The 248,056-nt window shown below is 41.0% G+C and overlaps 2 protein-coding genes across 5 annotated transcripts; one reads left to right on the top strand and one right to left on the bottom strand.

Moving 5' to 3' along the window:
* Positions 1 to 9,822: 9,822 nt before the first annotated feature.
* asic1b (acid-sensing (proton-gated) ion channel 1b) lies at positions 9,823 to 247,142 on the bottom strand. 4 transcript variants are annotated; one of them, XM_086040469.1, is made up of 11 exons: positions 246,157 to 247,142; positions 224,485 to 224,680; positions 45,818 to 45,968; positions 42,034 to 42,161; positions 26,535 to 26,685; positions 24,608 to 24,664; positions 22,449 to 22,602; positions 14,859 to 14,950; positions 14,648 to 14,727; positions 12,586 to 12,702; positions 9,823 to 10,641 (listed from the first exon to the last, which is right to left on the bottom strand). In XM_086040469.1, exons 1-11 carry the CDS (start codon positions 246,516 to 246,518, stop codon positions 10,546 to 10,548), a joined length of 1,584 nt encoding a protein of 527 aa, XP_085896595.1. In that variant the 5' UTR covers positions 246,519 to 247,142; the 3' UTR covers positions 9,823 to 10,545. The 4 variants fall into 4 exon arrangements, with proteins under 4 accessions (XP_085896595.1, XP_085896596.1, XP_085896593.1 ...); XM_086040470.1 differs by having other exon boundaries at positions 12,601 to 12,702; XM_086040467.1 differs by lacking the exons at positions 224,485 to 224,680; positions 246,157 to 247,142 and adding an exon at positions 58,457 to 59,248.
* Positions 76,780 to 80,438, top strand: LOC147141698 (uncharacterized). The gene is made up of 2 exons (XM_086040471.1): positions 76,780 to 76,950; positions 77,514 to 80,438. Exon 2 carries the CDS (start codon positions 77,518 to 77,520, stop codon positions 77,989 to 77,991), a length of 474 nt encoding a protein of 157 aa, XP_085896597.1. The 5' UTR covers positions 76,780 to 76,950; positions 77,514 to 77,517; the 3' UTR covers positions 77,992 to 80,438.
* Positions 247,143 to 248,056: the final 914 nt, after the last annotated feature.

The raw sequence follows: 248,056 nt of genomic DNA, 5'->3' as shown, positions 1-248,056 counted from the left end.
CCTCTGAACTGTGAGGCGGACGTGCTAACCAGTCGGCCACCGTGCCGCCCGTAGGGTCAACAGTTTACTGAAACGTTCTACCTTCTTTCCTTCTCATTCCTGCCTGATTAATCCCACCTTCGGACCCGCGTATTCGCCTTCCTGCCAGCCTTCCTTTCTTCCTTCCTTCCTTCCTTTATGCTCGCTTTTTATTCATGCATCCTTTCGTCCTTTGTTCTAAAACTGTCAAAATAAAAAATAAATAAAAGTGAAAATACCAAATATAAAAATGTAATTGAAATAAATAAAATCAAATCTAAATAAATTGATGTTTAACTATATTTATACATTTATTTTTTATTTATTTCCATGTTTATTTTGCTATTTATTTTTAATTTTGTATTTATTTTTGTATTTATTTTTACTTTTATTTTGTATAATATATTTTGTTGTTCTGTTTTACATTTTGTAAATTATATTTTTCATTTTCACTTTTATTTATTTATTTTTTATTTTGAAATGCAGAAGGAAATGTTATTCAAATGTGGGGGCAGTCCTAAGTGTGTCTTGTGTTGAGCTATTCGCTTATTGGGTGATTGGGTCAGTGCAGCCTACCCAATCGGCGAATAGTTCAACCCCAGCCAGGACCGCCCCCTCATTTGAATAACATTTCCTCCTGCATTTCATGCTGATATGAAGAAATGTTATTCTAATGAGGGGGTCCCCCTTCCTCCGTGATTTAAACGACTTTTCTGCCTTCCTTCCACCTCAGACCTGCTTTTCCCTCTTTTTTCCCTGACCTTTCCTTTTATCATTCATTTCCTCCTTCCTTCCTACTTCTGTGCCTTCCTCTCTGTGTTCCCACCTTCCTTTCTTTCTGACATCTTTCCTGCCTTCCCCACAGACCATCTTTTATATAAGGTATGTTTTCAATCCCTTACCTCTTTACTTCTTTTCTTCTGCCTTCCTTCACTTTTCATTCCTGCCATCCTCAAATGTTTCCTTCAGTAAAAACAACAACAAAACAAACAAACTTAATTTATACCCACTTTTGCCTTGTTGTAGTGAGTCTGAGTCTGCAGTATGTACACAGTCCATTCCCACTGAGTTGCTGCATTTGCATACAATAAAAAGGCAGCACGACAGAAGCCTGCACTGATGAATGCATTTCTACGTCTGCGCCAATCAATTTGAGTAATGAGCTAGAATCCAAACTGTCACATTGGTTACAATGCACAGTGTCATCGTCCGGCCTTCTTTTACGGCAAGGTCGACTCCATTACAGATATGTCAGTCATTCCGGGGGCTGGGTTATGTTAATGCCAAATCTTGTGGTAAAACATTTTTAATTAACTTAATGTGGAGGATAATACGTCGACCTTAAAATCAGCAATGCAATACATTGTGTTTGTTGTGTCCTCACTTAGAATAAATAAAAAATGTAGAAAAAGAAAGCGCGTGCATAAGGCAAAGCTTTGTAAAGGTTGTCTTCTGTTGTATTCCACCGCCATTCACTCTCAGGCCCGTCTGTGCCCGAGGCTGTAAATTGTATTAAAACTCTCCATGTGCCTGCACAGAAAGATGGAAATTGTCTGACAATGGGGATGTGAATACGAAACCATGAAAAGATGAACAGACACAAACATCTTTATTTGATGTGTTACTGTATTGTTTTTTTTATTGTTAGCTTTCTGGCTATTTTGCAATGCAGTGCCTTTTCCGCGACTGGTTTTGAAGTGACACATGCACACGACCTCATTTGAGTCTGTCATTACTGCATGAGGCTCCATCTGCACAGAGATGATTATTGTGCTTCCCGGGTGAACAAACAAGCAAGCAGAAGCTGATCAGCGGGAGTCTTCTAGGTCAGTTGTTCCCAGCCTTTATGGAGCCAAGGCACATATTTGACATTAGAAAAATCTCATGGCACCACCCCGCCCCTCAAAAAAAAAATCATCAAAAAAGTGAACATGAAATAATGATTTCATTGCAATTTTCACGCAAATGTTCTGAAACTTGGATCTATTTAGTTAAACACAAAACTATTACTCTGTTTTATGAATGCCAACAGTTGGATTCACAGGTTAATCGTAACCACTGCCATCTTGAGGAAATGCATTTAATGATCAAATCAAATCAAATCTAATTTTATTTACATAGCACTTTTCACACACAGGATGCAACTCAAAGTGCTGTACATTAAAAATGTCAAAATACAACATAAAAAGAGAACCCGCTCCCGCCTTCCCTCCCTCCCTTGCAATATACGCAAAGACAGACATCCACAAGCACACCTGCACTCACACACACCCCCCCCCCCCCCACACACACACACACACCCACACACACCCACACACCCACACACACACACACACACAACACACACACACATATAACCCTAAAAAGCGACCCTAAAAAGCGACCCTAAAAAGCGACCCTAAAAAGCGACATGGCAAGGCACAGAAAAACCACATGAGGAACGAGTACTCAAGGGGAGTTTGTCCACGCTGAGAGGAATGATAGCCCATGGCCACGGGTAGCACCACCACCACAGAGACCCCCGGGGCAGACCCTAAACATAGCGCATGGAGGCCAGCCATAACTCCCAGCGCGGAGGCCCCCCTTGAGGAAACACTGGAGATAAAAACTGGATGAAGCTAAAAGACAATGAAAATGAAGCTAAAAAAAGACAAAGCAATCAAAAAAGCGAAGAACTATAAAACTACAAACGATTATTTAAAAGCCAAACTAAAAAGGTATGTCTTGAGTTTCCCCTTAAAAATATCAACAGGATCTGCGAGGGTTGGTATGACAAAAGCAAGTCAGATAGATAAGATGGGCCAAGACCATTAAGACATTTATAAAGTAATAAAAGTACCTTAAAATCAATCCTGAAGCACACGGGGAGCCAATGCAGCGATTTTAAAACTGGTGTAATGTGCTCCCGCCCTCTGGTTCTCGTCAGCACCCGAGCGGCTGAGTTCTGCAGTAGTTGTAAGGGGGAAATACTGTTTTTGGGGAGGCCAGAAAGCAGGGCGTTACAATAATCTAAACTACATGATATAAAAGCATGCATCAGCACCTCGCGTTAGCCTGAGAGAGAAATGGGCGGACTCTGGCAATATTCTTAAGATGATAAAAACCACTTTTGGTTACATTTTTAATGTGAGGAATAAAACTTAGTCAAAAATGACGCCCAGGTTCTTTACACATTGTGAGTGTTTAAAATCTAGTAATTTTGGTAAACGTTTCTCTCTCTGACCTTCAGGGCCGATAACTAAAACCTCGGTTTTGTCCTGATTGAGCTGTAGGAAATTTTCTGCCATCCATGACTTAATATCTAAAATATAATTTAAAAGGGTATTAATAGATCCTGTGTCATCAGAAGGCCAATGTACAGCTGTGTGTCACGGCTGACCTGTTTTCTGAATCTGAGCTGACCTGTTTTCTGAATCTGAGCCGTGATTGGTCGTTGTGAGCAATTGTGACGTCATTTTCAGTCAACAGAAGACAAAACACTTATTCCACAAACGCAATACTTATCAGAATGCACTGTTTCAACTGGTGGGCTTGCATACAACATATTCTTGAAAAAAAAAATGTTTGCATTGAGTTCCGCTTTAAGGCACCCAAAAGTATTTTTATCTGTTCGATATATTTTTTTTTATTAGTCGGCATATTAATTGGTTATCGAAGTTTACTCTGCAAAATATCGGAGTTGGCATCGGTCTAAAAAAATCCATACTGGACGGGTCCTAATGATAAAACATCTCGTATAGATGTCAGAAACTCTCATGATACTTTGGCTCAGTGAGCATCAAAAGCATCAACTTTGCAGTTTCACTTTTTCATGCTGCCACACAGAAGATGTGCTAGTGATGTTATTGAAGAAAAATGTGATAACCACAAAAGTTCAAACGTCATCCCGTGTGAGACTTAAAAAAAATATCTCTTGAGTCTTCAGCTCCAAAAGTGTGTTTGGTTTGGCTGAATTTGATTCCCCACAGAAGTTGTACAAGCGATTTCATTGAGAAATACTGTGATGATAGAGATGATTTTAGTCTTTTAAGGTAATGGTTAACTCGTCCGCATGGAATCAGTGCAGTACAATGAAACACACGTAAGATGGAGAAGATGAGGGCAACATGTTTATTATTATACTTTCTTCATACAAATTGTCATCAATGGCACAGCAAGTGTCATTTCCTTCCAATCTCCACAGGGGTGCTTTCACCCTCCGAGATAGCATCTGATTAGATGCATCCATTTGAGGCCCCGTGACAGGCTGTGGAACACATGGACCAGGGCGCGGAGGAGTCAAACGGGACAGGATTACGAGATCTAATGCCGCCTAGCTTCCCCTCTCTCAAACCAGCTAAAAAAAAAAAAAAAACTCAGATGGAAAGTGGCTGGAGGAAAGCAAAGCGAACCAAAGCGGCTTTATCTTTTGACAAATGGCCGAGAATCCTAATTGCAGTGCGCAGATGTCACAGCACAGATTGTCTCGCCAGCATGACTCAGCTCCAATCAGGAGTTGAGACACTTTGGATATGCGCACTTGCAATTAAACTGCTAATTTTCACTCGCCGCCGATGACAAAACACATTAGCCATTATTCCAAAACGAGCGTCATTGCGTGGATGTGATCATAGGATTGAAGAAGACCGCTCATTTAACAGCAGCTCTGCTTCCGGCGCAGCACTGATGTGAGCAAGGCTGGTTGCTGCGTGTATTTTATACCAACAGCCACAAGGTGTGTACCATGCAGATTTTAAATTTAAAACACTATAAAATACAGACAAATGACATATTCTTGCTGCTGTTCGCATTCACCTCTGTATTTATACTCAAGTGCACGGTCACCCAAAATATAGAGACAATTGTGTGGCCCTTTTTGAGGATGCGGGCGAGCTTCTTCCGCATTTTCGATACTTTTCTAGAAAAATTGCCCTAAAAAATAACAAAGAAAAAAACCCACCAAAACGTTTGATCTTAATCCTTTGTCACACATAATGTCTGCAAATCTTATGAGACTTCACAGTGAGGGAACTCCACTAATCTTGTGGCCTATTGGTGCCAAGTAACCACGATGACGTGAGATGAGGAGCTTCATTTAAACGAAAAGTAGTACTTTGCCACTATTGTGTGTCATATTGCTGCTGTTGAAATGATTTTGGGAGCTTTATTTAGACAAAGGTAGTGCTTTACCACCATATTTTGGCATCTAGGCAACTAGAAACCAAATACTTGGGAATTTTTTACTTTCACGGCAGAAAATACGTGTAAAGCATTTTAAAATTTGTGATGTTCATGTTCACTTCTGTTATAGGCAAACAGTGTTGGGGGAAACTGTACATTTACGCAGATATTGAGGATTGCTGCTCTGGTGTTCTCAAAGGGTGAGCGCTTTTACTTTTTGTTTTATTACGCAGTGTTATTTACTTCTACAACAGTTAAGAATGTTAAAAAATGACATTTAAAAAAAAAATCGCCTGTCCAGGCAAAAATTTTACATCGGCAACAGTTTGTGCTTGTGAAAAAAAAAAAAAAAAGAGCTTGAGAAGATAATGTTGGCACTCAATATTCACAGTGGAGCTGCTGTGGTTTGCTTGGCAAGGTGTGATGCACATGACAGTTTCGCACAAGTCATCCAGATTGTGCGTCTGCTGCCGGACAAGCTTGATAAACCGCCCCCCCATTTTTTTTTGGGGGGGTTGAACATTTCTCATTCTCACAGCCTTGTTGCACAACAGCTGAAGCTGTAATTGCGTTTCCAAATATTTTGGCTCGCAGCTAGCCGTGCGCAGCCTGGATCAAAGCTGTGGGTAGATAAGAGAGAGATGGAGATAATGGCTGACTCTTGCACTGCGACTCTCATGTCACAGATAGGGATTTAATTTTACAAAGACGGTGTGGAACTCAAGGATAACTTCTTGATTTGAGGATTGGAGAAGAAATGGAACAAGCTCTGTTAACTGGTGGCGTATTTGGTAACCGCATTGCTGTGGCAAATGTCATTTTTATTGTGGTGAATGACTTGCGAGACATGTTATACAAACATTCAACACAAGATCAATGCAAAATATTAGCTTGAAAAGAAAATTGTTGAAACAATTTGGAACATATTGAAGCAAAATGATCTTATAGAACAGGAAGATGTTACTAGAAAGATTTCTTTAAACAACTAAACATACTGGTGTAAAAAACGCGTCTTAAAAGTATAGCTGTATTTACTGTATACTACCAGCACCGATGTAATTATATAATCAGTTATAAAATATCTTATACTTTAAGATTTTTTTAGGGAAAAAATTGATAAGTGAAATGCTGAAACAAAAAATGCTTGGTAAAGAGAAATATCCAGGCAGACAAAAACAAGCATACTATTTTGCATTGACTGGAGATATTGTATTTTGGTTAGATTTTAGTTTATGCTGTGCTGCTCCTCTCTTTGTATGCGGCAACAGCGCAAACATTAGGTCACTTTCTGATCAGCTATCCTTCTAGTTCATTCACATCACATCCACCAAATCCGTGGCTCGGCCCAATTCTGTGTTGACCACACAAATATGGAGTTCAATTATAAATACTGAACAGGTTTAACACGATTGTCGGGCCAGACTGTTTTCCGAGCAGATGAGCGATGATAAATAACACACCACAGGACAATCTTTCAGAGACATTCGATTTTTTGGGTCTTTGCTGACGTTGTTGGAAATGGAGGAAAAATATTCAAATGTCAAATTTGTCCTGATTATTTAAGCAGTCAAAACTCATATTCATCCACCCGAGCACGCTGACAAACAAGATCTTCAGAGACTTGAACATTCACAGATTAAAAATACAATCTCAGAATAGCAATTTTCCAAAATGATATTTACACTTTATTTATGCGGGGCTAACAAAATAAAACAGCCCATTGCTTGGCAGATGGAGACAGGATTATCAGGCAATAAGTAAACGTGTTTCATATGAAACGCAAAAGGAAACAGTCAGATCGGCACAATAGTAATCATAAGACAATATATCCAGAAGAAGAAGAAGAAGAGTACATTTTCTTTTACATTAGCTCTACATACAATGGTGGTGATATTGTGCTTTGAGAAGACGTCTGCAACAAGAACACAGTTACGGAAACAGTTCAACAGCCCCACAACACAAAAGGAGTCAATTCCCCAACATTGTCCCTCTGTCCTAGCCCCCGGGCAGGGATGGATAAATGGATGGATGGATGGATGGATGGATGGATCTATGGATGGATGTGTACAAATGAACAATAAAGCAAGCAAAGCAAATACAGTGGATTAAAAAAAAAGTCTACACACCCTGGTTCAAATGACAACTTTTTGTGATATAAAAAAGTGAGCAAGAAAAATAATTAAATAACATTTTCAAAAATTATTGTGACCTTTAACCTGTATGACACGGCAGAATATTTTCAAGACAGAAAGTAAAAATGAACAATTGAGGCAATGTGGTCGCACAAGTGTGCACACCCTCAGAAGTGGGATGTGACTGTGTTTTCAGCCTCGTAGCAGCTTTTGCCCTGTTTTTTTTGTTTTGTTTATTTTTTAGCTGCAACTGGGGCCTGAATCAAGTTGGAGGGAATTATGAACAGTTTGAAATAGCAGTCAGTCAGCAGTCAAACCTCCAGGCTTCTACGTCAAAGCAAATAAATGTCAGGAGAAGTCTTCTAGAACATCTGAAATTCATTTGGGATTAACCAAAGGCACGTTTGCAGGTGTGTGCCATCTCCCATTTAACAAGTTTTCATAGTGTGATTGGCTCACTGTGAACACAGCCACATCCCCAGTTACGAGGGTGTGCACACTTGTGTAACCACATTATTTCAGTTATTTTACTTCTTCTCTCAAAGAATCATTTTTTGCAATTGAGTTATAGAATCCATATGTCACATTAATGGTAGAAAGTTTTAAAATGACTTATCTTGGTACCATTTTTTAATATCACACAATGTGGCATCTGAACAGGGGTGTGTAGACTTTTGATATCCGCTCTACATGAACAGATGACAAATCAAGAGTGGAAAACGTACAGGCCAAACAAAGTGTGTCGTCCACGCCAAGCGATCAACAGACATGAGACAGAGCGACCGATATGACGTCTGGTAACATTAAAAATGAATCGGGTCCTTGAGCTGACGAAAGGAGGATCCCTGAAAGTGATGTGAGAAGAGAGAAAGAAATGATTTCTTTTTTAAATGATATATATGTATATATATATATATATATATATATATATGTATCTTACTGAGTCAATTAGTTGCTGTGAAAGTCTTCTTTTCGTTTGTATCTGCAAGACTGTATTATACTCCCCCCAGTAGCCAAGTTGTGCACACCAGAAGGAGCCGCAATGAATTACTGTATTTTCTGGACTATAAGCCGTATAGCCGTGCTTGTATGCGGAAGTGCCTTGTTTGGCGCGAAACCCATCGCAAGTACATAAGCAGAGGTAAACAAGCTAAAAAAGATGCAGCACAAAAGCCCACTTTTGGAGCAAGGAGGAAACCGGCTGTTTCATTCATGTGGTGAGTGACATGAATATCCAGTGTTTTATTGACAGTTGAAAGTAACAAGCGGAAATGATGTCCATTTGAGTCATGACGCCGTGTGTCGCTGTACACAGTGGGTTATTCAAATACCGGAGCAACTCTGTCCGCTTAATCATGTAAACGGGATATTCAGAATGTTTCAGAAATCGGAATTTTGACTTTAACCCGAATATTGACTGCATGTAAATCACTATGGTGCTGGGGACAAAATGGAGAAGGAGGCACGGGCGTCGCAAAGTCGAAACGTCGAAGGTCGCGTACGTCGTAATACGAGGACTGCCTGTATAGAGGTGCGGCCATTCCGCGGATTTTTCTTCCCACCGCTAGGGGCGCTCTAATTGGAATCATAATACAATACAACACAATTGCCATTAACAGGATGTGACTGCAGATGGAGGAGGTCAACAGGTGAGGGCGCTATGCACTAGGTTATTGTATTAGGTGGTATGTAGTAGAACAATAAGAGGTGGACATTACCTTACAAACTGGAGCGGCAGCGGGCAGTTAAATGACAATAATTACTGTTTATTTTCTCTTGATTCTGTTCCGTTTTGATCAGCAACGTTGCTGCCACGTTAAAAGGCACTGTTAGGAAATAATCTGTTCAGGTAGATACATGTGCATTTACAGTTCAAAATCGTTCTGTAAATGCAGTAAATATCTAATTTTTCAACATAGATAGGTGCGGCTTATATCAAGGTGTGGCTTATATATGTTTTTTCATTATTTTTTAAAAAAATAGAGTGCGTGCGACTTATATGAAGGTGCGGCTTATGGTCCGGAAAACGGTAATCATGAAGCACAAACGTTACATTCTATTTAATAATGTTATTACTGCGGGATTTTATAAAGTACAGTATTATATTAAACAAACCATTTTTGGGGAAAGACGATTTGAGTGCTAAAAGTTATGCTTGTGGTCACAGAACAAATGAAACTTGTATCTCAAGGGATCACTATGTGTCCCAATTGAATGCAAGCAAAAATGCTGAGAAGAGTCGCTTTGCGGGGACGACAGAGGCATCTTTTGCGTGATTTACATACGCCCACTAACCCCCCCCCCCCACACACACACGCACACACACACACATACAGTATACTACAGGTGTCACCAACTCCGGTCCTCGAGGGCACCTGTCCTGCAGGTTTTCCATCTCTCCCTGCTGTAACACACCGGTTAAAATGATCAGCTCATCAGCAAGCTCTTGATCATGCTGATGATCCTGATCATTTTATCAGGTGTGTTACAGCAGGGAGAGAGAGATGGAAAACCTGCAGGATAGGTGCCCTCGAGAACCGGGGTTGGTGTCCCCTGGTATACTACATGTGATGTGTCATCTTCCTCCTGCTGAACGAGGCAAACTTGGTCATTTTGAATAGTATATTCATATTCAGTAAATGTGTATATATGATATATATGATATATACCGCATATCTAAAAAAAGCCCCAAACAAACTGGAATGCAACTTATAAGACATGCAAATGGATGAATATGATCATGCATTTACACAGTGAGACCTGAATTTCCCGCCAACGCTCACTTTATGAACACACGCCGTGATTTCGCTACATGTGCTGAGCAAAGGGGGATGTTTGTCCCTCTGGTCTATGAAGGTGGGGGCTATCTCTCTCTTTTTTTTTTTTTTTTTTTTTTTGGACCATACAGTTTTCTTTTGTTGTCATGGGTGTGTTTCAGAGAGAGCAGTCCGAGTTGGCGTCTCCTTTGCGGCAGTGCTCCAGAAGGTTGAAGAAATTAGAGTCCTGCGTGAAATGGATGTTTTGGGGTGCACTCTCCTCTCCGCTAAGCCTGGGGCGACAGATTTCCTCCCATTTTTCCATCTGAATTTCCCGTACAAGAGTGCCTCTGTTTGGCCATGGCATCAGTTCCTCGCCCAGATAGTCTCGTTGAATGGTTTGGACTTTGGTTGCAATAATGCACGCAGGCACGCACGCAAGCACGCACGCACTCACTCAAGCTCGGCTCACGTTCAGCTCAGCAGGTGAAGTCCTCAAAGTTTCCCTGGGCCGGGTGATGAGGTAGCATGTTGCCCGGGTACGTGGACGGCGTGCGCAGGTTGTCGCACGGAGCCTAGTGGGAAGAGAAAAACACAAAAAAACAGGAAAAGTGGTATGAAGACGGAGCAAGGAGTGACATTAGCGATAATATTATGTAGTGTTTCCCAACCTTAAAGGGGAACTCAACCCAAATTATTTTATTTACAAGGATATGCTCTATGCAAACGCAATATTAATCAGAATGTCATGTTTAGACTAGTGAAGTTGCATAGAACATATTATTGCAAAGATTTCTTTTGTGTTGATTTAATCTTTAATGAATACAGTACTACAGTATCTATCTACAGTTGGTACAGAAAGTATTCAGACCCTTTGAAATGTTTCACTTTCTGTCTCATTGCAGCCATTTGCCAAAATCAAAAGAGTTGATTTTATTTCTCATTAATGTACACTCAGCACCCAATTTTGTCAGAAAAACGGGTCATTTCATTCTTGATACATCTGAATATGAGTGTGGAAAAGTGCGTATGCAAAATTTTGGTGCATACGCACCCTTTGTACATGTAGCCCCAGGTTATTGAATATGCAGTATCCGTGATCCCTGTTTGCGAAAATCCATGCACTCAAAAAGATTTGTAAATGCATAAAGATACCACAAGATGGCAGCAAAGCATCGTTTTCAACAATCCTACTGCTCGACTCAATGAAGCACCTGCCGTCAGTTGACATCAAGATTCCAACAGATGGCAGCAAATCATTTTTGAAAGTGGGTTAGATTTTGGCCTGAGCACAAAAACAGTGAATAGCGGTTGCCCCCAAAAATCTGTCAAGAGGCAATTTAATAATTCCCAACTCCAAATATGTAGGGGTTCACTGTATGTTGAAGTGATACACCTCGACTGAAAGACCAGCTTTGTATGTATTTTTTTTTTCTAATTTAGCCTGGGTTGTTCGTGGAAGTTTTGGTGAGTCTCCAGTGGATTTGCATGTGCATGCACACTTCTAGTGCATTCTTTTTTTTGATGGCATCTATCTGGCATTGAGCGGGAACTGTATACTATCTGATCAGTGTGTATGGCAGATATCCGACGCCTATCAGATTTTTGTCCACGTTTGGAAAAAAATCTGATTTGAATCTGAAGAAATCTAATCCCTTACTTTTTTTTCTATGCATGCTGCCATGATGCTTATCCCAAATGTGGTACTTCAGAGCAAAAAAAATGGGAATCATTTCACTCGAACTATGCAGTATAAATCCACTTTATGTCATTTCCAGCCATTCACCAAATAAAAATTCACTTTAACTCAAAATAGAAATGCAAGTGAAATCATGCTTTTGTGCTTGGCGTAGGCAATAAAGCTCAAGAGCGGACCTTTAAGGTTAAAATTGAAGGCCGGCGGGGTGCAAATCCAAGATTCAATCAATAAAAGAGATGGAAAAAGAGGACGACCATCATTCCTTTTCTCTGCTCTCCAATTGAAGTGGCTTCATTGAGGCTGGCAAACGTGAACTGTCACCCCCCTCCCCTTCAAGTTTTTAATCTGACCCCCTCCCTGCTTTGATTGTCTCATCTCATATCTCATCTTTCGACACTTTACTCGTCCGCCCACCGCCACGCTTTCCTGCTGGGAAAGCGGCAGAGGCGGGAGATGGGCATGCGTTCAGACGTGGCCAGAGCACTTAAGAGGCAAGGGGGGGGGGGGGGGGAATAGGTGGTACTGCAATGGTGGGAATTAACCAAGTAGAAATACTTTGTTACTGTAATTAAGTACATCTTTCAGGTATCTGTACTTGAGTATTTGTTTTCTGTTGACTTGTTACTTTTATCACAAGAAAAGTCTGTACGTGTAGTATAGTGTTTGTGTATATGCATGATTGCATTTGCCTTTAAGAGGCGGGGCCTGGTGGTGGGGTGGTGTGTGATGTGATGTCAGCGTCTATCCATCCATCCATTTATAGGTTTTTTTTACACAAGAATGTGTACATCTAAGTACAGCATGTAAATACTTTTGCCACCTCTGGTCTACTGACATGGTGCTTCACATCATCCAAACTGAGCACGGTGCCCCGGTCATTGTTGTTGCGCCCTTTGTGTTTCTTCTTCACGCATCGGCACAGCTTGTACTTGATCACCTGAGAAGCAAGGCAGAGACAGACAGACAGACAGACAGACGTGTCACCAGAGCATAACACCACTTGTTCGAGCCCACACGATTTGTATTGAAAGCATCTGGCAGGTTGAAATGAGATTTTACGCCGCTGTAAATACGTGTCCCCATTGACCACACAAAGCAAACAAATATACAGAGATTTGCAGGCAAAAAGCTCTCTCTGACTAATGTGCACGGACATTCTGACTCATCTACAAAATAACAGCTGAAATGTTAATGTATTCATGACGTGTATGTGTGTGTGCGCGCGGCAGGGATAATAATTTCAATAGAAGAGTGGCACAGCACAGCAGTCTTTTTTAGGAAACAACTGACAGCATGAATGAAAGAATAAGTGCTATTAATTTTCCTAAACATTTTGATTTTCATATTGTGTGAAATACCTTGGCCGCTAAAATATGTGTAGAATAATAATATGCTGTACAAAGTACTTTCTATATGCGGATAAGAGATATGATAAATGAATTTATGCTTAACAGTACAGACAGTATTTATTTGATAGTCAATACAGAGTAGTGATTCAATTGCAATTTTTATTCTTTCTTTCCAATCTGTATTTTATAGTCAAAGCAAAAATGTTTTTCCCCTCCTTGTCCAACATGTATTTTATATTCACTACAGAATAGTGACTATTCATTGTGAAAATGGTGCTTGTTTCCTTTTTCAATATGTATTTTATATGTAATACAGAGTAGTGTTGTCCACTGCAAAATTAGTGTTTTCTCCATAGCCTCGGAAATGTGTTTTATATATAATACAGTTGGACTTTACACGGATCTAATCGGTTGCATTTTATACAAAATCTGTAATCAGTTCTGATTTCATAATTTGCTGATTGTACAGTGACGTTGCCCTTGCGATCTGCGATCTATTGATTGGATCTGCAAAATAAAACATTACAGGAAACTCAAACTTGTTCACTACAGGGACATTCTGTGCTGCCTTAATAATCCAAGGTTTCTCTGCATTTTTGCCCGGGGTGTAGCAGGCATTTTCCCACTTATTTTCCATGTATTGAATGTTTATTAGAGTTTTGGGGTTTAATTGGTTTTTTTTTTTGTTTTTGTCAGTGCATTTCAGGAGATGTCCTTTATGGCTATTTGTAGGCTGGGGCAGTCCCAATCCCCTGCAAACAGCGGGGGTCAACTGTAAAGTAAATAAACAAGTTGTTGAAATAGATTGGATGATGGATTGGTCCATCTTCTGATCGGGTCGGTGATTGGTTCTCCGTTTTTGTCTAAACTCGCTGATTGGCTCCAAAATCCTGGTTGTGCAATGCCTAAATACAGATAGGTGATTTTGAAATTTGTGCATTTTTTTCCTCTCTTGCCAATATGTATTCTATATTTAACACAGAATAGTGATTCCACTTCAAATGTGTTTTCTTTCTTTCCAACATGCATTTTAGAGAAATTTGATGGTCTTTTACAAACAACCCATTCACACTCAAACCTACGGAAGATTAAGAGTCTTCAATTAACCTAGCATGCATGATTTTGGAATGTGGGAGAAAAACCATGAAAGTACAGGCAGAACAGGCCATCTCCACACAGGAAGGCGGGAACGCAGATATGGACAATTGACCTCTCCACTGTGAAGTGGCTGTGTTAACCAAGCTGTCCGCTGTGCCTCTGTATTTTGTAGTCCATACAGAAAAATGATATCTTTGTGAAATTTGTGCTTTTCTCCCTTTTCCCCCAGTATGTGTTTTATATTTAATACAGAGTAGTGCTTTTATTGGGAAATTGCTGTTTTCTTCTATCTTTTCAATATATACTGTTTCCAGTCAATACAAAGGAATCAGAATTAGTGCATTTGTTTTGTTTCTTCCCAATACATGTGACAGTATATACTACATAATGGCGCTCTTTCATGGTCTGTGCAGTGATGAATCAGGGCTGCTTTACCTCGTAGAGGTAGTCAAAGAGTTCAAGGATGGTAAGGATGCTGGCTCCGATAAAGAGGCCCATCTGACCACCAATGTCACCTGAGAGGCAGAAGAAAAACACTGTTGCTGTGTATTCCACAGGTACTATACAAGCACTCCTAACATTTCGGAGGTTATTTCAATGCAAAAGCCTCAGCCGTGCAGATTGGTTTTATCTGGCGTCCGCTTACCCAGGAGGCCCGCCAGCTCATAGGCCTTCTTTTGTTCGATGGTCTCGTAGTTGAGGGCTTCAAAGAAGATATCCAGTACCAGAAGGTTATCTCTGCGGACAGACATGGGCGCAAATGAACGCACTGAGAAGGCGGACGCCTCACGGACCCAATGGCGTAAATAACTTGCTGTAGCTAATGAACAACTGAGTTGGCTCAAGGTCCTTTTGGGTCTGCTACAAAAGAACAAAACATAAAAGGCTATTTTGGAGTCTGAAGACAGGCTATTATCCAAAGTCGTGAGCATCCGTCTCGCTGGAGACGAGATCAACTACACGTTGGACTTGTGCTTCTATTCTAAACAGCTTGCATATTTTTTTTAAATAAAATTGGAGTCACGAGAAGCAAGGAGCCATCAGTGTCAAAAGAGATGCTGGATTAAGTTGACGACTGAACCCAAGTGACTTCAGGCAAAAAAACGGCAGCGCGGCATCTGCTCGCATCCTCATGAAGACATTCGGTGTACATTTGTTTCCTTGCCACCCAGTGTTGTTTTTGGCAGGCATTTTAGATTTAGTCTTAGTCTTAGTCTTTTGGACGAAAATGCTTATTAGTTTTCGTCACATTTAGTCATTCCTATTAGTAATAGTTTAAATCTAGTTTTAGTCGACGAAAACTCAAAAAGTTTTTAGTCTAGTCTTCGTAAATTTAGTCGACGAAAATTCAAAAAGGTTTTAGTCTGTTTTAGTTAAAAATAGGCATACAAGGTTTCGTACGTACCGAAAATCTAATCACAAAAAAAGACCTTAAATCACTACAGCCTTTTGGGGGTTGGCCCTTTAGTACTGATGTCATTTTTACATGCAAACCTATTACATAAGTGCCAATGTTAAGCTCACCCAAGTGTCACTTTAATGTGTTTGAGGCATTTTAAGAAGCATGAGATAGCGTCAACGTTCGTGTTAGGAGGGTGAGGAAAAGTGAGTACATATTGGTTAATGTTCTCCTTGTCTCAATTCTGTAGCTTCATCTGTCAATTTTGCCAAGCGGCCACAAGCCAAAGGCCACATGATGTGCAGATGGGCTTGGAGTACCCAGAGAAAACCCACGCAGGCACAGGGAGAACATGCAAAATCCACACAGGAAGGCCCGGGCTGTATTCGAACCCACAACCTCTGCACTGTGCTAACCGCTTACCATGCCACCCTGGAGCACATCACAACAAAAAGTGTTAAGTGTGTTGATAGTGAAGTGTGTTGATATTGGTACAAGTTACAACCAATTACTAGGAGGTTCTTGTTTTTACAGCTAAATGTTCTCTGAAAACATAAGCTATAGCATCAAACTGAGACTCTGAAGGTAATTTATCTTATTTTGCATATAAATGAATAGAATTTTAGGCTGTACAAAATAAGCAAGAAATAAAAGACAAATAATCTTAAAACAATATTTCTAACCTTACAAATTCTGCTCTTGCATAGCATATTATTCTGAAAACCAGTTCATAAAGACTTCAGCTTGATATTAGATTCTAAGTCTAGGTTAGGTATCTGATTTTTGCAGTGAGGCCCCATCCACCCTCACCCAGCAGAAGGTCCAGCACACCCTTTTACACCTCAAGCCATAAATCAAACATTAAAAAAGAAAAATACATTCTCTTGCTCAGGAATGCAATGTTATCCAATTCACACTTAGTTGACTGTAAACCACATTCCAAATTCAATGTTTGGGGGACATGGTTGTGCATTATTAAGCTTGGGTCCAAATGACAACATGCCTCCTGTGCATACAACCTAAACGTTTTTTAAAGTTGCTTTTCTGAAACGCTTTGGGCATCATATGGTGTAGCTAAAACGCTATATCAGTTCACTCTATTAGTAACTCTCAACACGTGAACTATATCAAAAAAACGTAGGCGTTTTGGAAACTTAATACTGGAAAACAGGCGTCTTCCTGCAAGAGACGTCGCCCTTGAGGTGAGGGGGCGTTCCCGTTCTCAGAACGGGGCGTTTCTGTCAAAAACGGGAACGCCCATTTGTGGCCTAGCTGGACCATATTGGGTTGCACCAGCATTGCAATTTTTTGAAAGACAGATTACTTGTACAATAGGAATGGATGTCATAAATTTTGAACATCTAACGGACCACACGCTAACAATTTCGTCCTGTCTCGTCTCATCGAAAATTCATGTACGTCACGTCAAGTTTTCGTCATCAAAGAGCCACGTTTAGCTCGTCATCGTCTGGTTATCGTCATGAAAAAAAGGGGCATTAAAGAAATATTTTCGTCATCGTTGACGAAAACAACACTGTTACCACGTTAACTAATGTAGGTTGCAGGCCTGGTTATGCACATCAACACGAATTCTGCCTTTAAAATCCCAATAATGCACCACTGCAAACTGTAACCAAAATTAAAGAGTCAAGCAGAAATGAACAGGATCTTGTACTTCCATTTCTTTCTTGCTTCAAAATGATCATCAAATTTTGACAGGGCAAAACATTTTAGCAAACAATTTAGCATTGCCAATCTATTTATGATCAGATCTTACAATTGGAGATCATTTGGTAGAATTCCCTAGGAGGAGTTCATCAAAGGTGGTGTTTGGTATTGGTATACAAAATAACTGACTTGATGTAGTTGATTGAGACTTTTTCGGGCATCCTGTTATGAAACACATCCACCTGATTTCTTACTGTTTTTACTATTTCGCACTAATGAATGAACCAAAAAATGAGTCTACCCTCAAATACAAGCGCAAGTGAAAAGGAAACTGTGAAATGGAGAAATGCTTATTTTTTGGAGCCAGTCTCTCTCTTATGGAACACACAACGTGAGTGACTGGCTCGTTGAAGAGAAAAACATGCACTGGCCTCCGACCATTACAAGAACTATGCTGAAAAAAAAAAGCGTCCTTTGGATTTACTTAATTCAAACATGTACATTGGTTGTATATAATTGAAATGTGGTAAACCGATATAATTTTCCTCAAAAAAAAAAAAAAATGATATGTGATCGTTTAACACATTTTAATCATGTGCAACTGAAAATCAAGTACTTTTTTTTCAGTGTACAATCAGCTTAATGGTGAGTTGTATTTCAAATTGTATGTTTTTATTTGCTTACATTCCAGTCTGTCAAAATATGTCTTTACGTGACAGCAGTCCTAGCGCAAATATAGGTTGTGGACTGCTGTACTGGGCTAATGGCATTGATTAAGTCACATTAGAGTTGACTGCCCAAAAAATCTTACGACATTCAACCCCTTCTTATGCATTTGCATTAAGGTGTACTTGAAGTGTCAAGTGTACTGGAGCTTGGGAAAGATTGCCTGTAATGTGAAGTCTGCAGTCACTGTGATCTGAACGGTATCACTTTGGAGCCTCAAATTGGATATATATGTTGTGGCCCGGTTGAAGTTTCCTGTGCTTGAATATGAAAAGTAAAGCACTCCATACTTTAGGTGCCCTTTAAGTGTGCTTGAACTTGATACAAAGTACCAAGAGTGAAGTCTGCATCCACTGTGACCCCAAACCAAAATACATCATCCTCACCACTTTCATCAAGTATTCATTACTTTTGGTAAACCCTGAGTTGTTTTCTCATTCATTACAGAGTAATAAGAACAGGTGGCAAATGGATGGCTGGATGGACCGCCCATATATATAAGATATATTATAACAGTCTCTTTATTAGCAACATCTTTCACCCTGGCAGCTGAAGAAGTCCCTCTGGTCTACCGTTGGAAGGCATAACCGATCAATAGGTAGGCACATTTTCCTGAAGGTGTTTTCGTCGAGCTACAGCTTGTTTGAATCTTCCATGTTATCAGGCTCTTGTTAATGATGTCATGTGTTGCAATACTGTACTGTATGTCTGCCCACTGCAGAAAGGCAGTCCGTGCAAAGATTTGGCTTTTAGATTACTAAGCGCTGAACAGCCCACCTGCCAAGACATGCAGGGGTGGCCCACCTAAATAATGAATCTTGTTTTCATTCCACAGAGTGAGGATGGCAGTGTGGGAGCTTCTCTCCTACGCTTCTTCTTTGAAAGTTTTCACTTCCACGCATTCCCTGAAGACAGGCAGTCCGCATCCTGCCAAAAGACTTGCTATTTACACCACTGAGCACCACACAGCCCACATATGGGGAGTCTCAGGGGCCCCCCCACAGAGATTACATGGCCATAAAATTAAAGAACCCACAAAAGTGAGGGTGATGTGAATGACACGTCAATGTACTGCATACCGGAGTGTACACGTTTGATGTGCACATTCGATGATGTTGCAGACAATGGGGCCCCCGCGGACGATGGTGCCCGACGCACTGTGCATTATCTGCGCATAGGGAGTATCGGCCCTGGATACAGGGAGAGTGGAAGACTCACAGAAAGGCATGGAAGTGGACGACCATGGAAATGTGCATGGCTCAAACACCTGTTGCGAATTTTTCCGCTCAGCTCCCTCTTAGAGAACAGCAAGTTGTCCAAACACTACTGAAATTTTGAACAGGTATGCATTTAAAAATTTGGAGAAGGTCAGTTAGTTCAACTGAAAAGGTTACAGAGCATTTTAGGTTCATCCTGAAACGTCCCCTTTGTTTGGCCAGCATTACAGTCCCATTTTTCTATGCAACCGTTCCTTCGTGATTTGCTGAAGAAAATGTGAATTTTTGTGGGATTTCTATATAACGCATGCTACTAGATGGCACCAAACTCATTGCTAATAGGAACATAGCCATCGGTGTCAAGGAAGAATGCTGAAGTGATGCATCTCAACTGAGAGACCAAGATCTTTTTGTGGAGGAGCTTCGTTTAGCCTGGGTTATGAGTGGAAGTCATGGAGAGTCTTCACCACATGTGCATTGTCCGAAAACCAAATCATTTGTAAGCAAACATTTTTTTAAGGGTAATGTAAAATGAGTTTGAAATGATATGAAGAGTTCTGGGATAATAGCATGTTGTAAACTGTATTTACAATTTAAAATTCTAAACATTTTTAAACAAACAGCCTGCCAACCGCAGCATCATCATCTTAGCAAATGTGAAATGAGTCATGATGGCTTTGAACATTTGCAACAGGAACTGTCACAGAACACTCCAACTACACTTGCTATGTGTGCATGCGTGAGTGTATTTTTCCTGCCACCCAAAGGCTGCAATCTTGCCATCCCATGAATATTTTCCTTGATGCGTCCCCGAGGACGCACAAGCGATTAACATCAAAACAGAGAAAATAAGGTGGGTGAATTCACATCTAAGTGAAGGAATTAAAGGAGTGACTTTAGGGGCGCTTCGACGGCATCCTGTGTAATTATCTTGTCCTGAACTGCTCCACCGAGAACCATAGATGAAAGTCTCAACTGTTACTGCACCCTCTTTCCGTTTTCCTTCAACTACTTAATAATTTAACTGAATCTTTTAAGAAGATTTGGCAGAGAATCACTTGATACGTGGTGGAATAATCCAATTAAACTCATTCGTCTTCTCACCGGGGAACAGGAGTGTTTCCGCAAGAATCGCGTTGAGCGACTCTGCAGCCAGCAACAGAAGACCAGTTGCTTTGGACATATTATGGAAAATACGCTTTTTAATGGCTTATGTACAAATACTGGTCTCTGTGCTGTGCCTCCAGTGCCCACCCATTGAGTCTGAAATCACGCAAGCAAGTAAATCTTTTGTAAATTGCACATTTCAGAAAATCTCTCTGTCAGGGAGCCCTTTTGAATTTTTCCAGATTATGATGCAACAGTGGGGCTCATTCCATTAGATTACAGGTTGCAGAGCAGCCTGCCCCCATTTTACCCCAGCCACGCTTGGCCTGGCCTGGCCTCCCTTACTTCTTCATTACAACAGGCATCAATCTTCTGCGGCGGGATCAAAGGATCTGTGCGAGCTTCCCTGCACACTTTTGTCACAGATTTCACGAGTGACCGAGTCTCAGGCGCTGGTTTTGCAGCGATATGAATCGCAGTTGCACGTTGTGGCGACATTGAAAATCATAGACCATCAAATGCAAAAGCTTTTACGCAGATGAAAAATCAATTTCCGGGTTTAAGTGAGAAGCACTCAGCCTGCTGCTGCAGAGACATACAAATACAATGTATACAGTACACATATATTGTGTTTTACAGCAATACTTAACCATATTTACAATTTCATGCACCCTTGGCTGAAATAAGTGAAGTTTGTAGTAAAAATATTTGCGAGCCGCACGCTTGTCGCAGGGTCTATTCAAGCTTGCCACGGGAACCTGACGCGTTAGCAATATTTTCCTCGGCATGAACTGCCCTACTCTACCTCTGATTGGCTCATCAGTTCTTGTGCCTTAAGTTAACCAACCTAATCAGCGAAGGCAGCGAGTACCAGCCAATTATAGGCAGAGGAGGGTGGGTCATGGCTTCACCACCCTTTACGAAAAAATGGGCAGTCTGCTTCACAGATATTACTGAACGGTGTGTGTCGGGGGGATTGAGAAGTGGGTATACGCAATGCTGACTGAAATATAACTAGGTACATGCTGTATACCCGTGTTTGCCCTGGCCTACACCACAGTGTGTACTGTACATATTGTATATATATGACCTGAGGTAAAACCAGGAAATGGGAGTGTGCAGTGGAGTTCCTTGCCGCATCGCTTAAAGAAAGGCCTATGTCTGTCAGCACATCAGATGACCGTGACGTCACGGCCCTCGGAAGAGATTCTGAGGAATGATTCAATTGGAAACACGCAACCTTGAAAAAGTGAAATGCAGAAGCGATCACACAGTGTGGAACCGGGCTGTTTCGGGGTTTAACCGCTACAATGGAAAAGAGGCATAAGAGTGGATGTTTTTGCAATCCATGAGGCTTGGTGAAGATCCCCCAATTAAAACAGGGGATGTCACTGTTACTTGAGAATTGTGAGCCTGTGAAGCCCTTTGAGACTTTTTCATGATTCTGGGCTAAAAAAATAAACTTGACTTGACTAGAGAAAGCCATACGCTACATTGATCCGAAGTCTCTGAAGCAGGTGAGCTGTTGCTCATTTGAGTGGGACAGAACCACCCCAACCAAAATGGTGTGACTTCAAACATCGTGCTCTAAGTGGTTGTTAGCTGTGCTGCATAACTTGTGTATTTTGAAGGTCAGAAATCTTTTATTGAACACCTGGGAGCTGTTTTAAACTCTGAGAAAATATATATTTAAGGCTACACTCAAACGAAGACAATCTATCAATTTCTAAATCCAAACATTCGCCAACAAAGGAAATGGGAAAGACGCTTTGAAGGTGACACATCCACACTAGAAATGTTCTGTAAAGAAAATTCTTGCTTCTCACATTTGCTGGATGGAAAGCAGTAAACCCCAACGGGCGAGAACATCAGGTGTGCGGCAGGAAATTATTGATCTATCTATACTAGCGACATACAGTGAAAGGCATCTGTTGCCAGTCGTATCGCTTTGTGTTCAAATAAACAGGGCCACACTGAGTACATTTGTGAGTAAAGTGAGACGAGATCATTATTTGCCAATGTTTTATGAAAGTTTTGTTTGGTGTTGTGTCATGAGATTTTTCTCCAAATGCTTGCTTTGCTTCAATAAACGTTGGGAAACTGACATAGTAAGACTTACGCTATGTACTGCTCCGTCTTGTTGAACTTCTTGGCGAGATACTTGGCAGAAGCTTTGCTGGGGATCTTGACGAAAGACATCTCTTTCCCGTAGCGCGTCAGGTTGCATGGCGTCTCGCACACGCAGTAGTCGTTGTCCCTCTCCACGAGGAAGTCTAGGAGGGGAAATGCGAGGTGCTTGAAAGGAAGAAGTCAAGCGTGGATTTATCACGGCTACGGCGTGACAAGCAAACAATGCCCGCGGAGAGGAGGGATGCTGCAGTGTTGTGCAGCAGACGCCGCAAGGGGAGGCTGACAGGTAAGATTTGGTCATGTGGACATCTGAGAGTGCAAGACAATTAGGAAACAGACAGCAGACTTTTAGTCGACAAAAATAAAGAGCAATTTTAATTGACTGAATTAATCGTTAATTTAGTCGATGTTTTCCTACAACATACATTTCAACTTTTATACATTAAGTATAACACACCTATTTGTAACTGCAGTTTAACACGCAAGACACACATTTAACACAACTGTGTCATTATTAAACTTTGTTTCAATGAAAACTGTTGAAATGACAATATTATGCCATCTTAAAACTTAAAAATGAGTTTTCGTCTAAATAAATGTGAAAAAAAAAAAAGCTTTACCACGGCGTAATATGCACGCAATTATTTTCAGTTCTCCACAGTTTAATGTTACAACAACATTTGCAACGGCAACAAATTTACCTTAGAGAATATCTCAGGATGTACATTCTGTTAATTCGGTTTCAGTTCAAATTTGTCGTAAATAGTGTTTTTGAGTACCGGTATGTCCCACAATTCCATGCGATCCGATTTCTTGGGAACACGTATGCTGGTCACTTGGACTCTTTTACGCGACTACGTGTTTTTAGTGCATTTAAACCGTCTGTTGTGATGGAGGAATACACATAAACTTTGAGCGGGCAGGAGAGTGTGTGGTATGCCGACAAGTTGAGTTTGATCGGCGTTTGGACCCATACAAACCTAAACAAAGAGACTGGATTACTGGCCTGCAAGCACTGCCCATCACTGAGCTACACTGATCTTGTCCACTACCTCATTTTCCACCCAAACCCATTCTGTGAATTAAAGCACTTCCAGAATTATAAACGTATGAAGGCATATGACAGATTTGTGTCCGGCTGGGTGTGTGAGGTGAGTGTTTACAATTTCCACGGTGGTGACCTGTTTTCTGAAGCTAGCCATGATTGGTCGTTACCTGAGCCCTGAGTAGTTGTAATGTCATTTTCAGTCCATAGAAGTGACAAAATGGCCGCCCCCTGAAATGGCCAAAAAGGGGTGGATTTTGCTGCTTAACTCATATTCCACAAACGCAATATTAATCAGAATGCTGTGTTTCAACTAGTGGGCCTGCTGGGAACATATTCTTGAAAAAAATATGTTTGGGTTGATTCCCCCCTTTAAAGGGTCTGCTTGGTCTGTATTCTGTGTGGGTAAGCCTTTATATCGTTTACAAGTACACTAATGGGCATCTCATGTGATATGCCAAGAACCTGACTCCCTTACATTTTGGACCAGGTCGGCTGTACACTTTCTGGAATGTCCTGAGTATCTAGGACGATTTTCACTGGCTGCATTGAGGTTCTCCACTTCTCAAAGTGGCTCACCCAGTTCTGAATTTTGCTTTTTTAGCATTCTCGTATCCAAACTGATGTATGAAATCTCATCTCCTTGGTTTTCTTGAACTATCCTGTCATGTAGTAATATTTTACAAGGTACTTTGCTCTATTTTTCATGGAGGCCTTCTTGTGTTTGCAGGCATTGCTTCTGCCAAGTCCTAAACAAATAATGGTGATCAGTGAATGAATCAAGGATATATCACAAAAAGTGTGCGGGGGGGGGGCTCGCTATCACCAGCCACGCCCGCCGCCACCAGTGAGAAGTCCACCCCCATATTCCCACCCACCTCAGGCTTCACCATTGCTATATTATACATCATAAACTGGATTTGTTCTGCGTTCAAGTGCTCCATGGAATATCGCCAACTCTTCTACTCCCGCACAGTCACAACTTAGAAAGAAGCGCTTCAGAACCGAAACATGCTTGGGATTTCGCGTGAATCGCTGCTTTGTAGTACGGACCCAATACCCCAAAAGTGCCGTCTTTGGAAGTCATCCCTAGCATCTCTTACCCAAGGCTGGATCTGCACACTCCTTATACTGCTCAGGGGTGCAGTAGGGGGCGTCACCTGCAGGGCAAAGGACAATCAGGGATCAAAACCGAGCAATAACCATTACCACCTTTAACTGAAGCTAGGTAATGTATTTAGCTACATTTCTGCATAATAGGACAGCACAGCAGAGCTCCCAACCTATAGAAATTCACTTCCAGAACAACCAATGCGATTTTTACATTTTTGTCAGTTTTGTCAGGAACATTACCGTGGGACAGTTCTTGCAGTAGATTATGTAACAGGATAAAATAAATTCTGCATACTGTTCAACTGCACAAACATAATTATGCTGCACCCATAACCGTTAATAAGTCATGACTTAAATATTTTCACATGAATTTATTACATTAACCTTGTAACGGTGGATGTAGTTGAAGGGAGGATCAAAGTATATAGGACTTCAACGTGCCATCGTCCATGGCATGCTCTTTCTGTATTTCCTGCTATTCTGTATTTCCTGTATCCTGATGAAACAATGCACATTTCTTAACTGTGGGTCAAAAACATGTTATCTTATACTACAAAAATGTATTTCATGAATATACTCTTAACCTTATAGGCGGCCCATGTTCTCCGGGGAGGTATGCAGTGACAAACTAATTTATTTACAATTTCTGAGCGCCCTGTCTCACTGCATTATTTTCTATCCAAACACTTGATAATTTGCCTGCTATTTTGCCGTTCAACGTTGGTTACTTACTCTCTGCTATAATGTGGTTCCAGCCAGACCTCTGAGACAATTTGTATGTATCACCCAATCACTTAATTCAATGTTTTGCAACTACTTGTCGCAATATCTTAGTAATTAGCATGGCTTCTCTTTCTTTCTCTCGTTAATTAATCTCTGTTCTCCCTCAGTAATAATGATACTGTACTTCTCAGAAGTGTAGTTTATTCGCTGTCATGGAGATGATGATTAGTGTGACTTTGGCTGTGTTGACACTAAGCGAACATTCACCTCCACGTCGTGTTAAGCCATAGTGTAGGTTTAGTGACTCCAAATCGTCCATAGGTGTGAATGTAAGTGTGAATGGTCGCTGGTCTGTATGTGCAATTAGTCCAGGATGTACCTCGCCTCTTAACAAAAATCAGATGGGATAGTAGGCTTCAACTCACCTATGAGCTGAATGAGGACAACTACTATACTGTAGAAAATGGATGAACAGATGCCTATGTGTCCTTGAAGGCAACAATCCAACAGAGACATGACATGAATGCAGGTACATCCAGCATTAGGTGTTCTTTCATTTCTTTTTTGTTCTTACTTTGTTGTGTGGCTCTTCATGACAAGATGACAAGCTTAATTTGAGCGCACCTTTTGTTCATCCATTATTCATTTTCTATACGGCTAACCCTGTTGAAGGTCATCCCAGAAGACGAAGGGTGGAAGGCAAAGTACATCTTGCAATTGTCGCCCGCCATACCAGGCCCCCATGGCAAAGAGCACATTTGAGTGGGACCTGAGATGCGTGAAAGTGAACCACTGAACTACCAACTGGGGAGGAGCGAAGTTTAGCCGGGGTTGTTCATGGAAGTTACGGACAGCCTTACCTGCCTGTGCATGTACATGCAGACTTCCAGTGCATTAAAAAAGAAAAAAAAAATCAAAACATCAGTATGCAATTTTTTTTCAGAGTAATTCTGTAAGATGAGCTTGAAATGATATTTAAGTTAAATATTATAATTCAAATTGAATTATTAAAATTATTAGGTGAGATGTCAACTACATGTGGGATTACTGTATATCCCCCAAAAATTGCATGAACCAGCTGTTATCCCCTCAGAATGCAAAGTGGAACTAGTCGCGGAATAAAATACTTGATTTCCCCCAGTCACTGGTAAAACTGCTGCTTTTGGTAAACTTAACGCAATTAGCGGTCCTCACCGGGCATGTGGACCATCCTGCAGTTGCAATTCTCCACCAGGTAGCGCGTTTCGCAGTCGATGCGGCAGGCCGTGATGCTGTACGTGCTGAAGAAGTCCGAGTCCATCGGAGTGGCCTTGCAGTCGCCCCACGGAGGCGGCAGATAGGTCAGCTGGGTGAGAGCGAGAAAACCTTGTGTCTTGTTAGGCTGAATTTACAATGCATAGTTTAAGTCACAATTTTGATTGTAAATTTTATCCCTCCTACTCATGTTAAATACACACATATAAATGTTCTTATCTATGAACATATTTTTGGGAGTATAAGTCGCACTTTTTTCATAGTTTGGCTGGTCCTGCAACATGTATATACTGTGTTAAAATCTAAGCGCGGACTGGCACTAAAAATCCTCGTTTCCTAATAGTGTTGACTTTCTATACATTACCGCCACCATCTTTCCACTGGAGGTAATTCACCAAAAGTATTTGTCAACCACCAAAAGGCAGTTGAAGAAAAAAGGAAGGTTAGAGGAAGTGGAAGAAGTCACGCATGGCCACCTTCTTTATAGCAGAGCTGGGCATTTGACAAAAAAATAGAGCGTCCGTTATTCGGCATCCATCTGCAGCGTGGGTACTCATCCGTCATCTGCCTTTTTCTTCCGGGGGTAAAAAAAATAGTACCCATCTATAAGCCGATCCGCCTCTAATTTTAAACAGCCGTCCGTCGGCGAGTCCGACTAAACTTTCACTCGCACCCTGAACTGGTTGCCAGCAGGGCACATAGAGAAAAGTAGACAGTTGTTCCCCATATTTTTGAAGCATTTGTTTCAACTTGCTTGGAAGTTTGAACACTGCATAAGATAAAAAGCCAAAGAAAGAAGGGGAGTTTGTCAAAATATGCAAGAGTGCTAGGGAGTGAGGGGACGGGATGGGGCAGTTTATGCATAATGTGGTTATGTGGCTTTTTGCTTTTAAAAATTGTGGTTCTAGTTTTAATAAATGAAGGCTTTAATGTGATAATAGTTATTCTTATTGGAACTCTCGACTTAATGAACTTAAATAGGAAGTCAATGCAAACATTTTTTTTTCAAAAATATGTTCTAAGCAAGCCCACCAGTTGAAAAAGGGCATTCTGATAAATAGTATACCGCTATACAGCCGTCCAACAACGACAAGTCGGACCTTTGTGCGACGATGTTGCAGACACGCCAAAGCCAGAGACAAGAACAATAAACAAATACGCCAAGTGTGGGCCAAAAACCATCTCACTCAGATTAATGGAGTCGTATATCAAATGATAGAACGTATTTATGACTTGTCTAGCAGAGAGATCACAATTTTATTAACCTCTGCTTATTCAGTGTGTGTGGGTGTTCATAGTGACCATCAGTCTCTTTTACAGGGATGGCTTGATGGCAGTATCAGCACAGGCAGTGACAGCGCTCAATGAATGTGTCCAACTTAACGTCTTCTTTGCAGCAACACCATGGCAGGAGTTGCTACACTCTGCTATTCATCCTTCTATTTAGCTATCTTGCTAAGGAGCTATAGTGAGATTGAACTCAATGTTGAAGTCCTTGTACCACTTCCTTGTTACAGGCTGTGAACAAATGCCTCAGTATATTAATAAATCCCATCTCAAAAAAGTTGAAAAGTAACACAAATGGTGGGTATTTTACTCAAATTTGCCAGTCCGTTTATCACCATCCGTCTGCAGCCTGGGAAGCCACCTGCCTTTTGGTCAAGTAAAAAAAATAGTAATCGCCTATCGGTCAGTCCATCGATCATTTTAAACGCGCTTCCATTAGCGCTTCGTCAACCAACTTAGCCCGTCCAATGCAACCACGTCAAATGGAAGCCTCACTCAGGCCGGGCTAAATGCAGCCCCTTTTAGAGCCATGCAGTAGCTCTCAAAAAGACTACAAAGACGGAAGTGAAAATGCACTTCTGCCTATGCTTAGTCCATCTATTTTTATTCTATTTTTTTAAGTTTTCCGTCTGTCGTTTATCACCTACAAAATGGGCGTCCGTCATAGGCAAATAGACGCACCGGTCCGTTGGCTAGGTGGAATGCCCAGCTCTGCAAATATTAAAGTTTCACAATGGCTCTGTTTTTTTTTTTTTTTTTCACACTGATATCTGAATCGCTTATCCTCGCTAGTGTCACACAACCATCAAACTCACATTCACACCTATGGACAATTTAGTCTTCTTGCATGTTGGAATTTGGGAGGAAACCGAAGTACCTGGAGGAACCCAACAATTGAAAAAATAAAATAAAATCATATCAACAATGAAAAAATACAAATGAAAATAAACTTTTAAAAGCACTGAAAAAGCTATAAAATAGCCCTGCATTTGCATCTATAAAATTTTAAAAACATATTACGTAAATATGGTTTTATAAAAAACATGCATTAAAAAAGGCTATTAGTTTTACAATGGCTCAGTTTTGCATTATAAAATGACAGTAACAATGAAAAATGTAATTTGAACAGAAGAAAAATCTGAGGTTTATTTTATAACGTCATCAAAATAAAATACTACAAACATATTAAGATTGGCTTCCAATAGAAGAATACAGAAGTTTAAGAGTAACACTCTTATGGATAATGTGTGCAGAAATAAAAAAAACAAACATCAACAATAAAATGAAACAAATAGATTATAGTCTCAAATTATATAAATATTGCAAAATAAAGAATGAAAATAGAATAATTTTAAAATAACATTTTAGAATTATTTAGGTGTTCCTTACTTTTCAAATGAAATGACATTTTAGTGGTAAATGGACATAACTCTGCGGCTTGGTGTTGACTGGCTACCACAATCGCCTCACAGTTCAGAGGCTGGTGGTTCGAATTCCAAATACATGCATTCTATCTTCTTAAAATACAATAACTATCCTGAGTGGTGAATGCTTGTTTGTCTAAATGTACCCTGTGAAAGGATTGTCACTAGTCCAGGGTGTACCCTGGCTCTTGCCTAAAGTCAGCTCCAGCACAACCACATCCCTCGAGGATAAGCAGTATCGAAGATGGATTAATGAATCACCGTAACTCATCTGACTAATTACAATCCCCCCCACAAAATAATGGAACAAAAAAAATCTATTTTAGAATTTAAATGGCACATAAAAACATGAATTACTGTAATCCCACAAGAACTATCTTATTGGTGTGGTTGGAAAGACAAATCATGCGAGTGGAGTGTGTTTTCTATTTTGCATGCGATTAAATATTAACACTAATTAATTACACTTCAGCTGCCTGACTGTGCGATGCATTCAATGAAGTAGGAGGACATAAACAACCTCTGCGTGCGCCTCCATCTCATCAGTTCAAACAATTCATGCGGTAGCAGTAAATTAGAAGCCGCTGTGTGATTTAAAGGGCCGGTGTTTCACAATTCTATTAAAACCCCCATGTGTCATCTAATGGATTTACATGGCCTAACTTAAAAAAAAAAAGGGCAGTGCAAAAAGAGCAGCGGGGCACATTCTACGAAATGCTATAAAATGTAATCAGACCAAGAGTCGTCTTATTTTCCCATCAAAGGCTTTTTGTTTTAGCTCAGTTCTAAAATGTTGAATTTTTTTTTATTAATGGTGTCCACTTAGTGACACTTATAATTGGGTCTTTGCTGACTTTACTGACTACAAAGGAGGAAAAACATTACTTAAATTTGGTCCGATTGTCAATATGTGTGTACACCACTTAAGCAGTCGAGACTTATAGTCATCTAACCAAGCACGCTGACGTAAATATTTAACAAGTTTACCAACACCAGCCCAGACCGTTTTCAGAGCACTTATTCAGGATAATCTTCAGCCAGTGATTTGGGCTTTTGATGACTTCTATCGCAAGGGAGGAAAAATGCACAGATCCATACAGATTATCAGTATTTGAAGACTCATAAGGGTTTGAGATCTGAACCATTAAATAAGTTTAATATTCACGATCATAGGCCAAGACGGTTTTCCAAGCAGATTGAGGAGGAAAAGTCACTCACAACCCAGCCCACAACATGGATAATCTTTTAGAAACAGTCAATAATTGGGTCTTTAATGACTTTGATTGCAATGGAGGGAAAATGCTCAATTTTGGCCAGATTATTGGTATGTGTGTGTATCCTAGATAAGCAATGGAAATTCATATTCATCTACCAGAGTGTGCTGACAAACAAGGTCTTCAAAAATCTTCAACTTTAACAATCTCAGAATAGCAATTTTCTGATTGTCGGTTTGTGTTTATTCCAGGTAAGTGAACTACAAACATACAATTGAGCAAAACATGATTATTTGGTGAGTTCCTGGAAGTAAATGAAAACACCAATTAGCATCCAGTGTTGTATCACCATTAACATTTGCAGAATGGCTCACTGGAGGTGTTTTACCGTCATGATCTTTTCACAGTCAAGTGGTCTGAAATGTGAAGCTCATTATGTTTCACACGCAGGCTATGGAATGTAAACAACTCTCTTTTCAAGTTAGACCGGCCGTACTTTTCAATGGCAATCAATGGATGCCATTTTGACTGTAGATATTAATGCAATCATTATTCGGGGCCCAAAATTGATTATTAACTCGACAGAGGGTCGACGTGGCCTTTTCCCCATGAGCAAGCCATTTAATTTCACGGCATTTAGTGCGATGGAAAAACTGCATTTTTTTTCACCAACCAGGCAAAAATGCACAAACGCCTTTCCTCATATTATTCATTTTACGAGACTGTTTGGATCATCCTTATGGCTTGCTACGAGCCCTTTGGGTTCAGAGCTCGCTAAACGTGGCACAATTTGGGTCATAAAACACAAAAAAATAAGAGTGGGATTCTAGGGGGAAATATACAAGAGGATATTAAAGGGGGCATATTATGGCAAAGTGACTTTTTAATGTCTTGTCTACAAATATTTGGGTGCCTGGAGTCAGGGGCGGAGCTACAGGGTGGTCTGGGGTGGCCTTGGTTCACTCCTGGTCACTCTCTTGCCACTCCACATGGGGGAAAATTTTGATACCTGTGACCAATGTTCCCTCTAAAATGCGCGCGTGAAGAATTGTGCACTGCTCTCACCTTCTCAGCGCACACGGTGACTTTAAGGTGTATTTGTTTAGTTTTTTTACCCCAAGCATAAGCACACAGAATAGAGCAGGGAATGAAAAGAAAGGTGTAAATGATAAAAAGAAATGTGGAGAGAGAATAAAAATTAATGTTAATAAATTAATTCTTTATTGTAAGAAGATCTATATTTCTTTTTTCTTATTTTGTTTTCTCTAATGTTAATAACTTAGGATACAGTGTTATGCAGAGGTGTACTTACAACAATTTTATAGACAAATGATACTATTTATAGGTGCGGTGGATAGATGGGAGAAGTGTAAAATATTTTTTTCTTCCTTGATGGGGTAACAGAAAATAACTGGGAAGCACTGCTGTAGAGGCTTGAGTGCGCTGCACAGTTCGCAGTACATTCACGGCTCTAAGTGCAGCCACCCCGGTACGGCAGACGGCTTTACCATTGTTACAATATGTATACATTGAGTTTTAGAACAATTATACAAACCATACTTCTAATTTCCCATGGGTAAAACAGCGAAAGCTTCTGGCCAAAATGTAGAGAGCCTGACGTACCGTGTCGGGTACATTCAAATAATGAACTTGATCTTGTTTCTATTCACGTCCTCTACGCACTGTCATTATTTTTTATATTTTTTGGTCCAAGTTAAGTTGGAACTTATCACATTTGTTGTGGCAGGCCTCGCGTTCTTGAAAAACAACTGCACAAGGAACGAAAATAAAGCTATTACAAATGACAATCATTTATCTTCATTCCTCGTACAGTGGTCCCTCGCTATATTGCGGTTCACCTTTCGCGGACTCCTTACATTGCCGATCTTTTTACAGTGCTATTTTGTATGCTGTTTTTTACAGCGTAACAAATGCCCCCGCATTGTATTCTGCGTCCGGATTGGCTAAAGTACTGTTAGCCAATTTGAATACATTTCCTCTGTGCCATGTCTCGCATTCTGTGCACAGAGGAGACATGGCCTTACTAAATTTTATTTCGTGAGGGAGGAGAGAGAGAAGAGGAAGAAGAGGACACTAGTGTCAATAAAGATAGAAGATTTTTCATGCTTGGTTTTTACAGTTTTCAATTCTAATCGAAGGTGGCATGTCAGTTTCTTCTCATCTTCTCGCCCAAGAGAGAAAAAAAGAGGCCGCAACTAGCTACAACTATATTTTTCTCTCTGCAGAGTGGAGTAGGAAAAAAACGGTACAGCGGAGCTGCGTCAGGACAGAGGGAGGAGGAAGCGTGAGATACGCACACAAGTGAAAATTGATCATTTCTTATGTTTGCAACTTCATGTTGTTCATTAAAATTTAATTTGTTGGTTCAAAAATTTGTCATCATTATTTGTATGAAAATGTTTTTTTTTTCTTAGATGTTTGAGACTTTAACTTGTTGTGATCGTTTATTAACAATGTTGTTTACCCATCAAAAAATATCACAACAATGTTTTTAATATTAAGAAATGAACATTTAAAAAACGGCCAGCAGAGAAATTTTAATCCTTTTTGTTCTCCCTAGATTTTCTAAATGGGCCAATTTGACCCACAATATAACAGGAAGGTTAAAAAAGGTTTTGGCTTTGGTTTTGTTATAAAACAATATTAACAATATGCATAACTCGTACAATAATAATAATAATAATAATAATAATAACAACAACAACAATAATAATAATAATAAAGTATACTTATTTTTCTTACTAAGGTTTGAACTTTGAGCATGTTTAAACAAGAGAGAAATGTTAATGTGAGGTTTACAGCACACACATTTAATTACAGGGACACATTGAAAACCTACTTTTGAAAAAACTGTTTTGTATACAAATAGTTGGGTGTGTCCACCAACCAAGTGTGAAATTAGAAAAACATTGCAATATTAATGAAGTGATAATGCAATCAAATCTCCATGGGTGCTCACTCTAAGAGTGTGTGGGGATATGGTGATACAGTATTAGCCAATAGTGGCTTTGCACACAGTAAACAGAGCGGCATTTAGTTTTTGGCCCAACAGTATGTGGGGAAGGGCATGGGCTGACAAATTCGACCCTAAAACAAGCCGATTCGCCACAGCAAGAAATGTGATGTAAAAATGTCTATAATTCCTAATCCTTGGGCTATTTTGATGAAACTATACCACATATGTACTAACAAGACACCAGGGAACTCTTTTGAAGAAGAAGAAAAGAAAAAAAATCATAATATGTCGCCTTTTAAGGACTACTGCGTGAAGGGTGGAGAATAACAAGAAGCGACATCCTTCTGCAGACACTGATAGCATGCAAAAATCTCCCCTTGCAGCCTGCCCACACTCACCACACGTCAAGTGTGGACGTGAAGTGACTGAGAGTCCTCCCAAATCTGTGCCATCCTCTCCGCCATTTAATACATGCGGCCTTCTTTAGTATACAAGAGACACCGTAGCATAGGATTTGGCAGGATGCAGATTCAGACTCTTTGAACCATTCAGTTGAACAAGAAATCACCTCCACAAGCCTTCACAGGCAGACTGCTTAGTGTAATAATGCTAAGGCACCCGCAAGTGTGTAACTACCACAGGGGCCAATGGGGCTTTTAAGACGCTAAACCAGTGATTTCCAAATCAGAGAACATTATTTTCAAAATAAATCGTTTTTTAATTGCGGTGAATGTCTGGCCGATTTCCCCGGCAAAAGGAGTTTCAACTCTCACCTCCGGCAGAACTTCACGCGCGTCCTGGGGAGTGGACCACGTTCCATGCCTTCATTGTTGAGGCGGCTGACTGGAGCTGTGGCCGTAAGGTGGTAGGTGCCTGTCGTGGCAGCATTCCGCAAACCCGTTGGGATGCCATAAAGCTCAAGGAGTCCTAATGGGATTTTTGGCCTGTGGGACTCCAGAGGCATCTGACGGATACTGGCTGGCCAAGCGGAATGCAGCTTGGGCGGTCCCTGAGGCAAAAACTCGTGCATGGGGGAGTTCTGAGGCCAAGGAAAACGACTTCTACGTTGCGTCGAGGAAATTGTGGTCAACCAGCCAGCGTCTCAGGAGGGGGGGAGCAGCACACCATTAACACTGTGTATAACGGGGATGGAGTGCTGCTGATAGGCAGAATATTTTGAAGACTTCATTTTTTTGAGTAAGCTGAGTCTGGAGACGCTGAGGTGGGCTCTACTGTCTTTGGGGTTGATATCACCAAGGTGGTTAAAAAACGACTTGGTGGCAACGCCCCGGCAGTGGGATGTGCTAAGATTTCCTAAAGGATGTACATGTTGCGAGGCTGTCCTGGTTGACATGCCTCTACAATATCAAATGGACATCAGGGACAGATTGGTAGACCAGGGTGGTGATCAATCTTTTTAAGCTGTTGTGTTCCAATCGGGGTCAACTCACCCATTCGGTGAGATAGACAAATGCTCAGGGCGCCATGGACTATAGGGGGCACAAAAAATCGGGTAGAAATTCGCCTTCAATATAATTATATCAAAACAAATGATCACTATCAACTCTTTGAAAACAAATGGAAAGAGCAGTAAATTGCAATTACTATAAGCAATAAAATAAGCAAAGAGGCGCACGATGGATTCATTTGAAGTCAGCGTTCCTGCCAGGCAGAGCTGACTTGATGTGTGTCACGTGTAATGTGTTGAATTAACTCTTAAGTGCCCGGCTTAGTTGCTGCACATTTTTAAATTTATGATGCTGGTAGTTGCACTTTAAATGGTGAATGAAAATAAAATGATTTCATGATTGAGTGACAAAAAGTAAAATAGTCTAATTTTGAGTAAAATATTTCATATAAAAGGTCAATTAGAAGAATGTAAATACATTAATTATTTAAAATTAAACTAAAAAGTTGTAATAACACTGACAGAGTAGAAAAAAGTTGTAGAAAAAAGTTAAACATGAGTAAATCTAAGCCTGTTATAGAAATTAAAAATCTGTGTTTTTATGCTGCCTTCTATTACTACTCACACTTATTTAGAGTGAGACATTTTCTCGTGTTATTTTTGTAAATCTTTCTCAAAGTTGTAATTCTAATTCAAATGCAAACCTCATTGCCAGAAATTAATTTAAGGAATAAAACTTTTTGATGAACTGTCAAACTACTGAAAGCTACTATAAAAAGAGAAAAAGAAAAACATTGCTTGATCATTGAATAAAATCAGAATCAAATTTTCCATGGACGAATGAACCTCTTACAAGCGGGGAAGCTGCGTATATTTCCAATAACTTGACAACTAACCCAGAATATGAAGCAATGCCCAATTTTCACAGCAAATACTCCGTCCTCTGGCTGATTGGTATTCTGCTTGCTATCTGTGAGGGGAGGGGCAGATTTATTGATGTGACTGCAGAGAACTTTGTTAACATGTCAAAATGACCAAAATTGTCCAGGGCACGGGGAAGAAAAAGATGAAGACATGGAAAAAGAGAGAAAATGGCAGAAAGAGAGGTCAAGCAATCGCTCCTTTTGGTTTGTCCAATTAGGTGCCGCAACAGTCACTCGCATAATTTATTGGACGGGGAGTTCTATCATGGGCGGTTCGGGGGTATGGTGTGCCAAACCCCTTGATGTCAGAATCAGAGTTTGCCAGCCAGATTAATTTCCAGTGAGGGTTGGACTCCACCAAGGTTACCCTTTGCCACCGATTCTGTTAATAATCTTTATGGACAGAATTTCTAGGTGTAACCAAGGCATTTATAGTTTGATCTCAGTATTGTAGCTCTGCTTTTTACAGAGGATGTGGTACTGTTGGTTTCATCAAGCCACGATCGCCAACTCACACTGGAGCCGAGCCGTGAAGCAGTTGGGATGAGTGGAGTGGGATAATTTCCCTCAGTACTTTATTGGCCTGGCGGGTCGCCAGGATTTCTTGCCCCCCTGCCGGGCTAAGACAGGGCTTTATAGCGCGCCCAATTTTACCGCACTTTCAACTTCCTGGACAAGAGCGCGACCAGCAGAACCTGTGTGGATTGCTATTGGGCTTTGCGGGTGCGGTAGGTGGTGGAGGCAACGTAAACAAAAGTGGGGCTATAGCTGGCCTATAGCTCGGCCAGGGTCACCAACGTGGGCCACATGAGTAGCCCACAGGCCAGTTCTAACAGCTCACCGGTGATGGGACAGTGTGATTTTGTAGGAATGATGTTGAAATAGTCACTTGAAAATAAGAACATGTTAATATGGATCTACTTCCTAATTATTGTGAAAAGTATTACTCAGTCATGATTTTTGTCTTTATTTTTATTAAGTAGTATAGTCCAGCCGACACAGTATACTATCCCAGCAACAGAAGGACACAAAAAAACAGACTTGTCAAGTTCGTGGATGAAATGCTGGATGCAGAAGATGATTTTGTGATCCAAAACAAAAGACAATTGGTGAGAACTCCACCAGTCAGCCTACACACAAGAGAAACCTAAGAAGTACACACAGAAAAAGAGGAGTGTGATTATGAACAAAAAATGGTGAATAAAGAGGACAAAGCTGCAGAAAGACGCTACCCTGAAAGAGGTAGGAAAAAGGATTACCCTAAATTAAAAAAGGTTGTTTTCCTACATTCAAAATTGAGAGGCGGCTGCCTCCAGCTACTTGTGTGCCCGCCTCCAGCCAGCATGATTGATATTGCTCAATACAGCGCGATTGATGCCATTCTGCGTATTTTAAGTACAGTTGCAGTGTTCGCCACTATGGAGGCGCTACATCAGGCCCGGCCAACCCTTGTCTGCCATGTGGCTCCTTGCCCGGTTTCATACGGCTCTTTTCGCTCTGAACTTGCAACGCGCCATTGTCAACCCCATTCATGAGTATGTGGTGAGGGGTGCAACCACAGAATGGGAGTGTTGCCAGGCGGCGCTGCGCGCACTCGGGCCACCTGTCACAACGCTGTCGTTGAAAATGGCAACAACATATTCTACTTTATGGCGGCACCATCGTGATTTCAGAAAAAAATTCCAATAGGAGAGGGGCTGGTAAGTGTTTTACTGCTATTTTGGCGGACTTATTTACAAGTCACGGCATGAGTATGATTGAAGAAGCCTTGATAAATAAAGCTTATTTACTGTATCAACACTGACAGAAACATCTTGTCTCCGCTTGATATTCCTTTTTTTTAAATGCCTCCAAAGTTTTCCCTCAATCAAAACATCAAGAGACCTCGTGGACAAGCTAAGATCGCTCCTGTCCTGCTGAATTTGTTCTGTCAGTGGGCTAGTAACAAACCCATCATCATTATCCCCCCTCCAGAAAATGCTAGGTTTGAGAGCGCCGAGCTCTGGCTCACACAAAACAAGACAGACACTCCTGAGTCAACTCTTGGCCTCAGCTGGAAATTTTCTACAGATGTGCTGGGCTATAGACACCATGCGGTGAGTCCACCAGTATGATCCCTTAGGCTTCATCCTTCGGTTCACAACCCAAGGCAAGGTGCTGATGAGAAGCTTATGGGACAGGCCAAGACACTGGGATGATCCTTGGCTGCTTTCTGACCTCCACCAACAATGGAAGAAATTGAAAGAAGAACTGTGTTTCCTCCCACAAGTGCACTTCCCACGCCCATACCTACTAAAGACTGTCTTAGCTTCAGCGAAAGAAAGAGAGCTGCACATCTTCTGCGACACATCTGGGCAAGCATATGGGCCCGTGACCTACCACAGGATGCTGAACAATGATGGCTCAACTCAACTGGCATTCATGATGGCACGATCCAGGGTCTCCCCTAGACGCTTGCAAATAATGTCTCAAGTCATTGGTGCCAAGGTCTCCCCCTTCCTGTTCCCTGACTGAACCACCAGATCCCACTGACCTCCGCAATCCGACATTCTGTGACATGACAGGGATAGTCTCCAATCGAGCATACCCAGACCTACTCCAATATCACACATGGAAGGAGCTTCTACAAGCCACCGCCCAGAAGCTTTATGGGGCGGCTACCGAGAATGATTTAAGAGAGCCAAGAGCTTAGCTACCTAAGCAACAAACAAGAAAATAGACAAACTTTCACTTGTTGGCTATATTATTGCTCTTTTGTTATTATGCAAAGTGCTTTGTTACAGCTGTGGCTGTTATATGGAATGCCCCAAATAAAGTTGTATTGTATTTTATTTATTATGGGGGGGTTATAATTACAAACTGTTGCTTCAAGTTAGTGATCTAGCTAATTTGCTATTGATTTTCATTGTTCACTTCTTTTGCTCTCACAGGTTCACTTTAGTTAAAAGATGAATGATTTGAAATGTAAAGGATGAGACTTTGTTGTCACTTGTGTAGTCTTGGTCTCAGCATTTTCCACTAATGAAGAGTAGTGGAAACAATGTTTTTTAAGATTTTTCTTGTTGGCTCGGTTAGTTAATGCTTCTCCCTTGCTATTTTAACTTTAGTTGACAGATGAATGATTTGACATGGAAACGATGAGACTTAGTTGTCACTCGTGCATTCTTGGTCCCAGCATTTTCCACTAATGAAAAGTAGTGGAAACAATGTTTCTTGGGATTTTTCTTGTCGCTCAGTTATTTAATTCTCCCCCTCTGCCTGTCAGCCAGCCATTGTATTGTATTAGATTAAATAACAATGTAAAATATTACTTTGTGCACCTCTGAATACACTTTAAATGACTGATGCTTGTGATTAAAGTCACAGAGGGTATAACTGCATGTTTATATTAAATTAGTGCGGGTGTAAAAAGCTCAGAGGCTTATGTGATGTGGGGACAGAGCATAACGATTCAAACAGATGGTTGTGTGGCAAAGGAGAGTGTGAGGATGCAAGAGCGTGTGATTGGTGCTGGGGCCCCCACCAGGTCTGCATGTCTGATGGGGAACATCCCAAAAAGAACCCTGCAATTCATCAATGCTGTAATACCTGGGACAATAAACAGGTTTATGTGGCTAATAAAATAGGTCCAACGATGCCAAAAGGTCTAATGTGTCCGACAGACTCGTTTTATTGAAAATCCTCTGTCACTGGACGGTCATTGCCTCACTTCATCCTAATGCAAGTAGAAACAAACAAGCTTACAAACACACAGAGAAACTGATTAACCGTTGATAAACTAAGTAGCTCACAGACAAACAATCGCTACGGCTGTCAAACGATTACAAATTTTAATCGAGTTAATCAAAGCTTAAAAAATAATCAATCGTAATTAATTGCAATTTGAACTACAAAATATGCCGTATTTTTCTGTAAATTGTTGGAATGGAAAGATAAAAGACACGAAAGAAAAGACGGATATATACATTCAACATATCACAACAAAATCCTCATGAGATGAAAATTAAAATGTTTAAATTAAAATTATTAACATTCTTTCTGTAGTAGACATTGACATTCATTGCAAAAACAAAAACGCAAAAGGGAACAGTGACAGAAATATTCCAAATGTGTGCAAGGTGTGTGTGTAATGTACACATTTATATGTGGCCCTTGTAATATTCTTAGAGTTTATGTTTTCCGAGTGGTCCCTGAAGTGCACACAAATGTGATTGTCTCATTTGACAGGCAAGTGTTATGATCTGTTCAACTGTGAGAAGCAGTTATCAGCACGTCGTGTGTTCCTCCTTTAAAATGACTTTATTAAGACAGCCCTCTTCTCTACTCATCCTAAGTCGCTGAGGCAAAACAATTTATTCACATTTCTGAGATTTAAAGCTGCCCTCTTCTTTCGAAATGCTTCTTTATGCCCCCACGGGCGACATCCGCGAGCCGGGGGAAACTGTACGTCACCGTTTGCAATGAGTGCAAATGACTACCTGCTTATTTATTGTCCATCTGTATTTTTTAAGAATATGAATTCCCCACCCAGAGGGTCTACCTGCTTTACTACTTTACACACGCACATGTCCGCTCTGGTGCTCACTGCACTTCTGTGTTGGATTATGCATTGTCGGTTATTCTGCGCATGCGTTAAATGCGTCAAATATTTTGACGCTATCAATTAAAAAATGGAATTACCGCCCGATAACGCAGTAAGTTTGACAGCACTAACAGACACACAAACAAACACACATACAAAAAAAGACTACCCAACCAAGCAAAGGTATTACCAAACAGAGGCTGTATTGACACCTGCACTGTTTCGTCCACTTTAACTGGACCAGGTTACGTTTCCCACTATGGTCTGGACCTTTTATGCATGTGTGTATACAGTACACACAGACGAATCCTGATGCGGCTCAAGCAATCGGACGGTGCGCTTCCAAACCGACAAACCACTGCCGATTCACGCCAACTACAGGATACATGAGACTTTTGGGGTTTAACAAGCCTCGTAACCTGGCATAATGGGACATATTACCCCACCATGAATGTTGATCATACCTGATCCTTCATCTTTTGTTTGGCCACACCGCTGCTGGTATGTTGTAGGTCACGCAAAGCACACACTCATGCGGATTACTGCACGTATTCACTGCTGCTGTTCCAAATTTAGAAACATGGCGTTCCAAAACCTGCATCGAATGAGCTGCTCTTGATACTCCAAATTTTTTTGCAGCTCTAATTACAGCACAAATATGAAGAGCAATAATGCAGCATGTATGAATTCCATTTTTTCCTCAATTTCAGTGTTTGCTCTGCGTGATGCTCTTGTTATTTCTGTCCGTTGGGAACACCGGTCATCACATGTTTAAATGTGTTTGCAGAATATAGTTCACTTACAAAAAGTACAGTGCGAATGCGAACTGCCCCAAATGACAAAAAAATTAAGTTGTTCGCTTTTGGGCCAGACCAAACAAGCGGACCAAAGGACCTTTGTGGCGTGACCCTGAGTAACAAACAAACTAACAGAGCTGGGCATCGCCTAACCGTCACGAAGTTTCCTTCTGCATATTTAGCCGACCCATGTGGTCCCAATCTGTACCTCGTCGGCCGCTGCCAATCGGCATCGAGAACTTAATGTACAATTCACGAGCAGGCGCCACACAAGCAGACTAAATAAAGAAAAAATATTAAATAAAAATAACAGACAGACACACGCCCACACACACACACCCACACACACACACACACACACACACGTAGCATGGTGATTGGTGAAATAAAAACTAAATGGGGCATGTCATTGCATCTGTGGGACTGAAAGGGATACAACATTTTTTTCTTTTTTCTTTATTGGGTAGCTTGTCAGTTGTGCGGTACCTGCGTGTGATGTGGTACCGGTTAAGTCCGTTCTCGATACCGTTTGGCTGACTCGGACCGACTGAGACCACGTGGGTCGATTAAATATGCAGACGGGAATTTTGTGATGGTTAGGCGATGCCCAGCTCTGCTAACAGACACACCCAATAACTGGTGAACTACCCAAAAATAGTAGCTCACAAACTAACAAATGATATAAATAATAATAATAATAATAATAATAATAATAAAATAGCTAACCCACAAACCAACCAACCAACTGAAAAATAACCAACTAACCATTTAACAAGCACTGACTAACAAATTAGTTTTTCCAATTCATCATCTCGGCTGAGACTTACCCGTTGTTCCTGACAGGAGACAAAGGTCTGAAAGCCCGGCGCCACCCCAAATCCCAGTTGATCGATGAACGGCGGCTCATCCTGCGTGTGGATCTGAACCTTGATGCCTGCTTCAAACGATGTCTCGTCTGTTGATGAAAACAGAGCTTGGGTGTATGGGTAGGAAAGACCTAACCACTCAATCTTATATATGAATTGCTGTTATGAAATGCGCTATATAAATAAAATTGTATTGTATTGTATTGTACTTGAGGAAGAGCAACTGCAGATTTATTTCACTGGTGACGTTATGAGATAAGTTTGAAATGATATTAAAGTGTTTTGGGATCGTAGTTGTGGTATATTTAGAGTTTAAACTATTAATACAGTATCGCAATTATGACCATTTTTAGGGGCAGTGTCAATTACTCAAGTTTTCACTATTTGCAGCATGGTTGGCCCTGCCAATAGCAGGGTTTTACTGTACTTTCATTTGACATCCATATTTGGTCCGTCCTCATTGGGATAATGCATAAATAACACTTGTTTGAGCATTTTTTAACGGAGACATTTATAGCAAGCGAAGCAATGTACTGTGGACTTTAATTTATTTTTTGGCTGCTAAGAAAAGCCCTAGCAGAGCAGCTGGGATTCATTCATGTGTAGGATGTCTGCTTCCTGCTGCATTTTCTGCAACGCTTCTTGCTCGTTATTGCTTTCGAAGTAAGAGTAAGTAAGAGCTCAGCAACGTGGGCTGAAATCATTATGTACAGTTACAAGCTCAAACAGATCCTTCCAATAGAAGCCTGAGTCACATTTGTTTTGTTCTAAATGTCAGTTTCACTATATGTACCAGTATATTGTTATAGCAAACAAACGAGCCCACTAACAACATAACAAACCGATTAACTAAGTAACAAACCAAGGAGCTTACAAACTGACTAGCACACTAAGTACCAAATGAGCTAACAAACTAACCAACTAAAAACAAAATTTCTAACAACCATAAATATGCTATAAAACTAATGAAATGGCTAATTACCTAACAGAAAACACAAACTAACTATCTTATGAAGTAACAAAGTAGCTATACTAATGAGCAAAGCAACCTAACGAATAAATGAATGGCTAACTACCAAATAAACAAACAATCTAGCTAACAAACCGGCTAACAAGACACCATACTAACTCACAAAATCAAACAACAAAAACAAGCTCACAACATGCTCTCTATCTAACTGTTTAACTAACCACTAACAAATGAGCTAGTTATCTCACAAAATTTCTACCCAACCAGCTCACTAAAACAGCTAAATTAACAAGCTAACCAAGGTCACTAGGCTAATTACCTAACAAACAAACAAAACAGGCATTTAAAAACAAGCTAACAAATTAACTAACTAGTTAACAGACTAACTCACCAACTAGCTTACTAAGTAACAAACAAGCTAATTGAGTAACCCATCAACTTAGCTAAGAAACAAACTAGAAAAAAAAAAACAGTTACCATTGAAATCAAACAAAATGAAGAACTAAGAAATCAACAAACTAAATGAGCTCAGTAACAAACAAGCTAGTGTTACAGGCTGAGCCTGGCTATGTCTGTGCTGTAGCGCTGGGTGGTGGGCTACTTGTCTCTCCTGACGGCTTAGCGTTGTGCACCACGCTCTCATCACTGTATGGGTGTTATTATGTTGGAAGCCAATAAAGTTCATGCAATAAGACAACGACATGCCTGTTCAGCCTCTGTACTATGTATGGCTAGGAGATCAATGGGCAGGGGAAGAAAAGTAACATGAACGAAGCCACCCAACACATAAATAACTACATTGTCTAGTGTTAGTTTACTCTGAACCCACTGTGTGTATTACATACCTTGTAAACAAAACAAAACAAAACAAAACATGCAAGCATATGAGGCCATAATGAGATCTCGACTATCAGTGGATGAGCCTGTTGCCTCTATTGATTCTGTGTCTGATGAATGGTTCCGTTTGGGAATCATGTTAGGCACAAGATGAGAGTACAACTGATCAAGTTGTATCACAATGAAATCCATTTGTAGGGTGACCAGATTTTCTAAATTAAAAACTTGGGGTGTTGGGGTTAACCAAAATTTTGCTGAAAATCAATTATACAATACATTCTTACCAGGAACTATTCATAACAAATTAATTGCTAGTCAATCTGGTAACCGGTAGTTGTGTTATGTCGAAAAACACGCCTGCGAAAGATTAGATGGGTATGAAAATGAGAAATGAAAATGATATCAGCTATTCTATTTGGTCCACATTTAATCACTCACAGTTGCACTCTCTCATTAAAAGCAACTGCAAAATTCAGCCATAGTGGAAATTATGTTTATTATATCATGCTAAAGGTAACCAGGCTAGGTTCAGTATTGGTGTAAGGGAGCTTGAGCTTTTTACATTCTCCAGTGCTGCTGTTTTGATAATCAACAGAATTCAAATGGGCTCAGAAGTTAACTAATGTTTGTGTGTGAACATTGAACATTAATGAACATAGGCAATTACAGTGGTGAAATAATTATTTGATGATTGAATTTGTCCTGTTATTATGACATAGTGCATGTATTACAGTAAATACCAGAGCTGGGCACTTGACCATTTTTTACCCTTGACCTGGGTACCCTTCCGGCCGCAACCCCCCAGCCATATTCATAAACATTGTCGGCCCCCGCCCCGTTCCGCCCCCCGACCCAAATTAAAAAAAAAAAAAAAAAAGCGTCCGTGATGGCAGTCAACAAGTTACTTATTTATTTTCCACTTCCTCTCCTTCCCGGTCTTCAAAATAAAAGCATACCAGCAGACCCCTATACACAGCAAGTTTGCTATGTCGTATTTCCGGAAGTAGTGAACGCCAGAAGAAATGCATGAACTCCACCTTGATGTGCCAACGTCAGTTCAGTTGAGTCAGCAATATACTCGTGGACACAAGTTGTTTTGCATTTAATGCATTTAATTTTATTGCGAAAACGACCTGGAACGTGGCGGCTAAGGGGGAACGTGGGTGAGTAGCTTGCTTATGCTTAATTGGAGCAACGAGCTGTGTGGTGCATCTGTCTCCGTGTGGCAAACGTGCGCTCATGCGTGTTCATATTTCCTCATTGTCACGTCACGTAACCCGCGCCTCCCAACTGCAACTGGGGCATAGCATTGCAAGAGGGGGCGGGGGTCCTGGCCGGGGGGGCAATACCATGTGTGTCATCTTCCAAACCGCTTATCCTATACAGGGTCGCGGGGAGGTGCTGGAGCCTATCCCAGCCGTCAACGGGCGAAGGCAGACTACACCCCGAACTGGTCGCCAGCCAGTCGCAGGGCACACACAGACACCGTCACTGAGCGAGAATCGATCCCACGCTGCCCGCACACAACTCAGGCGTGTGTACCACTACACTATCAGCGACCCTGGGGGCAATACCACAATCCCTATAACAGCAGCTGTCGCTCGCGCCGACGCGGGAGTAGAAAGAAGCCTAAAAATAAACCTTTCACCGAGTAGGCTGAGATGAATTTTGGCCACCTCGCAAGCCGTCACACGCACGAGGGCCGATAGTGGGCCGGACTAAAATACACCTCCGGCCATGCTTAGTAAAGCCATTTTTTAAAATTTGTCGCCCTATTTTTACCCAGGAAAAATGCTGTAAATAATGACAGTAGAATACATTTCAATCTGATGTTGTAAGGTGTGAATGGTTATGCATTTTGGACCATTCTCTGAAACCCCCTACAGTGATGTAATTAGGTGGACATTTCTCTTCAGAGGTCATTTGGAATACTCTTACCTGTCTCTCCCCACACAGGCAGGTATTCATCCTGCTGAATGTCTAGCATCAGCTCCAGGCCGTTACCCATGCCGCCCTTCATGGTCAAGAGCAGAGGCCGCCCATCCTGGCCCGAGTTGAAGGTGTAGCACTTTCCATAGCGTGTGAAGATCTGACACAAACAAAAAACAAACCATCAATGTATAACTCAAGGCTCCAATTAAAAAAAAAAAGACTACACAAGACCACATATAAATTGAGTGCACCATGATCTAGTTGCCACAGTAAAAAGCACAGCTGTGACCTATTGGCCGAACTATGCCTGCCAGTCAACTAATGGATGTATAATTGAATATAGCTGACATTAGGAAATGGAAAGCGACGTCCTGCATCCAGAATACAATGTATGTTGTTAGTGAGCCTCGTATGAAAGCATCCACTCTCATTAACTAACCGGTTAACCTTCATGTTGACATTCACATGAAGTAAAAACAAATCCAAATACAGAACGGACATTCCATGTTATTATATACTCAATGTTCCCACAAACGCCACTCATTTCTGCACGAGTGTATAATGATGAAAATGGATGTATGTAATTTAAGGGACTCCAATGCAACCGCTCCAAATTTGACTTAATAGCACCCCTGGAAAGTTAGAAAAAATTTGCCCCGCACATCAAGAATGCTAATATATTTGAAATGGGGTGAGAAACACAAAAATGTCTCAAGGACTCATCGTCAAAATTCAACAGGAAGTCAGCAATTTTAGTCTGGAACAGCCATTTCGTCAGTTAGATGATGCTAAATTTTCTAAGACGGCCATTTTGACTTGGAACAGCCGTTCAGGCAAATTCAAGGCTAGTACTTTGCCGAAATCCACCAAGAAATTTGGAAGCACGTATTCCAGACACTAAATCCTAAAGCTGGCTTGACTAAGCTTTCTATTTTGGTCAGCGCATGGGTCATTTGCTGATCTTCTAAGTGACAAATATAATCGGCTTTTAGGGCTCAACATGTCCAAAAAATCAACAAATTTTTTCAAAGTGAGTGTTTTATAATGTTCATAATCATACATATACTGTTTCTATTTTAGGTGTCCTGAACATAACCTTGCCCATCAAATCCAAAACTAAGTAGTGCACCCTCAAAAGTTAGAAAAGATCTGCCCTCGACACCAGAATTTTTTGCTTGTTTGATGATCATTTTAAGGATTCACCATGGAAATGGATTTGCGAGGGGATGATCATCATTGCTGTTTTATGTTGTATCCTCAAAGACATGCTACTTTGATAGTTTACGAGCCGACCAGTGAGGCTTTTATGGCAAACTACTTAAATGTCATGGCAAATACTATAGATCAATGAGATTAAAAATAATTGAATTCTGTCAGTTAGGGTTAATAGATTAATAGATAGGTTAATAGATTGTAATACCAGGTATTACCAGGTAGCACACTAAAACGGACTTGGGACAGAAATCACCAAGTACGGTAAATATATGAGTCTTAACCTTTCAAATGGGTCCAGAGTGTCTGCACTACGCAGACTCTCAAGGGGAGGCAAGGGGGGGCACACGAGATTGATTCTAACACCCTTCAAAACGCTCGCCTCACCTTCCTCACATCACGGTTCATCATTGACCTTTGTGATATCGCGTCAGGAAATCTGGTGGCATCTCACCTGCTAATTATGCTTAACAGCGACACAAAGTGCGGCGAGATGAGCTGAATGAAAAGCCGCTGGCATCCAAAACAAACGGCTCATTTGTTTAACAAGCAAACAATTATCAAGGACAATTGTGAGGCTGCTTTTTTCAAAAAGACAGAAAGAGACAACGATGTTGACACACAAGATGCTCCTTGCACAACACAAGCATGAAGAAGTCAATCATATCTCACAAATGTGTTATCCTTCCAAATAATAAGGAAGTGAAGGCAGGTTATATGCAGTTCTGGAATAATATTTTAATAAAGTTAATAAATAAAATGAATAAAGGATCATCATATTTTCACCAGGACGACGATTTTATTTGATCTTTTTAGGCGTCCTAAACGCAGCAGCCACAACCCACTCGGTCGCGCCCCATGGAAAGTTTGAAAATATTTGCCTGACATTCACACACCTGATCAACGTGAAATTTGGTAGACAGGTCTATCATAACGGGAAATATGAATACGTTTGAAGGACCCATCCCCAACATTGAACAGGAAGTCAGCCATTTTTATTTGAATCAGCGCAATTTGCATTTTAGAATACTATTAAGCACTATTATAGTATTATGTGGCAATCCCCTACATTTTGACAAACTCACCTACTCACTCTTTTTTCCTGTGCTTTTTTCCTCCAGCTATTTGCTGAAAAACATACCGATTTGAATTTTTGCACCACTTCAGAAAGCCATATAAGTAGCTGCCAAAGCCCAAGCTAAGACGGAAATAGTAATTGGTGTGAAGGAAGTATTGAAATGATACAGCTCATCTGTTATCTTAAATCTTTGTATCTTGAAGAAGAGCCTTGCCTGAATTGTTAGTGGAAGGTAGTGAGAGTCTTTGCCGTACATACATGTACACGTGCACTTCCTGTGCATTTGATCAAAATCAAATAAACTGTAAGCCATTTATTTTTCAGAGCAGTGTAATAAAATATGTTTCAAATGATATTCAAGTGTTTTAGGATCATAATTTGCAGTACAGTGTGTAATGAGGTGGTTTAAATGCTGAGTACGGCTTTTCTTCACCATGTCGAACGGAGGCGGAGCTAGGGCGCTGCGATGAAGCGAGCAGCTACACGTTTTATTTTCGCTATATTTTGCAGCTTTTCTACTACCTTAAGTGACTTTGGAAAAAAAAAAGTCTGAACCAAAACAGCAACTTTTTGTGGTGTTATTGACAATTCTGAGATTTCCTCCCCTCAAACTGCAAATGAATGTGCTTGTGCAAAGCCGCCACTGGTTAACTCGAGTTAATTTAAAAAATCCATTGTCTATTATTTAATCCCTCTAAGAGAATTTATCACACAGTATGACTTGAAAATGCACTCATCTTTACTGCTATAACAGGTACAATTCCCTAATGTGGGCCAAATAAGATCATCCTCTTTTCTTAAGCAAGCTTCCCAGTCGGCGACCTGCGTGTACATGTTTATAGCGTGGAAACTAACTTCAGGGTAAGCCTGAGTTGCTGTGGTAACCGTCTACATCGAGTCAAGTGTAGCAGCAGAGGAGGGAGGGGAATCCGTGGTGACCTTGGGACAGGCGGGTAGGAGTCTTTGTGGAAGTTTCTTTTAATCGCAACATGTCTGCCGATTGAGAAGCTCATTCCAAGGATCCTCAAAGCACAGCGTCAAAGCGGAGGTTTTTCCTCCCTTACAATCAAACCAATCACAAAGGAGGAGTGTGTGATATTTCTCTTGATGCCCTAAACAAGAAGCTTGAAGGTGATACTCAAAGAAAAGCTAATTAAGTAGCTAGCAGGGGACGGTGCGAGTATATTTGCTCTTGTCTATTTAGCATAAAAGTTGAGCAAATATTTGTAATCCCGAAGCAGCTTTACTTATAAATCCCATATTGCAGTCAGATCGCATCATTTAGAATGACTGTATCAGATGCAGCCCGCCGGTGTGAAAAAACATTAGGCGGCATCGACCCATTTGTGTCGTCGTCGCCAAAAAAATAAATAAATTGCTATCATCTTGGCTGAATAATTCACAGAGTGACAGCCTGTGAGTGTTGAGACCGCCCTGGGTAATGAGACCCAGTGTGAGCGCCACACGGAGGCACAAGCCGTCCTCCCACAAAGTTGCCAATGAACCACAATCCCTGGCGCTGCCATTGATATCAAGAGGGGTGCTGTGAAAAAAATGTTTTGGCTGTCACACCAAAGAAGAAAAAAAAGACACTTTTGTGAGGCGATCTTGGTTGCACGCATATGACGGTTCCTGTCAGTGGCTGTCAGTTCATTGAATAAATGATAGACATCCAGTAGCGCAAATAAATCAGGTTTACACACCTCAACAAAACGTTTAAAGCAGACATTAGCTGGTTTGTTTTCAATTCTAAAAGGTTCCAACACTTAACACTCTTTTATTTGATGCTCAGTGAACTGAGCCTGGTTTGAGGGGGTGGTCCTTTCTCATGCAAATACAACACTCATCATGTCCCCCCTCGACTATGGGCTCAATGCTTTTGTTTAGTTTGATTTCAAGGTGAGTGCCTACTACAAGCCCAGAGCAGCAAAAGGATGGATTGTATTTTTACACATGGAAACAGCACTTCATGACCAAGCTCCCAAATTACCCTTGTCAACTAGTGAAGAGGATCTAAGAATAAGGCGCATAGAGCTGATGTCAACATCCGAACAGCTGCAATTTGTTTCGGAGTCTGCTTATAACACTGTTGAATTCATGCCAGGCCAGTGGCAGTGGCGGAGCTAGACTTTTATCCTTGGGGTGGCCAGGGGGTGGCCAAGGCTATTTCAGGGGGTCCACAGACTATAACAATAAATTTGCTTCTCGACTAATCAATTAGATTGCCAAATGTTGAAATGTACAGACCACAGGAGATGAGCTTTATGTATAGGGGTTCCCATATTTTTTTTCATGGGTTACTCTCATGAGTACCAGGACATTGACTTTGGTACTCACTAGTAGTTCAACGGATCACATAGGTCATGGTTCAGATCGGTCAACTGATTTTGAGTCACAGATTGGATGTGTTTCAGATCAGCAAAAAAAAAGAAAAGATAATTAGAACTTTGACTTCATTTATTTTATAAAACACTTTTGTGTGTTGGTGTACCCAACCACTGTGCTCTTAAGTAACGCGTGGTATGTTGGGGAAGTATTGTTTTGTTACAAATTAAACAATGGCTTGTGGAATATCAAGAAGTCTTTGCTCCTTCGGCTATCCAACAACACCCGTCCATGACTAATTATCCCCTCAGCTCACCACCACTTGTTACAACATGGACAGCGCATTACAAAACAATCTCCACAATATCGAAAAAAAAGTTGAAAAAAAAAAGTAAGCCAAGGAGCTGTTGAACAACAGCCAAGCGCTTGTTATTAATGATAACAGCTGCTAGCCACTAACGCCGGAGACTTGTGCCGTATCATACAATGACAGCGTAATTAACTAGCGGTTTGTTAGCGTCCTAAATTAGCGACTGAATATGACTTCGGGATGGCGTTGTGTTGATGTAGGTGGCAAGCTGAGACGTCGAAAACAGAAATCAAGTTAGCTGTTACGCCACCACGGAGGTCAACTTCAAAGTAAAAGTCTACTAAGGCTATTGCATTGGCATCCAGGACGCAATGCATTATTTGGTAAGCTTTATTTTGAAGTAAGCCTTTGCGGAGGTGGTGTGTTCGTTGAGTATGTTTGCAAAGAGCTCCCATCTGCGACTTATGTGAGCCATGAGGGTTTTCAACTTTCTCTGCTGCTATTACAGTGAATCCAGACTAATTACATTGATTAATGTGAACGCACAGAGTTCTTATTCACCAACCATTCTGCGGATCGCACCCGGCCCAAACCGTGATGCTTGATCACAGAGCAATGATGATCTGTTGCACCACTGTGTACAGGTACGCAAAGGCGTGTCGTGACTCACATCTGCTCGCGTCTGACCGCGGAAAATTTGAAACCTGATGGTGCCGCGATATGTCAGTCATCTGGGGTGGCACCTGGGGGTCCAATCAGATTTCAGGGGGGTCCAGTGCTACCCCGACGTCCCCTCTGGCTCCGCCGCTGGCCAGTGGGTGGCAACATAAATAATGCACAACCCTGTTTATTCCCCTTTCCATTACTTGTTTCTATAAAACTTGGACAATTGTTGAGCTCATTGAAATTTACTTTTCATAACTCCATTATCCCAAAATAAGATGATAAACATTTAGGGACAAGTTGTTGATGAGCAGCTCGGCAATGCGTCACACACGTTTTGTATTTCTCGCAGGAGTCCGTGGGAGAAAAACAGGGCCATTAAATAGAATGAATATTGCACTTTTATTCATCAGGTTGTTAGAAAGACCTCGAAAAGTGCGGCCGCAGTTGAATGCTAATGTTGGGGGGAAAAAAATCCACACAAACACCATAACCTTTTAAGATGATAAGCAGTGCCCACCAGTTATTAATGGGGGACATTATTTTACTGATTCTAAGCTTGGTATTTCTCTTCTGGGACTTTACCAGAATGGCCCTGCAGGACTGCAAAGTTCAAAACAACCCTAAAAATAATAATAAAAAAAATCTTATGATCGTACTTTGTGTATACCCTCTAAAATTAGTGTGTTCTCTTTTAGCCGCCAATCCCTAGAATCCCACTTTGGCCCACTTCGGGAAGCTTAATGAAGTTCTTCTGCAGCATATTGTGCCTGCAGTATTTGCTAACAAACGTTACTATTATGCAGGCTTACGCACAGTGAAAATTGAGATATGACTCAGTTGGGAACCCCTGTAACCAAAGCAAAATGAAATGGCAATTTTGCAATAATTGCTCAAACAATTGATATGCCATATACTCAGTAGTTTTTCTCATAGTGGTCCACAGGCAAAAGTCAAGTACGATGTTAAAATATCACCATTTGTTTTTTTTAGTCGCAGGTAACTGGAGTCTGTCCCTGACAGGGCGAGAGAAGTGGGATACTCCCTGGACTGGTTGATAGCCCTCCCTCTTGCCCAAAGTCAGCTGGGATAGGCTCCAGCTCACCTGCAATCTTGACAAGGACCAGTGGAATAGAATCATAAAATCAATGGATGGATAAATAAGGTCAGCTAGATGAAACTGTTTTAACTTCATCAAATTGAAGAATGTGATGCTATTCCTGGAGTAGCAATCAGATTTTGTATCCTTGGAAAGATAGTTTGTCAAATTTGTTTTTAGCAGTTCACCTGGGAAACACATGAGAGAAACAAAGCAATCCATCCACGATAACATCAGAATTTGAATTCATCTGAAGAAGACAGCCCTTCGACGCTCCTTGATGACTCTGTACCCGGAATTGACAATGTGTCAAGAGTAAAGTCCTCATTTAAATTGTTTATTTCCCCACAGAAGCTCATGTTATTTTGGGTCAAAACACAAGTTTGCAGGCCCATGATTAATTAACTACATAAGTACAGGAGGAAGTTGGCATGTACACAACCATCCTTCCATTAATTTCAAGTGCAATTATCCAGTTCAGGATTGGGGGAAGCTGCTACGTAACTCAGCTGACTACACTATGGTCCAGTCAGTCAATCACAGGGCACACATGGAGCCAGACAAGCACTCACACAGTCACTGGGTGAGAAGTTAAGAACTCAATGCATGCTGCCGGCACGGGAGTCAGACCAATGACCCACTACACTGTATTGACATTGTATACAACTAAAAAGTAAAACGAATCGCTCTTTGAAGATGGCTGATTGGAGAGAGAACAGAAAGGTGCTTTTAGGGCAATATTGCCACTAAGAGGTGTTTTGTGGGACGTTAGCTATTGTTATGGTTCAAATACTTTGCCCATGTAGTGGATATTTAGTTAATTCTATTGCTCATGTCGTACGACGCTGAGTTCCATTGATATCGTTTTTCCAGATGTGAGTCATGGTTCGGCTGATTTTTACTTTGACTTGTTTGCTTTGAACAAAAATCTGAGGTACATATGTAGGCAAACTATAACAAGACTCACAGACAAAACGTTTATGCTCTCCCCCCCCTAAAAAAAACGGTATTGCAGCTTACTGAGTCACTTCAGTTGTGAAAAGTTTCTTTGTTTGTCTGCATGACTGTATTAAACTGACACAAGAAAGAGTCGTAATGATTAATCATGATGCACTGAGGTCCATTCTTTTCACTGAATTCAATTATGTTATTACTGTATGTTTCATATACTACACTATTATAGAATGCTATTCTCCTTATAAAAAACACATATGACACATTTTTGGGGTGTATTTTGGGGAGGCAGCATTAGTGGTTTTACAGGGTGCCAACTTTACCAAATGCCTTGTCCCACCAGTTGCCACCCCTACCATTAGCAATGAATTTATCAACACTAAATTCCAAATTTTGTATAATCTATCAAATATAATCTCTGCCCTCCCTTCGCCACCCTAGGTAAATCTGTCTATTACTGCCAATGGGAGGCAGAAATGCATTACTGTCTCTGTATTCTCAGTATAGCACATCTCACCACGGTAACCCTTAATAATAAAGAACTTCAACTTTGCATCCCTGTGGCAGCATCACAGGAAAGGCATAGAAATATGCAATACAGAAAAAAGTCATTCTTACGTCATTCTTGTCTTATGACATTAGCTTGCACGACCTGAACAAATTACATATTATTCTTGTGTGACCAGATTGGTTGCTCAGCACTTGCAAGATATGATAGTGTACTTTTTCTGCAAAAAACCCCCAAAAAAACCTTATATACCCCATATTCCACGGGGCCTCTTCATCTTAATATAGCATGACTGAACACAGAAGGGAAATCATCCATCAAAGTGAGGGAGTAGCCGGAAAGCAACTAGAGAATAAATAGAATTCAGTTAGATCTTATAAAAACAGGGACTACTCCAGTCAGTGGAGTGCACCGTGCAGTGGGCTGAGGCATGTTCTTGGAAATAATTCCCAACAAATCACATTTACAGCTCTGGGAGAGCCCCCCAACAACAAGCGTGGCGTCCCTGCACTCCAGTCAATACATCCTGAAAACTACATGATGTAAAAAAAACGGGAGGCCTCCATGTCTCTCCCTCACCCAATGTCCTCGGGTGGCTCGCTTCTCAAGTGCGACTGACTCTATTTCATGCAGACAGCTTGTCTTGCACGCCCGGAGGCCATGCAGGCTTCATCGATTATCAATGCAGCCCCCACGAGTCCACCCCAAAAACATGGGCCCCTGCTCTGTTTATCTGTAGAACGAGCCGCTGCTGCTTCGTCACCCTTCGGAATGCAACAGCAAAGCGTCCCTGGCACATTTGAATATTTGAAGGCATGCACCTCAGGCATTTTAGGACCGAGAGACAACCATCAAAGTATTTCGGAGCTGTCACTCAAACACGAGCTTGCTAGGTAAATATGGTTGTATTATGCAACTTTCACAAGGCACATATTTTACATGAGAAAAAGATCTCACGGCCATGTGGTGGGAAGTAACCAAGTACAAATACTTGGTTAGTGTACTTGAGTACATTTGTCAGGTGATATACGAGTGCGTAAACTTATGAGTTTTTAAGAGACGAGCTGTCACGTGGCTGATTTTGTTTGTCTTGAGATACAAGTATTTGAGACACAAGTGTGTTTTGAACCCCCACCACTAGATGGCAGCAGCAGACTTCACAAGGGTCGGCCTCCATCAATTCAAATTGGTTTCCTTGCAGTGGACGTAAAATATCAGCTGGTGGCGGTTAGGGCTGGGATAAAAGATCGGACATGTCGACCAAGTTGATCACTAAAAATGGTTGACGCAAACTGTTTTGCCCTGAGACATTGCCGGCACCATTGCATAAGTCAATTGTACTGGCTCTAAACCACTCACTGTACTTTTTCCAAAGTATATTAGCACGCTCTCTTGGTGGAAAGTTGACAGTGAGAGTTTCCCTGTTAGGGGCACGTCTTGTCAGGTGTTGCCACAGTGATGATATATTTGCCATAGTTTTTACACCGGATGCCCTTCGTGATGCATCCCACTAATTTCTATCCGGGTTTGGTAGTGGGTAACACAGGCAGTGGTTGTGGTGCTATACACAATGAAGCAACGCATTTTCGTGGTTTGGCACCTGTCGATTCAACAATTTTATTTTGGATTTTTTTTTCATTTAAGGAAACATTTTTAAAATACTTTTAAAAAAAAGATTTTTTTTTAATTTAATGTGAGTCAACTCCCATTTTTGTGGAAGACATGGTTTTCCCCCAATGCATTTATGATATGCATCAATAAAATGCAGATTTATACTATTCATGGGTGAGCTTGGCTCCTATCCCTGCGAATAACAGGGGACCACTGTATACTACTTGTATCTTATCTGAAAATAAGCTTTATTTTTCCATTGTGACAAGTTATAAATGTTATGATGTATAATTGACAGTAACAATTCATTTTTAAGGTTTTACTTTTGTACTTAGGTATTTTAGAATCTATTATTACTATATATTATATTATATATTTATTTATTATTTAGTATATATTTATATACTTAACCACAGGAGTTTAATCAGTACAAATATTTGATTTTATTTTTGTTCATTACTACCTAAGTAGAGAGTATGAGTAGGCCTACATTTGTCACCTCTACTCACTCCACACTAAACAAAAATGTCACAGAAATGTTATAGTATATAATGAGCTTGTCACAATTTCCCCACAAATGTACTGCCTCAGTGTGAAATGTGTGCCTGTTTCATTTAACACAAAGCTATTCTTCTGTTGTATAAATGACAACAGGTGGATACACAAGTTAGTAGTACCTTCTGCAATATAGTGAAAGAGCTTTTTAATGTACCTGCCTGTCAGTATAAGTCACTTTCATAGATAGATGAACAAAGATTTGTAGTGAATAAATAATCCTTTTCAGACCAATTAAGTGAAATTGGATCATTTCCCACAGTACAACTGCTGAGCTCCCATGTACCTTGGTTGGCAATCACTGCTAACCAATAAAGGCCAACAGTGAGTGCGTTGGAGAAGCAGCTCAACATGAATCAAAAATCTTCATTAGGGCAGTACGGGTCTCTTGTGAGTGTGTGATTGTAAACACATCAATCCAGCAGCGATGGACGCCAGAGGAGGCGCCATACGGCTGGCTTGATTTTTCCCATCAAGCTCCTAAAATGTATTTATGTGGAAGTACCTTTGCGAAGTGACAACAGCTGTGCAGCCTCAGTAATGGTAATAGTACTGTAATAGTAAAGCGGTAGCCGTAGCACACTACATATCGCTGGTGTCGGGCCAAAACCTTGTTCCTCCAAAACAGTCACTTTTCAGGAGACCCCCAAAATGACAAGTTTGTTCCACCATTAGCATTGCATCGTGAAAGACAGCAAGCCATTTTCAATACTTTAGATTGGTCATTTAGATGTGTAAAAATAACACCCGCATGTGTGGACCTACCAATAGTATAGATGTTTGAAAAAATCTCGAAATTCACCAAAGTGTGACTTATGAGAATTGGCTCGATGCCAGCAATATGTATTGTAGAAATATCATTTACTAGAGCAGTTGTTTTCAAACTTTTTATACCAAGTAAATCCTCAAAAAATACTTAGTTGTTGTAACTACCACCGTCTTGACCAAAATTAAATTACAGCAGCATAGTAGGTGTAAGTGCTTATCAAAAGCGAGGCAGATTTTCCAGTGTATTGAACATTATTTTAGGCTTCTGTAACAGTATCCATTTTGAATATTAACACGGTGCTTGAATATAGGAAAATAAAATAACTATACTGTATTGTATTTATTCAATTTAAATGTATTTACAGTTTACAGGTGTCAAACTCAAGGCCCGGGGGCCAGATCCGGCCCACGACGTCATTTTATGTGGCCCACGAGGACAAATCAGGTGTGCTGACTTGACATGTTTTTTGAAATTGTCTTCACTGTGAACACAACATATTCGATATTTCAAGCATTTCTTACCAATCCTTCCTTTAAACTACATTAAAAATAGTTGAACAAACTATTTACTGGCTTCTGATTTCAAAACTAGTGATCCATTAATTAGTTGTGTATAAGACGATCATACATTTACACGGGTTAACAGTCGTAACAGCCCTCCGAGTGAAATCAGAAGTTGTGATGCGGCCTACGACAAAAATGGTTTGTCTGGTTTAAATGAAAATTGTAGCCGTTAAAAAAATTATTTACATTTTTTTTTTACTTTACAAATACACCACACTAGGTTGAAAAAAGGTTGACGCCACATTAACATTATGCACGGTTTGAGCATTTAATTTGACGATTCTTGCACATATACCACTATGGGAGTGTTTGTTCTTGACCAGTTAGCACCACAGTCAACACCTGTGTAAGATACTCTTCACCATTACTGTGTGTGTGTGTGTGTATATATATATATATATATATATATGTATATATATATATATATATATATATATATATATATATATATATATATATATATATATGTATATATATATATATATATATATATATATATATATATATATATATATATATATATATATATATATATACACATATATATGGAGGGGGGGGGGGTATGTGCGTGTTAGGTGCCTGAGTATCACAGCACATGAATCAGCACATAAAATGCTATTTTAAAGTGAACCGTTGAGCTGGATTAATCAAATTATACGACCTGTTTTTCTTGAAAGCAGTAACTTTCAGTAACAGTAAGAAAAATAAAATAAATGTTCAATTTTTAAAAAACGTTGGTGCCTTATAATAAACTGTCTTCCAATTCTGAAATGACCTAGGCCTATCCATGTGCTTGACTCAGTAAATGTCGGGAAACGCTGGTTTAGAATCAAGACTATAAAGAACAAATCACACTGGGATGCGACATAATCCAGAAAAGTCGGTAAGGCGTCAGAGACTGCAATACCAATCCACTCACCCAACTCCAACAACCTGTTGCTGCTGGATTTTGAAAAAAAGAAAAAAGAAAAAAAGGTGAAAAGACTGGTCACACTCACGGTGCTAAAATTGCGCGGGCCGCACATCTCTCCCTGGTAGCGACAGTACAAGAGCATCTCCTCCAGCTGGTGCCCCAGCCGGTCCAACAGCTGCCTCATGGACGGCTGCGACTCCCGCGGGGGAGGGAGAAAGTGATTGAAGTCCAGGATGCGGGACAGGGGCGACCAGGGCGGCTCAGTGCGCTGCGACGGGGCCGCCAAAGCTTCCCTGGCCGCGGGGGACACCTGCCAATTCCTCCCAAGGAGCCCCAGCCACCTTCCGGCGCTGAAGATGTCCGTCTTTTTCATGCGCCTGGGCAGGAGCAGGTTCTGGTTGCAGATGGTGACGGCTGGGAAAACGAGCCGCTTAGCGTACACCATGTGCGCCTTGGTGTACACGGGCGACGAGAGCAGGTAGCGCACGCGGTTGGACGACCAGACGAGCAGCAGAGCCACGGCCGCCAGGAACGCCAGCAGCCAGGCCACCCGGCGTGGGTACGAGCCCCCACCGAAGACGTGCCTCAGGCCGTGCAGGGTGGTGTGCTTGACGAAAAGCTTGCCCACTTCGGCCAGGGAGCCCGGAGTCTTCGCTTTGGAGGCGGACGAGTCGCATTGGCACATTTTTTTTTAATGTGCGCGCGAGTCCAAAAGGCTGGGGCAGATGTGGTCAGTGTGGCCGTGCGCAACCAGCGCTCGAATGCGCGCCCTCGGATGGGTACGCGTTAGACAGAGAGAGAGAGAGAATGTAGAGCAACACGAGAGAGAGGAAGCGAGAGAGCTGCAGCTTGTGCAGAGGAGTACGTGTTGTATTTTGAGCTTCCCACCTACACGTTTTTAATAGAAACATAGCTCGTCCACCCTGTGAATATGCATAAAAGAAACAAAAAACGCACACGTACAGTACAGGAATCCCTTGCATAGTCACATTTCACCATTCAGGAGTTCACCTATTCATTTTTTTTTCTTTCTGTGGGACCTATCCCCTGCTGTTTGCTGAAAACTCACCTAATCGCATTTGTTGTGCTCTTTCCACAACACTGTAAGATACCACAAGATGGTGCCAAAGCACTAAGGCTAACAGGCAAGTACAGTGGTATCGTGACTTACAAATGCCCCAGTTTTTGATTCTTCGATTCTTTTTTTTTGCTATCCAAATTTTAAATTAGCTTTACTCTCTAAATTAATAAATGTGTGTCAAAAGTTCTATATTGCACTCTCGGTTCTATACAGCACCATTGTACACAACTGGTGTTCATTACTGGTTCTTTCGTAAGATGATACGTCACTGGCATCATGGATTTATTTAGATCATTTATTAGGATTCATATCCGAGAACCATTTGGTTTGCATTTGGTGCTATATAGAACTACTGGATAATGGTAGTTTCAAACTGTGGGAGGAAACCAGAGTGCCTGGAGAAAACGCACGCAGGCACGGGGAGAACATGCAAACTCCGCACAGGAAGGCAGCAGCCGGATTCGAACCCACGACCTCTGCACTGTGAGGCGGACGTGCTAACCAGTCGATCACCGTGCCACCCCTACTAAGTATTACATCTATGAAAAAAACTATGATGTATAATATTTTATATTTGGGTCAAATGTTTGAGGCTTTTTTTTTGCATGGCAGGCCTGTTCAAATGCTCCCTAGGGCAGTTCAAGGTTCTACATCCCAACTTTGGACTGCTCTGTTCTGTTACTGAGCACATAATACATTTGTTCAAACTTGAGGAAAATAAGAATAAGAAAAATGAAAGTTCAACATGAGTATTCTTGATTCATAGCATCCACACAGGGAGACTCTTGACATTTGTCAAAAGCCCCTTGAGAGGAAATAGATTTAGTTAAAAATCATACATTACAGGTCTGTCTGTCTGGCTCCTTATCTTTGTTCTCGCCTCGGCATCTTTACCCGCCAACCCCCCACCCCCAACACCACCCTCACCCCACCACCACCAGAGGTGCAAATTGCATGCTACCTTTACTCTGTTACATTTACTAAAAGAGGGATTTTTTTCCCCAGAATATGTTCTATGCAGGCCCACTAGTTAAAACACGGCATTCTGATTAAGATTGCTTTTGTGGAGTATGAGATAAGCAGCAAAATGCACCCACTTTTATCCATCTCAGGGGGCAGCCATTTTGTCATTTCTGTTGACTGAAAATGAAGCGGTTTGGAAGATGACACATGACACATGGCTCAGCTTCGGAAAACAGGTGAGCTGTGATTGTTTGGTACCTGAGCTCTGAGCAACTGTGATGTCAGTTTCAGTCGACACAAGTGACAAAATGGCCGCCCCCTGAGATGGCTAAAAACGGGTGGATTAACTCTTATTCCACAAACGCATTTATCAGAATACTGTGTTTCAACTAGTGCGCCTGCATAGACATAGTTTGTGTTCACTTCCCTTTTAAGTAGCTTTTTGGATAAATTGTACTACTAGTAGTTTCAATGCAATGTACTTTTTGTTTGAGCATTTTTGTGAAGAGACTCCGGCCTAGAATGTTGCCATGTGTTTTTGTTTCACCAGTCCAACATAACCAATAGCAATGTTTAACTCCATTTCACCAGTCAAACGTAACCAGGCAGACTTATGACTGCACACAAAGTCTCCAGAAGCAAAGTGACTCATTTGTGTGACACATGGCAGATACAACAGCCGTGCGACTCACAGTCAGAGGTGGCAGAACACCCCTGGCCTCACATTCACTCCATGTTTACCTTACTGACAACCAAGAACAACAACTCTCTCATCTGTGTTTGCCTAAAAAAAAATCATATTTCAACCTGCAAGAAATTTAGTACAAACTTGTACTTTTTCCACATTTTAATTAATTCATATTTCACCAGAAAAAGTTATAATGTTAAAGATGCCTTCACTTAAAAAAAAAATAAAAAAAAGATTATTGTTGAAAAAATATGCTTTTTGTTCTTCAAAAAAGCTTTTGTTAAAAGACTTTCCTCATGCAGGGATGTCAGATAACTTAATTACGTCACAATCATATCAGATATCTTAATTGGCTCGAAGCTAAGGTATGAATAAGTAATTGGATTATGTTAATTTTTGCCGTGCCTGTCTCTAATTTTCACTTTTTCTAACAATAAGACAATGATATTTTGTAAATTATTTGGGGCGCTACCAAGCTACAGATCACAGACCCCAGTTTAAGGATTACTTCTTTCCGCCACCCATCACTCATCGCCCATGATTGCACCTGGGGAAAGTCTCGAAAAGCCTTCAGAGTGTTGATTTGAGGACTGAGTGACGCGGTCAAATGTGACAGAATTGAACAATCACGAACCAATTACAGTTGGCCGCTCTCTGCCGCACATCTGATGCGCTGCAATGGAAAACCTTTGAACCTTGGTGTTTTTATTGTGAAACAACTTTTTGAGGCTCCGCCTGTACTGTACTGTATTTTGTTTAGTGAACCTCAAACATAGGGATTGTCAAGAAGGAAGCGGATTGCCATATTATCCTGCAAAGGGAGGAAATAGGTGAGAATAAAGGACCGTTGATAATTCAGAGGCTACTGGCAATGATAGCCCCATTCATTGACTTCACTTTCCACACTTGGCTCTTTTAGCCACAGGTATATATTAAATTTTATATCGTCACTGTCCAGGGGAAACCCGCTGTGTCCAAATATGGTGAAATATTTTTTCTCACCATAAATTGATACTAAAGGACTGTCCCCACTTTGTCTGTTATTTTTATGAAATATTAACCAATTTAAAGAGGTGTAAATAGATTGAACTCTATTGAACGCAACTCATATCTGAGAAGTGTTGCAAAAACTCAGTCTGAAGCTGTGTGGCGTAATTGTCACCTGTATTTAACGTCTGGATGTTTTTAGACAATAACGAGTGTAAATAGTATGATTAGATTCATTAGCTTCATCGCAGAAGGACCCTCGTGAGGCATAGGGGTAAGGCTCTGTTGCATAATAATATCAGCTCAATTTAATTATGTTTAATTTTTTGCATCACTAATAGCTAAGACTTTTAAGAATTAGTTTGTGAAGATTACGTGGGACAGGCTTTTTTGCTTTTATGACATACTAAAAGGCTTTTTGCACAATGAAGGCTTGGCATGGCAGCAGACTAAGAAATGCATGGCTGCTGCCGGCTCTGTATTTGTACTATTCTAATTAATGACAGTGTAGAAAATGAGCGTGATTTTTATTCAGCATATTAAATTAGGGATTGAACATATTTTTGTGTGGTGTTGTGTTGATGTGAGTGTGCAATGTTATATGAAATCAATATAACGTTTACGTAAATGGTGAACGGTGTCTGGGAAATCAAGCAACGTGACATTTTTTTGATTTCCTGAAAAAACGTTTGTACGAGCGACGATATATACTTAATTATTGTAAAACACAGTATATGTATACCATTTAATCAATATTGGTGAGGCTTGTTGGCAGCGGCCAGATCCCCCTATATACCTGCAAATGTCATTTTGTTGTGATAGATCATGTGGCACAACATATAATTTTTGAATTTTCAAATTGCAACAAAACTAGTTGCAGAAACCTGGACACTGCATGACAGTTCTGTCACATTCGGTCGCGTTGCTCCGTTTGCGCCTTGGTGGGCCTTATACGTATATGCAAATACATTGCCTTTCCCGGTTGATTGATGAAAGTAAAAAAGGTCAGATGCTGGCAATGGACAAATGCAAATGAAAGTGCAGAAGAGCAGCCAAACTCTGATGGTTCAAAATTTTGCATAAATACAAAACTGTTGACAAGTTTCATCAGTCACAGGTGGAGGAAGGCTGCGGGTGCAACATGGCAGGATCAGGCTCCTGATGGGATAAAGAGCACTTAATGCTACTACGATGGGAAGCACTTCAGGAGCCAAATGCAGATTTAATTTCAAATGCGGAGCTTAATGTTCACTTTGAAGTGGTGCTTGGTTAAAAAGTTTCAGATTCCTCCTATTAAGAAGACAAAGAATTTTAAGTTAGATTCAGCAGCAGGCAGCAGTGATTCAGGGGAAGTTGGGTTGAGGGCAGCCAAGATGGGCCCTAGAGTGAAAATAGAAATGGAGGTTTGGAGGGCAGGAAAACAATTCAAGGCGGGCCACAATAGTTCAAGGGGCAGGGTCATTAGGGTTTAATGAAAGTTAGCTTGGATTGAATGAACACAGAAATTGCGATTTTGAGGACTGACAGCAATATGTTGCAGGACAGTCAGCAATGGTTCCAGTAGCGGTTTGAGGGTGTATATATGTTATTTGGAGCAGTTGATGATGCGTTCAAGTAAAAGCAACAAAGGTTTGAGGAAGGACATTTAATTTTGGAGGGCTGTTAGAGAAGGTTCAAGGTTAGAAAGTAATGGACTATCCTTGTACAGACAAGCTACGTTATGTATTTCAAGGGGCAGGATGTGAGTATTAAAGGAATGGAAGTAACAGTCTCCTTGCAAATGAGGCAGACACAGTTGTTGCATACTGTATATCAGTGAAAACAATATTGTAAAATCCACCTTTCTCATTCTATCCCAATGACATATTTACATGTCATTTTTCACAATGGGTCTGAAAAAGTCTGCTACTGAATAAGTTAAATTGTCATGCCTCGCTGTCAACTTTGCTTTTTTTTTATTGATTACCGCCATTTTAGAAACTGTCCGAAAAGCATCGCACAGGGTTATGGAGTTGGACAGAGTGCTGCTGTCCTCTTGCGTGTAAAAGTGAAATTGCATTTATAGTGTATTTTATATGCTTGTCAACGGGGCTACGGGCCAGACGTTATTAATTTTATGACAGATGCTGCGGGACGGATCAAATTTGACTGTGGGCCATATTTGGCCTACGGGCTGGACTTTGGACATGTCTGGTATAGACAGTAAGAGTTCAAGTGCATGGAGGGGTTCGAGGAAAGGCAGCTCGGGTTTGAGAATGGAAATAGACGTCTTGAGGACTGGCAATGATGGTTCAAGTCCAGGACGATGGGTCAAGACCAGAAGGAAAATGTTTGAGGTAAGTTGATGTTATAAAAGCAGAAGTCGAAGTTTTTGAGAGGGAGATTGGTCCAAAGGCGCGCAGTGAGAGTTCAACATAAGGTAGCAAGGCCATCCAGCGCAGGTTTGTCGGTACAAGTTGATGTTTCAAGGGCAGAAGTTGAAGTTTTAGTGGCAGCCACTAAGGGTTCACTGAAAGGTACCATGGGTCAAGGGCAGAAGGCACAATGTGTTAAGGTGTAAATTGATACCTCAATAAGATCTCAAAAGTTTCGAGGGTGGCTAGTGATGGCTCAAGGGGACAGTGGCAAATACCACTGTGGGTAGTCATCAATGGTTCAGGAACAGACAGTGAAAGTTCAAGGGAAGCTACAGAGGTTCTGCACAGATACAAAGGTCTAATTTGGTGTTTAAAGCGCAGAAATTAAAGGTTCAAGGTTGAAGCGAGCTTCGCAATATTTGACGGGCAGAAATGATTTAAGGGCAGGGAACAAGGATCGGATGATAGTCCGTGAAGGTTCAAGTGAAGAAACCGACAGTCCAAAGACAGATAACAATAGATCAAGGGCGGGTGGAAAAGGTTGACTGCAAAAATGGAAATTTTGAGGCATGCAGCGAAGCTTCAAGGGCAGCCAGCAAGGCCTCAAAGGCAGGCAGCAGGCCCAGCAGGGAATCTGCAGGAGGCTGTGAAACCATCATGCTTTTACTAAGTGGTGCTTCATGCTTGGACGCTCATCATCTAAAATGTGCTAAAACCCCAAACAGAAGCTGGGCTTGAACTCCTCCACCCCAACAACTCATCCTACTCTGTGAAGTGTTGCGTGACTGTTGGGAAAAGAGGTGCAAAGAAAATTGTTTGCTGGCTGGAAAAGAAGAGTTGAGGAGATAACTAGGACCTCCTGACTATATGAACATAACGCAGAAGTCTACGGGATAAGAGGCACTTTTCCGGCACGCTGCCGAAGAGGATGTCAGTGGTGCTCGTTAAGATATTTCTTTTGTCTTAAAGCGAGCCTGCTGGCACCTGCCTTGTCTTCAGGGGCCCGCTGGCAGATGTCTTTTAGTGCCGCTATGACACATCTCAGAGCTTAAATTGGCCAGCGGAACGTCCCGACGTTACGACTGCGACAACGGCTCCGTAGAATTGGACGGACACATCGACGAAGGAAAATATACAGGCTGGAATAAAGGTTTGAATGCATAAAGATTGTGTATAAGTAGCGTTTTTTTTTCTTAATCAAGTGTCGGATGGCCGGAGGAGGTTACAGGAAAACACGGTAATTCATAGAAAATAACACTGTAGGAAAGCTACTGAAAGCTTTTTTGTGTGTGTGTGTTGAAATGCAGCAGCATGGTGTGCTAGTGGCTACCATGGCTGCCTCACATTTCTGAGGATCTGGATTTGATGCTCCAGGTACTTTGGCTTTATTCCACATTCCAAAAACATTCATGTTAGCAGAGGTGGGAAGTCCGTTTATCACTATCCGTCTGAAGCTTGGGTACCCTTCTATCCGCCTTGTCAAGCCGGATCAAATAGTAATCGCCCATCGGTCGGTCCGTCTATCATTTTAAACGTGCTTCGGTCGACCAAATCATCCCCAGCCCCCAAAAAAATAAAGGAAAAACAGTTGTACAGATTGTGCACTGTTACGGAGAATTTTGGGGAGTTCGCTGGAGCACCTCATCCACACGCAGGCACTCAAGTCAAAGAGGATGGTTGGACACAGTAGTAGAAAACATTCTGGCTTTACATTTTTCCTTGTCCTTCATTGTCGCCAGGCAGGAGGAGTAGGGCCCAACGCCAAGCAAAAAGAAAGAAATTGATCGAAATGGCTTACCTCTTGGATGCAGGCCATGGCTGGCAAGGTCATCCGGTCCGTTTATCGGATGCTGTTTGTCATCCGTAGGACCATATAGCCCCTAACAAAATGTTTACCACATGTGAAAGTGAAAGGCTTCACATTGCTGGCATTAAACTGGTCTTTTGGACGTCCGCATAAATTGACCCATTGTTCTCATTTATCCCTCTGAGTTTTTGGCTCCGGGAAACAATTAAACAATACATCCTTCATATATGGATGGTCGTAGTGTCTGGAGTGGTTTCTGCAAGTTCCATAGCAGCAGTGTTCACTCGGCATGTTTTTTCTGAGATAAATGGGCAGAAATCAAGCATTGTATGTGCTCTGTGACTGGCGGGTGACCACTGCCCATTTTACCTTCTAACATATTACAGATGCATCTCAACAAATGACGAGGTTTATTTCAGTTAAATTTAGATAGTGAAACTCACTATGCAGATTCATTAAAGACACAGGAATATGATTTTAATGAGACCGATTCCTACCAAAACTAAAAATCATTTTGTTTGTCGCTCATGCAATATTCAAATTTCTTGAGAAGGTGAATTAAGTGTTCATTAGCTACCATAAGAATAATGATCAAAATCAGGATAAAGAACATGAAACATTTAACTCAGAGTTGTGAATCATTTTAATTAGTTGAACTTTTTCAATTTAATTACTGAAATAAATTAAGTTTTCCATCATCCAGCATATTCGACCTTATTGAGCTGCAACCGTATTTCTACTTCCATGATTTGAAAATATTTGTACAATTTCCTTCAAGAGCCATAGAGTGCATAAATCCTTTATTTCCTATGTGAAATATGCCTTATTTCTACATTCGATAACTGCAGGTTGATTCTTCTGGTGCCTGTCTAATGAGTTCGCCCTTCGCTTGGACTGTATGCGACACTAACCAGAGATCAGCTACTCACCGGCAGTTTAATTTCATGTTTCAGGGTTCATGCAGGATTCAGCTGATTACTGTGTAAGCCTTAATGTCCCTTTGGAGGACAATTAAGTCCTGTGCTAGTGTTTTATTGCACTCGGATATCAATGGGAAACAGTAGCTGACAGGGTTGGACAAAAGGTGCTACATATACAGTGATGGAAAATATATTCTGTCTTTACCTAATTGGAATTGGCCAGTAATTAAATGTCAGTTATATTATTTACCTGCTTGTTGACTTTAAAGTGGAGTTCTCCAGAGAAAACTAATACTTTTGACATTTGAGCATGTTAGCTTGCTCATCAGCAGAGGCTTCAGATGAGACACGAGATAATCTGTCCGGGTGAAGGTCGAACGATGCAATTAAAAAAAAAAAAAATACACAAAATAACAGAATACAAGCAAGCAGCTCCAGGAATGAGATTTAAAACTGTTTCTCCTCCAAAAAATCCATTCTCAAAGCAAAACAATTATGTTTATCTGTGGACCTTGTGGCACCATCCATCTTTTGTCTATTGATGCCAAATTAAAAGCCAGTTTAAAATACACAAACAATTAAAGAGATACAAGGAAACATTGCTTCAATCAAGCCAATGAATAAATCACCAGAGAATGCAAATAAAAACAGGAAAGAAAATAAAAGAAGTCCATTAATAGATAAATGTTTCCTAAATGAGTTTTGGGGTGGGGTGAAATAGCAGAGTCAGAGAGTTGAAACATATGAAAAGAACTCTTTACTGATTAAAAGTTAAGCATTGGGAATGCAATGGTTTTACAGTCTCAACTGATTTTTAAAATATGAGAGAAACGATAAGAAAGCAGCAGATCACAAAAAAAAGATCACTATGTTTAACACTCACTTAACAATGGGATTTATTGCTTCCTGCATGCCTGGAGTGGAACTTTGCCACCCTCCACATCATGATTTGTTACACAAACGAATCAAACAGCACCGCGTTCCATCCTGCATATTTAATCAACCACCTGGTTCCGGTCCATCCCTCATCTGCGACAGCCAATCGGCGTCGAGAATATCATCTTCACATCACAAGCAGGTGCCGCATGAGCCGACACGTCGCCAAACAAAGAAAAATATCGAATAAAAACAGCAGAGACACACACACGCACGGCGTGGTGATCGGTGAAATAAAAAGAATACGTTGCACATGTGGTGTTTGCATGTTCTCCCCGTGCCTGCGTGGGTTTTCTCCGGGTACTCCGGTTTCCTCCCACATTCCAAAAACATGCATGGTAAGTTGATTGTACACTCTAAATTGCCCCTAAGTATGATTGTGAGTGCGGATGTTTGTCTCTGTGTGCCCTGCGATTGGCTGGCAACCAATTCAGGGTGTCCCCCGCCTACTGCCCGAAGACAGCTGGGATAGGCTCCAGCATGCCCCGCGACCCTTGTGAGGATAAGCGGTATCAATAATGGATGGATGGATGGACGTTGCACATGTCATTGTGTCTGTGGGACCGCAAGGTACACAACATTGTTTTATTTTTTATTTTTTCCTTACTCGGCTGCGTGTCGGTAGTGCGGCACCTGCGTGTGACGTGTTACAGGTTAAGTCCGCTCTCAATGTCGTTTGGCTGACTCGGACCGAGTGGGACCACATGGGTCGATTAAATATGCAGACGGGAAATAGGCAATGCCCAGCTCTATTAAACAGATACTTTTGTGATCAAGGCCACCCCTGACCAAATTGTAAGTAAAATTTCACTAGCGGTTTAGGATGTGACGGATATTTGAACAACGATGTGCGAAGATCACTCGATGTCCGAGACGAAAAGACGATTTTGTTGCAATGAAAATCGATGGGCTCATTGTACAATGCATGATCTGCGTTTTGGGAGTGGCAACCCTGCCTTGGTTAAGGTCTGTACAAGAATCAGATAATACATCTTTCAATGTAACTGACTGCATGCTGCCATAGTGGTGTTTCAGTCTAAAAATGTCTGCCCATTTGTTAATTTTCACAATAGTCACTTGAGCCAGAATTGAAACATGACATCTGTCAACGAAACTGCAATCCAGCAAAATAGTATCGACTGCAAAGGGACGCAAAGCACTAGGGATTTAAATTCCACTAAATGTGTATATTTGGATGCTTGACAACTTGGAACTGATGTGAACTTGCTTGCACACTCCATACAAATGACTGACAAGCATTGATACAGTATGTAATAACTCCTATTTGACACTGCATTACCAGTCACTGGAGCGAGAAGAAACAGGGTGCTCTGTGTATCAACTTTGAAAAATAAAGAGAAACTGTTTCCTCTTTGCTGCATGGGTGCTAATGACTACAAACACACATAACGATAATCAGGCTGATTTTAAGCATTTTTCCTCTCTTCTGAGTAAAGGCCCGATTATGTGTGGGGTGTGTTAAGAGTAATACATCCTCCCTGATCTGCTCAGAAAACCATCATGGCCAACAATCTGAAGTGTTAAGCTTGTTCAATATTTACGATTGCAAATCCATGTGGTCAATACAGACTTTGACCAAGCCACAGGTTCTGTGCTTGTGATATTAAACAATAGACACCCCTTTTTTTATTTTGGGTGGGTGGAGGGGGGGGGGGCACATTTTAAAAATCAGTTAAGAATTTCGAGATTTGTTTCTAAATACATTAGAGATGTTTAAAGATAATTTCTGAAAACGTGTAAAGACAGGGTAAGTAGTACTCAATTGTGGAGGTATTGAATGGCGTTGAAATTGTTTTTCACCATTTCAGTTTTTCGGATATTTTTGGGCATGGCTAAAATAGAGTTCAGTGATGCATGAGTCTGATGAGGGTTACTTTTTACCCGCTATAAGAGTACCTTCATTCTCATCAATGGTTACGCGGTGCAATAGTGACATACAGTAACTGTACAGTTAGCTAGCTAGCTATGCCTACACCCCATAATTGCATCTTCCCTTCGGATAGTCGACTGGCATGGCCACTTTAAAGCGCCTCATTGTCGGCAGTGAGTATACATGCATATCAGAAAGAAAGGTGGAAGAGTAGGGTGGGGGATGTTGGGGTGGGAAACATCAGATTTGTCAAGCCAGTGTGTAGACATTGGCTTCACGCTGGTGTGGCCACCTTAGAGTGCCTTGTGAAAAGAATACTCCAGCCACCAGTGGCTTTAAGTGTATATATTTTCTTGGCTCAAACTTGTAGGGATGTATAGGCCTAAGAAAAACGCTAGATGAAGTAGCATCCATTATACATGTCATCGAAGTGGTATTTGGTTGACAGTTGAGCTGGGTGTGGCTTTGGTGCATTCAACAGACACACCCACAGCGTCTGAGAAGAAGAAGAAGAGAGAATGGCTTTATTTACTTTACGATTTGTAAAGCCACATTTCATATACTTGCCGATTCTATCGTTTAAACTTGGCTGGGTTGTTGACAACACTCATATGTGGTTTGTCATGTTTACATAGAGTAGATTTACACTTTACAGGAACTTTGGTTAAAAATTGGTATGTGTCGAGCCGGCTTTCAGGGCACATACATTTGGGGTTCTGGCTCCATCCATGGCTGTCTATTGTTGTATCAACTGTGGGAGTGGATGCATTGTGCAGTTAATCAAAGTGTCAAACCAGGCCTGAACCGCGGTTGCACCGGCCAGGCTGACACCACGTCGTCTTCTCTTTTAATCCCCCGGTTGGTATTCTTAACTCTATTGGAAATGATGATAGGCACTCCAAAAAATCTCCTTGATCAATTATTGAATTTATTCCAACAGTTCTTTCAGTAATTAAACATTCATGGCCTTATTTAAAGCAAAGGAAAAAAAGCAGTGAGGCAGCACAGACTGGGGATTCGAGATAAGCTTTTTTTTTTTTTTTTTAAATATATATATATAATGAAACGCGCAAGACATAGATAGCAAAAGCCTGCCGAAACGCGACACATGAAAGCATCTGAGTGACAGTCAGTGGTAGCGACTTCAGGAGCCTGGGGAAGCTCACCCCTGTTCATGTCAAAACAGCACAAAACTAGAAAACCAGGTACCCTCCAACTTATTGGATCAGAATTATCTTTATTCACTAGTAATGTAATGTAATGTAATGTAATGGCACTATATGAATACAGTATCTACTCTGATACCAGTGTTTATTTACCAAACTGCAGATGGAGGGGGTCCCAGGTTTATGAGGGAGTTCTGTTCCCACAGCAGCAGCATAACCCAAATTCTAAAATAAGTATGAATGTGCCGTAGTCTATCACTAACCCACACTAACGCAGTGGCAAAGTAATCATTATAGGAATATTTGCAAAAAAATCCCTTCTAGACTAAAAACCTAAAACAATCAAATGAGGAATTGTACATAACTGAAATACTTGTGCCGCATGACCACATATTCTGACACCACCCAAAAAAATGGTTCATTGCATACTGTATGTAACATTGGAATGTTCAATGTCGTGACCATATGTCGCGTATTCGAAGCGCTGAATGTTTGATGCTCTGTTTCAGATTGGGCTCTTGCATAACCAACTTGAAAACCAGAGAGCTGTCAAGCGATAAAAAACAAACAAACCAGCAACTGATGGAAAAAGCCATAGCCAATGCAGTGAAGCACCATTGATTCGTGATTCACCACTCGCCATTCACAGGTGACTCACCAGCTTACAAATATTTCTGCAGATGTTCAAAATCTATTTGCTGAAAAGTGTACTTAGTTACCCATGTTTTTTTGTGTTGTTTCTATAACGTCCTAAAATGGCGGTCCAAACGTCACGATTCACCTACTTTGTAAGCTGTTGTTGTCCATTGCTAAATGGTGGCATACAGATCAGTGTCCTTGCACTTCTGGTGCATTATTCCCAAATCAGATAATCTGTAAACTGTTTATTTTTAATGGTACTGTTACAAAATAATCTTGAAAAAGGGGAAGGCAGAAATTACAGTAATTTTGTGTAAAAGGAAAACTACTAGGGCCACAGGACACAGCTCTGAGGAACACTGGTATTGAAGTACACAACAAAGGCTCAAATTAATCAAAATGGAGTATGATTATCGTAAAAGCAGACAATTTCTGATTGTATCTATTAGATTAGGCAAGTGTACCAAATGTTGTGGCCAGTGAGCCCATTGATTGATTTCAATGAAAAGAAAACAGAAGTTGTGGTGTTTGGTTCCAGTGGCTGTTCTAAATCCCACCCTGTTGACCTGAGGCTCCTGGCTTCATATCTAAAGCCAACAGTCTTGAATTTGTTTTTTAAAATGGACAGTAATCTTAAATTGGACCAGCAAATCAGTCCTGTTCTTAAGTCCAGCTTCTTTCATCTTAGAGAGCTGGCGAAGGTAAAGCCCCCCCTTTCTCATCAGCATGTAGAAACAGTAATCCATGAATTTGTAACATCTCGGCTAGATTACTGCAATGCACTTATTTTGCAGTCAGCCAGTCCTGTCTCAAGCATCTCCAGTTGGTCCGAAATGCTGCTGCTCGCCTCCTAACTGGAGCTCGGAAGATGGAGAACATAACCCCAATTCTGGCCTCACTTCACTGGCTTCCAGTGCATTTTAGGGTTCAATTTAAGATGCTTCTATTTGTTTACCCCTCCATGAGCCATCACATTACCGTGGTGGAGGGGTTTGCATGTCCCAATGATCCTAGGAGCTAAGTTGTCTGGGTTTTCATGTCCCTGGCAGGGTCACCCATGGCAAACAGGTCCTAGGTAAGGGAGCAGACCAAGCACGGCTCAAATGACCCCTATGATGAGTAAAAATATTGGACAATATTTTCCCTTGCCCGGACGCGGGTCACTGGGGCCCCCTTCTGGAACCAGGCCTGGAGGTGGGGCTCGTTGGCGTGCGCCTGGTGGCCGGGCCTGCACCCATGGAGCTCAGCCCGATAAGGCAACGTGGGTCCCACTTCCCATGGGCTCACCACCTGTGGGAGGGGTCAAAGGGGTCAGGTGCCCTGTGAGCTGGGCGGTGGTAAAAAGCAGGGTTTGCATTTTGGTGTCCTTGGAGGGTGTGCTGGAGAGCGCCTCCCCTGGGGACTCCATTGTTCTGCTGGGGGACTTCAATGCTCACGTGGGTAACGACAGTGAGACCTGGAAGAACGGCCCCCCCGATCTGAACCCGAGTGGTGTTCTGTTATTGGACTTCTGTGGTCGTCCACAACAAACACCATATTCAAACATAAGGGTGTCCATATGTGCACTTGGCACCAGGACACCCTAGGCCAGAGTTCGATGATTGACTTTGTAGTCGTATCATCGGATTTGCGGCATTTGGACACTCGGGTAAAGAGAGGGCCGGAGCTGCCAACTGTTCATCACCTGGTGGTGTGTTGGCTCCGATGGTGGGGGAAGATGCCGGTCCGATCCGGCAGACCAAAACGTATTGTGAGGGTTTGCGGGGAACGTCTGGCGGAATCTCCTGTCAGAAGGAGTTTCAACTTCCACCTCCGGCAGAATTTTGACCACGTCCCGGTGGAGGCGGGAGACATTGAGTCAGAGTGGACCATGTTTCGTTCAAATTGTTGAGGTGGCCGATTGGAGCTGAGTAACCGAGGTAGTTAAAAAGGTCCTCGGTGGCTCCTACGCACCTTCCCGGAGCCTCAGGTCTGCGGACCAGGCGCTGCTCAAGGTGCCGAGGACCAAGCGATGCCTCAGAGGGGATCGGGCCTTTTCTCTTGCTGATCCTTCCCTTCGCAATGACCTTCCATTGGATGTTAGGCAAGCACCCTCTTAGTCCATTTTTAAAACTTGTTGGAAGACACATTTCTATTCTCTGGCTTTTGATTTGACGTGAGACTCACCGTTTTCTGCTGTTTTCCGGTGTCTATTGTATATAGTATTTTGTGTTAATTTATTGCTTTCACTTGTTACATTATTGATATGTTGTTATTGTATATAAAGTGCTTTGTTACAGCTGTAGCTGTTGTGAAATGTGCTATATAAATAAAGTTGTCTTGTATTGTACTGTATTATTGTATGTATACTTGGATATTTGTTCCCTTTTTGTCCTTTTTCTTATTCAACTACTAACTTTGGAATAGCCTGCCAGAGGACGTCAGGTCTGCAGAGACTGTTGATATTTTTAAGAGGAAGCTCAAGACACACCTTTTTAGTTTGGCTTTCAACAACTTTTAAATAATTTATCCTTTCTTTTGATTGAAGATAATTCTATGTTTTGCTTTGAATGTTTTAAAGCACTTTGAGTTGCATTTTTATGTATGAAAAGTGCTATATAAATAAAATGTGATTGATTGATTGATGTATGGTCTTTTACTTGTTCAAATAAACACTGATCGTGACCTTGCAAACACATTCAATTTGATTTTTTGATCAAATGCGCTATGAATATGAATATTGTTGGAGTGAATGCAAACTATAATAAGGGTATAATATAAAAACTTCCATGCGTTATCCTAACTGCTTATCCACACAAGGGTCGCGGGCCTACTGGAGCCTATCCCAGCTGTCATCGGGCCGTAGGCGGGGTACACAATGCACTGGTTGCCAGCCAATCGCAGGTCACACAGAGACAAACAATCACACACACTCACAATCACACCAAAGGGCAGTTTAGAGTGATCAATTAACCTACCATGCATGTTTTTGGAATGTGGGGGTACCCCACGTAGGCGAGGGGAGAACATGCAAACTCCACACAGGAGGACCAAGGCCAGAATCAAACCCACGATCTCTGAACTGTGAGGCGGACATGCTAACCAGTCGACCATCGTGCTGCCCAATATAATAACATATTGTATTATATTATATAAATATAATAAGGGTACGTTTGTATGTCTTCATTAAAATGTTGCGAATTAAACCAGACCGTTCTGAGCCCTGAAACTCCAGGGTTGAAAATGATTCCCAGCCCTGCTATAAAATACATGACACCCTCTCGTAATATTTTTGTTCATCTGACTATGCCAGCAGCATTGCGTTACTTGTGAGTAAATTGAGACAAGACCGTCATTACTTCAGTATTCATACTTTGGGACATTCTGTTTGGTGGTGTCCCATTAAAATGGAAAAGAAAATGGGTGCTTTGGCTCAATAAATTCTAGGAAACACTGCCCTATTGGAATGGTAGCTTCCAGGTGTAACATGGGAGGCAGAAAATAGATAGAACAGGACACAATGAAGGCATTCCTGTTCCGTTTGCCAACAGAGAAGCAGGTGGTGCTTGGCAGGGACCATTTGAGATGATAATTACGTACGTAATGTGCCACAAGCCATAAGTGTCATCCATGTGACCCCACAACACACCCCGATAGTGTCCCCATGTCCCAGGCTACAGCGTCGAGAAACCATCAAGTCATTACTCTACTACTAAAACAATATGAGGATTAGCGACAGTAGCCAAGGAGCAATGAGCTCCAGAGATTCACATAAAGGCCGTTCGACAAATCTGTGTCCTTGGAGTTGGATCATTTAAATGAAATCTGACAATCGGGAGTGCAGTCAAGGTGTTGTGAATACAACAGAGCATGCCGTTTTTCTAATAACCAAATAGAAGTGAATAGCTCAGCTGCTGTGAAAGGAGTGCGGTGAAAGGGAAATGAGGTTCTTTTGTCAGAAGCCGGGGCAGAGCCGTAATAGACTGCAATGAAACGAGCAGGGACATGGCCAATGTGAGACGTAAAAAGGAATTCATGTCCAGTTTATGATCATGATGTGGTGGTTTCACCGGGCCATGAGAAGATGGACATCATATATGACTTTTAATAATAAAAAATCACTTCCCTATCTGGAAAACATACACATAGAACATTTGTGTACATTAACCTACAAGTATTCTCACACAAATTTAGAATGAAATCGTACATTAAAAAAAGCATCAGTATATCTCTCTGCAAGCAAAACCCCATCCCATATGATGCCCCCAAAATAAAGATATCAATAATGAAATTATCATGTCATTGTTTTTTAAAACTAATAAACGGTTCAGAAAATGGATGGCTGTGATTGGCTGGCAATCAGTTCAGGGTGTCCCCCGCCTACTGCCCGAAGACAGCTGGGATAGGCTCCAGCACTCCCGGGACCCTTGTGAGGATAAGCGGTTAGGATAATAGGTGAATGAAAATGGATGGAAAAGAATTAGAAGAAAATAAAATTAATAAAAGGAAAAATACCAAAATAAAGATAAAATAAAACATTTAAAACAGAACAAATTGGGATAAAATTGGAAAAAATAAATACAATGCATAAAAATAAACAATTAAAAACCACAAATAAACAAAACAAATACAAAAACATTGTTATGATTGGATGTTACGCGATGCATCAGTTGCTATGCAGTTGCTATGGTACTTTTAGGCCTTGTGCTTTATTGTGTCATATAGCCCCGATGTCTTAACAGTTTATAAGCTTGAGTTACTCAGTGACACGTCAGTACGTCAAAACTTCTTTAGTGAGGATGCAAACTCTCTTCCAGTCCTGATCTCTGTTGTAACTTTGTATTTTTGTTGATAAAGACTTTTTACTCTTCAACTTCTGTGTCATATCTGCGTATGGGTCCAAATACCGATCCTCGTGACAGAACGTACTGACCAGTCATGGACCCAGCAGACTCAGACACAATCCTTCAAGCCGAACACATCACAACCTAACCGTCCCTCCACCTCAAATCAGGGAGTGATTGTCTCACCGGCTGCTGCTTTGCATTTTTACTGGGAACCTCTCGTGTCGCTCCTCCACGATGGGTCGCCCAGGCCGTCGCAAGTCCCGGTCTACCTCCATCCGCCCTCAGCCTGAGCCTGCCGACCACCCTCAAACCCTTCGTGTAAGCTGTCTTTTTTTCTTCCACGTCTATATCATCTTTGCCATCTATTTGTCTTAGTTTTGCATATTCCCCTTCGAGTTTAACACCCGATGTTTTGCTTTTAGACTCAGATTTTTGTGACTGTGAAGATGGCCACGATTTGGCTAATTTCCTTTCTGATTCAGATTTTGACACTGATTTTGGTTTTCCCGGTCTCTTCCTCAGTCATTATTTAAGGCCATGTCAGTTGTTGTCACGTTTTTCTGATGATGATCCCTTAGTGTCAACACCAGAACCCTTCCCATCAGACCCTTATTTGAGTGCCCGGTTGGGCATTTACACGGAACCCCCACGGGACCAGTAGAGATTCTGGTTCCTCCCATACTTCAGCCTTTTCTAAATCACATCATTCCGAACCTATACCCAAGCCACTTCACTCCCCGCCTTTTTAGGCACATCGTTCACTGCGTACTTCTTCATTTAGTCCCGTACATCCCGTTTCTTCTAGAATTACCTTAGATTCCTCACTATCTGTAGTCCCAACCCCTCATGTCTCCTGTGCTTCCCGACCTCTATGGTGGCAGGCTGATGAGGCAGCACCCTGTGCCAGCACCTCGGCAACTGCAGGCCCCCATGCTGGGTCCTCGGCAGTGCCAGGGCCCCTTCCCGGCGCCTCAGCAAATGCAGGCCTCCGCCCCGGCACCACCAGGCTCCAACCCTGATCCGGCGGCGCAAGGCCTTGGGCTGCTCTCTGACTCTGCCCCGGCGGCGCAAACTTTGCGGCTTCCCTCAGATTCTGCTACGGTGGTGCAAGCTCTGCGGCCCCCTTCCAATTCTGCTACGGTGGCACAAGGCCTTCGGCTTCCCTCGGATTCTGCTACGGCGGCACAAGCTCCGCGGGCTCCTTCCAATTCTGCTACGATGGCGCAAGGCCTTCGGCTGCCCTCTGACTCTGCTATGGCAGCACAATCTCTGCGGCCTCTTGCTGTCTTAGTCCAAGTCAAACGGGTCCACGTTTGCCCGATGCCGTGTTACCCAGTCAGCTTCCTCTATACACTTTGAGTCTTGTCCAGTGTTGCTCATTGTCTCGCCTCTTTGTATTTGGTTTATTGTTTTATTTCAGTCTTTGTTGGTTCATCGTCTTTGTCGTGTCAAACTGCTATTTGTTTTCTGTCTTAACCCATTAAGGACGTAAGCGCATAACCGCGTTTCTACCGCTACAGCCGGGAGCGCTGTTGCATGTTTCTCCCCATAAAGCCGGGAGAGCGTATACGTCATTTTCTTTTTTGAATCCCAATTCTCGGTCTCTTAGCCAATGAAATGCATCAGAATATATGTGACAGTGTCGTGAGTTGTCGGAGGATACCCAGAATATTTTCGAGGAGTAATGGAGGCACGGTCGATCGCGGGAGCTCTGCTATAAGTCACGGCAGTGATATAGACGACACACTCGTGGACTTTAAAGCCGTGAAACCATCCAAACGTGATGCATGGTTAAGATATATGATCATACACAATGACGATTTCAACGTCTTTGTAAGAGAATACAGCATGGTAATTATCACTCGATTTAAAAAAAATGAAAAATAGTGCTTCACTTGCCTCTTCGATTCAAACGGTTAAGATTAATAAACTCGGGCCAGTGTGAAAGCCACATGTCTAAACTCTCAAATTCTTTTGGAATTATGTTTGTATCTGCTATAGGGGCTGAGATATTAATTATTTTGTGGGTGGCAAAAATGTCAGGTTTTCAAGGGTGACTCCAAAGACGACCGTAGGTTTTAGAGAGATGCCTCACGAGGAGCTTCAGGCTTTAATGGGTTAATCCGTGTCAAGACGGTTTCTTGGTGTTGGTTTGATTATTTTGTTCTTGTTGTTTTATACTTACATTTATTTAGTGTTATTCAGTTGTAGTTATTTGGTGTTTTTTATTTTTGCTTTTGTTTGTCTTTTGTTATTTTAGATCCTGGATACCAGGTGGAGCCTCTTGGGGGGGACTAACTGTTATGACTGGTTGTTATGTGATGTATCAGGTGCTGTGCAGTTGCTATGGTCCTTTTATGCTTTGTCTTTTATTATGTCATATAGGCCTGAAGTCTTACAGTTTAAAAGCATGAGTTACTCAGTGACACGTTGTCAGTACGTCAAACTTTCTTCAAGTGTGAATGCAAACTCTCTTCCAGTCTATCGCTCTGTTGTTACTTTGTATTTTCGTTGATAGACTTTTTACTTTACAACTTACGTGTCATGTCTGTGTATGGGTAGAATATAAATAATACAAAAACGTAAATGTTAAACATAAAAAAAACAGAAAAATAAAAGCATACAACATGAATATGAATAACATAATAGAAAGTGAATACAACTGAATAAAGTAAAAATCAAACACATGAAAATAAAAATGTTTAAAAAATGAAGAGTAACATTGAACAAAGTATAGTAAGTAATTACATAAAACATCAAAATAAAAATGGCATAAAAAAGGAAATTAGAAAGTAAAGACAATCCCACCACAACAATCCACAAGGCAAGACAGCCTACTTTCTTCTTAATAAAAAAAATAAATAAATGAAGCTTTCAAGTAATGAAGCCTTTCTTAAGCATACTGTACATAATGGTCATGTTACTGTATAGGACATCTTCCATGTATGTCTTGCTAATCTGAAAAGGGATTAAAAAGCATTACGACTATGTGGAGCGTCCTTCCATTTACAACGATGCGAGCGTGCATGCGTGCGTGCATGCAGGGAAATGCTGGATGATGCTGCCAATTTACCCAGGCTGCGTCGACCAGTGAGCGTCTGGAATTTGTGATGAATGACGTGAAGAAACTCTTCAGTCCCTTCAGAATGAATGAATGCCACAATGCTAAATAAACGCTCCCTTTTTCATTTGACATTTACAGATGAAATCTTTTACTACATTACGCATTAAATACTTCAATTGTAAGAGTTGCAAAGGTCGATTTTCAACCCTTGGACAATTGATGTTGGTGCCCCAACCACTTAAGTAGACTACAGACAAGAAAAACAACAATCCTCTCTTACTGTCAGAATGGGATTTTGTTTTTTCTTAATCGAAAATGTCATGTGACAGTGTTACACAATGTTTTGACAGCATACACATCATTTGTGGTCAGTTAAATTGTATTTTGAAGAAGCTATGACGTATTGCATTAAACAGAAAATTATTTTCCCTGCCGGAGCACTTGTTGCTATAGGAAGAGATCACAGGGGGCAAACTCAAGGGCCCCAAAACGCAATGGGGGAAAAAATGCATGGAACATATGAATGGTTGTTGTACTTGTGTTGGCGTCGGCTACGGCCCACAGTAGCCGGTTGAATTAATAAAAAACGCGTTTATTGAACTACAACTGATGGCGTATCATTGGGAGACGCTACAGTACTATGTGGCGCATTTTGAAGCATGTTTGAAGCGTTTCTACAGTGGGTTTGAATAGTAAATTAGCCAGCTAATGATCCTTAAAAAGCCTCTGCCGTTAGCGTCCCTCCCGCAGCGACGTCAATCACGGATGCTTTTTTTCTTTTTTTTTTTTTTTTGGGGTCGGGGGGCGGAAGGGTGTGGGGGTCGACAATGTTTAGGAATATGGCCGGGGGGTCGCGGCCGGACGGGCAAAAAATGGTCAAGTGCCCAGCTTTGGTTATATGTTTGGTTTCAAAATCCAGCATCTCTTTGCTGAGCAGCTCCTGCCTGGAAGAAGTAATATTTGGATTTCATTGAGCTCACTGAGAGCAACACATAGCTTGATTGGTTCCATTATTGCATTATTGCAAACAAGTCAACTTATTAATTTTCTTGGCTGCCTCTAACGAGCTGAGAAGCCACTTGGCGCTTCCTGACTTTCACCTCTACATATGTTATTTCTGTTCAAATGTGCAGTTTGTCCTACTGACTGACAACATTAATCAGCCTTATTTAGCACTCATTTTACATGTTTTTGCTGCTCCATCAAAGGAGGCTGACGATTAACAGCAGCTCAGGGAAAACCTGCTTACACTTATTTACATTCATTTGTATCACTTGATTGGTTTAACAACACAAACTGATTAAAATGCAATATCTTTCTTTCAATCTTACACGATAGATGCTTATGTGCATCACAAGCCTTGGTAGCTTCAAGAGGTGTGTGTGTTTGTGTGTGTGTGCATACATATATGTGTGGGGGTGTGTTAGTCAAGATGAGCAAAGGCAAGGATATATATATATATATATATATATATATATATATATATATATATATATATATATATATATATATATAAACAAAAAAATAATTAAAAATAATAGAAAATACGAAAAAACATACATAAAATAAGACAAAAAGAGATGGAAAAAAATAAAACACAAGAAAAAACAAAACACAAGAAAAAATGAATTAAAAATACCAATTTAATGATCCTCGTGTGCACTGTATGTTATTATATATGCAGACCACATACAGTACATATGAATATACAAAATGTCTTTCAAATTATTAAATACTATAATAAATTTGCGTAATTGACAGGGGAAGTTCAAATGACACATACGGAAAATCGTGGGGTCCAATTTAAAAACAATGACTCACGTGGTTCCTTTCCTGACACCATAAGGAAGGCTGCTACTCAAACTGTTCTCTGTCCTTTGGATATAATTAACCTGAAGTAATAGTGCCCCCTGCTGGACAAAAAATAACATGGCCTGCAGCCCTTCTCACTCGACTTGATTTTTAATTTTACTTTTAACTCATTCAGTACCAGACATTTTCAGACCCTCTTTTACCCTAACGTTTGACAAGTATTTAAATATGTATATAGATAAATTGCTGGGATTGAATGGCTGGACTGTGAAAACACAAATATCTCCTTAGCAGTGAATGAGTTAAACAAATTTTGATTAATTAATTCATTCAATCCCAAAGACATATTTTTTATAAAGACATAAATATGTCATTGGCACTGAATGAGTTAATGGAATTCATGGGACATTTTGTTAATTAAAACGTAGAATTTGGCAAACCATACAAAATACCTTAATACAATCTTACGTTCAAATTTGTGTTGATGAATAATTAAATAATTTGCTTAAGGTACTACTGTATTTAACTGTACTGTATATAGTTTTAAAATCCTTTATTTAAAATATCCTCCAACTTAAATTCCAAATGGAAAGTTCCTAAAAATATACCTTGACATTTCCCAAACCTTTGCAACCATACTGACCATCACAAAAAACCCACACACATTCGCATAGGCACCCCCCCACACACACACACACGCACATCCCCACACACACACAGAGAAAAGGTTTTTGCCCCCATTTTGCATGAATAAAAATACATAAATACAAACAAAGGGGTTACTTGTGTTGAATTAAGTATGATTCTTATGAGCGGCCCCTGGAGAAATGGAATTGTGATGGAAGTGGCCAAGAGGTGAGAAAAAGAGGCTCTGAAATGTGCACTTTATTCTTAACGAAACTTATTATGAGGAATTATGATGTTTTTAAAAGCCACTCATTTAAGTTAGCAATAAAAGTCTTGCTTGGATAATAGAAATTTTCTATCTTAGGACCAGGGGCGGAGCCATGGGTGGGCCTGGGTGTGCACAGGCCCACCCACATTGACAGACTGCCCACCCAGTGAGACTCATGAGGAATAATATATACTTTAAAATTTTTAGTCAATTATTAAATTTTTGAATTTGTGTTTGGTTGTGTTTTTAAATTTTTTTTTATTTCATTGAATATTAAGAATGGTATAATTGTGCTTGTCTAAGGAAGATCTGAAATTCATATTATTCAGATTGTCATTTTACTTGAATATACGATGTGTCGTGACAGTGAGAGAAATATTCAGGCCCACCCTGATTTTTCAAGGCCCACCCATTAGCCACGTTCTGGCTCCGCCCCTGATTAGGACAATTTGTGGCTCAGGGAACCTCCCTGCTGACGCTTTTAACTGTATTACAAAGAATACAGCTCTCAAGGCCGTTCATGTGTAGCACAAAGTGGTTCGGGGTGTGGGGAAGATTCTAAACAGTCTTATAACACAATTGTTGTCATTCCTTTTACACCAAGTACCACGAAAAAACAGAACCCTCCAAGCATCACCAGCATAATAATTATAATACCGTGTAGTTTCTGTGTTTTGTTTGTCAGCATTTATTTCAGGCAATAGCATTTTAGAATAATACACAAAGAGATAAATAATTATTCCATATCATAAGGAAGTTTTTCACATTCAAAAAGGATAAGGAATAATGCCTGAAAAGTAGTGGGAAGAAGAAAATCATATTGAATCCCACCCCACTTTATTACCAATATTGTTCCAACAAGCTTCTTGAGTGTTTCTTGCAGGATCTGGTTCCAAATTATGGCCTATCATGTTGTATATCGTGGTACATGGTGGTATATGGTTCTTAGTGTACCACACTTAGGCGATCACAGTGAAACATCTTTTTTTTTTGCTTTCATTAACAGGCAAACGCTCCATCCCAGGTGCTCCACGATGACGTAAACTCTTGCAGGAAGCCATTACGCGCTCTCATCAGCCTAATTAGCGTGCTGGTAAAATGGCTGCTGGCCCTGGCCAGACACTCGTCATACAACTTGTGTGCGCTTAGTTGCTCCTGGCGGAGGTGCGGCTCATTTCCACATAATTATCCTGCTCGGTGACTTAAGTGAATGTTTTCAAATTAGCTTCAAGCCCTCATAACGCTGTACTTCGACTGAAGAAATATATATATATATACATATATATTACATTGTTTTGGGTTTTTGATCCCATTTTTATGAGATGAACTCAAAGGTCTAAAGTTCTAAACGTTTTTGCACATACACAATATCACCATTTCTCTCAAATATGCAGCCATGTAAAGCAAACAAAGCCAAGCCTTTCTAACGCCTTCCAACACAAACAAGGCTTAACGTACAAAAAAAAAAAGCAAAAACCGCAGCCCAGCTTGAACATGAAAACATTTCACTTCAAAAAAGAAGCTGTGCTTTGGTGCCAAGCAAAGTAAATAAAACAACTTTAAATATACAGCATTATGAAAAATGTACTTTTAATTGTGTGTAAGCCTATAGCAGCCGGGTTGGGCAAAGTATGGCCCACATAGGGTTATTTGCAGAGCTGGGCAGTCCATCCCAGGGGCGGACCGGTCTGTGACTCCGTCCCTCAGTCCCAGACGGACGCCCATTGTTGGGACGGACACTAGAAACGCGGCACTAGTTACCTAACTGCATGTACTTACTTGCATTGGGAACACTGTGCACTGCACATGTTCGGTCTGCATGGAGGGGAGATGAAAAGGAAGAATCAGAAGAACAATGAGAGGAAGAAGAAGGAGCGCTAGTGTTTGACCGCGGAAATACTCCACTTTGCGCTCTCCACAAGACCCGCCGAGTGTATGGGACGCAACGTGTGACGCAGCTGATTGGCTGCCGCGAAGCGAAGAGATAAAAAATAAATGGAGCAGGAAATGTTAGTAAAGTACCCAGATCCGAATGTTGCGGATACATAGACCATTGTTGTTCTTATTGTACCGGTATTTAATAATTAATTATTTAGAATTTTATGAAAATAAATAAAATGATGTCACTTCCATTCGTATGTATGAGTTCCATTACAGTTTTTATTCTTACTTGGCACTTCCAGTTAAAGATATCTTTAATTCATCTCAATTCAAGATATACAGATCGGTCTTCAGATATCTTAAATAAAGCTTTAACTAGAAAAAATGTTGTATAAGATATATGTAACTGGAATGATATGACCTGTCAAAATGGTGTTGTAGATATCTCAAACTGGAGTTAAAATAACGCCACAGATATCTTTTCGTTTTGACTGATCGGAGTTACGATCCAGATATCTTCAATGAAAATTCCAACTACTGAAAATGTTCAGTTGAATGCATTACATAACTAAATTGACATTTTGAACAGCTTATCTGACAGCGACTAGTTATGTCTGAGACACAGGACAGGAAGTCTCACGGTGCATGAATATGTCATAGTTGTTGCCGTTACTTTTTCAGCGCTGGATGCGTGCGTATTGATTGCCTCCCGACATTTAATCAAGCTTTTAATGAACAAAACCTTAAATCCATTCAGCATGTTCAATTCAGCACGCAGGACGACTTAAAGGGGAAAACAGGCTCCGAATGACCACACTTTTTCCCCTCACACCCTGCTACTGTAATTATATGTTTAGTTCAACATAAGGCACACTTGCATCTAATGAGATCTAACACTACTGTACAATAAGTATTATTTAAAGGAGTCGTGTGCATTTTGTCACAACTGAAAACATTTGCCGGGTGTCTTAACAATTTCTTTGACAAGCTTTTCTGAGCCTCTCTGAAATCAGCCTGTTTCAAGAGCAATGTCTGGTCTCATCCAGTTTACCCCACCCGCCTCTACTGCTGGGTGTGCCAATGTGAGAATTGATTTTGTTACCTTGACAACTTGGGGCAGAGAGTTTTGATTTTTTACCTCGGTGACTCTGCTGCTTCAGGATACGATTATAAACGATTACTTCGATAATATTGATCATATTCTAAACAATAAATCTATTAACATCCCTACGAGGGTGTAACTGAATGCCCCAAATCACAGTTTAGTATATAGCATTCCTTGGTTTTAAGGTGAAAGTTCAGCTCACATTGGGTAACAAATGTAAAAGTGCCCATCTTTTGTATAAACAGGAGCACTTTGGATTTAAAATGCCAGCAGCACATTTTCCGCAAAGTAGAAAAATTAGACACTGTGTATACACTAAAAAAAACAAAATGCATTAACAGCTTGTCTTTTAGGAAACACTAATACGACACTGGGCGGGAACAGTGGTCGACTGGTTAGCACGTCCGCCTCACAGTGCACAGCACGTCCGCCTCACAGTGCACAGGTCGCGGGTTCGATTCCAGCCTCCCTGTGTGGAGTTTGCATGTTCTGCCCGTGCCTGCGTGTGTTTTCTCCGTGTACTCCGGTTCCCTCCCACATTCCAAAAACATGTATGGTAGGTTGATTAGACAATCTAAATTGCCCGTAGGTGATTGCGAGTGCGAATGTTTGTTTGTCTCTGTGTGCTCTGCGATTGGCTGGCAACCAATTCAGGGTGTCCCCCCACCTACTGCCCGAAGACAGCTGGGATAGGCCCCAGCATGCCCGCGACCCTTGTGAGGGTAAGCGGATTGGATAATGGATGGATAATGCAACACTAATACTTTGTCTTCTTTTTTATGAAGCGACAAATATGAATTATGCTATGAATTCATTTGTTATTGGTTTGGCTTCATCTGAGTAAATGCCCCTGAGTAAAGTTGCATTCATACGCTACTATATTTTCCCCAATGCTGCATGGGTACTCACACGGGCGTGGTTCCATTTTGATTGAGTTAACAAGTTTGAGAAACTGGCTTAAGCATGCCGCGAGTCAAAATGTCTGCTAGCCAGAGGCCGAGCTGCATGGGGTTTGTCTAAGGCAAAGGTCACAAACATGGTGGCCGCGGGCACCAAGTAGCCCCCAAGGACCACTTGAGTAGCCTGCGGCCTGTTCTAAAAATAGCTCACCAGTGAGGGGAGATTGTGATTTTCCTGGGAACTTGTAGAAGTGAGTACAAACACTGCAGAGATTTATAGAAATAAAGTGTTGAATATTGAAATTTATGTTTTCTAATTGAAATATCATTAGCACAAACAATGTCTTCACATTAATGAATATTATTAATTATTATTAATAATAATACCATTCATTAATAACATGATGCAAGGTCATTATAAAAAATCTGTTATTTCAGAAGTGTGAATCAAACTGGTAGCCCTTCGCATCAGTAACCAAAAAGGAGCACTCAGTTTCAAAAAGATTGGTGGCCCCGGGTCTGCAGAGTAGCAGCAGTACGGCTAGAATATGCGACCATGACACGTCCCGTCCCTTATCTAATGTATGTTTGTACGCCTCTGTATCACACAGAAAAATTTGAACCCGAACACATTTTCCATTACACCCCTACTAGACACCCGTTAAAGGTGTAAAAATCCAGGCGACCTGACTTGTGACAGATTCAAGTTTAGTTTTATTCTCGTTTAGCGATCTTCCATCAGCAAGACGGGTTTTCCTTGTTGTCGTCTGATGGATCTGAGGCACATCTATCAAACGAGAGGTAGACGTTAGAAAAGAGAATACGCTATGTAACCGGATGAAGAAAGACGTGGGAAACAAGAGACGCCTGATTGAAGTCCCCCACCTCCACGGCCTTGACACTTTCATTAGGCAGATTTGCATGTGCGAGTAGAAAGAACGTGACAGAAACAAATTGACTTTAACACCCAACGGAAGTGTGACGGCGGAACGCATAATCCTGTTAGTCTTTATTTATTTATAAAAAGACAAGCTGCTAACATCCAATTGCTCATAACCCTTTTCATGATTCACTCGCTCAAACGCTCAAAGTACAACTCCCAAGGTCAAATGCAATCCACTGACCACTTTTCCCCCTAGATCATAATGGAAATAGAAATAATCTTCAGAAAACCTTTATAACTGTACGGCAATGTTTGAAGGGGGTGCATTTTAAGGACTGTAATTTATTGCTTGTATCCACCAATCAAGTGTGACATTAAACAACCAAGTAAATCTTTTATCTGCCTTTTTTTTGGAAAATGTGTCAAAGAGCACCCCTAAATTGCAGGAGTTTGTCATCCCTAAGACTTGAAAAACTAGGCTGGGTGAAGATCCAGAGCACATCCGTGCAGAGGCACTGTCATACGGAGACACCCATTTTCCCCACGGCTGTGACATCCCCGCTATCATAGCAAAGCCAAAAGGTAAGCAAAGCTGCATTGAGTTTTGTCGGATGCGCAGATTAGCTTCTGATTAGCAACACGCACTTGAGTGCTTGTTGAAGTTGCCAATGGCAGGTAACTGTGTTTCGAGATTTGTGCCTGTGTCACAGTGTATGAGGTGTGAAGTGTATGAACTGCTGCTTTCACGAATCAAAATGATTTGGTCCCTATGAGGTGGCCCATTCTCTTACTTGCGTGAGACAAGGCAGACCCCTAAAAATGTGACGTTAGCCCCTTTTCCACCAACAAGCTCAGGAACATTTAGTTCCTGGTAATATAAGTTCCTGGTGACACAAAATTTTCAACAAGAGAAAAAAGAGGGTATGTTTTTCCACCATCAGGTGGTATTGATAAGCAATTGTACAGTACAGAATGACACTTCACGGCAGTGCTCGATCTCTGTCCCCCACACTATTCTTAACTGTCAAATACTACTGTGTAATTCCAAGTTATTGACAGCATCAGTAATACTTCAGTGCAACAACACTAAATCATAACACTCTAAAGAACTTTTAAATAATTTATCTTTTCTTTTGATTGAAGATAATTCTGTTTTGCTTTGAATGTTTTAAAGCACTTTGAGTTGCATTTTTATGTATGAAAAGTGCTATATAAATAAAATGTGATTGATTGATAATGTACACTCGACACACCCACTGTATTAAAATGTGGCCGGATGTTTTATTTTTGTATCCTTGGCATTTAACTGTCGCGAGGCTGCAATGAGAGCAAAATTGTGGGGGATGATTTTGATGACAACGAGAGAAGGGAGCGTTCCGATGTGACAGGATGAGGACGCAGCAGGAAGTGGCTCAGAAGGGAAGAGGCTGATATTCTGAACCAGGACACAAAACTAAGGCAACCTGAGACAATTTATGCTTTTGTTTTCTTCCACACTTCAACAAGGCTCTTTGTTGCAGTACCAAGATTGACCACTGAGAGGCAGCATGATGTGATAGAGCATACAGAGTGTCAGAAATAAATACCAAGAAGGAGAGCGTAGTAGAAGAAAAAATAGATTAACTGTTAGTTTACCTGCAGCTGCATTGCTACGTCGGTGTTGACCATAAGAATTCTTTGTTGTTGTTTTTGTGTAAATATTGAACAGGTTTAACAATTTACAATTGTCGGCCCTAATTGTTTTCTAAGCGGATCTGGGGGATCACTCTTAACACACAGCACAGCACAGGATAATCTTTTATTGACAGATGATAATTTGGACCTTTGTTGACTTTGAATGGAATGGCCAGGAAATGCTCAAATTCGGCCAAATCATCAGCCTGTGTGTCCTCTGCTTTCCTGAAATCCAAGTTGTTCTATCCACTTGCTGAGCATGCAATTTGACCTAAAGCCAGTCAGCCAGATGTATCTTCCTGACTCATTATCTACTATACTGCTTTGCTTTTGCATTGGATCTCTTTTGGTGCGTAGTTGTACTTATTAGGAAATGGCTGTGAGCCAAAAAGACAGATAGGTGTTGAAAATAAAGACACCAATCATCCCTGCTCCATTTCCTTGAATCCACACCAAAGAGTCTGAGGGGCCATTAGAGGCTTTTAAGCCCATGTAATAAACAGTCACAAGCAGGAATTCAATGTGGTCCACACTGGGACCGCATGACACCGCCAATGGCCGTGTAACTGGAAATAAATACATTCTATTGATTTGCTGTCCAGAAGAATGAAGGATAACACAGAGGCATCATTCTGACTGCTTGGGGACTGAGTCTCTTGGAGCCACACGGGGAACTCAGACTAATTTGTGTTTCTGGCAAAATAAAAGGAAATAAAATAAAGATATAGGATGCTAAAGAGGAAAATGGCTTTATACACTGCTACACTGCACAGAAAAAGACAAAAATCAGAAAGCTGACATATTTTTTGTGCCCTTGTTATTTGTTTGCTTGTTTTTAAACCACACAGAGTATGCAATTAGTTTCTTGCCCTGCCTTACCCCCTGACATTTGGATTTTGGCCTGTTTTACTGCCACTTTTCTTGTCCTTCTTGAAGTGGGGGCTCGGATGTCGATGATCGAAGTGAGGCTATTAGAGTAAGGATTCTGCATCGACCAAACGGGACTGAGGAGGACAACTTCCTTGGAAGCGTCGAGCTGCAACATTTTGTTTTATTAAGTTGACTCTCATGCTGTTTTAACTAACATTTTAAAGCATCATATTAAGTGATACATGTTGCCCACTCTTCATTGTATTGCATTCTGCTCGTCCCTGAAGGGGGATCCCACCATCTGTGATCCATTCGCAAGTTTTCATGTTATTCTTTTTCCCTATGGGTGTTTCCAGCATTCTTCCTTGCGTGGATAGGAGTTTTCGAAAAGGGGAAAGAAAACATCCTCCGCGGGTTTACGACACCGTCACGTGTATATTTTCTGATGCATTTCATTGGTTATGAGACCGAGTATTAAATAATAAATAGAAAATGACGTATAGGCTCTCCGGGCTTTAAATCAAGATCCATGCTTGCCTGATTGCTTGTCCACTGCCAGTCGCCGTCTGCCTCCTGAGAGTTGACACGAGTTTAGCGTCGCTAAATGTCCGAAATATAAGCAGTCGGGGTTCGTGTGCGCATTCATGCTCTTGTCCGCTTCACCCTGTGTAAGTGGAGAATCGATCGCCACGGTATTTTTGATTTTGTGGAGGTGATCATGATGACATCACGTTTTATGTCAATAAATCCAAACTATTGTGCAGAACACTATTATATTTTCACAGGTTGAAGTGGACAAGAGTAGTCATGTGCATTTGCATTTTGGTGGCGATCGGTTGCCGTTTTAGACAACAGAACTGACAAAGCGAGCAATATCGCCACACTTGTCCCTCCCGTGACGTAGACCGCTGAGACCGAAAACATAACAAGCCGAGCTCCAAAAGGGAGCTGGCCAATTTGTCGTAAATCTAATCACAAAAAAGCCCTTAAATCACTACAGAGTCCTTTGGGGAGGGACATTTTAGTACTGATGTCATTTTTACATGCAAACCTATTATATAAGTGCCAATGTTAAGCTCATCCAAGTGTCGATTTAAGGGTAGAAAGACGCAACAGCGCTCCCGGCCCTAGTGGTAGAAACGTGGTTATGCACTCCCGTCATTAATGGGTTAATAGCAAACTTGGACTGACTTGGGAAAATGAAATTGCAGTGGTTCTCTCCATTGCCATTCAACTGGACTTGGTGAATGCAGAGAGTAAACTTGCTCATTTGCATTGTGGAGACAAAAAAAAAAAACCTCACTCATATACTAGTATTAATATCAACTTACAAATTAACTCACCATACTACTGACTGTGTTCAACTGCAGCCCAACAAAGAATGTAGAATGGATGAATGGAACTAGCCTTTCACTATTTGGATCTAGAAAAAGAACAAATTGGAGCAAACAAAGAGCATTGGTCTGCTCTAAAATGTCAGCACATCATCACATTTGTCGTTTACACAAAGATGGAAAAACAGCTCATGTTGTCCGTATTGGGGTTCTGAATGCCTCTCGTCGGGATGTGGCAAAAGGTCAAAATGAAAATATGCCGACCAACAGCGAGTCATTGTCTCTACCACACTCCAGGTCTCATGTACCCAAACCAAAGATGATGGCTGGAAAAAACATCATTCATTTTCATCGCAATAGTCCCTTTTCTGCCCATGTTTGTCTTTTCGGCCTATTGACGGAGTTCAGTTTCTACAGTGCTGATGTAACCCGAATTTGTATGCAAGTCAGAATGTGCCATAGCCTATCACTTACTTACACTAACGGTAGAAATGTCATCCATCCATTCATTTTCTATAGCGGTGGTCCTCATTGGGGTCATGAGCCAACTGGAGTCTATCCCAGCTGACTTTGGATGAGAGGGGCTGTACACCCTGGACTGGCCAATCTCAGCACAAGCATGGATGAACGAACATTTAAACTCACAGTCAAATGACACCTCTGGACAATTAAGAGTCTGACTTCACTATGCATGTTTTTGGAGTAGCCGGAGTACCCAGAAAAACCCATGCAATATGAAAACTTGACACAGGAGGAACAGAGCCAAGATTCAAACCAAGAACCCCTTGAGTGTGCGACCGATGTGCGATAATCACTAGACTAATATGCTGTCGTGTCCTGGTTGTATTACATTTAAGACAAAAATGTGTGCTGAGATATCCACAGTATCCAGAGAACACACGCGCAAGCTGAGATTGAACCCCCGAACCTCAGAATTTTGGGGCATCAGAGTCAATATTTGTATGGAGAACACTTCTAGGCAATGGATAGAAAATAATCAATTGAAAACCCATCAGTACTGAGGTAACAGCCTTTTGGTGTGTGATGACATATTTTTTTGTCTCTGGGCAAGCTAGTTAATTGCCTGTAATTCCTAACTTTGGGACCGGCGTAGACTGAGGATCCCTTGTAGTGCAATTCAATCCAAAGACAGAAAAAAAACACCCCCGTTCTTGCCCTTACCTCTCGAAAGTACTCCGGGCCACATTCCAAGCCCCTGAAGTTGCATTCAAGCAGAATGTCTTCAATGCGGTGCCGAGTGCGGTTGTAGAACTCGTCCAGGCTGAAGCGAGAGCCCGGCGGGCGGTCGGGCTCTGGGGCTAGCGGGAACCCCGGCGCCATGCCTTCGTCGAAGCCCAGCAGAGGACCCATGAAGATCAGGTCGCTGTAGCTCATCTGCGACTTGCGCACATAGTTGTAATTGCACAATGTGACGGCTGGGAAGGTCATATTTTTGGCCACCTTCTCATCCAGCATGGTGATATGGTCATACTGGAGGTAGTAGATGACCCGGTCGGCCACCTGGAACAGGAAGGCGGACAGCGCCATGGTGAAGACCAGCGCCCACAAACTCTGCCGAACACCAAACTTCTTGTTCTCCACAAACACATGGTTGGCTCCGTGGAGCGAGCAGCCGCTGAAGAACGTTGCCAGGTCGTCCACCTGGCCCGAGCTGTCCTCCTCTTCTTCATTGTCGTCCACCTGACTACAGCCGTCCAGATACTCCTGCGAGTCTCCGTAACCCCTCTTCACCCTTTTGTAGTGATCTTCAAAACCGTCTTTGCCGTAACCTCTGTCTTCATCATCGCCAGAAAAGGAGATGGTGCACATGATCCGGACTGGCATTGTGGATTGAGGAATTAGCGATGTCCGGTGTCTTCAAACTATTGTTGATAGAAGTGAAAGGCAAACTTGGTCAAATCTTCAAAATCTCCAAGTCCGCATCAGGTACTAATTCTTACAACAAAACCAGGTAAAACTGAACATCAGAGCACCCATCACTCCTCACTTCAACTGCGAACTGAGTCGAAGATGCTTTGCCCTTGTCTCCAAGGCAGATCCCTCCATCCCTTGGAACAAGTTGGAAAGAGACAAAGACTGCGATAAGGAAAGGGAGGAGGGAAGAAGGTGGTGAGGACACCCAATACTCCCACAGGGACTGGGGCAGGTCACCACGGAGGGGCAGAGTTTCACCGTTTACTGGAAAAAAAAGCCTTGAGGCAATGTCTGTTCGAGAAAGTCATCAAGTGTACAGTAGCAAAAAAGCAACTGTGTTTACACTTCGCGGGTGAAGCCCATCACGCGATAGCATATAGAGCATTTGTTACCATCCTGCGCAGAGATTACGGAAAAAATGTTTCAGTGATCAATGTCTGAAAGAAATTTTGTTTGGAAAACAAGGTGCATCAGCCTGTGACTCTGTTTACATCGCAAACCGCTTGTTTCAGTCAAATAGAACAACTTTTTAAAAAAGTAAGCCCACAAGCTAGCAAAAATATGTAAAACAAACATCTTTGGCGAGCTTCTTCAGAAAGGTCAAAAAGTCAAATGAGGAGACAAAAGAAAGGTCAAAAAGTCAAATGATGAGACAAAAGAAGAAGAAGAGCCTACGACTTCCAAAAAAAACAAAGCTGCATTTAACAAACAATATCATCAGTCAAACTTAAAGGCATCAAACCCGCTCTGTGTAATATCTGACCAGAGCTCCAAAGCTGCTTTGGCACATGGAGTTGTGTTTTGGGTTCAAATCAGGGGCGGAGCCATGGGTGGGCCTGGGTGTGCACAGGCCCACCCAGATTGAGAGACTGCCCACTCAGTGAGATTCATGAAAAAATATATACTTTGACATTTTTGGTAAATTATGAAATCATTTGTGTTTTTTGAATTGAATATTAAGAATAGCATAATTGTGGTTGTCAAAGGAAGATCTGGACTTCATATTATTCGGTTTGTCATCTTATTTGAATACGATGTGTCGACAGGAGGATTGTGCGAAGTGAGAGAAATCTTCAGGCCCACCCTCATTTTTCCAGGCCCACCCATTAGCCACGTTCTGGCTCCGCCCCTGGTTCAAATCAAAGCAGAATATCCCAAGATTGCCCAAAAAAGGACTTTCTCTCCTTGCTTCTAATTCCAGCATCCTTTCTTTGTGAAACAAGATTTTATGCAATGACCACAACGCAAACAAAACGACTGAATTGACTGGACATAAACAATACACAGTGTAATGGCGCTGGCTCATTGAAGAGAAACAAGCACATGGCCCCAACTAATTACAACAACTACATTCAGCGTAATGCTGAGTTGTGAAACTATGTTGATTAGTTGATTTTTTTTTCCTTGCGCGTTGCGAGCCAACATTTTACTTACAGCATGAACAAGCTTTGAGTATGCTGGCGTTGGAGTGGAGGGGAGAAAACATGCAACTAAAGTGTTGTGTTACCCTCACGTTCAGAGTCGTTGATGCACTTTCAGCCGTTTATTAATTATGAGAAAACTCGCAAGGAGCTGCTGAAAGGCAACACCCAACTCCAACTCCTGATGTTACTTCACTAGGCCACGCCCCTTAAAAGCACAACAAAAAATACTACGGTAGGTACAATAATGACCAGTTATTATTTTACATTGTCTTGTACTGTATCTTTATACAATACAGTGGTTTTTAAATTAATTTCAGTCGATAACATTGTTTGAAGTCAACGAAGCACTGTAACTTGTTTTGATTTGTTTTCTTTTATTGCTGGTACAAGGGAAGAAAAAGAATGACTAGCCCTTTCACTCAACCATTTAATTTCAAGGTTGGCCGGCCTGGATGATCGCATTATGGCACTTCCAGGAAAGAGACGTGAATGTCCACAGAAAGGAAGCGTCAGATTTGTAAGCGGTGTCTGTTTCCCCCACACGGACAGACATATTGAAGCAACCGCCGGGGAGGGAAATTGAAGGAATTAAATCAAAGCCTCAGTTTTCTCATTATTACCACTCTAATGACTCATTTTACCAACACAAGCCCTCGCCTAGGTATTGCACACAGCCCCGTTTCAATCACATCAACTGAAATCAAATACAAGCTTGTGGCCCAGGGGGGAAAAGAAACACCTCAAATGGATCCCATCGAAGATGGAGTCACATGCAGCTCTTGTGATATGAAAAGGAAACAGGAGATCCATCTGCATTGATCCACGCCTCCATTAGACCGACGGCGGATTACTTTCAGAAACATGATGGTGCCACGAGATTAACCTTTACATGCTTCTCTCATCTCCATGCTAGGAACTTGTGCAAAAAGCATTTCGTCCCAATATGAAACACTGGAGGAATAAGGGGGGCATGGCAAGGAAAGCTGCAGTTGGGGTCAATATGCGTTCGAATGCAGCACCGAAGAAAATTAACTTCGTGATAAGCGAGCAAACAAAAGGAGTTTTATCTTGGACCTGAAATCCATGTTGTCCTTTCCACAAAGGCCTCTACTTCCTGATCTCTGAATTTGAGATCACTGGTTAGTGCTAACAGGAAAGTCTTTGAACAGCCATTACCGGATGTCGAGAGGCCTTGAGACATATTTGGGGATCAGTCAAACAATATCAGTATCTATATATTTGGGCCGGATGGTTTATGTTTATGTCAGACCCCTAACCCTTACCTAAATGCTGACTTTAGCACAAGCCTTAACCCCAGTGCCAAATGTTATTTAAAACTGCGTTTTCAGAGATGGAAGTAAAGACACTGCTTCAGGCAGGTTTCTATGTAACAATTGTATGGAAAGTCTGTGATGGTTTATTTTGTTTTATACTACATTGAGTTAAAAAAACGTATTCGTTTTCGAAGAAAATACTTGAACTAAGGCCTACACTACCAGTTGTGGTTTGGGGTCCAATGAATATTAAGGTGAATACTATAGAATATGCGTCTATGCCTTTTTATTGTAGTCAACTGGCCTGCGAAACCTGTAATCTCAATTGTTTTACGGAGTTGGTTTTCAAAAAAAGTTGCTCAATAATTATGCTCCCTGTTCATTTATGACATTAAAGTAACAGAATTACTTATTCTCATCAGTAATTCTGTTACTTTAATTAGTTTTTAAAAAGTATTTTAATTGCTTTTTTGAAGTTATTTGCCCACCTCTGCCCAACATTGCCCCACCCCTAAATTTTAATTCCAACCATTGCCTAATTTAAACGCTGAATTCTTCCCCTTAATCTTAACCCTACCCTTCAATCTAACCTTAATCCAACCCATAAATGCAAATACAAACTCTTTTAACCCTACACTTAATCCTAACCTCCTACATTTTACCCTTACTTATCCCATTTTTATCTTAACCCTTTACCCTAACCCCATCCTGAAATCCAACCCTAAATTCAAACGCTAAACCTTAACCCAACTGTAACCCAAACCATAATCCCTAAAATCAAATCCTTACACTTTAAACCTAAAGCCTTAATCCTGTAATCCTTAACTGTAACCCAGCCCCCATAAAATAACACTAACCCGTACAAAACTCCAGCTCCCCCTCTTTTTTTTCATACCAAGCATTCCATTTAACACATCACCCTCTTCAGAGGGGTGTCATCTTCCACACCGCTTATCCTGTACAGGGTCGCGGGGAGGTGCTGGAGCCTAGCCCAGCTGACTATGGGCGAAAGGCTAACTACACCCTGAACTGGTCGCCAGCCAGTCGCAGGGGACACACACAGACCGTCACTGATCGCACGCTGCCCGCAAACAACTCAGGCGAGTGTACCACTACACCATCAGCGACCCCCTTCAGAGGGGTGATGTGCTAAATGGGACGGTATGCATATTTATGTCCACTAGGAGGCAGCAGTAACACATCTAATCATGCAGAATCCTTCAGGGGACAAAATCCGACATGACAACACATCCTATAGCCTGATGGGCAAAAAGACTGCAAGTGATGTTAATAACAGGTAGCATTGTCAATTCTACGTTACATTTGTTGACTGTTGTTAAATGTTACATATTGGTTTGGTTGTGTTGTTAGGCTAAGATGTGGTTGGGGGGAAAAAAATGACCCTTACCTCGCAATGAGATGATGGTGAAGTGGTTGATGAGTGTTTCGACCCAGGATTAGGTTGCATGCGGTATCAGAATAATTATTACTATCATCTCCCACATGCGCAGCAAATTTTACCTTTGACTCACAAACCTTTGTAAAAAGCATAATTGCACTGAGACCTTTTCAGGTTAAAACTTCTTTTGTTTGTGTTCTCAGTGAAATCCTCATAAAGGAGGAAAGCTCTTTTGGCTAAGGTTCAGAAAATTCATGACAATAATAAGAAAATATATACTGTATGATGTTTACAATTTTAAATAACATTGTTTTTATTTAGATCATTTATTTAATTTCAATAAATGTTCATATTTTCTATTTTTCTTCTTATATATACACTACTAGTGTTCACTAAAATGTATTTTAAAATGGACCTTTTACCCAGTACATGTTTTAATACATGCAATACACATGTAGTCCTAATCCTGAAAAGCACATGCTCCTTGCAGACACTTGAACCTATTAGTGTTGTTTGTGCTCTTTTTGAAGATACCACAAGTGGCTATCCAACCATTGTCTAAAGCTCTGTTCACACAGCAGCTCAATCCGATTTTTTGCCCATATGCGACACATATCTGAATTTTTCATGCAGTGTGAACAGTACAATCCAAAATTTTTCAAATCTGATCTGAGCCTCTGTCATATGTCAGATATGTATGTGATGCATTTGCAAGTATGAATGCCCATCCATACACTTCTGACCTATACGTCATCAAACGCCCAATATGACCTCCGCGCGGGTGGAAGGCAATGCTCGGAAGACTGACAATGTGATTCAGCCACACAGACAGTTCATTTATTATGCGCGGCAATGACGTGATATCATTTTTAGTAAGCGCCTCCATGAAATTGAGATATCGAGAAGCGTTGCCTCATATCCCCAAAATATTTCTACCGCCTTCCATCTCGCTACTCTGGCGATATAAGATGATAAAATGAGCCCCTACTTGTGGGACCATATTTACATGTAAATATGCCACGTGACATTGTTTTTTTGGTGCACATCACTCGATGTAAGGCTACTCGATTAAGCGATTTTAAACCGAAACGGATAAAACGATGTTAAAAACGTTGAACTTGTTGTTGTATAGTTTGAGGTGTCACAAAAGCAAACAATGGTATCAAAGTCACTGTTTCTTTTCACAAAAATATATTTTACTCCACTTTTTGGTCAGAATGGGGTGTTTTTGGTGAACCTAATCCCATGTTGTACAGCTAAAGAAAAGAAAAATGCAAGAAGCAAACTTTTTTTCTGGTGAAAGAAGAGAGTCTACTCTTTCTTTTGATCGGTTTGGTGCTTATATTGCTACAGAACACAATTCTGGGTCAATTGTGGGTCTTCAAAGATCAGTCAAAATGTTGAAAGACTGCAGGCAATATGGGGAAATCTGCTTTGAATGGCTGGCAATGAATTTATTAATAAGATTGACCGCAATTTTTTGTTTCTAAGTGAATTCAATCTTTTTTATTGGGCTTGATTAAAATCCAGATTTTTGGGTGGGCCCAAGCAACAACTATTGCTTTGGGTGTACATTTTCAGGTCAAAAGATGGCAGTGTTGTGATTTGTGGCCGTCGTCCAAGCCACCAACCCCCAAACTCCCCCACTCCCCAAGCATCTGCACCCTCTCCCAACCCCGGGCTGGGATTTCAACAAGGCCACGCATTTCGCCATGGTCAGACACAGTGGAGCGCGGGGCCAGATGAGAGGGGAGAGCTTGAACGCTTCCCTTTCAAGTCCTTTTGCTTACAGTCAGGATCAGCCCGCCGTTGCCATGGCTACATCCGAGCTGTCAGCGGAAGAGAGACAGAGGATGCGCCCAGCCTATTACTGTGCATAGGAGTCGCACGCACATGCACACAGCTCCAGTGGAGAGATAATAAAGAACGCCAAACAGCGCGCGGATGCGAGCACGATATTGCTTGCTCCGAGGCAATCGATAGCCTAGCATTCCTGCTCCTCGATTATTAGAGGTTGGCTACTGTATGAATATGACAGGAGTAAGTAAACAAGCACAGAGATGCTGTCGAAAAAGGCAAAAAAAACTCATATTCAACACTCTCGCCCCTACAAATGGCGCACCCCCTCGCCTCATTGGGAAGAAAACAATAAGCAGAGAAATGACTTATCCGTGCGAGCCTTTGTGGCCTAAAGCCCATTTCTCATTTAAAACAGTACAGCTTCTAGATGGTGTCGATTGCAGGGGGAACATGTCATGGGCAGAAAAGCGAGGGAATTGGCTCCCAAGATGGGATCATGCAAAGGCAGGCCGGAGGAGAGCGCACCACTTAGAGGCTTTCAGGGATCAGGGAGAGCAACCACTTGAGAAAAAGGAGCAGACGCTGGCCAAAGTCCTTCATCTTAGTGGAGGTTGACAGCAGAATGGTCTGTCAGCCAGGACCAAAACATCAACAGGGTGAAGGCCAAATTCAAGAATCAGTACAGCATCTGAATAGCTAAAAAAGAAGGTCAAGTTGCATTCGAAATATGACAAATTTTTAAATCATCTCAGCTGTATCCACATTCGATCTGTCTCTAGGACAGTGATTCTCACTCACCATGCTGCAAAGAAAATTTCCACTTAAACGGTCTGAAAATTATTTACTTTGGACGATTTCCAAAACTTTGACACCATGCTCCACCCACATTTGATGGCGTAGGCAAAAAGCTTGGAAAGTTGGTGCCACCCACCCTTCTTCCGATTGGGCTTCATTTGGGTGGATTCAAAGTATGTTATTTGCCTAAAATGGCTACTTCAAATCAAAATGGCTGAAAAATGGCTGTTCAATTTCAGGCATCGAGCCTTACGTCTTTTTCAAGCATCCTGTAATGATCGCCTTGTGTACCCAATGTCGTACCTTGGCTGGGGGCGGAGTGCTTCACTGCCCCATACAGCAGAGGAGGACAGGATAGTTGTACCAACTGTTTTGAATACATCACAAGCAAAATCTTTCCCACACTAGGGAAAAATTCATAACACTAAAGTCAGTGACAGGTATGTACCGAACCTAAACCTTCATTGTCAAAATGTTAACTAGATAAAGGCATAGAGAAGCTACCATTCCCACCGCTGCCTAAGTGCTGCAAACACTTCCCCCTATCAATGAATCTAACGAGCACGCAGAGATTTAATTATCATTTAATCCGATGTAGGAATAAAGTGGCTGTCGGGGAAACATCTTAAATCCCTTAAACAGTGCTTGTCATTACTTTGTTTAACAACAAGTTCATCAGTGCTGGTAGTGTTCTTTTCCAGTTGGGGCTGTAGTTCCTTCATTAAACTGAAAAAAAAAAAAAGGCAGAAAATGCTCAAAACAACAAAAAAAAAATCACATTTCAACAATGAATGACTTATTTGCGGCGGCATGGCGGGCGACTGGTTAGCACGTCCGCCTCACAGTTCAGAGGTCGTGGGTTCAATCCCAGATCCGGCCTGCCTGTGTGGAGTTTGCATGTTCTCCCTGTGCCTGCGTGGATTTTTTTCTCCAGGTACTCCGGTTTCCTCCCACATTCCGAAAACTTGTATGGTAGGTTGATTAGACAATCTAAATTGCCCGTAGGTGTGATTGTGAGTCCGGATGTTTGTCTCTGTGTGCCCTGCGATTGGCTGGCAACCAATTCAGGGTGTCCCCCGCCTACTGCCCGAAGACAGCTGGGATAGGCTCCAGCACGCCTGCGAAACCTTGTGAGGAGAAGCGGTATGGATGGATGACTTATTTGTCTGGTTGATCATCTGACTAGGATCAACACCAAATCGTACAGCACAGACCAATTTTGAGAAGACCGCACATAGTAATTGATCAATTCTGAACACACACTTGCACGTGACACCTCTAGTGTTAACAGTGATAGAGGTCTGCGTTTTGAGTGACATTCTAGTTGTCTTGGTAAACAATCTCTTTATTGTACAGCCCATTCAACTGGTAGGCAACCAGCCCATGTTGAGCTAGGATCTGGCTCACCCTCAACTCTGAAGGCCCTGAAGTACTTTAAAACATTTCACCATGACAGCACATGAATGCGAAAGCTCAACCAAGCTCCAATGGCACCACTAGCATACAAACCTTTCTGTGTCATTTGACCAATGCAACGCCATTTAGAAAACAGGGAAAATAGTTTGAATGATGATTTGAGATTTCTTCTTCTAATTTGAATGCGTGAAGTGTTAGTTAATATGTTAAATGAGGCAAATTGCTTGGAAGGGAGACGCAACAGAGGCCAGGATTTACATTTCATCATCTAAGATCATCAAAAAATAGACGTTGGGGAATTTCAGAGGTATTTAACCTGATCACTGAATTCCTGTCTCATAACTTGACTTTTCTATTGCCCCGATAAGTGGCACAGACGTGCTCTTTTAAGCGGCTAGCATTCTCTCATCTGCTGGCAGCTTGGCCATTACTGAGACAACCCAAACAAACATTTTATACATATCTGTGAGAAAATGCCTTCTACAAAACTAATGACAAAGTTATTGACAATTTCAGATTTTTTTAGGGGAAGGAAATCGAAAAAACAACCCTGAACCGTTTGTGGTAGCTATTTATGGTGGCGCAATGGCAAACCGATTTTGGTCATCATTTCAGGTCAGCCGTTGTCAATCTTTTTCTTATCTGCCACCCAGAAGTATTCTGGCGCCTATTGTTTACAAATATTATGAAATGGTCTCCAAATGGCAGAGCTGGGCATTCCGCCAAAGTGATGGACCGGTCTGTCTATCCGCCTATGACGGACGCCCATTTTGTAGGTGATAAACGATACACGGAAAACTTAAAAAAAAAAATTTGGACTAAGCATAGTCAAAAGCCTGTTTGTTTCCATCTGTGTATATTTGAAACTAAAGTCTCACCGTGGCTGGATTAAATGCATCTATCTCTTTTAAATGCAGCCAGACCTCCGAGGTTCTCAAAGGGAAATAAAGGTCCAAAAAGGTCCTAGAAGGAGATATATTTAGTCCGGCCGCAGTAAGGCTTATGCCATGGTGAGGCTTTCTTTTCTAACATCACCCAGCCGGCGCGATATTATGTTAGTGGTAGTTTGTTGAAGTTGGTAGTCGGAAACGGCACGGTCAGCCGGTTAGCACGTCCGCCTCACAGTGCAGAGGTCGTGGGTTCGATCCCGGCTCCGGCCTCCCTGTGTGGGGTTTGCATGTTCTCCCCGTGCCTGCGTGGGTTTTCTCCGGGTACTCCGGTTTCCTCCCACATTCCAAAAACATGCATGGTAGCTTTATTGGACACTCTAAATTGCCCCTAGGTGTGGATGTTTGTTTGTCTCTGTGTGCCCTGCGATTGGCTGGCAAACAATTCAGGGTGTCCCCCGCCTACTGCTCGACAGCTGGGATAGGCTCCAGCACTCCCCGCGACCCTTGTGAGGAGAAGCGGTATAGATAATGGATGGTAGTCGGAAACACTAACTTAAGCCCGTTTAAAATGATAGGTGGAGCGGCCTAAAGCCGATTACTATTTGGTCCGGCCGGACAAAATGATGGATAGATGGATGGCGGAAGAGCACCCTGGCTGTAGGCGGAAGGTGATAAATGGACCGCAATTTTTTTGGTAAAATGCCCAGCTCTGGAAAATGGATGGATGGATTGTCAAGGTGGACCTGAATTTGTGGCATGTGAGTGTTCAAAAAGCTGCTCCAAAACAAGATAGTCTTTAACGGCTGTGTGGCGCATCTCAAGCGGTGTTTGCCCATTCCTGACAGGCTCGTAAACTGTCGCGATGCTTATCTGCTGATGATGCGCAGCTGGCGGCGATGCTTTCACTTCCAACAAGACCGGCGACGGAGACCATAAAGACAGAGCGGCGGCGTTAACGTCGCTGGAAATTAACGCCAGATGGGATTTCACAAGCGTAGACCGTCGGCAGCGTTGCAGGAATAAAACCAGCGAGGAGACGGCGTCACTCAGCTCTAATGTGAGCGGAACCCAGGTCACGGCTCACTGGCGTACTTTCCGATTGGTTCTGAGGGCCAGCAGTGGCTCGTCTCTGAATGCGATTATCGCTCCGGCCGATCCATTACGGACTGGTCGCCTCTCTTCTTTGCGCTTGACCTTTTTTGAATTAGCCTTTACCATTTTTCAATTTGTGTTTGAGTGGCTTCATCTCTTTACTTTCGGCTAAGGTCAGAAAGCAACATACGAAAGAAGAGTTGCATACAACTACTGTTTTATAAAAATAGAGCTTTAGCTATCTGTCAGTCTTTTGATGTTAAACCAGCGCAATCTGAAGTAGCACAAATTCCAGTGTGATCAAAATTTTCAGGAAAATACAATAGTAAACAAATTAAATGACCAACTCAAGCATAGTTATGATTAGAAGTGTGATGATAAAAAATGGAACTGAAATTTATTGCCACATAGCAGTAGGGTAGGCACCAAAGAATTATTCACATCTGTGCACTGAATTTAATTGTCACACATAAACTGAAACATAAATTAAGACTTTATATTATAATATAATAGTGTCACAACTAGTCGTATTGTGACTGAGTAAACTGCAGAAATAGTCCGCAGAAATTTTTTCAGAGGATAAAAAAGTATATGCCTTGAGTATTGTCTTTCTGTATTGTTGCCTAAATGGTTAACGCTGACTCTTAATTCTATTCTTTAGCCCGCCTATGGCATTTTGCATTGTTCACTGACACCATTCAGTGCTCATCTCAAATTGTGCTTGCAAGTCAAAGCACAAAAAATAGGAAAAATACAAAAATACAAAAAACAAACCAAACAAATACCTAAAAAATAAATGAGCCTCACGATTGCTTGTATCTCGAGGCACCAGTGTAAATTGAAGTGATGGATATTGACTGAGAGCTGAGACTGTCTTTGTCTGAGGAACCAACTGTAGCCTGGGTTGTCTGTATTACGATACTGTACAGCAATGCCAACTTCCAGCCTATATTATTTTACTTTTTTTAATCAAATAATCTGGAACACACTTATTTGTCATTGTTGTAAAGTTTTAAAATACATGTGAAATTACATTGTAGTTATTTGACATTATAGTTTGGGGTATCCCTGTTTTGGGAAAAGCAAACTCTTTTTGCTTTTCACACTGACTGTATAATATGCACTCAGTCTTTTAGTCACACATTTCTGTTCTGGCTGCTCAGTTAAATATGGCTACTTTGACTAGAAGCGGGCAGTATTGTAAAATGCTATGCAGACCCAATTTCCATTGATTTCCTTGTAAAAAAAAAACCAAAACGTTGTACGTGTATAATACTGAAAAAAATGCCTGAGATGTGTAAACATTCAAAAACCTTTAAGTATTGCTCAAGTGGCAACGAAGCACAAACTGCACAAGATCATTACGAGGAAGACAAAATGTGCTGGTTTTGAATTTTTTACTTAGTAAACAACAGATGAGGGAAATTACGTGACATCTTTATTTTCTCCAGCCAGACTCGCCATATTACCGGTACATTTTTTTTCACAGTGATGTTATGAATTCTGCTACAAACTCGGGGCTGTGGGTGAATCATTTTTTATGATGGGTCTAAGTCATTAATTTTGCACCGCTCTAAAATAGAACTGGGCTTGTGGAATTGAGACAACTTTTCTCTCTGTCGTCACAAAAGCACGAGCGCTCCGTTGATTTAAAGCCAGCCGTGCGGCCTCAGCAAGTAGTTTGCTTGCGTGAGAAGTTTATGGCGTGCGGTCCGGCAATTTTTACGTGACACTTATGATATGTCACCGACAAATCTCGCTGATGCCGTCATTGCGATGCACTAATAAAAACAAAGCCAAGTTGACCACATATGCTCTTATACCCACATGTTAAATTTCATGACCTTATTTGGCATGTACTGCTTTCACTGCATGCTTAGGGTCAGGACCTGCTTTTTTCGACACAACAGAAACAATATAGTAGATAACATGATGTGGTATGATTTGGATCATGAGCAGTTTCTCTCATTAGATTAGATAATAGATAACAAGATGTGGTATACCTTGGATCATGAACTATTATCAATAGATTGAAAGATATTATAGATGATAGCTGACACATAATGTAATTTGCTTTGGATCATGAGCTTCTGTCAGTATAGGATAGATAACACAAGATGTGGTTTGCTTTGGATCAGGAGGTGATCCTTTCCATGGATATATTTACTACATGACGTAGAATGCTTTGGATTACGATCTTCTTTTTGATATATACACATGTGACACTATTCTATGATATTGTTTGATTCATAAGCTTTTCCTCAATAGATAGAAAGCTATACTCCAACACACCCGATTCAAATGATCAGGATCATTATCAAGGTTCGGCAGAGCTTGCTGATGAGCTGATCATTTAAATCGGGTGTGTTAGTGGAGGGAAACATCTAAAACATGCAGGATAGGGGCCCTAGAGGAGTTGGCAACCACTGTTTAAGATGACATGATATGCTTTGGATGATGAGCAGCTCCTTTCCATAGAGACGCTATATATGTAGTAGGTAATACATGATGCGGTATACTTTGGATCATGGATGGTTCTTAATAGATTAGATGATAGATAACGCACGATGTGGCTTTATTTATTTATATTTTATATATTATTTATGTATATATTTATTAATACATGTACCAAAGCCTTTTATTGTTTTTGTTTTATTTATTGTATTGTAATGTGCTTTGTTACAGCCCTAGCTGTTATGAAATGCGCTATATGAATAAAATTGTATTGTATTGTATTGTATTGTACTGTATTGTATTGTATTGTATACTTTGGATGAAGACCTGTTCTCAATTGATGATAGCTAACACAATATGGTATGCTTTGGATTGGGACATTACCTCTTAATAGAGATGGATAACATGATGTGTTATGGTTTGGATCACAAATTTGCTCGAATTGAAAGGATCGTATGAGAACAAACAGATGGTTAAGGTCCAATGAATTTACCATGTCAGACAATACGACAAGCTCTCAAGGGGGGGTTTATAACTAGATTATTGGGAGTACCTCCATTTATTTTGCAGGAAGAGCAAGAGCAAGAGAAGAACACAGGCACAAGATGCTTTGCTCATCACTTTTTGAGCACAGATCATTTGCTAACTGGATTACAATGAGTAAAGCCAATCACGTAATTGAATAGGTTGCTGTTTAGCACAAGTTCCTGCGGCAGCGCTTCTTTTTGCAAGCAGCAGACATGTCAGGCTAATTTTAGCTACGACAACGAATGGTTTCTTCACAACCACTGAGGGACAAAATTCACCTGTATTTTCAGGGTTCCCTAGGCCCACCTCAAAAAGTTAGAAGAAAAGAGCACCAGACACCTTAAATTGGGTGTCAATGGTCATTATAACAGGATGCACGACAAAATCTCAAGTAGGGGTGGGCGATATGGGCAAAAACAAAAAAAATCATTATATTTTTTTTAAAAACTCGATAATGATAATTTGACGATATTCTACAAAAAATATTTTAAATCTGCACTTGCTTCACAGACCAATTGTGGATAAACGGCGTTTGTGAACAACATCTCTTTTGAATTGCTAAATACAGCTTCTGCAAAACATAATGATATTTTACGACAATATTTAAGGATAAAGTAAAAAAAAATGATGTCTAGACTTACTGACTTCTAGAAGTACTGGTGTACCACTGCCAACAACTAGAGCAATCGGAATGAGGAAAAGGTGTTAATTACAGCAATCAGAATGGGAAAAAATGCATTTGATATGTGACGTGTGACGAAGTGTCACCCGGCGAGAGAAAAAAAAAGACGTCGTCATGACAACACCCATTCTCATACATTGGCCACCGTATTCAGAATAAAGTTGAATAACAAACCTGCAATTTACCGAAAAGTGCATTTTCCCACTCATTCATCACTGTGATATGCTGACTTGTGACTTTATTCATGTTTGGCTGTATGCTGGCGTCACACTAATAAGCCGCCGTAGTTTGCGCAACATGCCTCACGAATACAGGCTAGTTATGAATGATGCTGATAAAAGCATGTAAACTCAATGTTAACCGATCATCCAGGATGTCACGTTTGACTTGCTCGCTAAAGTAGTGAGTGTGTGTGTGCGTGAGTGAGTGTGTGCGTGCGTTTATATTTGTTGGTTCAACTCAGCGACTGTTTTCTGAGTGTGTGTGTTTAAGCTTTTGTTTAGCATGCTTGCGCGGTCGCCAAGTTTTCCTCGTAACCCATATGGCTCGTGGTGCAACAGAATTGCTCTTCAATGTGACCGTTTTGGCACATCTGCCGATGTTATTCCCACCGATGTCAGTCTTGTGAACCCCAAACCATTTACAGACTACGGACGTGGACTCGCGCCTCGCTTTCCGAGTCCATAAGGGGAGGGGAGGGATTAAAAAGACTACTACAGAGGGAATCTTATTGGATTTATACATTAAGACCCACAGAGTTTCCTGGTCTCAATGGCGAACTGGATTTTATCCCTTTCCTTTAAGGTCTTTTTTGTAGAAAGGATATTGTTAATAATTGTATATACTAATTGTCAATTGTGATTTATTTTTAGTAGCTACTTTTGGAATGTTGCCGATTGGATGTTTTGGACCATCTGACTGCATGGGTCCAGCCCACATTGATCATGTGACCTACTAGTATAAAAGCAGTACCATGCTAGTCCACTCAAGCTTGCCCTGAAGAAGGCATACCGGGGCCGAAACGCGTCGGCATTATCTCCAACTGGCCATGTTAAAATAAAGGCTTTTTAATCCAAAATACTTTGAGTGCCTCAGTTTCCGTTTTTTGAAGTCCGGCATTGATCCCTCGACTGAGGAGCACCAAAGAGACAGTTTTGAGAAAACTCAAAACATCCGAGAAGTACTCCTATATGCATTGATTGCATGATCTAAAACATTGCCTCGAGCTTGATCTTAATGGGAAAAGTCGTTTTGCCAAAAATGAAGACAGTATACTACTGTAGTGTCTTTCATGGTATTTTGTCGTGCCCAATTTGAGAGACAACTTTTCCCATAATATCCCAAAAGCGCTGCTTACACGGATCGTTCTTTAGCGAGCTGCGGAGGAGTTCACGGACTGAAGACGAGCCATCAACTTGTGAAGATTACAGCGCGGACAGGTCCTGACAAGCACTCGCTACACGAGATTTACCATCCGCTCGCCCCGAAACGAGGACCTGGCTGCTGATGAAACGGGGCCAAATCGATAAAGCCTTGCCGGTTCCCATGCTTACTTCTGGGGGAAAAAAAGAGCAGTGGGTGATTTAGGGCATGTCTCGCTAGAGGAAATGAATAAACATGAGGAGGCATGAGGGACGTGGCGTGTGGCGTGCACGCTGAAGAAGACGGCCAAAGTTAATTCTGCCTGATAGGATGGCTCACACCAAGAGAGGGAAGGTCACCTTTCATCATTTCCAAAATAATTCTGCCTTTCTTCTCTTTTGCTGCACCTAATGCAAAAGAAAAAAAAATCGTAACCACGCTTACTTTCTGATTTAGGCTGGATTTACTCGCCATGGTTCAAGTGACTCGAGTCTCCATTTTTGCAGTCAGTTACTATCTTTACTTAGCTAATGTGTGATTGCTTATGCCAAGTCTGGTTACTTGAAATACGCGTTAAAATACAGTAAAAAACAATCCATTATAGCTGTTAAGTCAGAATTTGGGCTCTTGGACTTGCAGTGTAAACCCAACCTTGTACTCAGAGCTTCTCCAGACACATAACAGGACTTAAAAAGGACACACTGGGATTTACAGACGAGGGAATGCAGTTTGTGTATTAGGAAGAGCAAAGCCACAGAGCGTCTGCGTCAACAAGAGGTAGTCATTAAACCGTGGCCCGAGGTTGCGGGCGGTGACAGCTTTAAGTGGTTGGGTGCGTGCATGCGTGCCCAATTTACACGCCGGATGATATTTGCATCATAGAGATTCCTCAGTGAGAACACAGCTTATGGAAGCGCGGCATCTCCTCTTATCTGAGTGATAACACAAGACGCTTCTCTTCTACCAGCATCTTCCCACCCCCCCCCCTGCCGTTTTTTTTTTTTTTTTTTTATACTCTGCCTCCAGAGTAAGCTCCTTATTTTTCAACCCGCGATGAATAATGGATCTGACAACCTAAATTTGGTTATGTGCCTGCATTTTATTACATGAATATCACTGACAGAAAGGCTTACAGAGCTTGGTATTAACACCGGCGAGGTCTGCATCAAATGCTCTGTGGTGGCTTGTGTAAACACCAGTTGACTTGCACTGGAACCTGTCGGGTTGCACCATTCGGAATATTGACTGGAAACTAAAATCTGGAAAGTATGTTTCTTGTGCCCGCCGCCCACTGATCCACTGAAATGGACAATTCCGAACAAAATACTTTCAGCGATTCACATGTGGACACCGGGCAATATATCCCCGCACACATTTTCATCTTGCAGCAACACAACAGTTCCACATTTACTGTACTGTATTCTTTTTTATTGAGCCACAAACAACATGGCGTGACTGTCAAAGAGAAAATGGATTGGCCTGGCCAACGTCGCTTTATTATAATAATACAAAGAAAGAAAACAGGCTGGAAATAACAGAGAGAGTGTGGATATTTGAGAGGCTCTCCGCAATGATCACCGTTTTTATGAACTGCACTTGTTTATATGGGTGACAGGGACTCACCGCGGGCGGCACAGTGGTCGACTGCTTAGCACGTCAACCTCACAGTTCAGAGGTCATGGGTTCGATCCCGGCTCCGGCCTAACTGTGTGGAGTTTGCATGTTCTCCACCTGCCTGCGTGGGTTTTCTCCGGGTACTCCGGTTTCCTCCCACATTCCAAAAACATGCATGGTAAGTTGATTGGACACTCTAAATTGCCCCTAGGTGTGATTGTGAATGCGGATGTTTGTCTCTGTGTGCCCTGCGATTGGCTGGCAACCAATACAGGGTGTCCCCCCGCCTACTGACCAAAGACAGCTGGGATAGGCTCCAGCACGCCCGCGACCCTTGTGAGGATAAGCGGTATAGATAATGGATGGATGGATTAAGTATGTTAAAATACAACTTCAAATATTGCCTGTACAATTAATGAAGGATTTATGAATGTGAAAATCTAACCAGGAAATAATATACATTATTTTCTAGGGGGTCCAAAAACATTTGGCTTTTTACACTTATATAAACAGTGGCCAAGAGTCACCCGCTACTTTGTGTTTTCTACTCAAAACCTGTGCTTATCTGAAATCCAAAGCAATGCAACTAACTGAAATGAACTGCCATAATCATGAGCTAATAATTCACTTCACTGAACTCCTGTCCACTGTGTGTCTGTCCTCTTTGATGCTGCCTAGTTGGATGCTTTGTATTCAGACGGGGTGGGGGGCTTTCACTGAGATTCATTAGGAGTGTACAGATATATAGAGGGAAAAGAGAGGAGAGCTGCTGCAGCAGGGAAGAAATATGAAAAATTCCCTTAATGAAAATGTGAGCAGGCGTCTTGAAGCCGGCATGAGCCACAAAAGTCAATGACTCCTCATCTCCTGCAGCCAGCCAGGATACTAAGGCGGACTTTGCCTCAGACATCATCTCCCAAAACATAAATTTCTGTAAAGTACATTCTTCTTCCTTGGTCAGATCAACACTTTTGATGGTGGGTTAGGAAAAAGGGACATTTACCTGGCGACCTTGCTAGAATCCAAAACATTTGGCCTGTGAAATGTCAGCAAAAAGTCATCCAAGACTTGAATGCTGAATAAAACATGCGTGAATATCTGATTGGGTCTCCGCTCTATCACAGCCTCACAGATGCCAGCAAAGATTAGCATTTCATGTTAGATTTTCTATCAGCGCTGCCATTACAGCATGCTACGTGGCAGCTTGGCATCGACTGAGATTTTGACTAATTAAGCTTCAGAGGGGCTGATAGGCGAGAATGTAAAACAAACAGGTTGATTTTTTAACTGACATCTTTCCAAGAAATAAACACTTCGACTACTTTGTGATGATCTTAATGCAGGGATGTCAAAAGCTAGCTAAACTAGCTATGTTTACTTGTATTAATTAATCTTGCCAAGACAAATGTTTCTATTGACAGTGCTTTTTAAAAGGAATTTAATATATATATTTTTAACAAGTAAGGTAGTAAGTAATAAACAGGGCTGGGCATTCCGCCTAGCCGACGGACCGGTCCATCTATCCACCTATGACGGATGCCCATTTTGTAGGCGATAAAAGGTAGACGGGAAACTTGAAAAAAGAGATGGACTAAGCATAGGTGGAAGCGCATTTTTTCTGTCTATGTCATCGTCTATCGTCTATAGCCGCGGTGAGGCTTCCAGGGCCGCGGGTGAGGCTTCCGTTTCCCGTTGGCAGCCTTTTTGACAGCTTCTGGTTCCTAAAAGGACATGCATGTAGCGGATCATGCCATGGTGAGTCTTTCATTTCAAATGAAGCCCATTTAAAATGATAGTCGGGCCGACATATAGGCGATTACTATTTGGTCCGGTGGAACAAAATGGTGGATAAATGGATGGTGGAAGGGTACCCCGGCTGTAGGCGGAAGGTGATATACGGACCTTGAATTTTTCATGAAATGCGCATCTCTGGTAATATATGCAAGTGTCTCTCACCATATCACAGTGCATTTTTGGGGGATATTTAGATTTTTAGATTGTGGGATTTTGTGGTGATCTCTTTTCACATGGACCTTTACTGCAGACTTACGTAGCATTAAAGTGTAATGGACATGAAAAAAAAGTTACCCTAAAAACTATTTTAAGAAGGACTACAAGTAAAAATAATGATTCCAATTATTACCTTGGTAAAAACGGAATGAAAAGGCCTCAAAAAAGATATTTTCGTGAGTTGTGTCTGTCCACTGGCCGTTTGATTCAGTGCGCATGTGACGCCACTGGCTCAGCCGCTTTGTCTTTAGGCTCTGAAAATGGCAATCGGTATTAGTCGCTGTCGGCATGGCTGTCGGTATTGGTCGCTTGTTTTTATTGTTCAATTAATACAATACAATTGTAATTATATAGCGCATTTCATAACAGCTAGAGCTGTAACAAAGCACTTTACAAACAATACAATAAATAGAACAAAAACAATAAAAGGCTGTGATACATGTATTAATAGATATAGACATAAATAATATATACATAAAAATAAAACATGAATAATGAAGCCACTAAATTGACATAAAACACTTTGTACAATTGACACTGGAAAAGAGCCGAAAATTTCAGTTCTTATCAAAAGGCCGAGAAAAGAAATGTGTCTTCAACCGGGTTTTAAAAATGGTCAGAGAGGGGGCTTGTCTAACAACCAATGGGAGGTCATTCCAGAGGGAAGGACCAGCAGTTGAAAAGGCTCGATCCCCTCTGAGGCTCCTCTTGGTCCTTGGCACCACGAGCAGCGCCTGGTCCGCAGACCTGAGGCTATGGGAAGGTGCGTAGGAGTGGAGGAGCTCAGAGAGGTACGCCGGGGCCAGGCCATTTAATGACTTATAGACGAATAAGAGAATCTTAAATTGAACCCTAAAATGCACTGGGAGCCAGTGAAGGGAGGTCAGAATTGGTGTTATGTGCTCCATACTCCGAGCTCCAGTTAGTAGGCGAGCAGCAGAATTTTGGACCAACTGGAGATGTTTGAGGGAGGACTGGCTGACTCCAAAATAAAGTGCATTGCAGTAATCTAGCCGAGATGTAACAAAGGCATGGATAACTTTGGTTTCTAAGTGCTGATTGGAAAGGAGGGGCTTTACCTTAGCCAGCTGTCTAAGGTGAAAGAAGCTCGACTTTACAACAGCGCTGATTTGCTGGTCCAATCTAAGAGCACTGTCCATTTTAAAACCCAAGTTTGAGACTGTTGGCTTTAGATATGAAGCCAGGGGGCGCAGGACAACAGGGTGGGATGGAGATGAGCTTCTGGGACCGAACACCATAACTTCTGTTTTCTTTTTCAGAAGAAAAACCATGACGAGCACACTTCACAGAGGGCAAGTCAGAGACGTGGGTCGATGATGTCTTATCCGCCTTCTTCACTATTTCGCCCCGACATAAAGTCGACACACGATTTGCGTTTTCGGAATGGTGTACATAAAATGATGTGGCAGGCCGAGATCCGGGCCTTGAATTTGACGCCTGTGGTTTACAATGTGAGGATAGCCACCACAACTGGAGAAAAATGTTGTTCACTTCACATGCATATTCTGTATTGGTATTATGTAACAAGCCTTGAAATATATGTATTTAATACACTTAATATATGGCTGCTACTTTGTGGATTTTTGTACGAGCGTAGGTATAATTTTTTCAATGGAGTGGCCGGGGTGACAACACTTCAGTGAGGGGTGGCCAGGAGTATTCTTGGATGTGTGTGTGCATGCGTCATTCATTCACACTCAGGGTTTCATGAAATAAAATTCACACATATACAAAACAATGCCCATCACATTCAAGATTACGCAAGAACAAGTCAAAATAAAAAGTAACATTTTACTGAGCTTAACTCATTCACTGCCAGACATTTTCAGACCCTCTTTTACCCTAACGTTTAAAATTAAAAAAAAAAATAAAATCAATAAATTCCTGGGATTGAATGGCTGGATTGTGAAAAGGAAAGTACATTCGTAAATGGCAGTGAATGAGTCAATTTACTACATAATGCCATTTTATTTGCTTTTGTGTATGAGCTCATAGTCTACTTCATGGTTCATTCATTCCAATCAGATCTAAATAGTACAATGATCCAAACATCTTTCAATTCCTCACATTTGTAAATGTTGCTTTTACTTATGCTGGATCCTGCTTGTATTATGAGTGTGTGTGCAAGACTAGAATACTGTATGTGTGCATTTTACTTCATGAAAACATGACTGTGAATAGTATGACAAACAATGACTTCTCAGCCATGTTGTGAGGCTCCTATGGTGTGAAGGAATAATTTTGATCAGGGGTTGTCTGTTGCGTTTGCGATCGACCAGTAGCCTGCGAAGGGGGTGTTGGTCAAGGTATTTAAAAAGAAAAAAAAGTAGACTCCCTCCTATCAACTGGTGTCAACTTTGTCACTTGAATGACATACAGGGCAGCCAGTCATACGCCTGCTGCATGCCACACCATGCATGTACATACAATGGCGCTAACTGGCAAAACCAGAAGTTTCCATTTTGTTCTGTCGACTCTAAAATGAACAATACGGTATAAAAATGAATAGGAGACCAAGTAAGCCAAGTATTTCCATACATGAGAGAAGGATATTTGTTTTGCGGTGGGCTCTGTGGCGGGGCGCCTCAAACTTGCTGAAGAGTGGGCAGGCCAGGAAGAAGCAGATATGGGCTCGAGCACAAGCTCGTGGTTTCCCCCACGCTGGAGAATGACCGGCGGGATGGAGGAGCTATGCACCCGAACTTCAGCACGAGGCCGGGTGCCCTCTGGAGGCGCTTGTCACGGCTGCTGATTGGTGTGTGGACCGGTTGCGTGATGCTTTTGCTCAAGCTTAAATGATCATTTAAGTAATAAAGTAGGTAGATCACTTGGACTTAGTCATTTCATAAGTCGCTCACACGCTTAAAGTGTAGGTATCCCTGATTTTAATTGACGTTGATTGTAAGAATTTAATGTTCTTAAAGGGACACTTGGATGAGCTTAACATTGGCACTTATATAATAGGTTTGCATGTAAAAATGACATCAGTACTAAAAGGCTCACCTCAAAAGACTCTGTAGTGATTTAAGGGCTTTCTTTGTGATTAGGTTTACGACAAATTTCCCCGCCCCCTTTTGGGGCGTGGCTTATGTTATGTTTTCGGTCTCAGCTGTCTACGTCACGGGAGGGAGCCAAGCCTGGTAATATTGCTTGCTTTGTCAGTTCTGTTGTCTAAAACGGTGACCGATCGCCACCAAAATGCAAATGCACATTACTACTCTTGTCCACTTCAACCTGTGAAAATATAAAAGTTTTCTGCACAATAGTTTGGATTTATTGACATAAAACGTGATGTCATCATGATCACCTCTACAAAATCAAAAATACCGTGGCGATCGCTTCTCCACTTACACAGGCTGAAGCATGAATGCGCACATGAACCCCAACTGCTTTATATTTCGGACATTTAGCGACGCTAAACTCGTGTCAACTCTCGGGAGGCAGACGGCGACTGGAAGTGGGCAAGCAATCAGGCAAGCATGGATCTTTATCCTCCCCCTTCCCTCCCCTCCCCAGCTAACAGTAGGATAACAGTACAGCTAATAGCAACAACTAGCTTCAGGCCGTTAAAACAAAAGGCGTTAGCACAACAACATTGGCTCCTTACTGTCCACGCAGCGTGTGGAGGTGATCATGAACCTGTGTCTTCATGTCGGGGGGTTGCCTCCCAAGCAGTCGCGTGCGTTGTCCGACACCGCTTGCAGCCGCCAGCTTCGGCGTGAGTGAAGCGGCGTGAGAGTGAGGTAAGACCTTATCGCACAAGCGTCAATATTCAGCAAACAAAAAGTTCCAACGAGGAGACTGACTGCACAGCCAAGTGTGGCCGCATTGGAACGTACCGTTTCGGCTGTTACGTTGTATTGGACGGCGTGTTGTCGGTCGAAAAACTGCGGCCATTCCTCATCCAAATAAATGTGCACGTCCACTCATACCCACTTGAGTCTCTGTAAATATCTTGACTGGTGTTAAATGCCTCGCCTGTCCTAACTGTGATCAGCAAAGAAGCAGTGTTTTTTAAATTTTTTTAAGCAAAGAAGCAGTGTGCGCTCGTCCCAGCATAAATCCATGTAGCTCATTCTCACTTCCACATTTACTCATTCTCATAAATCAGCCACGGAGAGGTTAATCCTTTTGATATGTTGAAGTGGTCATTAGTAAAGATGTCCACATAAATTTGGGTGCCAATTGATCACCGTTTATGGACGTTATAAGCAATGAAAGTACAATGATTTCCAATGGAGAGTTTGTAATCGTTTCCTCCAGTGACTCCGACTGAACAAGGATAGAACACTAGAGGGCGCGGCCATTCTCATTAACAAGAGGCGTGATTCATGGAGTCACTTATTTTGGTGGGTAACGGGGGATACGGGTTGGGGGAGGGCGATTTCATAGAAGTGGTGAAGGAGGCAAAAAAGGGAAATGTATCAGTCAATGTCAGTAATGACCATAAACATATACAGTATATCACCACAGGAAGCCAGGCTGCTTGGGAGAAAACGAATTGGGCGAAGCTCCGGACGGGCGTGAGGGATGAAGCGAGGGATAATGGTTATGGGAGGAGTGGGGGATGAAAGCAAGCATGCGGTCTCACGCGGCGCCACTGTCGGATGTCCCCTGGTCTTATGGGTAGCGGCGCACAGATGCTTCAATGCATTGCCTGTTCTTCTATTCTTGATACTTAACACTAGCACCAAGCGCAAGGTGAGGATTACCGTAATCGATAACCTGACGTTGAACTTAATGATGGGATCAAACCTCAGAATCAATTAACCCAGACACAACGAGATAATTTAATACGAAGTACACATAACGTGATGATTCGAGCAGAATTATCCCAAACCGTATGCATGTTGGTTGGGTGGTCATTGTCAGAGGTCGGTAGTAATTCTCTAAATGTACTCTATTACATTTACTTATTTCATTCACTGCCGACAATGCTTACATTTATCAACTGGAATGCAACCGTTTATTGCCACAGACGTACGTATTTATCAAGCATGCTTTTCAAACAGGGTTAACCCTAACCCTAACCCCTTACCACCACAATGACTAAGAAATATCTGTAGATGGCAACCTCACATCAATTTGGATTTGATCAGTGGGTAGGTCTATGCCAAATCACCCAGTGCGTTTAACCAAGTAGATTTAGTTGTTAATGAAACTTGGTGTAGGCCTACTTGTTGATAGTGATGGGACAACACTAAGGGCCCTATTTTTGTTCCGGATGCAAGTCTAGCACAAAGTGCAGTCTAATGTGCAGGGTTGAGTTTACTTTCTTTTGGTACTTTGATAGACTTTGCACCGATAAAAATGCGTGCAACGGGATGTTTGCGCCTTTGTGTGCCATTGTGGGATGGAACGTAGTGGTTTCCCGGCCAACCCTTGCGGCGTCCCTCATTTGCATCAAAATCAGGGTGGCACGGAGCGCACGCCTAAGTACGCCGTGCTTGAACATTGCGGAAACAGAAATTAGATTTGCTGGATTTTGTGCATGGCATTGACACATAAACTACAATATCTCCTCTTTCGGATGATGTAGTCGGCTGTGCGTGTGACGTGACGTCCCGATTGTGCGTCCATGAGTCTACCAAAACAGGGCCCTCAGTCTTGTCCCATCACTATCAACAAGTACACCAAGTTTTATCAAAATCAAAATCTGCTTGGTTAAAATTTTTCACATTTTTTGGGGGTCATTTGGCATTGAACCAGCCCAGAACAACTTTTGAGTAAAAGACAAAGATTAGGTGTTGAGTCACACTGATTGTGATCACTGTCACATCGATTTTGAAAAATACCAACATGATGGAATTTGGACTAGTTTAGGCACCACACTCAAAAACAGACAGCTGGGATTTGGGAACAGGGTGACACGCACCAAGCCAAACCGAACCAAACAAAACAGATGGAGACAACTTGATGATTGGATAACAATTATCAAGAACCCTGCATAAAACATGATAACATGATGGTTGTTATCAGTAACCACTTTACGTAAAATATAATGATACAATGCCTGTTATAAATAACGTGTCAGAAAAAATACTTAGTGCATGTAAGTGCTGATTGGGTGGTCTTTATTGATAAAACTTGATGAGTAGATAATGGTTATCAATACCATATGCCTAAATTGCAGATTCAATGGTAATTACCAATAAACCTAGACGAAGTATCAATAATCTTATGGACAACTTGATGATTCCATGTTTTTTTAATCAACAACCCGAGGTACATCTCTTCAATTTAATAGGTATGATCAAAAGCCACGTAGCATGTACACAACATGATGATGTGAGGTAGCTGGGCAACTTGATTCAATGGTCTTTACCATTAACCCCACATACAATATGATTTAACGGTACTTTTGAAAGTCCCTGCACCCAATGTGACGTTGAGTGATGTTTGCATGATGCAGTGATTCTATGGCCGATATTGCTGAGTCAACTCCGATGCTGTTGATGAATCCCGCTGGACCGTTAACCATTCACGTGCGCCCAGTGAGCCAATCAGCGGACCAACAGAAAATCAATCATGATTACTTTGGCTTAACAAAGATCAATGTGGGTTAATGGCCACAGTGACTTTGTCCTGATCAACGTAGGACAACAAGGACATGCAAAAATGTTTTCCCCCTCACTTTTGTTGGCCTGTATGGAGGGAAGTCAAGCAACTGAAATACAAAACTCATTTCACGGAAGGTGACAAATCAGACCACCAACTTTTTTCTCATTTTGTCACCATCTCCATTTCTTCTCGTCTCCACTGACATTCCCATTTCCAGCCACACCTTGGGGATGTAACTGCCCACACTGATGGAGATCGAGCCACTCGAAGGACGTCTTTCTTCTTCCGAGCCCTTGACTAGAGCCTTAATGGTCCGCCCATCTCTCACATTTGTTGTTGTATTTAATAGCAAGACCCCCGTGGCTACGTTTCCTCATTAAGGATCTAGTGGAGTAGCACGGCGGTGCTACACCCGTGCCAATATGTCTCCATTTAGTCCTCCACCTGCAAGGCTTTCTGCTAGCCTGCCTCTCTTATTTTGTTAGCTCTGCACGACTATAGTAGATTTGGTGCACAAACACAAGGCCTGACAAATAGATGGGAGCTCCACGGCTAAATCTGGGATGTTGGCATTCCGAGCGTGCATAAATATTTCCAATAACCACAGCCAGAACGAATCCAGACGTCAGTGACGGCATCACACTGAGAGACTGACGCCAGCGTGATAGCAATCTTTGCACTTTGCACACAACTCCCATGACAACATGACAGTTCATGTACACTTGGTAAGTTCTGAACTGTCAAAAAAGTGCTTCTATGCAAACAACATACCAAAATTCAGCTGAACTAAGACAAACTGAACGGAACACAGCACTAATAAATGTTCACTTGAGTTTCTGCATAAAACAGCATTTTGGGTTGGAGAAAGAGATCAGCTTTATACTTCAAATACTCCAAATCATTAGTGTCAATGAAAAGGGGACATTGATTATAAGTTTGAATTTGAAGTTGTTCAGCATTAACCTGTGATCCACTACATTGAGTCATTGTCGATGTATTACAATTCAGGCTGCCTGACCGTTAATTATTGAGAAAGAAATTTCATATTGGCTCTTAGATTCGGTCAGGGTGGTATTAAAATGATAATGATTATAATTTGTTCAATGAATTGATTTCTACACTGATTCAGAGGGATTGCCCCACATTGTTGTCATATTTGAATGAATGAAATAGATGTCATCCACGACAGATGTCCACTGAGCTAAATCTGTCTGCCTGTGCATCAATCAATTCTGCTAAAATCGCCTCCTGCGTGGCACAATAGGCCTCCTTTCAGGTCATCTAATATGTAGTCTCCTTTTTGTCACCAAATTGCAAGTTGCGCAACAGGGCACGGAAGCCGCCTCACCCAGAACGCCCAGCATGGAATAGCACGCCTACCAAATTTATAAACACGCCAAATTAGACTTGCCCCAGCACAAAAATGAAAATGCATCAATTTCCACGCTGACCAGTTTACTTTCTGTTTGCAAATTATCAGGCGCACTGGGGACGAGGAATCCGTGTGCCAGAACACCCAGTGGGGCGCATCGTGCTACAAAACACGCGAGACTAGACTTGCCATAGGTCCAAAGGAAGTTGAGCCCGTTTTCACACCGAGCGCACGGGTGCCAGTCTACCCAAATAGGGCCCTTCGCTCTCCGTTCGGCCCCAAACATATGGATTTACTCCATCGTGGCGCTTCCTGGATCCTGGTACCTGCCTGGTACCGGTTGTCGGCTTTCCTCTGGAGCTTTGGCTTTGCTGCCCTCCGTGCCTGCTTCGACGTGGGTCGGATTTCCAGCTTTTGAGGGAGCTTCCCCGAGGTCGTCGATCGAAAGAGCCATGAACTCCCGCTAATCCCACAAAGATCGCATTGTTAAACGTCCGGTCATTCCTGAACAAAACTTTTATCCTGGGAGTTCTTCCTTTCCAAAGACCTGGATTCACTCTGTCTGATGGAGACTTGGACAAGTGCCAGTGAGTGCAGCGCTTTACTTGAATTGTTGCCACCTGATTGTGTCCATTTTGACTCCCGGAGGACTTACAGTAGGGCCGTGGTGGAGGAACGGCGACTATTTTTAAGAATAATTTTATCTGTAAATATTCCTCACATCAATTATTGGCTTTGAAGCCACCTTCTTTTAAGAGGGCCGAGCCATCCCTGTGCTGTGTGCAGTCATTTGCCAACCTCCCAAATACAAAAACGACTTTTGAATGACTTTTCAAATCTTCTTGCTGAAATCAGGCTCCAGTATGATCATATTATATTTACGGGAGATTGTAATGTTGATGTGTGCTGTCTTGATGAATCATTGGCCAAGGAGTTTGTAAGCCTTTTTGACTCATTTGATTTAGTGCAGTGTGTGAACAAGGACATACTTTAGACCTTGTTCTTGCTTATGGTCTACCTGTGTTAAATTTGAAAGTCTGACAATGTGATTCTCCATGACCGCGTTGTTTGATCTCATCTTTTCCTGCGCTGCAGTTAAATCCGCTGCGCCCCTGAGTAGAGCCGTCGGAATTTTAATCCCCTCGCTGCTGATTGGTTCTCTGAAACTTTTGATGAACTGTGTTCCTTCTTTAAACATAGAGTAAGTCAGCTATTGGTTCCACTCATACTGCCGTACTATGCTGGATTTGTTGGCTGCATTAAAATTTGTGAGGTCAAAAGTTAGACCTGAGCCCTGGTTTAATGACGGAACTTGAGAGCAGCTAAACAAGAGTGCCGCAAAGCTGAACATAGTTGGAATAAAGACAACCTGCAGGTCTCTTTTCAAATTCTACACGACTGTTGGTTCTGCTACCAGAGCACTGTTAAAAACGCTAAAAGAGAGCATTTGTCAAGAGAAGTTATGGTATTTGGTCCCAGAGGTCCTTGTACATTTCACCCTGTTCACTTGGGCACGCTGGCGTCTCATCTGGAGCCAACAGTCTTGAATTTGGGTTTTAAATTGGACAGTGATTTTACAATTATTGGATCGGCAAATTTGTGCTGTTGTTAAATCACCACTTAGAAAGCACGTAGGAACAGTAATCCATACCTTTGCTACATCGCTGCTGGGTTCCTGAAACACATTTTATTTTGGAGTCAGCCAGTCCTCCCACAAGCGTCTACAAGTTGTTCCGAAATGATGCTGCTCATCTCCTAACTGGAGCTCAAAGGAGGGAGCACCTAATTCCAATCCTGGCTTCCGTTCACTGACTCCCTCTACATGCTGAAGTTCACTTTAAGATTCATTTAATTTGTCGTGAAATCCTTAAATGGTCTCACCCCACCTTACCTCAATGAGCTCCTCAGAAGGGATCAAGCTGCTAGTCCCTCCCTTTGGAATGACCTCCTTTAGGCAACCCCCCTCTCTGTCCATCTTTAGAACTCGTAACATATTTTTATTCTTTGGATTTTGACTCAGCATGAGACCCTGCATTGTTTTAGTGTTTTATTGTGCTCACTTTTCTTACAGTATATTTGTTGTGGTTTGTGTTTCTCTTGGTTTGTTTCTTGTTATGGCTTATTTTCTTGCCCTGCTTGTTAGGTATTTTTGTTTCCACCTGTGCTTGCAAACTCGGGCCCTTGTGCGTTCAGAACCCTCAGCCACTTGTGTCTTGTCCAGGTGTTCCTTGTTATCTCATGGCTTGGCTTGTATTTATTTCCATGGTTTCTTTCAGTCTTGGGCGGATTTTTGTCACTGTCATGTTGTTTTGTTTCTCCTGTTGGTGTGTTTTGTTTCCTGGTGTTTCTTGTTACTTTGAGTTTTGAATTTTTTCAGGACTTTGTTAATGCTGCTTTTTTGTCAATAAATAGTTTTGTTCAGCACGCCCTACTTCTCCCGCCTTCCTACATTTTGGGTCCTCTACCCTACAACCATGACAATATTATTATTATCTTGTTTTAATTCTGTTTGCTTTTATGTCTGATTTTTGCTTTATGTACAGAAGTTTATATAATCCGTGTGTTACAATGTAACGCGGGAGGTCCACAATCTTGTTCCTCGTGGGCCAGTTTCCTGGATGTTTTCCATCTGCCCCTGCTGCAAAACACCTGATTCAAATGATCAGATAAATCGCAAGGTCTGCAGAAGCTGGATAAAGATCCTGATCATTTCAATCAGGTGTGTGATCCAACATGTTACATTGTAACTATTTAGTGTGTTACAGCATATAAATATCATAAACAAATGCTAAAATGCTAAAAACATTCTAATCAAACGTATGCAACAATGTCAGGTGTGTTGCATTCTAAAACATGTTAAACTCTAACGTGTTATAATCCAACACGTGCTACAATCAAATGTGTGTTACAATCTATAAATCCCATCTACATCGCAATCAACCTCGTTTTAAGGTGTTACAGTCGGTTTGGAAAATAGATGGATGGATGGACAGGCCGACTCAACAACATTCTGTTTTTGAAGACACGTTTTTCAGTGTTCAAACTTCAACCCAAGAACTTTGGCACAGCTTCATGCAACAGATTTTTTTTTTCTAGCCATATTAGAAATTATTAAATTTTCTGGCATGCTGATACTTTGCGCTGATGTTATGATGGCTGTCTCTAGAGACAGATCCTCCAGATTGCTTTATGGCAGTATGCAAATGAGCCTCTGTGCTAGTTCCCTCAGTCATGATTGAAGTGTAATATCACACACAGGTCTGCTTGTGTCTTATTACAGTTGCCACACAGGACAGAAGGAGGCTGCTTCTGCTGGCGGTTTCTCTCGAAAGGCTTTTTGGTTACCGAGCACAGCGGAACGCACCTAATGAACATTATGCATTTAAGGTTTCTTTGATATGTTCCCTCAGGAGGGGAGCCTTGTTAGCACAATTCATCATGCATGCACTGCAGTTGGATGTCCTGCAGGCAGAAGAAATCACCTTTTCATGGGGAAAATTAGGTGCTTACTAGTGTCTACAAAAAACGAATTAACCTTAACCATTCTCCTTAAAGCAGAGGAAATTTTAAGAGCCACACCACACAGGGTTAATGGCTCATTTTCCACTAGAATCACACAATCGTCATACACCGAATTCACGGCTGTTCTCATTTAAAAATAGTAGCAAAGTAAAGACAGACGGCCAATTAAGCACTAAAAGATGTTGTTGGCTAAATGTCAGAAATCAGTCACTGTGACATAGCTCTTGTATGCTTTAACTTAATTAAATTTACATTTGACAGAGTTCTGAACTGGCCTAATACACACACAGCGACTTCTCCACCGGCAATTGCAAATCTTTTACTGTAAACTTGATTGCTGTTGCGAGAAAAAAAAAACAGTCTTTAAAATGCTTTCTCACTGAATGGCAAATGTTCACAAGTGTTTGCGCACTTAGCGAATGTAGGTTTTTCGTCAGGGTTCATTCAAGGTTGCAAAGACATTCATCCAGACGTTCACAAACGGTTTTAATGGTAGCAAACTGTTTTTCTCGTCAGTAAGAAATTTTGAACAATGTTCAAAACATCTTCAGTACATGTCTGAAGATTTCCAGTGCTGGGCATTCCGTCCCGGACGGACGGCCATTTTCGGGCCGGAAGACGGTGGACGACAAGTTTTGAAAAAGGTGGATTTTACTCCGGCCCACTAATCGTCCCTCATGCGTGTGACGTGGTCGCAAGTTGGCCAAAAGTTCATCTCAACCTACTTGGCGAAATGGGCAAATGACAAAAATGGCCTCCTAACACTTCCAATGCGCCACTAGTTACCCAACTGAGTGTACGTACTTACGTTGGGAACGCCCCGGAGGGAACGCTGTTCATTGCACACGTTCGGTCTGCAAAAAGCTTAAAAACAAAACAAAACACATTCAGTTTGCACGAGCATGAGAAGAAAATGAAGGAGAAGGAGATGAAGAAAAACAAGGAGAAGAAGAAGGAGATGAAGAAGAAGGAGGAGTAGGACACAAACACTGAGACAGAGAGAACAGAGGGGAAGCTCAGACAGAGAGAATGGAATCAAAACAACGTGTGGTGGCAAGCGGTTCCTCAAACCGTTAACCCAGAAGTGGGTGCCCATAAGGTAAGTGGATTGGAATAGTAAATTAGCCAGCTAATGAGCTTTAAACAAAGCTCTGTCGTTAGCATCTCTCCCGCGGTGTAATGCAAGGACAGAACAGACGCGGACGGGTGGGTTCGGAGGACAATCATTTTTATGAATAAGGACGGAGAGACGAGGCCGGAAGGGTACCCAGGTCGCGGACGGAGGACGGAGGGCGGACCGGCAATCAAGGTTCAAGTGCTCAGCTCTGTTTGCAACCTTTTGCAACCTAGAACAAACCCTGAGTAAAACATTCACTATGTGCACAGACACTCATAAGTATTCACCGCTCACTTAGTTATGGGTACTTAACACACACAACACCACAGGATAATTGCTTAGGAGAATCTTGGAGAGACATATCTGATAATCAGGTCTTTGCTTACTCTGATCAGAAGAGGGGAACAATAATCACATTTTGTTGGATTATCTGTATGTGTCGCCTGCTTTAGAAGAAAACGTCCTAAAGCAGCAGCAGCAGACTGTAATCTAGACATCAACACATTTTCCCCTTTGTGTGTGTGTTTTTTTTTTTTTTTTTTATATATGTTTTTAGCTTGTCGTCCAACTGTTCTCCTTGTCATTTGTATTGTGGTGAAGGACTTTTGAGACACGTTAGACATGCACTCAACCAATTTCTCTTCCTCAAATGGCTTCCTAACTGGCTATCATTCCATGATTACAATCACATTCACTGGCTCAGCCCAACTCTGTGTTTACCACATACTGTACATAAGGACATCCCAGTGGAAATACTGAACAGACACATTTGCATTTGTCGGCCCAACATTTTTCTTAACTTATATTCACAAACGCAATATTAATCAGAATTCCATGTTTGGACTAGTGAAGGTGCATACAACATATTATTGTAAAGAACATTTTGGATGACTTTCTCTTTAAAGAGCCATAACACAGTAACAAGTGTTACTTACAATGGCAACAATGCGTGAATGGAAAGTCTCCTCTGACCATTGTTACTGTCATAAAGTTAGTGTCAGTCCGCTAAGTAGAGCACCAGAAGTGATTTGAATAGGTTTCAAGATAAGAACGCGAACATGAAGTGCAGTCTTGGCGGCCTCAAACTTGCTGGCTTAACAGCATTTGATAAATCAGCCTTGTTCACTCTAAAATGTCTTTTCCCATGCTCCTACTGGTCCCTTTTTGTCTTTTTGGACCATTTTAATTATTCATGTTCTCATACTTCAAATAAACACTGATCATGAGCTTGCATATTCAATTGTATATTTGATTTTTTTTTAATCAAATGCAATAAAGTTACAGCTTGAGCTGTTGTGAAAGCGCTATATAAATAAAGTTGAGTTGAATGTCGTTGAAAGGAATGTTCACCCATTTTAGGTTGGTACACTAAAATTGTATATCTTCATCAAAACGTTGTGAACTAATGTGGGCCAGTCTGAGTCTTGAAACTCCAGGGCTGAAAATGAGTCCCACTCCGGCCCTGGTTGTGCCTAATAGGACATGTTTGAGAGCCAAAAGAACAGAGAGACAAGAAAAAAATAACATCAATCATTCCTCCTCCATTTTCCTGCATCCACACAATGGAGCCGAGGGGCCCTTAGTGGCTTTTATTGTCAATATTGAACAGGTTTCACTGTTCAGGTTTTACTAATCATTTTTGGAGCGGATTGGGGAGGAAAAAAAATCCCTTTTTACATACCCCAAACCTCTTTTTGAAACATTCGATTATCTGGCCCTTGATGACTTTGATTGCAGCCGAGGGAAAATGCATCAATTTGGCATGTCTGTCAGTATGTAAGCCGCGATGTAGATGTGTGACGGTGACTGCAATCTATCTGAATTACAAATGATGCTGCTGTAATTATCCGTCTTACTATTTTTAATGAAACGAGCGTGTGTGATATCGCTGAAACCTCCTCAACTGCAGTGTTTGAAGGTCATCATTCTCATCAATGCCCAATGTTGTGATGGACTAGCATCCATTGATCAAATGTCCACCTATCGAACCCATATGGTCCATTTCCACAAAATGCTACCACAGGTAGTCGGACGACTTAGACTTGTTGGCCAATTTCAGCCCGGCAATCGAGACGATGACACATCACGTGAAAGAAAAAGGAGTAAGTAACACCTGCCAGTTAATATGTCCAGTAGGGGAGTGAACAGTGAAGCTTGAAAGAAGAAAAAAATAAAATAAAAGAGGCTTTAAAGGGAGAGGAATGTGTGGCGGCGAGCGACAGGCAAAAAGAAATGCCAACAGGTCGGGGATGGAAAGCCTCGGGCGAAGCGCCACAGACGCAGAGCTCATTAAAAAGCATCTTCTTGGAACGGCAGGACAGTATGAGCGAGCGCAGCCCGTTGGCGACCGGTCGCTTCTGTGAGGGAGAATGATTGCCGGGGCCAAGGCGAGAAACAACAACAACAAAAGGGGAAGACAGATCGAGGCGGGACAGAGGAGGTGATGGAGGAGGGAAAACCCTTGGAAGGAGAAATGTTTCATCGCTTTCAAAGTTATGAATCAGCGTGACGACGAGTGTGAGAGTGTGTGTGCGTGTGCGTAAAAGGGTGTGTGTTTTTGTAACACTGTTCACTCGCAGTAAAACTAAATAGCCATTCTCCAATTTGTCTGGATGCAATAAAATGATGCTGTGCCTTTGGGTTTTACTCGTACTAGTGGAGTAAAAATAGGTTTGTTTTGTTTTTTTCACAAATAGCTGAAAGAAACTAAAATGTTTTCCTCAAGGGAAAGTTTCTGTATGTCATAGTACAGCACACACATAAGCCAGCGATCGAGCGTGCGCTACAATCAAAAATATAACTATTAAAAAATATAACAATTCTAAAATAGACCGATTAAGCATAGACAGAAACCTCTTTATTTAGTCCGCCATTCATCTGCAGTCAGTCATAGTGTATTTTTCGTGGCAACGCTTCGATGGGCGCGGCGACAACGGGGAGGAAAATAGTGAATTGTTGTTGATTGGGGGTTAGATTTGAGTGAGGGACCAGACTGTGAACTGGCTTCCAAAGTGTAGTGAGTCACTATTTCTGTACAAACATCATCCAGTAGGGTGGGGCGGGTTGTTGGTTGAGTGAAAGTTTAGTCGGACAGCCGTTTTAAAATTAGAGGCAGACAGGTACTATTCCGCCTCGAAAAAAAGACGAATGACGGACAACAGAAGAGTACCCACGCTGTAGACGGATGACGGAAGACGGGCGCTCAATTTTTTGTGAAATGCCCAGCTCTGTAAATTAATTATGCCAATTTGTTGCAACATGTTATGCTTTTATGAGTAATATTTCCTAATAATTATTGATTAAATTAAACTACACTATTTTTTTGGTATGCATAACTTAAGAACATAAACTTAATCAAATTTAGTAATTTCATGACAAGGTCTTGTTTCAATTGTTTCAAAAAGAGAATATTTACAAATAAAATGTATACAGAGTATGCTAAAAATACTTGATGTCAAAGTGCTTCACCAAATAAGTAAACCATCAACAAAAAAATTAAACAACTTGATTTAGGTGAATGGAGGACAAAACACATTTTTGCATATACAAAATAAGTAAAAAGGGGACATTCTTAGCTGCTGATGTTCAGAATGGGAGCTAAATGTAGTCTTAAAATTTGTTTATTTATCTACAATCTTAGGGGTGAGAAGTTTTACTCCTCACTTCTTTTTTGAATGTGCATTTCAGTGTTGCTTATTTATTTTCTCTGAAAGTGTTTTGTTTGTGATTCCACATTGAAACAAAGACTAACTAACGAACTAACCAACTAATATGCCTTTATTTAGTTTATCTATTTCTATTTCTATATCTTATTGTATTTTAATATTCATCAGTTTACGTAGCATATTACACCAAGTCCGTTTGGAAGAACACAGAGAATACCTCGAAAAGTGGGTCTCAGTCCGGTTGCTTGATCCACACCAGGATTCGTTTGTGTGTATTCACACCTGCATAAAGGGTCCAGACCACCGTAGGCAAGAGAAGCCTGTTTTTTTTTAAAGTGGACTCAACAGTGCAGGTGTGAATACACCCTAAGGTTTGTTGCACACTCTGTGCTGTTGACAGACGGTTATCTAGCTCCATACTTGATCATATCACACGTTAAATAACATCCATCCATTATCTGTGTCACAAGGGTCGCGGGGCGTGCTGGAGCCTATCCCAGCTGTCTTTGGGCAGTAGGCGGAGGACACCCTGAACTGGTTGCCAGCCAATCGCAGGGCACACAGAGACAAACATCCGCACTAGGGGCAATTTAGACAGTCCAATCAACTTACCATGCATGTTTTTGGAATGTGGGAGGAAACCGGAGTACCCGGAGAAAACCCACGCAGGCATGGGGAGAACATGCAAACTCCACACAGGGAGGCCGGAGCCGGGATCGAACCCACGACCTCTGAACTGTGAGGCGGACGTGCTAACCAGTCGATCACCGTGCCGCCACGTTAAATAACAAAATAAAAATAAATTATCGCAGGACAGCATGCATTCAAATTTAGAGAAAATCCCAACAATTTGTGTGACTGTAGGAAGCCCTCACATTTAATCATAAATAGCATAAACCTTGTGAGAATCGCATAATCGTATAAAAAGGGTTCACACCAAAAAATGTTGACGTGGTTCTCAAATGAGCACGTTGTTGTTGGTGCTAATTTTTTTTCCCCAATCACTAACCCTATGGATTGATTTAAAGAATTATGGCACATATGTGCAAGGTTATTAACATGTGTAGATGTGAATTTTAATATAACTGTATAAACAGTTTTTTTTTTTTTTTTCTCCAGTTTTTATTTTCCTAATTAAAACAGCATAATTATACCAGGGCTACAAAATGGCAACTTATTATGACAAAATAATAATGAACTGATACACTACTTGGTCAATTTGACCCATCTTTCTGGTTGTTCTTGCACAAAACAACCCCAAAATTGGGCTGTTTTGTACAAAACAACTTAAAGTGGAAGTCAACGCAAACATATTTTTTTCAAGAATATCTTTTATGCAAGCCCACTAGTTGAAACAGGGCATTCTGATAAATATTGCGTTTGTGGAATAAGTGTTATTAATCCACTCGTTTTTAGCCATCTCCGGGGGCGGCCATTTTGTCTTCTGTCGACTGAAAATTACATCACAACTGCTCACAACGACCAATCACGGCTCAGATTCAGAGAACAGGTCAGCTGTGATTGGTCGTTGTAAGCAGTTGTGACGTCATTTTCAGTCGACAGAAGACAAAATTGCCACCCCCAGAGATGGCTAAAAACAAGTGTATTTTTCTACTTAACCTATATTCTACAAACGCAAACTTGATCAGAATACTGTTTTTCAACTAGTGGGCCTGCTGGGAACATATTCTTGAAAAAATTATGCTTGGGTTGACTTCCGATTTAAGTGTGTCACATTGACCCAAATAGTGGATTGGTCCATTTTTGACCTAAAATTGTGTAATTTCTAGTCTGTATTTGTTGTTGATTGTTGTGATGATTGCTTGATCTTATTAAATTTTGTTGTTTGGCATCCACAGAGAAGCGCTTAAGCTCCTTTGTGACATTAGATCACAGATGATCAAGCCATTGATTTTTCAGTTGACAAGGACTCCTTTCACTGCACAAAAACACGCCTCCAAACAAGATGGAGTTAACGCGCTTCCAGGCATGCAGGTGAGCCTGTCAGGCCTGTAGACGCTCTGAAGGTTAAGACGGTGATTAGAGTGGGAGGATGACGCCTTGCCCTTTTGCTCCGCTGCCTGCCTATCGATCGGAGAGCCCTTGCAGCTACTCTGTGGCTTCTATGATCCTCTTTTGCTCGCGTTTCCACGCTTGTTCACACCTCAGCCTGGGGTCTTCTTTTTGTTTTACTCGTTGAGTCGATGTGCCGAGCGTGCTGCATTTACATACTCTGTAGAAAAGAAAATAGCCGACCGTGGCTCATCATTTTCTCATCTGTCACTGGCGCTGGTGTGCTGACAATCGAGACAAATATTGGCTTTATCTCACAGCAGGCGGCATGGTGGGGGAAATTTCTCAATGCTGACAGCTCCTCAGATAATGAGCAGAGCATTGCAACATAATTAAAGTCCAAGCCCTGTGATATTTGTAGTGCGAGAGAGTAACGAAACTGGTTGCAGTGGAAAAAAAAGGCAGTGTTGAACAACAATGTCACATGTGAATCAGAAGGAATAGCTGAACACCTTTCTAAGAGTGTCCATAACACGAATAGTGGCTTGTCGGTGGTGCTTGAGTGCAATGGAAGCATCCATCTGTCCTTCTTGGTGCTTTTCTTCCTGCTGTACACGTGCAGTCGTGCACACCCATCTATTTATTTATTTATTTATATTTATCTACATCGTCACTGATTTTTATCTGGTGTGATGGAGCCCACAAATGAGGAAAAAATATCCAAGTGTGTTATTGTCTTCTCAATATCTCCACTGAATCTGGCATTCAATGACTGACAGAAAATGATAAAAAAAAAAAAAATTAAAAATAAGAATAAATAAATAAAAGAATCTAGACGAATTGTTAGTTTTTCTGGTAATTGGAGAGTGGTTGCAATTGAAGAGTTCAAATGCAAAAGCAGAGATCTTCATTTCTTCTCCATGGTAAAGTTAATAATTTTTATTGGGGCTTTTTATTGATACTTTGGGGGAAAAAAAATACGTATTGAAGAAGCTCTGTCGACACTGTGGTCGAGTGGTTAGCACGTCCGCCTCACAGTGCAGAGGTTGTGGGTTCAAATCCTGCCCCAGCCTTGCTGTGTGGAGTTTGCATGTTCTCCCCGTGCCTGCGTGGGTTTTCTCCGGGTACTCCGGTTTTCTCCCACATTCCAAAAACATGCATGGTAGGTTAATTGGCAGAGCGGGGCACTTGACCCTTTTTTGCAGGTCCGGCCGCGACCCTCCATCCTTGACCTGGGTACCTTTCCGGCCTCGACTCCCCGCCCTTATTCATGAAAATTGGCTCATTTCCTGTGCACATCCACTTACCAGCTGGTAGTATCGTGAGTGGATTGAATTGTTTACAATTGTTTAACCAAGATAGCATTTAGCTGCAACGCAAGACCGTTGTGATGGGACGAAGATGATGATGATGCCGACTGGAGCAAGCCAAGGGACATCAGGAGGATATTTAAGGTTGAGTAATAAGCCAATACTATTATTTTAAAACTTTTGCATTTTAACGCAAGACATTTTCATCCATCCATCCATCCATTATCGATACCGCTTATCCTCACAAGGGTCGCGGGCGTGCTGGAGCCTATCCCAGCTGTCTTCGGGCAGTAGGCGGGGGACATCTCGAATTGGTTGCCAGCCAATCGCAGGGCACACAGAGACAACCATCCACACTCACAATCACACCAAGGGGCAATTTAGAGAGTCCAATCAACTTACCATGCATGTTTTTGGAATGTGGGAGGAAACCGGAGTACCTGGAGAAAACCCACACAGGCATGGGGAGAACATGCAAACTCCACACAGGGAGGCCAGAGCCGTGATCGAACCCACGACCTCTGAACTGTGAGGCGGACGTGCTAACCAGTCGCCCACCGTGCCGCCCTTTAATGACCATTAACTGGCTAATTTACTATTCAAAACCACTGTGGACATGCTTCAAACATGCTCAAACGCGCCACTAGTACTTACTCTGCTGCGTGTGCTTACTTCCATTGCAAGCCCTGGGGTTGGTTTTGTCATATTGTATAATTATTTGGGTCCAACAGACGAAAAGTTACTCATTTATTTTTCACACTTCCCCTCCTTCACACTTCCCGGCCTTCAAAATAAAAGCATGCCAGCAAACCACTACACAGCAGGTTTGCTACGGCGTATTTCTAGAAGTAGGGAAGACGAGACAGAAGAAGTGCATGATGTGCACCTTGATGTGCCAGCGTCATACTTGAGTGCTGCCCGCAGCTTAATATACTCCCGGTCACAAGTTGTTTTGAAACAGTTACGTTCCAAGTCGGGGGGCGTCGCTTCAAAAAGACAGCGACAACAATGGATATCGTGCCTGCTACAAACATAAAGGGACCAAGATGACTAGACAATGCATTTAATTTTATTGCAAAAACGATCTGGAAGGTGGTGGCTAAGTGGGAACGTGGGTGAGTAGCTTCTTTACACACACATACGTGACATAACACCCACGCCGCTGCCAAACTAGTTTGCTTTGCAGCAGCAACGAGCTGCGTGGTGCATCCTCTCTGTGTGGGAAACTGTATGTCATCGCAACATGTGACATAATGGACCGATCAGCGCAGCAACAATTCCTGATTCCTGAGCGTGGCATGTGTTGCAGACCTGTCGCCAACAGCACAATGCGTAGGTCATGTGAATCAATGCGGCAGTTGTCGCTCGCGCCAATGCGAGAGTAGAAAGAAGCCTAAAAAGAATCCTTTCACCGAGTAGGCTGAGATGGAATTTGGCCGCCTTGAGGGGGTCTGTATCGTTTTTACTGGCACAAAGCAACTTTGAGGAGGATGGGATCAACCCTGGCACACAAAATACAAATGTCCTGAATTGCTTTACGGCATACTCACTTCCTCCTTTCGCTATAAGGGTGGCTCAGGATTTCACGACACTGGCACGCATGGGAAATGTGGTTGATTTTTGTCAAAACACTACCACTTTTGTCCACACAGCTCTGCCATAATCAACAAAAACTTACATATGTGTTGCACAGTGTTGCTTTAAAAAGCATTAAAATCCACTAGGATTGCACCTTTGGCTAAAATGCACCGCAGGATTCTAGTTAAGCTAAGACAATTTTAGGATAAAAGTTCAAACTTTAATCGCCGGGTGATATTTTCAAACGAGACTCAGAGCCTCACTGCAGCCGGACTAAGTGTGTCTCCTTTTAGCACCTTCTAGGACCTTTTTTGTTTTATATACCTTCCAGGACCTCGCCTTCTAGGACCTTTATTGTTTTATGTAACTTCCAGGACCTCGGTAGCCTCACGGCATTTAAAGGAGACGCACTTAGTCCGGCCGCCGTGAGGCTTCCATACCACGATGAGTCTTTCATTTCAAATATCACTCAACGCGGGTGGGGATGGAATGCCCAGCTCCGCTAGTTAATAGAACTGTGTCTTTACGGTGATTAATAATGTCACTGTCACATTCATTGATGGCCAAGGCTTTTTACCAACAGGGCTCCGAGGCAATGAAGGATTTAGCATCTTGGCCAAGGACACGCTGAGGATAAAGGTTGGAAGAGCAGCCAATTGAAGCGGTCTGCCTTCGCTGACAATACCACTAACCAAGGCGCTTCCTTATTACATAAAACCAAACCAAATACTTTTATAACCCTGCTCACACCAAGAGTTAATCAGGATACAATACATCCAGTATTTACTACTGTAATAGACGCTGCGTCTCAATTTGTCACCTCGTGCATCATACACTTTAAGAAATAAATTCCACCACACAAATACAGTTAGATGCCTCCTATTTTCTGCTAAAACAAAAGACAGGGAGTATAAAATGTTTCATTTTATTTTCAGTTTACTGACACTAATGTAGAAACGAATAGAATGACTTTATTATCATTGTGCAAGTACAACGAAATTGAGGTATGCAGTCGTCCGCAAGGTGCCAGCAATTACAAATGTAAAACCAGTAAATCATCCATCCATCCATTATCTATACCACTTATCCTCACAAGGGTCGCGGGCATGCTGGAGCCAATCCCAGCTGTCTTCGGGCAGTAGGCGGGGGACACCCTGAATTGGTTGCCAGCCAATCGCAGGGCACCAGTAAATCAGACAATTGAAAAAGAACATGTCATGTCATGTCATCTTCCAAACCGCTTATCCTATATAGGGTCGCGGGGAGTTGCTGGAGCCTATCCCAGCCGTCAATGGGCGAAGGCAGACTACACCCCGAACTGGTCGCCAGCCAGTCGCAGGGCACACATAGACACTGTCACTGAGTGGGAATCGATCCCACGCTGCCCGCACACAACTCAGGCGTGTGTACCACTACACTATCAGCGGACTTGAAAAAGAACATAAAAAATAAAAACAGAGATAAATACAGTATGACAAGCACAGGACGTACATACAATATTCAAATGCGCAATATATTTGTTTCAGCTTTTCTACAGAACACCCCCCGATCATTATTTAGTGCCTTAATGGCATTCGCATAAAACTATTCCTGAGTCTGCATGTTCCTGCTTTGAGTGTGGACAAGATCTTAACTGTAGCTGATAGGGATGGGACGAGACAAAAATCCCACGAGACGAGATGTCTCACGAGACTGAGCCCGCGAGAACGAGACGAGACGAGATTTTTGCTAAATTTCGAATATAAAAAAATACCTAACGTAATTTTTTCAGTTTTCTAAATGTTTTTTATCGAACAGACTGCAAGAAAATTAATCATCTAGCTCTAAAGTGCAAATGAAAACAGGAGTCACTTTTGTTACATGCTCTCAAATATTGCTGCAATAACAGCTAAAGATGAGATCTTTCCTCTTACTGAATACTTTGACAAAAATCCAACTGTGCTCGTGGGGCAGTAACTCAATTGTATATAGTGTTTTATGTTAATTTATTGGCTTTATTTAATTATATTTTTATTTATATTGTTTATATTTGTTAATATTTATTGATATGTTTATTAATAGATATGTCACTGCCTCTTATTGTTTTTTTATTTATTGTATTGTTTTTAAAGGGCTTTGTTACAGCTCTAGCTGTTATGAAATGCGCTATATAAATAAAATTGTATTGTATTGTAGAGTTCAACTTGTTTCTCAGTCAATCTTCAACAAGAGGAATGTCACTGCGTCTGTGTTAAGATTTCTGCAACTCGTCGTAGTTGTGGGCTCCTCAGAGCTGCAGAGAGCTGCGACACCGTGATTTGGCCTCGGAGGTTCCCATTCGGTGACAGCTCCTTTTAGGGCATCTGCTATATTCACCTGGACTCCAAAACACTGTCAAAAGAAAATAGATATCGTGCTGTACAGGGACGAGAAATCTCATGGTGTTCTAATCCCGCGAGATCTCGTAGCACGAGATCTCGTCCCATCCCTAGTAGCTAACCAAAACCTGTGAGATAAAGTCATATGACCCGTCCAGGCTGCCATTCCCCCTGTTATTTAGTTTCAAACACCAGTTTCACATATATGTTTTATATACTGGTAACACTGTTAAATATTATTCCAAAATTGACAGCGCATAGGATGAAAACATAAGAGTTGTGACACTTGAAAACTATGACGCACGCTTCAAAATATCAGCTCGATCATCCGTCTCAGTCTTCAATCAAGGCGACGCGCACTAATGCAACACGAGTGGCGGCTAATTGTAATTAGATCAGCTAGTACTCCATCCCAATCAGAAATGTATTAGTGCATCTCCGTGTCGGATGATGTCAAAGATCTTCACGCTTTACGGCTGCTATTAGTCAATGTAATGTGCATGACACATAGCAGGGAAATGCGATCCCCAGCCTCGCCAGCCCGAAATCCAACTAACATCTGAAGTACATCTCAACTTGGAATTGTGGACACATTAGCTTTGCAGACAATACGATACGTAATGAAGTAATACAAGCTGTTACTTCACAACCAGAGTCAAGGGTGGGTACTCAGAATACTGATAAGTAGGAGATAATGGGTTCCTGATGTATTAGTAATTAAGGGAATGGAAACATGGCCTACAGCCTGTCAACAGAATATCATGATGAATTTTCCATAATGTCTGTGTAATATTTAATGCATGACATTAACAGATTAGCAGAAATTACAATGCATAGGGATCCAGTACTATCAATCTCTTATCTCTTCAATCAAAAGAAAAAGGCCTTTACCGTCATTGTGGAATAAAATCAAGAGGCCCCCACACAATGCATTTTAACACAATAAAAAAAGGCATGTCAATCAGTAGGAGGCAGCATGGTGGGCCAGCAGGTGGTTAACACATCTGCTCCACAGTTCAAAGATTTGGGGTTCGAATCTCATTTCAGGCCTTCCTGAGTTTATACTTTCTCCCTGTGGTTGTGTGGGATCCCTCCGTGAGCTGTCACCTTATTGTAGAGGAGTGGTTTGTGGAAGATTGGTTTGTGTGTCCCATAGTCCCAAGAGCTAAATTGTCTTCGGCCTTATGCCACTGGCAGGGTCACCCATGTCCCTTTTAGCCCGTCAAAACACAAGTTTTAATAAACCCGGACAATCATATTTACATGAGGAAACACTGGAAAGTTTTGCCCTGGTTGATGCAAGGACACTTGTTCGAGTTTTCTCCCAGGTAAACCCAACAACCTGCCTTTTGGATCCAATTCCCACATTTCTTTTTAAGACATTTTATGGATTTTTTGAAGAACAAATTTTAAATATAGTCAATTGCTCTCTTCAGACAGGCGTCTTCCCAGCTGCCTTTAAAACGGCGGTGGTGAAGCCCCTTCTGAAGAAGAGCGGTTCTGACCCGAGCGTTTTTAATAACTACAGACCCGTATCCAACTTACCGTTTTTAAGTAAGATTTTAGAAAAACTGGTTTTCATCCAGTTGAATCATTTTTTAAATACAAATAATATTTTGGAGAAATATCAATCTGGTTTTAGGATGAACCACAGTACGGAGACTGCTCTTTTAAGGATCTTAAATGATATTAGGTGCACTGCAGACGTGAGAAAACTCACAGTCTTGGTGCTACTGGATCTAAGCGCTGCTTTTGATATAGTAGATCACCAAATTTTATTAAATAGACTTAAAAATCTAGTGGGCATCTCTGGTACTGTTTTTGACTGGTTTTATTCCTATCTCACAGACCGATATTTCTTTGTAAGTATGGATACTTGTTCCTCTAAAACTCATGAAATTAAATGTGGGGTTCCTCAAGGTTCGATTTTAGGCCCCTTACTTTTTAATCTTTATATGCTTCCCCTCGGGGATGTCATCAGGGGACACGGCATCAGCTTTCACAGCTATGCTGATGACACGCAGCTGTATATTGCCGTGTCTCCTGATGACACAGGACCCATTGATACCCTTTTAAATTGCATTTTAGATATCAAGTCATGGATGGCAGATAATTTTCTACAGCTCAATGAGGACAAGACTGAGGTCTTAGTTATCGGTCCCGAAGGTCAGAGAGAGAAGCTTTTACCAAAACTACACATTTTTAATCCCTCACACTGTGTGAAGAACCTTGGCGTCATTTTTGACTCTGAGCTCAGTTTTATTCCTCATATTAAAAATGTAACCAAGATTGGTTTTTATCACCTTAAGAATATCGCCAGAGTCCGCCCGTTTCTCTCTCAGGTTAACACGGAAGTGCTGATGCATGCCTTTATTTCCTGTCGTTTAGATTACTGTAATGCCCTGCTCTCTGGCCTCCCGAAAAAGAGCATTTCACCACTGCAACTACTGCAGAATTCAGCCGCTCGGGTGCTGACGAGAACCAGAGGGCGGGAGCACATTACGCCAGTTTTGAAATTGCTGCATTGGCTCCCTGTGTGTTTCAGGATCGATTTTAAAGTACTTTTATTACTTTATCAATGTGTTAATGGTCTTGGGCCATCTTATTTATCTGATTTGCTTTTATCATACCAGCCCTCGCGGATCCTGAGGTCCTCTGGCGCCGGCCTTTTATTTATTCCAAGGGTGAGGACCAAAATGCATGGCGAGGCTGCATTCAGCCATTTTGGTCCTCACCTTTGGAATAGCCTGCCAGAGGATGTCAGGTCTGCAGAGACTGTTGATATTTTTAAGAGGAAGCTCAAGACACACCTTTTTAGTTTGGCTTTCAACAACTTTTAAATAATTTATCTTTTCTTTTGATTGAAGATAATTCTATGTTTTGCTTTGAATGTTTTAAAGCACTTTGAGTTGCATTTTTATGTATGAAAAGTGCTATATAAATAAAATGTGATTGATTGATTGATTGATGTTCAACCTAGTCCTAGTGAGGGACCAGATAAAGCATGACTCACAGATCCTTTACGATGAGTTACTATATTTGAATCACATTTTCCCTTGCTCGGACACGGGTCACTGGAGCCCCCTTCTGGAGTCAGGCCTTGAGGTGGAACTTGCTGGCGAGCGGCTGGTAGCCAGACCTGCACTCATGGGGCCCGGTCGGGCTCAGTCCAAAAAGACAACCTGGCATTCCGTCGGTCCCTTTCCCATAAGCTCACCACCTGTGGGAGGGGCCAATGGGATCAGGTGCTCAGTGAGCTAGGCAGTGGCCGAAGGCTGGGACATTGGCGGTTGGATCCCTGGCTACTGGGAATGTTACGATATACAAATGTCACGATACAATAATTATCACGATTTGAAAATGATCGTCCGTCCTCGTCCTTTTCAAGCGCTTTCGTCCTTGCATTCCGTCGGTCCGCCCCTGCGCCGCTGCCCACAAAAACAAAAAACGAAACCTCGATGCACTTATAAACATTATTTAAAGATCATTATCCAGCACGTCCCGCGATCCTTGTGAGGATAAGCGGTATCAATAATGGATGGATGGATAGCTGGCTAATTTCCTGTGCACATCCACTTACCAGCTGGTAGTATCGTGAGTGGATTGAATTGTTTACAATTGTTTAACCAAGATAGCATTTAGCTGCAACACAAGACCGTCGTGATGGGACGAAGATGATGATGATGACGACTGGAGCAAGCCAAGGGACATCAGGAGAATATTTAAGGTTGAGTAATAAGGCAATACTATTATTTCAAAACTTTTGCATTTTAACACAAGACATTTTCATCCATCCATCCATCCATTATCGATACCGCTTATCCCCACAAGGGTCGCGGGGCGTGCTGGAGCCTATCCCAGCTGTCTTCGGGCAGTAGGCGAGGGACACCCTGAATTGGTTGCCAGCCAACCGCAAGGCACACAGAGACAAACATCCGCACTCACAATCACACCTAGGGGCAATTTAGAGTGTCCAATCAACCTACCATGCATGTTTTTGGAATGTGGGAGGAAACCAGAGTACCCGGAGAAAACCCACGCAGGCACGGATAGAACATGCAAACTTCACACAGGGAGGTCTAGGCCGGGATCGAACCCACGACCTCTGAACTGTGAGGCGGACGTGCTAACCAGTCGACCACCGTGCCGCCCACGTTTTCATTTATTATAAAATAATAATTGCTAAATAACGCAGGATTATTTTGAGAGGAAACAAAGACTTCCACTTCCAGGTTGTTTAAATGTATATACGCTACTAGAGATTTTTATGGTCTAAAGATATACGGTATAAAGCTAAAAAAGGACATACTTTGCATGCAAAGGGATAAGGTAGGTCTACTAAATATTAACAGTTAGTGAACAAAAAAAACTGCTATCCCAGATTACACACACAAGACCGCCTCGGCGTGTTTGTGTCAGTGAGGTGAAATGGCTGACTCTTATGCCATTATCCATGGACATGTGTTGAACCACTAGAGGGCAGAATATGCATGTGCAATGTGATACTGGGAAGCACATGAAAAGCGTTGTGCAGACAATTAATGAAAGTGAACTTGCAGTGGTCTTGCTTTTTAAAACAACCCAACACAACACGTTCAGTTGGTACTTGCCCCATTTAGGGATGAATAAAGGGATGGACGAAAACCCACTTCCATCTATGCTTAGTCCGTCCTTTTTTAAAAAAAAAAATCCTCTGTCTGTCCACAAAATGGGCATCCGTCCCTGGGACGGATTGCCCAGCTCTGGCAGTATCACTATGTTGCCGATATTGTGACATCCCTACCGGCTCCATAAGCTAACTGTAGGAACATGGAATGTCATCTCTCTGACAGGGAAGTAGCCTGAGCTGGTGTGCGAGGCAGAGAAGTTCTGATTAGACATAGACTCGCTTCCACACACCGCTTGGGCTCTGGTACCAGTCCTCTCTAGAGGGGTTGGACACTCTTCTGCTCAGCATTTGCCCACGGTAAGAGGTGTAGAGCAGGTGTGGGCATACTTATTGCACCCTGGTGGAGGAAAGGGTAGTCTCCCTCCACCTTCCGGTGAGGGGACAGGTGGTCCTGACTGTTGTTTGTGCTTATGTACCAAACGGCAGCTTCGGCGGTCACTGAGGCAGAATTGGAGGAGTTCGGCAAGGCCATAGGCATCCTTTTCATGCGCCTTTCTGCTTTCATTCGCATTTGAGCAAGGTGGACTCCCACCCGATGTTATTCTGCTCTCCACCCACTATTTATCTTCCAAAAAGCAAACGTCTGCCTCACAAGTGGAGATGACACTTTTTATTTTATCACACACCACGATTGACAAACTAGTTTTGCATCCGGCTGCTGGGCTCTGAATGAAGATGAATGGGTCAACTGCCTGAACTGTGAGTACTTGTACTGATCCGCCAATGACCTTTTGCGATGCAAAGACAAATGACAATGAAAGCTTTCAACACAGATGACCTTTAATACAAACCAATGCTGGGAGACTGTGTGTGTTTATCAGATCATTCAACAAGGCATTCATCTGAAAATATCTAGTGGAAACACCTTTCACCCCTTGCTCACCACCACATTTGTCTTCATCAGCTGTAGAAAGTGTACATTATATAAAACTTGGATTTCTTACTTGGTGAGAACATCCCTCAAAAAAGAAAGTGACATCAGATACTCAGACTAGGACATGGACATACAATCCCAAAGAATCTTGAGTAAGAGAGATAATCCCCACCAAATGAGAAAATTGCAAAGTAACATTTACTTGTTTGGACATCACTACATCTGCCACTTTATGCAGGGCAGCTTTTGGTTGATAAGAGGAAATGTAATTTTTAATAACTTTTTTTTTTTTTACCAGTAGTTGAGTCTCTGGGGTGTCTTCCAACATATCAAGTGTGAAATTACTCAAGCAAGTAAATCTTTCATCTGCCTATTTCTGAAAATGTTCTCATGAGTGCACCCCACTGCACTTCCACAACCACATAATCACTCCCACACCAAATTTCCACTGAGATGGCTGAGGATCCAAAGCCACTTTCAAACGACAGCCAGACTGCCAGACTACTTAGCTAAGAGTGTTAGCTTCAGATAAGGAGCATATGCTTGACTGCTCGGTGAAATTCAATATCAATGCATGATGGGGTATTTGTGTTTGGTGATGTCTCCATTTACCACATAGACATACTAGCACATAAACTGCTGTGTCCATGAGTGAAAAAGCTTTTATTGTCTATACAGGTGCACCCTCTATTTTCCCCAGTAGAAGCTGCTCTGTAGCTTCACTGCCAGTCGCCATGGTGATCAAATCTGTACTCACCATTGGGCCAGCAGTTTTTGGTGTGGGGTATGCAGGGTAATTTCAGAATAAAAGTGTTGAAAAAGCATGAACTAGCAGATAACTAAAGAGTATGTATTGTTCGTTCACTTCCATGGTGTACGTAAATAAGCACTGAATTGGAATAGTACACTTGGCTGCTAAATCAGCCAAATCGTGACCGAATGGGTCCAAATCTCATGCTACCCCATCACTTCTCCAGACCAGTAATTGCAGCAAAAGGTTTTCACTAAAAGCTAACATGAAATGTCAGTAATGACAAAGGCACCATTCGAGGAGCACACTCAGCAATTCAAGACGTAGTTGAGCTGTCAGATGTCCATGAAATCACTGGCTACATTTGCACGGACACATTTATTCGGATTAAATACCTGATCGGAATAAAACTGCTTCATGTACACACCTCATTCGGAATATTCTGACCGATCAAGTTGTTATTCCGAACGAGAGAGGTAGGTTATGTCGCTTTTAAATCCAATCGGCGCGCATGAAAACACTTATAACGAGATTTCGGAACAAACAGTCTTTACTGTGCATGTCTGTGACGTCATAATAGGCGTTTCTGTTATTCCCAGAAGCTAGTTCGAAGCAGAGCAAGTTTTACATTGTTGTTTGATTGAATAAAGTTTTGGGGAAAAAAAACAACAGAGCCAGCGAATGACAGTGGCGCATTTGCAGCTCCATTAGGAAGTGTTAACTGGATGTAACAGCGCAAACCGGTAAAATACAAGAAATAACGCTAACGTTTAATGTAGAAATGGACGGATGTTTTGTTGACACGGAAGTCGCTACGGCTTCTCCTTCTACTACTACCACTTCCGGTATATTTGGTCAATCCGCGCATGTCAAAATAATTTGCTCCACTCTAAAGTGTGATTCATGAACATGTCCTAACCGATCAATAGTTATGTGTCCATGAAAACAGTACATCAGATCAGAATTTTAATCCAAACTCTGATCGGATTAAAGAAATTTTGTCCGTGTAAACGTAGCCAATGATATTACTTGAGTTCCCCAACACAATTGGCAGTCTTTTGCAGCAAAAACATGCTAATCTGCAGACGACTGTTGCAGTGCTTGACAGCACAATCACAATAGGCAAATGATTCTGCCCATCATACAAGGAACGAGTCGAGAGTGACTGTGCTGTCGAGCAGTGTTCAGGGGTTTATAATTGCCTATGGGGGCAAAGCACTACTTTTCAATTAGACAGGGTAAATGAAGCTCCTCCCCTCACTTCAACATTCCCTAGCACCAAGATGCCACAAGATGGTGCCATATAATATTTTTTTATTCAACAGGACTGAGGACAAAAAGAGTGAATAGGTGAGCTTTTCTAACCTTTACACAGATCTGATCGTCTTTTCTTAAAAATGCAAAATCTGTGATCGGTTGTAATGACATGATTTGCTGATCGATCACTGACGTCATCGATTGGATCCGCAAAACAGATATTACAGCAAACACAATCTCGTTCACTCCAGGGATGCTCTGTGCTACCATCGATAATAATTAAGTTTGTCAGCATATACATTTTTTCCCAATATTTTCCATGTATTGAATGTTTTTCAGCGTTTTAGGGAGAATTTTTAGGGGTTAATTGTTGATTTTTGCCAAACCATTTCCATCAATTCCACATACATTTTGGCTATTCATGGGCCAGGCCAGTCCCAATCGTCGACTGCATTTATACAAACAAGCTGTTTAAATAGACTGCATAGGTGGTCGGTTATCGTTTTTTTTATTGTTTAATATTGTGAGTTTACTGTTCTGAAATGCTAAAATACATTGAAAGTTTGAATAACAGTGTTTGCGTTGACATTGTGGCCTTTGCTGGCACTGGGACCTATTGGCACAGCGCCCATCTTTATTCCGGAGCCACCCACTCAGTCGCTGTCAGTGTGCGTGTCTGGCGGTAGCGGTGATATATGAGGGCCACGTCAGGACAAGCCAGAGCGGACGGGTCACGAAACACACCAGAACCCAACTACAGCAGCGGGGCTCTTTTCTTGATTAATTGGCTGACAGTGAATATTGCTGCAGGATAAAAATCATCCTAACTGCACTCAAGAGTGATAAATACAACAAAACGCTCTAGTTGAATGATAAAAAGCATGAATCCCCTCCAATCATTCAATGACTAGTTCATCCCTATTGCCTTATATTATATAGCAAATATATAGCTTCGCTTTGGATGTGAGGAGCTCTGACTCCAGCTCCAGTTGACTTCTTACCATATGGTTAGTTTATTTCAGTGTTAGCGTTTGCTCCATGTTCCCTCCGAGTGTTTTCATCTGTATTCATGTGTTCAACTGTTTGTCCCGTTCACAAAATGTCTGATAAGAGTATCGACAACTTTTTTCTGCTTCACTTGAATGATGGTTGCGTGCAACATTAAGCCCCCCCCCCTCGCCAAAGTTCAAAAAAATCAACCCAATGAATAACCACTGTAAAATATACATGAAGGATGTGCAAAAAACGCCATGAAGTTTTAAAATTTGTCGCTGAGCCCTAAAGGCAGTTTTGTGTGTGCCATGTGTTGTCTGCTAATGAAAACAAGGAGTTTGTTTCTCAGCCCGGCTGGCGGCAGAGGAGAGTGCCTCCGTTGCTAAACCTCATTTGGCTCTAGCAGCGAGCGATAATGTGGTTTGTTTATGGAGATTAGGGTTATTAAGAAACATGTCATTTGCACTTTGTGAATTTGGGCAGATTGCCACAGAGTAATTAGCTCTGCATTGTCTGTGTTTTTTTTTTTTAATATTCTCCAGTATTCTCTATGTGTCACACTGAATAAACTTAGCGCCGCCAAGCAAAAATGTCTGCGGACGTGACTGACTTACTCTGAATCAACAATAGTTTTCCAGGATTTATCCATTTATGCATTCATTTTCAACGGCTTATCCTGTTTATGGTGTATGCCTTGCCACCAGACCATTGCTGAGAAAAGGTATACAACGCGGTACGGTCGGTCACAGGTCAATAGCAGTGAATATACTATAGACCAAACGTCATCAACTTTTTTTAAACTGAAAGCTACTTCTTGGGTTCTGATTAATTACACACTTCTGAAATAAATTTATTTAAAAAAGGATATTTATTTATGTGAAAACACACAAATAATGTTATTATTTATCACAACAATAAGGAAACAAAGATCATATGCAACACTTTATTTATTATAAGTCTGCCTGTCTTTACAATGTTTACACTTTACATTTGTCAAACCCTGCCACTGTTTGACGTTAGTCACAGGTGTTTCTACTCAACCGGCAGGTCAGGGAGCTCATTTACTCCTTTACTTTCCGGACCTGGATTTCCCATCTCTGCTTAGGGGCTACCTGGTGCAACATGTTGGTGACCCCTGTTTTTATAGTCCCCCTATGAGAAGGAAAAAGCACGTGTTTTTTTTATGCTCTTATAGTGCGTGGTGTAGATGCCAGATTGCGAACACAGCACACCATACCCTGGCACTTGCACACACCGTGCACGTACACACACACACACACACACACACACACATATCTCCACTGACAATTTCAAATCTCCTGTACACAAGAATTTTCAATTGTTAATGTGAGCATGTTTAACATTTATCATGTATCGTTTTCCAAGCCGATCAGGGAAAATGTATCACTTAACACACCCCAAACTACAGGATAGTGAGAATAATCTTTTGTCAACATCTGACAATGTGACCTTTACCGAATTCAATCAAAAGGCGGGCAAAATGCTAAAATTAGCCCTGATTACTGCTTTAAGCTGCATCACACACCGAGGGAATAAGAATGAATTCCAGTTTCAGGTTGCAGCTATGCAATGGTCAATTTTCTTTTGATAAATATTGTAGCTCTTGGATTTGCTCAGAAATAAATCCGAGTCAAAGAACCAGCGGCCAGGGTCTTGTTCTGGTCCCAGTTCAAGCAACCTTTCAGCAGGTGGTGGTTGTCTCCAGACCGCAGGAAGTGCATCTCGCTTGCTAAGTGGCGCTAGCAGTGGTGTTCGTGGTCACCTGGGAGCAGCATCGACCAGCACAGTTGGCTGACTTTTACAGATGTGTTGTGATATCGTTATTGGCACAACAGGTGAGTACTGTGGGCTGTTATTGTCTCGCTGGCCTTTTCACCCACACCAATAAAAGATCATTGTTCGGATCGACAACTCCCATTTTTATAAGGTCAGCCTTGGCTGGGAGTTGAACCGTGTGGTGCTCACAAATGCATTCTTAAGATCAAACGATGCACTCATTTGTTGCTGTACTCTATGCGTAAACATTGGTATCAAAAAGGCTCTGCTCTGTTGGCAATATTATTGACATTGCTGCCAGATTTCTTTATGAAAATACATTTAAAAAATGTCAAGTTAAACAACAAGGTGTTTCCTACAGAGAAACACTATTCTTAAATGCACGCCCAAATAGTCAGTGTTAGTTAGTGTAAAACAAACCAAAACTAAAGATCTACGGTAGAGCATCCATTTTCGTGAATACAAATGCTGTTTGTCTGAAAGAGGCCAGTCGTGAATGGCAAAAAACCCCACAAGAAATTGACAGCCCCTTTAAGGTTTAGAATCGCCTATAAAACATAAATACAGTAATCCCTCCTTTACCGTGGTTAATGGGGACCAGAACCCCCAGCGATAGGTGGGAAAAACATTAAGTGGAGGTTGACTTATTTTTATTGTTATCATTTTGTTTAAATGTTATATTTATTTTAAAGTTTTATTTTGGAGGGATTTACGCCGCTATTATGCCATTGGAACCTTAGCTAATAACTTTGTTAAAGTTTTAATTTGTATCCTAAAATTGGCTTACCTTAACTAGAATGCTGTGGTGCATTTTGGCCAAAAGTACAATCCTGGTGGAATGCACTTTTAAACTCTTGTCGTCCTTGTTGTGCAAAGCCACAGTTTCATTACTTCTGCTGCTGCTGTTGTTGTTGCTTCTTGTTCATTGCCTCCTTCTTCGTTGTTGTCTTCTTCTTATCTCCTTACTCCTCTTTTAAAACGAAGAAGAAGCACGGTCACCGGTGATAATCATGGATTTAACTTTCTCTTTGCACAACAAAGTCCTTTGGATGAAATGCAACACGGGATTCTAGTTAAGGTAAGCTGTTTTAAGACAAAACTAACAAACACTCTAACATTTCATTTGCCGATGTTTTGTCGCCCTTGTCTTCCTGAGCACGTCATGCTTGCCGGGTGGGCGAGAGCGCTACGCTCACAAATTGTGACCCGAGCTGTTTACTATCTGCTTATCCGGCTCAACTCTGACTTACCGAATGGCACATTTGAATAACGTTGAGTTTCCAAACAGAACGTTGTTCAAGGTAATGAACAATCATGGCTTGGCTTCAGAAAACCGTGAGCCCTGAGCAACTTCTGTGTCATCTTCATTCAACAGAAGTGACAAAATGGCCGTCCCCTGAGCTAGCTAAAAACGGGTCAATTTCTCATATTCCGCAATATTAATCAGAATGCCATGTTTAGACTAGTGGGCTTGCATAGGACATATTCTAGAAAAAACACGTTTGGATTGACTTCTCCTTTTAGAGGATCACCTGCCCATTTATCAGGCCGTCCTCCCCCGAAGAGAAATCAGAGGTGGAGTTGTACGGTAAAAGCTGCGTTTCGTCCCCATCTGCTTGAAACATATTGGACTGGCCAACGGCATTTTGCATGAGCGTCAAAGTGTTGTTTTGTGAAAAGCATCTCTGCAGGTGGCAATGATGCAAAATGTTGCCTCATATTTGCAAGGAAGTGTCCGCTTAAATCCTTTCCTGGCGTTGGAACTGAGTATGATGTATGATATAGTGTGGTGTTCTGTGCACAAGGTAAACACTGACAAACACACAGTTAATCAGGGTTGCTGTTGGGGTTTTATTTTTGTGTGGATGTCGGCGTGCAAGGATAAGAGGAAGGAAAGGCATCATGCTTCCTACAATAGTTTGAGAAAAGTATCTACACCACTCACAAAAAGTTAGGGTTTATTCATCTGAAATTCAAGCTAAAGTTCAACTGCACTACAAACTATAGGTGTCAAAATCAATAGATTAACAGAATAGATGATCGAATTAATCAACCACTATTTTGATAATTTATCGTGTTTTATCTTCAAATTGTCCAAATCCTTGGATTTTCATCCTGCCAAAAGTAAATATTCTCTGACTTCTGTCCTCCATGAAAGCAAGACAGATTATTTTGGGTGTTTTATAAAAAGAAGATATTTGGAAACATTTGATTTTACTTTGGAAAACAATGATCAACATCCATACATACATTTTCGGAACCATGCAAACATTCAGCGATCAATCATTATTTGCAGTCATAGTATAAATAACCTGTAATTGACATGCAGTTCAACCTGAAATAGCCTAAAAAAACCAGCAAACCAGCAGCCTTTCACATTAATCAGTACCTAAGAGGTAATTAATTTAAAATGTGCCGACACTTTGGAAACACTTTGATGCCCAATGTTAATAGTTGGTACTTTCCAGTTAAGCGGCAGCACGGATATCGAGAATGATCTCGTCCAGCATTGCCTGCCAAGTGGATGACCCTGCTGCCTGCCGGCATGGCTTTACGAATGATATCTGCGCGGTAAGAAAAATAAAATCCTTTAGCTGCTCTGTGACCGAGTGCCAATGTGATAAACATCTGTGTTTAGAAGATAAATTTGGGTGTTTTTCCACATTTTTTCCCGGCAAGAGATGAGAGGGCAAGCCTTGTATAAACCAAAGAATGAATAAATGTAGATTAATAGCTCGACATGTTTGCCTCCTTTTACATGATTTCCGCATCTGATGCACATGGCTGACTGTCACACTATGGAGGCCGTTTATTTTCTCATATTTGAGCTCCCACAGCCACTTGGCATTATTGGCGCTGACAATTCTATTAAAAGTGACATGAGTAAAGGCAAATGCAGGACTGAATGGTATAAAATGAATAAACAGACTAATAAATAAAGTTGTAAATAAGGTGTGAGGGCTTGAAAGGATTGTTATTTGAAAAGGGTTTGCCAAGGCTTGGACTCATTTCTCAAACACAAAAATCAATGAATGGACAGCTACGAGAAGGGACATCACGGCCAAAAAGTTGTTTGTTTGGGTTTTTGGGGGGAAAAACGGGAACAAAATGTAATAGTCCAACACACAATGATAATGTTTGACTGAGACACAGAGCAAAAATGTAACTGTGTTTAATTTTAGTAAACTTAATCTTACCACTGACCATTTTTAGACATTGCAACATTTCAAATGAGCAAATATTCATCACCAAACACTCTCAATTGCTTTTCAAAAATTAAAAGTTTGTTGTTAGCATATAATATACATAATTTAACTTTTTCAAATATGAAATACTTTTGTACGGATTTGATATTTTAACAGTTTGATAAATACAATAGATTTTTTAAATTTATTTTATTTTGGTAAATGGATTGGATTACAAATTAAAAATGTTTTTCCCTGTAGTTAATTTTTATGTTATTGTTTAAAAGTTAATTTTTTGGTTTATTTGCACAAATGATTTTTTTCCTTTCATTAATTTATTTCTTTGATTATTTATCTATTCATTTTACACATCCTAGGAGTGATTTTTGTGAACCAAAATATAATAGCAAAGGAAATCAATGGTGTGCCCCATTCTTAAAGCATGTGCTCAATCTAAGGATTCCCAAAGTGTGTTGTCAAGTAGTATGTGAAAGAATCAATGAATCAAACTGGGGAAAATGTTACGGTGCTTGACAGTACATTTAAACATCCTACTACTTTATATTTTGATGATGGTCATTACCGCGATAACTGGAGAGCTTTGGCAGGTATTTTTGAGGTACACAAAAGACAACCTCTGCCCTATATGATAAATGTCCACCAAGTGAAGCAACCCATATGCATTTTAGCTGCCCATGTGAATGTTTACACTACCAGTTTCAATGAGCTGCATCATCTCAATGCCATTATCGAGCAGAAACATTTAATGAGGACACCATCTTGATTTGGGAGTAAGCATTTATTTAGCTCTGCCTTCTCCCCCTTGTGTGTTGCCATAGCACCAAGGCAGCAGGTTGCTGTTGTACGGGCTGATGAGAACAACGTTCACAATGGAGCTAAATGTGTCTCGGTCCCCAGGGAATGGCGAAAACCTGTTACTTTCTCACACTGCTCACAGAGCACTGACATGCTGCTTGTCAGCCAACTCAGACAACTCCATCCCTGGGTGGAACACTTCACAAATATGCACAGATCTGGAATGGAATGGAACCTACAGCGTAGAGGCAACAGATGCAACGCACCAGTTCAAATAAATGATGATCCAAGGTTATTGCTGGGTGTTAATGGGCCATGCAGGGTGCGCCCTAACAAAACAGTGTGTGATGTTACCATCTTTCATGCTAGTTTGTAGTCAAAACTCTCTTCTTGGTTGAATTACTCATAAAATATGCATTGCGGTGAAGTGCGGTGCATATTAAAAAGAGATACTTTTAGCTTACTGAAAATGTCTGTTGCTTGACTACACAACACTCCCTTGGAGAGAAATGGTATATTATGAATAGGGAGTGTACATATTCCACTTTTTTAGAGACAGAGTACAAGGCTACTGATACTTGATAATGCCATTACGGCTTGCAATTGTGATGGAAATGTGTTGTATTTGAATGAAATATTGTTCAAAAACGAGTCACTGGTGGTGTAGTGGTACACACGCCTGAGTTGTGTGCGGGCAGCGTGGGATCGGTTCCCGCTCAGTGACGGTGTCTGTGTGTGCCCTGCGACTGGCTGGCGACCAGTTTGGGGTGTTGTCTGCCTTTCGCCCATTGTCAGCTGGGATAGGCTCCAGCACCTCCCCGCGACCCTGTACAGGATAAGCGGTTTGGAAGATTGTTCAAAAACACACATTTTTGTAGAACTTGGCAAATGTGAGTCTCACTCAAATAACACTTAGAGCAGGGATGTCAAACTCATTTTTTTCGTGGGCCACATTGTAGTTATGTTGCCCCATGGAGGGCTGTTATGATTGTGAACCCATATGACTATAAATGTACAGTAAGTATGATCGCCTTATTTGATCATATATACAACAAATTGATAATTGATCACTAGCTCTGAGTAGGGCGGCACGGTGACTGACTGGTTAGCATGTCCGCCTCACGGTTCAGAGGTTGTGGTTTCGATTTCGGCTGTGTGGAGTTTGCATGTTCTCCCTGTGCCTGCGTGGGTTTTCTCCAGGTGCTCCGGTTTCCTCGCACATTCCAAAAACACGCATGGTAGGTTAACCCATTAAAGCCTGAAGCATCTCGTGACACATCTCTCTGAAACCTACGGTGGTCTTTGGAGTCACCCTTGAAAACCTGACATTTTCGCCACCTATAAAAAAAAGAATTCATATATCAGCCCCTGTAGCAGATAGAAACATTATTCCAAAAGAATTTGAGAGCTTAGACGTGTGGCTTTCACACAGGCATGAGTTTATTCATCTTTACTGTATCAATCGAAGATGCAAGTGAAGCACGATTTTTTAATTTAAAAAATCGAGTGGTAATTACCATGCTGTATTCTCTTACAAAGATGTTAAAATCGTTGTTGTCTACAAACATACATCTTAACCATACATCACGCTTGGATGGTTTCACGTCTTTATAGTCTGCGAGCGTGTCGTCTATATCACGTCCATGACTTATAGCAGCACTAACGGGATCGACGGCGTCCACCATTACTCCTCGAAAAAATTCCGGATATGCTCCGACCACTATAATACAATTCGCTAACTCTAATCTGAGTTAACATGGCAGTTATGCTCTCTGGAAAAACTCAAAGTGGGAGGCAATATTATGCAAATTAGCCCCACTGTTACATCAAAAATCCTGAAATAAAAGCTCGCTCACTGACATATTTTCAGAAATAGTCAGATGACAATACTTCCACAGGTGTTTAATTTCACACTTGATATATGGGCAGGTACTCCAGAGACCCAACTATTTGGATACAAGCAATTAAAAAGCGATTTCCCCATGATATGTCCCTTAGGCACTACTTTTTTTTTTCCAGATGCTTCTTCATAGTGACCCGAAACCTTTCCAGAAATGCAACTGCTCTGATAGAAAAAAAGACAGTATAGAGTCAGTGGTCTGAAAGTGACACTTGTGCAAGCACATGAAATGCTTTGCTGGTGTTGCGAGGGCTCAGTAAGCCTGTTAATAGGTCCAGCGTGTTCTGGTGGTCATGACAGCCTGCGGGGCGTCTGTACGTTTAAAAAGGTCACCAACTCTGCCGGGGAGAAGAGAAGCAGGCTGCTTGCGATATGTGCAAAGTCAAGAAAATTGCGAGGCTTCACGTAAGACAGGGCAAAGCTTAAATAAATATGACACACACTTAAATGGAGACCAAAGTAATGTAATGCTTGGCGACTGGGAACCATCTCGTAAACCAACCCATTTCCGGCGAGGTGAGAATAAAGACAAACCTTGAATAAATTGACTTGAGAGTATTTTTGGAAAGTGTGAAATCACATCAACGACTATGTCGCCTCTCCACGGAACATTTGCTCAGCGTGATGGACGCTTTGGAAGTAAATGGCAAGCCACTTGGCTTGATACCCTCTATAGCATGGTCATAAGTGCTTGTCATCAGCAAGGCATTTTTGTCTCACAATGGACCAAATACACAATCCTCTATCTTCGGGTTTTTGTGCCCCAAATCTGGTGCAATTTGGAGTTTTATTCTACAAAACTTGGACACTTGGACACATTATCATGTGTCACGTCACACAAGTTTGTCTTGCTTTTGCAACTTCACCAAAGCAGGTTGTCTTATAAGATATGGGAAATGGTTTGCCTGCTCAGGGGAATATAAGCAATACAGTTAACTATGAATACGTTGTATCCCTGTTGGATGGAATCCTTGCGTCTCCAAAAGCAGTACTTTTCAGGAAATCCCCCAAAACAAAAGCAATTTTGCCTGATTTACCAAACAGTGCTTTGGATAACACACGTCTCGGCTGCTCTTAAAATGGTGCACCCCTGCTGCGCCATTGGGTGTTATAACAATGCAGAGAGAAAAAGAGCAATGTTTCTTTTGTATTCTGAAGAAAATTATAAACCAGGGCTAAGTAAAATCTTCAGTACAGAGCTCCATAGCCAATCCGTAGCTTGGACTCGTTTGTGCAGCGATCACTAAGTTTGTTTACCTTTGAAATCGTCATAATTAGTGATAAAAGATTATTCCATATATATTACAATAAAAATGTGTCATATTAAATAAAACTAAGCTGCAAGCTGTTTATGTTTTGTTTTGTTTGTTTATGTTTTGTTTTCACCCATGGCTGGAATTGAACAGAAAGTTGTGGCTTGAGGCAAACATTGTGAGCAAATTTCGGATCTTGTACTTTGACAAAATGAGCCGCATTTTGTCCTAGACAGCTGAAAATTGTAAAGCTTATTTGCCTATGCGCAGATGCGTAATGTGTTTAAGCCATCACTTAAATAAGACAATCTGTGTATCCTAAGAACACTTGTACACACTTCTGGTTATTTCAATAGAGTCAATATTTTCCACCCATAATTGCATAACAAATATACTTCTCTGCTTCACAAGTAGATCTAAAGGAAATTGGCTATTTTTATTAGAAGCAGCCCTTTTATGGAGACTACTAATATATTACAGGAAAAAAAAAGTAGCTTTAATTGACTTGACATTTCCTAGTTGAATATGTGTTGCACAAATTGTTGAAACAGAACAAGCAGACTGAAGGTTTCACATGTAAATCCTACGCTGTGCTTTGCATAAAATTCGAGAATAATGAAAACAACATTCCTGCTTCCAACACAGCTGCTTGTATTGATATAAAGTATCAATTACCGCCTCTTCACTGTTGAACTTCTGAGAATGAATACCAAGCACAGATGATCAGAACGCGTCAAAATCGTGTCAAACCTTAAAAAAAACCTATATTCATGTTCAGCATGAAGAATTACTTCATTGTGCAGCAACTGAGAGAAGAGAAGAAACAGTGTGGAAAAACAAGAGGAGTCTGCCAAGAGAAGCCTATGAAGTTACGCCAGGGGGGACGTTGCTCCCAAAAACCTGTCCTTGTCCCCCGGGTCCCCTTCGTCTAACATAATGAGGCACAGTGCGAGCGCTGCCTAGTCCCGAGATTTCTGGGAAGTGCGCCCACGCCGGCTGGAGATGGCGGGTCAATTCGCTTTTTGCAGAGCAACTCCGGTCCGAGGTGAACAAGAAATAAGCAGCAGATTCAGAAAGACTGCCTGTAGGCGAGGCAGCCGTGAAAAAAAAAAAAAAAGACATGATGACAAACAAGTGCAAATGTTGCAAGCAGATGGGCAGGATGACGGGGTTTGCGAAGACAGGAACATATTTTCAGAGTGCATCTTGTTGACATAAATACAACAAACAGTGAGCATAAAAAAGACTTGAGTTGTCTGCAAAGTAGAGGAATAATAGGTGATCCTGCAAAATCAACTCTAATTAACTCAGTCACTGCCAACATTTTTTAAAAATAGAGTTCCCCATTTCACGAGCCATTTTAGAGCATGATGACTGATCCTTCAATTATATTGTCTTTTTTTTGACAAAATCTACTACAAGAAAGAGCAGAATCTCTTCTTTCACCATTAAAAAAAAGACTTTTGTTTTCAGCTTTTTCATTCTTTAGTAATCAGCACTATAATGTTGGAAAACCTGCTTAGTGAATGCCTCAGGCAACAGAAGCCCAGTAAGGAGAAGGAGCCAGATGGACTGTCATGGAAAGACTAGCCCCTGCATGGCATGTACCACCGCCGGTTGAGTAGAAGCACCTGTGGCTAAAGCTCAAGGAACCTCACTCCATTCACTTTTCGCCTAACAGTGACGTAGATAGATTCAGTCATGCAATAATAACAATACTACTGCATCATACATTGTGTTGTGATTTATATGGCAGTCCCTTTTGCTGATAAATGACTGGTATCTTCACTTTGTGTGTTGCACGAAATAATGAAAAAGAACTTAATTCAATTAAACTGGGATTGGGTGTGGATAAGGTTATCCGCCCTCTTGGCCAAATATGGCAGAGACGGGCTCTAGCTCACCCGCAAGCCTAATGAGGACAGTCTTCTGTACATAGAAAATGGACACATTCTATATTGTATGGAAGCTCATTTAGGTGGCAAAGCAATTGTTTCTGGTTAGCTGTGCAATCCATTACAAGAGAAGCTGCTTTAAGAAGTAGCATTAAGTCGGCATAGCCCAGTTGATACCAATTTATACCCGTCTAATTCCAGATGATCGACAATGAAGAATCAATGGAAACAATCACAGTGCTCCACAAATTTTCCGCTCACGCCAACTTATCATTCATTACCATGGCAGGAAACGATCACGCAAGTGTCTGTCCGCAAACGAGTCAAGGAGAGGGATATTCTCTCTCACACATTCACATGCGCAAACACACGATAAAAGTCATTCAATCTTGCTTGCTCTCACTCTCTCATTAACTCTCACTCACAGCTCAGTCTCACATAATACACACAATCTCTTGCTCACTGAAGCCTCACGCTCATACTCTCGCTCACACACACATTCACACTTTCAGTCAAATACTTGAGTGCTCACACTCTCGTCCTGACACTTATGCTCACGCACACTCTTGCCCACACATTTGCTTGCGTACCATCACACACATGCCCTCTTTCTCACAGTCGCACTATCTCACAATCACACTCAATCTCTCACACTTAGGAAGCATTCGGAAATACACTCAGAGCGCACACTGGTTTAGTCCGATCGTTTGGAAACTCAAGTGTTGCTCAAATTTGTCGTTCGGTTATTCAGAGTGCACCAAAAATGAAGTGCCGGTGCGTACATTAGGCGCCCCGATTGGGGACACGGTGCACTAGTGCTGGCTGTGTTCGGAAATGAATGGGAGTGGAGCACACTCTGCCTCCCACTCTAGCGCACGGGCGTGCGAGTGAACTTCTGAACGCGCCCTTACTCTTCCTCACTCAAACTTCATTCACACTCTCACTGGCATACACGTACATCCTCAGACATACTTTCTGATGATCACTTTCTCATGCACTCTCTCTTACTCACACACATGCGCACACTCTCACGCATTACACTTTTGCTAACACTCTAGGACTCGATCTTGCTCACACACTCACTCAGTGTGCAGTTAGTACAAGATGCTGCAGCTAGACTCCTGACAAGGACGAGAAAGTTCGATCTTATTATGCCGACACTGGCCAACTTGCATTGGCTCCTGGTCCACTTGAGATGCGATTTCAAGGTTTCGCTAATTACTTATAAAATATTACATGTCTTAGCAGCTTCCTATCTCGTTGATTTAGTGGTACTGTATGCTCCGTTCTGAACCCTTTGTTCGTTGAACTCTTTTAGTGATCCCGAGAGCCAAAAAAAAGTCCTTAGCTTCTAGAGCATTTTCTATTCGGGCTCCAGTACTCTGGAACACAATACCCAAGGAAATTTGAGCCACTACCTCAGTAGGATTATTTAAAACCTGACTTAAGACCTATTTGTAAACTCTTGCATTCAGTTGAACTCTATGTTGGCCTGTTTGATTGCTGCTTCATCTGTTTGTCCTTCCCCCTCCTTCCCGTGAGGGGCCTAGGGGGCGATGACCCAATTGGGTGTCGCTGTACGGATTCGGCACTGAATAATCTGGACAAGATCTGAGGAGGCGCTGTTATGGAGATTTGTTCAATGAACAACCGTTTTTAGGACCGACCTCTCCGAGGGCGTCTTCCTGCAGCGTTACATCTTACTTTGTATAAAATGGACGCTTACATTATTCTAACTAGCATTGTATAGCACCATATTATGTTAAATGTTGCCCACTCGGCATCCGTTGCAGCCTTGTCATCCTGGAAGGGGGACTCCCCCATCTGCAGCCCCTCCTCAAAGTTTCTCTTTTTTTCCCCAGATTTATTTTTGTTTTTCTGTGCCCTCCTGGTGGTTAAGATCACGGGATGGTGTTAATATTTGAGACTTGTGCACATATGTGACTTACTCCCAAAGTCCTATCTCCCGATTAAAACCCTTCCTAACCTATCGTCTTCCAGTTCAAACAACCGTTGTTGACATCGAGCAGTCACAAAGATGCGGGCAAAAAAATAAGCACAACCATCACCGAACGTCAACCCATCAGTCAGGTCAATATTTACGACGTCAAACGTGTGACGTTCGTTCTTTCCGCCTCATGAAATGTCATTCCGAGCCAGGTTGATGGAGAGCTTTGCGGTATTTAAAATGGCACAAGACGTAGCGGGCCCTAAATCAAACGTTGCAGAAAAGCAATTCTCTCCAAGGTGACCCGCATGGCTTTGCACCAAGTCATATTAATGAGGATGTGAGCTGGGTGGCAAAAAAAAAAAAAGATAAATTCAACCAAACTACCAAGCAGGCAAATGAATAACAAAACAGGGGAAAAAAAACACACAAAAAGTCCTGTCATTCCAGAATGGGCCCGGGGTTGTTTCCACAGTGAACCTTCTGTCGTGAAGAATTACATTCATTAGCTCGCCAAGAAATAACCTAATCACACTGAGCAGGCTTCAAGAGGCTTTTGATGAATGCTACACAGACGCTAAAATGCTGCCAATGCAATCATCTAGGGGCTCTTTCCAAGATAGTAGACAAATATGACCTGCAATTTTGGGGAACCATTTTTCTCTCTCCTATCCCACCCATAACCCCTTTTCTATTGCTTACTGCTGCATCCTTATTGAATAAATGTAAAGGCAACCTCACTGTGCATGGCACATTGCGCTCTACAAAGCTGAGCCTTAATTCAATGCAATTTATCATTTTGGATTGTTTGGCTTCCACATTTGGGAAGATAGAGGGAGGCAGGAAACTGTCTTTTTGTAAACAATGTACATAATTGTTCATGTCGGTGCCATTTCCTGTCTCCTGCTGTTGTAGTTTCTATGGGTTGTTAATACAGTACAAGGACGTTACCATACAATTTTAATGCGAATCCATCCACATCGTCATTGTATTGTATGTATGTACATGTATTTTGTAAATTACAAAGTAGCCAACCTTGATGGTGTAAATGGATGAAGAGAGCCACTTTTTATCCTCTTCCTTCCATAACAGAAGTTTGAGTTGAATTTTTCAGCAAATGCCCTTGGATAGATTCCACAGAAAAAAACACTTCGGCATAACGCGTATAAGTGGGGGCTCAGTGTAGCTATCTGCTATGCTTGTGTTTTGATATTCTCAATTCAGAACTATCCTAATTACGAGATTGAAGCCAATGACAAGCTGGCCTTCTGCTCACTGAATACGGTGACACTACATTTCAGGAGTAGTACAAACTCTGCATACTTCTTTGCATGAATCATCCATCCATCCATTATTTATACCGCTTATCCTCACAAGGGTCGCGGGCGTGCTGGAGCCTATCCCAGCTGTCTTTGGACAGTAGGCGGGGGACACCCTGAATTGGTTGCCAGCCAATCGCAGGGCACAGAGAGACAAACAAACATCCGCACACACAATCACACCTCGGGTTAATTTAGAGAGTCCAATCAACTTACCATGCATGTTTTTGGAATGTGGGAAGAAACCGGAGTATCCGGAGAAAACCCACGCAGGCACGGGGAGAACATGCAAACTCCACACAGGGAGGCCGGAGCCGGGATCGAACCTACGACCTCTGAACCGTGAGGCGGACGTGCTAAGCAGTCGACCACTGTGCCACCCTTGCATGAATTAGTTATATAATGATTTGTTACACTGAAGCCTTCTCTGGACGGCCAAGGCCTCATACGTCACCACCAGACAGTGTATACGCATTTGGCGAAAGTACGCCTTGTGACATGCACCAGCTGTGTAATTAATCACATCAGCCAGGTAGCACCATCCATCAGCACTGGCTGCGACATGGTCGAGAACGCAATCCGACAGAGGCGGACACGGATGGACACACAGTACACACAAATGTTTGTCAAAACCCACACACACACACTCTCCTCTCGAAATGTTTTCCAAGATGAACAGTGGAACAGATGGAGCGCCTCATGGCCAAACGTCTGCGGGTGTGAGTGACGGCCTGTCTTAGCAGCATCCGTACAGGTGTGTATGGTAGCGTTTACCAGGGAACAAAACTAACAGCCATTCCCGTGGGGGAGCTATTTGACAGTTTTCAACTGGCAACTTGGAAAAGATAAATACCGCTAGAATAGCATAGCAAGGGTCGTGCTGTCCAGTATTGAAGAGGAGATACACCATTTTTTCACAATTTAGAATAGACAATTCCCAGGTGTGCCTTGGAAATACAGTATCTGTTTTTGTCAAAATACCCCAAGTATCAAGAATTATAGAACACTTAACACACACTCAATTTTGTCTTACTGAAATTATTTAAGTAGGCAAGCGGGCCGACTCTCATTCAGCCTCACGTGTAGCAGGCTGGGCCAATAGTGAGTATAGATTCCATGACCAGCAAAAATGATTGCCAATTGCAAAGCAAACAAGTCTGTTCTCCCTAAATTCCATGTCAAAATAATGTCTAAACTAAGAACGTTTGTTGGCATTAAAAATGCAGCGAGAGTCTTGCCAAGTGTTTCCGGATGATAGTTTGTGGTATGATGTATAAACTATTAATAAAAGGAAATATAATCACTTACGGGGAGTTTAAATTATTTGTAGCTTTTCGCTATTTTCGGTTGCTTGGTCGACTGGACACTTAATTGTTATGCAGACCCACGTATGCGGTGGAGTGGACACACCAAGTAAATACATCCCAACCTCGTTGGCAACGTCACTGAGCAGTTACGCTTATCAAAAGCAACCTAACACTAGTCTGATCCAACAAAACCCAGCTCAGCTTTTGGCTTTGATATCATGTTGTATCCAACGGCATCTTCAAAGTGGCTTTGGATTTCCGCCCTAGATGCAAAGTTATGGGTGAAAAAACTAACAGTTGGAGCAATTATTATGTAAATTAGTCAAAGTGCAGAATGGCTAGCTGAAAGACACATTTTCCAAGTAATGCAAATAATGAAAAATGTATTTCCTTTTTTATTTTACACTTGATGGGTAGGCAAGCACTCCAGTGGCCCAACAACAAATCATCAAAAGTAGGAAAAGAAAAACACTAGCTCATCATGTGTGTGCAGTTTTTTTTTTTTCATGACTACTGTTTGACATGAGTGCACTCTCAAAGGAGAATGTGTCATTGTCGGCCGAAGGATTGTAATGACGTCACCTCAAGCTCCAGCGCCAAGTCAACACGAGCAGATAATTGCTGCAGATGATTGATTGATGGATGGATTATACATTCTAAATTCATTTCGGTGTGACGGAACCATACAGCATGATTATACCTGAACAGAAACACAGAATGTCTCCAGAACTACTTTGGCATTTGACAATGCAGAATCAAAGACAAACAAAGCCCAAAAAGTAGTAGTCCCTCTACCAGTAATGACTTTGGTAAAGGCTTGTTTGATGCACTGATGGTCATTGTTGTCTTCATTGATCGCTATATTGTGCACAATATACAGAGCATGTGGTGATTTTTTCTGAATCTGTTTGCACTGTTTATCCTTGATGCATCATCCACTTGCATTGCCTGAACTGTTACAAATGTTTACCTAATGTACATAATAATTATATCTTGCTAACTAATTACCTGTGAGTATGCTGGTATCCCTATGGATGGCAATGTATATATACCATCCCTTTAGAGTTGGAAGAATATTTCTAGTCAGGTACCAAAAATATTTGCATTGTCATTTCCGGTGAGATTCCAACTGCACTTCAATGGCTGTCTTGCATGACAGATGGCAATAAAGTTGACTAATAATCTGATGATCAGAGATGGGGCACTATAGTAATATGACTGTCACTTGACTCAGGTGAGACTCGAGTTGATATTTTTAGAACTTGCGATTTGCTTCCCAAAAACTTGGGAACAATGTGACTTCACTTGGGACTTGGCATCAAACGACTTAACCCTTGTACGGCGTTCGTATTTTTGCTACTCAGCCAGTGTTGATGGGCCTGGTGGACAATCAAATCATTTTCTGTTAAAATACTCAACAGATGTTTACTAACATCCCAAATGCAAGTCATATGAACAGCAAACATTGTTCATATTTATGAATTAATGTGCTACTCCTTTTTTAAAAACTAAAATGTAAAAGAAAAACTGAAAATCCCATAACAGTGTGTTATCACCATGAGGAGAAGGTTTCAGATATCCCTTGTGTCGTTTTTCTTGTTTGTAGCTTGGAATCTGCATTTTAACTCAGTTTGCCTTTTTAGGAAGGAGAGCAAGAAAGAAAGAAAAAAGGGGTTTTGTTTGATTCACACCAACTTGGCAACCCAGTCAGCATCACTTATTAGTGGCCTGAACACCAACACCGAGAAAGCAACTCCCAGGGTCATTCATTTGGGGTAATGGATTATTTTGTTGATGACGTTAACAAAAATACGATAGCAAAACACGTGGTCTGCTTTACCTCACAGAATGAAGACAACAACAGCAACGGCAATGTCTAACTTCAGTCATCGTTACAAAACCAGGAACTCCTCCACTGTTTATTATGCTGCATCTCCATCCAGTAGATCTCAGTGCTGCCTGCGGGCATGTTGCAACATGACATGGGCCTACACTGTAGGTGTGCAAGTAAATTCAGCCGGTTGAGTAAAATTAAGACTTTACTATGTGCAGTAAACCCTCATAAAAAATCCATCCATCCATTATCTATGCTGCTTATCCTCACAAGGGCCGCAAGGGCGTGCTGGAGCCTATCCCAGCTGTCTTGGGGCAGTGGGCGGGGGACACCCTGAGCTGGTTGCCAGCCAATCGCAGACACAGAGGCAAACAAACATCTGCACTCACAATCACACCTAGGGCCAATTTTAGAGTATCCAATCAACTTACTATGCATGTTTTTGGAATGTGGGAGGAAACCGGAGTACCCGGAGGAAACCCACGCAGGCACGGGGAGAACATGCAAACTCCAAAAAGGGAGGCCAGAGCCGGGATCGAAACCACGCCCTCTGAACCGTGAGGCGGACGTGCAAACCAGTCGACCACCGTGCCGCCATATATACTGCTCACAACGACCAATCACGGCTCAGATTCAGAAAACAGGTCAGCTGTGATTGGTCGTTGTGGGCAGTTGTGAGCAAACTCTAAATTAATTACAATGCCGTGTTTCAACTAGTGGGCCTGCTGGGAACATATTCTTGAAAAAAATATGTTTGGGTTGACTTCCACTTTAAGCACTGTGATGTCATTATCAGTCGACAGGAAGTGGTGTTTTGTTTCACTCGTTACTGCCTGAATGCGAGTCTGCTTTCTTCCAAGGCATAATTCAGGGGGAAAAAAGCTGACAAAAAAAGCAAAGCATACAGAGTTAATTCTTTGACCTTTATTGAACTAATGCCTTCTGGGGTACGTCTACAAACTGACTTCAGGGAGTTGTTTAAGGTTCCACTTTACATGAGTGACAAAAAACAAACGAACCACAGAGAAAAAATATATATTAGTCGCTTCAAACATTTTGTGCTCCCACAAGATGTGATTTGCCATATAAGTGTACAAGAAAAACAAACACACACACACACACGCACACCAAAAAACTTTAGCTCTTCCTCTGAGTATCCAGGTGTGGATTTTGCAGTTATCGGGGGAAAGCAAATGTATTGTTTTGTCTCGTCTTAACTTGCTGTCTAATCAGCCAAAGAGTGAACACCAAACGCACAAACTGTGTTCTTAAAGTGAGAATTTGCCAGCGGTCACGGCGGAGTCAATAAAGTTCCTCCTTGGAGGTTTGCACAAGCAGAACCACTGGCATTCTGACATATGACTGCACCGCTTAAAGAGTCTGCATGGGGACAAGATTGGTGTTTCACAATAACCTGGGTGCTGCTGCTTTGTCCTACTTGCAGCAGGAAAGACAGCGATCGAGGCTCATAAATTTCAAATTTCCTACACAGCAGAAGGAAAGCGACGAGCAGGATTTTTGGTCAGCTGCTACTTCTTAATTTGACTGTGGGTGGTGTGGAGCGGAATATTTGTGTATCTTTGAAATTCCAATCTTTCCCGTGTGACTATATTATGTACAGTAAAATCCCCCCTTTGCTGGTTTCGGGTTCACAGTCCTGGTATTTTCCTTTTTTTTTAAGTGTTATTAAATTTGGAGGTTTGCCCTTTGCCAGCATTTTGCGGTGCTGTTTTGAGTTGAAATCCCACGTGTCACGATAAAATACCCACATCTGTTGATTCACACAATCTGCGTTGCTGTTGTTTTGTCAGTCACTGTCAGCCCTGCTCGCCTTGCTGATTACTTTCCCATGCTGTACGTAAACGAATGTTAGCGGGGTGGGATCCTAAGATGGGTTGTGCACTGCTGTTCCATAACAGCACTGATGGAGCCACGCAGGTATACAAAAGTAGAAACACAGCCAGACAGCAACTGCCCGTAACCATGTTAACATGTTCCCGCATTGGAAGGAGGATTACTTACGAAAACGTTTTTTGGGTGAATGTTAGAAAATCCTCAGAGTCTCAGAATCACACTTAAATGTATTTAGTGTTTGGAATTTTGACATAGACTCCTCCCTCACATGGTTATAATCAAATGTTAACTGGAAACGAAAGACTTTGCCACGCTATGTTTGATGTGAAATAGAGTGCTTGTGTGAGTTTTAGCGACAAAACGCAAAGAGTCCAAATGAGTGTGTATCCACTACTTACAAAAAGTTAGGAATTTAAGGAACATTTCTGGATAAACCTGAAAATATTGACAGGGGAACTTCATTTGACCTTTTCTAAACTTTTAGATACAGATATACAACTGCCCAGTGTTTCAGGAGATTTTTTTCACAATTTGCTGTTCAAGTGACAACTAGTTTCAGAGATATGGAGAGATTGGAAGAGTCACAGAAAGGCATCAAAGTTAACATCCTTGGAAATGTATTGGTTCATTTATGAATCTATCACCTTTTTGTAATTTTTCTTGTTCAGCTTCTTATAAGAGAACAGCAAGTTGTACAAAAATTACAGAAACATTAAGCAGTTGGACAAAGGTTCTGAGAAGGTCAAATGACGTTCCAAGTCCCAAGTTCATTTCAGGCTCATCCTGAAATTTCACCTGGATGCCAAATATCCCAAACTTCTTGTGGGTAGTGTATAACTAAATGGATTTTAACCCCCCCCGCCCCCCCCAACCCCCCCCCCCCCAAAAAAGACTCTCCAGTATGCTCGCCTTTCAATTCTGTGGTGTTTGAGGCATCTGGTATGAAACAGCAGTTGCTGCACACAGAAGTCTGTATACACGCACACACACACCCACACACACACATACACAAAGATAAACAAGCAGCACACAAACACAACAGGTGACATGACATCCAAAGAAGATACTATGCATCTGTACCAGCGCCCAAACACACAAATACACCCTGCCGTCCTTCACCTTAAGGCCTCAGCAGGTGGGACAACAAACCCCCCACCCCACCCCCCACGTCTCTGTACGCCATCCCGTCTGCTCACACGCCATCTATATTTCCTCTTCCTCATTTTATGTCTTCCAACTTTCTCGTCTACCTTCTGCTCGTCTCCCTCGCTGCATTTGCTCTCACGTCTTCTTCCTTGCCTTCCTCCGCACACATCAAGTTTGGAAAATGTGATTAACTACGACTTTCAGTACAAATTTAGTTGGATTCTGGAAGGAAAGTAAAGCACTGTAGTTTAGAAAATTCATATTTATGGGCTTCAATAATGAGTCGTGAAATGTGTGAAAACACAGTATTGCGCTTAACAGTTAAATACAACTAAACTGCAGATGTAACTGTATTGGATTAAAAACAAAAGTTTAGTTGAAATTCTGGCAAGCTGTAGAGCTTTTTTCGGGACGAATGTCCGCTGTGTGCAGTCATGACTTATTTAAATTTGACACTTGATTCCCTTTCATCCTTCCACGACATATACAGTACGTCTTTGTATTTTTTCCAATTTTAACTGAAAGGCTGTCCATCTGATTTATAGCAATCATAACAATAATGATACTGTGGGTCGCTTTGTGAGCTCCACAGCTAGTGATGTATAATGTATATTCGTAATGCGGGTGACTAAATAAATGACAACAGCACCAACATTTGCACCAATACGGTTTTAAAGACAAACCTTGGTCAATAACTTATGTTGGAATTAACCCATTAAAGCCTGAAGCCCCTCGTGAGAAATCTCTCTAAAAGCTACGGTCGTCTTTGGAGTCACCCTTGAAAGCCTTTCACTGAGGCCCGAGTTTATTAATCTTTACAGTTTCAATTGAAGATGCAAGTGAAGCACTATTTTTAATTAATAAAAAATCGAGTGGTAATTAACACGCTGTATTCTCTTACAATGACGTTGAAATCGTCATTGTCTAAGAACATACATCTTAACCATACATCACGTTTGGATGGTTTCACGGTTTTAAAGTCTGCAAGTGTGTCGTCTATATCACTGCCCTCACTTATATCAGAGCTCCCGCGATCGACTGTGCTGCCATTACTCCTCGAAAAAATTCTGGATATCCTCTGACAACTCACGGCACCGTCACATGTATATTCTGATGCATTCCATTGGCTAAGAGACTGAGAATTGGATTAAAAAAAGAAAATGACTAATACGCACTCCCAGCTTTGAAGGGAGAAACACGCAACAGTGCTCCTGGCTTTTATAGTAGAAACGTGGTTATGCGCTCCCATCCTTAATGAGTTAAACATGTTTTTTTTCCCTGCGTAATGCGTGTATTCCCTCAAATCTAATCGAAGCTGTGAGAAGTGATGATGAACAAGTAGTCTCCCCCTCTTTTCGTGGCAAATCCTCAAAATCCCATTTAATGCTCTGCCCACATTACATGGCATTGGTAAAAAAGTCAACACCGCCCATCTTTCTAGGATTGCTGATTCTGACTGGGGTTTATTTGGGCAAATTCACCAGTAGTCAAAGTATGAGCCCAGCAATCGCCCCAAATGGCTGCATCAAACAAAAGTCGCTGATTTATGTATTTATTTTTCACTATTCTGAGGGCGCTACTGACTGAGTATTTTGGGGGTGATTTTGGCACTCCTACAATACATTCATTTTTATCAAGACGTGACGAGGGCGGTGTTAACGCCAAACTGGGCAATAAATCCTAGTTCGGACCACGAGTGAGAGCGACACTTGACCACGCACGTAGGTGGTTCACAACATAATCTTTATTGGCTGGCCATAGCAATTTTGACCAGCCACTTAAAATCATAAATAGAATAAAACCAATAAAACACACTCTAAAACACTCGCATGCAATAGTCTCTAAAAGATGGGTTGGGGGTGATTGGCGTCCTCCGAACGCGCGTTGTCTGCAGGTTGAACACAGCAAACTCTAGGTCCTTCGCCACCGTCCTGCGTGGGTGTCATGCCGTCAGCCTCCGAGCCTTGCAGATTTGTGGCAGAAGCTCCAGCTTCTTCCGTCCGCGTTCACCAGCCTCCGACAAGACCGTCCACGTCGGGGTCTCTAGCAGCAGCAAATAGAACACCTTACACCCTCCTGCTCGTCGTCCTTTTAAAGGAAAGGGAGTGGTGTCTCCAATTACCCAATTGGGTACAGCTGCTCCAGTTATCTGATTAAGCCTGCTAAAAACACAAGATTGTCCACAACACAAATGGCAATCACATTGATAAAAACACACAATCCGTTGAACCAGTTCACTGGAGCAGCACCCTTCTTACAAAGATACAGTAGACGTTTGCCAAAACTAGTGACTATTTGGGCATGTTGAAGCCCACCAATGGGAAATGTTAAAGGCAAATCTTCAAAATGGTCAAAAGTTAAAGGCATGCTCTGCCCACATTGGACTCTATTATTCATATAGTTGATTTTTAACAAAGTAGGAGCCCTGGAATTCACCCAGAATGACTGCTTCAAATCAAATTAGCCAATTCACTCAAGTCACTTTGAGGCATGGGTCCTTGAGACTTATTCGTGTGCCCCGTTACAATTGGTGGTGGGACTTGATAAGGATATAAGTGATTTTGGTTCCATTATTGATACTGCTTATCGGTCTGATTCCTTTTGGTTCTCTTATCGATTGCGCTTGGGTGAGGGAATAAAATAATGTAATTGATGTATCATATCATATCAGTGATATCATTACCCTTATGTGATATAATCAAAAGATGTTTCTGCATAATAATGTTCGATATGGACAAAATAATATGTCTCGATGTAGGTCATTTTATATTCCAATAATGCTACAGCATAGTGGTGTGCATCCCCCCACAAAAGATGATTCAATACGGTTTTCGATATGTTAGGTGCAAAACAAATCAAGGAAGGTTCGATTTGAAAGTGGAAAGATTTGGTTCGGTTTGACTCAGTGATATTACGATTCGATTTGATATAGTATGGCTCAGTTCAATAGTGTATGATGCAATTACTTTTTGGTCGTTATTTTAAATGCATTTGAATGAATTTGTCAGTAGTGTAAATGTACCAAAGCCTTCTAAGATATATCTGTCCAATAAAAGACTATTTGATACGTATCTCGATACATTTCCAAGTGGAACGATTTGATTCGGTTCGATTCGATGCACTCACACCTTTTGAATCAAAAAACGGTTTTCCGGTTCAAACCGTTTTTTGTTCCACTTATGTATTTTTCTAAGATTTGGCGGGCACCACTTAGAATAATGATGAAACTTTCATGCAATCTCCACCCACCCAAAGTTTCGTAAATTAATGTCGCCCATCTGTCTTGAATACCTGCTTCCCAATGAACGAATTACCTCGTAGGAGATCGTCAAAGTAAAAGACTTGGAATTTGCCCAAAATGGCTGCTTTAAACTAACATATCAGATTTTCAGTTCATTTTCGGGCATGTGTACCTGACACTTTTTGGGGTGTCCTGTTATGATAGACATGTCCACCCAATTTTGTGTTGATGGACAAAACTGATGTTCAGCACTAGTTTTACTCACTTTCCAAAGGGCTCTATTATATTAGTTTTGGAGGATGCTGTTCAGGATCCTTAAAATATTCTTACAAAGGTACACACTCTTGCAAAAAAAAAAAGAAAAGAAAAGCCGAGTTTCTGGACATATTAAGGCCTTGAAAAAGATAAGCACTTGTCAGAAGATTAATAATAAACAAGGATTCCAAGAAGGCCTTCTTCGCACTGCCATTGCTTGGGCCATAATTTTGAAGGATGTGAAAGGTGTATATTCCTACTTTTTATGGCAGGAGAAATCTGGTTGGTAGGATGTTAACCTTCCACTGAACTCGTGTTCTCTCCTCTTAAACTTGATGTTTATAAAGTTCTGGGGGGTTCACAGAACTTTTCTCTGCTCACACCTCATCAATTTCATCTCAACTCGTCTCATCGCCCCTACTCCTTCTCCCTCAACTCATCTCTTTTCTCCTTTTTTGAATTGCACCAAATTGTACCAGAAGGACGGGAACAGAAAAGCATGGAGAAAAAGGGGGGGCCGACAACCTTTATGAATATGACCGGGGGGTACCCAGGTCAAGGGTGGAGGGTCGCGGCCGGACGGGCAAAAAAGGGTCAATTGCCCAGCTCTGGTAATTGGATGTTGTCAAACTTATCATGTCCACTCTATCAGATTGAAATATCGATATAAAAAAACCTTTCAGAAATGTGTTTGTTAAGCAGTACACAGTCAGTTTGTTAACTCGATCATGTTGCTGCTGTATGTGATGGTCCCCCATGTGATCATTAAATGCTAATATCAGCCAAAAATGTCCAACATGTCAACAAGCTCACAGATTTTGCTGTTGGCATGCATTCTACATTGCAAGAGTGTGAGAGTTTATGAGATATGTGTCTCCAACAATATAACATCTACTAAATGCAATACATGTGAAGTTCAATGGAACGAGGAAGTCTCAAAGGCATTTTGAAGTATTGACTCAAGCACTTTTGTGGCAAATACTGATGTTTAGTGGCACACAGGCTTGTGGATTTAGGATGTTTTGATGCACTAAAACGCCCTTAAAAAGATACAAACATGCCATTATCAATCAATCAATCAATCAATCACATTTTATTTATATAGCACTTTTCATACATAAAAATGCAACTCAAAGTGCTTTAAAACATTCAAAGCAAAACATAGAATTATCTTCAATCAAAAGAAAAGATAAATTATTTAAAAGTTGTTGAAAGCCAAACTAAAAAGGTGTGTCTTGAGCTTCCTCTTAAAAATATCAACAGTCTCTGCAGACCTGACATCCTCTGGCAGGCTATTCCAAAGGTGAGGACCAAAATGGCTGAATGCAGCCTCGCCATGCATTTTGGTCCTCACCCTTGGAATAAATAAAAGGCCGGCGCCAGAGGACCTCAGGATCCGCGAGGGCTGGTATGATAAAAGCAAATCAGATAAATAAGATGGCCCAAGACCATTAACACATTTATAAACTAATAAAAGTACTTTAAAATCGATCCTGAAACACACAGGGAGCCAATGCAGCAATTTCAAAACTGGCGTAATGTGCTCCCGCCCTCTGGTTCTCGTCAGCACCCGAGCGGCTGAATTCTGCAGTAGTTGCAGTGGTGAAATGCTCTTTTTCGGGAGGCCAGAGAGCAGGGCATTACAGTAATCTAAACGACAGGAAATAAAGGCATGCATCAGCACTTCCGTGTTAGCCTGAGAGAGAAACGGGCGGACTCTGGCGATATTCTTAAGGTGATAAAAACCAATCTTGGTTACATTTTTAATATGAGGAATAAAACTGAGCTCAGAGTCAAAAATGACGCCAAGGTTCTTCACACAGTGTGAGGGATTAAAAATGTGTAGTTTTGGTAAAAGCTTCTCTCTCTGACCTTCGGGACCGATAACTAAAACCTCAGTCTTGTCCTCATTGAGCTGTAGGAAATTATCTGCCATCCATGACTTGATATCTAAAATGCAATTTAAAAGGGTATCAATGGGTCCTGTGTCATCAGGAGACACGGCAATATACAGCTGCGTGTCATCAGCATAGCTGTGAAAGCTGATGCCGTGTCCCCTGATGACATCCCCGAGGGGAAGCATATAAAGATTAAAAAGTAAGGGGCCTAAAATCGAACCTTGAGGAACCCCACATTTAATTTCATGAGTTTTAGAGGAACAAGTATCCATACTTACAAAGAAATATCGGTCTGTGAGATAGGAATAAAACCAGTCAAAAACAGTACCAGAGATGCCCACTAGATTTTTAAGTCTATTTAATAAAATTTGGTGATCTACTGTATCAAAAGCAGCGCTTAGATCCAGTAGCACCAAGACTGTGAGTTTTCTCACGTCTGCAGTGCACCTAATATCATTTAAGATCCTTAAAAGAGCAGTCTCCGTACTGTGGTTCATCCTAAAACCAGATTGATATTTCTCCAAAATATTATTTGTATTTAAAAAATGATTCAACTGGATGAAAACCAGTTTTTCTAAAATCTTACTTAAAAACGGTAAGTTGGATATGGGTCTGTAGTTATTAAAAACGCTCGGGTCAGAACCGCTCTTCTTCAGAAGGGGCTTCACCACCGCCCTTTTAAAGGCAGCGGGGAAGACGCCTGTCTGAAGAGAGCAATTGACTATATTTAAAATTTGTTCTTCAAAAAATCCATAAAATGTCTTAAAAAGAAATGTGGGAATTGGATCCAAAAGGCAGGTTGTTGGGTTTACCTGGGAGAAAACTCGAACAAGTGTCCTTGCATCAACCAGGGCAAAACTTTCCAGTGTTTCCTCATGTAAATATGATTGTCCGGGTTTATTAAAACTTGTGTTTTGACGGGCTAAAAGACTGGATCTTATGTCATCGATTTTACTTCTGAAGTGGTCTGCAAAGTCCTCACAGAGAGCATCTGTTGGTCTCTGTGGGGACTTATTAAAATCAGAACTAGTTAAAAGTTCAAAGGTGGAGAAGAGAACCCTGGGGTTGTTTTTATTGACTGTAATGAGGTTTGAGAAATAGGAAGATCTTGCCAGTTTTACTGTTTTATTGTAAGATTTCAGTTGTTCGCATAAAATTTCATAGTGTACTGTAAGTTTACTTTTTCTCCACCTCCTCTCTGCACTCCTGCATTTTCTCTTTGATATTTTGATAGCATTGTTTCTCCACGGGGGTACGGTCTTTGTTTTTGTTGTTTTAATTAAAAGCGGAGCTACTGAATCTAATGATGATTTAAGATGTAGGTTAAAATTGTCAACAATAAGATCACAGGGTGCAGGTAAAATGTCAGCAGGAGTGTTTTTTAAGATCTCGATAAAATTTGCTGCCACCTCAGAAGATAGGTAGCGTTTCTTCACTGTTCTGACCGGGACTGCTAGATGGTTAAAACTGGCGATGTTAAAATAGACACAGTAGTGGTCTGACACTGCCAAGTCAACAACAGAGGACACACCAGCAGACAAGCCATAGGTTATAACCAAATCCAGGGTGTGTCCTCTGTTGTGAGTTGGCTGCAAGACGTGCTGTTTAAAATCCAAGCAGTTTAAAAGGTTTGAAAAATCTCTGGATAGTGGGTCCGAGATGTTGTCCATGTGTATATTAAAATCGCCAGTTATTAATATCCTGTTATAACTGGAATATAAAATGGATAAGAATTCTGAAAATTCTGTAATAAAAGAAGTGGAATGATGGGGAGGTCTATAGACGGTAATGCAGAGAATAGGGGGACTGCTAAAAACAAAGGCATGGTGTTCAAACGATAAATAGCTGCTAAAAATTATCTCCTTTGATAAAAGAGTATTAATAAAAATTGATGCAGTCCCGCCTCCTCTTTTGCCATCCCTTGTAGAAAATAAAAAGTTAAAATTCGGTGGCCAAGCCTCGTTGAGAGCAACTGGAGCATCTGTACCAAGCCATGTCTCAGGCAAAAGTATACCATGTAAATTATTGTCTAAAATTAGGTCGTTTATGATAAAAGTTTTGTTTAAAAGGGAGCGCACGTTCAGCACGGCCAGATTAATTATTGTGCTGGACGTGCGCTCATGGTGGTACGAATGAGCAGTATTAACATATACTAGATTACCACTGTTAAAACCACGTTGTTTGTGTGTGCAAGGGAAGCGTCTGCCGGTGATGGTTTCAATGGGAAAATTGTCCGATAGTGGTAATGATAATGAGGGCCTGCAGGCTCCATTATGGTAGCAACCTGTGGAGTACCAAGTGGTCGAAGCTTGAAAAGTGGTCAAATATGGTCATTCTACCTCCATAAATCTAACTTTAAACCACAAACAAGGTGTTTATTAAGGAAGTAAATAATCAAGGCCGCGTTGAACTAACATGAACTATCCAGAAAGAGCATTGTCAGTAATTTGCAGGCAGCGAGTAAGAATCCTGAGCTCATTGCTCCATGACAGTTTTTTGTGACAAGTCAAAGTTACGTAGCTGGTATGACAAAAAACAAGCATATATCTGAGTTTTCAGCAAACCTGCTTTCCACAGAAAAAAAAAAAAACATGGTTTACTGTATCGTGTCCATTTCATTTGTACACGTGAATGACAGGCACTGTGTCAGCGAGTAGGTTCAAATGGTTTCGCAGCTCCTCTGCTCCACCTTGTTCTGACAGTGATTCATTGGAATGCTGATACTTTGCTACCATTACCTTTTTATCATCTGTCCCCTAGCCACACATGCTTTATCAAAATACTCCTTGTTCTATATTTATCTTGAACATTTTTCCCTTCCTAACTCAGAGGCCTCCCCCGAGACATGTGACAAGCTGTAATAGAATTTTTCCTGTCGTCAATCAAAAAGGAAGGGCTGTGGAGGAGGCATTCCTCCACATTCCCGCAGGAAAACACCTATGATATGAAGTTGAAACATTCTTATCAAAATGAAGCTCAGCTTTGAAGACCTTCTTGGTGGAAAAAGGAATTTTGGGGTATTTTGCGATCTTGTGAAACAGAATTGTTTTTGCTTTTCCATTTTACAAATAACAAATGCAGCATACGTACCAGGCTGATAGGTGACAACGACACAAAACTACGCATATTCACATTTTGCTAGCGTGGGTGTGTCTCGTGACATGAAGTTTGTTGTTGTTGCCAGGGAGTGGCTGGTCAATGACCGTTTGGCATATCAACTGGTATGCTGTTAATGGCCACATTTCCTCTTTGAAAGCAACTTGTCAGGTAGCAGATAAGTGATGGTGTAAACCTTCTCTCTTTAGCCTTTCTAGAGCTGGAGAAACCATTTTGGGCTTTAGGTCAAACGTCTTCAGTGACCAAGAAGACGAAAACTGCTTGCATTCAATGATCAATAGCTGTGTGAAGATGTAAAAGAAAGCGAGTAACGTACTCACTCACTCTCGTTCGGCAGTTGACTCGAGGTGCGTTCATTCAAGGACCACTCACACCGTAGGATATCTCAAACTTCCACAGCAATACCCATTCCATGGACCGAACACCAATGATGTGAGCACACTGCAAGGGGTATGTGGAAACATTTTATATTGCATTCATGCACCAAAATCAGAACAGCCGAACGTCAACTCAAATTGCAGGGGCAAGGGATACGTTTTTTTAGGGTGAAACTACATAGCCACAACACCAGGACTGAGCAAAAAAGATCGGATAATAGTGAATGCTTTGACTTGTTTTGTGCTGTTGAACTGTCAACCAAGATAGCATTTAGCATTAGCTAAAGTAATAACCCAACCGCTGGTCACCAGATTGATTCGCAATTCAATTTGTTAGAAATAGTTCCTGGCGAGAATTTATTGTATGTTGGACTTTCAGCGAAATTGTCGTGTCCTAGTTTTTAAATTTTGAAAATCTGGTGACTTTAGGCTACAACCATATCATGCAGAAACAGCCACATCCTCATGGATGTGAGGCCCCTGGTATCACGTCCAAGTAGTAAGCAGGACAGCATTTAGGTTTCTGGGATGCACAGATTAGCCTAAGATAAAAGCATTAGCATCTGATAATATACACATACAACACATACATACTGTGCTGTGATGTGTCCATGCACTATATAAACAACGTTATTTATGAAGTGCTGCCTCCACGAGTGAAAATATGCCGGGGATGGTAATACAATGTTTACGAAAACTGGACTTTCTATTTGTAATGCATAACATGTCGACTTGAAATAAAATTAATTCTTTACGAAAACTGCACATTCCCCCTGACCCACAGGTTAACATCAGACTGTTTGGATGACGGATTGGCTGTGATTTCTGCCAATTTATTGAAGAACCCATGCATATTTATGTAAAAAAAAAAAACACAATTGCTGAACCTCAATCGAGTTTGTAATTACTCTCCTCATAATTCCCTCGAAAGGGATCATGGCCTCTATTCCAGAACCACAGATGATAGACATGCAAAGAAAATTAATCCATTTCTGGACTTGCCTCACCTGCTTATAGAGTCGACACACACTTCCTCCAAACTTCCCAATCTCTGCCCACCAAGATAAATAAACCTGCTGCAAGGCGCCCAACTCGAGCGTGTTTGACAGAAATGAGCTCGCTAGCGCTGTTTACTCATTCATGCCTTCATTGGTGTGGCATAGAACGGGATGAGCTCAAAGAGCTCATTTGCATGCAAATACATATACAAACACATACTTGTCTGCTCATCCAGAAGGTGGAAAAACAATTACCTGCATTCGTGGAGCGTCCATAAACAAAATGATTGCAGAATATTTACGCAATTATAGCTTATCACAGCTCTTAAAAATACACATACACATGTCAGCGTGTAGAATAAGAACTCTGTATCGTCATAAGATCCTCAGGACAACTCTGCCGGCTTTTCGGAATCTCGATTAAAACACTGACGCCAGATTAATTGGAGCAGCTTAATTACCAACTCCAACAAGGAGGTTTCATTGGCCTTTTGTTTGTTTGGGTGCAGATTATAACAGTGGTAATTTGAGTTAAATTTGCAGTTTGTGGAGATACAAAAGGAGAAGATAGTGATGAATCAAATACATAATACATGTTTTATTTACTTGCAGAACATTTCCAAAGAGTGGAGGTAGGTGCTGATGAGTTTTTACATGCAATTTCTGAATACGCACGTGCGGGTTCTTTCATCAGTTGTAAACACAACCGTGCCACAAGTGTCACTTGAAATGTTCAAATAGGGGGGGGGGAAAATAGGATATACGGCTTGAATCTCAATTGGGCACTTGGACCTGCAGCGTAAATCCAGTCTCAGTGTCTATCCGGACTAATGGTGCTGCTAAAAGTTCAGCACCTCCTCCTCTCTGATGCACCCCTTTCAAGTTTTGACGAGATCACCCCGACCTCACACCACACACCCCTATGATGGGCTCATTTTCTGTTGAGACGCTTAAATCAGTCAGTACGACGCGCTTCTCAGTCATCTTGTCCGCTGGCGTCGTCTGCACTTTAATGAAGTTCAATCTGTGAACGCTCGGTGGCCGCAAGTCCTCGGGTGATCATGGCCGACACGGACGAATGTTATGTGCCCCGCCGATGGACGGCTCGGCGACTTGGAGACACTCCAATTGTGCAGACATGAAAGCGTTGACTTGTTTAAAGTTCTTTTGTGCTATCGAAAGGCAGAATGTGACTGAACTATGAGAGGGAAGGGGGGCCTCAATCGCACTACGGATGCAGAAAGTTTGTTCATCATCTACTCACAAAAAAGTTGGACCTTGACACAAACCGCGATGGTTCGAGAATTCACATGGATCATAGTGTGTGTGGTTATTTGATATGCTGCTAGTTGGGATGGGAATTTGACTGCTATTCGAACCCTAACCCAAATAAAGAGTAGGTATTCCACTACCATGACAACCGGGGGCGATACCCCCACAACAAGAGAAATGACCCCCCCCCCCCAACCATGTCTACACTGCAAATGAAATGTACATGTGCAAAGCCCCCACTCATTAGCAATTCGGCAAGGGCTCATTCACATTTTCAGAAATAGGTAGATAAAATATATACTTGTTTAATTCATTTCACAATTAATGGGAGGGCAAGCACTTCTGAGACCTAACTATTTGGATAAATATAATTAAAGTAATTTTTCCATTATATGTCCGGCTTAAACCTTTTTATTACTGTGGCATTTACAATCTCCTCTGTACAAGGGAGAAACCTCCCTTTGTGAGCTGCACAAGTGAAAATGAGTTCCGCACCTGTTCAGTTAAACTTTCATATTTATTATTCATATGCCACATTCATTATTTAAGACGGAGCACCTTAGCAGTTTTGAAGCTGCACCTTCGAGAGGGCATGTGTGACTGACAGTGAGTCAGTCAAACAACACCTGTTCTTCTCAACATGGCAGATAAATTGAGCCCAACATTGCAGATCCAACACACAGCTGAGCAAATATTAGCACAGCAGGCACAAGATACTGGAGGACTTAGATTTGGAATGCGGCCATTTTGATACACTCAATCTGCTTTGACTAATCATTTGCGTGAGACGGTTTTCACGTGGGCCGCAAGTCTCGTTGACAGATTGATCCGAGGTTGCCAAAGAATAGATTGGCCTCCAGCAATTTCCTGGACCGCCAACCTTGGATTGTACTCACAGTGACTGAACTACTTTGAATATGGAAGAATAAAAAGGTCAATTTTTGATTTATGTGGGCACTAATAAACAAGTATGAAATATGGTATATGTACGCCTACAGTAATGGCAAAAAAAAAGGCTTGGGTGACCATTAGATTTGTTGCCTTAGCTATTTTCATTCTGTAGAAATTACAATCAAGATCCTCACCCAGCACCTAACCCAACAGCAAAAAAAAAAAGGTTTATTCCTTTGTCCATTTGCACTGAATGACGTTTTGTCAAAATTAGGCATATCATGTTTTTTGGAGACCAAGTATGATTACAATCTGTTAACAATTAACAATACATTACTGCCATTATGATAATTCCATTTAGGGCTGGGCCGATAATTAGATATCGATATGTATTGCGATTGACACGTGATCGATACCAATAAAAAATGCCTTCGATAAAACAATCGATATAAAAAAAAAGAAAAACAAACCCGATCGCAGCATGGTGCGTGATGAAGGCAGCGCGCCTCCGCCTCCAAACATGAAGAAACGTTTAAACCAACGAGGAAGAAGCATTTAAACCAACAAGAAGAAGCTGTTAACTCAACGGAGCATGCTCGCGGGCCCGGCGGCCGTGCACTATGCTCGCGTCCAGCGAGCGAGCGCCGTAACTTTGCTCAAATAAATGACCACTCGACTCAGTACAACTCTTACAATTACATTATATTATGCATGATAACCCTATTACAAACCCGTGGATGGAGCCATGGTGTACAAGTAGAGGAGTTCTTGTCTAGCAGTAGTTAGCCTTATCCGACATCGCACTCAAGGTAAAATCAAGCAAGTAAAATATGAATGGACATTGGCAATAATGAGTCAGCTAAAAAGATAAAGTAGTCCTAAGACGGTTGGTCAACGATGATGTATGCACTGCAAGAGAGTATTCGTTCATTTACATTGGATGAACATTGAATGAAGGCTAATATATGTCAACAACTGCTTTGGGGTAGACCTAATACAAATACGCATTTACAATGCACTGATGGAGGACAAACTGCACATTACACTACATAACGATGTACAAAAAACAGTTAACCAGAGCTGGGCACTTGACCCTTTTTTGCCGGTCTGGCCGCGACCCTCCACCCTTATTCATAAAAATTATCAGCCCCCCCCCCCCCCCCCCCCCAAAAAAAAGTGTCTGTGATTGACGCCGCCGTGGGAGGGATGCTAACGGCAGAGGCTTTTTCACGATCATTACCTGTCTAATTTACTATTCGAACGAGCTGTGGAAACGCTTCAAAATGCGCCACTAGTACCTTACTACTTACCCAACTGCGTGTGCTTACTTCCATTGCGAGCCCCGGGGTTGGTTTTGTCATATTGTATAATTATTTGGGTCCAACAGACGGCCAGAAGTCACATTCAACAAGTTATTTATTTTCCACAAAAGCATACTGTCAAACCACTATACACAGCAGGTTTGCTATGGCGTATTTCCAGAAGTAGAAGACGCCAGAAGAAGTGCATGAACTCCACCTTGATGTGGTAGTGTCATATTTGAGTGCTGTGCGCAGCTTAATATACTCCCAGACAAGTTGTTTTGAAACAGTTGCATTCCAAATCGTCGCTTCAAAAAGACAGCGACAAAAATGGATATTGTGCCTGATACAACCATAAAGGGACCAAGATGACTCGACGATGCATTTAATTTTATTGCCAAACTAGTTTGCTTTTGCAGCAGCAACGAGCTGCGTGCTGCATCCTCTCTCTCCTCTCTGTGTGGGAAACTGTATGTCATCGCAACAGCACAATGCGTCGGTGACGTGAATCAATGCGCCAGTTGTCGCTCGCGCCGAGTAGAAAGAAGCCTAAAAAGAAGTCTTTCACTGAGTAGCCTGAGATGAAATTTGGCCGCCTCGCGACCACGCCAAACGCATGGGGGCCGATTAGTGGGCCGGACTAAAATCCACTTCCGCCCATGCTTAGTAAATCATGTCATGTCATCTTCCAAACCGCTTATCCTATACAGGGTCGCGGGGAGTTGCTGGAGCCTATCCCAGCCGTCAATGGGCGAAGGCAGACTACACCCCGAACTGGTCGCCAGCCAGTCGCAGGGCACACATAGACACTGTCACTGAGCGGGAATCGATCCCACGCTGCCCGCACACAACTCAGGTGTGTGTACCACCACACTATCAGCCCTTCTAAGCACATTATATTTAAAATGGAGTTTATTTAATTATATCGACCAGTTTATTTCACTCTTTCATAGTTACGATGACCTCTTATTAAAGGTTAAGTAGTATGTGTGTCATGTCATCATATATCATCTTCCAAACCGCTTATCCTGTACAGGGTCGCGGGGAGGTGCTGGAGCCTATCCAAGCTGACAATGGGCAAAAGGCAGACAACACCCCGAACTGGTCGCCAGCCAGTCGCAGCGCACACACACACAGACACCGTCACTGAGCGGGAACCGATCCCACGCTACCCGCACACAACTCAGGCGTGTGTACCACTACACCATCAGTGACCCGGGTTAAGTATTATGTTAAAATAAAATAACCTAAATGTATTTTTCTTCGGGTCATTATTTGCAATAGTTTAAAAAAAGAAAAAAAAATCAATATACATCGATATCGACCAATATGAAACACTATTGTGATATACTTTTCAGTCATATCGCCCAGCCCTAATTCCATTATGTCTTGCAATTGTGATCAAAATTGTGTTGTAGTTAAACATATCTTGAACATGGCATTAGTGTCACTCAAGTCTAACACTTTAGAGTAACAACGTGCATGTTTTTCTAATATTTCACTTAAAACCTCCTATGCAAAGTATTTCAGTTTCGTTGTGTCTCAGTTTGAACACAGGGGGCAGTACGTAAAAAGAGTACACAGATGAGACAGAAAGAAGAAATAAACTTCATGAGAATACCACAAGCTGAATGAAATGAAACGGTGACAGGACAACTGTAGCGATATTTTATAAAACCATTGCTTACTTCACTTATTCGAGTTGTTATGTGGCGTTAAATGGACAATTTTTGAGAAACAAACAACAACCACTTGGGAATGTGTCAGACATCAATACGTTAAAAATGTTGAGTTGCTGACCTCAATATGTCTGCTGAGGAGGTGGGAAAAGAAAAAACAAGTCAAAAGAAAGCATCACACACACACCTTTCGCTTGGATCACAACACAGCCTATCATGCATTTATCACTGGATTAGAGACTTCTGTCACTGTCATTTTACAACAGACATGCGCCACACCAGGAGAAGTGGATCACACAGAAATTTGGGACACGCCATCTCAAATTTAAGTCCGGGATGCGCTGCTTCTGCTGACATTCTGCTTGCATTTATGGAGATGTTGATATTGTCAGCAAATGTATGACATCACCACTGTTGGAAGCCATCACACATATCAAAATGTATTGTCAGGAAAGTGTGCACAAACACATGTTTCTTTTATGCTGTGTAAACAACCAGCACTTTGCCACCTCTCTGCTTAAAGAGAGCTGGTAATTAAGCATGCGGAATTTCACAATTTGAGCATGATTAGTAACTTCACAACAAGGGATCTACTCGGTAGGGATTTTTCTGGGACACCTGGCTAACAACAAACACAGATGACGAATTAAAAAAAACTCACACATACACCAACAGGAGATAACATACCCCCAGCAGCACCCCGTTCATGTATGGGTTTATATAATAATAATATTAATAATAATAATAATAATAATAATAAGGAATCATTACAATACTATTAGAATTATTATGATTGGCGTTTTGGGGGCCTCAACGTCCTAACAAATATTTGCAAGCACATGTATCTTGGTGTATGTAGAGTATTTTAGAGGTCCAGAACCCAACATCCCCAAAAGTCACTCAATAGCAACCTCTGTAAAATTTAAAAAAAAAAATTAAACTTCAGATATCTAATGAACACAAAATATGGTGGGCATATCTATCATAACAGAACACATGGATACGTCTGAAGGACCCATGCCCCAACTTAAAAGAAGTCGGCCATTTTAGTTTGAAGCGGCCATTTCAGGCAAATTCAATGGCTCCTACTTTGTCATTCTATGAGAGAATTTGGACAAATGGAGGCAGGTATCCTGACCCTGGACAGATGGGAAGCTTTTTCAACCGCAACATCTAATGTGGCAGAGCGTGCCATCAAAGGAGGACAGAAACGCAACGCCCCCAAAATCAGTCACTCGAGCCCCATGGAAAGTTACACAAAACAAAACATTGCCCACAACACCAGTTTCACAGATCAACACAAAATTGTGTGGACATGTCTTTCAAAACGTGACACACAATAAGCCCATTTGGACATATACCATAAATTGAGCAGGAAGTGCAAGCAGCCATTTTGGATTAATTTGAGGGCTTATACTTGTACTTACTTGATGAACTCCTACTATAGGGAACATGTCAAATGAGCCCCATTAGGAAGCAGCTATTCTGCACAGATGTCTCATGCCTAATTGCCAAGATTTTTAGTCTACACCTTGTAATGAAGGCAGAGCATAGTGTCAAGACTTTAATCATTTCAAGGGGTTTTAATTTTTCCTCATATCCATTAAGGTTAGATTTTGTTGTTGTTCAAAATGGGCTAAAAAGGCAGCTAAAAAAGACCACCATATGATGCACTAAATAAACAAATGAACAGAAATTGTCTCCCATTTCCGAAGGCTACAACATTTTACTTTCAGCCACATGCACTCGCAAAAAAACTGCTTTTACTTTTAGTGATGCTGCAGGCAACAATGATCCAAAATGACCAAAACACACGCACTTATTTTTAGCTCCCAACATGCTGATGCATCAGTGGCACACATTTACGGGTGTGTGATTAAAAAAAAAAAAAATAGTGATGTATTTGTTCAATTTGGTTTCATGTCCAACGGGGAGTGGGCTCGTATTCTTATGCTGACCTCTGAGAGTTTGCTGACACAACCCTCAGAGGGTGAATACCAAATGTTCTTGCTGCGGGCAAGTCCGTTCCCAGGCTCCTCAACACCCCCACTGACGTTGCTGTTAAACATACCAACAAGGCAGCAGCCTCTTAGCCCTCATCCAGCAAAAAAAAAGGAAAAAAATGGGGAAAAAAATTGTTTCCTTTGTCAGATTAGCTTGTTTCACACAGAGATCCTGCAAAATTGCCACATGTGAGCTGAAATAAAAAGCTAAAACTATTTATTCCAATTTTCTTTATTGGTTTTCAACCAAGACATACCAGAGTAGGCATCACCAACTCGATTACAATACAATTGTATGTCACATACCCTGACCTCTCTCCACCTCCCTCAACCCACCCACCTCTGAGCCCAAACTAGACATTGCAACGAACCAGTCGCACAAACACACCCAAGAGCACGCATACACACACCAAAAGGGAGAAAAAACAACAGGATGAGGAAAAAAAAAACCATCAAAACCTACACCTGCTCCGCATCAGGAAGCAGTGTGATAGTATCAACCAGTAACAAAAATGGTTGCCAATTCTTTTAAAATTTATTGATAGAGCCTTTCGGTGAGAATCTGATTTTTTCCGACCTCAAGTTGAAAAGCACCTCCTTTATCCACAAATTGTGGGATGGGGGCGGGGGGGTTGGGGGGGGGGAAGCTTCCACCTTAATAAAATGAGCCTACGAGCCAACATAGTAAAAGCTAAAACTATTATATACCAAACCAAGATAAAAATACTGAATATTGCCACAACTTCAGACCAATCCACATTCATAATGACCTGTTAATGCCTGTCAATGTACATCTATGAAATACTTGTGTGTTTGATGAATACAGTATAAGATATTACATAAGAAAATATAGCTACAGTATATAAATGGATAAACAAATATTTTTGTTCAGTAGAAATTAATTTAATTTTTAAAAAAATCCATATCCAGTTTCAGTTGATGTTTCATGTCAAAGAATGACCCAATTGTGACATTAATTGTGTGCTTTACACAAATATATTTGTTTACAATTGAAAACATTTCTAATTGTTGGTCTTTGGGGGTAGTTTGATACTAAACCAAAGAACTCCAATTACATCACATGGAGTCCAATTGTTGACTGAGAGTGGCTTTTCATCTTCACCCAGCCTAGTTGATCGTGTAGGGTGGAGAAACTCAGAACACTCTATGAGTATACAAGCAATTGAAAAGTACATTTTACATAATAGGTTCACTTTAAATTCCTGCACAAAGCTAATTTGAGGCAAAACGAGGTGCATCATAAATCCAGGGGGAAATTCATGTTCTTCAAGCTGTGCTTTCCTTTTCCCTCTTGATGTAGTTCCGCATGTGTGCTTGCGTTTGTGACGTTTCTCTTTGCAGGGCAGCCCTGAGCTGATGAGAGGATGGGAGTCGGGAGTGGGGCGACAGCAACTCCCCACAGGGCTCGGGCGGCAGCTTTATCTCCGCCTCCGTCGGCGGAGTCGCGGTGCCGTGAGGATGCACTGGCGAAGCCGAATGAAATCAATCAGTGGATATTGGCTTTGACTTTACAGACAAGACAAGCACCAGTGTACCTTTCGCTAAAGGTCAGCGCTGTGACGCTATGAATGTGGAGGGGGTGTGTGTTTCTGTTTTGTATTTTTCTTGTGATGGCACCGTTGAAGGGCACCGGTGATGGCGGATAGGGAAAATATTGCGTTGGATTCATCGCAATTGGCAATCGTCTCGCTCAGTCCGACAAAAGTAAGACAACACTTGAATCACAAAACATTGTAATCCAAACCACCATCTGTCCAAACAAGACCTTCTTTGAAATGGAAATGTTTAGAGAAGAAAAACATCCAAGCACAGGATGACCAGAGAGCAGGTCACGATGGGCCGCGGGGTCAAACTGAAGATGAAAATCGCTTTAAACACGATGTGACACTATTTAAAACCCAAACCGGCCAAACGCACGAGGCGAGAAAACAAGAAGAGATGAAAATGACCCGGGACCTCCCTAAATCACTCTTGTGCATCTCAATAGCGGCACCCAATGAATATCAAAGCCCGGCTACTGACGGACAAGCAAACAAGGGAAGGGATAATGATAAGGGGGGAAAAGCTCTGAAGTCATGATGTGAGAAAATAACTGCCGATACACCTCTTTTTTTTCTTTTTTATCTTGTCCAAAAGATCAAGGGAGCCGGTGATGAGCGGCCCTTCACTGGCTCCGCGTAAATGGAACTCTTTGTTGAGAGCCATCTGAGAACGGCCATACAGTATATGAAAATATGCTTTTGATGTATCACAGGTTGCGTTTAGAGTGCATGCCCTCACTGCAGGACTTTATGAAATAGAATGCATGCTGAAGTTGAATGTACTCTTGATTTAAGTATGGGCCGGGGTTGTTGCTAGCCATGAAGCTCCACTGGGGCACATGCTCCCTACTACATTGGTCCACAACCACCAGTCTGTTCCAGTCTGCGGACCACTCGGTAGCAGATCACAGATATATATTAAAAAAAAAAATTAAAAAAAAAAGTTCTGTCGCAGAGCATATGTACCCCAATTGTATGTTTTCACCACAGCAGGAATGTAACAGATGAATGCCGGTCCACAAACTTTCAGTCGGACCATGAACCGGTCCATGGCAGAAAAATGGTTGGGGAACATTGCCCTAATATATCCCCTTCCACACTTCCACACACACCCACGCACACCTACCTACACGTACACACCCACACACATACACACACAGTGGCAGTGTTCGCATAGATGGCGCCATGTACAGTATGTGTACAAACTTAGTAAAGTCCTATTTAGGTTTGTAGAAAGATGCTGTTGTTGTTGCCCCAACAACTTTATAGAACCTTGAAGAAAAAAGAAAAGCGTACGCTATATTTGGTCAGCTTGCTTTAATATGTCCATGTGAGTTAACAACTGTGTTTGCCAATTAAAACACTGAGATCTGTATGGAATACGAAACAGCCATTTGCAGTAATAACTTCAATTCTTCATGTTAACATTTTGGTGAATGTAACATTTAGCCTTTACCAGAAAATTCCAGGAGATATACGTCGTATCTTTCTAGCCCAAACAAATTAGTACCAGTTTGGACAGACCAAGCAGACAGAGAAAAATGAGGTTGATATCAATTTTAGCATTTGAGAGGAAATGCATAATTCAGCTAATAGGAAATTATCATTGTCAGAACAGGGCTAACTTCTTGCAGCATGGCTAATAATGGAACATAACTATTCTGTGTGAACAAATTCAAACAGATATTGTACATATTGTTTTGCGTCATCTGCTGGTCCCTTTTAAACACCCAAACACACACACACACACACGCAAACACACACAAGTTGCTAAATATAGTAACACCAAGCAACCCCCAATCAATTATAGCGCGCTAGCTCTACCCTGGGTCGCCATGGTGACCGATAGCAGTTTACATGAGACTGAACCATCACCCAAAAACAAACAAATTTCAACCTAAGTTCGACAACAGGATGGTAATGTAGTGTTTAAAGTAAGAACAGACCTGCAAACCTTTTTAAAAAGTGAAAAAACTGCATGTCTATGGCGTAAGATTGATCCCAAAATTACGTCAGCGTAATTGCGTCAGCGCACAAAAATGTGTTTCGCGTGTATGTAATGTGAAATACCGCATACAAAAAGCACGTTTTGAGCATTCAAGAATGTATTTCGCGTGTATAAAACCATCCACATGCACACACAAGATGTTTCTTACGCTTGCTTTTTTCTACTACACGTACAATACGCTGATTCACGCGATTCAATGCGTTATAACTGTGCCACAATTCTTAACGAATCAGGAGTCAGATAGTAGGGCTAATTCTGTTTGGCTGTTTACTATCCAACCGTAATTAAGAAGTGGGGAGAAACTGGAGGGAAAAAAAACAACTGCCGGTTTCTCCAGGGGCAATAACGTTAAACCAAACAAAGATACTTTGAAAAAATATATTTTAATTTATTTTTTCATACATACCCTTCCATCGACTGTTTGTGTTTGAGGCTTCCGGATGTCGCACTTACTGCTCTAAAATGCAATCGGATGTAAAACAGCCAATCAGAATTAGCCCTATTGTCCGACTCCTGATTGGTTAAGAATTTTGGCACAATTATAACGCCTGTATCGCAAGCGTGAATCAGCGTATTGTATGCGTAGCGGAGAGTAGAAGCAAGCGTAAAAAAAGTTTGTGCGTGCATGTGGATTTTGTCCAAACGAAACACATTCTTGAACGCACAAAACATATGCGGTATTTGACATTACGCTGACGTAATTGTGACGCCATACATGTTTTCCTTAAGCAACATTTAAACTTTCACTTTAATACATTTGTGATTTTCAGGTATCCTTTTAATGTTGGTTGATCCGTTTGATTCACAAATACTCATGTCACCCAATGTACCACAAACCATAAACAAACCAAAAACTTTGATAAGTGACAAAACATATGACGTATATTCATTCATTCCTTCTTCTGGCATTGATTTGCTCAAAAGCAGCCCTTTGTGACTGATCATGCTTTCGAAAAAATATTTTTCAAGACATACATCCAGAGTCGGGCAGCATGGTGGTCGGCATATTTGTGTATCACTATCATCATTATTATTATTATAAAACACACGTTTTTGTCCCCCGGCATGTCAGGCTTCAGTGCACACAGCTGTTTCTCCTTAAATCCTGTGTTTGTCTTTACTTAAGAGGTGCTTTTGCACAGGGCCATTTCTTCCCCCCCAACAAACTCCTGCCTTTTCCTTAACCGGACATTCGGGTTCTCCGTTTTCCTCCCGCATTCCAAAAACATGCTTGGTAGGTTAGTTGGACACTCTGAATTGTCCCTGGGTGTGATTGTGAGTGAGAATGGTTGTTTGTCTTTGTGTGCCCTGCGATTGGCTGGCAACCAGTCCAGGGTGTCCCCCCGCCTACTGCCCGAAGACAGCTGGGATAGGCTCTCGCACTCCTCGTGAGGATAAGCAGCTCTGATAATGAATGGATGGACTTCCAGAGTCAATGATGTGCCAACACCTTGCCTGACATGCGCGGTTGGTAATTTAAATTCCTCAGTTTTAAAGCTTTAGAAGCATCCATCCATCCATCCATTATCTGTACCGCTTATCCTCACAAGGGTCGCGGGGCGTGCTGGAGCCTATCCCAGCTGTCTTTGGGCAGTAGGCGGGGGACACCCTGAATTGGTTGCCAGCCAATCGCAGGGCACACAGAGACAAACATCCGCACTCACAATCACACCTAGGGGCAATTTAGAGTATCCAATCAACTTACCATGCATGTTTTTGGAATGTGGGAGGAAACCGGAGTACCCGGAGAAAACCCACGCAGGCACGGGGAGAACATGCAAACTCCACACAGGGAGGCCGGAGCCGGGATCGAACCCACGACCTCTGAACTGTGAGGCGGACGTGCTAACCAGTCGACCACCGTGCCGCCCGCTTTAGAAGCATATTTTCCCAAATAGCAGAGATGGGAATGGTAGAGCAAGGTTATTCAGTTGTATGGAAATGGTCAAAACCCCTTTAATTTTGGTATGGAACTGCATAAAAAGTGTCATGTCATCTTCCATGTCGCTTATCCTGTACAGGGTCGCGGGGAATTGCTGGAGCCTATCCCAGCCGACAATGGGCAAAAGGCAGACTACACCCCGAACTGGTCGCAGGGCACACACAGACACCGTCACTGAGCGGGAATCGATCCCACGCTGCCCGCACACAACTCAGGCGTGTATACCACTACACTATCAGTGACCGCATAAAAAGTGAACAACTAGATTTACTCTGCAACAACTAAGCTTTTGTAATTCAACTTAAGAGCTTTTTTTTGGTTTGGTTCTTTCAGTTAGTTCAATACCAGAATTCTGCAGTAAGTACTTCCACTGATTTCCATTAATTTGTCTTACATACAGTATCACATTAAGTGTCCGTAATACTACTAAGCGAAGAGGGCTCTTCCATTAAATGGTATTATTTGAAGACCTGTTTGGGCTATACAGAGTGATATTTATACAGAAAATGCATCTTTTTCGGGGACAGCTCATCATTTATAAACCCATTAGCCCTTTTCGAGTGAGCACCGTGTTGCCATGTTATGTTACGGTGGTTGTGTGTGTGCGCCCGCACATTTGTGGCTCTTTCCCAAACAAATCTCCTCAGCCATGCTGCCCTCTCAGCTACATCAGTCTCATTATTTGCGGTACGGAATAAAAAAGGCCCCCAGTGAAACCATCAGGCGTCTCTGTCGGAAGCCTGTTTCGAGAAACACATCCAAAGTTAAATATCGGTGAATAAAATAGTTGAAATACCCATTTAGATGGGCAATAATGGTGTTGAATTAGTGATTGGTTGGGACGGAACGTCTTACTCCATTCACCCGACGTCCCTTTTAAAAGTAAAATTAGCCTCATCACTCTCCTTCTCTTCTAAAGGAATGAACAAAAGTGAGAGCAAAGGCGCAGTACATTCTCATGAATGAGATTTGATTTCACTCTCATCCTGCTCGTCAGCTAATTAACATGAACGCTGTCTCCTTTTTCTTAGTATTGCTATCTCACAGTCTGGCCACCCGACACAATAGGACGTAAAAAGCAACGGGTTTTCGCACCAGTGCGCTCCCAGATCATATCGGGGTGGTGCCATAAAGAAAAGGCAGCAGGCGGTTTCTTCTCGGGCCCGGACGCAATTATTAGTCGCCGGCGATAATAGAACTCATAGGGAGGTGTAATGGCTTTTAGATTTGCACCTCATCATCAGCCCAGGCAGGCCCATGCATCACTAGAAATTACAGTACACATGTAAACGGAGGTCGTTCTTTCTGCATTTACATGCGCACAAAACGTCCAAATGTTGTCTGAAAATAATCATATACACATGGGCAGAGTGTGTGTGTGTATATATATATATATAAATATATATATATATATATATCAGTTCAATATATATATATATATATATATATATATATATATATATATATATATATATATATATATATATATATATATATATATATATATATATGTCATGTCATGTCATGTCATTTTCCAAACCGCTTATCCTATACAGGGTCACGGGGAGTTGCTGGAGCCTATCCCAGCCGTCAACGGGCGAAGGCAGACTACACCCCGGACTGGTCGCCAGCCAGTCGCAGGGCACACATAGACACTGTCACTGAGCGGGAATCGATCCCACGCTGCCCGCACACAACTCGGGCGTGTGTACCACTACACTATCAGCGGACTTTATATATATATATATATATATATATATATATATATATATATATATATATATATATATATATATATATATATATATATATATATATACATATATATATATACATATATATATATATATATATATATATATATATATATATATAAGTTCAAGTACAAGTACAGGTGGTCGTCACATAATTTGAATATAATTAATATGTTTATTCATTTCAGTAATGGCATTCAAAAAAAAGTAAAACTTGTGTGATGTATATATTCATTCCACACAGACAGATATATTTCAAGTGTTTTTTTTTCTTTTAAGTTTGATTATTATAACTGAAAACTAATAAAAAATAAAAAAAATTCACTATCTCAGAAAATTTGAATAATTCTTAAGATCATACAAAGAAAGGAGTTTTAGAAATATTTTTACCACCTGTTACTGACAGCTTTGACATTGAGGCGCCAAGTACTGCGGGAAAATGAAATCTGCATCTCCTAAAACTGGTTAGCAGCAGGAAGCATGAAATGCTTTAAAACTTCCTGATAGATGGCTGCGCTGACCTTGGACTTCAGGAAAGACAAAGGACCAACACCAGCAAATGACATGGCACCCCAAACCATGACTGACTGTGGAAATTTGACACTAGACCTCAAGCAACGTGGATTCTGTGACTCCCCTCGCTTCCTTCAGACTCTGGGACCCAAAAGGAAATGCAAAATTTGCTTTCATCAGAAAACATGACTTTGGATGACTCAGCATCAGTCCAGTCCTTTTTGTCTTTAGCCCAGGCCAGACGCTTCTGACGCTGTTTGTTGTTCAAGAGTGGTTTGACACATGAATTGCGACAGCTGAAACCCATGTCTCGCATACGTCTGTGCGTGGTGGATCCTGAAGCTCTGACTCCAGATGCAGTCCACTCTTTGTTAATCTCCCCCACAAGTTTGAATCGGTTTTGTATCTCTACCTTCTCCAGGGCGTGGTTGTCCCTATTGCTTGATCACTTTTTTCTACCACATATTTTCCTTTCTTTTGCCTGTCGATTAATGTGCTTGGACACAAAAGCTCTGTCATTGATGGTCTTTTGAACGACTGTCAGGTCAGCAGTCTTCCCCATGATTGTGTCACCTACAGAACTAGATTGAGAGACCATTTAAAGGCCTTTGCAGGTTGTTGTTTTTTTAATCAAATTGCTGATTGAGTGGGTGGCACGGTGATCGACTGGTTAGCACATCCGCCTCACAGTTCAGAGGTCGTGGGTTCGATCCCGGCCTTACTGTGTGGAGTTTGCACAGTTCTCCTCGTGCCTGCATGGGTTTTCTCCGGGTACTTTGGTTTCCGCCCACATTCCAAAAACATGCATGGTAAGTTGATTGGACTCTCTAAATTGCCCCTAGGTGTGATTGTGAGTGTGAATGTTAGTTTGTCTCTGTGTGCCCTGCAATTGGCTGGCAACCGATTTCTGGGTGTCCCCTGCCTACTGCCTGAAGACAGCTGGGATAGGCTCCAGCACGCCCGCGACCCTTGTGAGGAGAAGCGGTATAGATAATGGATGGATGGATATATATATATATATATATATATATATATATATATATATATATATATATATATATATATATATATATATATATATATATATATATATATATATATATATATATATATATATATATATATATATATATAAAAACAAGGAATCGATTCTGGCTCGGTGCGATTCCAGCAGTTTGCCTGCTCAAAGGAAATTGCTTGCGGCTCGACGGACGAAGTACGGTGAACGTGTCCTTTTGTATGCACAAGAATCACCAGACATCAGTGATGATCAACGGGACAGTTACTTGCAATCAGCAACAAAATTGTATGATACGCAGACAAACATTTTCATACAGCAAAGAATGAAACCAACACACAACTCAAAATAGACATTTTTTTTCCTAAGTCTGAGAAAAGTATGTAAGTACAGTACTGTACTGCATTGATGTTACAGTATATTTTTTCAACAGTACAGTATTTGGACCGTGTTTGTTATACTCTACTGTATTTTGTTTATAGTACTTTATAGTGCAGTTTTTGTTTAATAAAATTTGTATTATTATTATATTGCTTGTGTTGTTAACTTGTTACACATGTATTTTGTTAACATACTTGCACGTTTATACAGGACATGTACCGTAGTCATTTCCCACATAAGGAAATTCCGTTATAAGGAAAGATTGGACAATGCAAATATGATTCCTTACTAGAGAATTCCGTTATAAGGAAGGATTGGACAATGCAGATATGATTCCTTACTATATAAATACAATAAAGAATGTTTTCTTAAGATGGAACCCAAAGGGAGCAGATACAATGAAAACAGCAGAGGCCACAGAATTGAACCTTGTGGAACACCATATCATCGCTGTCCTGTGAAAAACACGTTTGTCCATTTTTTTATTTAAAAAACCCCCCAAAAAATCACGTTAATGTGATGTGTGTAACACGGAAACACCATTCACGTAAAATTAAGAAAAATGAAAAAAAAAAAATGGACAAAAGTGTTTTTCACAGGACAATAACTATATGACAATGGAGCAGTGCAGGACTCAGGGCAACCAAGGCTAAATAAAACAAAAATAATTAGTTTGTGTAGAGGTGTAAAAATACAACATCATGCGGCACAAGAAGTCACACATGCTTACTGCTGTATTTCGTGTTTTTCCATTTATGGTACAGGTGTCAAATTCAAGTCCCGTGGGACGGATGTGGCCCACCATATCATTTTATGTGGCCCAGAAAGCATGTCAACTTCCATGGTACTTGCTAAAATCTGTACCAAAATGTCAGATTGTCATATGCAAAAAATAATAATGTTGCAATATCGCAAGCATTTCTTGTTGCGCTATTCCAGTAACTTGAACAATAGTTGAACAAACTATTAGTCTCTACTTCTGATTGCAAAACTAGTTATCTATCAATGTGTTGTGTATTTTATATGTAATACTATGAGGAAGTGATTACCGGTAAGCATTTATATGCTTTGTTTCTTAGGGCTCAGGTAACGACCAATCATGGCTCAGCTTCAGAAAACAGGTGAGCTGTGATTGGTCGTTACCTGATGCCTGGGCAATTGTGATGTCATTTTCAGTCGACAAAAGTGACAAAATGGCCCCCGAGAGATGGCTAAAAATGTGTGGATTTTACTGCTTAACTCATATTCCACAAATGCAATCTTAATCAGAATGCCTTGTTTCAACTAGTGGGCCTATAATCTTTACAAAATAATGTTTGGGTTGATTTCCACTTTAAGAAAACTCACTGTGTTTGGAATAATCTGTATTTTACATACATTTGTGGCTACCATATTTAGCAAACATTAAGCATATTGCCAAGTTAATGATAGGACTTCTTCGAGACTCACATCCCTAGAAATCACCGCCATGTTTGATCTGTTTCAGTTCTCCGCCTCAGGCTGGTTGGTTAAAATCCAAGATGACAAATGCTACTGGTCATGTCTCAGCTGGACACGGCTGGATTCCAATTGCAATAACATGGTGAAGTCGCCCTTGGCCAGCTAACGACACAAGGCTCAATGACCTGGCTAAATAGTCTGTTGTCATGAGTCATACAAAACAGATGGCCGGCTAATTACTTTACGGGATTACTTGAAAAAGTTGAGTTGGTATTAATTTATTTTGGGAAAATAAAGTCCAACTCTATCCCTCTAGCTCCTTACATTTAGTACGATTTACTGCTAAATATTCTGCGACCACACTGAGCTAAAAACAATCATCACAAGATGTTTGTAGATGTAGAAGATGAAGGGTTTTGGCTGCAATTTTTTTAAGGCTAAAACAGACTTTTTATGCCGCATTGTGGTGTGCTGCAAACCACGTTTAATGCTTCTATTGCCTATCATGTTTTTGTTCAACCACAAACAGATATATGCACCACTCATAGGCTTTAGCAACATACGTTTCAAAAACATGATATAGAAACAAAGTGTGAGAAGGAGCAGTGTTTTAAAAAAACACCATTTGCCACTCATCAGCCGCCAAATTTCAGACACATGGACTTTGGCGGCGTTCCAGATGGAGTGTTAATTGGGCAACCTCGAAGTGCTCCCCCTCCTTTAACAGCCTTGTTTAATTGCATATTATGGCATCTTAGCAGAAGAGAAGGGGACTTGTATTTCCTCTCCTAAGTGTATCGAGTGAAGTGTGCTTGATGTGCGCTTTGGGTGCGAGAGTGCAAGATTACGTTTACACCACTCGACATTTTATGGTTCCAGCACGGGTGGGGATAATTATGACAGCCATGAGGAACATGTCATCAGGTTTGCACTTCCACTCCTGTCAGTGAACTCCAAATTGCCTCCGCCGCTGAACAGATTCACGCCATGTGTAAATCAGTACACTGTAATTATTTCATCTCAGCATAATTGAATCCAGCCATACCAAATTATAATTCTGGAATAAATAAAGTTTGAATATAATAGTCCTTTCAAATGACAATAAACCTCCGGATTGAAATGTTTACTGATGATGAAAACATACCTCGACAAGAAAACACTTTTGACTTTTGACATCAAAATTGGTTGGCCGACTTACTTTTAGTGAAATTACCTTAAAACCAGGGGTGGGAAAACTTTTGGATTTGTGGGCCACATTGGGATGCAAAATTTGACAAAGGAACATTTGCATCGAGTGTTTGGGCCAGATAACATACGCAAATAAACGAACAAGCCGATTGACTTCCAGTGTGCGCTGATGGCTGCGCCTTACAAACGTGCAAAAGAGCTCTTATGCAGGTAGATCGTTTGTGTCAATGAATATGCAAGATGCGGCATTCACACACCTGTTCATGCGAGTCCTCGCCTTGCGTTTTCCTCTTCAGCGACTCCATGCTCAAAAGCTCCTCAATTATCTCAAAACTTTCCAAGCTTTTTTATATTTATGGTAATAGATATTCATTTATTGAACAATAACGTCTACAAAAAAATCAATTAATGTGGCTAATAACAAAATATCAATAATTTAAACCAAATGAGCCAGAGGATGGAGTAAAAATAAGTGCACATTACACAATTCTATTAATAAAGAATAAATAATGCAAACAATAAATTTCTTACAAATTAGTGTGAAGCAAAGTTCTTTGCAATGAAAAACACAAGGAATGAACTAAAACAGTAAAAGAAAGATAAAAAATTGCATTAGTGTTATATCTTCGTTCCTTGTGAAGTGTTTTTAAAAAACGCAAGGCCTGCCGCACACCGCGCGATGAGTTAAAACCAAGCTAGAAATAAATATATATTTTTTTTTTAAATGAAGAGGAAATTAGTGGAGGACGTGACTGAGAACAAAAAGAATAATTGGAATCAAATTCATGATTTGAATGTGCCCGACAAGTAACGGCCGCTACATTTTGGCCACAAGCTTTCACTATTTTGACACATTTGAAATTCAGAATGTGGTCATGGCTAAAAATTGTTTGAAAACTCATTCTGCGTGTGTGTGTGTGTGTGTGTATGTATATATATATATATATATATATATATATATATATGTGTATATATATATATATATATATATATATATATATATATATATATATATATATATATATATATATATATATATATATATATATATATATATATATTACGGTCAATTTAGCGCGTTATTTCCGGCGTTAATCCAACACCCTTTTGACGCCGTCAATTTTTTGGATCGCGTGATTAAGGTTTCCATAGCAACCAGCGGCTGCATTGATAAAGGCTGCTGGTCACCATGATCTATACATGTATATTTTAAAAATAGCTTTAGAGTAGAGGAGGCGTTACATCTGCTTCAAAATATTGACGATGAGGATTAATTGCTCGGCTGAGTCCGCCTGCCCCGCGGTGATAGCGACGTACGCGTTGGTAATGTCACCCTTAAAAGTTGTTCTTCCTTATCTTCGGAGGCCGTGAAATGGCGAGTTACAATATAGGTTTGACTTTATGTATTTCCTCTGGCGTCTTCCTTGGTAAAGGCAACCGACACGGCACGACGGAGGTTTGTTGCCCCTCTGTATTCAGACGTGAGCAGCCCCGCTCTGATTCACCTCTCTCTCTCCTTTCTTCCCAGCCCAGGAAATGCGCGGTAACAAACCAAATCAAAAAGGAATAAATACTTAAGCACAATATAAAAAAATAAATATATAATCACAAAACAATATTGCAGAATTTTAGAAAAAATAATAAATAGAAAATAATTTGCCGTTTGCTCCAAAGCAGTTGTATTTTATAACAGCACGACACATGCAGCGCGTCGAAAGCCACACGGGACAATCTCAGCGGTCCACCAACTGTTTTTCATTGATTTATCTGACACAATTTACATTCAAATATACCCACAGCATAATTTTAATAAATAAAATACCTTTATTAGACACTCGGGCAGCGAGTAATAATCTTTTTAGTCGATGAAGTCATTGCCAGATCGCAATAAAAATGACGTGCGTAAAAATGACTGCTCTGGTAGTTCTAAATCCAAGCGGCGCTTGCGCAACAACTCGTACTCAAGAAGAAATAAATATATCTGTCAGAACAACACCAATGTAAATGATTGTGTGTGCATGCGTAAACGCGCGTGTATGGTGCGTGCGTGGGGGTGTGTAGGTGCGTGTGTTTGAAAGGGCCGAGGGGCTGTTTGTGTGAGTTGAATCCAATGCTTGTTTTTTCAATTGAAGGGGAAGTCAACCCAAACATTTTTTTTCAAGAATATGTTCTATGCTGGCCCCCTAGTTGAAACAAGGAATTCTGATTAATATTGTGTTTGTGGAATATGCATCAAGCAGCAAAATCTAGCCATCTCAGGGGTTGGTCATTTTAGCACTTCTAGACTGAAAATGACATCAAAGATGCCCTGAGGGCTCAAAAAAACGACCAATCATGGCTCAGTTTAAGAAAACAGGTGAGCTTTGATTGGTCGTTACCTGAGCCCTGAGCAACTGTGATGTCATTTTCAGTCGACAGACGTGACAAAATGGCCGCCCCCGGTGGTGGCTAAAAACAGGTGGATTAACTCTTATTCCACAAACGCAATATTTATCAGAATGCCTTGTTTCAACTAGTGGGCTTGCATAGAGCATATTCTTGAAAAATATGTTTGGGTTGACTTCTCTTGAACAAAGTATTTGCATAAGAAAATCAATCCTCTTATTCAAGTTAAGGGTATTAAAATTCAAGAAAATAATGGAACAGAAAAATCAAGGGATCTTTTTTACAATAAATAAAATGTGCGATTATGAATTAACTAGGAAAAAATGTGATTAACTATGATTGAATATTTTAATCGCTTGACAGCATTAATATATATATATATATATATAGTAACTATGGCAATGGCGTGGACCTTCCAGCATGACTCGATTCGGTGGGGGAAGACGGACCTCGCAGTGTTTGCGGCGGGCAGAGGCAGTGCCATAGTTTGCCCATGCCTGCCTTTAAACTATTCTAAATAGTTGGGTCCCTGAAACGCCTACCCATTCTTCAAGTGAGAAATTAATCAACTGAGTACATTTTTTGCTTTTGTTTTGTTTTGTTTTGTTTTAGAATTATCTAATTTATCCAGTTTGCGCACATGCCACTTATTTGCAGTCTGGACGCTCTAAGGAGAATCTCAAGAAGTCTTCATTAACGCTAGATTTAGTTGCTAATCACTTGTTTGTAAACGTGTTACCTCAATCAATCAATCAATCAATCACATTTTATTTATATTGCACTTTTCATACATAAAAATGCAACTCAAAGTGCTTTAAAACATTCAAAGCAAAACATAGATAATTAAAAAAAATAAAAAATCCGTTCATGCCCTCCCTCCCAACAAACCCAAGACAGATATCCATTAGTACATCAGCAATCATTCACACACACCCACACAAAGTGCACAACCTGATAAAATGTGTTAAAAAGACATGACAAGGCACAGAGAAATCATATGAGGAAAGGGTACCCAAGGGGAGCTCTCCGCGCCGAGGGGAATGACAGCCCACGGCCACAGGGGCGCCACCACGATAGAGGCCCGGATTAGACAGGCGGACCCCACACAAAGTGTAGAGGCTGCTGGCCACCCAGACCCAAGGAGTCCCTGCGATGACAGCCCCCGCGGGAAGGGCAGCCACCCCTCCCTCAAAGCGGAGGCTCCCGCATGAGGAAACACTGGAGCTAAAAGCTGACAACGGCAGAGAGCAACAAAACTAAAAGACAAAACAGTAGTATAGTCTAAGAACTAGAATCAGTAAGATAAGATAGAAAAAAAAAACTTCAAGCAAAAGAAAAGATAAATTATTTAAAAGTTGTTGAAAGCCAAACTAAAAAGGTGTGTCTTGAGCTTCCTCTTAAAAATATCAACAGTCTCTGCAGACCTGACGTCCTCTGGCAGGCTATTCCAAAGGTAAGGACCAAAACGGCTGAATGCAGCCTCGCCATGCATTTTGGTCCTCACCCTTGGAATAAATAAAAGGCCGGCGCCAGAGGACCTCAGGATCCGCGAGGGTTGGTATGATAAAAGCAAATCAGATAAATAAGATGGCCCAAGACCATTAACACATTTATAAACTAATAAAAGTACTTTAAAATCTATCCTGAAACACACAGGGAGCCAATGCAGCAATTTCAAAACTGGCGTAATGTGCTCCCGCCCTCTGGTTCTCGTCAGCACCCGAGCGGCTGAATTCTGCAGTAGTTGCAGTGGTGAAATGCTCTTTTTCGGGAGGCCAGAGAGCAGGGCATTACAGTAATCTAAACGACAGGAAATAAAAGCATGCATCAGCACTTCCGTGTTAGCCTGAGAGAGAAACGGGCGGACTCTGGCGATATTCTTAAGGTGATAAAAACCAATCTTGGTTACATTTTTAATATGAGGAATAAAGCTGAGCTCAGAGTCAAAAATGACGCCAAGGTTCTTCACACAATGTGAGGGATTAAAAATGTGTAGTTTTGGTAAAAGCTTCTCTCTCTGACCTTCGGGACCGATAACTAAAACCTCAGTTTTGTCCTGATTGAGCTGGAGGAAATTATCCGCCATCCATGACTTGATATCTAAAATGCAATTTAAAAGGGTATCAATGGGTCCTGTGTCATCAGTGAGCGGCGAATGCTTGCGAAGGTAGAGAATGATGGATTCATCAACTTTTCTGACAAATGTTGGCAAAAATCAGGTGGTCGCGCCTCTGTCATTAGGGACCTTTAGCGATGCTTAGAGACAACGGGTGAATATTTATGTGAAAGACAGATGGCGACTATTTGGGACAGTGTTGCGAAGATTAGGAACTACAGTATTTGCCACTACTTTGCCACCGTTTGGGAACCTTTGGGCGGCAAATCTATGGACCCAACCCAATGTAAAGGTGCGCGAACCTTCCGCAGCGTTCAGTTTTCTGCTGTCCACTGATGAGGGTGGATTTCGATAATATGGATTACAAGTTTGTGCTTTCACAATCTGCCATTTGTGTCCTTAAACTCATCCAAAAGGCATTTAAAACATAGGGTACGCCTCATTGCTTTCCTCCTTTATGTATTTTTTCCTCTGCCATGATGATCAATATGGGGAATGGGTGCTGATATCTCACTTAACTTAGAAGGCATGTGAATGCTACACACGAATGGGAGGACGTATTGGAACCATGGTCAGTTGGTCGCCAGCCCCTGGTGGATGAAAACAAACTTTGGCGACACGTTTTACAGCCATTTACAAATGCTCACAACTGTTTTGCAAACACTTGCCACTGTTGGCTAAACAATGGATTCTCAAGAAAAATTTGAACTTGTTAAAAATGTCCTTACAAAAAGAAAAAGTGTTTGCGATAAGTGAATCTGTTTGCGAACATGTTTGCAACCTTTTACAAACCCCGATGAAAGTGCTACAAGTGAGCTAACAAAAACATGCTCAGCATTTTGAGATGGAACTGCCCACATAAATGAGAGTTTCAACCAATTTGACAAGTGGATCTTAAATGTGTGTAGTTCTTTTCCTTTGTGTATTATGATGGAAGGGTGTCTGAGATTTTAAGCACATTTCAAATTGTAACAACAACAAAAAAAGGGCCTTGTACGTCTTAAAATTGACCTTTTGTGAATCACGTGTGTTTCGGGTGCCTGCCCATGTGGCTTGAGTAGATGTCAGCACAATGAAATGGAACATAGGTCACTTGAATTGAAGATAGTGAGGAATAAAAAAAGAACCAGTAATGTGGGATAAGGCATCAAGACTTCATGTACAAACACAGTCTTATAAATCGATACTTACTAAATAGAGTTCTTCGAAAGAAACAGTGATGCAGGTGCACAGCTGCAGCCCATCTCATGGCCCGCTATTCATTTTATAAATCCAATATCACAAACCGCTACTTTAAAGCTGATTGTTTTGCTCTTGTTTTGTCTATTCTCCATTTAGCAGGTCTCACAATGCTCTTAAGATGTAATTGGCTGGTAGCATAAAATCAAAGTGATAGTAAAGCCACTGTGGAAAAATCAAGCACCTACATTTCTGGAACTCTTTTTGGCGTTAAATTGCCTCGCTTGGGATTAAAACCATGGATCTGTGTAACCTCTCTGCCAACAGCCAAGTAAATAGTCCAGCAAAGAGATGGAGTTTGTGAGGCCTGTCGAGTTTTTTCTTGACAAACCCAAAAACACATTCTCAACCTGAACCAAACAACCAAACACGGCACACAAAAGATTTCATCCATCCATTATCTTCCGCTTATCTGAGGTCGGGTCGCTGAGGCAGCAGCTTCAGCAGGGAAGCCCGGACTTGCCTCTCCCCGCCACGTCTTCCAGCTCTTCGGCTGAGCTGCTCCTTCACCACGACAGACCGATACAGGGTCCGCAAAAAAATTGATAGGATATATTTTACTCTAAAGAGACTGGTCCCCAGCTAAACAGAGTAAAATTTAAACTTTGAAAACAGTAAAATATTTAGAGTAAATTTTACTCAAAGTAGTGGATTTATTGCACTCCGAATAATTAAAATCGACTTTTATTTGTTGAGAACATAAGTTACTCACCCACATTTTACACTGATGTTGAGAGTCGTATGTACTCTGAGTAAAGAGATTTTGATCCATTCTGAAGATACTCTAGCTCTAGTTGCCGGGCAAGAAAATCCCCCCAAATGCTCCAAACTGTTTAACTCAATTAGAGGCTCAATTGTGACTCTGTAAAAATTAATCTACCAATTTTACTGTGTATTTCTTGATTTTTTTGTCTTTTTTAATCATTGAAATTTGGCAGGGATGTTAACAGCACACTTTTCTGTGGTATGTCAAATTTGCAAGACGCATTTTCACTTTACAACGACTAAGTTTCATAGAGTCCTCAAAAGGATTATTAAACTTGGATGCTCAACCCACATAGATGGATTAGCAAATTCTCCTGTACACAGTAAAAAAATATTTTACTCTCTTCAAAGTGTAAATGTTATTGTGTTTGAACTGGGACCAACTATAGTCTCTTTAGAGTAAAATGTACTCTCCAAAATGTTCTGTGCAGTGGGGGTGGTGTCTAATGTACGGCTAAAGAAAATGGAATAGTTCTGGAAGCTGGAGTTCTTTCATTCCACTTCAAAAAGATTTTGTTCAAACAATTGACTTGTAATGTAAAATGACGAGTCTGAATTTCGCAAAAGGCAGAGTGGTCTTTGAATGATGGCATTCAGTAATAATGCTGGATGACACTTTGTAATAAAATGATCAAAGTTTTATGTCATCTTAGCCCACAACTTGTCTGGTTATTTCTTTTGAGTCTTCTGTACTTAAAGGCATTTTTAGATTAGAACCCCAGTTTTGGTTCTAAGTAGCCATTTGAGACCCTTTTCTCCTACGGGTCAGTTTGCTGCACAGTGATCTTGTATTCTACTGAATTATTTAGCATTTTGTTTTGTTCCAATTCATTAATTCTCCTGTAACAAAGAAGAACTAATCAATGGACTCTGGACACCGATGTGCATAGTTCCACTTTCCCTCTGATTTATCACTGCAACAAAAACCCTAACAAAGGGCCACTTACAAAAAAAAAGGATGTTAAAGTCGGTTGGAAAGTCAAGGTTGTTTGACTGCTGTATTTTCTGAAAAATTAAATACTTATTTAATCGAGTTTAAAGTTATCTTACCGTAACTTTCTTGTAATGCTACATGTGTGGATGTAAGCTAAATGTTACCATCGTAGCTCGGTGGAAACGATCTGTACTAAGCGCACAATTTTATTAATTTGATTTATATGGACACATTTATGTGTGTTACGCGACAGAGACAACTTGGATTCCGAGGGGGAGTGGAGGGGGGGATTTGTACTCCAGTGCGACCTATAGATGTTTTTTTCTTCTGTATTACGCATTTTATGTACTCCGACTTGTACTCCGGAGCGACAGTCTATAGTATAGTCCGGAAAATACGGTAAATTTCCAATTTTTCCAAATTTCAACAACAACAAAAAATTACCAAAGAAGTGCTAGATCCCAACAGAGAAGATCTTTGTCAACGAGGAGCTAGGTTTACCTTATGTTGTTCGAGGAATATGTTCAGGAGAGGCTTTGCCCCATAAGTGCTTTTGCTCTGCTGAATGCCCTTTAGAAAGCTTAAACATCTGTAAGCAATTTATTTGTAAGAGTAATGTCAGATCACTTTAAAATGATATTAAGGTGTTTGGGGGTCATGGTTTGTGGCATATTTACAATTTAAACCAAAGAACAGTGGTACATTGGATGACGAAGAAAAATTATGTTTTTCCAGTTACGAGCCGCTGTTTGGTCAATTTTTCTGCTTCGTGTTGACTGGAAGTACACGCAAGCTTCAGATACACCTGCTTATTGAGTGAAATGAAACTAAAATGCAGCAATTAAGGTATTGTAACGCCCTCATATGTGGGCAAGTACACCCACAGTTGCACTGGAAGTCATTTACTGAGCGGATCAAACAGACAAACAACCAAATACAAAATAAGAACACTCGCGAGGAGCTGCTGAAGGACAACTCGCGGAGAGACTTGCACCAAACTAGCATGCTATATTTCCTGGTGTCTCTTCCTAGGCCACACTCCTTACATTTTATCAAAGTTTCTCTAATTATGTTTTGTACAGGAGAGTGCTATTTTTCTTATTTCAAACACGTACAAAAACACTTCACCAAATTATGTCAAGACAGTTCTGTTTTTTAGGTAAGATACGAAGCAGATTATATGTTCACTGAATCTAAACACGGCGGCACGGTGGTCGACTGGTTAGCACGTCCGCCTCACAGTTCAGAGGTCGTGGGTTCGATCCCGGCTCCGGCCTCCCTGTGTGGAGTTTGCATGTTCTCCCCGTGCCTGCGTGGGTTTCCTCCGGGTACTCCGGTTTCCTCCCACATTCCAAAAACATGAATGGTAAGTTGATTGGACTGTCTAAATTGCCCCTAGGTGTGATTGTGAGTGCGGATGTGTGTCTCTGTGTGCCCTGCGATTGGCTGGCAACCAATTCAGGGTGTCCCCCGCCTACTGCCCAAAGACAGCTGGGATAGGCTCCAGCACGCCCGCGACCCTTGTGAGGATAAGCGGTATGGATAATGAATGAATGAATGAATCTAAACACAAACCCATTCTGCTTAGTTTGCTTAGAGACACAAGTCACCACAACCGCACCGATCTCAAAAGTCTAAAAATAGTGTTATTTTGTATTATTTTTTTTGTTTCACAAGAACAGTTGACAGTTCATTTGACGTGCATGGGGAGTTACTACAATTGCGTGCGCCAAAAACATGGGTATATTCAGTGCTTGATAGTGTAACTTACAAACACATATGATGGCTTAATTGGACAAGTGGCTGTTGTGTGACGGATGGCTGGTGAAAACATGCGCAAAAAATGCATTATGTGGTTATTTTTGGTTGCTTTACAGCCTTTGCAGTTGCGGAGTAGCCCTTTTATATGCATTTGAATATTCGAATATACTTTTCTGTACATTGATTCAATATAAAAAAACAGACATAAACACATATTTTGTCTTTTTAAAATGGAATTAACGTAATTGATCTGGCTAGAAAGTCGGTGGCCCTATGTAAGCCAACCCATCCCAGCCCTATATAACAGCCGAGTTTAATGTACCAAACATGTTACGTAACATGCTATTGGTTAGGACAATTAGCTTCAAGCAACCGCAACAGCAGTTACACTGAGCAACACAAATCAGAAGAAAGTGTTAAGCGGAAGTCAACACAAACATATTTTTTCAAGAATATGTTCCCAGCAAGACCACTAGTTGAAAAACAGCATTCTGATTAATTTTGCATTTGTGGAATATAAGTTAAGCAGCAAAATGCACTCGTTTTTAGCTATCTCTGGGGTCGGCCATTTTGTCTTCTGTCGACTGAAAATGACATCACAACTGCTCACAACACCCAAACACGGCTGACCTGTTTTCTGAATCTGAGTCATGTTTGGTCGTTGTGATGTCATTTTCAGTCGACAGAAGATAAAATGGCCGCCCCCAGAAATGGCTACAAACTAGTGGATTAACCCTTATTCCACAAACGCAATATTTATCAGAATGCCCTGTTTCAACAAGTGGGCTTGCATAGAACATATTCTTGAAAAAAATTTGTTTGCGTTGACTACCGCTTTAAGGGGCCACAATAGATATCACGCCAGTGGAGCCAATTGCCACGCACAAACAAAGGCAAGTTGCTGAAAAATTGGCCGCAACAAAAGCTGCCAATGCACATCTTTGCTACTCTTCCTCATGGCTCACTGCCTCATTAGGATGACAGTTCATTAAGACCCCTTTCACCTCAAGAAAATGATGCCTTTCTGTTATCGAACATTTCATCATAAGACACTAATGGGCTCGCAGATCCTCTTCAAGTCTGTAATCAGTAATCATAAAAAGGCAGTGATTGCGGCGAACGTCCAGATTGTGATGGCGCATAGTAATAGCTGTTTACTAGATCCTGACTCGCTGCAGCTGTTAAATGCACCAGGCCTAGTCTTTTGTTGAAAAACGGGTGGAAAACATAGCCACACTTCACGTTGGTGTGCAGTGACCTGAGTTAGTCCCACGGAGAGGTTATTGGACATGCACACATGATCAAGCAAATAAGTACGCACATGCACACTTCGGATGCTGATAGGCAAGGTTTGCTTTTTACACAGCAACATTTATATAAATAATGCTTTTGCACCGAGTAGAAAGTGTGTCTTTGGTTTCAGAAGGGGTTTTGTGTTACAGGCAGGGCAACGCGTTCAGCATAGATTCAGTTTGGATGTCAAAGAGCTTCGGGTCAGGCATTTCTGTGTGGGCAGAAATAGTGGTGTGAGCTCAGCCACATACCAACCTTATAGATATAAGGTATCATTATTCAGAAACCAATGTGCTTGCAAGCAAGTATTATTAAGACAGTACAGTGGCACCCAGTGATGAGCCGTGCCGCTTCATACCACCACTATCACGTCACAACAGCAACCTTCATTATTATACAAAAACATAATATAACAACACATCTGGAACAGCTCAGAATCGATACTTATCTAAAAGCATGACAAAAAATATGAAACATAATTAAAATACATCATATTACAACATGTACATTTTTTCCTCGGTCCTACTGGAGGGCTACATAGGACCACACACTCCCTAACCAGATGTATGACAAAAATGTCATTTTAAATATAGACAAAATATGCGCAAAATACGTGCTCTTAATATATTTCATTTTTGATACATTTTTCAATGCACACAGAAAAGATCCACTATTCTAATTCAACAGTCAATGGTTTGAAGAAAACAAAATAAACCCGTACTGTATTTATTTTCCAGTGCAAAGTGCTTTCTTAAATAAAAATTACCATTCAAGGACAGCAAAACTGCCAAACAAGAAACCAACAATAGGAGCAAGAACAGATTTTGTACATTTTTTCACAAAATCAACTCACTTTGAATTTTAATATAATTGACTTGCTATGTTTGTCCTACATATCATTGCAAATCTGCAAAGAATTTTTAGGCCGACGAACGTTGCAGTATAGGGCAGTTTAAGTAAGTGCAACTAAGACATGCCTCCTATGTAGCGGTAATTGGTGGTATTACAACTTAAAACTACAGTCATACATACATTTCTGCATATTCGCAGTTCAGCACCTACAGATTTTCCAATGCATGGATGGAATATTTGTTTTATATTTTGGATTTCTCTCATTTTTTTCCCCAGGATTTTTTCCCAATTTCCCTCTGTTATTTGTAGAAAACATATATTACCGGTAAATGTTTATCAGTGTTTTTGTTTAAATATTTTTGGAGGTTTGTAAAACATAGTTACATATCCCTGATCTACGGTAATTCTTCATCTAACGAAAGCATGATACAGACATGTTATCACGACACCTGAGAACTGTTTTGAATTGTGAAAAAAAAATTCTCTCTCAGCCCGGTTGGTAACAGTCAAGATACGATGTTGTAAGTCAGCGAGCCGACCTGTAGCAGCGGGAGGAGAGAGAGAGGCTTGGCTTGTTTTGCTCATAAATTTACAACTGAGGAAGTGGTGTAAAGCCCTGAATATTTTTGCCTTGGGAGAAAAAAAACAAACCCTGCAGGTTGCAGGTCAGCATCCTCAGCTTCCAAATGAAAACATATAATTTGCAGCACCTTGGAGTGTTTGAATGCACGCTCGGACGACACCGCATATTTCATGTTGAACGCGACTGTAAATTGAGGCCATGACCATGCTTGAACCGGGCTGCTGTCAACTAAATAATCTATAAATTCTTCAAAGCACTGGAAACTAATTTCTTAGTATTCTGTTATTGAATAATAGTGATAAGGACTGCCTAAAAATATAAGGGAAATCGGTCACATCATGGTTACCAAGTACCGTAATATACAGGGGTGCACATAACTGGTACGCAGGTACGCATGCAGAACAGAACTCACTGATGCGTATAGCGTAACTACAATAGACGCCATTATTAGCGTCTGATGCGCTCGTTTCTTAGTTACCTTTTTTTCCAAATCACCTTGAAACTTTGTCTCCATGTAGTAAAAGAATATTAGAACTAACTGAACTTTCAATTATTACAAATAGAAAAAATAATAATGAAAAAGGAAAAAACATTTAGTTAGGTCAGTTTTGACTTGATCAATACATATTTTTGCTTTTATTACACATGCCCTGTCTGTGTGTTTCCATCTATCTATCTATCTATCTATCTATCTATCTATCTATCTATCTATCTATCTATCTATCTATCTATCCGGGGATTGAACCCAAAACCTGCCGGTTGGGAAAGGACCACTCTACCACTGAGCCATGCCGCCCCCAGAGTGTAAATTAATTTGACAATAATGATAATTTCATTTGTGGATTACAGTGATTATTTACTGGACAAAATATCAGTTCCAATATTTATATTTAAAAAAAATCTCATTGATACAAATATTGATCAAAGGTAGTGATGTCCCACCACACCATAGAGTCGAAACGTTTAATATTATAGACCACACTATATAGTTAAATGTGCTCATAAATTAACTTTACCAGCTAGAGTATGGCAGCAAATTTTGTATTTTCCTTTTAAGGTCTTGAAATCATTATTAAATAAATTAATCCCCGATTTTTGAAAAAGTAATTTAAAAGTAACTTAAACTTGAGTAACGCATTACTCTACAAATAGAGTAATATTGTAAAGAAACATATTACTTTCACATGCAAGTAACTAGTAATATGTAATATATTACATTTTGGAAGTAACTTGCCCAACACTGGTTAGTAAAGTCAGTTTAAAGGAGGAACACACGACATGCTGATACCACCTACAGTATAGCACAGCATAACATATGAGCCAATCACATTCGTGTACACTTCAAAACATAAACTCTACGAATATTACAAGGGCCACATATAAATGTGTACATTACACACACACACTTTGTTTGCACACATTTGAAATATTTCTGTCACTATTCTGGGGCCCTTTTGGGTTTTTGTTTAGGTATTGAATAATAACTTACTTGGTATTTATTGGTATATTACATATGAACAGTATGTTGAATGTATATATCCGTCCTGTGTCTTTTATCTGTCCATTCCAACAACAATTTACAGAAAAATCTGTCATATTTTGGAGATAGTTCGAATTGCAATTAATCACCATTAATGATTTTTTAAGCTGTGATTAACTCAATTAAAATGTTTAATCGTTTGACAGCCCTAATATATATATATATATATATATATATATATATATATATATATATATATATATATATATATATATATATATATATATATATATATATATATATATATATATATATATATATATACATATATATATATATAAAACTCAAAAACATAGTGGCCTTGATTGCAATTGTATTATACACAATAATATTTATTATTCCAAATGCTATTAAAAAAAATATTTAAATGCGCTATAGTAATCTTAAATTGGTATTCTAAATTGAAATATGCAAACCAGGTTAAGTAGAAGAAAACAACTTAGATATTCACCATCGTCAAATTTGGTATGCGGTGAGTATATCAAGCAAAGTTTCAAGCAACAAAAAGACTGTCAGGAAGATTCACATTCAGAAATAGAAAACACTTTTGCTATGCTGTATTTCTTCAATGTCTCCTTTTGAACGTTTGCCCTCAGTCAGCGACAAAAAGAGAGGAAAAAAAATTACACCACTGCTTCCAGGTCCCATGAGGTGTGCATGCAAAACATTTGCATCAGGACATTGTTCATGAATGTTGTAAACAATGGATCAGCTGTTGCCTTCAGGCTTTGAGTTGGAGATATATGATAACAAGGGCACCGAGAGGTTGCTGGAGCCTTGAGTGACACCTCTTTAGTGACGCCACTTTATTTTCCCCCGATACAGAAGGAATCCAAGCTGTTTTATTAATTCAGTCAACAAGTGTTGACTGTTTTGACTGTCTCATGGGCTAAATGGCACCCCTGATGCGAAACTAATTTTACACAAGGGGTGTCAAAGTCACTTTTGTCGCGGTCCACATCATAGTCATGGTGTCCTTCGGAGGGCTGTTATGACTGTGAAGGCAAATATATGATTGCTTCATTTTCCATATAAACAACAAATTATTGTTGGATTAAATACGAGACCAGTCAAAATTGGTTTTAGCAAAAATTGTATTTCAGCAAGAAACATGAAGTTGATGCACTTAACTGCATAAACTTCTTTCGCTGGCCACATAAATTGATGTGGAGGGCCGGATCTGGCCCTCAGGCCTGGAGCTTGACACCTGTGCTTCACACACTGCTATTAAGAACTTGAATTCAGCAGTTTAATTATAGGTTTGGAGTTTCTCATTTATATAAAGGCATTTCAATTCTGCCATTAAATTGTCACTGTCACAACTATTAGGCAACGAAATGCACAACAGTACATTTTGATTATTGCCAAGTTGCAAAAGCATACCAAGTCCCCATATGGAACATATTAGGTAAAGGTCAGGAAGTGTAAATGAACACAGTGCTGCTCAGCCGCTTGCTAGCAGCCGTCCTGGCGAGTGATGTGCTTTTGGCAATGCAGTACGCTTCATAATGCTTGGTGTTTTTAAAGCATAATTTAGACTGTTCAAACTATCTGTTTCCTTCATTTCTGAAAAAGAAATGAAACTATTGATGTTTCACTTTCTGAAAAAGACTTAATCTGTTTATTGTTTAATTGTATACATTGTTTATCTAAGAATTTTTCTTTGACAGGAGATTTTACTTCGTGTGGCTTCCTCACATTCAAGCCCCACATTTACTTTGTAGACAAACACAGTGGAGCTCGGCCTCTGGCTAGCAGATGTCACGGCCACCGCTTTTGAAAGTAAACTAGTGGTCTAGTGTAACTTCCAGCTGCTTTCAAACAGCCTCTACAGGGCTCTTTAGATGGAGCAAAAGCAATAACAAATGTCATTGGTGTTTTTATAGCATAATAATCCAGAGTTTTGAAACTGTTCCTGTTGCACTTTTCTGCATCATGAATTCCCTAAAACAAAGAAAATATTGATTTTCTCAAGACTCAAGTTGTTATACATTATTATAAATGCTTTTTATTGCACACCGCCTATGCTTAATTAATTATATGTAAAGTCACCTATTCTGATTTTTTTCCCTACGTTTACCTAGTCGCTGTTTTAATGCTCTTTTTGAAATGCCCCCAAGATGGCGACCAAGCCATGTCTTATGAAAAAATAGTGCTTTGGCACATTTTTAGGCCATTATAAATCTTTTTTGGGAGGTGTCAATTTGATGCAGTTTTCCGTTATTGGTGTCAAGGCTGGGTTCCCTATCTGTGAATCACGGTTAATTACAGTACGCATGTTTGAGAATCTTGGATTTATTGGAGCAGTTTGAAGTCATTTCCTTAAAATGGAGTGCATCTGTTTTACATTCTGTTCCCTTCCTACGTTAAGGTATTCAACTGTAAGTATTAAAATACCGCTCCCCCCTACTAAACATTACTTCATACAGTACTTATGTGGTTGATTGGACCCCAAAGCAGTAACAGAGCGTTTGAAAAAAAATCTCTATTGTTATTGTGAAAAGCTAAAGTAGCAAATGAAACTGTGGAATACAAAAACAGCAAAAACAGGGGAACAAAAAGTGCGGCCAAACAGGCAGGAAAAAAGTATCAAATTAATTTTATCAAAACGGATAAGCAGAACAAATAGCAATCCAGTACCAAAACAACAGAATAATGGACATACATCACTACAAAAAGTAAGAGAATAATTTAGTATGAACAAATAGTGACTAAACAACAAAGTAAGCAAATGATTATTACCAGGAAAAAACAACAACAACAACAACTTACTATTAAGAACGAGGAAACCAGAATGTACACTCTAAAAACAGTTGGGTTAAAAATAACACAATTTGGAGTAAAAAAAATCAATAAAAATGGGCCGATCCACTAACAGGGTAAATTTCACACCTTCTTGCGTTGTTTTGTACAAAACACCCCAATATTTGGAAAGTTGGGTCAAATTGACCCAAGTCGTGGATCGGTCCATTGTTGACCCAAAATTGTGTTACTTTTAACCCAACTATTTTTAGTGTGTATCCAAATTGAAACTGCACAGAATGCACACAGCAAATGGGAACTAAATGAATTACTCAGCACCATCCGCCGGTGCCGGTAAAGCCTGACTCACATGGCAGGATAATTAGCGCAATTTTAGCTCCGATTCTCCCTTCCCGACAACTGTAAGGACGCTTCAATTGTCGTAATGGCTCCAAATATAATGTTAATAGATATTTTGGTCATGTGTGGTGCGTGCCACAATTAATGCAAATCCCAGAGTAATTAACTCCTCAAAAAGGTTTTTAGAGTAATGTAATTCCCTATAGATACTTCAAGATAGTGGCAAAGCTCCTCAGCTCACTTCAACAGTTCCTCGGAACTACATGCAATACCAATATTGCTTTGGCCTGAGCAGAAAAACACAACAAAACAGAGAATGTGAGATTTTCAGTGAATAACTGAGGACAGACCACATCCCCCCAAAAAAGATGCGAAAAGGCAAATTCATAAATATGTGGATGGTCACTGTATCTTCCACACATGCACCAACCAGATTTGAATTTTTAAAAGGCTCAAAACAAAACTTTGGTGTGTATTAGTAACACGACCGCCTTCACTTCAGTGTTTCCTTGAATTCCCCAACCCACCACTACCACAAAAAAAAAGAAAGAAAAAAACCACACCGAGGTCAAAGGAAAGTGTTCAAAGTGAAGAATGTGCCCACGGGACACAGAAGAAGAGAGAAAATCAAGACAATGGCTGTTAAGATGAAAACTCAGTTTCCCAGTGGGATATACGATGTTCCCGCTCCTTTTTTTTTCCTAGACTGCATCTCTCCCCAGACGCCATGCAGCGCCAAAGATGACAGCACATGCGTCCCCTCCTGCTTTCTGCAAAATAAAAGCTCTTTGACCCGCCATCGTCGTCGTTAATAATGCATCTCTCTGCCAAACTCTAGTGCGAAGTCGCTCTCGCAGTCATCAATCAGCCGCTGTAATTATCGGGACCAACTTTAAATGCCACAACCATTAATCATGTTTTCCGCTCATTTTTTCTTTAATGAATCCTAAAACGTTAATAAACTAGTAGGGCAGAATTAAATTAGGTTGCCCATTAAAACAAAGACCAAAGGGGCAAAAACAGGAAAAACATTAATATGACCCTCAATGGTGAGTAGATGACTGATGCATGTGTATTACACCGCTGCTGAGCGACATGACTTACATACTGTTCATCAAATTGCAAATTGTGCCGAGCGCAACTCTAGCGCAAAGTGCAGTCTAACTATGGGCGTGGCTGGAGTTTTCTTTCTTTTGGTATTTTGCTAGACTTTGGCGTAACGGGGCGATTGCGCCTTTGTGCACCGTTGTGGGATGGAAGTAGACTTTTCCCGGCCAATCCTCACGGCATCCCACATTTGGATCAAATTAAGGGTGTTCGAAGCGCACACCCGAGTAAACCGTGCCTGATGTTGTAGAAACCGAAAACCACCCAACTTGGGGATCTAAACCACATTACTGGCTTGGGAGTGCAGAGCAATAACTGAGCTAAAGTCTGAACCGGTCGGCGAATCGCCTTGTAACTGCAATGGAAGTTGCAACTCAGGCATACAGAATTCGAAGACATTTTCATATTTGGGATGCGGATGGACCTTTCTTTCAGTATAAACCCCCTTTATCCCAGTCGACCTGGGGGATTGGAGAAGGGGACGGCTCTGTCGATGTCTCCACCCAATGGATGCCAGCCCATTGGCCCCGCCCTCTGTAATAGTGACGGGGGTGCTATTAAAATGATGATATTATAATTTGTTCAATTGATTTCTACATTGATTCAGAGGGATTGTCCCATGCTGGACGTCCACCACTCACATCCATGGAGCTGAGAATTTGCCTGCCTGCGCCTGGATTGAATTAACCATAATCACGTTAGACCACCTGCACTGGAACATTGACCTACTTTTAGCCCGTCTAAAATTTTGTCTACTTTTTGGGACCAAATTTGCAAATGCGCTGGGGGGTAAGGCAGAAACACCCAGGAAGGCGTAGCACGTCTACCAAATTCACAAAAATGCCAAACTAGACCACTGCAACCGCACGAACATGACGATGTGCCCGTTTCTATGGCGAGCGCTGGCTAATTTACCAAATTGTCAGATGAGTCAGGGCCGAGGTAACGCTGTGCACTGAAACGCCTAGATGGGCGCAACATGGACCCAAACACACTAGACTAGACTTGAACTAGCACAAAAATGAAGTTACGCCTGTTTCTATGCCAAGCACAGGTGCGCCGGGCTACCAAAATAGAGCCCATAATGTGCATCTACAGTCGAGACACACAATTCATGCAAGTTTTAGGATAGGCCTATGGTTTTCAACTTCCTTTTACACTTGTATGTCAGGTAGTGTTACTTCAAACATTGCATTGTCAGGTTTACAATAATAACAAAATGACATCTACTTTCATTATCTCCTATGTGGACCGATGGTTTCAAAATGCCAACAACCATAAACGCAACCAAGGTGCAGAAGGCAGCGAATCGCCTGCTTCTCATTGCGCTAGCGCTCTCCATCGGTGTCTATCAATCCCCCGCCCCTTTCGCCATTTCCTTCTTTTGCGACAGGCAGCTCTGGCAGAGCTAACCCGGAGCCAAACAAGTGAATCCACCTCTGGTACGCATTAAGGTTCTTATCTACTTCAACCCTCCGCACTTTCCCTTCCCGCCTCCAAAGAGCTGCGCATAGGCAATCCCCTGGCCTCCAATCTTACAGTGTTTATAATTGATTCTTTAAGGATACATTATCTGGCTCAGTCTCTCTCCTGCACTCGCTCAACCCTGACAGCTGCCCTCCACGAAATTCATTATTCAAAATCATTTTCGTAAAGGGGGGGCAGTATTTCTACATGACTCCCATCTTTTTGTGTAAGAGAAGTCATGACATATTGTAATCATGTGCATGGAAGAAAGAAACATGCATGACTTCCTTAGATTCCTTCCCGTGTAGGTACAACGGTGGACCCTTTAAATTTGAATGCCGTTAAGGTCATACGATTCAGACTCCAACCACAATTTTTCAGGGAAAAGATTATGAAAAGTTATTCACAACTTTCAAGTTTGAATATTTGTCTTGAGAAAACTCACAGGAGACACCAGCATAAAAGATTTAACTGTAAATGTTTGCTTTCTTTCGCGTTTTCAACTTTAGTGACAAGTGAGAATGTAAAAAAACGAAAAAAAATGAATTTGTGAAACACAGCTGCAACCAAATAAAATTGACATTGTGCTTTCATCATTTGTCATTGTAGTCAATTAAAACTAAATAAAACTGTAAATGTTGAGCTGATTTAACATTTACCAATGCCTGCTCTGACTATTTTCCAAGTGCTGGAGCAAAAAACAAACAAACAGACATCACTGAAAGCAGATACCAAACCACAGGATGATATTATAATCCGTCAGGGGAACATTTAGAAAAAACAACCAATCGGGCATTTGCGGATTTTGATTGGAAGGTAAGAAAAATACTGCAATTAGGCCTGATTGTATGTGTGTCATCATCTTAAGACTGTGCTTTTTATGTTTTGATACAACAGTGGTGAACCTATTGTCAGATTTGTGCCAATGTTTAAAATGTTAGATATTGTCACTGTCAAGCGGAATCCTCCCATCCCCAAACCACTGCTTCCTAAGAAATCAAAATAATGTCATTTTGTTTGCATTACCAAACAACGCATTGTTCAAGCTGGCAATATACACTGAAAAAGGTTTTTGTTGGATTTACTCAATTTCATGGGCATTATTAAAGTGCCGTACGGCAGTCCCCGGTCGGGCGGGGATCGCCCCCCCACGGTGGTCGCCGCACCCACCGGGTTGGATCCCCGCGCGAACTGTGTGAGTGCGCAGGCCCCACCCTATTGACCCGTTTATCCCTCACATCCTGTCGCGAGTCTCGCAAGAACATTTCATGAGATCTTATGAGAATAACGAGATATCGAGACGGGACATTACGAGAAATGCGCCTCAGAAGCACTCTTCAATGGAAACACCTACAAGTCCAATTGTATTTTATCGAAGTTGTAGATATATCACTTTTATTTTGTGAAAAACTGTAATGGAAACCAGGCTAATGATGCAAAAAAATTTGATGACAAAGCAGTGAAATACTGTAGGTGGAAAGGCGAACTTACCTTCATGGCTGACACGATTTTTGCACCGCAGCATGACAGCTATCCGTTTTTAACCAAACAGGCAGACTCAAATGTAGCGAACCTAACTACTTTCACTCACTATTGGCTAAAAAACATCCATATTTTCAATCTTGTGGTGACAGGATTTCAGTCGGACAGTGAATAATATTGCCTGTACAAGTAATAAAGATTGCGTAACTCCAACAATGCGACCCTCGAACAGATATTGCCCTGTAATTGTTTCCTTTCAAGAAATGAGATAAAACACATTCCAAACACAAATTGGAGGTTGACCATCATCCTGGAGGAGACTGCATCTGCTAGATTAAAAATAGTTCAAAAGTTGGCTTACTGTGGACAAGAAGTAATTTACATCAAAATCACTTGTCTTATCTTGTGAAATATTTCCATATCACATCACAATCAAAAATCAACTAAACACAGAATAAGACAGCAAAGCTAATGAAGTTCCCTTTTTTTTTTTTTTTTTTCAACCAGCTCATCATTTTAACTGCGAGTTGTTCTGCATGTGTGAACTTGGGTCAATTAGCTCCAGTCACTCACTTCACTTATCAGTTTTGTCATTAATGTAATTTCGGTGTTGTCGGGAAACAAATCCTCTCATAAATGAACTGCCAATACGGCGGCTTGCTTCGCTGCAGACTGGCAGTTTCGTTTAAAAATAAATTCTACTCAATTCACGACCAATTTTCTTGATTTAGCAGTGAAGCAGCCTGTGTTCCACGGGCAACACATACACCGCACTTCTTTTTTTAATTGACAGTGTCTGTTTAAAGTTAAAGCAGCTGGGCCGCTTAACCGCGCGCATTGTTCAGTTTGTATAACATGATTGTGTAACAACCACTCCCCAGACACAAATATTGGACCAGCTTTTTCTGATGAAACTGAGAAAACAAAACAACATCTGAGTTGGTCGTTTGATGTTGCGGATGACAAGTGCCGAAGACAGAAAAAAAAAGTAAAGAAAAGCAGTCCTCATTTGACGTAAAGAAAATGAGATGTTTTCATTAGGTACACAACTCAGCAAATGCCTTAATAGATTGTTGTTTACCAGTTGTACAGTAATGGAAAATGCATTGATCTAGGCATGCAGAGGGAAATCAGTGGAATCGTCATCAGCAGCTGTGAGCTAATGGAGTAGAAAAAAAATAGTAGAACAAAAGGTGCACCAGGTCACAGAGGATGGTTTGAATTTGCTGCTCAAATGTCATCGTGTTCAATAGCTAATACATCTAATTGGCTATTGAGCTAGGATGTCGGTTCTGCGAATGCACAAAACTTCCCGAGAAGGAAAAATTACCCAAGCAAATTACTCGATCATTCCTGAAGTTACTCACAAGTGGACAAAATTCAATGAAGAGTCTCGTTTCAAAACATCTCACTGCATGCATTATAATTTCAAAGTGTGTGCAAGGGGATCCAAAATGAAGCGTCTTGGGTTTTCTTTATTGATTGTCTCTCATTAGCAAAGCGTCTCGCTCTCACCGATGACGGAAGGAGGGCGAAGGCAGGGAGGTGTACTATGAGGATCGATAGACAGCTGAAACAAAGCCAATAGTTCAAATGGAACGATCATGGTAATTACACAAGAGTCCGACTTGCACCAGATCAGGGGCTGGTGTTGGACAGGGAGACTAAATGGTCTGATGGGAAGTAGTGATTAAACAATTGCTCGTTATTATGTCTAAGAGTCAAAGAGCATGATTGTTCGCTTTTCAGGTACTGTGTTGGATTTTAATGCTGCTCTCCCAATGCAACCGTATCATTTTTCACTTTAAAGTAGTACTGCGGAAAACTGCCAAAAACATATCGAGCCAATCAATCAAAATGAGACAATGGAGGAGAATGAGGGTCTTCTATATTTAAAGGGGAAGCCAACCCAAACATATTTTTTGAAAGATTATGTTCCCAGCAGGCCCACTAGTTGAAACACAGCATTCTGATTATTATTGCGTTTGTGGAACATGAGTTAAGCCGGAAAATGCACCCGTTTTTAGCCATCTCAGGGGGTAGCCATTTTGTCACTTCTATCGACTGAAAATGAGATCACAGTTGCTCCGGTAACGACCAATCGCGTCTCACCTGTTTTCTGAAGCTGATTCGTGATTGCTCGTTATCTGAGCCCTGAGCAACTGTGATGTCATTTTCAGTTGACAGAAGTGACAAAATGGCCGCCCCCGGAGATGGCTAAAAACGGGTAGATTTTACTGCTTAACTCATATGCCATAAACACAATATTATGGCTTGTTTCAACTAGTGCACCTGCATAGAACATATTAAAAAACATGTTTGGGTTGACTTCCTGTTTACAGTCTCAGCATGTGGATGTGGACAGGAGACTGTGGAGTATAATGTTACTATGACACAGCAATGAGCAACCAGCGATGGTCAAATCCACTGTATGCTATCAACTCAGTTTAGAACTGGTGATGAGTTACTTGATACAGCAATTTCATTTTTTCCAAGGGAAAGGTTATAATGCCACCATGTACCAGTCTCCACTAAACTATTTACACTTATTGAGCTTCCACTTAAAATGGCCACAGTGAATATACGAATAGTATAGTATAGGATAGAACAATTAGCGAGTGGTGTTTGGGTCAGTGTTGCTAGCAGGTGGCTACGTTATCTGTAAGTGGGGGGGGGGTCAAGGCAATTGCAACAGTGCTTTATGAGCAAACGAGACTTATGTTTCCCCTGTCACATCTTTCACCATTGTGACAAACTCTCCCAGTTGATCTGAGATAATGTTGTTACACAGGACACACTCCAGTCTGATGGGTATACGGCTGGGCGGCATATAGAGTGATAGCACTGCATAAACACAAGACTGGTCTTCATCCTTCCAACAACAAACAAGCTGATCTTTTGTACTGAAGAGACATATTTGATTGTGTTCGCGCACCAAAAAGAGTGCAGCGAATGGAACATGTACTGTGAGTGTCTGCTCGGAAAACAAGTGTCTACTGAGTGTCCTTCGCTCACTGCGCTGGTTATTTTCATCCCAAAACTTTGCTGCAGCCTGTAAATTAAGTCCGGCGACTCGTTTCTCGCTCTTGGATAGTTTCACTTTTTAGTTCCTTTGCATCATCCTCTGCAGCTACGCTTCAGGCTGTAGGCCAGTTATTAATATTCACTAATGGCATTGTTTCCTTTCTGCTCAGCTAAAACAAGACGGCAGGCAAGGAAATGTGTTCTTACTGTACAAGCAACAGTCAGAGTCAAAAGAGGCCATGGGGTGAGATACTCACTGGGATTGAATCAGTCCCTGAGAACGGCTACTAATACCGACATCTCCTGCAGGAATAATTGGAAGCCGGTTAAATGTCACTGCGTCCTGTCAGGTATTGCGACTGGTGACATGGTGTCATTCCGCTCTACCAAGCAGTAGGAAAGCAGTTTAGTTCAACCCAATGCGGCAATGCAGGTTAACATAGTCAAGAGTTGTGAGTAGAATTTTGGGCACCCTTATTCTGAAAATACAGATCAGGATACATTCAATGCCATTTAGTCATTTAATTATGCAAATGTCAGACAGTAATTTGAACCACATTACGAATTCTGTACTTTATGTTCTTTCACCACATTCATATTACGTTGCATTTACTGAAAAAGCGTAGGAAAAGTGTTATGTTCTCTGAGAAAACATCTACACTGTTCCTCCTTGGTTTACGATGGTCCATATTAAATTTCAATATTACAAATGCTCCCTTTACACCACACATACCGATTGCCATTGATTACTTTATATTTATGGGTTAGAACAGTGTTTCTCAATCTTTATTGAGCCAAGGCACATATATCAAATCGGAAAAAAATCTCATGGCACACCACTTAGCAAAACGATTCACAAAAAGTGGCTATACAGTGTCATTATGTGCCTTCTGTAATCTAGTGGAAGAACATTTATTGTTTTGCCTGTTACTATACGTGTTTGGCATAAATAAACAAAACAGTTTTTTATTGGGAAATAATATATAATTTTGGTCTAAATAATTGACATTGGATAATTTCCCGCGGCACACCTGGTGATCCTCTCACGCCACACTGGTAGAGAATCATTGGCTTAGAAGTATATTTCATACAAATATTTACTGCAATGACATTACAACTGCATTAGTGTAGATTAGTGAAAGAATACGACAGTATCTGATTTGCATAAATAGTCTGGTTAGTGGTTACATCATCGGCGTAAGAATGGAAGTCCATTGTAAAAAATAATTGTAAATAGCATGCAAGTTCAAAAAATGTTTCTACTTTTAACTTTACGCAAGGTCTACCACTCAGTAATTTGCAACTAGGATATGATTTATTTATTTATTTTGCAAGTATTTTAAAAGGAAAAATAAACAGAGTGTGGAATACAGGCTGAGTGGAAACCGTAAATAATTCATGCAGTCCAAAATGTGTATGATTACCTGTGTCAGGGATGGGCAGCTCCGTCCTCGAGGGCCACTATCCTGCATGTTATCCTGCAGCTCATCAGCAAGCTCCTCAGAGGACTGATAACAATCCTAATCATTTGAATTAGGTGTGTCGGAGGAGGGAAACATTTAAAACATGCAGGGCTCTCTTGGACCGGAGTTGCCCAAAACCTTACCTATATTACAGACTTTAAACGAGGATCATTAAATGCTTGCATACCACTTCCAACTCCTCTTACACTCTTGGTAGAAAGAAAATAATGCTTAAAAGATGAATAGATTAAAAAAAAAAAAGCATCACAATTGCGCATATAAATGTGCCAAAGACTGCCCATAAATTCCACTAACAACCCAGGCTAAACTTTACCTCCTCTCCAACAAACAAATATCTTGTCTGTCAAGAATCATCACTTGGACATTACTTCCTTGAGACCAATTACTACTTTCTTTGGGTTTTAGAGAAAAAGTACAAAAATATGCAAATTAAGTGAGTTTTTAACTAAATATCTAAGGATAGGTTCCACAGCGAAATATGTGAACAGATGAATTTGTGAATCGTGAACAGCAAATAGGCAGAGGTTCATTATACACTACACATTGGTGGTCAGTGAGTGGGTATTGAAGAGAATTCATAATGGCAGCTTGCACTGTATCACATTGACGTTATGTTTATGACGCTGACGCAGGCATCTTCAGGTCATCATTTACCAAACTAATTTTGTCTTTTATTGCCTTGTTCTAGCCTACATATCCTATATTTTTTCAAGGCGAAAAGACTGTCGTGAGCTTTTAGTCCACTGTCTCATCAGGCCATGTTCCTATAGCACACACAAAATACCAGGGAGTGGTTGAAGTCACACTTGAGCATAAACAAGCCAACGCCGCCAGCAGTGTTAATCACAGTTTTACTGCCGCCACGCTCCAGGATACTGAGGGCGGCAGTTCATTGTAACGCTCAACTTCCTTTTTATCCTCTTGTATTGCACTCTGAATTATTTCTACACATTTCATACTTTCTGCTCATGATCCATTCTTCTCTGCAACAGGGTAAGGCCAAGTGCAACTAACAAAAACGTACACGGACCCGTAAAAAGACAACTTAAGACAGACTGTGGTATATGGAAAGTGGGATGAGCATTTTCTTTGGCTCTTCCACACCACTTACAGTATTTAAAATAATAGCCTCACCTTCATTTTTTAGGAGGGGTTTACTTATATTTTATCTTAGCGTTGAGTGTTAGCGCCCAGATGACCTGGCCTATTCCAACCGACTTTGGGCAAGAGGCAGGCTATACCCTAGACTAGGGTGACCAAACTTTTGCCCGGACCTGTCCACTTTTTTACACCCTGTCCGGGCGTCTGGAGGGGTTTTATAAATTCATGAATGTATCCGTCTTTAAAGCGGAAGTCAAGAATATGTTCTATGCAAGCTCACTAGTTGAAACAGGGCATTCTGATAAATATTGCTTTTGTGGAGTAAGTGTTAATCTGCTCGTTTTTATCCATCTCCAGGGGCAGCCATTTTGTCTTCTGTTGACTGAAAATGACATCACAACTGCTCACAATGACCAATCACGGCTCAGATTCAGAAAACAGGTCAGCCGTGATTGGGCGTTGTGAGCAGTTGTGATATCATTTTCAGTCGACAGAAGACAAAATGGCCGCTCCCGGAGATGGCTAAAAACGGGTGCATTTTGCTTCTTAACTTATCTTAACTTAATCAGAATGCCATGTTTCAGCTAGTGGGCCTGCTGGGAACATATTCTTGAAAAAAATATGTTTGGGAATCGTTTATCATGGGACCAATTAGCATGTGTTTAATTTGACTGACATTTTGCGTGCCCAATGACAGGCGCAGTACACTGTGTTGCTAACGGCGTGTGATGGGGGGGCGGGGAGGTGTGTTACATTTCCCTTTTGAACAAGCCAAATGCAACCGCAGTCAGTTGGCCCTTGCCTAATATTTCAGAGCTAAGGACAGTGACGAGTCTGACGACACACGAAAAAGTTTACAGTGCGCAAAGCTCGCATGTAAAATGTTAAAGTGTCTAATAAATGAGTCGAAGAGCTCAAAGCTCATGCAGACACAGAAAAACTGTCCAAAAAAAAAAGCTGTACGAGCAGATAGTTAATCTGTAAAATTCACTGAGGTCCTTGTTTTCTTTGTTAAATTAATATCCTTGTGAGATTACTGTTTTATCCATCCATCTATTATCTATACCGCTTCTCCTCACAAGGGTCGCGGGCGTGCTGGAGTCTATCCCAGCTGTCTTGGGGCAGTAGGCGGGGGACACCAAGACAAACATCCGCACTTACAATCACACCTAGGGACAATTTAGAGAGTCCAATCAACTTACCATGCATGTTTTTGGAATGTGGGAGGAAACCGGAGTACCCGGAGAAAACCCACGCAGGCACGGGGGAACATACAAACTCCACACAGGACGGCCGGAGCCGGGATCGAACCCACAACCTCTGAACTGTGAGGCGGACGTGCTAACCAGTCGACCACCGTGTCGCCCATTACTGTTTTATTATTTACATTATTACAGTGAAAAGATAAGTGTAAGAAATATTTTGTAAAAGCTGTAAAAAAATTGTAAAAGATGTTCTACATAAGAGGTATTATTTAGAATATTGTCATTTATTTATATGTCAAGTAAGACTTCAAAATAGAGCTATTATTATGTTTTTTTGTTTTTCTACTCATACAGAGGAGGCAAACTTTAAATCAGCAGCACGATATATTGAAAAAAATGTGTCATTTTGATAATAGCTCATGCTCAGAAAGCAAAAGATGTGCAATAACTTTATATGGAATTCTGTGCTTTAATTTAAGTTTGACCAATCAAATGCAACCAGAAATGCACATTACCACCCGATAATAGGAGAACAACATATAAGGCGATTACTAACACTAAATAACGAACTCCACACAGAAGACTTGTGGGAATTCCATGTGTTCACAGCTCTGGCCTTCCTATGAGTGCCCCAATGGGGTTCTTCAAACCAGAAGACCTTGTGTGCTGTACAACATGCTCTCACATGTACTTTCCAACCTCTCCTCCTCCAGCCATGGAATAGAATGGCATTTGCTGTTTCACAGTGCTAATTACAGCAGTACAGTCTAAGAACATATTAAAAGGGAGTTTAACCTGACAGTAGTACATTAGTAAAATGAAATTGTGAAAAATAAGATGTCCTCTGTGGCACCATCTTTTTCCTCTAATTAGATTTTTAAGAAACCACCACCCCACCTGAAGAACAACAATCAATCAGACTAAAAGCGCGACTGATGATGTGTCAATCGACTGATTAGTGAAGTCATTCTACATTCAAATCTCGCTAGCAGTTTTCAAACTAAAAACTCCCCCTTTCCCTCCACAGTTGTGCCAGACCTCAAAGCTTCCAGTGCAGTTACGATGCTGTGGTTGAAATGACAAAAACAAACATTATCAACATTTAGATGTCTGGAAACAGCTGGCACGCAGCTGGACGACACAGATACCGGTACTTGCATTAGAACCACTTGACTGAACTGACAGGAGGTGCTTTGTGGTACTTCACTTGTTATTCACAAACTTGCGGTACAATGAGCATCTGTTAAATGCTTTCACTTTGGTGTTGGACATTCCAGATGCTCCTGTCACAATTTTGAACAGTTTTCGGCTTTTCATTTGCTTTTCATGCAGTCGGGACACAGCTTGTTGACTGCCTTCCGCCCATTGACAAATAAGATGACATTACCAGATATTCTGATCTGTTCATGTGTGAACTAATTGGAGTTGGGCTCATTCTACCCAGCAGCGGGCTAAAACAGGATTAAATGGACAGTAGGCTACTGACTGAAAGAAAATGACTGCTAGAGGAGTCAAGATGCCAAGTACAATTAGCAGGAACCCAAAAGGTCATCTGAAAGCGTAGGAGGTCTGTGGGGGGAAAATGCTTCTTTGAATTACCTGGACTTTGCTCACCTCTGAATGGGGTCAGTGATACAAGCAGATACAAGCAAATACAAACAAATTGCAGCCGAGCGTGCAGCTCTGTTGCTGTGCATTACGACTGCGTACACGTGCACAGTGCACACACACAGAAAAATCGACTGTGCAGCCAGTCACCACAATTCCTCTATTAACTGCATTTCCAGCAGCCGTAAGCAGCTTTTCGGGGGAGCGAACGCGCTTTCTGATGGAAAACAATTCCTGCTTGGTCTCAAATTGCAGCTAGTTAGATGGGAGCCAATCATCCCAGTGTTGGAAATATGCTGGCTACCTTTTTCTTTGCTGCACAGATACATTAGGAAGCACATTTTGGCCATATTTTACATTATTTTTTACTTCCCATTTTGCTTTCACTTTGCTCCAAAAATCAGTACAAGGTGTCCCAAAGGCCACTAAACACTTTGTTTTTTTCTATTTTTCTTTTTCATTTGAGGTATTATCGGACAGACAAAGGGCCATCATCATTTGACCGCTTCCGCGTTGCAGTTTTAGTAAGCAAATTATTCCCATGTCTCACCAGTTGACACTGGAGTAGCCTTGCAAAATTGCCCCCTGACTAGAGGTTTTTCTCTCCTTGAATGCAGTTCAGCAACAGTTTGTGAAGCTTTGTAGCTGTCAAACTACTTCAACATACAACACCATTTCCATCATCCATGGCAAGTTTCTTGAAACAGGGTCTGATAGTGAATCACCAGCAGTGAACTCTTAGAGCAGGCGATTGTGCAAAGACAGGAAATGGTTAGCCAGAGGGCTGTACTGGAACCTCAAAAGCACCAAACGCTCAAATCAGTTGATGATTTGGAGAGTGATAAAGCTTGACCCGTACCAACTTCAGGTTGTTCAAGGGCTTCAAGCAGAACATTATGATGCTCAACAACCTTGAGCTGGCAGTCAATTTTCTACTGCAATGTCACTTGGCGTGATGTGGGCAAGTTTACAAAAACTGCAACCCCTAAGCTGTCAAATGGTGGCCTCACTTCTGTCCGAATGACACCTGAAGAAAGTGTGTAGTGACTTTTGGGAAATCCTGAATTGTTTCTACACTTCACTAGAAGGGCTTGAAAAAAAAAAAAGAAAAGAGGAAACTGTTGTCTATTGAGGATTATATTACTCCATTTCAGCAAATAGAATATGAACATTTGACAGATGTCTTGAATTAAAGGGGGAAGTCAACCCAAACATATTTTTTTCCAGAATATGTTCTATGCAGGCTAGTCTAAACACGGCATTGTGATTAATATTGCGTTTGTCCAATATGAGAAATCCACCTGTTTTTAGCTAGCGCAGAGTGCAGCCATTTTGTCACTTCTGTCGACTGAAGATGACATTGAAGTTGCTCAAGGCTCAGATAACGACCAATCAGCTGAGCTTCAGAAAACAGGTGAGCCGCAATTGGTCGTTACCTGAGCTCTGAGCATTTGTGATGCCATTTTCAGTTGACAGAAGTGACAAAATGGCCGCCCCCTGAGATGGTTAATAAGGGGTGCATTTTGCTGCTTAACTCACATTCCACAAACGCAATATTAATCAGAATGTCGTGTTTCAACTCGTGGGCCTGCATAGAACATATTCTTGAAAAAAATATGTTTGGGTTAATTTCACTTTTAAGTAAAAAACTAGACCTGGGAGAAACAAGCATTGTCCTAAATATAATGTATTTATACTACCTACACCTACATACCTACATATATATATATATATATATATATATATATATATATATATATATATATATATATATATATATATATATATATATATATATATGTTTCGGCGTCAACTCCCACGGAAGAAACACGTCAGGTAATTAAACGACCTAAAATCACGATTGTCTGTTATATATGAACCAACAAAAATATACATAACAAGGAAGACAAAATGAATTTAATACAACTACCTACATGTATAGTTGTGGTATTTTTTCAAGCTTAACTTGTTCATTACCAGTAATGAGTTATCATACCTTTATTCAGATTTCTAAAGGGAAAAAATGTGACACGAGTGAAATTCTCTTCCTTAAACTGCTTGGTCAGAAGAAATTTCTTAGCAGACAATCATTTCGTCTTGATTTGAGAAATTCATTCATGACTGGATTTAAATGTTTGTAGTGGACAATCTTCACAGTAGCGGTCGTTGAAAAGAAATACAATGGCACCCAGCAATGAAGTTAAATGTACTGCACGGTGGAAACCGAGCACATAAGTAAACACTACGACCCAGCGGCCGTGTTCAACCTCACATTCAACCTTTCATGATAGGCTTGCTTAGCCTTTGAGACGCAGCCAAGTATCACACAAAAGGCAGCAGGTGTGTTGTAAGTGTGCATCTGCACACCCTCCATTGGCAACTCATGCTATGCACAGGAGCAGAACAATCCGGACTCCCCGTTTCCTTCCAGAGTGCAATGGTTGTATACCAAATGTCACGTTGTTCATATGTTCCAAAAGCTCGGTTAACAATGACCTTGCGTGCTACACGCGGGACACTCGCAGGCCTCACTCAAGTAATGAAAACACGGCTGACTCACCACTTTGAAGTATTCGGCGCTGCACTCCATGCCGCGGTAGTAGCAGGACAGCAGCATGTCCTTGATGTCGTGGCCAGTCCGGTCGTAGAACTCACGCATGTTGAAGGGCCGGGGCTTGTAGTTGTCAAAGTCGGCCCTCTCCTTGAGGACCTGCAGGACGTGTTCCTCCACCAGGTGCGGGTCCCGGATCTCGTACCTGCACCAGGAAGACCATTAAAATCCTCAGCAAAGTATTAACAATCATTTAGCGATAACAGCAGTAATGGTGTTTCCATTAACAACTCATTTGTGGGTTAACGCCGAGGAAATTACATTCTGTACGCAGCATGAGACTGTCGGAGAACTTTTTTTTGTTAAGAGAGAAAGCGTGAGAGTGAGTGGGCGAAAGAGAGAATTTTCCTCTGTGCAGTAAAAGCATTTTTAAACTGTATAAACTTTGAAGCTACTGTCCAGGGGTCGGAAATCTGAGATACACCAAGAGACATTTGGACCTTCTCCCACAGACGAAAAAAAAGAACACCAGCCACAAAACCTTTCTGACATCTAAAGTTAGGATAACACTCATGTTGTTTTTCCTTTTACTTAAATGTATGAAAACTATGCAGTGTTTACATTTATGAAATCTGCTAACTGCTACAGAAAATGCAACATTTATTTTGCATGTAGCTCTGAAAACTCTTTGTTGAAGCTTACTTTGAAAAAAAATAGTCATGAGTTATCCTCATATTTATGAATATAACTCTAATTACCTGCAGTGAACTGGAAATGCAAATCAAAACTGCTGTTTGCTTCTGTATTACGTCATCATTATATTGCACATAGAGCATGCAGTCATCTGTAAACCTGACTAAAAAATGACTATTTCAATTAGCAATGTAAAATATATCTTAAAAACAACAGCCAGTTAATATATTTATTTTATCTGGTTATTGTGATTTTTGCCCCTGAACCTCAACTCGCAGTGTTAATACATTAGGACTATGTCATCATTTTCATCTTCACACACGATTGTAAGATGCCAAATGTGAGGCGATGTGAATAACTTTAATCTTGGCGCCAGGAGACAGAAATTGTGACAAATATTTTGTTTTATTTTGATAATACAAGATCACTATAATCAAGTATTTTAGAGTTTGAAAAACGTTCACACTAAAATGAAAACAATTCAAACTGAATGTTGATTCTTTGTTTGGCGAGGACGTAGAGCAGAAGGACAAAAGAGCTACGTGCGGCTTGTATGGTCAATGTGTAAACGGCTTTGCTTCTTTTCATGGGACACTAACATTACTAGACACTTTAGTTACATTATTTAAAATGTGCGTTTTTAGTAGAGGTTAGTGTTTTCAGTCACTCCTCTGTGTTATTTCACAGAAAGAGACCCAACTATTTTCATATTAATTTTCAATATGTCCACTTTAAAGTGATACAAAAAAATGATTTGAAAACAATTTTTAAGTATTTCTTTCATTTCAAACATACAATGACAATATAATGCATGTAAAGTGCTGATGGAAGCATCGCCAGGACATTTTTGTCATATTTGTATATGCACTCGTTGCATCATAGCCAGCCTGGTTATGGGTAGCCTTGGGCGCCATTGCTTTAACGGCCAACAAGTAATTGCATTTCTATCACACGCACACAAGGTGCATTATCGCCTCCAGAAGAAGACATGCCCTTTTTGGTCCAGCAGCAGATTATCTGATGGGTAGTGAAGCAGGAAAAGGAACATTTCCAGCTTCCAGGAAAAGCAAGATAAACCTTGAACGTGCCGTGTGTAAGTCGTCTTCAACAGGGTTGTCCATAAATTTGAAAGTGGTCCAACTTCAGTGGAAGGAAACAGTTCATTACTTAAATTCTCTCTCGCTCGCTTTACGCAGACAAATGAATTGTCGTGCCTGATAGCTACGACTGACTGCAGTAGCAGGTGCGCCTCTTCAACAGAGGGATAACTTGCCTAATGCTGCAAATCCACACAAAAGCAGCCCCACTCTTCATCAATGCATATATTGCTGGAAAGGAGCGAGTGTATTGGTGCAAGCTTCCCAACATTCTCCGTATTCCTGCATTCTGACACATGGCCGAGCGTGACAGATTAATGAATGAAAGAAAGTGAAGTAAAAAGTGAAGTGTAGTCTCCGACGACCACTATCAACCTCCTGCACCTGCACGCATTCATTCAAATTAACCTCAATTAAAAGACGGGACCCCCGCTCAGAGGGTTGACAGCCCGCGAAGCCCCCCCTAACCCCCCACCAAGCGACCGGCCGGAACAATTACGCGTGTTAAAATGAAGCACATGTAAAATGTAATTAGGAGAATTATTTGTGACCCAGTCGGAACACTGACACAAGTTATTTGGAATAACCTGGGTAACTACATCCTTATGCAATCATAATACTGGAATGGAAATATAATGAAGAGTTTCTTTACAAAAGAAAAAGAAAAAATGTCTGTGTACAGTGAACCCCACCTATTTGTTCATGAACTCTTTCCCCGTGGAACCCAACCTTAGCTAATCTATAAAACTACCCTAATTGAATTTTTTGTGCTCTTTCTATAACTAAGACATCACAAGATGCTGCCAAGTCTCTTTCTAGATAGGAAAGTAGTACATATTGGTGTCAATGAAGTATGTTGAAATGATACACCCCAACTAAATGACAAGCTTTTATGTCATTAGTGGGCCGGACTAAAATCCACTTCCGGGCATGGTTAGTCCGGCCATTTTAAAAAATTTGTCAACCCCTGCCCCAAAAACAGGCATCCGGCCGGGCCGGAAGGCATACAGGGACGAACTGCCCAGCTCTGGAAAGTAGTCATTTGTGTAAAGTAAGTATGTTGAAGTGATACAGCTCAATTGAGAAACTATCTTTTTTTTTTTTTTTTATCAGAAGGAGTTTAGTTTAGCCTGGGTTGTTAGCAGTAGATACAGAGAGTCTTTGCTGCATGCTCATGTAGATGAGCAAATTAAATCATTTGTATGTCGTTTATTAGGTGCTATGTGGGAACATGAGTTTGTAGTTATAATTCAAATGTTTTGGGGTGATGGTTTGTGGCATGTCACAATTTTGCCTTGTTTTGTTCTCATGCAAGATGGAAATTAGCTTTCTACTTTATCTGGTGCAAGCATCTCTTCATGTCTTAAAAATAGCTCACCAGTGATGGGACAATGTGATTTTCTAGGAATGAATGTAGTGATCATTCTAAAATGTGAACACTAGCAGGGATTTATAAAAATAAAGTGTTGCTTTTTCCATTTCCTAATTATTGTGTTTGTCATGGATGAATACTGTTAATTATTATTCATAACATTGAGATAATTTCAGCAAATTCATTATTTCAGAAGTGTGTACTATCAAACAGGTAGCCCATGGCATTAACCAGTGCCCATGCAAGAAGTAGCTCTCGCTTTCAGAAGGTTGGTGACCCCTGTCATAGACACCAAACTAATTGTATAAAAACAAGTCAATTCTACAGACGTACCAATAAAAAGAATAAATATATAGAATAAAAAGACTGTTCTGCTTGGCATAAGAGTAAACAACATGAAAATGGTTCCGTTAAAATATGTGCACTTAAAAAAGAAAAAAAAGTTTTAACAGGCTTTTTTTTTAATGGAAAACGAGTGAATTATCCTCCATGAACCATGATATTCGAGAAGTTATGCACTAAATAGTGAAAGTGTTTGTGTTCAAGTTAATGAGAAGTTAACATTATTTATTGGGATTTGTTTCAGTTTATGCCACGTTTGGGTAATTAAACATGCCCGTGGTCACACTGACTCTGAGACTTTTTCTTTTTTTTTTTTTGCTGTTCCACAGAAACACTATAACATGAGTGTTAACAGTATTTATTTTTGTGTAGCAGCCACCTCAGTTTACAGTTGCCAACATGACATCATCAGAAAGACGGAGAAATTATGAGGGGAAAGGGACAGCAGCGTCGCCATCTCCACTCCTAATAAATCGGCAAATGACAGTGAGGATGGTGACAGTTTGAGTTATTTGTCATCAGTATGGGCGCTCCCTTCAACAGTAATTGGTTGTAAATCGTAATGGACCTCCTTTTAATTCCACAAGGTCATGTTCATCTACTGTAACTTGGCACTTGGGAATTGATGAGTGCGGACTTTTAAAAAAAGAAGAAAAAAAATCCCTTTTTATTTTTTCTAGCCAATAATATGAAATATTTAAAATAAAAATGAGCCAGGTCATTCATTATTGATTAAAGATCATTTATTGATGCGTTTTAATATAAATTCAATAACATTATTAATATCCATTTACAATAATTGCAATTTTTGTCCTGTAATACAACAAAAAATCTCAATGTGTGAAAATGGTGTTGTATCTACAAAATCAGTAACACTTCAACTTCATTTTTGTCATTTTAAGACAATATCCTTATTTCTTTTTTCAGTTGTTTAAGGTCTATTTTTATATTTGGTGACCATGGATTGACAGTGGAGAAAATGAACAATCATGTTTTTTTAAATTACCACTTATACTTATTTTCAAAGGCAGAATATGTGTGGTTTTTTTTAACCTACTACAGGCTAGTAGCATGGTATATGTTGCCATCTTTAGCCTGCAAAGTGCAAACTGGTAGATCCTAGTTGCAGCAAACATTTACAACTACAGCAGTGGAATTTGGCAGCTTGTTGAGAAAGTGCTGCCTTCACAAGTTGAAAACGCAATTGAATGTATATGGCTTTATGGGTTATCATTATAAGGAGTCTCAGAGTCTACAATTACACCACAAAGATGCATGCCATAGCTCCACCTCTGGTCACCATGGGTTTATAATTCCCAAATATCAATCAATTGCCAGTTATTCCCCTACACCCCTCATCCGGGCAAGGATAAACTAAGAAAACCCATTTAGGGAAAAAAAAAAAAAGTTAAGTGAGCTTTCATGCTTTATACAGTGGTATCTCACTGACCTAGCGTTCAAGTTGAAGTTTACTAGAAAACCAAACATCAAACAAAAATAATTTCACATTGCGTATTGTGAACTGAATCACATTAACTGACTTTAAGTCAGCTATCTCAATGCAAAACTCAATTCATGGGATGAAAATCTATTCTTTAACCTCCACGAAAAATGACTACTATTGCAGCTTAGTTGCCACGTCATCAATTTTTGATCATCAAATCTATATGTAGCATATCTTTATGTAGTTTGATGAGTTTTATGTATTATAATGTCCCTTGGTGGGCAAGGAACACACACACCTGGGAGCAGTACAGTGTGCAGAGAATAATAATGATGTGCACTTTCATTATTTTTATTGTATTTAAATAAGCTATGACTTGGTTTTTATGAAGTACAATATGTAGAGTGTTATGTAGATGTTTATTTTTCATCAAAACACATTATGGGGTTGCTGGAAACTATTAATGGTATAAATTGTGAAAATAATTGCATAATATGAGTGAAGAATTCATTCTGTATGCCAGTTGCATCACCGGTAATGCTTGAAAAATGTTGCCACCAACCCTTGGAAATGGCAGGTCAAAGCAAAGCAGGCCAATTAGTTCAACTCTGCACATAGCTCTCAGCCAGTCGGGCAACTTTGGCCCCCCCGGAGGTGGCGAAATATCATTAGAGTTACTCTGGAAATACGACACGGACCCCTTTACGGGGTTATTCTTTAGTTAAATGAATTGCATACTGAGCTACTGCTTTATAAGCAACACAGAGCTGCCAGGGGAGCACTTAAGCCGCCACATTCAAAAACCTACCAGCCGGGAGACTTAAAGTACACACAGCCTCAATAATACGGCCGGAGTTTTTAATATTGCCCTTTATCTGTTCCCTAAAGAAACTGTGGCTAGAGAGAGAAGTGGGAGACCCTCAATTGGATTACGGGACACAAGCACTTTAATTTCTTTCTGGGGATCGAGACGAATGAAAGAGGATCTTGGCCACCTTGTGTGAGGAAACGATTTTCAGGGCGAGATCATAAAATTCTGCATATGCATGACCTAATATTAAACATGCATGTCGCTGCAAGGTGCTTCAATCATACCAGCATTAATCCTGCATGTAAAAATGAAATCTTTATGAAGGTACATCCAATTAGCACTAATTAATTTACAAAATCAGATAGCTTGTAAAGTGTCCTAAGTGAGTGGTAACATTAATTCCTATTAGGAGTTCGGTAATGAAAAAAACAATCGGAAGGATTCAATGATGCGATGTAAACAGACACATTTCTCAAAATATGTAGAAAAACCTTTCACTTTTAAATGGCCATTTTCCCTATCTCAATTGAGGGGTGGGGAATATCCATTTTACCAAGCATGTGCAACAAAACTGCATAAAAAGCATAGGCCACAACATCCAAAATGATCAAACAGCATTTACATTGTGGAAAACTCTGCAACACTCACCTCCACAACTTTCACGCCACATTTTGGCAGCAAACGCACTAATTATTCCACAGTGACCTTCTTTTGTCAAATATGATCATCATTGACTTGCGGCTTCATCTAAATAGAAAACTGACACAATTGTCTCATTAATGTTCTGCACCGCAAAGCGTGAAGGGAACACACAATCACAAAATAAGAGACCGCATTGATTTTCATCCAACAGAGTGAGGTAGTCCATTTTAATCCACAGCCTTAGACAAAAGATTTGGCGATAATCCATTTAGTCACATTTAATAATAATCCCATTTAGAAACCCACTAGATAATCCCACGTAAAAAGTGGGTCTGAAGATCAGGCTCTTCACCGCGGCTGGGCCTCGGTTCAAAACGAAGCGTCCAGTCAAATTTATTTACTTGCGACGTACCCTTTGTGAGCAACGACACTCTTCGGTGGCCAAAGTCCATCCTTATAACATTCAATATGCCGTGTTTTAAATCATACATACTAGTGAAGCAAAGCAGAAGTTTGGGGATAAATAAAGGTTAGATAAACACAAAATTAAAACCAATACAAGTGTTTATTTTAGTTTTCTTTAGTACAGAGCCTATTCGTCATTTTTCTAATCTTATTTCACTATCTTCTATATTGAAATAAATGCTTGATCCCTAGAGGAGTGAAATGTGTCTTTTTGTTTTTATAGGTAGTTGAATAGTATTCAGAGTGCAATTATGAAATATGACTTACATTTTAATATTTAATGTTTTAAAATGCACTAAACATTTACTGCTAAAAATGTTAAGGCCACAGTAGCACCTTCAAATGAAATTGCACCGTCATTTCCAAACATGTCAGGAATGCTGGTACAAGTTGCAATGTTTAATCAAAGTTGAAGGTATCTCAACTTATACCTTAAAGAATTTAAGATGTAAGATAGAGATGGTTATATAATAGCAGCTGCTTGCTAGAGCAATACGCTACAATTTTCAGTATATGGGCCATTCTACTGAATTGATTCAAATTCAGAGTTGGAAAATGTGTGAAATGTGTATATTATTTCAGAAAAGCTTTTATTGTATTCATGTTGCACCATATCTAAGGGGCACAAATATAGTAAAAGTACAGTCAATTTTCAAATAGTATTTTCTAGCTTTCCCCTAGTATCTTGCCTGTCCCTAAAATGTGTCACTACCGAAACACACAATTACAGAAGAATAAAAATAATTCTACTGGCCGATTCATATTTTTTTCCATTTCCCCCCTCTACAGAGTATTTTTATACATTAATATATATGGTTTTGACATCAAAACCAATCAAAATGAATTTTTAACAGGATTTAATGTGACTTTTTCTGAAATAAATCGAAATTTATATGCTATTTTTCATTGTAAAATGTAGAAAGTTGATCATATTGACTTCAAAAGTCATCATTAATTAAATCAAACATACCCTTAAACAATCATTATCAAAAATTGTTGTTATGGTATGTTCCTTCTCTGTTTTCTGAGAGACATCCGGTGGTCTTGTCTTTTGCTCCATGCTCTTCTGACTTTCCTTTGCTCTCTGCTGTAAAATTCATTGGTAGACTTCAGCTTTCCTTCTTCCTTCCATCTCTTATTTCTTTCTCTTTTCTTTATTAAATATTCTTTGGATTTCACTGGGTCATTTTAACTCTTCGCCTGTACTCTGTCTCCGCTAGGCATTTTGGTGTTTTTCCCTTCAAATTAAGATAAAATATGAAATAGAATATTGTTAAAATCAGAGAGATCTATGTATGACATATGTATCTATGTACTACATTATTTAAAACTTACTTTATTCAAAATTAAACATCATATTGTCACTACCGAAACCATTATGTCACAAGCGAAACATTTCTGTATGTTTCGGTACTGACTGTTTCGGTTTTATTTTTCCCTTCAAATTAAGATAAAATATGGAATCGAATATAGTTAAAATCAGAAGGATCTATGTATGATATATGTATCTATGTATTATATTATTTAAAACTTACTTTATTAAAAAATAAACATCATACTGTCACTACAGAAAGTTTCGGTAGTGACATTTTATGATAGTTGTTGTCAATACTCAAGAATGCCAGGCACAACGTGGCTACCACGGACAGTTTTGAGCATGTGTACGAAGATAGGAAACACAACATTTAGCATTAAAATCGAAAGTGCTCATTTTATTGCAGAAATGAGGTGTTCGGTAGTGACGGTCCTTAAAACCACATGTTGATTTTCAGACTTTGGAGGGCACATAACTTAGTAAAGCTGCCAGCTAATTACTCACCATGTGCCCAGTGATGAACATGAAGGTAATGTCTCTTACTTGTGAAATTTCTGGGATGTGGCTAAAACCAAGCCCTGCCTACAGACAAATACTCTTTGCGTTTCGGTAGTGACATGAAAAGTTGGGACAAGTTTTTTTACATAAATACTTCTAATTTGAAAAAAATCTACAAAATCAATGTAAATCTTTCCCCATACATTTAAAAGTAACCAAAATGTTCTATCAAAGTAAAGTATTTTTTAAATTGGCAAAAATCTTCTACATTTTTTTCATGAATTGAAATTTAGGAGTTAGAGATTGGGACAGCCACCTCCCAATAGGAAATGACATAGAAAAGATGACTTCTTATACATTCAGTCTAATTGTATCTCGATTAATGCCTTGTGGTAAAATAGATCATAACAAGATATTACTAAATATGCAAGGTCTGAACACTTCATTGTTTTTTTTAAATGGGATTTTCATTGAGGGACAGCAATTTCAACCAATTCGGTAGAATGGCTCATATAGGCCTATGATAGGATTACGGTAGTTGACTAATTGCCGCTACGGTTAGTCACTATTCAATTTACAACATAGTCATTTCTAGCCTTAATGTACATATGCGCACTACCAGTGATTTTTTTTTCTAAATCAAATCATATAAGCAATTTCATTTTGACGGTAAGTGATGGACATGAATTGCTTTCGTTATAGGTTCCCAATCCATCAAAAATAGGGGATTACCAGTTCTACAAAATTTCCAGATTAGCGCGACAACATCATTAACAATACATATCCCTGCGCTATTCAATTGTGTTAACCCGCAAAAACAAAAAGGTGTTGGCGTGGTTTCACCCCCAAGTATGTCCGATATCCGCAAGCGTGCACACTTGTCAAGGTTTGATTTAAAATCTTGAGAGAAATGTGCTTGGAATCAACAGATCCAATTCAAGCCCTTATCTCTTGCAGGACTTTTTTCTTCCTACCTCAGCGAGTCGGTCAGGAAGCTTCATGCCACACAAAAGCATGCACACGCACACACAAACAGTCAGTGGACGTCTCCCCGGGGGCTCCAAGGAACAGCAAGTAATGGTCGTGTTGGCAACAGTAGGGGGAATGACAGTGTTAATCAGTGGCACTGCTCTGTTGCTTAGCAAACAGCTCTAATTACACGCAGATAAAGACTTGTTCATCATGCAGCTTATGAGGCACATGCTAATTGCCCCTCCCTCCATCTCAAGTAGAAAATTGCAGCATTTACAAGGGACCGGCGGTTATGTTTTCTCTTCTCTCTCTTTATTCACTGGATATGAACTTTTGCATGCATCTATGGGGTTCCATTTGTGCCAAAAATATGTTATGTGTCTATGATAAGTGTCTATGGGGTTCCATTTGTGCCAAAAATGTGTTATGTGTCGATGATACGTGGCTATGGCGTTCCATTTGTGCCCAAAATATGTTACGTGCCGATGATACGTGATATGTTAGACGTCGATGATAAGTGTCTATGTTAGACGTCCATGTAAAGTGTCGATGTTAGCTGTCCATGTAAAGTGTTGATGTTAGACGTCGATCAGAAATGTTGTCAGTGTTTAATAAAATCATTATGAATAAAATAATGTGTATAAAAGTATGCATGCGATCCTGTTAGCTCATTCCCACACAAGGTCGCTTTATTTACAGCCGGGATCAACTTTTGGGAATGTCTTATCTTCAGCATCTATTAATTTCTTTGTATTTCTTTTTTTTAGCCTGAGTCTATCTATGTGCTGTGTGTTGTTTCTATACCTAGATGTCAGTAATGCCAAAGGCATTGAACTCAATACGGCCATGGCGTGAAGGACAGGAAAACAAATTATTATTATTATTACTATTATTATTATTATGTGAAGGCGAAGACCTTCATTATTATTATTAAGTCAGATTTATTTGGCGCTTTTCTGTACGTTGCTAAATGGACCAAAAACTCTGCCCAAAAGGCCTACAGAAGGCACAGTCCCAGCAGGTTACCAGAAAAAAAAAAAAAAGAAATTTATGCAGGCTGAAAATAAGACACACGAAAATGTTGATCCCGGCTGTCAAACAAAGCGGCGTTTCGCAACGGTAGTGGGAATGAGCGAACAGGACCGCATGCACACATATCATTAATTTTATTAAACACTGACGACATTTCTCATCGGCATCTAAAATAGACACTTATCATGGACGTCTACATAGACATTTATCAGCTACACATAACATACCAAATAGTAATGTCCAATAGGCTGGTCCGCCAATCATTTTAAACGGGCTTCTGTTTGCGTTTCCGTCTACAAATTTCAACCAACTGGATAGTTTTTTTTTGTTTTTTTTTAAGTCAGATTCAATTGAAAAAAAATGACAGATTAGTCGATTATTAAAATAATCATTAGTGAACAGCTCCAATTGAAAAATGTGTAGCTAATCCAAGTGATCCGTATTCGAATCGGCAGTGGCATGTTGGCCGTCGGGAACTTTGGAAGTTTTCTGAACGACTAGTGCGTTGTAGGCAAAAGAAATGTGCATGTGGCAAGAGAAAATCACCATGTTTGTTGTGTGTAGTGTACTCACCTATGGAGCCAAAACACTGCTATTAAGTTATAGCATTAAAAATATAATTTGTCACTGTAGAAAAATATATTGACACTGAAAAAATACAATGTTTTGTTTTGGTGTTTTTAGATTTCCCTCTTCATGTGGATCTTTACTTTCAGTAACATCGCTTTCACTTTTTCAGTTTCAACTAATTGAGTTTCACCTTTGATTTCTTTTTTTTTCTGTTTCAATTTTAGGCAGCAGTCTGGTGTGTAGGGGCAAATTTGAACTATTTTAATGGCAGTGTTGTCATTTTACAGTAGATGCCAGTCATAGTACAGAGACTGACCCATGAGAGGCTGTGTGGTGCCACAAGGCCATCCAAACTGCCATAAAATACAAAGAAGAAAACGAGGAAGCAAGACTAGTGTTTATCTCATCGAGTAACTACATTGCGTGGGTATGACTGACAAGTTCTGCCATGTATGAGCATCTGAAGCCAAAGAAACACAGCCAGTTGCTTTGCCTGCTTTAGCCAATTTTATTTCTCATCAGGAATGCGGCAGGCAGTTTCATCCAGTTTGCCAGAAAAATATTAATTTATTACAAATATATCTTTAATATTAAGTAATAATTTCCTTTACTTACCAAGTAAGGCAATACAGAACAGTTTCTCATATTTACAATGGCGAGCTAGAAGAAAATTTATAGTTCACTGTCTTGCCCAAGGACACTTCGGCAGCTGACAGTCAGAGCCGGGATTTGAACCACCGTTCGGTCAGCGGATGACGCCTCTACCAACTGAGCCACAGCCACCACGTATACTTTCTTCATCTATCTATTCCAGCGACATTGTGACATGCAGAACCATTAGATGGCAGGCTGTACAATGTGTATCCACCTGTTGCCATTCATACAAAAGAATAATAATAATGTTAATTTCAACAGGCCCACACTGAGTAAATGAATTTGTGAATAAATTGAGATGAAATCATTATTTCAGCATTCATAATTTGTGTACCGTGAGAGTTTATATGAGATTTAGAATGTGCCTTGGCTCACTAAATGAAAACGCTGCTTTAATGTATCGCTGCTAGAAAATTTGGTGCAAAAGCATTTCAGAAAAGTGTAATGCATTTTCCTGGTGCGTTGCCTTAAGTGGGTGCCGCATCATGTCCCCCTATAATTACTCCTGATGCTTTTACAGCTGACGTCACTCTAAGATACATCTTAAGTGAAATCACAAGCAATAATGCTTTCCTGAAAGCATGCATATTTGCTGTCTAGATGATTTGGACTTTTTAATGTCTATTCTCCTGTATGTCCTGTTAAGCGTGTTACCAAACAAGCAATAGCAAATTGGAGCTGCCAGAGTTAGCCTTCAAGACAAGGACATCCAAACACTTTGAATCAGAGACGAATGGCGACCAGAGCACGGCATCTGAACACAACGTTTTGAGCAGATGACTGACAGTAAAAAGGTATATTTCCGGAAAACAGAGTCCGATTGATGCATGCAGGTCAGAACCAAGTGGCTAAATGTGGTGTGTTGAAATGTTGATTGACGTTAATGCATTGTTTATGACAACATTGCAAGCTTTGACGGGGAACATATTGTGTGGATACATGAAAAAAGCTCCCTGACGATAGCCTTGGCATTATGTGATAGCTATTTATATAGCCTCTTCAATTCAAAGGCTAAGACACTGATAAGCATTTTTGTAGGGAAGAGTGTAATTTCTTTAAAATTCATTTCAATTACTTATTGTACTGTTTTGATTTTTAAATTCACACTGCTAAAAGAATAAAGATAACTTTGTACTGGGGCTGGAACAAATTATTTCTATTTCCATTCATTTCATTGGGAAAAATTGCTTTAGTTCTCAAACGTTTTGGTTCATGAATGGAGTCCCGCAACGAATTAAATCTGTGAACCGAGCTTCCACTTTATTACATGGATCTTGACATTATGAGTATGAAGTGTGTCAGAAAGGTTCCAGGACTTGTGTCGCAAAGGATTACATTTGAAACAAAACTATGAGTTCTTCAATGTAATTGCTGTGGAGTAACCCCAAAATACGTTCATAAACATATCCGCTGTGTCATTTCATCAAGCTGAGAGCAAAGTGAGTCATGATGACACTAATGAGACCAGACTTGCTAAGGAGAGTTGTAACCGGTAAGCCAAAGATCTTTGAGTACGACCGGCAGACCAAACACTAGAACCTTTGATAGAAGAGTCCGATGTTGCCAAGCCCGAAGAAAGCAATATAGTCAAAGTCCAAAGTCCATGGTCATCTTGAACATATTCATCGATGTGAATGGCATCGTCAACTGCAAGACGATTGACCAGCACATCTAAATTTAATTGATTCAGTGCGGGAGAAGAGGCAAATTGTGACTGCTTCATCAAAACAACGTGCCTGCTCACAATGGCCTCGCTGAGTAGGACGTTGCCGTGCTCGTCACGTCCTGGCTCCATGTGATTTTTTTCTGCTTTCGCAAGCTGAAGGTGATCAGCAAGGGGACCCATGTGAAGATGTGGATGACATCAAGATGGCTGTGATGAAAGAGGAGCAGAAGATTCTGAAGTTGTTGCAGAAAAGACTGGGAAAAGGCATTCGACTCCAGGTGGTTTACTATGATGGGGGAAATGTGTACTTTGGAATTGCATTTGTGACACCAGTCATGGAACTTATTTGACACATTGTGTAAGCATACCTGTCAACCCCGGGCTGTGCTGAATCTTACAAAAGTTGTAATTTGCCTGTACATTTCTGTATATAATCTCACAGTATCTATATCGAATCTTACACAGTGTTTATCACTCAACATACAAACATATAAAATACGGGGAAAACGTATAAATTGAGAAGTATGTGTAAGTCCGATTCAACATATGAAAACACAATGTACAGGAAGTCTTCGGTTTACGATGGAATTCCTACATCGTAATGTAAACCGATTTTGAACACAAATCGAAACATGCCATAGTCTATCATTAACCTAGTGCAGTGCTTCAGTCAAAACCACAGTCAATATTTGTAAAAAAAAAAAAAAACAGGCAATTATAATAAAACATTCCTAACCACTAAATACAGTAATGTGCTGCGTGACATGTTCTTACCCTAAAACCGGACACCGTGTATTCTGTACAGTAAGCACAACATACCGCAACAGCTGTCAAAACAGATCTACGTTTATGGGGCTAAATCTGTCGAATAAAACAGTCGGTTATGCTATTTTTTCTGATATACATTGCTGTAAAACAAGGGCATTTGTCGGAACTGTTGCTTTCCTTGGACAGCAACACTATAATATAATATGTATGACAACAGAATACTGGGTTTATGTATTGCGAGGGTGTAAGACAGGAGTTACACTCCCGAATGTGCTTCGGGCATCCGCACTGGCCGTGTGGATCAATAAGCTAAAAATACATTGTTGTTTTCCAGATACTATTTGGATGAGTTGTGGCTTGTAACCGCTGTGCATGAGGACTATCATCTGCGTACGTGTTGAGAAAATTAAGACTTTGAAACTTGTCAGTAATGAATTAGAAGTTTGTCACATCTGGCCAAAGTCTAAAATGATCAAAGCGTAGCAGGCGCTTAAAAAAAAAAAGAAAAGAATGAATGAAAGGGATGGGGAGGGTAGAGGGAAGAAAGCGTCAGCAGGGGAATTAAAAACGTCCAATATTGAGATGAGGAGGCAAAAGAAGTGCTCCAACAGCATTTCCTACATACAGCATACAGATGCCGCTCATCCAAAATGTTACATAAGGGACACACACGATCTGTGATACAATATTTACCCCCACACTATCATCATTAGACTCAAGTCTAATGACGTTAATTCATGTTGTTGTCATTCACTGTAGAGTGGCATATTACTAGCATCTCAAAAGTCAAAACTAGAGAGGGCAACATTCAGTTTAAACCTATGATTCTCAAAGTGAAGTACTAGTACTACTCGTGGTACACCGGCTCCCTCTAGTGATACTCAAAGAATCACTGCCCAAGTACAGTTCAGTTGTATTTAACTTTAGCGCATACATTTGCATTTTATCTTGAAGAACTGTGTATTTAACATTTTACGGGCGTACAACTTTTATTAACCTTTCATATACAATGACTTTTAATTGAATCAGAAGAAATTAGATCAGTATTGTGCCAAAGGTAATATACAGTATAATCGTATAGGCCTATATGTAACTGTGGAAAGCTTAAAACAGCATGATACAGGCCCTTTAAAGGGGAAGTTGGCAATACAAGTATTTATGAAAACAGTCATTAGGACTTGACAGTAGTATATGATAAATATACTCGACAAAAATATAAACGCAACACTTTTATTTCTGCTCCAATTTTCATGAGATGAAGGTCATTTTTCCAAATACACAATATCACAATTTCTCTCAAATATTGTTCACAAACCAGTCTAAATCTGTCATAGTGAGCAAATCTCCTTTCCCGAAATAATCCATCCCACCTCACAGGTGTGCTATATCAAGATGCTGATTAGACACCATGATTAGTGCACAGTTGTGCCTTAGAATGCCCACAGTAAAAGGCCACTCTGAAAGGTTCAGTTTTATCACACAGCACAATGCCACAGATGTCGCAAGATTTGAGGGAGCGTGCAATTGGCATGTTGTTGGCAGGACCTCCACATCCAGCATGTTCACCTCCAACACGGTCTGAGACCAGCCACTCGGACAGCTGATGAAACAATCGGTCTCCGTAACCCAAATATTTCTGCACAAGCTGTCAGAAACCGAGGGAAGCTCATCTGCATGCCCTTCGTCCTCATCAGGGTCTGGACCTGACTCCAGTTCGTCGCCGTAACCGACTTGAGTGTGCAAATGCTCACATTCGATAGCGTCTGGCACATTGGAGAGGTGTTCTCTTCACGGATGAATCCCGGTTTACACTGTTCAAGGCAGATGGCAGACAGCATGTGTGGTGTGTGGTGTGTGGTTTTCTGAGCCCCCCCTAAAACAAAAGTGCACCTTTCAGAGAGGCCTTTTATTGTGGGCAGTCTAAGGCACACCTGTGCACTAACCATGATGTCTAATCAGCATATTGATATGGCACACCTGTGAGGTAGGATGGATTATCTCGGCGGAGGTGCACAGAGCAACAGCGTAAATTGTGAGCGGTCCTTTAAGAAGCCAGACATGATTGATAAATTCAAAGAATCTGTTGACGATGCAGTCGCACTGTCGCATTCAAGCCACGCATACACGCAGTCATTTAATAATTGGGTCCCCCATGTGTATTTTATGTGCCCCCCTAAAGACTGAGGTCTGGGGACGGGTCTGCTTATAAAAAATAAAAGATGAAGAGATGGTGCTGTCTTGGTTTCACCTACATTTCCTGCTGTTGTTGGCCATCTGGTGTTAAGCAAAGACTGATGCAAAACTTCAAATAACTCTTCAGTTTCTTGTATATCAAATTAGAGCCACAAAATTGGGCCAGGAAGGGATATTTTTAAAGCCCTTATTCATCATTTACAACTGTCAAGTCATAATGACTCTTTAAAAAAATGATGACCTCTTATAATAAATGAATGAATTTATTTATTTATTAATGTTCAAAATTTGCATAATATTATTATGAATTACAATAACATCAAATGGAACAGTTAGAGGCCTACTACACTACTGTATTTCAATATTGGTCATGATGGTGATCCTTGGAGAGCCAAGTATTTTTTGGAGTGATAATTGTAAAAGGTTTGAGAATCACTGGCCTACACAAAAGGCAATGCTGAAGCTTTCTCGTTGTGACCATAACCTTCACCAAGATATGTATCTTTAGGAAGTGGAAATCACAGAAAAACCATCCATTTGGTTCTCTGGAAAAACCTGACCATAGAGTACCTCTCTCTGGAAAACACAACATAATCTCAATCTTTTAGGTCAGTCATTGTTCCTCCCCCCCTTCACTAAATTCCATCCCCAAATATTGTGCCGATGTTCTCTTTTGTCATCCCCTCCATTGCATCACTACATTATCACCCAACAATAAACAGGATTACATGCACAGTCGCATGTACGCAATTTTCCCTAGCAATAAAATAGATGAGTCAACAAATTTGGTGATTATCGTATTTATTGTCTTCTTCACTATTGTTAGGTTGTTACAAATACTACAATGTATTTTTCGACTATTTTTTGTACTACCCTGAACCAGTTCCATAAAATTTTACGTTCTTGTCTTTTCTACCTTGTTTCTCAACTCTTGTGGCTGTCTTGTTTTGTTTTATTTGTTCACAATGAAAAGAAAAAAAATGCACAAGGTGACGGGCGCTTTTGTTGGGGATAAAAGGTTGGGATGGCAGAGAGCCTAAAAGGTTTTGCGTGTTTGCGCCATGTTGTCGGCGTATCCTCAGAGTGGGCCGGCAGCAAGCGAGACAGGTGTCAAAACATTGCTTTGCACTCAGCGTGCCACTCGTGCGACTTTACAGGCCTCACCTTTCTTCCTTTCCTACAAAACAAACACGGGTTATAAAATATAAAAATGGACCTAGCACCAAGCAAAATATCCCTTTCGAGGCAGTCCTGTCATGCAAATGTTAACATTCAAACAAACGACTGTCATGTTAGTACAGTACATTTAAGTCAATTACAATTACAGTATGACACTGAAGAGTGGAAGCATGGGCCAAAAAAGTGATCAAGTGGTGTAAATACATACAGATTTTTGACATTTTAATGCTGTGCCCCACTCTCAGCACAGACGTTTAGTTTCATGACATATAGTTAACCCAGCCCACCGATTCACTGATGTGCTTAGTTTCTCTTTTTTTAACCTATACGTCACTAAAAACATACATACAGTATTCACTGTTTAGCAATAACAGCATTGCTGTTGAGCTTCATTTAGACAAAATGAGTCCTTTGTTGCCATGTTGTGGCATCTATAGGCAATTAAAGTACAGTAAATCAAGATTGCTGTCTTGGAAGACTAGATTCAAGATTGTGTTGGGATTGATAAACAATGTCTTTAGTTCTACAAAAGCCTTGTACCAGGGCTATGACGCCACCAAAGCCCTGTCTAAATAGTAAAGTGGTGGTAGTAAGTGGTAGCTGGTGTCAAGGAAGTATGCAAAAGTCATATCTCTGCAGGGACACTACATGAACAAACACACTTCTGATGCGTTATATTTTTTTTACAATAATGTGAAATGATAAACTGCTTTAGGGTTATGGTTGGTGGTATATTTACAGTTCAAATGTAAAATGTTTCCTTTTTTTTGCTATTTAGAGCATAATAATCTTTTAGACACATCCAATAAGCAGATATTTTCTGACTGTGATCGGATGGGGGCCATCAGGCTCGAAATTAGCCCAATTATTGGTATGTGTGTACTCTGCTACGCTTTACATTGTTGAGTTGATCTGGGCAAAAGTGCAGATCAATAAATGATGTGTCACTTTTGTTTGTACTGCTTGTGGTTTAATTTGCATTTTCTTCCATTTCTCAGTGAATAAGATGCATGAATATTGATAACAAAAATGCAGACGTATACAGGAGACATCTATGAAAGTGTACAGCTTGGTGCTGATCCAAATTGGATTGCTTGGCTTTGGCCGAGCTCTGCACTCGACATACTACTCCAGAAAATGTGTTAAGCTATTACTCTGTTGTTTGGGGCTGAAGGCTGCACCGGTCACTGTGGTTTGGTTCTATCTGATGGCTATTTGGACAAAACTTGCATTGGAATCTGTTGGACTTCTACTGAATAAAAAGAACGGTCCACAACAGTCTTCATATGAGTGGCAAAAATGTGTCCTGAGATAGCCTTTGTTGTGATTTGGTGCTTTAAAAATAAATTTCCACAGATGGGCTTCCCTGGAGGTAAAACCTTAGTGTCTGGCTCAGATTTGTTTTGATCTGCTCGGCACTAGACAAATGGCTGGAGGTGGGGTGGGAAGAAGAAGGGGATGATGAACAGGCAGAAGACTGCTCTGCATGCATGACCATGGCAAGCTTTCAGGTCCATTATGTGTGGATATGAAAGACAAGGTGTTTAAACTGTGTGTGCGCAAACATATGCTTACATTATGCATGGCCAGAGAGGTTTACATTAAAAGGCTGTGTAAATAGATGCGAAGGGACAAACAGATGTATACATTATGCATGGTAATAAATGGAAAGATGTTTTATTTAAATTGGACCAAAGATGTTGACTTTGATTGTATGCCTGTGAACCGACGTTTAGACACAAGGTGAGAAACATTGTCATAGGAATGGATAAAAGCTTCCATTTTAGAGCGGGTGTACTTGTTTTTTGACTATACGGTCACCGTTTGGCTAATTTCTGAACATGACGTCTGTAGATGTATGTTGGTGTGTATGTACACATGGTTACTGCGTATATTTACATTGCTTTTTGATTCTGAATGTTTGCTGTTAATGTTATACATTAGCGGCTACATTATGCCACCATCTCTGTGCGACCTATATCTTTGCTGCTGTAACCCTGAACATTTCCCCACTGTGGAATCAATAAAGGCCTTCTTATTCTTATTCTTATTCTCATGATTGATACCTACGGTGGGCATAAAGTGCCAGAAAGGTACTTACTCTAGTCCGTGCATATGCATAGCTAAATCAGATGAAAATCATGATAATGTATGTATTTTAAAGATAAAAAAAAAAACATGTTCTTGAACCTAAAATGTATGTCCTTAAACTAGAGTATCTGTTCATAAGTTATACTTTTGAAAGGCAGTGTGCTCATTTACTTTGAGCAATGTAAAGTAACATGCTATTTAAAATTTGTCTGACATGTATGGGGGCTTTAAAGTCACAAGGTGGCATTATGTTAATCCTTCCCATTATTCAACTTAGTCATTCTCAAAAATTTAGAATATGTATATTCTAAAATGCTTTAGTATGACTGCAGAAAAAAAACAATGGAAGTAGACTTTGCCTCGCATAGTCATACTTTGAAATTGTAATGTATACCGGTAATCAAATTTTTTGTGTGCCTGCAGGTTTAAGAAGGGGCAGTATTGGGATGAGGCCACCGTTGTGTCCCTCTGTAGCCACCATACATACTAGCATGTTAGACTTAAAGTGTTTAGCGTCAAATAGAAACATCTATGGAATAACAATGCATCTACACGTAAGAACGGGGTACCCATTTATGGATAATCGGGCCTAAATTGATCATGATTGACATGACTAAAACGGCACCAAGTGATGCACTTCATTACACAAGAACTTGAGCTGCCCAGTGTTGTAGTTGGAAGGCCGGAAGTCACTTACATTAGGTCATTGCGCCATATCTGTCAACCCCGGGGTGGATTGAATGTTACGAAAGTTGGAATTTGCCCGTACGTATCTGTATATAATCTTAACAGTATTTGAAGCATGTGCGCAAGATTGAAAAAAAACAAAAAAAAAACATGGCATACAGAACTGCTGGTTCTGCCATTGTTGCATTATAACTTCAATGTTTCTCACTATGGCTCGTGTTGTTTTCGAATGCCTGCTGTCACGTGAGCGGATATCAGCTTTAGCAGATAGAATCAAGGTCACGTGAGAATCTCGCAAAATCGAGCAGACGACAGTTTGTAAATGGTGGTAGCAATGAAGTACAACTCCATTAAAAAATATGCTGGCATTAAAAAAAAGGAAAAAACATGATAAAATTGACATTGGCCATACAGATTCGCGATGTACGGCGTCCATGTTTGAAAAGGTGTCTCCACCTGTACAAATTACGCCGAAAGTGTACAACTTGACAGATATGCATTAATAAGTGTAACTTGGCTTGTGTGCTTACTTTTCATTTTATGACATAGTCCACGGTAACTATTCAGTTTTGAAGGCGGGCCTCCTAAAATGAAATTACCGGTACATTATTTTCATCGTGCATGTGTGCATTGTTATCTATAGTATCTATATGTATTTGGTTGACCATGCATTCAGGGGACACACACCCAGTGTTTGAAAGCCGACGACAATAGCTTCATTTTTCACCACTTTAAAGCCTAATTTGATATACAGGAACTAGTGAATGTTTCAGTTGGTCAAATTTGGCACAGTTGTTAAAAACACTTGTCATTCATTTTGCATTATAGGGTGTTTCAAAGGTTCTAACACCACGACATGGATGCCGTTAAATGGTGTTTTGCAATGTGTGTCAGCATTAAGTAAGCAGACATCCCTAAGGCAAAGTGATGTGGTTGTTTTAAATACATGTGCATTTTTCTTTGGTTTGTGTTTAACAGCAAACTTCAACTTGGAAAGGCAACAAGCATCGACCCTGCGAGGGCTCATATGTTTTAAAAAAAAAAGTCTGTCTAGGTACCACTCTATAGGAATGTGTTTGGGGGGGTAGCTTCAAAAGGCCCCCAAGCCTAACTTTGGACACCCTTGCAAATAAGCGTGTCAAGGGGGAAATAACTCGTCTCCACTACATCAGGTTGTGTTGCGTACGCACCTGCCGTTGAGCAAGGCCAGCAGCTCGCCGGCGTGGTACAGGTCGTTGCGCGTCACCCGACTGAAGCGGAATGCGTTCAGGTTGCAGAAGGTGACCGCGGGGAACTCCATGAGCGGAGCGGCCACCTCGTCCAGCTTGGTGATGTGCGGGTACTGGAAGTACAAGTGCACGCGGTCCACGCACACCAGAGCCAGAACGCCCACGGAGCCCAAGAAGAAGAGGATCCACAGGCTGCGCTTGACGCACAAGCGCTCGTACGTGAACATGTGCGAGATGCCGTGCAGCGTGGAGCGGCTGGCGAACACCTCGATGGGGGCCGGTCTCGCGTAGTCCAGGTTCTCGGAGTCCGCTTTGAGATCCATGCTGGACTGAAGCGCGCTTCGGTAGGATTTGAAAATAAAATAATAAAATTAAGCGATCTTATGAACGTAAGCCTTCTTTATGGGTGACTAACTGGGCTTGTGGAGGTTCTGAGTCTGCAAGTTCACGCCCTGATCGGACCCCCTTGTTCCACGCTCGAGGAGTAAAAGTGCCGACCCTCTGCTGGGCTCACGCATCAGTGATAATCGAAGCCGGTGCGACGCGCACTTCGCCAAGTTACCTCGCCAAACCCAAAAAAAGAACGAGGCGGTGTCGTCTCGTAGCGATGCTCAAGAGTAATCCTGACACGTCCCGGAGATTTTAATAATGGATTTTGGAGGGTTTTCTTTTAGAGGAAAAAACAGCCCAATTCTCGGAACAGCTGCATCATGACGAACTGTCACACCGTCAGTTTCGGCTCGGCTCGTTTTCTGGCATCCTTCAACCCCCTCTCCGCCTCCTACAATGCAGCTAATCAGCCCGCTTTGAATGCGAAGATTCCCGGAGGAGGATGAGGAGGAGTGTGCACCTGGCAAGCTGCGGCTGAGAGAAAAAAAGACAAGACAGCTGGAACAAAACAGTCCGCTTCTTCCCGGGCGACCTCCGGGGCTGCTGTGACGACGTGGTCCGATCAATGGAAAGTGGCGGTGGGAAATAGAGAGAGAGAGACTATAGGGCGAAGGGAATTCTTCTTGCACGAGGTGACGACGTCAAATAACGTGTCATCCCTTCGATACAATTTGGGCAAGACAGAAATTACCTTATGTACACTACAGCAACATCACTCAGTTACAGGGAACGTAGTGAGTTGGTGTACACTGCTAAGTTAGCTATAGTTTAAGTTTAACTTTATTCAATCAGCATATTGCAGGGACGTGCGGTCAGGGAAGGCAAGTGAGGCAGTGCCACACCCTGCTGGCCGTTCTCTTCACGTGAGAGGTAAAAATACCGGGAAATAAACTAAGAAATAAACACATAATGATTAAATGAAATTATGTTCCATTTTCCTTCTATAGTCTGCTATACATTGAATTTCTTTTTCGATCCAACATTTATCAATTATTTCAACATTAAAGCGAAAGTCAACCCAAAAATTCCTTCACATGAAATATGTTCTATGCAGCCCTGCTAGTCGAAATACAACATTCTGATTAATATTGCATTTGAGGAATATGAGTTAAGCAGCAAAAGCCACCTGTTTTTGTCCATTTCGTCACTTCCGTGGACTGAAAATGACATCACAGTTGCTCAGGGCTCTGCTAATGACCAATCACGGCTCAGCTTCAGAAAACAGCTGAGCCGTGATTGGTCGTTACCTATCATACCCGGGTTGGTATGATAAAAGCAAATCAGATAAATAAGATGGCCCAAGACCATGAACACATTTATAAACTACAATCTTAAAAATGCTGGGTCATTTTTTTAACTCAACTGTTGGGTCAGCTGTTGGGTCACTTAAATAAAATATTGGATTAAAATTGGACTAAATTATTAAACCATCCGTTGGGTCAAAGATGCTCTGCCCACAACAAAATGCATT

This window comes from Filicampus tigris, chromosome 9 (genome assembly GCF_054856515.1).
Source record: "Filicampus tigris isolate MCC_2025a chromosome 9, RoL_Ftig_1.0, whole genome shotgun sequence".
NCBI lineage: Eukaryota > Metazoa > Chordata > Actinopteri > Syngnathiformes > Syngnathidae > Filicampus > Filicampus tigris.
The sequence above is the reverse complement of the archived record's forward strand: the minus strand, read 5'-3'. Positions and strand labels throughout refer to the sequence as shown.

Bases quoted from the DNA above. Each gene is read 5' to 3' on its own strand.
- asic1b (XM_086040467.1), bottom strand. From the start codon at position 59,056: ATGTGCCAATGCGACTCGTCCGCCTCCAAAGCGAAGACTCCGGGCTCC. The intron at 45,969-58,456 runs GTGAGTGTGACC...TGTTTGTGTCAG, and splicing joins GCCCGCGCAATTTTAGCACC to ATCTTCACACGCTATGGAAA. The intron at 26,686-42,033 runs GTAAGTCTCAGC...GCTCTCACCCAG, and splicing joins TCTCCTGTCAGGAACAACGG to CTGACCTATCTGCCGCCTCC.
- LOC147141698 (XM_086040471.1), top strand. From the start codon at position 77,518: ATGAGGCAGCACCCTGTGCCAGCACCTCGGCAACTGCAGGCCCCCATG.